At 42.9% G+C, this 232,200-nt stretch overlaps 1 protein-coding gene and 1 long non-coding RNA gene across 7 annotated transcripts; one reads left to right on the forward strand and one right to left on the reverse strand.

Annotated features, from left to right (window-relative positions):
- Positions 1-903: 903 nt before the first annotated feature.
- Positions 904-218,784, reverse strand: KIAA1549 (KIAA1549 ortholog). Of its 6 annotated transcripts, XM_039519513.1 has the most exons (21): positions 218,148-218,784; positions 95,279-98,062; positions 93,584-93,672; positions 82,400-82,577; positions 80,823-80,953; positions 79,641-79,824; positions 69,896-69,955; positions 67,043-67,188; positions 56,279-56,456; positions 52,866-53,050; positions 39,979-40,181; positions 31,951-32,075; positions 28,701-28,715; positions 26,991-27,196; positions 22,666-22,889; positions 19,314-19,458; positions 15,690-16,019; positions 14,519-14,571; positions 9,286-9,431; positions 7,041-7,195; positions 904-2,507 (listed from the first exon to the last, which is right to left on the reverse strand). In XM_039519513.1, the coding sequence occupies exons 1-21, from the start codon at positions 218,422-218,424 to the stop codon at positions 2,253-2,255; spliced, it is 6,069 nt and encodes a 2,022-aa protein (XP_039375447.1). In that variant the 5' UTR covers positions 218,425-218,784; the 3' UTR covers positions 904-2,252. The 6 variants fall into 6 exon arrangements, with proteins under 6 accessions (XP_039375447.1, XP_039375450.1, XP_039375448.1 ...); XM_039519516.1 differs by lacking the exon at positions 28,701-28,715 and having other exon boundaries at positions 15,786-16,019; XM_039519514.1 differs by lacking the exon at positions 28,701-28,715.
- Positions 20,943-56,324, forward strand: LOC120395272. The gene is made up of 5 exons (XR_005592551.1): positions 20,943-21,245; positions 21,413-21,699; positions 37,172-37,236; positions 53,588-53,747; positions 56,247-56,324. It is a non-coding gene; the product is annotated as an uncharacterized LOC120395272 (long non-coding RNA).
- Positions 218,785-232,200: the final 13,416 nt, after the last annotated feature.

Genomic DNA, 232,200 nt, shown 5'->3' on the forward strand with positions numbered 1-232,200 from the left:
GAGACTAACAAATGATGCTCAAATAAATCTGTTAGCCTCTAAGGTGCCACAAGTACTCCTGTTCTTTTTACTAAGTCAAAAGGTAAATCTTAAAGAATGTCATATTAAAATATTTAAAAAAATATAAAAATTCAGTGACCTGATGGCTCTGCTGGCCACAACCAGCATCAGGATTAAATTCAGTATCTCAATCTGGGCTCACGAAGGCTTGGGGCACTAGCTGGGGGATTGATTATAAACCTCAGAATTTCACTTAGACTGCCCTGGTATGCTAAGTGTCTCACTGTGTCTCATATGCCCTATTGATGAACTTGGGTCAATAAAGGTGTAACCTTCTTCCTGATATCTGGGGCAATATGAATTCTTTTTCAATGCTAATGAGCAACCAGTTGCTCAGTCCGCAGCTGCCAAATTTTGGTGATTGTGACAATGAGCAAAATTAACATACATGTGTCAGGAAGTAGCATGCAGAGTTTCTTTTCTTTTACTTTCACTTACACCATATTGTGAATCAATTCCCACTATAGTAGTTGAACTCTGTCTTGTAAAACGAGTGCGTAGCCTCATAGTTACCCTACCATAACAATGCTATCTGTGCATACTATACCAACGCTGATTCAAGTATCAGCCAAGTACGGTATCTATATGAGGCAGACTCAGACATACCCCAAAGCCACCTGCTTGTTGACCCTTTTGTGGTCCATAGTTCAGACAATTCATTAATACCCTTGGGTTCTGTGTTTGAAAATCCCAACTCCTAGTATCAAGTAGTCAAGGACATCACTGTCTCAGTGTGAGACTCCTAAGCCTCCTGACCAATATTAACTTACACCTTCTCTATGCCACCATTTTAGTTTTAATTCGATGCAAGTTAAAAATAAAAATACTCCAACAAATCAAAACTTAGTTAGAATTTTCACTTGTATTATGCAGGTTACAATTGTGCAATGGCCAGATATTAGTAAACTCATAGCTAATTGTAAATTAAACTCTGGAAAAATAATGACAGATACTCCAAAGACATGTACCACCATTACCTTGCCCCTTCATCCAGGGGGACAGTAGGAACAGATAGAAATAAAATAACTGTCTCAAACAACAAATCTAAGCTTATGTTAATATTCTAAACGTATTTGCCTCAAGTTTTACCTTTTGTAAGATTCAGTTTCACTAGATATGACTGAGATCCCAACGTACATTGTGGTTTATGGTAAATTTATAACTAGCACTGGTGATCCTGCATCACCCACGCTGGCTTGCTTTCTGGCCACAACACAAACTACAGGTTAGTATATTTTATCCCTGGTCTTGTGAAAGCATATAGTATGAGAGTATTTATGTTTAGCAGACAAACATACATACTTATGCTCAAAAATTCAACTATGACTAAGTATTCTCATCTAGATTTCAATGTATTTTTAACAAAATAAATATCCAGCCTTTTCTTTTTGGACATTTTGCTTTCCCACTCTGAATGAATTTCCACATATATTCTTGGGTTTAAAAAGGCCATGGTTTTACTTTGCAAACATGAAGATGAAGGGACACTTGAAGCTTCAGCACCAGAAGAAAAATGGGGAGGAGTGCAGAGAGTAGCTCCATTTGAAAACACAGAGCTATAACAATTATTGTTCTGGTTTGAGACAAGTAGCTCAGAAATCCTTTTCTTTTTTTTTCTTTCTACTTAGTCTTACTGTTATTGTCATTAAGGTGATTTCCTATGCTGGATCACACCTTCAATGTCTCTGACCTTATATCGTTTGTAATCCTGCAAAGCAGTAACACGAGCCACTTCACTAAAAACACTGGAGAGGTTAGAATTCTTGTAATCGCTCATCAAATGTTAATTCAGTCCATCTTGCTGGTAACAGGAAAGCTTTGCCTTTTTCTTTAAGCCAAGCGTCTCACCGTCTACTATGCTTGGTCGGGGGGTTGTGTGCGTGCATGTGGTTTTTTTAGGGTTAGCTTTTGACCGAAAGTTTTATTTTGTTCATTAGATCAAACCAAAGAGGGGTACAGTAAATGCTAACAGATTAAGCCAAATAGCCAGCTCTGACATTATCACTTTGGCCTCCCTATCCCTACCTCCACACAAATCTCTCTCTCTCCTTTTGTTGCTGCTCTTTTCTGATGTGTAATCTCTGGCGCTGTGGAAGTTCACTCTGATGACAGAAGAAAAACGTTGCTGATTTCCTTTGATTCTTGCTTCCATAGGAAGCAGATACCTGGCAGATTTGCAAGACCATGACAAATCAGCTGTGAAAGTTCTGCACTGTTGTCTGTTTCTGTGAGAGTCGCAGAAGCTCCTCTCTAATTGCTTTTATGAGCGATGCCGAGGAATGACCAGTTTGGAGGTCCTCATTGGAACTGGTGGTGTAGCAGAGCCCCTGTCCCTGAAGGCTGCTGTGTGGAAGATGAGCAGGTGGTGCTGAGGGCTGTCTGGCTGAAGTCCTCTGCATCTGGAATACTGGTGAGGAGGAATATTCTTGATGTCCATGCATATGTGTCTGCAAAATGCAAAAAAAAAGAAAAAGAAAAGAAAGTGATTGTTCTTCCTATTCAAAATAAGATGAGCTTGAGAAAGGAGAAAGACAAAAGGCAGAGAAGAGTGAAAAAGCAGCATGGAGATATGTCTAACCCCTGCTAGTTCCCTACTGTGTGAATGGGTGATTGTGCTTGTGAGGCACAAAACAAATAAGTTGCTGGCCTGTCCCAAGTTCAGGAATTTTCATATTCTTTTCTAAGGTTTACAAAAATCTGGCCATTCTCTAATGTTTAAATACAGGAAAGATGGGAGAAAGTCACGAAGGACTGTCTTGTGGATAAGGCACTGAACTGGACTTGGTTTAATTCCTCACTCTGCCATCAACTTCCTGTTGGCCCTTGGGCAAGTCACTTAATCTCTCTGCGCTTCAGTTCCCCATATGATCTGTAAAATGGGAATACTACCACTTCCCTTTCCCCACTCATTTCTGTCTTGTCTATTCAGATTGTGCACTCTCCAGGGCAGGAACTGTCACCATGTGTTTGGACAGTGCTGAGACCAATAGGGTCCCAAATTAGTAAAAGCAGAACTAGAAGAAAGACTCAGCAAGAAAAATTTCATTTTTCCATTCTCTAGAGTTGTTTGAGCTACACAGTTTCAGAAACATTGCCTTGATGTAGGGCCCAGTTGTCCCAAATTAAAAAGGAATACACTCTGTTTTTGTTCCCCAGTTCTATTTGCTTAAGAAGCAAAAGAAGGTCTTAGTTTAAGTGGGGGAGGAAAAGAGGGGACCCTAGTGAAGAAAACTGTATTCACTAAGCAAAACAATAAATTCTCTGTAGTCTCTTTTAACGGCTCTCACACTGTGAATGGGGAAATCTGGCAAAGCAGTTGAAACTAGTAATGGATGACAACTAAGGAACAGGCTTGGGATTTTTGTTAAAATGACAATCTTGAAATCACAGTCATCCCCACAATATGTAGGATGCTATCTTGCACAGCTCATGTACAGTGCAGCTGGGTTTTTTGGAAAAGGAGCTTTGATAGGAAAATGAAAGGATTTATGCTGGATAATGTAGGGCTTTTTTTTTTTTTTTTTATAATATATAAGTGGTATCCCATCTTGCTCGTGAGAAAGAAATAATTTCAGTTATTGGAAAGAAATGAATTGCTGCTCTAATTTTTCAAAATAGAGGCATCCCGGCCAAATGCACTCAAATAATTCTTACCTGCAGTCTTTGGTTAGCAGACCCGACAGGTAGTCTAATTCTATATTGAAGAGGAACAGGGTTCTATGGTCCCAATTGAAAAAAGCAAAAACTCCATTTGACACTGAGGTTTTACTAGCAAATGGAGCTATTTTCAGAGTACATTAACATTAGAAGTCACTATACCATTCAGTAAAACACAGTCAATGAATATAGCAGGAATGGTTTCTTGGTGGAAGAGAATGTTTGCTGACTGTGGTTGTTGATTGTTTTGGTTTAAAAGTTGCCTCAATGGTTTTTAATATCTTATTAAAACACAAGTGGCTACTGTTGGGCTCTCATAGTGGATATCAGATTGGTAAACAAATGTGAGGCTATAAAAACTGACACACACTAGCTCCCAATGCCACCAATAAGATGGATTATGACAACCAGTTGAAGATGGTTTACCAGTAAAAAGGCACAAGGATTTTTGCAAGTAGTTTTAGTCTATTATTTTTTCCTTTTCTTATCAAAACAAAGATGTTTTCTACCTTGCAGATACATATCAAAGTAACATGTACTGCTATAAAGTGTTTACCCTACTTCATTGATGCTTTCTCAGTGAGAATTCTTTCCTCCTTCGTAATACGCTCTATTTTGACACAGAAAGAGTGACAGCGATGGCTGTATTTTTGAGTGTAGTATTTTACTGTTTCCTAAAAGAAATATTATAACTTGTTCTAGCTATCCAAATCCCTCTAAAGTCAATTGAAATCCTCTCACTGATTTCAAAGGAGTCTGGATCAAGCCTTCTTGGATTAGTTTAGTGGAAGGGTAGAGTGAAGTGTAGTGACCTGCTTGTTGATTTTGGGTCAGGAAGCTAGACTGAAGACTCATATCTTAGCATATTCCAGAGAAAATCTGAGAGTGCAGACTGTGGGAAGCAGAGGTAAGAATCCTGTAAGGTAATAGAGTCCATCACAGGAACATGAAAAAATCAGAACCCACCTGTGTCAACTAAGGAAGAAAATATTCTAGTTCTAACCTTCTAGTTCTAGTTCTAACCTCAGATAATGTCAGAAATGTGTTCATATGAGAGAGAGTGAGCGAGCGAGTGAGAGAGCCGGAAGAATGTTGGTGAAAGGGTCCCAAGCATCCAGGAAACATTACACCTGAGGAACGTGATCATAACAAATAAAACTTTTTAAGATTTCCAGATGTCATCTTTCCAAAGAGGAGAATTGCAAAGATCTGAACTAGTGAAAGACATTAGTCTGTGAAGATACAATAGAAAAAACTTCCTTTCTGTTACAGGGAACTGTCAGATTAGGGCATGGATTTAGCATTTTTTTCTCTTTTTCCATTTAATTACCCTTTGTAAGGAGGGAAAGAACGACTGCCCCACTGGAGAGGCAGAATAGGCATTCAGGTGGGCTCTGTGACAAGCAACAGAACCTATGTTCTGTAGGGTTTTAGTCAATGTTATAATCTGCACTTTTTTTTTTTAGCAAACTGAGAAAAACTCATTAGCATCTGCATACAAACTGTAGCAATCAGAAAGGAAAAAGAGCAGAGAACATAAGTAAATTGCTACTACAGTTGACTAAAGGAAAGGATGTTTGCTGAAACCACATTAGAGTGATATGTGCCTATTTGAAATGGTAACAAGAGGTGCTAACTTAAAATAAGGGCAATAAAATCCTTTGAAATGGGTCCAGAAGCTTTGCAATGCTCGCTAACCACCCAGACAACTGATGGGCAAAAATGAAGAGACTGTCTACCAAGGAAAAAATAATTTAATGAAATGTATGACAATATAGAGATAACATTGGAAGAGTGTGTATGATGTCTGAAAAAACAACTGTTTACTTGGCATCTTGCAAAATGGGGCTCTGATCCTGACTGGAGTCTGAGCAATACTGAAATACAAGTAATAAAATAGTAATAATGATATAATATTCCATATGCACTTGAGAAAAAAGCCCTAAAGACCTATAAAACTAAAGTCACTTGAGCTGCCTGAGGAAAGGGCTGAAGGACGAATTATGAGAGCTGACAACCAACACTGACCCTGAGATGTCACTCGAAGAGGCATGCAACAGAGCCTGTAAGATCTCTCCGCTGAGTGCTGGTCTAGGTGTAAAAGAGCATTAGGATGCTTATGCTGACCAGAATAGAATGAATTACTTGGATACCACATTCCTAAGCATGGAACAGGGGTACAGATATCTAGCTACATTAGGCAGACAGACCATTTTGGCTTTGTTAGCTATGTGTTGCATAGTATGAGGAGAGTCATATTTACACCCTGTCTGATTTTCAGAAGTACTGAGTGCCCACAATTCCAACTGACGTTAATAGGAAGTGCTCCGCAGCTCTGAGAAATCAGGCCCAAATCCTGCTTAATTTTGTTTTTGTTGAGCCTCTCAATATTTTTATTAAATACATCTATTTTAAGACAACATGGAATATGGATAGTGGTGATTGCTAGTGGGGACAAATGCTGCTGGAAGTACACAAAGGGAGGAAATTCTCTTCCTCAGGGAGAGGACGAATTTGAACAGATTTGACAACTTAAGCGTGCGGCGGAACGCCAGAACATAAAGGGGTTATCTCCAAAAGGGTATTACGAGGAAGCTGGCATAGGCCAGTTTGGGTAGGGATGGTTTAAAGACCAAGTGCATGAAACGCTGGTGACAGGTATCCACATCTTTCCTGAGAAAAATAATACAGTAGCCAAAACATCACAATGTTTATGGTTTAATTGGAAATTCCATCTTCTGGAAGCAGTATTCTGTCAAATCATGGTGCCTGTCCAGTAGTATAGGTAAACGAACAGATATGTTGTTGACAGGTGAAAAGAAAACACCGTGTCCATAAATATCTCTACTGCTGTACACGACACGTCTAATGCTACATTCAGAACCCAGATTCTCTGCCCATATGAACTGGCGCAGTTCCATAGAAATAATTGAGCTGTGCCAATGCATGCCAGCAGAGAACCTGGGCCATTTACTTCAGTGCTTTCTACCTGCAATTATCTCAAATTAAAGAAGTGCATGGAGAGCAGACTTGACCTCTGCTGGAGCTCTGGGGTAGAAGTGGTGAACTATAACCAGAACACAGTGGTTAAAGGCCTTGAGTGAGGAAGCGGTTAGGGAAGAATGAGTGAGAGGTTAGAGAAGCAAAGGTGAAAGAATAGCAAGCAAGACAGGTTAGAACTAGTGAAGGTTGGAAGAGTAAGTGGAGGTCGTCAGAAAAAGCAAGTGAAAGAATCATCAGAAGAAATTCCAAACAGCAACTAAGGTAAAAAATGAACATATCACTGCTTCAGAAACTATTTAAATGTGAAATACAGTACTCACTGCATCTCTCCTAGCATATTCATCCTCTCCACGATACTGGGGCCACCCTGGTCCCCCCGGCTGGCCATGCCCTGCTCTGACTGAGGCAATTTCCACTTGCTGGGCTCCGGTTCTGCTAGCAATTCCCACCTGAGTGAGGTGCTGTATCTGAGAACCTTAAAAGTAAATATTGGTTTTTCATCTTTATACACAGTAAGCTTGCAGGGCAGACAAATGACGAAAAGCTAACATATAATTTTTTTCGGGGGTTGGGAGGCAGGAATTAAAAAGAAGCTTAGTTTTTGTTTAACACACTAATCAGGATCAACAGAGAGAAGAATACCAATGCAGATTGGAGAAAGAGAAAGCCATTTTACTCTGGTGCAGCTCACTTGAAATTCAGTATTTTTCATTACCTTTCATTGATAACAAACATTGCATGTACATGCGCATCAGTCACTGAATGTACACCTCAGGTGTATGCCAGTCATTAAAACAAAGACTATAGAAAGCCCTTACAATTTTAAATGCTAGTGATCTGGCAGCAAAGAGGAGACATTTGCTATTGCACCAACAAACCCGAAAGACCTTAAGTCTGCACACTGCTCTCTGTTTCATCCCTCAGAGCCACAACATGAATGGCTATCCCTGTATATGGTTTTTCCTGCTTTAGTTTGTGCTTAAAGATTAAACACTACTGACATTAACCAACGGGAAGGGCAGTACACAGCTTACTTCCTTTATTAACGCAGCCTGGAACCTAAATCCACTCCTTTCCCACTGCTTTCTACTGAATGCCAGGAGAGCCACTAGCATTAATTACAAGAGAGACATTTAGCAACATACCAACTTTACTTTTCCCCAAAATTTCTCTTATGATGGGACAAAAATTTCCTGTAAATACAGTAGGAGCAAAATAACTGTAAAGATCTGCAGATGCCTCACTGAAAACTTTGAAAAACAGGAGTTGTCAATACTCAGTGACTGTGTTTTGTGTGTGTGTGTGTGGGGGGGGCACATAGACAAGTTGCCTAACTTACATGTAATATTTACTTTACTCTTCTTTCCTTAAAATAAATTTAAAAAAAAATTATAAAACTGATATTTAGTTGTTATTGTATCTTCCTTAATTGAAGGATAAAAACTGGTTATTTGAGTTCACCAGAAACAAAAACCCGCAGCTGATCAACCATAGCCACTTAAGGAACAGAATACATAATATATTAAATCATCTATGAAATAGTGAATCCCCTCACCGTCACTTTGCACAATTATAGGGAGAGGACAGCTGCAGGTCAAAGTTAATTCTCTGGACTACAACATGGACATGTCTAATTTAGAAATTCTTGAGCACACCTATATTTTCAGTATTTTAATTCCTTCTCTTTTGGAAGAAAGTTAATAGAGACATTTACATGAGAACAGAATCTTTGTTTCTTAAGAGTTCATCAGCTCCTGCCACTTAAACCCAATGTGAAGTTAGAACCTTGCTTACTATGGAAATTGTCTCACAGTAAGGGAAGATGATTTCATGTGGTACGGCAGAAAATAGATAGACTCTTCAGATACTGTTTTTATGCAAATATCCCTAGTAAGAAAAAAGAAAAAAAAAAGCAGGATAAATAGGCAAAATTTTTCTGAATGGAATGTTTTCTCCAGAAGGCATCAGTTACCATTTAATTTACCACAAAGGAAATACCGCGGTCACCTGTGAAAAGTCAACATTCACTGAACTCTTTGAAATGCTGAAGTTATTTCCTATGCTAAGGCTATCTTTTCACTACCAAAAAAAAAAAGGGGGGGGGATTAACCACAGGATAACTTATACACATTAGCTATCCCACTGAAAAAGCCTAGTAGCACTGTAGTTTTTTTTTACCACGAGGCAGCGAGGCTCAGGCCTGGGTATAGTGATGACCTTGCCTTGCGAGCCAGCAGTAAAAACTTCAGTGCCCTGTCTCCACTACAATTTTATACGAGGATAGCTAGCAATAGCTAGTTGGCAGTGAAAACAAAGCCTAAGTTTGGAGTGTACCATCGACAGTGACCAGATGTTGTCCCGATTTTATAAGGACTGTCCCGATATTAGAGGCTCTCTCTTACACCAGACCCTATCACCCCCCACCTCAATTTTTCACACTTGCTATCTGGTCACCATAGTACCACCTGATGGCAAATGATGACTTTTAATAGGGACAACTATATATGGAACATATCTGAAAAAGGTGTAATATTCCAGTGCATGTTCAGTATAAACCAAAATTACCTGCAGTGCTTCCAACTGGTCGTGGCCGTGCCACCGATGGCATTTCTTCTGGGTATAGCCCTCTAGAGGAATACTGAACATCGGATTGTTGCTGGTCTGGGTGCATTAACTCTGCAGGCTGAAGGAAACCCGGGCCAAAACTTTGCCTGTTGGCAGAGCAACATAAGATCACACTGACTGACCTTTCCACTGTGAAAACATTTACACTTGTCCCTTATACTTAACCCTATTATGATCACTCATGCATAGTTTTACTACAAAAAGCTGCTACAAAAAGAATTCAACTTCATTACCACAATCCTCTTTCGTAACATGCACTTCATAAGAATAGGCTTGTACAAAGACTAACACAGGAGTTTAAACCCAAGTATTTTCATAGATTGGGGTGGCTTCAATGCACTGAGATGGGTTTGAAAAAAAGACATTTACTTTTCCGTTGAGGAAAACCATCATCACTACTACTTCAAAGCGACCTCGGAACAAGAGATAGTCAAATTCACTACTAACATAAGCAGGTTCGTCTAACTTCGCTGACTTCAGTAGAAATGCACCTGCTTAATTTAGGGACCCAAAAACTGCACTGACAAATGTTGCTGAGTCAGGGGCTTGGATCTAAATCACCAGGAAGAAAGTGCAAAATGTAACGTGTATTTGGCAAACAGAGATACCATTTGGTTTATGGGTACTTCCCTAAGCGTCATGAATATTTGCTGTGTTGAGCTCTAGACATTTTCAAGCATCCTGTGATTATATATGATACACCACACCATGTCATGTTGTGTCGTAACACAGGTCAAGAGGAGGTACGTTAACATTCCTATTTCCTGCACTGCAATTATTCAAAGGCAGTCTCCACCAAGGGTGATAATCATAATTCCACAAATGTTTGCTTACCAAAGGTAGTCTAAGGTGACTTAGCATTAATAAAATATGTTAGATTGACAGCGCTGGAGAGGAACTGTTATACCAATGTGCCTCACCCTGAGCTGGAGAGATCACATTTAAGGATTACCTTGATCTCCACTGTCTATCAAACTCTCAGTTTCTCTGCTGAGCGTGTCAACATGGTGCCAATCAGTGCTCACTGTGAAAGTGCTCTCTGTGACATGGACTCCCATTTAACTATACCCTCGATCCTGCAATGAGCTTTGCAGGAACACAGTGCCCAGGCTGAGCATCTTACAGGACTGGGGCCCAAGTTTCTATACTATGCTCATCACCCTGGTGTCTGAGCAGCTTTTTCCTAGGAATTGGGCTATTTACTCTCCCTAGGTTTTTATTCCACTCATTAACATGGATCACTAAACAGTCATCTGATTGTATCTCACTCAAGCCACTGCTGACCTAGAGGGCATTTGTACCAGTGACCTACATACGAAAGGCTCAGAGGACTGCATGACTCAAAGTTGGTAATGGGATGTAGAACCTAATACAGAGAAACCAGTAATTTAAAATACGATATATTAGTCATTTTGGATACAGCTTAAAGGAAAGAGTTCAGAAGGGTTCAAGAGTAACATTTTTAGTTTGGAACAGCCACACTCTCCCTATCTCCCACGGACTTGTTCCCAATTATCTACTCAGCAGCTCCACAGAAGTGATTTGGAACCAGCTTTCCAAGCATCACGGGACATTAAAAGGAATGGGGTTTAACAATGCCTATTTGGGGTTGTTATCTGGGGACCAGTAGGAGTGCAATAGTGAGAGAAGCACTCATACGGTATTTCATGCCTACAGCACCAAATTGGAACCTTATAATCAATAATCTATTAGAATAATTTTAGATGTTTCTTTTCAAAGGAAATATCCTCCCAATATTAAGGCTGAGGGTGTTATTTTTGTGCAAAATTATTTTTTGAGTGGGGGGCACAAGTATTTCCATTATTGTTGCTCTTTCTGTAGATGAAAGGAGTTCATTGTTAACTGCTCTCCTCAAGCCTCTCATTATAATAAATGATGGTTTTAGCTACTCTTTACCACTAGTCAGAGATCCATGACAGATGATGCAAAATGGATACCTGTGTCATTTCCTAGTTATTGCTGGTCCAAATTTGGATCAGACTGACTTTCCAGTCTTGGCTTCTATCTTCCAGACCAGCATTCCACCTGGCCTCTCTAGTTTCAATGGAAAGGTTTCACTTCTAGCAAATTTAATCGGAAAAAATCCCTTTGCAAATCAATTTTTAGATTTAGACATTCTCAGTATGCTCAAGCTCAGTGTACGCCTATTGCACGATGCAACATTCATACCATGATAATGGCTGCTAAGCCCCAGTATCAGCACAGTAGGTAAGTGACCTAACTTTATATGTTTTGCCTTTCTGCCCAGGTTGGTTCCAGCCCATTAAATATGTTGATTGCATTAGTACAGAGAAAAAGGAACAATCTGGTTTCCCAATCACTGTTCCATGCATTGGCTATTTAAGCCACTGGATTGTGATGTTAATAACGTCTGCCTACTGCAGTGACTTCAAAACACTTCCCTTCCTATTTCTATAGCTTTCTGCGTCGTTTCTAGCGGTTTCATTATCTTTGTCTTCAGGAAATGAGTGTAACCTTCTTTACTTGAATACAACACATTGCTTCCCTGATCCAACACAATCTAAACTGAAGCAGCCATGGTATTTTATACTGTCTTCAAAGAAACCTTCCTGTGCAGGTCAATGAACTTGCAGGTTGTTACTTTAACCCTCTGGCACTAGCAGGTCCTGAGTTTCCACCAATAACAACAACAGTGGTATTAATGTTTAACTTAAGGAAATTCAAACTGCCTGTGTCAAGGGGCTCATAGCCTTTTGAAAAAGTAATACACAGTGAAGGTACTGCCTTGTTCAAGGATTTGATAACTAGCTACAGAGCCTTCTACTATTAGGCCACTTCTCTAAATCTGAGACCGGTTGAGAGTGAATGCAACTGTTAATAATTGATGCCTAGTGGTGACCTACATACAGTGAGTTGGTGATCTCAGTACAGTTTCTAACATGCTAGTGTCCCAATCACAAAAATCATCTTCTCACGTCATGATTGGCCATATCAGCCAAGACCTCAAAGAGCACATGTGCATTGGGACTTTATTCCCCTCTCCTCTTCTAGAGGTGATCCTTTCAGTCTCAGTCCCATGGGCAGGCAAAAGCCGTCCATCCCCATTCTGCAGATAGCAGACTTCAGTGCCTAGGACTGTCAGCACAGCCCTTCTCCAAGAACTACATTCATTTTAAAAGAAATAAAATAATGAAGCAATACATTATGTATACATCAGACCCTGACTTTCTCTTGGAGCTTTGTCCTGATGAGAATTTGTGCTCTGACATGTCTGTCTCCTAGGTTAGCAGGTGATCTTCCCTTTACCGGGGTAAGCTTTTGGGACTGTAACTTGCTCCCATTTGATATTGTATATTGACAATTTGTGATTATATGGGAATTAAAGGGAAAGCCAAATAGTAAATTTGGAGGTGGGAGGGAAGGGAGGCATTTATCAGTTGTAAACTACAAGGAATAATGTTTCCCTTATTTATCTACATAGATTGGGATGTTCTCACCTTCTTCATACGAGACTACCACAGCAGGGACAAGAGAGCCTACTGAGATAGATCCCCACTGATTTATACAGGTGGGCCTGCTACCGGGCCTTCTCTGAGAGGTCCCATTTGCTCTGGAATTTACTCCTACTTGGCCCAAAATAAGTTGAGTCTCTTAATCTATAGGGCACGAAGGGCTTTTCAAGAGGGCAGAGGGAATGGGCAAGAGGGAGCCTTTGGGTGGAGTGAGGTACATTTGGTTGCACTGATTTACTGGTTAGTTAATTTAATTTCTTTTATTATTAACATCTGAGCATGGGCAGTGTTCCGCTATTCATTCAGCATCTGGCACAAACCTTAATGACCCATAACTACCCACAGTGCTTTTCCATCAGGCAGAGACTGCGAAGTATGAGCTTCCTGTAGCCCGCTGCTGCACCATGAGCAGAGCACTGAGATACGGAAGGGATCATACAGTTCCTTTCATACCTCTCTTCAAGCACGTGTCCTCAGAATATAGCTAACTTCCCAACTCTGACGTGAGAACTGCAGGGAGGTAGCCATGAAGTTCTCAAAGGACTGGGGCTTGTATCTCCATTTGCCCAATAAAATAAAGAGTTAACAAGCATGGAGTTTCCATATGTTTAGCCATTGCAAAAGTGGCTGCCCACCAACAAAGAAAGTGTTCTCTCATTGGCATACAGCTTACACATTTTATATGTATGAAACAAAGACAGGAGAAGCAACTTGGTGCAAAGGAGAGTGCACTGGACTGCTATGCAGGACACCTGAGCTCTATTCTGGGCTCCACCTCTTTGTGCTCCGTTTGCCCTCACACCACCCTTTGTCTGTTTAGAATGTAAGCTCATTGGGACAGAGACTGTTTCTTAATACGTGTGTATACCAAAAGTGTCAAATCTACTCAGAGGAGAGAGTTTAATTACATGTTTAATTATGGTCCATGGCCAGGATATAAATTCAGGACTTCATGTTCTCCTCAATCCACAGTGCATCTCTCATTGATACCAGTGAGAGAGGTTTGCATAAAGATTAAGGGAAAGATACAGCCGGCCTCTATGTAGTAACTCAACTTTTATTTATTAGTTATTTACTCAGCAACTTTTTGACATATTCAGCATCGTTCATTGAGATACTCAGCTTCCCTTTGGGCTGATGCTACTCCTGCCCTGTGTTTTATTTCCTTCCCCTCCCTTCCTCTTCTTTTAAGTCTCTTCCGTTCTTCCCTCGGCACTTCCCTCCCTGGAACTCCCAACTCTCACCCTCTTTCCTGTTCCATCTATTAAAATGATCAGCAATGGAACAGTTAATGTTGACAATGACACTTCTTCATTCCTGGGCTTTACAAATGTTATTCCAATGAGATTAACAGGGTACACATGTTTGAGTCATTGTTTCAGGCTCTCTGCAGACTCTGGCACTCAATGGTATGCTCCATTCACATTAGGAAGGTTATCTTTGCAGCCATGAAGGCTGGAAATTTATTGTCTTTTAATTAAAGCTTGGAATCTACATAATCTGAGTATGTCATGTTGGCCACATAAATACTTTATGCAGGCTGCATCTGGCCTGTGGGCCATCTGTTTGACACCCTGAGTTTGCACAGTACCTAACAGAGTAGGGTCTCAATCTCAGTAGGGCCTCTTGGAGCTAATGTAATATTAATAGTAATTATAATTCCATGAACAAAAAGGTACCTCTGCAGCAGACCCGGCGCTGTTGGAGGAGTCATTCCAAATTCCACATATCTCTGTTGGAAATAAATGAATAAAAATAAAATCAATAAATTGGAAATTTCAGTCAGTCTTTTACAGTTTGAATGAGACTCAATTGCCAGGCCTATGTGTGGTCTGACTGCAAGTTTACAGACAAAGATTTACAAATATTTTTTGTTAAGTGGCACAAGAAGACCTGGGAAGTGCAGCTCCAACAGGATAACTAACTCTTCTATGAATCCTGTGGTACCTTATAGACTAACAGACGTTTTGCAGCATGAGCTTTCGTGGGTGAATACCCACTTCTTCGGATGCAAGCATGACTGCTTGCATCTGAAGAAGTGGGTATTCACCCACGAAAGCTCATGCTGCAAAACGTCTGTTAGTCTATAAGGTGCCACAGGATTCTTTGCTGCTTCTACAGAACCAGACTAACACGGCTACCCCTCTGATACTTAACTCTTCTATGTTTGCCCATGCTCCTTATGTGGCTTACCCACCTTTTGAAAATATGTTCTCTGACTTGCAGCTCAAGGCCCCCTTCAATGTGTATTTAAATATAAATTTTATGAAAAACTGCGCTTTTATTTTACCTTGTGAGAGTGGGGGGAGCCAATGGCACACAGGTAGTGCTAGATTTTAATTTACCCCTGTCTAAAATGATGTATTTTGTACAACAGACTTCCAGCTCTATTTACAGTTTCATACAGGAGCATAGTCTAATGGTTAGAGCAGGGGAGGTGGAATCAGGATGTCCTGGTCTCAAATGTCCTGGTGGAAAACTCTGGCTAAATACTTAGAACTTTATCTTTACGGGCTCTAAATAGGTGCTAAGCTAAAACAGACTTCAGAAAAGAAATATTATTCATTTAAATACCAAGACTGATCTGTGAAAGATCACACCTGAGTGGATCAGGAAAGCATTCTCTTAAAAGAGAACTCCTATCTGCCTCTGAAGGAGAAAAAAAGGGTTCACAAGGTGGTATAAATAGTTAGTCCCCCATTTTGTAACTTCACATCACGGACACCCCGGATTCCCTTAATTGCTCAATATCCATGATGAACCCTGATCTAAAAGGTATAACAATAGTGACCACAGCTCAACTGGTCCTAACACCCTGCCCAGAAAAGCCTTTCAAGATGTATCACTCACACTAAATGGGTTGTTTACTGCCTGGGCTGGACCATATGGTGATCCCCACTGGGGGCATGTGGTTCCCCTCCCTGCTCGAGCAGGAGTGTTGTTTACCGGCTGTCCCGCAGAAACCCCAGGTGACGTGATGGCAGTGGAACTGGCTGCTTGGCTACTGGGAGCGACCAGGGCAAAGGCATCATCCAAGAGAGAGTGCATGGTCTGCCGGGCCTCTTCAATGGATGGCTGTGGAGGGATGTACTGAGAGGCTGGGTGGGGAGGCAAGCCTGGGTACTTCCCGAGATCAAGAGAAGAAGGTGTCTGTGGTTCTGCAGGCAGGTCAGGATCGGACTACAGAGAAGACAGAGAATGGAAGCAGGAGTCAGACAGACTTTTACATACACAGTTTTAAGTCACAGTGACATTTAACTTCTGAACAAGGATTAGAACAAGTTGGAAGTAACAGAGGAGAGAGACCTGGGTGTGTGGATTGATCACAGGATGACTATTAGCCACCAGTGGGACGCAGCTGTAAAAAAAGGCGAGGCATTTCCAGTAGAGATAGAGAAGTACTAATGCCACTGTACGAGGCACTGGTGAGACCTCATCTGGAATACTGTGTACAATTTTGGTCACCCAGGTTCAAGAAAGATGAACTGAAACTGGAGCAGATGCGGAGAAGGGCTACTAGTATGATCAGGAGAGAATGGACAGCCTATCTTATGAGAGGAGAGCGGAAGAGCTTGGCTTGTTTATCCTAGCAAAAAGAAGGCTGATAGGGGATATGATTGCTTTCTATAAACACACTGGGGGAGGGGTAAATATCAGGGAGGGTGAGGAGCTATTTAAGCTACAGGACAGTGTTGGCAGAACAACAAATGGGTTGAACTGACTCCGAACAAATTCAGGCTGGAAATCAGAAGAAGGCTTCTAACCATCAGAGGGGAGAGGTTCTAGAACTGCCTCCCAATAGGAGTTCTGCAGGCAAACAACACGAGAGAACAGCACAAACTGATCGATGTGACTCTATGATAGCGTTGCTGGTGATGGTAGGCGGCAGGACTCATTTCCAGTTTATGTCTTATGTTCCTAAAAGCTCATGCTTCAGAGCTTCAGCCGGCCACCTGCAGGAATCAGGAAGGGATTTCCTCCCTCCGCCCCCCAAGAACTTGATGGGAGGGTGGTCTCCTTCCTCCGAAGCATCATCGGGGTGGCCATAGCTGTAGATGAGACCCTGGATGGGGTGGGCCAGTGCTTTGAGGTGGCATCGAGCATTCTGTGTCTCAGGCGCTTGCTGGCTAGTTCTTGCTCACCTGTTCAGGGTCTAATTGATTGCCATATATGTGGTCAGGAAGGAATTTTCCCCCAGGTCAGATTGGCAGTGACCTTGGAGTTTTTTTTGGCTTCCTTTGCAGCATGTGGGGGTGGGTCACTTGCCAGGATTATCTGGGTACATCTCACTTAATCATTTCCTTGCCATTGCAGGGGCCTCAGGCACTGGTGCACCTCAGTCCCTCCTATTCTCTCCCTGCAGCATAACAATCTAATCTCCTGGGGGCTGAAACACTTTGATCTCCATTCGGTTGTTGGGTTTAGCGTGCGGGGTGATGTCGGTGGCCTGTGACATACGGGAGGCCAGACTAGATGATCTGGTGGTGCCTTCTAGCCTTAAATCCTGTGACCACCAAAATCAAGTTGAGATTTAACGCATCTGTGTGAGTGCCAGACAAAACCTGCCCAATTCTTCTACCAGAGAGTCATTTTAGTTCAAATGTTTCAGCCAATTTAAGCTCCCTCACTATGATACTAGGTGGGGAGCAGCGTACCACCCGACAGAGACCTAGCTGCACTAGAATGATGTGGCTTGTAAATGAATGTGTATCTGAAATCACATAGTGAATGCTGACTTAGCTAGAAGATGACAGTCTGAGCTCTCTCTCTCTCTAAATCAGGGGTGGGCAAACTTTTTGGCCCGAGGGCCACATCTGGGTATGGAAATTGTATGGCGGGCCATGAATGCTCATGGTTCCTGGCCAATGGGAGCTGCGGGGGCAGTGGCAGCATGTGGAGACCTCTGGCTGCCCCACACATAGGAGCCGGAGATGGACATGCCGCTGCTTCCGGGAGACACACAGAGCCCCAGCACGTGCGGAGCAGGGCAAGCCCCGGACCCTGCTCCCAGTCAGGAGCTCAAGGGCTGGATTAAAACATCTGAAGGGCCAGATGCGGCCCCTGGGCCGTAGTATGCCCACCCCTGCTCTAAATGAAGTCTTTCTGAATCTTTGCAGCTCTAAGGTGTGAGTTGAGTCTTTGTGTAACAACTGACCACGTTAGCCAAAATATGAAACAATTACTGGTATCCTGAGCAACACAGAACAGGAGCTCTTCAACAGCTAAGCGGTTAGCTGTGAGGAAGCTGAACTGAAGTGCATAGTGTTAAAGGGATTCACAACAGTGCCCGGGGGCAGCAATTACCTGACAGCAGCCTGATGTAGCCAGCACAATTACTACATACGGTCTTATCTCAGGAGCATATTGCTCCTCAGTAACAGGAAGTTACGCAGCTTTGCAGTAGCAGACTTATTGTGCCGGCTCCTTCTTGCCACTGCATGCCGGTTGCAGCCAGCGGCAACTATCAAGCCACACCCCTCTACTTCACTGGGAGTTTAGAATGCTGAGGGTCCACTCTCCACGGGTGCCAAAAGGGCTGAGCTTGCTATGTGAAAAGTCTCAATTAAATAGCTGCGGACTAGAATTCATTCAGATACAGGTGACATTAAAATGATCACTGCGCATGTTTGAATGCCGATGAAGACCACAGAAAGAAACATCATGGTCCTTCACTACATTTTTTAAAATGGAAACTGTCTGAAACTGTCCAGAGGTTTTGAATGTTAGCAGCAGTCTGAGTGAAGACTGATTAGTGGTCAGAGTGCTGGTGCACCAGTCCAGGAAGCACAGTAAGTGCAGTTTATTACATGATATTATTAAACTTAAAAGTTCTTAGTTACTATTTTTAACATGGAAATAAAGCTAATTTGCTAGATAATGTCTGAGAATGATTTCAGTTATTTCTGCACTGATATCTAAGTTTAAAGAAAAGAAAATCTATCATTGAGTGACTTCAGTTTTTCATTACCTGAAAAACTACCTAAAATTTCCTATAACATTTGGGATTATTTAAATCACCGGCAATGTGGACTAGAATGTACTGAACTGACCATGCTCAAAGGATCCTGTAGCATACACACGTTTTCATGTGATGGGTCTTTTCCAGAATTTATTTTTTTGTTTCTAATGTTGCTCACTGGAGAATCCTTTTCCCATTTCATAGCATTTCCTATGATTACTGTTCCTTATGGCCCCATTTCCAATTCTCATTATATAGCTTATTGGGACTGATAAAAATGCTTTTCAGTGCTTCTGTTCTGAAGGCCAAGCAACGCCAGCATGAGTGGAAAATTACAGGCTTTCACTATTTTACCCAAGCATTCTGCATAGGAGGTTCTTAACTCACTCATTTTCATCCAAATGGAATTAGCATATAAAGTAGCCACTCAGAGCATACCAGGAGATTCACCTAAGCCATAGTTATCGTAAGAACTATGTATCAGTGTATTCCTGTCATCTAAAAGACAAACATACAATATATGCAGAATTATTGACTCCTGGTGGTCTTTTGTATGTCCCATCACTGTCAGTGGTGATTAGCCTGTCCTTCTCAGCATCAATAGGGCTGCCATTTATCTGATGTCTCCGACGCTGCTTGGGAGAACGTTTTGCACGTGAACTAAAAAAAAGGAAAGAAGAGAAATAAAAACCAAGAGAAAGTTTAGCGACTTCTGTCTTACTAGAACTTCTTAAAAGTTGGAGATTCTACTGTTTGTTATCTCAAGCTCTATGTGCTAGAAGGTATTCCAACACTCCTTAACATATGTCTGCTTTTATATGTTGTGCTTCAGGACCCTACTAAGTGAGAGTTCTTTCCCAGCCACAAGTCCTGTTTTCCTGATTCCACACTTTGATGGCTCATGGGAAAGCATAATGGGAAACACTGAGCAAGAAATATCAAGCCCCAAAGTGCCTCACAAAGTAGTGAGTAAGATGCAGTGACTGTTCAGGCAAATCCAGCATCCGTTATGTGCTTAGTAATAGTTCCCATCTATGTAAGGACCCAAACCTGCTTTCATAAAGTCACTGGGAATTTTGCCAAACATTTTAATGGGAGAAGGATCAGGCCCTTAATACTGGGCTGCAGTATCAGGATTGGGTCCTGATGCAGGATTTCAACCTAGAATTTTCTGACCCACAGGCAAATATGCAACCAATTGAGTCAAAATGGTGTGAAACTCTTGACAAAAGGCTAATGAAGTGAAAGAAATTCTAGTTTAAACCACTAACATCAATCTCACCTATGGCAATAGTTTAATAGCAAAATACTCAGCCATGCCATCACTTCTCTATAATCTTCAAAATACTTCTCTCCTCACTTTCCATTCGAGGTGGCGCTATGGAACTACCTTTATTATTACTTTAAAAAGAACCAGTATTCAAAAATTAACTTGTACATTTGAATCAGAGACAGGTTCTAGGCAGAGTGCCTCTATGGAAATACAAATGGTTTTTATAGCTGGTTATGGATTGTCCTCAGTTCTTCTGTGCACCCTTTCAGGTATGACCCCCTGCTGCCATGAACATTTCGGAGAGTCCTCAGGCAGGGGTCATCTCTTATGAAGTATAGTGCAATAGCTCAGTCATATGTAATTCTACATGAAAACTGCCAGATACTTTATGTGGTAGAGGGTCACAAAAAACTTAATTATGTCATAAAGGAGGGATTTAAAACAAAAAGAGAGAAATGTACATTTGGTCATCCTTTGGCAGAGCATCAACACACTTTTGAGAATAATCTTGGTGACAAGGATGCTATCACTACATACAGCCTGTGCGTGAGTAAATGAGTGTGTGCAATTTTGCTTTGGAAGACAATTTTTCTACCTTGGCTGGCACCTAGAATATTTAATTAGTTCATATATTCTTCCAGTCTCCTTCAATCACATTAGAGAGTATTGATTTACATTTCATATTTTTAGGATGTTTCAGAAATAGAACTACATAAAATGTAAATCAATACTCCCTAATGCAATTGAATGACAGAATCTGATAAGCAGCCAATCGTATTATAGTGCCTGTATGATGGAATGGAATGTTGGGTGCCCAATTTGAGACACCTAGGATCTGATTGTTCAGAGTTCCTAGCATTATATAGCATTCTGTATGTTCAGAGCAGTCTCACCACTGACTTCAGTTGAAGCTGCAATTGCTCTGCAATTCTGCAAATCAGACCCCAGGGTCTTAAGGTGGTCGCCCAGAAAATGAGAAACCGACCACCCTTGAAAAGGTTGGTTTAACCGACTCGTCCATCATCACATAGGAACCCTATGCTCTATTGGACACAGACTCTACTGCCATTTCCCACCAGTCCTGACATCTTTTGTCCTGTCACCATCCCAGTCTTGTATCTTCCCACTCTGGCTCCTTGATCCTGTCCTGTTCTCCTCAACTAGCAGGCTCCAGGTAGGCTCTACTCAGGTTTTTTATCCCAGTCCCAGTCTCCTTGCCTCACAAATACTCAGTTGCCTTGTCCCGGTCTCACCCAGTCCATTCCCATTCTTTTGCCAAGCTGGTCCCAGTTCCTCCCATCCCAGCTCAGTTTCCCTAACCCCTGATATTCCTCATTCCAGAGCTGCAGCATTCTAAATGATGGCATCATGGGGCTGACAAAGTAACCATCAGATTGCAGGTTGGAGATTACGCTGAGCTTTAAACTGATGTATGTAGGTCAGTTGAAGGAAAGAGACAGTGGAGGAAAAGTTTTGTTTGTTCTCAGTGTGAAAGTGGTCCAGGCAGGACTGTTCTTAGGGAACCTGGAACTCAAGAGAAAGAGCCTCTGTGTCCATATACCCCACAGAAGACACAGAGCAGACACTGTCTTGAAATATAAGACCAAGAGGGAAGGTCTGTGAGATGGGTAAGTACTGTGTGCATCTGATTACCATGAAGGAATATGGAAGAAGGGATTTTATTGTCTGGTATTTGCAGAGTTTTAAAGATAAATTTGAACTTTTATATATTTTATAATTAGTTTTCATGGTCTCTTGACTACGTTTTTCTTTGTTTTTATCTGAAAAAAGTATTCTTTGCCGTTTACTTTTTTCCTTATTCCTTAGTCTCTGTTAGTGCTCTTAAGTAAATTCAAATTTTGTTTCACTCTAGGTTTGTTACCTGTGATACACCTCTACCCTGATATAACGCGAACCAATATAACACGGATTCGGATATAACGCGGTAAAGCAGTGGTCCAGGGGGGGGCGGGGCTGTGCACTCCGGTGGATCAAAGCAAGTTCGATATAACGCGGTTTCACCTATAATGTGGTAAGATTTTTTGGCTCCCAAGGACAGCGTTATATTGGGGTAGAGGTGTACTTAGTAAAAATTGTGGTGGCGGTGTGGGGTTAGTGTGTGGTTAAGTAGTTCTGCTTCAGTCTGCTCCCAAAATTACATTGCATTTAACAATTACACTACAGGAATTAGACAGTTTCCATGTGATCCTATGCAGCTACTAAATGAAAGAGTGTGCAAAAGTAGCAGCACAAACAACAAACATCTCCTTAAAAATGCCTTTGGTATGTTTGGTTCTGCTATTGACAAACTGTTCATGAGAACCTGTAAAAAAAACAAAAACAAAACAAAACCGCATGGCCTTCTGAATGCTGCTAAAAAAACCAACAACCACCCAAAAAACCTCTGGCATGTACTGACTAGACCAGAACACCCCAAATAACCCCAACCCTTTCACCTCTCCAAGCCAAACATTCCTTTGGGAACAAAATGATTCTAAGCTCTCCAAGTGCAGAAATACAGGCCTGATGTAGTTTGCAAGTCTTGACACTGATTCTAAAAGAGAATGAATCTTCCTCTGGCTCTCAGTCTGTACCTCTTCCTGGGTTCTATAAAAACAGTAGGCACGTTGCCCCCAGGGTCCAAGATCTTGTCAATCTGCATCTGTGCTTTGCGGTATATTCTATGCTGCTCTTTGGCATCAACAACAATCACATCATCCACAACTGGAAATTCATAGTGGCCTTTGCGCTTGGCTCGAAGACGGATCTTATTGCGGTGATGCTCGATCTCAGACTTATGCCTCAAAGCTGTTTGTATCTTAAAGGAAGAAAAAGAGAAAACCATGAGATACACTTTTGCAAATAGAGCCTAGTACTGCTGTGCAATAAAAAGGATAGCCAGAGCTAAAGCAAGCAATTTGAAATTGGCACACACGTCCTCCCTCAATTATCTTGTCCTTTTGCAGGTAACAGACCCATAATCTCCCCAGGTAGATGTGCTATCAGACATGGTATAATACTGGTCTACAATTTTTGAGAAGTCGTCTGCTTCAGAGATAAAATGTGCTATTTATTATGTATTTTGATGTGCTGAATTCAAATATGACAATTAAAACAACTGATTGGCTACTGTTTCTAAGATATTTAAGTTTTTACATTTGATGTCTATGTATATTGTGTAGATAGTAGAGTTTTAATCATAAATTGTAAACCTAGGTCTTTTCATGTGTTTATGGTTGCTTTACATGATAATATTTCACCTGTCCTGTTTATGTAACACTTAAAAAATCAGCAAAAGGGTTATATAACTAAAATTTATTATGAAACAAAAGGCAAAAAACTATTATATACATAGTTTAGTCCTATTCAGTGTCTACTCAGCGCTTCTTGGCTTGTCTCTTGTATTCATTAAATGGAGCATCTCTTGTCACTGTCCAGCAATAGTCTGCAAGCATTGATGGGCTCCATTTGCCCTGATAGCATTTCTCCATTGTTGCAATGTCCTGGTGAAATCGCTCGCCATGCTCGTCGCTCACTGCTCCGCAGTTCAGTGGAAAAAAAATCTAGATGAGAGTGCAAAAAATGTATCTTTAGTGACATGTTGCAACCAAGGCTTTTGTATGCCTTGAAGAGGTTTTCCACCAACAACCTGTAGTTGTCTGCCTTGTTGTTTCCGAGAAAATTTATTGCCACTAACTGGAAGGCTTTCCATGCTGTCTTTTCCTTGCCACGGAGTGCATGGTCAAATAGATCATCTCGAAGAAGCTCACGAATCTGAGGACCAACAAAGACACCTTCCTTTATCTTAGCTTCACTTAACCGTGGAAATTTTCCACGGAGGTACTTGAAAGCTGCTTGTGTTTTGTCAATGGCCTTGACAAAGTTCTTCATCAGACCCAGCTTGATGTGTAAGGGTGGTAACAAAATCTTCCTTGATTCAACAAGTGGTGGATGCTGAACACTTTTCCTCCTAGGCTCCAATGACTCTTGGAGTGGCCAATCTTTCTTGATGTAGTGGGAATCTCTTGCACGACTATCCCATTCGCAGAGAAAACAGCAGTACTTTGTGTATCCAGTCTGCAGACCAAGCAAGAGAGCAACAACCTTCAAATCGCCACAAAGCTGCCACTGATGTTGGTCATAGTTTATGCACCTCAAAAGTTGTTTCATGTTGTCATAGGTTTCCTTCATATGGACAGGATGACCAACTGGAATTGATGGCAAAACATTGCCATTATGCAGTAAAACAGCTTTAAGACTCGTCTTCGATGAATCAATGAACAGTCTCCACTCATCTGGATCGTGAACGATGTTGAGGGCTGCCATCACACCATCGATATTGTTGCAGGCTACAAGATCCCCTTCCATGAAGAAGAATGGGACAAGATCCTTTTGATGGTCACAGAACATGGAAACCCTAACATCACCTGCCAGGAGATTCCACTGCTGTAGTCTGGAGCCCAACAGCTCTGCCTTACTCTTGGGTAGTTCCAAATCCCTGACAAGTTCATTCAGTTCACCTTGTGTTATGAGGTGTGGTTCAGAGGAGGAGGATGGGAGAAAATGTGGGTCCTGTGACATTGATGGTTCAGGACCAGAAGTTTCATCCTCTTCCTCGTCTGACTCAAGTGAGAATGATTCTGGTGCATCAGGAACCAGCAGTCCTTCTCTGTGGGGTACTGGGCGTATAGCTGATGGAATGTTTGGATAATGCACAGTCCACTTTTTCTTCTTTGACACACCTTTCCCAACTGGAGGCACCATGCAGAAGTAACAAGTGCTGGTATGATCTGTTGGCTCTCTCCAAATCATTGGCACTGCAAAAGGCATAGATTTCCTTTTCCTGTTCAACCACTGGCGAAGATTTGTTGCAGCATATGTGTGGGGCCCACCTCTTGTCCTGATCTCCAATTTTGCAGCCAAAATAAAGGTGATAGGCTTTCTTAACCATAGTGGTTATACAGCGCTTTTGTGATGCAAAAGTCACTTCACCACAAACAGAGAAGAAGTTATCTGCACTGTTCACACAAGTACGAGGCATCTCTGTTCACTTGGGCTAAACAGAAATGTGTCCCTTTGCAAAATCAAACACTGACAAATAAGAGAGCACGACACTGTATGATTTCTAGAGCTGATATAGGGCAATTTGTTCAGCAGAATTATGTAAGCTTCGTTATGATTGCATCATCCATGACTTCTAGGAATAACATGATGCAATTCATATCATGTATGACGCAATACCAGCTTCAGATTGCAGCATTCATTGTTTTGCCTAAAAAGCAAGTACTGTCCAAACCCAGTCATAGATTTATTCATAGATCCAGTCAAAGATGTATTTTAGTCATTTCTGGTTTAAATTGAGATCCCTTCCCTTTATAACTCACTTATCCTCCGCTATTCCCAAGTCAAGGGTTGTATATACTGACCCAATAGGATATCTTGAAAACTAGAGCCAATCAACAATTTTAAGCATCATTTTCGTTCTCAGTGACCCAGAATTAGTAAAGTTTGACTACATTTATTTCAGAAGCATTTTGGCTGTAGAGCAGTGTAATCACTAACACAGCAAGTGAAATTAGAGAGAAATGGCAGAGTGTTAATAAAAGGCATGATGAATAACAAAAAGTTCTGCCAGTTGTCGTGAGAAACATTGCTCCATTGAAATTACATGGCAACCAAGGGTGTATGTGGCATATGTCTGCCTGCGCCTATCATAAGAGATTTGATAACTATAGCCAAAGTCTGTCTCTGATTCCCTTTAAAAAAAAACCTCATAATACAAGGGGCAAGAACTTAAGGAGCTGACTGAGGAGCGGAGTTGGAAGAGGGAAGGAGGAGTGGAATGGTCCATGGCCTGGCAATAGGTTCTTCAGATCACCAGTTTAAACATAGACCAGTGCCTTTAGAGCTGGTCCAACACCTACTGAAGTCAATGAGACTCTCCATTGATTACAGTAGGTACTGGATCAAGCCCTTAATGACCACTGTGCTTGTGGAACTGTGTTGAGGTGCACAAAAAGCAAGAAAAATAAAACCCACTATAATCTTTTACAAAAGTATAAAAAGGTCATTAGACAAATGTACATAGCAGGATTTTTCCTAGTAGTTAAATTTACCTTTCCTGGACTTCCTTGTCTACAGGTATTAGATGAATTAATTTACTTTTGAACATATTATGTAAGGTACCAAACACAAAGGACGAATTGAGCTTTTAACCTAGAAGCAGGGGGAAGAGACTATCTTCAATCAAGTACAAAATGAGAAACTGAGCAGCAGCTGGGAGAAGCATGCAGAACTAGACCCAGAGAACCAATCATTTAGGTGTCACACAAATTTACAGAGCCACCACGCACCACAGAGTGTTTATTAGTACCTGCATAGTAACGCAAGGTTGCATGGTAAACAGTGTGTCACCACTCTAGTTGCAAGATACACCTAAATCAGAGCTTAAACAAAAGGTCAGGCTTTTCTCTATGACCCAGAACAACAGGCAACTCAAGACTACACACTTATAAAAGAAAAAACCATTCACGGGATCTGAAGTGTGACTCTCAACATATAAGAGAAATGCAAACCTTTTTGCTCTCCTTCTCACTTAGCAAAGTGTATTCCACTGTATATACACCATTGCATGAACATAAGAACAGCCACACTGGGTCAGACCAAAGGTCTATCTAGCCCAGTATCCTGTCTTCTGACAGTGGCCAATGCCAGGTGCCTCAGAGGGAATGAACAGAACAGGTAATCATCAAGTGATCCATCCCGTTGCACATTCCCAGCTTGTGGCAAACAGAGGCTAGGGACACCATCCCTGCCCATCCTGGATAAGAGCCATTGATGGACCTATCCTCTATGAACTTATCTAGTTCTTTTTTGAACCCTGTTATAGTCATGCACAGAAACACTATCTGAAAAATACCTCTTTGTTAATTTTGTTGGACTCTGCTACTCGGTCAGACAGTGCTGGGTTCTGAGCTGGAGGGGCTGCAATTGGCTGCATGGCAATCAACTGGATCTTGCTGGGGACCCGTCTACTTGCATCTGAGGAACGAGACATTCTGTCCACATGCTCAAAGATAGAGGCTGAGGAGTGCTGCTCGTTTCCACTACTGGGCTGCGGAGGTCCTGAATTACCAGAACAAATAAAATAAAAGACAGTGCCATAGCTAGGATCAACTCAGTCAAATGTCTGGCCATACAAGATAACATGAAATGGTGTACTACAACATTATGCCATCTTTGCCACTGCACTTAATTTGCACTGGAGGTCTTCCATCCGCTGCAGATTTATTGCAGGTAGTTTACTCAGTAGTTTGCAGATTACAAAACTTTTTCATTTTTCTTCCTGAGGGTAAACGATCATTCTTAATTTTTTTAAATCAAGTATTTGATATTTTACAAAGATAAAAAGTTCCAACCAGTTTTATCCCATCAAAAGCTATTTAGAATGCTCTAGTACATACTAGAGATTGATATTGATAACATTACTTAAGAAGGTTCAGATTCCACAAATGGAGTTTTAAAAGCCAATAAAAACTTCGAACTGCAAAATGCCATACTTTAACAGATAAGTGATAGCGAGGGCAATTTCTCAACTAAACAAAGATTTAAAAATCTGTCCAAAATGTAGTTTTACAGCCAATTTTTTTACAAATTTAAGTTTTTAAATGGTTTGTTTTTTCTTACCAACCGATAGTAAACAGTCTAGCATTAGGTGTTTGGCTGTACAAACAGTGCTTTGCTGTGATTTGTGGGGAAAATTAATGTCTACACCTACAATCCAAATATACCTAAGAGAGTCTTTCTAGGGAACCAATGGACATTTGGGAGGGATAGCTCATTTATTAGGAAGCACGCTTTTTTATTTTCTGGCAGTGTTTGCCTACTTTGTGTTTTGTTTGCTTACATGCCACAACAGAATGTTCATCCAGGAGGTAAACTAGCCTCACCAAAGCAGCCCTTTCAGGATCATTCAGTGTTCTGAGCACTGCATAAGTAGTGTATTCTTCTACTTATGCAGTGCTCAGTGGTTTGAGCATTGGCCTGCTAAGCCCAGGGTTGTGAGTTCAATCCTTAAGGGGGCCACTTAATGATCTGGAGCAAAAATCAGTACTTGGTCCTGCTAGTGAAGCAGGAGGCTGGACTCTATGACCTTTTGGGATCCCTTCCAGCTCTATGAAATAAGTATATCTCCACACACATACTATATTAAACCGAACAGCTGACAGAGTTCACAGCAGCATTAATATTGGCCATTTAAAAGATATTACTAATTATTCACATTCTGTTCAAGGAAGGAAACTAAGAGGCAAAGAATAACAGAGATCACTTTAGCATGCAATACTTCAGCCAAAACATCACAAATCACATCATTAAAAAAAAAAAGCCTCAATTAGAAAAAATGCACTTGCTATTGAATAAACAAATGACCCTTTAATATAATTTGTGTTGTTGAGTATTCTTTCTGAGAGTAAATTGCTCAAAACCAATCTTGGTTTTTAGACTCTGAGGACAAATTGACTCAAACTTCAGATACAATTAGTTAAACTTTCTCAAGACCTTTACTCACATTTGTACCACAAAACTGCCAGTAAAAGAAAGGCTGTCAAACACTAGTCTGGATACTTACCCACTCTGTTTGCTCCTGACAGCATACAGGAGAAAGCAAAGAAAGATGACACCGTAGTTATGACTAATTCAGCAGAAATGGCATTTAGAAAAACGTATGATAACAAGGGTGCTCTGGGGCTGAGATACATGATTGCCAAGCCTTAACTGCAGGAAAAGGAGGCTGACACTGGAGTTTAGCAGCAGTAAAATACACCATTACAGTGGGGTCTGGCATTGAACATTAAAAATAGCCCCCTTTATCCCTTGATCAGGAGGACCATTACTGAGAAACAGCTTCTTCAGCCCCAGAATGGCAGAAGGGAAAAAGACAGGGGCGGCTCCAGGAACCAGCATGCCAAGCGTGTGCCTGGGGTGGCAAGCCACAGGAGGCACCCTGCCGGTCGGCAGGCAGGCTGCCTTCGGTGGCTTGCCTGCAGGAGGTCCACCGGTCTTGCGGTTTCGGCAGCAATTTGGCGGCAGGTATGCCGAAGCCGCGGAACCAGAGGACCTCCCACAGGCAAGCCCCCGAAGGCAGCCTGCCTGCCGTGCTTGGGGCGGCAAAATACCTAGAGCTGCCCCTGGAAAAAGAGGACACATTTTGCACAGCTCTCCAGCAAATCTTTCCAGAAAATTAAGATACAGTTACAACTAGCTCTTGATGTAACAACTTCTAACACTCCCTAAAGCCTACCATGGAAACTCGGAAGATGATGTGAAACAAGGGGACAAACAGAGAGTTTCCCAGCAGGAGGCAATGGCATAGTATTGAATAGGGCTGGATTCACATAGACTGGAACAAATACTAGTCCAACAGTCTTTCACAACATTAACTCCTCATAAAACACTAATATTATACCCATTTATTCAGGTATTAATTCTGGTCCTTATAGAAAACATAAGACATTAAAGCATACACCCTAGGCTACTAGGATGACATCTTACAAAATAAAAATGTCACCTCGTGAAAGGTATACGCAAGGGGTCTGTATTGCATACTAGTTTATTAGGAAGCACACTTTTTTATTTTCTGGCAGTGTTTGCCTACTTTGTGTTTTGTTTGCTTACATGCTACAATAGAATGTTCATCCAGGAGGTAAACTAGCCTCACCAAAGCAGTCCTTTCAGGATCATTCAGTGTTCTGAGCACTGCATAAGTAGAAGCATACACTAGGGAAAAACAGGTGAGTTGGAAGGGAACTAGTGATTGATATTATAATAAAGACCTCTTGCATCTTACTCATTACTCATCTTCTCTGACACAATGGTACACTGGGAAATGTATGCTATTAGCTCAAGTATCCTGGCATTGCATTCCTCAATAGCCACCTCACGGAAAACTTTGAACACCTTTCAACTTTATAGAGGGATTTACCTGTGGTATTTCCAGTATTCCCTTCTTTCTCGTTTTACTACTACTAAGGACATTTGTACAAAACAGGATTGTAATGTATCTGGACCCCCACGCTGGAGCTACTGTGATTGATGAGCTGAGAATCTGGTCTTAAAATCTCCAGTGAGAAGTATCATAGAATCATAGAATATCAGGGTTGGAAGGGACCTCAGGAGGTCATGTAGTCCAACCCCCTGCTCAAAGCAGGACCAACACCAACTAACTAAATCATCCCAGCCAAGGCTTTATCAAGCCTGACCTTAAAAACCTCTAAGGAAGGAGATTCCACCACCTCCCTAGGTAACCCATTCCAGTGTTTCACCACTCTCTGAGTGAAAAAGTTTTTCCTAATATCCAACCTAACCCTCCCCCACTGCAACTTGAGACCATTACTCCTTGTTCTGTCATCAGCTACCACTGAGAACAGTCTAGATCCATCCTCTTTGGAACCCCCTTTCAGGTAGTTGAAAGCAGTTATCAAATCCCTCATTCTTCTCTTCTGCAGACTAAACAATCCCAGTTCCCTCAGCCTCTCCTCATAAGTCATGTGCTCCAGCCCCCTAATCATTTTTGTTGCCATACGCTGGACTCTTTCCAATTTTTCCACATCCTTCTTGTAGTGTGGGACCCAAAACTGGACACAGTACTCCAGATGAGGCCTCACCAATGTCGAATAGAGAGGAATTATCACGTCCCTCAATCTGCAGGCAATGCCCCTACTGATACAGCCCAAAAGGCTGTTAGCCTTCTTGGCAACAAGGGCACACTGTTGACTCATATCCAGTTTCTCATCCACTGTAACCCCTACGTCCTTTTCTGCAGAACTGCTTCCTAGCCACTCGGTCCCTAGTCTGTAACAGTGAATGAGATTCTTTCGTCCTAAGTGCAGGACTCTGCACTTGTCCTTGTTGAACCTCATCAGGTTTCTTTTGGCCCAGTCCTCTAATTTGTCTAGGTCCCTCTGTATCCTATCCCTACACTCCAGCGTATCTACCACTCCTCCCAGTTTAATGTCATCTGCAAACTTGCTGAGAGTGCAGTCCATGCCATCCTCCAGATCATTAATGAAGATATTGAACAAAACCAGCCCCAGGACCGACCCTTGGGGCACTCCACTTTAAACCGGCTGCCAACTAGACATGGAGCCGTTGATCACTACCCGTTGAGCCCAATGATCTAGCCAGCTTTCTAGCCACCTTATAGTCCATTCATCCAGCCCATACTTCTTTAAGTTGCTGGCAAGTAAGTAATATGAATAGAAGTGTGAGCTCTTAATCAAAATCCTGTTTTCATGCATTTTAAATATTTTAAAATGGGGTAAAAGGGAATAAAAACATGATAGGGGTGAGCTGAATAGCATGCAGTATTTTCCACGAGATGCCAACAGGTCTTTACCAAAATTCGTGCTAACAATAAGGCATCTTGGCTTCTAAATTATACCATGCACAAGCACCACACTGATTTTTAAACTCTTAGTTCTGCAAACTATTTTTAAATCTCTGTTTTTCAAAATCACAGTTAAAGACATATGCCCCCACGGTGTCAAGTCCTGTTGTGATCTCCTTGCACCTCTAATTTCCTGCAAGATTGCTACCAACAGAGTCATTAGAAACATATTAGCTGGATGAGAGAAGGGAGGGTAACTGGTGTTATATCACTTGGATCAGATGCATGCCTGAATGAAAGAAACATGCAGATCTCCAACTGCAACATATGAAAAGAGAAAATAAACAGAGGGAAAAAATGGCAGAGAACCAAAACAAGAAGATCCAAATAGACAAAAATTACTTTTTAGAAAGTAGCAGCACTGAAATGTATCTCAGGTGTGCCCTACCAAAACACTGCAGCAAGAGACTGAAGAAAAATTTTTTTAACAAACCACTCTTTGGAGGTCTGCGTGGTTTGCCCTCATTGGCAGTGGTTGGTGGTCTTGCAGTTTCTTCCCCTGTCTCTCTCCCACTGGACTGTTCACTCGCTGTGGAGTCAGCATCTGAAGGGGAAACTCTGCAGCCATAAAAAAAGATGAATGAAATGTTAGACAGGTTTATAAAGGGCTGTGGCCAGCAGATACAAGGAGATCTCATAAGAACATATGTCGGTAGGACTGTCAAAGTTCTTTTGAGAAAGAACGTTGGCTTATAATAAATAACTGATTACCTTTGTCATGAGTGTGGGAATTGTAAAATTAGGCTGTGGCAATGCTGTGCCCTGTGACTTCACTGATACACATGACAGGATTGTTAAGTAAGTTGTTTTTACTTTTAAAAAGGTAATCTTAATTGTAACAGAAAGCCCTTCACCTTAGCAACTAGCAGGATTACTTTTCAGTCAGAAAAGTCATCTGTTACTTCAAAAGTAATATGACTAAATGTGTAGTTAGTATCAGAGTACGAAGTTACCAAGTCCAGCTATTAAAGTAAGTCCACACTGATAGTTTTGCTGACTATTTAAGCCTACAATCATCCAGGACTATGAATATTTTATTTACTCCATACAGTACCAAACAAAAGAAAGATATAATCCCTTGGTTCCTACAAATTGTGGACACAGCTTGTCTATGCGAAAACACATTAGCATTATTGTTATCCCATCCTTCCTCCTCAGCACCTCTATTTACTTGTCTGCCTTAGATTTAGATTGTAAACTAACTGGGGCAGGGATTGTGTCATCTACACGTTTATTAAGCATCTAGTACAATGGGGCCTCCATCTATTTGGGCATTCAGGAGTTGCAGGAATACTAATAACCTATAATTTCTTATATCACTCAATTTAATTAGCTCATTGTAGGTATATACAGAACAAATAAAGGCAATCTTGTGTTTTTCCCCACCAGCCTCTGAACTGCATGCATATTTCAGCTGAAAGCTATTAAAAAAACAGAATACGAAATAATAACAGGCCAGAATACACTACATGTAACTGATTCTAAATTCAGTACTTCAGCAGATGATTAGCTGATGCGATAGCATGCATATTGGACATATAATCTTGCAAACATTCATAGTCTGTCTGTGCACTGATGCAATGGTTTCATGAAGTGGTCCACCAACCTTGCTAAGTGACAGATTTGTTACTGCTAGCAGATATTTGACCCAGTTACTAAAGCCTTCAACTGAGATAGTGATCGATCCCCAAACGTGCTCCCCTTCGACTCCGGAACTCCACCAGGGCAAGAGGCGGAAGTGGAGTTGATGGGGGAGCGGCAGCCATCGATCCCGCGCCGTGAGGACGCGAAGTAAGTCAATCTAAGTAGATCTAAGATGCGTCGACTTCAGCTATGCTATTCTCGTAGGTGAAGTTGCGTATCTTAGATCAATTTCCCACCCCCCCCCAGGTGTAGACCAGGCCTAAATGTCAGCGTTCCCTAGAGAGTGCACACTAAAATAAGTGCAGCTCAGGCAGGTTCATCAAAAGTTCAACCCACCACGTGCACTTGTTAGTGCTCCTAACACAACTTCCCTCTCACCCTATGCATATTGCCAGTTTATCTAAAGAACTCCATACAAATTCTCTTCCTGCAAAAGTAGTATATTGGTTATTCAAATCCCAATACAAAATACTCCTGGAAAAAAAGAGAATTACTATAGTAGGTACAAATCTTCCTCACTACATAATCTTTTTTATAGACAGAAGAGCCCCACAAACAGGAAAATGAAAGCTGATCTCTTTCTGTTTGAGCACCTCTTTGTCAGAACATAAGAATGCCCTTGCTGAGTCAACACCAATGGTTCATCTAGCCCAGTATCCTGTCTTCCAACAGTGGCTGGGGCCAGATGCTAGGGAGGGAATGAACATAACAGGGTATTTATCGAGTGATCCATCCCCTGTTGTCCATTCCCAGCTTTGGGCAGGCAGAGGCTTAGGTATGCCCAGAGCATAGGGTTGCATCCCTGACCATCTTGGCTAAGAATTTATCTAATTCTTTTTTGAACCCAGTTATACTTTTGGCCTTCACAACATCCCCTGGCAACAAATTCCACAGGTTGACTGTGTGTTGTGTGAAGAAGTACTTCCTTACATTTGTTTTAAATCTGCTGCCTATTAATTCATTGGGAGACTCATGGTTCTTGTAGTATGTGAAAGGGTAAATAACACTTCCTTATTTGCTTTCTACACACCATTTATGATTTTATAGACATCTATCATATCCCTCGCCTCTTTTCAAAGATGAACAGTCTCACTCTTTAATCTCTCCTCATATGGAAGCTGTTCCATACCCTTAATCATTTTTGCTGCCCTTCTCTGTACTTTTCCCAATTCTAATAAATCTTTTTTTGAGGTGGGATGACTAGAACTGCATGCAGTATTCAAGAATGAATTTATAGGGTGGCATTATGATATTTTTCTGTCTTATTATATATCTCAGGAATTGGCAGTTTGCCGTTCCAGGCCAATGGGGGCTGCAGGAAGTGGCATGGGCCGAGGGATGTGCTGGCCACCGCTTCCTGCGGCCCCCATTGGCCTGGAACAGCGAACCGTGGCCAGTGGGAGCTGCGATCGGCTGGAGCTGCGGACACTGCAGGTAAACAAACTGTTACGGCCTGCCAGCGGATTTCCCTGATGGGCTGTGTGCCAAAGGTTGCCGATCCCTGATCTATCCTTTTCCTAATGGTTCTTTACATTCTGTTAGCTTTTTTTTTTTTTTTTTTTAAACTGTCGTTGCACCAGAGAACTATCGCTGGTGATTCCAAGATCTCTTTCTTGAGTAGTAACAGCTAATTTAGACCCCATCGCCATGTCTGTATATGGGATTATGTTTTCCAATGTGCATTATTTTGCATTTATCAACACTGAATTTCATCAGCCATTTTGTTGCCCAGTCACCCAGTTTTGTGAGATCCCTTTGTAACACTTTGCAGTTTGCTTTGGACTTACCTATCTTGCGTAATTTCATACTGTATGCAAACTTTGCCACCTCACTGTTTCCTCTTTTTTCCAAGATCCTTTATGCATATGTTGAACAGCACTGATCCCAGTACAGATCCTTGGGGGACCCTGATATTTGCTGCTCTCCACTATGAATACTGACTATTTATTCCACCCTTTGTTTCCCATCTTTTAACTAGTTACTGATCCATGAGAGGACCATCCCTCTTATTCCATGACTATTTAGTTTCCTTAAGAGCCTTTGATAAGGGACTTTGTTAAATACATTCTGAATGTCCAAGTACACCATATTCACTGGATCACCCTTGTCCACATTTATTGATATTTTAAAATAATTCTAATAGATTGGTGAGGCATGATTTCCCTTTGCAAAAGCCATGTTGACTCTTCCCTAACATATTGTATTCATCTATACATCTAATAATTCTGTTCTTCAACCAATTTGTCTGATATTGAAATTGGGTTTACTGGCTGTAATTGCCATAATCGCTTCTGGAGCCTTTTTTAAAAAATCAGCATTACATTAACTATCCTCCAAGCATCTGGTACAGAGGATGATTTCAACCAACAGTTACATATCACAGTTAGTAATTCTACAATTTCATGTTTGAGTTCCTTCAGAACTCTTGAGTGAATACCATCTGGTATGGGTGACTTACTACTATTTAATCTATCAATTTGTTCTAAAACCTCCTCTTCTGACACCTCAATCTGGGACAGTTCCTTAGATCTGACACCTAAACAGAATGCCTCAGGTGTGGGAATCTTCCCCATATCCTCTGCAGCGAAGGCTGATGAAAAGAATTAATTTAGCTTCCCCACAATGGCCTGGTCTTGAGTACTCCGTTAGCACTTTGATGGTCCAGTAGCTCCACTAGATTTTTTGGCAGGCTTCCTGCTTCTGATGTACTTTAAAATGTTTTTTGCTGGTAGTTTTCATGTCTTCTGTTATTGCTCTTCAAATTCTTTCTTGGCTTGCCTATTTATACTTTTATACTAGACTTGCCAGAGTTTATGCTCCTTACTATTTTCCTCAGTAGGATTTGATTTCCAATTTTTAAACGATGTCTTTTTGTCTCTAACCACCTGTTCTACTCTCTTGTTTAGCCAGAGGGGCATGTTTTTGGTCCTCTTGTGGTATTTTTTATTTGGGGGTGTACATTTAGTTTGAGCCTCTATTATGGTGTGTTTTTAAAAGTTTCCATGCAGCTTGCAGGCATTTCACTCTTATGACAGCGCCATTTAATTTCTGTTTAACTAATTTCCTCATTTTCCTCACTCTGTGCCTCTGTTCTACCTCCCACCCTTCCTCTTTTCTATTTAGATTTTTAGTAAATATCTATTTTATGGTAGCATACAAATGCCTTATTAGGAATTGGGGCTCCATTTTGCTGGGTGCTGTTGTAAGATGTTCAGGGCAGGGACTGTCCCTTATTATGCATTTATACCATGCATAGCACAAAAGGACCCCGATTTCAGTTGGGGCCTCTAGGTGCTTCTTGTACAAATAATCATCTTTATAATCAATAGTTTATATATCATAAGTCTCTTTCATTTGCTACTTGTTTAATCTACTACCCATCTCTAGGTGGAAGGTATGTACTAAGACAATCACTGACCCATAACAGTCTATCCCCGCTCTAGCTATCGAGTTAACTCTCACCTCTCATCAGCCCATGATGTCAGCCTCCTCTGCCAACTAGTTAAATTTTCAAACAAGCACCTTTGTGCTTTCTCCCATGTTGCCTCAAACACTTATAGGAGCTCCCCATGAACATCAACAAAACTACCTTATTATCCTTGGTCCTCTGCCATGACGCCTACAAAAAAACACTCGACAACAGTCAGGCTATTGGCGTGCTGAGACCATGGGCCTATCACGTTGATCAATACTGTTTTATTGTTCTCTTCTACCTTTCCATCTGTCTGTATCCATTTGCTATCTCTTGTTTTATGCATTGACTGTAAACTCTGTGGGGCCCAAACCATCTTTTTATTGTGTCTGTACTGTACCTAGTACAATAGGATCCTAATCCATGACTCAGTGCTCCAGTAATACAAATAAAAATATGAATATTCACCATACTGTGTTGTGCAGCATTATACTGAACCAGATTCTGTTTTATTCTGTACATACCCACATAACCAAAGAACTGAAAGAATAAGCCCTAAGATATAATTCCTTAATGTGTCAGTCTTTCCCTCCCTCAGGGAGAAAATGTTTTAAACGTCTGACTGACAGCTGCACATCAACATATTATGAAGCGACTCCACAGGTAAGCCTACATGGAGATTGCACTTAAAGCAGGGGGAAAATGCCCACATTTCAAATGTGGCATAATGATTTTTTAAGTAAAATATTTATTAACTTTTCCAGAGGAAACATTTAAAAAGGCTTCTTTTTGAAATTTTACCATGTTTTCCTTTTTTTTCTTTGAGTTCTGCTAAAACCCTCAGACACCAGAGAACTCTCAAACTCCAAGCTACTCTCTCTTTTCACACTCTTACCACTTTTGAAATTTTAAAATGAAACACAGGAACTCATCTCTCTCATTTAAAATAATCTAATTGATCTGAGCCAAGATTAGCTGACAGAAGTGTCAAGTTCCTTCAACTGCTTCTGTTTTCTGAGATGCTGCTAGCCTTGGTCCCTGACTCACTAGCTCTACTCCTTATAAAGCCCATGGGGAGGCAGGGAATATGGGGGATGGGCTCTGGAGAAGCCCATGTGTGGCAGAAGGGTGTCAGGAGGCAGGAAGAGTGAATGAAGCTTTGGGGTGCATGAGGGGTTGAGTGGAGAGGTGTGGAGATTTTTAGGGGTGAGTTGGGGTGCAGGGATCTGACACTGAGCAGGGAGACTTAGGTGGGAAGAAAAAGGGGAAGCCCATCCTCTGTTTTCTGGCACATCATGCTGCACAGAGCCAGAGGAGTCAAGTACTTCTGTGAAGAGACAATGATTTACCAAGGGTTCCCTCACAGTGCTGCCAGCACAATGCACTAGGGAGTCAAGGCAGCAGCAGATGAAGAGCCCTTCAAGTGCCAACAAGTCAGTGCAGAGACTGTGTGCTGCCTAGACCCTCAAGGCACCATCTGTATGCCTCTCATTCTTCCCAGCAAGCCTCTCCACCCAAAACAGTCTCCACACACACCCCTCACTCCCTCTCCACAGCCTCCCCCACCATCACTCTTGGTTTCCCCTGGTCACAATGCAGTAGCACTGCAGGGAGCCAAGGTGGAATGAGCAACCAAGGTCGGGGACACAACAAGGGACAAATGGCTGTGTGTGTGTGTGTGTGTGTGTGGCGGGGGGAGCATCTGGGTGGCAAACAGGGATGGTGAGAAGGGGTGGGAGTGAGCAGAGATGTGAAGGGGAGAGGAGGAAGAACTGGCGGAAAGTGCAGCAGAGAGGAGCTCTGTTCTGCTGAACCCCCACTTGTGGTTCATCATACCATGGCTCCTCCTCTCTGCTTCATTTCTTCCCATCAGGCCCCACTTAGCTCTTGCCCATTTGCCCCACATTTCCATCTCACAGTCCAAATTTCTGTATGCCCCCTCAGCCCAATTAACTGTCATGCCCGGTTACACCCCTGCACAGCACTCAGTACTCTCCCTGCAGTACCACACTCCTTTTCCTCACAGACTTCCTCAGTGCCCCTCCCCACCCAACCCTACTCTTCCTAGGCACCCACTTAACAGTTCTGACACCATCCTGTGCCCCACGTCCTCACACAGGCCCGCTCCTCCATATGCACCTCCTACCCATCATCTTCATCCATCCCACACCCTGCTAATTCTCAACCACATCCAGCTTTTAAATACTGATATGCATCAACACTGATTCTTCTCAGCGTTTCAGTTCTGAATATGGTAAGGGAGTAGGGTAGCATTCACTCAGGCAGTTGGGTGTGGAAGCACGGTGAGGAGTGAGGCTGTAGAAGTTATGGGTGCCAAAACTGCAAACACTTGATATAGGTGGTTTCATAAAGCACCAGGGACTTTCATTCAATCAGCACATTTGTGAGTGAGGAAGTCACCCGTCTTCCACAAACCAATATCCAGTCTCTTCTGCAAAGCTGCAGCATATCCCAGTGTCCTGCTTTGGTGAGAACAATTCCAACAGCAGCTCTAGTGAAGTTTAGTTATGTGACACACATATTCAGGAAAATATCAGAGTACCACATTCCTTCCTCAGTGTGCTGCACAAGACAGAGAGAACTGGGCTGGTAGGAAACCTTCCTCATCACAATACTCAAGATAATTAATAGCTCTATGAGAGAGGAAGATGGATGGCTTCAGTCATCACAAATGCCACAGCACTAATATCTCTAACTCACTGTCTCAGCTACACACCCTTTCTTCCCACAGGCCTGATTCTCTCTGGCTCTGGCAGTGCAGTGAGTAGCAGATGAATGATGATGTCATTCAGCCCTTGCTGATGGTCAGGAAATTCTAAGTGAAGGGTGATATGTTGTTCTCAACTTGCTTAGCTGTGGACCTTTTTGTCTGACATCAGTTTGAGGAGAGTGTTGGACATTTAGCAGATAGGTAACCCAGTGAGGGGCACAGAAGAGAGTGTTATCTTTGAGTTTTGCAGCTTTTGTTGATTTGTGGGACTATTAGTCTGACTTACGTATAATAATTGCAACTAGTATCACTAATAGGATTTCTTAATCACCCATTCCCCTACTAACCAGAAGCAATTACAAAATTCAATGCATTAAAAGCATACACTTAACGTTACCCCATAACAGGTAATGCTCTGAGTCTGCCCAGCCTACACCCTGCCCAAGATATCCCATTTAACTGTAAACACTGCAATTAAAAGCCAAAAAAAAAAAAAAAAGTAGTCTTGCAGTGGTGCCTATAAGGTAGCTAGTCAAAAGCTCTGATGAATTAGTAGAAAAAGCAAGTTCCAAAGTCAAGGATCCTTCACTGAAAATGCTTTGCAGCGTACAATAATATTTTGCATTTAATTAACCGTAATCTATCCAATGCTACTTCTCTTCAGCTGAACTAACCTCCCTCTGTGTCGAACATTCTTTGAAGGCTTTGACGTGATCTTTGATTTGGGGCTTGGCACATCTCCATTTTCAGAAGGGGTAGTGTCCTTAATAGGTCCTGGAAGAGGAGCTGGCTCATGAATGATCAGGATATCATCTTTGTTGTGCTGGCCCAGGTGCTGCTTAGCAAAATCAAACCCCTTCACACTGGGGGCTTGTAGCTGTTATGAAAGAATAAAGACAAAACAAAGAACGTTGAAAGAGAGTAAGTGTAAAAGCTTAATGTCAGGCTGTTGTTCATAGTTGTAACCAATGATCTTTAGGATGGTAACCAGATAACAGGTTCCAAGGGTGAGTGGGAAAGGGCTATAAAAAGAAAAACTATCTCTGCAAACATATTTTCAGATTATATATTTTAAGATACAAAGGCAACAGCTCTCGGGGAGAGAAGGCATTATGTTGCTACCACACAGACAACTAATTCCTTAGATTTAATAATTACAATAATATCTGTCATTTTTATCGGGGTTTCCATCTGAGGATCTCAAAGCACTGCACAAACTTTACAAATCTGCCTCAGTACCGATGAGATATGGAAGGATTATTGTGTCCATTTTGCAGATGAGACTGAGGCATAGAGATTCAGAGGACTGTTGAAACTGCCATACCAGATCAGATCCAAGACTATCCTTCCTTATCCCATCCGCACGGTATTGCTAAGTTACAATAGATGACTGAATGTTTTGGCTGGGAAGCGGTGCTCTGAAGGACCAATCCTCATCAGGACCACAAAGCCAAAGTGCAGGTGCAATCGGATCACTGTTACTAATGGGATGGTTCTGTGCTTTAAGCAACAGCAATCCCTGTGGGAAAGCAGGAAAGGAGTTACAGGGCCTCAGGAAACCACAAGATTAAAAACTCTTTAACTACCTGTACTAGGCTTCAATTTGGATGCGGGGAAAATAGTTTGTCAAGTTCTGCTAATGTAAAGAAGTTATGGCCCTCACGTCATTATTTAGGTAATACTCCTACTGGATTTAATGGGAGTTTTAGCTGAGTAAGGAGTTCAAAATTGGGCCTTAATAGTCTAAACAACATTTATAAAATAGCTAACTTCTTATTTTAATAATATTTGTTACTGGCTCTTTCAACTTAATCAAATTATGAGAATGAGAAGTTCACCTGCTAATTTTCCAGACCTTGAAATAAATGGAAACTGTGCCATTCTAATTTTTTACACATTTTTTTAAAAATTGCTTTTCTTTAGGTCACATTTAATTAAAAAGTCTGGAAGCTGAAAGTAGGAAAAACCTTTGACAATTCTCGTTTGCACAGTAAACACACACATATGATGGCTGCATAACAAACACAGCCACCACTCTGTCTGTTCCCAAAACAGGTTTCCCACAAACGGAAAGGTGTGTCTGGGTATGCTGACGGGTTCATCTAGTTCTAAATGTTTAAACGAGCTCCCTTTCATTAAGCCTGGCATGCAGTTTCCAACTACAAACAGGCTGATAAAATGCCAAAACAAGTCTGCCCATGGAACATTTTGAGATCGTCAAAATATTTTCCAAAGGTTCTAGAAGAGCATGTTAAAGAAGTGTGCACGATCTGCTTGATCCAGCAGATGGTGATAGAAGCCCTACAGTTGAAAAGATTCCTTGATAAGGACATATATGACACATGACTAATGGTGTCTTTTTTGGGGTACATTTTGCACAAGAGGAGCAAACATATTAGTTTACTAGATATTTTGGATTTCTTCAACTTTTTCTCCCCCCTACTTCTCCCCTGCAAGGTGAAATAGGGCAGCATTCAGCATTATGGACCAGATCCTGACATGAATAAATCATAGATCTATTGACTTCAACTGAGCTATGTTGATTTATACCACCTGAGGATCTAGCACTGTTTCTCCACCTTTATTGACTTCCGCACCCACAATCCCAGCCATTTATCTGAACCTTTCCTGAAACTTAGCTCCCCCATACTACATCCCCCTCTTCTGCACACAATCTTATTGACTTTAAAAAATGTATATAAAAAAAGACCAATGTCTGACACACAAATATAAAAAGACCTTCCTCTTTTCCCTTTCTCCTCCACTTCCCTCCTCACCATCTTCTTCAACACCCTCTCCTCCAATCCATTCACTTGCTCACTTGACCCCATCTACTCCTGGCAACTATCCGCTCCCCCAAATCCTTACTCTCACCCACTCCCTATCCCTCCTCCACAACCTCTCATTTTCTTCTGGTCTGCTCCCCCATGAGCAGAACACTCACCCTGCCCCTATAACTACTGCTCCATCTTCCTTCTGCCCTTTTTCTTTACATTTATTCAGTGTGACATTTATAATTGCTATCTCAAGTTTCCCCCCTCCAACTCCATCCTGCCTCCTACACGCCACCAAAACCCCTCTCACCTGAGGTCTCTTGCAGCCTCTTCCTAAATCTCAGATATTCTACTCCATCCCCATCCTCCTTGACTTCAATAGTACCAAAACAGCAGAGACCACACCATCCTTCTTAAACTCTTCTCCTCCCTTGGTTTTCACAACCCTGTCCTTTTCTAGTTCTCTTCAGTCCTTTCTGATCATTCTTTCAGTGTCTCCTTTGGTGGTGGTGGTGGGGGGAAGCGAATCTTCTCCCTTTATACCCTGGATGATCTTATCCACTCAAGTGGCTTCAACTAGCAATTGCCAATTACTTAAAAATTACCAATGATTAGGAAATGTCAGAATTAAGGTTGCCCATGAAAATTTAATTCAGACCCTTTGTACATATAACATTTTTAATTATATGATCACATACTATTTCCCCCCAGGACCCTTGCCTCATTCAGTACACAGGATGGACTGTTCTCCAAGGATGAACCAGAACTGTGTGGTGCAAGAGGCTGTTATCTGCCTCCTCTGTTGTAGAGAATGGAAGGTGTCTAGTGAATGAGTTAGGGGAATGCAGAGAGAGGGAGGCTGTTATCTTCCATGTTGATCTGCCACTAGAGGAGAATGAGACATGCACTTTGCCAGTGGTTTCAGACTCACTTGCTGACAGTAGAGGAATGGTGACTCAGGTCACCACTCCAGGTTTTGGAGGGGCATGTGATCTACTGGCCACACACCACTCTGCTCTGTTTCCTCAATGCCTGACCACTCTGGTTCCTCATCAGACCTCAGTCTTCCTCCCTGCTCTCAGTCCCAATCTTCCTGCCCAGTCACTCCCTGTCTCCCCTCCCTGGGGTTCCCAGTTCAAGTCTATTCCCTCTGCTGTCCTCCGAGGTCCATCTTTTTATCCCTTCTGCATTCCCAGGCAGCAGGTTTCTCTTCCATGCTGCCTTGGTGCCAGCAGAGGGAGCACTGAGAGCACAGAAGAGATGGGATCCCTGACCTCACTTCTGGTGCCTGACCACAAATCTCCCTGCAATGGCTAAGGCTGTGGGCTCAGCCTCTGCAACCCTGGGATAGAACATGTTCAGTACAGATGGAATCTTCTGAAAATTTCGCATCCAAACTCTTCTAAAAAGCCTAATGTGCAAACTGCATTTTTCTAAGGTTTATAACTTGGTTACTTTTTTCAACAAAAGACATATCTCTGGCAGAAATTCCACCCTCCTGCCAAATTTTGAGCCCTTGCTCCAAAGCGCACAGGCTCTAGATCTCCTCAACAAAACAGTTCTAAGACTGTTTTAGTAATATGTACAAAACAATGTATGTTTTCTTAACCTCATTCTTTTAAAATAGCAGAACCCTTTTTGTTGAAGCTTCCCAAAATGATTCAGCCTGAAACAGAGACCCAACATGGGAAATTTCAGCCAAAAGTTTAGCAAAGTTATAAGCAACTGAAAACAGGACGTGTCAGGCAACCTTTACTACAGCTCGACAGGAGCTACCAGCTCCGCTTACTATATATCTGTATCTATCTATAAAATCTGAAGTTAGTTTGGGTTTACTAAAGGTGGCCCTTCATGCAACTCCTACCATTTGACCTAAACTGTTCTCACAACATACTCGCTGCTCAATATTTTTATTAAAAATAGAAAAATTAATATATTTTTGGATACAGATACAATGCCCATAGACTCCGATTTTGTAAAAAAAACAAAACAAACCCTCTACATTTCTATGATCTTCATTCTTTTGACCTCATGATTCTTATTAAAAATGATATTGAACAAAATCACATTCTTGGTGACGTGTCAAAAGGACATTGCAACACAAGTCCATATTCAGCAAAGCAAGATGGTCATAACACTGAGATGCAGTGGAATAAATAACACCAGTTTAGTTCAAGACTGAAAAGGCTTTGAGGCAGTCCTGTATTTGTTTTCATGTGCTACACAGACTACTTTCATCTTTTTCTTTTGTAATAAAAAGTGATAAGCTGTAGCAGGCTGACCTGATTACACGATCTATGTTCATCTCTGAATAGAGGTAACCAGAATCCCATGGGTAAATCAGTCATTTTATTCCTCATACACCAGGGAGGGAAATTGTGGGGGTAGGAATGGAAGAGACCGAACTATTATACCTTTCTGAAGAAAACACATTTTTGCTGGTACATCTGTCTGTCCAGGCACTGAAATAAAACCTCCCAGCTTCATTTTATTGCCTTCTCAGCCCATGCCTAAGACTGCACAAAATCAGTACTTTGAAAATCTCAGGTTAGGTTACCTTGGGGGGATGTTTAATTTTACGTTGTAAAAAACTCAATTTTTAAAACTAAGTTTCTAAATGGCAAAACAAAAAGCAGTTACAAAATTTAGTGAAAAGTATCGTCACACCTTCAATAAAGAGAATGAGCTAACCCATTGTTAAGGCAGCTGCTGTTCAGCACAAGGTAATATCTACCGAAATCGAGAGTCAAGATTTTTAAAAAATTGGTGCCTCAGGTTAGCCTCTGAAGTCTGATTTTAGACACTAAATTCAATGGGAGCTCTTAGGTGACCGACACTTTTGAAAAATCAGACCATTTATTCAGGTGCCTAAATATGGATTTAAGGAGACTAGCATGAGGATTCCATTTCTGAAAATCTTGGCCAAGACATTCAGTAATGTTCATCCAATCAAGAGGGATGAGACTGGCTGAAAATCATTTGACGCTTTTAACATAAGCCGTGTGTTTGCCAATATACCGTTTTCCTAGGTAAAGGCACAACATGCATGAGACCAATTTGTTTTCCAATAATACTGTTTGGACACACATCTGTGGATGGTTAGAATGGAAAACAATATGGAGGAAATTGATTTTTTTAAAATAACGTACTCATTTTGTAAAGCATTCATCACGCATCTCCTACGCTTACAGCTACTATTGATATATTATTCTACATATTATATTTGAGACATTGTTTTTTCTATTTATTTTTATATGAACAGTATTGCCTTGTTCTTTGAAGAGACAAATGTACTGAACAGAGGTTGCCAAAACATATTGCTAATGAAACAAAGGAACTAAGTTTCATCCCAAGAATAATATTTCAGCTCTGGCAGCTAATCTGTGAACAGCACTGGAAACCCTGTAAAAATGTCTTGCTGAATTATGACATAGCTAAAATGCTAGTGCACACAATTCTGGAAAACCAACAGGATAAAATAGTGAACACTTACTTTAAAAAAAACTTCCCAGTAAAGATATTTTGATATCTACTAATTTAAATCTGGGGAGGAAAATAAAGCCAATAAACATAGCACTAGCAGACACTGAAGATCTATTTCAGTGGTCTGACAGCTAAAAGTTATACAATGATCACAGAATTCCACAATTTCAGATTTACAGCATTAAGTTCTTGTATGTATTCCGAGGATAACATAGCATGGTCAAGTGTGAATTCATTGTACTACTCTCAGAATGCACCAGTAATGCAAACTATTTCTAGCAACGGCCGTGCATACAAAGGTGTACCTTTAATTGCACTTTATTTGGTTTACCATTTCTCTATCCAATTCTCCAAGTTATTTTTAAAATTATATTTTTTCCAAGTGACCTATTAACCAATTCCCCCCCCCCCCCCAGCACAGTATTAAGAGACACATTTGGAAACATTTACCATTAACTAAAGTTTTGGAACTACCAAGACACACATTACATTTTCCCATTTAATCTCACTGTGTTTGTAGGTTATCACTCTTCCTCACCTACTCCAGGTTTGTTTTTACATTGCTTATCTAGATTGTAAAGCTCTTTGGGACAGGAACAGGGTCCTTTTCTACTTACCTGCCTGTAAAATGCATATACAAGTAATAAATGCATACAATATTTGAATTCAACAACAACAATAATGATAACAGGTGCTATACTGAAGGTATAAGAAATGGAAGTCTTCTGTTTATCAAAAGGACCACTTCAAAAGACAAGAGCCAGAATCATGCTTTGTCAATTCATGGCCTCTCTGAAATTACCAAAAAGGGAATCACTTGTACTTGTGGACATGACTAGCATAGGAAATGGAACATGAATGATGCTACCAATTCTTGTCATAACAGGCCACAGAACAGTTTGTACTGTTTTTTAATTTTGATTAACCATTGTGAATAGCATAGGAATCACTCATAGCTGCTGGACCGGGAAACATTTTATCTGAAACAAGAATGGCAACTAGGGTGGCAAAGTGCTAAATGTAATACAAATGTAATGAACGACCACAGTGCGTCTATCAACACGGTTCTCTACTAGTTGGGATATCTCACACATTTTGTGTATGTGAGAATGCCATCATCTTCCTGTGATTGGTTTACAGAGAATACAAGCTCTAACACATCAGTTAATGGCAATTCTCCCTGAGCACAAGTAGGAGAGGTTTATGGTTTTGTAGCAAAAAGTCCTGACGGGTACAATCAACTGCAAACACAAATAATAGAATTTAAATGTTTAACAACTTGGCTGTGCTAAAAAACAGGTAATTAGAAGTAAGATTGTATCATCTGTAATTTGCTGCAGGCACATAATTTGAAAAATTTGACCCTGGAATGTCTAATTCACATAGGTGACCAGATAGGTGCCTATATAAGACAAAGCCCCAAATATTGGGACATCTGGCCACCCTAAATCCGTATTGCGCAAATACTTACTGAAGGAGGAATCTCTCAAAAAGCATCACTTCAGAGCTCTGCCTCAAGGTATTTTTTTAACCTTGAAACTCTCAGACATCCATTCCGAAGCACCTTTTTTTGAAAGCTTCTTTTCAGTTATTCATGTCACCCTCCCCAATCTTTCTGTACTGGGTTTCATGCCGCCCGCATATATCACATGCTATAAAAAAACCCCTCAATTCATCTTCTCAACCATGCAATATGCAGTCTACAATATACTGTGCTTCAACATTATATCCTTCCTTCCCGCGAACAGTGCCTTGGATGTTTTAATGAATACTTTGGTATTTAAAACCATCTATTTCTTCACATTACATTTTTTCTTTTAAAGATTTTTAGAAACACAAACATTGTTAATGGAATCTCCTAGTATTTGGAAAAATATAACTTCCATAATTAAAAATTCTAATCCTTCTGCGCTTCTAAATACTACTGAAGAAGAATCACCTTGCCTACATTAAAAACGTCTATCACTTTTAACTATACCAGCATAGATAAAGAGATACAATCCTCCTAGTGTGGACACAGTTATACTGGTACAAGAATGCTTCATAGCAATATGGCTATTCATGTGTAAAAAGGAGTATAACTATACTGGTAAAGTTTGCAGTTTTGTTGTAGCCATCTTGGTCTCCAAGTATATGAGAAAGATAAGGTAGGTGAAGTACTATCTTTTATTGGACCAACTTCTGTTGGTGAAAGGGACAAGCTTTCAAGCTTCACAGAGCTCTTCTTCAGGTCTGGGTAAGGTAATCCAGGGTGTCTGAGATAAATACAAGTTAGGACCCATTGTTAAGCAGTAGGGGTTGATCATCAGAAACAAGCACCTCACAGACGAGGACACACCAACTCAAAGTGGCACCAGACCCTTCCAGAATAACAGAAAAAAACCTACAGACATATCTTCGTGGCTATGATGCTCAAATCACCCCCGCCCCCCTTTCAAGATTCATTGGGTCTTACACATGCCTATCCCAACATGGTGTACCTCATCCAGTGCATCACATATCACAACAAAAACTATGTGGGTGAAACCAAACAATCGATACGCTCTCAAATGAGCTCACACAGAAAAATTATAGCAGATAAAAACACCGTATCACCTCTGGGTGAACACTTATCACAAACCATATTTGACCTCAGAGTCCTTATCCTCAAAGGAAACCTGCACACAAACTTCAACAGATGAGCCTGGGAACGTAAATTTACAACTCTGCTAGACAGTAAAAAACACGGACTAAACAGAGACACTGGTTTTATGGCTCATTACAACAATTTGTAACACACCCTACGGCTTGCTAACCCTTAATAGCTCACTTAATTTAAAGTAGTCTGATACAGCATGTGTGAAGACCTCATGCTTAAGAATCTAACTCTACATTGCCCACTTAATCTTAAATGGTCGCCTATAGCTTGCGAGACTCCTTTACACCTAATAATCTCTCCCAACTTGTATTTAACTCAGATGCTCTGGTTACCTTCCCCAGACCTGAAGAACTCTGAAGATCAAAAGCTTGTCCCTTCCACCAACAAAAGTTGGTTCAATAAAAGATATTTCCTCACCTATCTTGTGTCTCTCATATACTAGTATAAGTCACCTTTACATACTATAACTGCATCCACACCATAGCTTTAATCAACAACAACAAAAAATCACACTTCTACCTGAAACAGTTATACAGATACAACTTTCAAGTGTAGACTAGGTCTATGAGAGTTTGATAAGATACGAAATACTCCGTATAGACACATTTCATGTCTCAAAATAGGCCACCACTACTTATACCTTTCAATTTACAGATAAAATGGAGGACCTCATTTTCTAGTGGTACTAGTGTCTTAATCTCACTGAAAAAGGAAGGAGGAAAAAAAATACATTTTTATATGAAGTTTGGATGATTTGCAGACCCAAGCCCTTTGTTACATTATTTCACTCCATTTGTATTTCTTCTTTTTATTTAATGCAATAAAAACTGACTGTAAATATATATAAAATTTAAAGAGCAGGGCCCGAGCAAAGTGGTGTCGTTGTTTGAGTGCTAATTTGGCTGTTCAGCGTCCTTTAGTGCTCAGTAAACTTTCCACAATTTTGTAGTCATAAACACTGTGTTTTGCTGAACAACAGACTGGGGAATTCCCTATACTACAACTATCTTGTGACACACTATCAAGAAAAACCCAAAGAAGATTCACTATCAGCAAAGGAATAGGATCATTTCCTTTGTCCATGGCCAGCACTGGGGGAAAAGGAGCAAAATGCTACTGGGAAGCTCTTCTGGGAATGAATTCTGTAAGTAGTTAAAGACCGATCACTTGCAACATTTAACATAGGCTCAGCAAAGCATTAGAAAATGTATTATAGGGATAATCTTCCACTGGCATCTGAGGGTTGGACTAGATGACCTTACAGGTCCTTTTCAGTTTCTATGATACTGTTGTGCTTACAGATACTTCCCTAAAAAAATAATGTTGCAGGCTCTCTAGACACCTGAAGCAAGACTTGAACAAAAAACTCAAGATTTTTGACTTTCTAGTGATTAAAATGGAAAGTACAATGGAAACAGCAAAGGAAAGGACAAACTGAGTATAGAGTCCAAATATTTCCAAAACAAAGTAGATACTACTTAAGCTGTTTCTGATCTGTGGGTCAAAGAGACTGCTTCTCTCATCTCTGCTTGAGACAATAGAAAACTGAGGATTTGGTGGATACAAGAGTACACTGAGGTTACAGATTCCCCTGTTGGGACACAGATTTATTAGACACTTTGATGAAATAGAAATGAATGTTGTCATTTCATTACAAATTAATAAAAAATGTTGAAGCTATTGTAATATGTTATATTGCAAGATTTCATGTAATCAGGCACTATCTCACTCTGAAATTTCAGGAAAAAATTATGAGCTGTTAAGCACTTTTCATATATGCTAGTGGTGAAAGTCACCTCACTGCAGAGATGACTTGCACAAAGACATCAAAATTGGGGTTAATTTAACCCTAAATTAGCAATCATCCTTTGAGTCTCTCAAGTGCCTTCATAGCTGATCATTGCCTACCTACTTCAATGTTAATCCTCTTGAGAAAGGAAGGGTGTCTTCCTTTGTTTATTATATAGCACAGACCTTTGCATGTTATCAGTGCTTAACAAATAAATAATAATACTATTTATCACTGTTAAGTTTATTTTTAAACACTTCCTCCAAACAAAAAAAACCCCAAACCCAACCCTATCAAAGTATTACCCTTCACACTACATGCCAAATCCCAAATTAATTTTCAACTCCTATTCGGGATTAAGTATTATTCCAATCAAACTCTGAATTAAATATTACCACAGCCAGGGTAAATGAAAGTTCACATAAGGTTTCACTTCTTGTTGTCCTTGATTCTGCAACTGAATCTACAATGGCAAGATAAGTGGCAGCCACTATTGATTTGTTCTTGTTCCTTTAGAAGTGCAGCCACTTTCTACTTCTCTCAACTTTCCCTTCTTTAAGTAATTGTGTTCAAAAAAGACTTTTACAGAGGAAACTGTTTGACTGAACATGAGGTGACAGTACGCTGAACATAACTATTAATAACGTACTAATGTCCATGGCAAGAGAAAGCAAGAGTTTAGTCACCAACAAGTAATTCAGACACACTGCCCTGTCCTTCTCAGTTTTGTTCAGTAAGTACAAAGAAAAAAGAGGATGCCATACTAGTTTTGTCTTTGTGCTAATGTGTCTTTTATGAAAATACAGCTTTAGGTAGTTTAGCATAAAAATACACTATCAAATTCCCAGCTGCGGCTCCAGGCACCATCACTCCAAGTGCGTGCGTGGGGCAGCAAGATGTGGGGGGCACCCTGCAGATCCCTGTGAGGGTGGCAGTCAGGCTGCCTTTGGCGGCATGCCTGTGGGAGGTCTGCCGGTCCCGCGGATTCGGGGGCAATTCGGCAGCGGGTACGCCAAAGCCGCAGGACCGGCGGACCTCCCACAAGCAAGCCGCCAAATCTGCAGGACCAGGGACCTCCTGCAGGCAAGCCGCTGAAGGCAGCCTGCCTGCCATGCTTGGGGCGGCAAAAAAGCTAGAGCCGCCCCTGAAATTCCTCATCATCCATGGCCTACCCCTCCATGGCTTTAGCTATAATACCCGAAGCTCTGATCTTGTTCAATCTCACAAGCTAAAGCCCCAGGCCCGCATCAGGACCTACTAAGCAGGGACCCCAGAGCCCATGTTGAGACCTGCTCACTTGCAGGGGGCAGCACACAGATGCAAGGGTTTGCTCTAGCAGATCCCACTGCAGGACTGGGGTAGACATATGGTTTGCTTTGCTTAATGCTTGGGTGAAAGAACTCCAAAAACCACTTTGGGCTTCTGGAGAAAGAGAGGTTTGTGATTCACCAGGCAGCACGCTTCTCTGTGAATCAGTACTGAGTCAAAGCAGAGTGGTTGTTTTGGGTGTTTTGTGTTTGTTTGTTTTTTTACATTTCCAAACCTTCCCCCACTTCTGGGAAACAAAGCAAGGCCAGACAATGCCTTGCCCCACATAAATTCATGGAGGGAAACGCTGCACATACCACATAAAAATGTATGGCTGAATACTCAGGCTACATTTACACTGCAAGTAGGGGTGTAATCTTCAGAACATGCAGACACACCCATGCCATCTTTAATCTAGGTAGTTGACTAAAAATAGCAATGAGGACACTGCTGCCCAGGCTTCATCATGCCTACCAATGCATGTATCTACCAGGGGGACCAGGTGGGATTATATAACCTGCACTAAAACTTGTGCCACCAGGGCATCACTGTTATTTTGAATTAACTAGCTAGATTAAAGATAGCACAGGTACATCTACAAAAGCTACACCTCAAACCCCTGGTTGCAATGTAGACAGAGCTTTAACCAATGGCATACTTGCATCAATATTGAGTGAGCTCAGTATATCAGCTCCAAAAACCAAAGATTCTCTACGTAGGAAGTTAAAGCAACAGCTCTGCTGGCACAGAGAACAGATATGACTAAAGTCTGATATATTCCACTCAGTAGGGCACACACACATATCTCTGTATACATACACACACAAAGCCATACAGAACTGCACAGCAACGAAAACAGACCCATTACACAGCCCAGGTTATAAGATTTCATTATATGCATATACTATGTTATTTGTGATAAGACAAACTGTACATGATTGGTGGGAGGGATAAGAGGTTTTAGCTGCCATTTTGGGAAGCTAAATCACTTGTAAAGTTAGAAAGTTAAGAGGACAGAATACTTGCTTTTTGTAATATACTTGCAAAACAGTTAATAAATTTGTAATAGCCCATGTCGAAGGAGCCTTAAGATAAGTATGGACTTCCAGGAATTAATGGGACAATTGGGCAATGGAACAGTTTGGCTTATGAGGCATTCGTAAGACACAGAGATGGTCCAGACAAAGTTAGAGAATTTCTTGCATCTAGAAGGAGTAATACAGCATCTTTCTCACAAGGAACAGAGGTAAGAAGATGGATTAAATGATGCAAGCAAGTTTCTTTCAACCTTGTCACCTAGGTTTCCCCAAAGGTTTCTCCTAGGGGCGTTATACAGCATTAGATAATACAACATGCAAAGGAAAAGCAATGGGAACCACTAAGATTTTTGGATTTATATTATTGTGTGATTCATAGCAATTCCACCTTTTTTTCCAGATTGCAGGAAGCCTCTGCCCTGGTACGTCTCACCTTCCCATCTAACGACACCATATATTTCCTAGACTGTTGCATTCACAAGTGCTCAGGTTACCTTAACTATTCCCAACACATCTTCCAATCCCCTTTTACCTTCTGTCGCTGCTGAATATTGCTCATGGTGTCTGGCTGAAACTCCAACTTGTCTGTTCGGCAGAGCTTCCAGTATAAAATAATAATGATAAGCAGCACCACAGCCACTGGGACTGCCACACCAACAATAATCCACAGATTGTTATTCTGAGACTCAGACGATGACTCTTTCACTTTATCCACAGCTGCAGAGTTAGAAGGAGGTAGGGGGGAGACAAGAATTTTATACAGTTATATATTTTTTTATCTGTTGACACTTCAGGGGATATTCATTTCTACACTCTCATCATTGTTAGTAAAGAACTACATTTTTAGGAAACTGACTGTGCAGTATAGGCAAGGTGATAAATTTATTACTTAATGTACATCTTGTCCAGGAAACACAAGTGTGGAGCAAATGATCAATTGTCTTAAAGCCTACTTTCAATTCTGGAGATCTGTGCTTAAGTTGCAAGTGAAAATGGGTTTCCATCATACCCTTTGACATGATTAGTCCTCTCTGTTCAGGAGGAGCCATAAATTGAGTTGACAAGGAACAGTGTGGGAGAACTTTTAGCATTCTTGCTTGTATCCTGACTTTGTAAAAGGGACACAGTCAATTTGAAATCCAGTCACCTACAAAAAAACAGGCTAAACAGTATTTTCACGTACAGTATTACACCTACCCCTGAGTTCTGCAATCACATTTTCCCAATTTATTTACTAAATGTTTTTCTTTCCAGTTATTATTTGCAAGTCCCTACTAACAAAAGAGGAAACTAATTATATAATGGGACACAAGGAAATTGACTATGCACGAAGTAAACAAACTGGAAATAGAGAAAAATAATTCTAGTCAATTTCATCTACAGTAATTGTAGATGCTACTTGAAACAATAGCAGGTAAAACATTTTCAGTCAGAATTGTAATTTTTAAAGGAACCCTTCAAACTAAAAGTATTATTTCTGTGTGAATTTATTCTTGTGTATTATTATTACAAGTAACAACTCCAGTTGGTATAACTGCAAGAGATTAGAGGAAAATAATTATCACAATTTTTCCCTTTTGTTTATTTTGCACATTGATACCACTTGGAGTATAGTCAGTTTCACTGTTTCTATCAATATATTAAGTTTTCCCTTTGGTTTCTGTGGGCTTTTGATAGCAACATGAGAGACAAATGCATAAAAATAACATATATACTTTTTATTTGTGATTTTTGATCTTCAAACTGTTTTTAATTAATTCTTTGGAACTGAAATTTCATTTAAATGATAAAATAAATGAGAACAAACTTAAAAACGCAGTTGTGCATGTACAGCTATTAGCATTTTCCCTGGGGCGGGAAAACACCACAGCAGCCCAGTACCATCGCGTTTAACTTCAGGAAGGGGGACTACACAAAAATGAGGAAGTTAGTGAAACAGAAATTAAAAGGTACAGTGTCAAAAGTGAAATCCCTGCAAACTGCATACAAACGTTTTAAAGACACCATAACAGAGGCTCAATTTAAATGTATACCCCAAATTAAAAAACATAGTAAGAGAATCAAAAAAATGCCCCCATGGCTAAAAAAACAAAGTAAAAGAAGGAGTGAAAGACAAAAAGGCATCCTTTAAAAAGCGGAAGTTAAATGCTAGTGAGGAAAATAGTAAGGAGCATAAAAGGCCAAAAAAGAATTTGAAGAACAGCTAGCCAAAGATTCAAAAAGTAATAGCAAATTTGTTTTTAAGTACATCAGAAGCAGGAAGCTTGCTAAGTGGGACCAGTGGTTGTCTGAGATGCTAAAGGAGCACTCAAGGATGATAAGGCCATTGCGGAGAAGCTAAATTAATTATTTGCATTGGTCTTCAAGGCTGAGGATGTGAGGTAGATTCCCAAACCTGAGCCATTCTTTTTAGGTGACAAATCTGAGGAACTGTCCCAGATTGAGGTGTCATTACAGGAAGTTTTGGAACAAACTGATAAACTAAAAAGTAATAAGTCACCAGGACCAGAAGGTATTCACCCAAGAGTTCTGAAGGAACTCAATGTGAAATTGCAGAACTACTAACTGTAGTTTGTAACCTATCATTTAAATCAGTTTCTGTACCAAATGACTGGACGATAGCTAACGTGACGCCAATTTTTAAAAAGGGCTCCAGAGGTGATCCCAGCAATTACAGGCCGGTAAACCTGACTTCAGTACAGGACAAACTGGTTGCAACTACAGTAAAGAACAAATTTGTTGGGGAAGAGTCAACATGTTTTTTGTAAAGGGAAATCATGACTCGCCAATCTACTAAAATTCTTCAAGGAGGTCCACATGCTTGTTGACAAGAGGGATCCAGTGGATATAGTGTAGTTAGATTTTCAGAAAGCCTTTGACAAGGTCCCTCACCAAAGGCTCTTAAGGAAAGTAAGCTGTCATGGGATAAGAGGAAAGATCCTCATCTATATACTGCAAAGTCTTGTGTTCCGATAGGAGTACTGATGGCAAACAACTAGTTTTAAATGGAGTTTGGTAGATTTATGAACTGGATTATGAGACGTGGTTGCCTGCGATAGGAGGTGACTGGACTGAATGATCCAGGAGACCCCTTCCAGTCCTGTGTCCTATGTTTCTATGTGTTGCCTACACTGAAAAAAATATAAATTATGGATTTAAATCTAATCAGAGATATTATATTGTTTATATTACAAATGTTATAGATTTTAAGCCTTTCCCTCTTACCAGGGTGTACAGTTTAGAGTAATTCTTATGTATGGCACCTTAGCTTCATTTGGCTGTAAATATTTTCCATTTCACTTTCCCATCTCACAACTCTCATTGAGTTGTTGTGCTAGGGATCTCCTATACTAATGCTCATGCACATCTAGTTAATGAAACCTTATTAACGGGTGACGACAAGGTCAAACTGCAGACATATCACTAGTAGATCAGTAAAGAAAAATGAGATCTATGACATTCAATCAAGGAAAAGAAGCCACAAGTTATGCCTCTCAGCTGATATGATCCAAACAACCCCTTCCCACAGTAACTGCATCTTTCATTCACAAACAAGAAGTGGCTTTTTTTCTTTTGTGTTTGGGGGGGGGGGTTTGTAAAAAGAGTAATGTTTAAATTGCATAGGCTTGCATATTTCACATAGATGGAATATTCCATCCCATAAATATACTTGTTTGCAAAATCACAGGTGAGATCCTCACCCCTGCTCCAGCTCCTTCATGGTGCTTAAAGGGGCTGGAGCAGCACAAAGGGCCTCTGAAGTCCCATTTCTGGCTGGTGGACGATTCTTTCAGAGCAGGCACCGCACAGACAGTTCTAATGCATTACAGAGATGATATAATACATATTACAGTTCACTTGGAGAAGTCCCCAGATTTCTATAACTAGGGTCATGTTTCCCCTTTCTCTTCAGTGGTACAGTGATGCAGAGTTGGTGGGACTTACGTTGTGCAACTGCGCCTTGAATGCGGTATCCAAGAATGATGGCGGCTCTCTGGATATCAACTCTGTTAATCAGATCTGAAGACTTTAGAGCGCTGAGCCTCTCTCCAGTTTGATCCTCCACAAAATAGATCAGTTCTACAGGGTTATCAGCACCCGCTAGCTGTGACACGTTGACAATCTGAAGAGATACAGGAATGTTTTAAACTTCAAATAAAAATATTTTTTCCTCCGAGATCCTCCCATATTTAATCTTTTAACCCTTTCCTCGCACACTACTATGCTTAAGGGTTTGCACTCGAAAAGGAAGGCAATGAGAACAGCTTTACCTAGAGAGAATCAGTGCTTCTCTTTGAACTGCCATTGTCACTAACCCCTGATGACGCAAGAGCAAAAAGCCCCAAATTAGATCATGGTGAGAAAACGTGTTGCCACTAAGGTGAAATCTTAATATCCATCAGACCAGGCACACCAGAAAACATGGTACTCCACTAAATGCTCACTGTGAAACCTGGAAATTGACAGTAGCCAGAGACACCCAGCAGAAAGACATGTGTTGTATAAACAACTCCAAGATTGTGAGAGTACTAAAGAGACAATATAATACCTAATTCTACACTATTTCTATGCATGCAAATATCCCTGATTTTAGCAGCGCTCCAGTTAATACTGAGCAAGCATGGACATCATAAACTGATTGTTAGGTGTTTATCATTAATCCATAATAATTTACTCCCAAAGTACAATGCAAGACATCACCGCATAAGTAATAATACTGGAATAATAATCACAATTAATTATTAAGAGAAAACGCCATCAATTCCAGTGGATGATTACATCAATGCAATGTTAAATCAGTGCCTTAATTACACAAACCAACATTCAAGTGCTGCAGGAAAGGCAGAAATCTACAGAAATGACTGTCTGGTGACTGAGGTGGCAATTATTTACGATGAACTAATCCTTTGCACAACACAACAGTTCAAGCACAAATCTGACGTTCTTGGCTTGAACAACTTTGGTCTCACTATAACATAGATTTCTGGGCGTGGGAATGGGAGTAGGAATGACTTCTAGTGATTCAGATTTGTGCCAAACAAAAAAGTTAATTCCCAACTAAATTTTACAATGCAGTTGGAGTGTGATGTCAGGAATTTGTAATACTCTAAGGGTCCGTGGCTTTGATTTCACTTACGGTTTGATTTCACTTGCCCTTCCCAAAACACCTATTTTGGCTTCACTTTATTGTTTTTGACTTCATTTACCTGATTTAGACCCAAATTGTGTGGATGTTACCCATATGCATAGGCAGGCTTTCTATTTGCCTCAAATGAATCATTTTGCTTGTTCACATCTAGAGTACCGAACCTTCCTAAAGGAAGCCAAGAATTTACACAACACATTAAGAAGCCATTCCTTCAGTGCAGCTTTAATGCCATTAATCAAAAATATGTGTTCTCTGAGGCAGCCCTGTAGATACCTTCTAATCAATGAACATTTAAATTGTAGATGAGAACCTCAATACTCTGTTCTTGCAAAATTAAATCTAATAAATTTTAACCACCTTTAGATTAACCATTTATATGGTGCATTCAGTTTAAAAGTAGGTGAAATAAATGCTGGGAATGATTCTATGGCAGGCTGAACCAAAGTTATGCGATATGGAAAGAATCATAACAGTAGGGCATTAGTATTGTTCTCTCACAGAATTATCTTTTAATGAGAAATTCACCCAACCATTTGTGCACGTTTACAGTTAAACACACGCATCAGTGTTTGCAAGAAAAGCCAACTACTCTCCTCTCCCCAGTTTTCAACACTCAAATTGTTTTAAGGAATGCAGTGCAACATTCCAGTTCACACTAGTTGTATCAGCTGTAACACTCCATCTCAGAACATCAAGTTTAAGATGAAATCATTGACAGATCCTTTATTGTAACAGTGCTACTGGGCTCTGATGCAATTATATCATGAATATACACTTTAGATTTCATGCTCTAACACACAAACAAGACAGATTTCTTTTCAGTAAAAAGACTGGAAAAAGAAACCCATAAAAAATATACCCCTCCCATTGTCCCTCGGCCCTTCTGCCAGCTGAGGAGCAGCCTATAACTCAGTGGTTCTCAACCTATTGACCATTGTGGGCCGCATATGCAGTTCTCTATGTGTTATGTGGGCTGCATCCACACAATATACAATACCATTGCCCATGATATATAATACGGGGGGGGGGGTGATTAACCTGGAAAAAGCATGTATGGGGGAAGGGGGCTCTTCAATAATTCCAGCTGAAATAAATGTTCATGCACTTGGTAAGGCAGCGCTTCAAGCGCACCCCTTTGTGATCCAACTCCACTTTTAATTCTTTTTTGCCAGGACTGTGACCACTCGCGACTCTGCCTACTTTAAGTCTTGCCTGAGCTGGGCCCACGAAACAGCTGCAGGGTCAGCATTATATCCTCCTCCGGGTCGCCGCGCTGCAGTGACTCTGGAGGGGGTGCAGCTGGGACAGAGGGGGTTGTTCCAAGTCCAGCTCAGTGCAGTAGGCAGCAGGAGCCCCATGTGGGGCTCAACACCGGGATGCTGTGGAGGGCACTAGAGCCCTGTAGCAGAGATTGCACAGGAGGGAGAGAGGGTCCTCCCCACCTGGCCTGCTGTGGCTGCCCAATCGGAAACATGTCTCTCCAGACAGTCAGCAGCAGGGGTGATCTGACCCACCGAGCCATGGGGCACCTGAGCTGGGAAGTCACCCACAGGACAAATTTCCACCCCGCACCAGCTGTTGCTTGCAAATAATGGTACAAATTTTAATATAATGATTTACAAGACAGCCTGCTGCCCTGGCTGTGAGCTCCAGGTCCGGACATGGTCAGCTGTGGGTGGCCAGGCAGGCGCTGTCTACTGCAGGCTGCCCAGGGCTCGCTGCAACCCGGAACATGCTCATCCTCTTATGGCTCTTCTTTGAACCCTCTCCAATTTATCAGCATTGTTCTTGAACTGTGAGCAACTGAACTGGACACACTATCCCAGTAACAGTCGCACCAGCGCCAAATATAGGATAAAATAACCACTCTACTCATCAAACTTACATTAGGACAGCGGTTCTCAACCCACAGCTCGCATGCAGCCCAATCAGCACACAGCTGCGGCCCAGCTCAGCTGTGTGCTAAAGGCCGCAGGCTCTGAGCTCCCAGCTGCCCTGCCACGTGGGGGGCTCTGGGCTGCTAGTGGCTGCCCAGCCCCGCCCGGCGGGCTACAGGCTGCTACCAGGGTCCAGGCCACTGCCTGACCCCACATAGCAGGGTCTGGGTCCCTGCCCCCTGTCCAGCTCTCTGCTTCTGGCCCCACCCTGTGGAGGGGGCTCTGAGTGGAGGCGCTGGGTATAGGGATTTGGTGTGGGGGGCACTGTGGTTCTCAACCTGTGGCCCAAGTAACACTTTGTGGGCTGCATAGGTGGCCCACAATGATAAATAGGTTGAGAACCAATGCACTAGGAGCTCATGTTCAGCTAGATTATCCACCACGACCCCAGATCTTCCCAGGATAGAGATGGCCATCCCTAAGTATGGCCTACATTCTTTGTTCCCAGATGTATGCATTTAAGTTTAGCCATAAACACATATTGGTTGCTTATGCCCAGTTTAGCAAGCAATCTAATTTGCTCTGAATCAGTGACCTGTCCTCTTCATTATACACCACGCCCCCAAATTTTGGGTCATCTGCACACTTTATCAAGTCAACATCTGTAAAATGGGTTAATTAACACCCACTTCTGCAAAACTCTGGATTTCTCTACACTTACATAGCAGTTTACATCTAAAGTATTATTTTAGATATATTTCATAGTACAAGCCATAGACGTGTGTGTGTGTGTGTGTGCGCGCGCGCGGAGTAGATCTCATACTATTTTCCCAGTGAGGTCTTCTGTACATTTTCAAATTATTTTTGTTTTATAATTTGTAGAGGTCTGTTCTTTAAGGTGCCTAAAGACAGCACAAATGCATAGAAATCCAGTTTTTCAGACAAATGGAGATGTCTTCCATGTGTTAAGAAGCAAGAGACAGCATTTTATATCTATGCTTTGAGGGTGGAGAAGGGAGAGGAAGCATATGAAAAAAGCAAGAATTTCAATCATTAAAATAAAAAAAAACCTCGTCAGTGCAATTCACTCTGTTTCTGCTGCCATAAATCACATCTTTTCGGTTAATATTAGACATGTGCTTTAACCTTTCCAGACTAAAAGCTTAACTGTGTTCCAGTGTCAGTAAAAATTAATGTAAAAAAAATGTTTCCGAAGGAGAACCATAGGTCAGTGAATAGTGTTGCCTTGGTAACCAATTCCAGTATATAAATTACAGTAGGAAAATCTAGGTAGTGGAGGAACTCAGAAAGCATTTGCGCTGTGTCAGCAAGCCAAAAGAGCTATAATCAGTTGCCAATTTGTTAGTAAACAGCAGGATTACGTCTCTTTTTGAAATATGTACATCCCACAGGAAAAAAGAACAAAGAGATTCTGCTTTATCAAAAATAGGATTTAAACATCAATGCAATTAAGTCCAGGGGCTGGATTATTTACAGACATTACTGCATGAACCATATGTTAAATGAGCAACACACACCAAGTCTACCTTAGGTTTGAGTAAGTTGTTGCATGAACCTGCAGAGCCAGGAAATACACTGGTGCAGCTTAAATGATGGCAGCTGTGTCCTTAAGTAATCTTGCTGGGTCTACATGTCGCAGTATCTGTGACTAATATCAAGTATTCATCCAATTTGACATTTAGGCCCTGATTCTGCAATTGTCATGTTGGGAGGGACTAGTAAATAAATCTGTATGAGGAGCCAGCTACAAGGTCTGTTCCTGTAGCAGCTACCCCAGCCAGCAAACCACCCTTATTTTGCCAGCTGGAAATCTGGTTTGCCACAACTGAATGAGTTTGTCCAACACCACTCCAAACACCACTGCCAGGAACACCTCCATGTGCTGGATGGGTCCCTCAGGCTCTCTGCTGCCAGTACAGGTCTGGTGAACTACCTCTGGTTCATCAAACCAAGCCTTGTCTACACTGCACGGGCAATTCGACCTAAGTTACGCAACTCCAGCTACGTGAATAATGTAGATGGAGTCACGGTAGCTTAGGTCAACTTACTGCGGTGTCTACACTGCCCTGTGTCGAAGGGAGATGCTCTCTGGTCGACTTACCTTACACTTCTCGTTCCGGTGGAGTACCGGAGTCGACAAGAGAGCGATCTGCAGTCGATTTTGCGGGTCTTCACTAGACCGGCTAAATCAACCCCAGTGCATCGATCGCAGCAGCTTCGATCCTCGGTAAGTGTAGACATGCCCCCATACAGCAAACTAATAGGTGGTTCACCAGCTAGGACAGCTGCTGGAGTAGCAAAAGTTAACAAAAGGATTCCAACAAAAAGGTCAGACAGTGGAAATTCTTAAAAAGTTTCCATTTAAAAATAAAAAAAAATCCCAAATAATCTGAGAGTAAAGATTGAGGTTATGTGCTGTCAATTTGGGAAGGGTACAGTGATCATACAAAAGACGACACTGCTCTCAGTGAAAAACTGAACCCACCTTTGATATCAAGGTTGCTATATAATACAGTGAAACCCCACTATAATGCAATGTTTGGGGTCCAAAAAATTCCATTGTGATAAATGCGGGGTCGCGGTATAGTGGGGTTTCAAGCCGGTCAGTTTAAGTCAGTGGTCCCAAAGGCGGTGCATTGATGTGCGCTGCCTGGTGCCTAGTGCCCAGCAGGGGAGAGAAGCCGCGGCCCCGCGCTTGCCGGGGACAGAGAACTCCGAGGCTGCAGGCGCCAGTGCTCTCTGTCCCCGGCAGGCGTGGGGCCGCGGCTTCTCTCCAGCTTCAAGAGGAGCCACAGCCCTGCGCCTGCCGGGGACAGAGAACTCCAGGGCTGCAGGCGCCGGTGCTCACTGTCCCCGGCAGGCATGGGGCCACGGCTTCTTTCCAAGCCGGAGAGAAGCTCCGGCCCTGCGCCTGCCGGGGACAGTGAGCACTGGCGCCCGCAGCATCGGAGTTCTCTGTCCCCGGCAGGCACGGGGCCACAGCTTCTCTCCCCTGATGGGCACTAGGCGGGGGCACATCAATGTCCCGGCGGGCATCATGGCGTTGGGGACCACTGATAGTAGGCCTTAAAGGGGAGCCAACTTATGATCACGTTATATATGATTTCGTGTTATTGCGAGGTTTGACTGTAATTATTTTCTCATACAAATTCTTAGATAACTAAATATTAGCCATGTGAGCTATTTAATTTCTGTAGTTTCCCTTTAACTGAGAACCTCACTGCTTTTGTCACTTTGTGCCACAACCTTAATTGCCATTCTTTTCTAGGATTCACCTTTTTGTTCTCTACAGCATTCAAAAGAAATATTGATAATTTCAATCTAAAATAAACTACGTATTCTTTTAATATGAGCTTCTGGTGTTTTTTTTTTTTAAACAGTACTTAACAGCCTCATTCCTCATAAAAATGTATGAGAGCTGACAAGACAGACTACTCATAAAAATGTCAAGTGTCTCTAAGTGTGCATGATGTAATATAACCTACAGAGCATGCCTTGCGTTTGCAAGAAGCAGCTATAAAAAGTGAAATTATCTGTGAAACATTTGCATATAAACATAGATGGGATTGTGTTGTATATACTAAGCCGCTGTAAGGCTGTAAACCCTGTGTGTAGCTATGGCTTTAGGTGTCTATCTAACAGAGAGTGCCACCATATGAGCAATGCAGATGAGAGAAACGGAAAAGAAAAGATGAGCATTTGGGTACTGTCAGTCCAAATTTCTTATTTTTATGAAAGGTTCGAAAGTGTTTAGATTTAAATAAGTGATTTTACCCAGTTATGTTTTCCAATAAATATATTTATTAAGAAAAAATGCCCCACCCCCAATGGTGCCAGTTCTACTTTCACAGCATAGGAAAGGAAAACAATTATTGTGATAGCATTTATCAACAATTGCCTCATTTTCAGCACAAGATCTTCCATTTCCACAGCACTCAGTGGTGTCGTGTTTTAATATAAAGTGCCTTTCACCTCAGGAAACTTCAGTTCTAAACTGGCTTGTCACAAGTGAAATGAATGTGTGGTCTCAGTTTAGTCTCCAGTGGACAAATGTTCTCCTGACTAAAATAACGCCTAGTTTGGTACAACTGGCCGTCTGCGCCCTTATTTCACTCCATTGTGGGTTGGTATTATAAAAGAGCTATCAGGACAATGCACAACATTATGCAACACATGCTGCTATCCTACGGTGTAAGAGAAAGGTTGAAAATAAAGAACACACACTTCTCCAAAGCAGTTCACAGTCTCGTCCAGCGAAACCTGCAGAATGTGCTGCAGCAAAATTAAAAGGTTTATTGCGGTTGAGAATTGATTGCTATGCCTCATATCCTCAGCTGAAGCGGGAGAGGTGATGTGCAGCCAATGGACCACCGGAATGCCACAACACTCCAGCCACTTGCCGTGGTCTCAGGCATGTGTCACACTACGTCAGGGCTGGGCATGATGGCACAGGACCAGCTCTGCATCACCTGGAGTCCCTTACACCAAAACAATCCTCATGTAATGGTGCAGAGTAGCTTTAATGGGGTCAGGAATCTGGGCTCACACCTACATTTCTTTTACCTCACCTTCAATAATTACCGGCCAAACCTATAGCACCACTATACACACTAAAACTCTGCAGCTCTAGGAGATCCTGTTAGTGAGTGGCTGCAAGAGGCAGGGTAAGGAGCATGTGCAGTAGGTTCTATATTCTGAAAACTGAGAGAATAACAATTCTTATGAAAAGATGGTTACTCCCTGAATAAAACAGCTGCTGATCCCCCCAAAGTCAAGGTTACCCTATTACTACATTAACTACCTATTTGCAAAGGGCAGCCCAACTCAAAAGAACGTCATCATGTTTGGTGGGAACACTGCAAAGTTTCACAGTCTAATATGTGGTTCTCAGGGCTGGCGCGGGAACAACACAAGTCCTGCTTAAATGACAAGTCACATTATTTAAATAGTGCACTGTACTAGATACTCTTTTTGCCTACAGAAGAAAAAATACTGCAGGTCAGGAGAGAAATGTTTATGTTCATGTTTACACTCAGTTACACGCAGGCTAAAAGTATGTGCTCCAGAATTCTCAATCACATAGCGCAGAGACTATACAACTCCATGCTCACTCTAGGATTGTAAAACCAAATTTGGGTGAAGACACATGAAGGGTTATGTTTGTGGGGGCATAAGATTCTTCCCTGTGTGTCTTCTAAATGGATACTGGCAAACAACAGAGTGTAAAAAAGAAAAATTACGAAAGTGTGGTCACTTTCTGACAGTTAATAACTTGATCCAGGAGATAAAGTAGGTAATTGTCAGCCAAAACACACAAGGGACTACAGGTATCAGATCACAGGTGTCACTTATGTGCCAAAAGGGCTGTTGGAAGCATTATATATAAAGTATACGAAACTTCACTGTGAAGAGGACAGGGTTGCTACATACCCTGCATACCTAACACTAGCCCACAAAAGCAAGGATATGAGAAGTTAAGCCACTTGGCAATATATACCCTTCTCCTCCTTCACCTACAGGCATATGTCTTAGCATTATCACAACTACCATACACCACAACCTGAACTCTTCCCCCTTCAACCTTCTATTCTCCATACACCCATTCACCAAACTACCCTCACATAACACAGTTAGCTATGGCGGTTTGGTGTAGTGCTGTGTTGTGCTGGGAGGGTATGGTGTAGTTTGGTAAAAAGGAGTGATGAAAGGCTGGTATCCTTAGGGAACTAAGCAAAGGGTGTGGCGTGCAGTGGGAGGTTGTACTGCCTCACCACTGGGGGAATCCTCAGCTGCTGCCCAGTTAAGGAAGCTCGATAGCTACTTTGTACCAATGAAGCAATAAAAAGGAACAGTTATTGGTAACTAGGGCCATGTCTGCAATACAGCTCCTGCAGCTGTGCTGCTGCAATGCCTTAGTGCAGATGCTTTCTACATCAGTGGAGAGGTTTTTCCATCAATGTAGATAACCCACCTCTCCAAGAGGTGGTAGCTAGGTCAACGCAAGAATTCTTCCATTGACCTAGCTACATCTACACAAGGGTCAGGTCAACTTAACTTACAGCACGGAGGGCACAACATTTTCCACAGCCCTAAGCACAGGTGCTGGACCTAGGGGCGCTGCTGTTGCACCTCGTGGCTTGAAGTGATTTCCTTCATATACAGGGTTTACAGCTTGATTCAATGGCTCTCAGCACCCCCACTATACAAATTATTCCAGTGCCGCTGGCCCTAAGCAAGGTAGCTAGGCTGATCTAATTTTTAAGTGTAGACCAGGCTTAAGACCTGGCACACAGAATATAGCAGAAATACAGCCACCTCTGGGAGTAAAGCTCTGTGTTCTCTCCCAGTGAAATACAATGCTATAGCTAGAAAGAAATCTCTCTTAAAACCTGTGCATGTAAACAACACAGAACTGGCAGTTAATTACAGTAAAGGATAAAAGAGTCACTTTTTACATGCAGCCTAGCTGTATGTATTTTCAATATGATCTCATCTTTGCGGGTAAGACGTGAGGTTTATTTTATATCAAGAGACAGAGGGATAAACATGTGCAGTGGGGAGAATGAAAAATCTGAAACAGGGCACCTTATTCACAGTGAATCACGGCGGTGCAAAAGAAATAAAATACAAACTACTCCTAGAACAGATGCTTCTTTGAGCCCCAGCCCTTCAAACATCTGGAAATTAAAAGAGGAGGGGAAACTGCAGAGTTATACCGAAGGAAGATGATAGGTCTGAACTGCCTGTATGGCAACTCTGAGGTCAACTGTTGATGGATTAGCTGGCAAAGTTATTTTTAAACAACTTTCCCATTAAAAAGGTAGACTGGGTTTCAGTTTGTTGATCTGGCTGATAAAGGACCATCTGTGACAGCCAGAAATCTAAGGAAAAGGTTAAGTTTTCAAATCTTTGCAGCCAGAAGGTGGCTTTCGCCTAAGTGAACACTACCAGCCACAATGAAGGTACAGACTGAGAACCACCAACACCCGTATATCATAGCATGGGAGGGGCTGTCGTGGATGCCAAATGTGGTGCTGGTGCAGTTAATTCTTCTTTCACTGCAACTTCTATGACCGAGAATATCATACCAAACAGGCAGTTAAAAAGTGTAACATGTTATTCTGTTTGACAAGATCCCTTAGCTGCATAGCATAAGTGCCAGCCAGCACTCAGGCACATTATCCTATTTCATATTTATATACTGTTACAAAACACGACAGAGTACCTAGAAGCGTTTTAAGAGCTGTGTGGCCCCCCGCAAAAAAGGGGGGAGGCAGACTTTGATCCATAAGTGCATTGTCCCTCTTTGCAAGACACCGCAACTAAATCAAGAACTCAGTTCTTAAAATAGGCTGCTTTTAAGAGCTGTTTCTGAGGATTGTTTTTAAAATCACAATACTTACTTTATAACCATTTAACACTCCTGTTGTTTTCACTGTTATCACAGTCATTAGTTCAAAAGGCAGCAGGGCAGCAAAAAGAATGTTAGTTACACAACATGATTTATGTATCAGTCACATAGAGCAGCTGGACTAGAGGCTTTCATTTCATCTCTCCTTCCTTCAAGTGCTAGATATTATTTACTGTTTGAATAGTTTATTCCCCTTTACACACACACGTGAGTGCACACAAGCACACGTCCAGCCTCTGATCTATTAGTACCTGCACAACGTTGTTGCCTGCAAATGTGGCTCGTTTCCATATTCGCCCTCCGGTCAAAGCCTCATTTAACAGCTGAGCCAGTTTCCGCTCCATCCCAGCCTGAAATACTTCTTCCTGAATTCGCTGGTTGACAACACCCAAGAGAACTACATTTAAAAAACAAAAAAACAAAAAACCAACCCAAGAACAAACAAATTAGTAAGAAGCATTAGTATTCAGTGTCTTTTATGCAACTTCAATTGCAGGCCTTGAATCATTCTCTAAAGCCCTCTGCTGGACTATTTAAGCATAGCATTGAAATATTCACACAGGAATCCCTCCCAGCTCAGCTGGAGATTGCAAGCTGCAATGCAAGACTTTGGAAGAAGGGGAATTAAAAGAAAAAACCACTGAGGTGATTCCTGGAACTTCATGGGGGCTAGCCTGGTCCAGAACAAATGCAGTCATGGGGCAGCCCTGCCTCCAAAAAAGGCTAAATCTATGAAAATATTATATATATCAAAACACAAGCAGCAGAGAGTAAAGAATTCAAAGTTATAACCAATTCTGATCTACCTGCTTTCAATGTTAACCATACTGTGAGTTCACCAGTCACAGAGTCAGGGGTAGGCAGGGATAGAGAATATAAAAAATAGGACAGAAATAGCAGAACAGGTAGGAAACAGAAAGTAGAAAAGTGTATTGTCATCTGTTTCAGACAGCCCTGAGCCTAAGCCTATGAGAGCAGTAGTGCACAGAAACTGATTAGCATGAATGGCTTGGAAAACCTGGGAGGCAAGTGCTGTAGGCACTCCAACTATTAGAGCCACCACGGCAGTTCAGTTAAAGGGGTTACACTAAACATCATCATTAAGGCATACCACATTTAACAATTCCATCAGTAATTACTGGTCACAGCAGCCCTTTTTGGTTCAGACAGGGCCCAACTTCCATGGGCCCACGCACTCCCCTGGAAGGAACCCACAGGTTCTAAAGTCTTTAGGGCTTGTCCATGCTGGGCAGCTGCCTTTCTACTTTGGATCTCGCCCTTTTGAATTCCAAGCCCACACCTGCTACAGTCCTTCAGCTGAGGCCTCCTTCCCCAGGCCCCGAGCCATCTCTGTGGCAGCCTCTAGCCGCAACTGTGTTCCCCAGAGACTTCCTCACAGCATTCCCATTTCAGGCTGCTTTTCTTTGGCCTTTTCTTACTGAACACCGCCACCCCCTGATCTCTCACACACAAAGATGAGAGGTTCCTTAACTCAGCCTCCCCTTCGCCCCCTCTTCTCTCAGCTATCACCTCTCTTTCTGCCTCTCTACAGAAAAGCTCCTTTCTTGGTGTGGTCCAGATTCCAGGAGCATCTCTTGCTCCCTTCAGGGCCAGAGGGACCACTGCTTCACTCTCCCGCTTTCTAAGATGGCTCCCATCACTTGTCCCACCCCAAAGATTTGACTGACTAATGGAAACTGACTCAGCCACATCAAAGAGTGTTAGTTTTTGATCAGTCCCGAAGCTGGAGCAGTTCTTCCCCTGGCTGGTGAGACAATAGCAGCCTGGCCCTTTAGAGGTCCATTAATGTACAGAAAAGCAACTGACTCTGTGACTAGCACGAGCCTACTGTACTTCTCAATCACAGGTGCATGGAAAAGGATTTACCTGCTTGTGAAATTTCTAGTGAAGAAGGATGCTGGACTGACACTCTCAGCAATGGAAATTAATATATCAAAAATATCCCTCACAAACAGAGCTGGTTGAAACATTTTTTTGATGAAAATATAGATAATTTTCATGCAAATTTTCATTTTGGTCCAATTTTTCTTTTTTGGTTGAAAAAACAGATCAAAAGCTCAGAAGAGTTTGACAAAAAATCAGTTTTCAGAAAAGATTTTGTATTTTTGGCTAAAATTTTCATTTTTTCATTTGGTTTTCACTAAAAATGCTTGTGTTTCAGTTTTGAATTCTTTTTAAGCCAAAACAATTTTCAAATACTCAAATATTTTTAGCTTTTTGTTTTAGTTTTTCCATTGAAAAACAAAAAAAAATTTCACAGGAAATTTTAGTTTCTCCCCTTCCCCCAAAGAAATTTCCCACAAAAAATAAGTGGTATCTTTCTACTGGCTCTAGTCACAAATGAAGTATCTCAAAATTAAATAGCAAAATAAACGATTAGTGATCAAGAACAATTAAATGCAGGGAACTTGACAAGAGAATTTTTTCACCTTCTTTTAAATTCAAATAGATTGAGAATTACAAATAATAGCAGGAAGTGTATTCCACACCAGAAGGGCATAGTTACAGAAAGCACTAACTCTCACTGTTTTAGGATTATATTCAGAGTAAATTAGATCAGATGACTTGGACTAGAGAAATATGCTGGAAACTAATTGAGAAAAAAAACGAAATGGGATGGAGCTGCATCATTACTGTCCCTAAAATTGTTTGGCATCTACTTGTATTCTGTTGCATAGCCTTGTGTGCTTTGGTGTAAGGTGCCATGAATAAATCAAGAATTAAAAGTTAAAAAAAAAAATCTTAAAAAAAAAAAAAACAACAACATCCAACTTAAATGGCAGTTAGTGTATACAGCACCCTCTGTATACCAGAGCTGTGTTCCTGCACTTTGAATAACCTGCATTCTAAATATAAAACAATTTTTGGGCCAATAAACAAGGAATTGCAATAGTTCATTCTACACAAGTGCATTTCCCAGCAGTTCCAAGTTATTCATTGTTTTGCTTTGGAGCTTATTCAGATCTGGATATAGTTATTACCTCAAACCATAAGCAATCTCAAAATTTATTAATGTGTTATCTAGGTCCCGGCTAAAAAAAACAATGATCTCACAGTTATCTATCTTTATGTAGTCTACATACCTGTTCTCACCCAGGAAGATTTCATCAATTGAGACACATTGAGTTGAGGGTAATGAAAGGCTGGGGGAGAAAAAAATAGGTTGAGGGAAAACACATCTGTAAGAACTGTATACTCAATAGCACAAAAACAAGAAAAGAGGCTGTTTCATAATTCACATTAAGTCAGTGAACATCTTATTTGCTGATATAACTCTTAGTGTTATACATAAGAGACAGAAAGACATTGCTCTTGATACATATTTTCTGGTTCATATGTCTGAATGAAAAACAGCTGACTAAAGTGGTCCGATTAATTACCTGAAATATTTAACATACCACTCTGACAGCTTTGCTTCTAGAAATAGTAAGCAAAGCCTGTTTGGCTAATTTGTCTTTAATGTAAAATGAGATTTTTGCATGCTAAGATCAGGCTGTGCACTGGATGACTCATGGTTTCTCAAACTTCATTGCACTGTGACCCCCCCCTTCTGACAACAAAACCTAATAAATGACCCCGGGAAGGGGGGCCAAAGCCTGAGCCCCACCGCCCCGTACTGCAACCAAGTAGAAAAGTTAAGACTTAAGTATAAAGGAGAAAATTGAATGTACCTATTTTGTATTCCAAGCCATAATAAAATAAAATATACATTGAACATTGTGAAGATCAAATTGGATTTATGAAAATCATAAATGAATTCCATGAAAAATCCCATGGCATTTTGGTTTTCTTTTGTTCAAGAGCCCAAGTTGTCAAAATGACTAGCCTCCTGGAAACGCTAAGCTTCAGGAGTGAAAACCTGGCCTCATTGAAGTTAATGAAAAAACTCCCATCAACGTCAATGGGGCCAGGATTTCACCCCAGATTCCCACTGGAGTAAAGTAAAGAGGCACTGGTGAATAGATAAAGACAGTGGCTGGGATTAGTTTTCCTGAAAAGAGATTGAAACTTCATGAAAGTAAAGGGGGTGGGGGGTTTGTCAAAGTTTTCCCTGAATCATCTGAAGTGCTTAAAGCGCTTAACAAAGATAATTTTTTTAAACCCCATTTTAAGGATGGGAAGAGTGAGGCACACAAAATTAAAAAGATTTGGCCTAAGGTCACAAGGTGAGTCAAAACCAAAAATCAAGATATCCTGACTTCCACTTCTGTGTTTTAACCATTACACTATAATTAGTTCAACTCCTGCTATTGTAGGCATTCAAAGAAACAAAAAAATTATTAACTTTCTAATTTATTTAGTGTGTCTTATTTGCAGACTAGCTAGCTAAGACCTCTTTCTAGGTGTACTAAGGTTGTTTCCATAAATATGTTACCTTCCAGAATCTGGTGATTTTTACTATTAAAAACCTGATCACTCTTTTCTCCCCTAACGCAAAAGCAGAAGAGCCTCTAGATATATAGCACCTTTTTTCTAAACCTTGGTTTTTGACACTGCACTTTCATTCTCTAGAGTGAAATAATTTATTCTTTATTCTCTTCTTGTTTAAATTAAATGGCACTATGCCCAAAAACTGACTTAAAATTCAACATTTTCTGATACTCTTATTCCAGTTTAGTAGCATCTTGCGTCACAAATAGTTCTATTGAGACTTCCATAGGGCCACTACTGTGAAGTACAGTAGTGGTCAATGTGCGTAAGGGTATCGGAATATGGCCATTTATGTATTTGAATGAGATATTACATAACAAATTTATAAAAATTCCACTTGCAATATACAAACAGGAAGCGCCCCACTTTTTACATTTATATATTATATAAAAATATATATTGCTGCAGGGTTCTTCTAAACCAAAGGATGAGTGGACATGGCTCAGTATAGCTAGGAGGTTGGAGATTGGTTTACTACAGTAATGCACTCTTTTACCTCAATCTAAAAATATCATCCTGCAAAAAAATGTGTAAACTGCAGCTGCACTGGTGTTTTCCAAAGCCCAGGAAAAGCAAGATCACAAGATAATTAACCATTTGCCAATGGCAATATAATTTTGAACTGTTAGAGTGTTTAATTACTTTCTTTTTTTAAACAAGGTAACAGTTGTGCTTTGACACTCAATATGATATACCTTTTTTTTCTAATTAGTGTTTGAAAATTATTTAATGTATGCAAATTCCTGTATGCCTAAGAAACTTCATATAGAATTAACTAGAAACTTAAAAAAAAATCCTTGAGCATCTAATCTTGATGGTGCAGTGGGAGAAGTGCACCTCCATCCACCCTTTCCCCTCTCTAGTCAGCACTGGATTCTATTATTCTAATTAAAAATTGTATTTCCTTTAGAATCCAATAACCATTGTGATTTCAATAGTTTCCCACAAGCGATTTGTTAAAGAGCCCCTGAAAAGCTTTGCTCCATTGCCTTTTCACTTTCCTTCAGTTTTTAATGATACTTTGTATTGATTAGCAACATGTTACTGAGGCAAGAAATTTCTCAGGTTAGATACCACGGTTTGGGGAACATTTACATAGAAAGAACTGAAGTAAAACCATACATTATGTAGACCATTTTCAAACTATTCTTAAAACGATTCTTCACTCTAACTTCTCCCTTAAGCCATCCAGTAGAGCGATCTGTCTCCAAACAAAATAAATCGCCCAATATATGAGGTTCTGGAAGTTATCAGCTGTGCTCTTTATGAAAATAGTTAGGCAGAGAAACCAATAGTCTTACTAAAACGTCCACCGTTCTGCAGAAATGTGGAGGATTAAATAATCAAAAATGGACAAAATATGGAGAATTCAAAGAAGTGACCTGATATCTCATTGATTCATATTAGTGCACCACTGGGCTATTTATCAGGAGTCCAGTAAGTTTACAAACCAAAACTGAACTGGAAAGGGGAAATTAAAAACAGTTCTTTAATCAAAACAGGCTTTTCTTGAACTTTTTTTGTACCGAGAGGAGGGGTTGGAATAATCGACTCACTTAAATTCAAAAGCCAACCTGTTCACTGAAACGTACCAGCCACGTCATCTCATACGTTTCATCTCGTACTGTATTGTATCATATTCTCTGTATCCTTTCCTGCCTTTAAGACTGCACTCTCTTTGGAACACAGAGCCTTTCATTTGACACAGTGTACCTTTTATGGAACATACAGCACTATCAGTGTTGCCCACTTTCATGATTTTATGGCAAGTCTCGTGATATTTGTTGTTCAGAGTCCCAGCTGCTGGAATCATGTGAATGCATGAGAATCTCAGCACTTGCATTCATAACAAGAAGTACATTCCTGCAGAATAAAGCCTGAAAATTGAAGAGAGTGATCCCTAAAGGTTCAGAAGCCACAGACCAAAGAAAAAGAGCCCAGAGTTTATTATTTTAAAAAGAAACTCATGATTTTGGGGGGGGCTTGATTCATGATTTTTGGATGCCTGGGACTGGCAACAGCACATTATGATAATGATAACACTATAATTGTCTTCATAGCAGTCCACCATGTACAAGATTCTTGTCAGTCCAGATTATAAAACATACTTTCTTGTTAATTATTTGCATTTCAGTAGCACCCTAGAAGCCTTGATTAAGTTGGGCGCTCTTTGTGCGAGGCACTGTGCAAACGTGTACTAAAATCTCTGCCCGAATCAGTTTCTAATCTGAGAAATTAAATGTAAATACATGGGCAAGGAAAAACAAATGGACAGAAAGGAGGGAAGATGAAAAAACAGACAGGATATTTTAATAGAGCTAAGATGTTAAAATTGCCTAGTACTCTTTAGTACCTTGAAAGAAAAGAGAAAAAAAGAAAAAAGCTGGCATCTCCCACCCTTAGCCATTCCCATTGCCATTATTCTTGCACAGAGCCCTCCCGCCACTGTGCATACAGTACCTTTATTAAAAATAAGAAAGTTAAGATTGGCAAAACATCCCTAACGGTACCTTATAACCTAACCATGTACAGCATTAGGACTATCTCGCAAGCATTTGCATTCTGTTTAAGCTTTATGAACTGTCTCCAGTAAAAGGCTTTTATACAAAATATGATCTAAAATAGACAAAGACTGAACATAACAAATTTCTTTTTCCAGACACAGTTACTCATATTCAGGCTGTCAAAAGTTTAATTTAATCACGCCCAACAGTTTAAGTTATAATATAATATTAGATTTTCCTTAGTTTAAATCAATGTCAACTTGCTTGCAACTAAAAACTCACCTGGAATTTGCAAATCAATCCTTTACTTGTACACTATTTCAAACACATTTATAATTAAAAAAAACATACACAGACAAGACTGATTGGAAAAAAAAAACCACTTGGAAAAATCTTTAGACTGCATCAAACAACCCTTCATAGTGTAATACTGAAGGTAACTAAGAAGCAAATGGCACAGAAAAGTATGCTAGGCAATATGAGAAACTGAGATGTAAATGCACTTTCCAGAATTAATGAAAAAGCTAAATATCCATGGATTTTGCATCAAAGATGAAGGATTCCGTATAATTTGCTGAACGCATAAGCAGATTTCTGACAAGGGTGGACCTCTTACAAGAAGGGCTATCCTGGGTCAGACCAATAGTCCATCTAGCCCAGTATCATGTCTTCTGACAGTGGTCATTACTAGGTGTTTCAGAGGGAATGAACAGAACAGGTAATCATCAAGTGATCCATCCTTTGTCGCCCATTTCCAACATCTTCTGGCAAACAGAGGCTAGGGACACTTCAAAGCAGGGTTTTGCTTCCCTTCCTGGTTAATAGCCATTGATGGACCTATCCTCCATGAACTTATCTAGTTTTTTTTTTAACCCTGTTACAATCGTGGCCTTCACAACAGCCTCTGGCAAAGAGTTCCAGTGTGAAGAAATACTTTCTTTTGTTTCTTTTCAACCTGCTGCCTATTCATTTCATTTGGTGACCCCTAGTTCTTGTGTCATGAGAAGGAGTAAATAACACTTCCTTATTTACTTTCCCCACATCAGTTATGATTTTATAGACCTCAATCATATCCCGCCTTAGCCACCTCTTTTCCAAGCTGAAAAGTCCCAGTCTTATTAATCTCTTCTCATACGGAAGCTGTTCCATACCGTAATCATTTTTGTTGCCCTTTTCTGTACCTTTTCCAATTCCAATATATCTTTTTTTGAGATGGGGTGACCACATCTGCATGCAGTATTCAAGATGTGGACATACCAGGGATTCATATAGAGGCAACATAATATTTTCTGTCTTATTATCTATTCCTTTCTTAATGATTCCCAACATTCTGTTTGCTTTTTTGACTGCTGCTGCACATTGAGTGGATGTTTTCAGAGAACTATCCACAATGACACCAAGATCTCTTTCTTGAGTGGTAACAGCTAATTTAGACCCCATCATTTTATAAGTATAGTTGGGATTATGTTTTCCAATGTGCATTACTTTGCATTTATCAACATTGTATTTCATCTGCCATTTTCTTGCCCAGTTATCCATTTTTGTGAGATCCCTTTGTAACTCTTTGCAGTCTGCTTTGGACTTACCTATCTTGAATAGTTTTGTACCATCTGCAAATTTTGCCACCTCATTATTTACCATTTTTCCAAATCATTTATGAATATGTTGAACAATACTGGGCCCAGTACAGACCCCTGGGGGACACCACTATTTACCTCTCTCCATTCTGAAAATGGACCACTGATTTCTACTCTTTGTTTCCTGTCTTTCAACCAACAACTGATCCATGAGAGGACCTTCCCTCTTATCCCATGACAGCTTACTTTCCTTAAGAGCCTGTGGTGAGGGACCTTGTCAAAGGCTTTCTGAAAGTCAAAGTACACTATATGCACTGGATCCCCCTTGTCCACATGCTTGTTGACTCCCTCTAAGAATTCTAGTAGATTGGTGAGGCACAATTTCCCTTTACAAAAACCATGTTGACTCTTCCCCGATATACCATGTTCATCTATGTGTCTGATAATTCTGTTCTTTGCTATAGTTTTAACCAATTTGCCTGGTACTGGAGTTAGACTTACTGGCCTGAAATTGCCAGGATTGACTCTAGAGACTTCTTTAAAAATTGATGTTACATTGCTGGGGGGAGGGATAGCTCAGTGGTTTGAGCACTGGCCTGCTTAAACCCAGGGTTGGGAGTTCAATCCTTGAGGGGGAGGGGCATTTAGGGAACTGGAGTAAAAATCTGTCTGGGGATTGGTCCTGCTTCAAGCAGGTGGTTGGACTAGATGACCTCCTGAGGTCCCTTCCAACCCTGATATTCTATGATTAGCTATCCACCAGTCATCTGATACCAAGGCAATTTTAAGTAACACATTACACACCACAGTTAGCAATTCTCAAATTTCATATTTGAGTTCCTTCAGAACTCTTGGGTGAATACCATCTGGTCCTGGTGACTATTGTTTAATCTATCAGTTTGTTTCAAAACCTCCTCTAATGACACCTCAATCTGGGACAATTCCTCAGATTTGGGAAGCTCCCTCACATCCTCAGCTGTGAAGACCAATGCAAAGAATTAACTTAGTTTCTCTGCAATGGCCTTATCATCCTTTAGTGCTCCTTTAGCATCTCGATTATCTAGTGGCCCCACTGGTTGTTTAGCAGGCTTCCTGATTCTGAAATACTTAAACATTTTTTGCTGTTACTTTTTGAGCCTTTGGCTAGCTATTCTTTAAATTCTTTTTTGGCCTTCCAAATTATATTTTTATACTTCACTTGCTAGAGTTTCTACTCCTTTCTATTTTCCTCACTAGGAATTAACTTCCACTTTTTAAAGGATGCCTTTTTGCCTCTAACTGCTTCTTTTACTTTGTTGTTTAGCCACATTGGCACTATTTTTATCCTCTTCCTGTTTTTTTAATTTGGGGTATACATTTAAATTGAGCCTCTATTATGGTGTCATTAAAAAGTTTCCATGCAGCTTGCAGGGATTTCACTTTTAATTTCTGTTTAACTTCCTCATTTTAGTGCAGTCTTCTTTTCTGAAATTAAATGTTACTGTGGTGGGCTGCTTTGGTCTCTTCCCCCCCTCCGATAGGGATGTTAAATTTTATTGTGTTATGGTCATTATTACCAAGCGGTCCAGCTATAGTCACCTATTGGATCACATCCTGTGCTCCACTCAGAACTAAATCTAGAATTGCCTCTTCTCTTGTGGGTTCCAGGACTAGCTGCTCCAAGTCATTTAAGGTGTAAGGAAACTTTATCTCTGCATCCCGTCCTGAGATGACATGTACCCAGTCAAGCAGATTTTTAATTGCAGTGTAGACATACACTGAGGGAGATTGCTCAGAAATGCATGCAATGTACTTGCTGAGGGATCCACTGCCAGACCCATAGCTAAGAAAGAATCAGAGGGCATCAGATTTGTGCAGTCTCTTTGCTGACACAGCAGACTTGGAACATGGGACAGTTAACGATATCACACAAAGAACAACAACAGCTTTAGGAGCCATGGGGATCAAAGCTGAAAAGTTCAAATCAAAACTGGTTGCTGTTTGGACAGAACTGCGGTGAATATGAGCTGTTCAAATCCTGGACCGGCCAAGTTTAGACAAGATATTCCTCATGTTGCTGTGCACAGCATCACCCACATCCTTGACCCTGTTATATTCTGGACTCAAAGCTGATTATGTCTATTTTTAAAAGTCTGAATTCATTTTTAAAGAATCTTCAAATTTGACTACTCCAGTCCCCAAAAAACACTGGCAAATCCAACCCCGTACTGAGGCCTTTGAGGCAAATGTTGTGATATTTAGCAGTAGACATCAAACACAGTGAATTGCTAGTTAGGTCAGATCACTGAAGGCAGTGATATAAAAATATCAATTGGCTGTCCCACGCTTGGAACACACTCCACAAATGGAGTCAAGGGCTGATGCAGCTCAAGTTAGCGCCACTCTTAAAGAGCTCAAGACAGGCAAATTTGTGATCATGTTGAATTTTATGATTTACTTAGCACCATGACTAAGTCTCTCTTCCTGTGCAAGAGGGGAAAAATCTCTTGGGGGTCTGAGCCTTTGCACAGGCTACAGAATTCAATGTTGGAATTCACAGCAATGGAAGGTATCTTGGCCCTTGGGTCACAAATCCTTAGAGATGGCAAATGTGCAGGGGTAAATTCTTTTGGGTCTGAGACAGAGCTGCAGAAAAATCTGATCTGTTTGCTTGAATCTGCCATTGTATGTAGAGATACCAGATTCAACAGGTTAAAGCAACGACCATGCACATGGCTTTGTTGTTCTGACCTGGTGAAAAAAAGACAACAATCTAGTGGACCACTTTCCACAGGTATTCAGTGAGGAGGAAATGGAGAATGCCCTAAATCAGTGTCTCTCAACCTTTTTGCTTTGGACTTTAAAAAAAAAAAATTGTGCCTCCCCCCAACCTTAAGCACGGGGCTCAGAGCTTCAGCCGCCCTGCCTGAGGCTCGGGGCTTCATCCAATGTGGGGCTGAAACATGTAAATTAGTTTTGTGGGGCCCCAGGCAATTGCCCTGCTTCCTACCCCCTAATGCAGGCCCTGCTTGAGACTCACCCTAAAATCCTCCCACAAACCCCAGGTCAAGGAAACATTGCCCTGCCACATTCTCATTATTATTTTTTATTTGAATTACAGTAGCACCTAGCGGCCCCAACCAGGAAGCAGTCTCATTGTGCTAGGCATTGTACATACACACATGAATGCATGCACAAAGGGTACATCTATACAGCAAAAACGACTCCCAGCAGAGAGTCTCAGAGCCCAGGGCAACTGACTTGGGTTCTGAAACTCTCTGTTGCAGGGTATGTTTCCTGGGTAGACGTACCTGATCAGACAGACCCTGCCCCACCTGGCTGACAAGGCTGTCTTTCAAATTACACGTACATAGCATAAAATCCAAAACAAAGGATAGCACAGTTGGTTGTTTTATAAGGTTTTTAACCACCAGGCACTGTGCCTTTCAGGATGTATTGCTCTAAGTAGAAATTCTGTTCTCATTTCATTGTCCTGTAGCACTGAAGCAACTGGACATGGGTTTTCAGTGAAGAAATTAATCAAAACAAACCAGCCCACTAATATATTGTAAAGAATTTGATGAAAATATAAATGAATGGCCCAAGTACAGAAGCTTACCAGCCCCTATTCTCTACAAGCTTGACGTAGGGCCAGAAACAAAACATATTCATGGACACAGTGACAATGAGCATGTAACAGCAGACCAGACTGATGGAGAACTAATCTAGGATTATTCTGTGTGATCAGATATAGTTTTCAAACTAGAAAGACATAGCGCATATTATGTATATTATGTAGCTCAATTTGAAATAAATTATGACATAGTCTCTGACCTTCTTGACAATCACAGACTTGTTGGGGTACTAGCATTTTAAAATTTGGGTTAAAGGGCATACAAAACTAAGAACTATAGGATTAAGTGAGAGTAAGACATACTAAAAGCAAGCAAATGAGTGAAGAGAAATGCTTTCAGACAATTAATGCAGCAACAATAATTCATTTTAATTTATTTGAGAGATTGAGACCACAAGCCCAGAATATGAGAGAATCTCATTACTCTTAGCTGCCTGTGGACAAGAGTTCTGATTTCATCTCCTCCTCCCCTTGCAAATTACAGATTGAACCAATACTAGAGTTAGTGATTAAGCTCAGCTACTGTTGCACAGGGTCAGCTTATGTGACCAGAGGCACTGTTGTACAGATTTGCATAAAAAGGCCAAATTAGAAGCTAAGGAAATTAACTAATGTTAACACTTATATGGAACATTACTATGAAACTGTAGAGAACACCACACAAAACCAATCTTCTGCAGCCTTAGTGACATGAAGTACTCACGTTCGGCAATTTGCTGCACAGGAAAGCCCAAGTAGAAACTGAACTCCACCACAGACAGGTTCCTCAGCAGCTCACTGATTTCAGATCCGTTCAAGAATCCATATGTATCCTGAATGGCAAAGACAATGTTCACAGGGCCCTGCCGAAATGCCACACGAGGCTTGCTCAGAGTTATATTCAGTATCTGAAAAGACAAAACTAGAACAGGTCAGGAACAGCAAAAACATCAGCATTTCTGTTCCCTCCCTACCCTGCTTTTTTTTTTTTTTAAACAACAATATAAAGTGGGATGCTTTACAAGATTGTTAAGTAACATCCATTTCAGACTGATTCAGCCACACTGTCTCAGCAAGGACATAGTTACCTTACACTGTTTCCTTTCCAAGATTTATTCTTTAAATTGGATTACAATCCATGCTGATGTGAAAGGTGCCATCCAGAAAACGACTGAAGATGATGTCCAGAGAAAAATCAAACGCAGCTAAACAAAAGCTATCAACAAAAAAAGCCTGTGTGGATACTTTACCTATGTGGAACAGATAGGAAGAGACTCTCAATGTAAGGTAAATGAACACCGTGGAAAGAGAGCTGTCCTGTCAAAATCCACTATGCCCTGCGCTACCAGAGCCAAAGACAGGTGGAAACAAAGTGCAATCAGACCTCAAAATGTATTTCCATAGGTCTTTCCCTGGAACTTCACCTAGTAGCTAAATTATATAATATTTTGCATATATTCTTCACTTTAAAGACATATTGTACTTAAACACAAATGAGTTATTTTATTTTTATGGCGATTCGATACTATTTACACCGTTTACGAGTTTATACAGCACAATTTCTATTGATTTTAGTATTAGAACAAAGCTAGAACAAACAAACTTTCAGGAAAAAAAAGGCAGCAAGTCTTATTAATTAGATTTAGAGTTTATATCCAGTGAGTTTTAAGCCCCTTTATTTGGTACAATATCCACTAAAGACTCCTCACTTTCCAGATCTAAAGTTCAGATAATGGCTACTCAGGGCACATGGCACAGGTGTAAACACTGATGAACCATGGAACCCAAAAACCTTAAAATCTATTAGTTATCCTCAATATAAACCCACCATTAGATTTCCCATTCAAAATGTGTGATGCAGAGTACAGTGAACTTCTTTTTTCTCAGAGCACGCTAGCATTCTTACCTGCACTGTGAAGTTGTAGATATCCTGGTGATGTTTTCTCACCTCCAGGAATGCCATCATCAGCCCTTTTTCAATGCGCTGGCTGAAGTTACAGAAGCCAGTGTCAACGTTTCGAGGAACAAACTGAAGCACTGGAGGTAAAGGGTATGTGTTATTCCTACTGAGTGCAGTATTTGCACTGAAGGGAGAAAGTGGGGAAGCAGGGAACCCTCCCCCTCCATAAATGAATCAATCAGTTTTCCATTAAATCCTGACTGCACTCATGGCAGCTGAAAGTCCAAATAGTGCAGCTCAAGAAATTAATTACAGCAGAAACTGTTCTGTATCGATGCAGAAGGTTTTCTTGTCAATAAAATCTGATATGATAATAAGGCTCACTTGCTGTCAAGAGATTCTGCAGCCAAAAAAAAAAAAATCCACTTCCTATTACAGGCTTCTGAAAGATCCCCAGCTGTACACAAACTGTCTCTAATACTGAGTCAGTCATCTGAAGCTCTGGAATCCCTGAATTATCCAAGATTTCTTTAAGAAAAATCTTTAAAAAGGAGACCAGCAGCCATCTTCTTTGTAGGCTGATAGTGAAGTCTAGTATTCAGTTTGGTTGAAAGACTCCAACTTTGGTCTACCAGGCATCCATTGATACCAGTCTGGTACCTTTCAACTGCACTTAATAAGCATGCATACATTATATATAATGTGTGCGTGCATGTGTGTACATGTGCACACATGCACACACTAATTAAGCACTGGTGAAAGGTGCCAGAATGACAGCACTAGAGAGTGAAGTTCTTATTATAACTTCACTCTCCGGTGCTGTCATTCTGGCACCTTGCACCAGTGCTTAATTAGCATGCACATTGCTAGAGAAAGGTGTCAGATTGATAGCACCAGTCTCCCACATCATGAATGTAAATCCATGTAAATATAAAAAGGTCTTTTTAAAATGAGTTTTTAAAATTAAATTATAAGCAAAATAATTAAACATTCTAAACAAAATATACTTTAAATTAAAAAAAAATTCAGACATATAGGAATACATAATTAAATATGCCTTAATATTAAAAACAAAATACTGGAGAACAAAATACGTAGACCCTTATTCAGGGTTCTGTATTTCCCCTGCAACGGTTTACAAATGGTAAGTGGCCAGTGAGGATGAAGAAAGATCTGGACTTCTGCACCATGATAAAACTGTTAACTCTTAAAGCATGATACAAAAAAAAAAAATGCAAACTCCCTACACTGACTTTGTTAGAGACATCATCAGCTATAACACAAAGTAGGGAATAGAACAGAACATTGCGTTCACCTCTTGCCAAGTAAAAGTTTTTCAACTAATTAAATAAACAACAGTAATAGCAATATTTTGAATGTATATAGCATTTTCCATCCAAAAATCTCAAAGCACTTTGTTAATATGCATGAATTAAGCCTCACAAGAGTAAAGGCTAGATCTTTTGATTCCCAATCTTGTATATTAATCACAAGACCATCCTTCTTCCTCGATCAAAATCTGTTTCAATACTAAGTTATTTTTCCCCCTCTCTACAGTGTGAAGCACAGTAACAAGAACTCACCTGTGTGAACTTGGAACCTTGGATCTGGCATGGTGAAAGAAGGCTGTAGTGACAAGATGACAGGGGCCTGACCACGTAGAAGGCTGCTGTTCATAAGCACATTTATGACAGCTATTGCCGTGTAAACAAAAGGACCTGATGTCACCAAGAAAGAGAATTTGGGGGAAATTTTATAAACCTATGGAAAAGAAATTAAATAAAATTATCAGCATCAATATTGGCAACAATACCTCACACCTCTATTTCACAGTCCATGTAATGATCCCAAAGCACTTTACCAACATGGATAAATTAAGCAACGGATCCCTAACAGGTAGGAAAATATTATCGTAATTTTACAGCTGAGGAAAGAGAAGTACACAAAGTCAGACAGCTGGGAATAGAACCTTTATCTCGAGACTCCTACTTCAGTGGAGTAATCACAAGAGAATCTTCCCTTTGCGAAGCTGACTCAATTAGAAGTTGTACAGTACAGTTGTTCTCAACCAGGGTTATGTGTATCCCTAGGGGTACCCAGAGATCTTCCAGGGAGTACATCAACTCATTTTACCTCAATTTGCCTCGTTTTACAACAGGCTACGTACTAACGAAGTCATTACAAACTAAAATATCACACAGACGATGACTTGTTCATACTGCTCTGTATATTGTCCATTGAAATGTAAGTACAAATTTATATTCCAATCGATTTATTTTATAATTATATGGTAAAAATGAGCAAGTAAGCAATCTGTCATTAATAGCGTGTGGTGACACTTTTGTATTTTTAGGTTTGATTTTGTAAGTAAGTAGTTTTTAAGTGAGGTGAAACTTGGGGGTACGCAAGATAAATCAGACTCCTGAAAGGGGTATAGTAATCTGGAAAGGTTGAGAGCCACTGGTTCAGTACATCATCTTTGCTTTTGCAAAAAGTACTGTGGGAATTTAAATGGCCACAAAGTGGTCTGGACTTCAGTTTTATGTAGCATCTCTGGCAGCACAAAATATCTCGCCCTCTATACGATGTTGGAGGGCACTATAGATTCCATACCAACAACTGGCTACTTACTGAATCACCAGCATGGCTTCTTGCATACTGGACACACATATGGTAGTGTATACATCCCACTGACTGTGTGTGAGAGTGTGTGTGTGTGTGTGTGTGTGTGAGTGTGAGAGAGAGAGAGAGAGAGATATGCAGGAAGCAATATACACACAATATAGTTTATAGATATAATACAATTTTGTGTGTGTACATATACATACACTTTTTTTCCCCAGAAGACACTCCTCCCCCTTATTTCAGCACAGCTATCACCAATAGGAGCTTCCCACAATTCATATATCTCCTGTTATTCCTTTCAGAAGATAATTCTAGAGTTAAGCCGTCTATTCTGAAGATCTATAGCCATCACATAACAGATGAGGATCTAAATAGAGGATTTACTATAAAACCAAGTGAAGGTTTCAAATCAGGCACCTTTGTATATCCGTACAACATTATCTAAAACAAAAACAAGGTGAAGGATTTAATTTGAGTATTTTACAGTGTTTCTTTCTCCAAGAGGAAGTGTCCCCTAACCCAATCAACACACCTACTTCCCGGCTGCTTCTTCACACTCCCAGTTCCCTACATCTACCACACATGATCACATTGTGACACACTTTCTACACAAAAAGCCAAGACCAGAGCCCTAAGACTTCAGATACACTTCCACATCTTTACAGAGGGAGACACCAGCTCTCTCCAGACCTTGCCCAAATGATGAGCGACTCTGAAGAATTTGAAGCTGAGCATCAGCTTTGTGGAAGAGCACACAAGTGCTACAAAATCCTAGCTTATATGTCTCTTATTGAGATCTCTATGGAAGCACAAATCAATAGAAATTAATTTTCAGAGGACACAAGAGACAGCTTTTTCTTCTTTTTGATAAACAAAATTAACAAGATTTATTAAAAAAAGATTTAAAAAAAACAAACCCAGCAAGAAACAACCTCAAGTATCAAGGGAAAAAATATGGTCTCAAGACTGATATATACAGATCTCCCTATATTCCTTGTAATTAGATGCCAAAAGTGTGCTGCCATTGGGTTTTATTTTAAATGGATCCAGACCTGTAGCATTCAAATTAGTTCAATATAAACAGATACTTCAACCCATTTTGCCTGAAGTTTACCCTTTTATCTCAAGAAGAAATGTTTTCAGCAGCTTCAGTTTGTGAAATAGGGAAGAAATGCCAGAGAAATGTTGTCTATTACCTACAAAAGAAGGCAGCAAGAAAAAAAGAGGAAACAGAATTTTCCATCCTGCAGCTGCAATTATTTGGCATATTCTAAAGTAAAACATGCAGAAGGAGAACAGCCCAGCATAGCTCGCACTGATACTGATGTACTCTAGTCTGACACTTCAGTGGTCAGGGAAGAAAAAAATTGTTATTTCCCAAACTCCCTCAAATTTTTCATAAAGTATTTAGTCTGAACAGTCAATACACACCAAATGAGTCCATTTTTGTGCTTCATCATAGCAGGAGGTGGACAATAAATCCAAAAGAAAAATAATTTGAAAGATTTTGAGAAGTGTGAGATGGAGGAAGGTAATGAGAAGAGAACCATTACAGGCCCAAGACAAAAGTCTAAGTAGTATGCTTCACCACCACCGGACCAAGTGTCCGATAATAAAAAGTATCCCTAGAAAGCATTTTATTTCCCAAAGGTCTCTTACTAAGGCCAGTTGGTGTTAAAAGTGAAATGCAAAGCTTTTTATGTTTTGAATCATTGTGTGCGCAAGGATGTACAGCTTAACATCCTAAAGGTGACATTTTCAAACCATATTTAGGCACCTAAACAAAAACAGCCTAAATTTCAGAAGTGACAAGCACAGATCTCACTGAAATTAATGGGAGGCACAAGAGCACCTCAGAAAAACAAGGCCACTTTTATTTAGATACCTATCATTTAAGTGCCTAGCTTTAGACAGCCAGGTTTGAAAATTTTGGCCTAAATCACTAACAAGATAAGAAGTCGTCTTAAAACATAAATAAATATTATAATGACCTGACTAATGTGTATTTGTATACTGCCTTCCATAGAATGGAATCAGAACTGATCAACTAGTCTCATAAGCCCTATGCAGCACAGAGTTGACAGTCTCCTGAATTCAGATTGCAAAAGTTGAAAGAAAGCATTTTCAATTCCTGTTTAACATTTGTTCATATTTCAGCTGAGCAGCAGTTACATCAAATTGCGGCCAAACATTTTATTTTTGTAAAGGATACCTTGCCACTATGCTAAATTTAACAAAACCACCTCCTATTTTACTGTGCATCACCCTGTAAAAAAGAAACATCTGTAAGCTATAATAGGAGATGTAAAAAAAGAAATATTAAAAACAAAATGCACTCATTTACCTCAAGTTGTACTATACATAAACCAGTTCATGACACTATTGGGGGAAAAAAAAAGTTAAATGTGTTTACTTGGTTAAGTTAAGCACCAAGGAAGAATCTGTTTAGAAAGCTGCATGACTGCAGTCATTAATACATGTTACTATATTGGACAGCTGTTAATTTTAAAGCCTAAAAACCTTGGCATTATTCCATTACTGACATGAAATTTTATTCTGGTAGACTAGGGAAGCAAGAATACTTCAGTTTTATGCAGTTAAAAACAGCCACCCCCAATGCGTCATTAAGAGAAAACACATACGATAGTACTCTTCTAGTGCAACATAAGCATGACTTATTCTACAGAGATGTTCTCTGCCTTTGATTAGAAAGAATTTGCAAATGATGAACCAAGGCTCGGAAGACTAGCTGCATTATTTATAAGAAGAGCTGACTCCCAGCAGCCTTAGGGCCAATATATCCTATCAGGAGCTCTGCATGGCAATAGTGGACATGAAAGGAATGAATTTGAAAGAGAAAAATCATAAAGGGACAGGATATCAAATGTTTACTCCAGTCATCTTACAAATATTTAGCAATATGTTTGGTTTTATTGCAGTTGACATCACCATGTCAGTAGAAGTTTCTCATATTACTGAAACATACAGGGCCAGTTCTCAGCTAGTGTAAGTCAGTGTACGTCCACTGAAGTGAACCTTTGACTTCAATTCAGCCATACAGACTTACAGCAGATGAGGATATGGCCCACAGTTTGGAATCACTGGATTCGTCTAAATGGAGAAGAGAAAGGACATTTCGTTTCAAAATGGTTTATTCTGCAGATCTACTGCAGAAACACCTATTCTAAGCTACACAGACTATTAGTATACATACAATGTAAAGTATATAAACAAATAATAGTAGTTGCCAGTCATAACTATTCACAATTAGCAAAAATAAATAATCCAATTAAAGAGCTTACCAGAAGCCTAGATAGCCACTCTTACCACACCATACCATATCCCTTTAATCCACATCACTATCCTCCTTGAAAAAGCCCAGGAAGGTAGAGGAGCCTTGTAAAACCAATTGCTTAGGCTAACAGAGGGATTTGAATCCAGGACCTTGACAGTTAAAATGATGAACTTCTACCATTTAAACCATAGGACTAAACAATGTTGCAGAAACTCAAACCTCTTATGTGGACCAGCTACCAGATGGTGACAAAGATCCACACTCTTAAGATAGGTCGTCACTTCAGAGTTAACTCGAGTTACAACATTTGAGTTTCTCCACTTGAGCTAGCCTGCCTTGGGTGACAGTAACCACACTGCAAAGGTAACTCTGGCTATACTAGAATTACTGCATGCACGCAGGTGTAAGGTTACCAGATAGCAACTGTGGCAAAAAACAGGACGGGGGTGGGCGGTAATAGGAGCTTATATAAGAAAAAGTCCCAAAACACGGGACTTTCCCTTTAAAAATGGGACATCAGGTCACTCTACGCAGGTGCTGTAATGAGCCAAGTGAGGTATTAGGTCTTCTGGGGAGCAGCTCATGCAGACTGTCGTACCTGAGAACTCTCTCTATGCTGACCAGCTGCTCCAAAGCACCAAGTGGCGGGACTGCAATGTAACGCAGACCTGGGATGACCAGCAGCAGACACAGAACTTTCACCACCTTCCTGGAGCTGTGTGAAGAGCTTTTCCCAGCACTTTAAAGGCAGGATAAGCAGATGAGACAGGCCATACTAGTATGGAAGTGTGTTGTTATTGCTCTCTGGAAGCTGGCGACCCCAGACTGATGCAAGTCAGTGGCTAATCAGTTTGGCATCAGGAAGTCAATCATCAGTGCTGTGGTGATGGAGGTTTGCAAAGCAATTATAGCTTTAGTGAATTATAGTTTGGTGAAGACTGGAAATGTTCATGAAATAATAGTGGTCTTCGAGCAAATTGGCTACCTGAACTGTGTTGGCATCACTGGTGGTACAAACGTGCCCATTATCTGCATGCTCCACAAGGACCGCATGACTACATAAACCAGAAAGCATGCTACTCCATTGTTCAGCCGTCCTTGGCTGACCGCAGAGGGAGGTTCACATGCAACTTCATGGGATTCACGGCCAGGGACCATGATGCTAGTGCATTCCAGAGATTCTGCCTTTTTGAAATTTGACAAGCGGGGACTTTACTCCCACCCAGTAGGATATCAATAGGATGTCTGTGTCCTCTGTTACTTTGGGAAACCAGCTTATCCTCTATTGACCTGGCTCATGAAGCCCTGCCCAGATGTGAGGCCATCTGGCAGAAGGTTCAATTATACCATGTGCTGCTGCAGGATGGTGGTACATTTGGCTGACTGAAGGTCAGATAATGTTGCCTACAAACTATTTAGACTGCAGCTTCTATAATGCCATTCATGTCATTGGGGTACGTTGTGTTCTGCACGACATATGTGAGGTTAAGAGGGAATACTTTGGGCAAGACTGGAACAATGAACGCACTGCTTTACAAGTCTGATACAGGCAGCCACAATGTGCATCAGCTAAAGCTGGGCCTGGAAGAGAGAGGGAAATAACGGACTTCTTGGTTTGGAAGGTGAAAATAAGATAGATAAGCATTTACTATAATGGACTGCATCTATATGAGAATCATGTGCTTGTATACGTATTGTCAAGCTATGAGAGTATTAAAATCATAGAAGTGTAGGACTGGAAGGGACCTCACTAGGCCATTTAGTCCAGTCCCCTGCACTCAAGGCAGTTCAATACAGTTCCTCTCTGTCTTGTTCTCAAAGTACTTACACACCAAGGGACTGTACAGCAAAAGATTTTATTGAAAGAGTAACACTGACAGTACAGCTGTCAGAACGTAGTCAAGTGCATAGGGGGTGCAATACCACATCCCGTGTAATGAAAATGCACATAGTCAGAGTACTTGCTGTCACTCTGCAGTGCCTGCACAGGGTGGTGTGCACAGGGTACAGCTGACCATGTGCCCTCCCTCCCATCTATGGACTGGGTTACCCCTTATGCAGAGGTCACTGGCTGCAGGATATGTTAGTGTGGAGGGGAGGCAACAGCAGGAGGCTGACCTGGACAGGGTCCAGACCCAAGTTGTACTGAAACCTGCTGGCCATCTGTCCCAGCATATGCTCTGACAGATCCCTCTACTCCTCATGGTCCTGCTCCCTCATGGTACAATCATGGGTGATGTCGTCTGCAGCCACCTTCTTCCTCTCCAGCACCCCTCAGCTGCAGCCTGCTTCTGCCAGTCCTGTTCTATCATCTCCCTAGGAGCTTAAAAAGGCAGTCTCATCTACGGACAAAGTCCCTGCGCAGCAGGTTGTCCTTTATCCTTTTCCTTTTCCTTCAGAGGTTCTGGACCCTGGTGTTCACTGTCAGTGGTCTCCTAGGTGGATGTCTCACCTGCACTGAGGCAGATGGTCCTGAAAAACAATGCATTATTTTTCTGCCCGGGGGGGGAAAAAGAAAAGTTTCTCTCCTTTAACTTCACAGTGAGGGAAAAGTCACAACTTTTACCTCCTTGGCATTCATTGTCCTCCAACTTTGCATTTCTCTACTCTGAAGCTACTCAGTTCCAGCATTCCCTCCCCTGCCCCCGACAATGGCAAATGCTTTATACAGTCACATAATTTTTTTAATTTCATTTTTTAAAAAGGGGGGTTAGGGACTTGGGTGTGGGAGGGACAGGCCTGGGACGACAGAACATTAACCCCATGACAGTACTGTTATTTCAAGCTGTGCTGGCAATGGAAGAGGTGAACCTGCCTGAGATCACTGATCAGGTGTTCCAGGACTCTGGAAGATAACCACCCATCTATGCCAGGAAGCTGTTTCATCATCTGGTGAGTGATGGGCAGACTGATGACTGGGGACTAGTGAACTAATCTGGGCCGGTATAAACAGGATGCTGAACTAGAGGCAGTAACACAGAACTATCACAGATGTGCCTTTGCAATCTACCTCCTTCCACTCTGGCAGCCAGACCACAGACCAGTATTTCCAAGAGACTTTGCAAGTGCTCTGGATTTAATACTGCCAAAGACCATGCAATGGACTTATTTCCTAGGCTAGTGTTTTGGTGTTGTTTTTTTAAAGCTTTGGTTGCGTCCAAAAACATAATGCTAGGGTAGTGAGAGAAAAAACACATTGCTGTACACGCATTCTGCAGACATGCTAGTCTCACCCTCTCGCTGTGTCTGCGACCATTGCTCGGCTTGTATTAATAGCCATGGCTTTGCTCACCTGCAGGGGTGTGCACCTCAAAAAAATCACTGCTTGCATGTTTAAAATCTTGTTCCCCCATGCAGAATTCATCTTGGACTGTACATGTCCAGTTGGATGATATTTCTCCCCTTACCCCTCAAGTGAACCTGAAACCAGTATAACATAGAAGTCTGCCCTCCAGCACCCAACACCCCCCACTACAGTAACAGAGATTGGTCCTAAACAGGCAACAACAGCCCCCTTATGTTATCATATCCCCCCTAGCCATAACAAGGGCAAGTCACTCACTCCCTTACCCAACTGAGGTGATGCTGGTTCCTCTGCGGCATTCTCCTCAGTCCGTTTCTCCATCTCCTCCCCAAACAGGTCCTAGAAGTACTGAACGGGGTCAGACTGGCTATGAATGGACGTGGCAAACATCTGCTCTGCCTCAACTGAGACTGCTGTGGCTGGTGCTGACCATGGCTCCAGTTCCTCCTCTGAGCCCATGCACATTCCAGGGGGCCCTTGAGGTGTCTGGGGTGTACTCGGGCTCCATGGTTGGGACACTGCTGAGCACCTAGTGCAGCTCCTCAGAGAATGGGGACATTCTAGGGAAGTCATCAGGCTAGGCCTTGTGGTTCTTTGCCTGGCAGTACAGGTTCTTCATGAATTTTATCTTCTCTAGTCCAGTGAAGCCCGTCTTCAACAAGCTTACTGGAGGTAGCTTTATAAGACTTTTGATGTCTGGTCCTGGATCTGAAGCCATTCTGACTGGCCTCACACCACAGGGTCCACAAGAACATTGGTGTCAGACTCAGGCCAGCTAGATGCATGCTTAGGATGCTCTACCAGATGCCATCTGATCTGAAGAAGTGCAGAACGCTGCATGCTAAGGCAGTGTCTGAAAACCAAAGCAGGCTATTTATACTGACTGGAGGTAACTTTCAGTCCTGAACCAGGGAGCAGGTAGGTAAACACAACAAAGGTCCCAAGGGGAATTCTGGGACAGCATTAGAGACCTGTCAGCACTCAAGCAGACTCTAGCTGCAGCCAATGCAGTAGCTTGAGCATCTGCAGCACTCATTCTTCAATCAATACCCTGACAGGCCAGCTATCTTGAGTTTAAAACATCACTGTGCACGAGCAGACAGAAACAAAACTTAAGTTATAACTCAACATAACTTTGCAGCAAAGACAAATCTTTCATATGGGTTGCACTTGCAACACAACTTGATGGTCAACACATTTGAGATTTGTCCGATCAAAGGAGGCTTTGCTAGACTGTATAAATCTGTACAGTTGTAGGGCCAGTTTCTCTTTAAACAATGTTTATAAGGAAAGCATCAAGGCTTGGGGAGTTAATATTATCCCAGATTCAAATCATAACTGAGTAACTAACTCCCTTTCTGACCTTGGGGCAAGCTGCTGAATCTTCTTGTGCCTCAAGCTGTGTCTTCATTGCAGTTAAATTGATATCTACACTCAGATTAACACAGAGTTGTGTTAACTTGAGCTTTCGCTTACCCACTCCCCAACAGACCAGGAACCTCAAGTTACAAGCACCACTACACTCAAGTTAAGGGTTTGTGTAGTGGACGAGAATCAAGTTACTATAACTCAAGTTAACTAGGCAGTTAAGACAAGCCTTCAGACACCCAGGAAAGCTGGGAAAATTAAAAAAGAAATCTTGCACAGAATGAGATGTTGCATCTGTGCTGAGCTATTATGGTCAAATTAACAGAAAGCTGGAGAAAAACTCTTTGTTTATAAAACTTGGTTTGCTGAATGGACAACACTGAGTATAAACAGCAGATGTTTTGAATATTCTTCAAAATATTCAGTAGAGTCAACAATAATAGTTAAGAATGAAAGAAAGCTAAGCCAGTAATTCTTAAGGTAAACAGAAATACACCCAAAATGCTAAGCTGAGCTGGCCCCAAAGAGTTACTGTTAGCATTACTATGTTAGTTACCCTTAGTCTCAAAATGTAACATCCCAGAACAAAGATACAATTAAACCCTATGTAATAAACTGTAAATTAAACTTTGCTCAGTCTTTAGGGGCCAGATTCTTCCACGACTACATAACAATGGCAATTATTTCAAATTTTAGAGTATCTGATTGTGCAGAGACTAAAGTCAGCATTGTGTCTGCCACCCAAAAAACTACTTCTAGGGTCTGTCAAAGAATTTTTTTAGAAGGGGCACTTTTTGCTGAATGCAGCCTTTAATTTAAGTCCCAATTTACACTGATTTTTTAGCCTTGGGAACCATGTTGAAACGTTATATAAAGATGACAAGAAGTAATTCTTCTGCTCTATTCCGGCACTGATTAGGCCTCAACTGGAGTATTGTGTCCAGTTCTGGGCACCACATTTCAGGAAAAATGTGGAAAATTGGAGAAAGTCCAGACAAGACCAACAAAAATTATTAAAGGTCTAGAAAACATGAACTATGAGGGAAGATTGAAAAAATTGGGTTTGTTTAGTCTGGAGAAGAGACGACTGAGAGGGGACATATTAACAGTTTTCAAGTACATAAAAGGTTATTACAAGGAGGAGGGAGAAGAATTGTTTTTCTTAATCTTTTAGGATAGGACAAGAAGCAATGGGCTTAAATTGCAGCAAGGGAGGTTTAGAAGGACTTCAGGAAAAACCTTCTAACTGTGAGGGTAGTTAAGAACTGAAATAAATTGCCAAGGGAGGTTGTGGAGTCTCCATCATTGTCTAACCTGCTCTTAAAAATCTCCAAACACCTGTCAGGGATTGTCTAAATAATACTTAGTCCTGCCATGGGTGCAGGGGACTACTGGACTAGATGACCTCTCAAGGTCCTATGATTCCCAAACTTGATTTGTGCCCCAACCTGGAGGGGGTCTAAGCCTTTAAAACAAACAAAACACAAAAACACAAAACTTCAACATCACAGAGGAGAGAGGGAAAAACACTACTGAATATCCCAGACTTACCTATCTGTAAACTTAAATATGACATTTAACAACTTAAAATTATTTCTTATGTTCTTCAGCCTACCAAGTCTTGAGTTCAGGATTCCACATTTCCCTGCAAGCTCTGATATCACTAAAACATAAATGAGCACAAGCTATGGAGAAGACTCCCTGCCTTGTTTTAAGTGCTTGGGATGTCATCAGCTGGCACTGGAGAAAGACGGAGCCCTGAACTGATATTTTAGACAGTATACGCTTTTCAGTTCACCTTTCGATATTAATCTATGCAGGGGTTAAAGTGGACTGAAACACGTGGGGGAGCTCTCAACACAGCAGCCAATAAAGAGGTTGAGCTGTGGGGGAGCATTGCTTATCCAAGCCAGAGAGGAAGGCGCGCTTCTCTAAATCTGTCACATTATGAAAATATAAGTAACAATTCATGTAACACTTGCACTAAAAATGCAAGAAAAGATGTTTTATGTATATGGTATTCCTGTTTAACCTCAAACAAAATTCCTCTGTGCTATAGAATCACCAGTTTTTTGTGTTTTTAATTTTATATAGGAAAATTAAAAACAAAAACAAAACCACACCATGCTATAGCATTATACTAAGCAAAGAACATACACATTTGGTACCACTTACCTCCAGTTCTACTGATCGCCTGAACTGAACTCTCAGCACTTCTTTGATGGAATCACTGACATTTTCTAGCACAGCTCTGCGGGCCAGCACTGGAAATTAACAAGAGTCAGTAAGTACATTTTAGCTTAATCTATGGTGTTTTGGTTCAATGTTGCATTTTCAGTTGTTTGATGCATGACAAGGCAGATAATGAGGTCAAGTGTGTTGGAGGCATAAGACACAGGGATAAGATGCAGATAGAAGTGCAATTATACCCTGAAAAGGTGACTCTATAAATAGCTTCATGGATTCTGTGGTTATTTTCTCACAACTTTTTCCACATCAAATTTGTTCGTCTGCTAGTAAAAACAATTACCTTTGTAACAGATGGACTAGAAATTCAAACTGGATCTGAAAGGCAAACTGCGTTCTTTTTTATTTGAGCACTTGTAATAAAGATTCTGCTGTTGTAATACAGTTAACAATTCTGTAGATGATGCATAAGCCAGAATAGAATGCAAATAACTGTGTTGGATATACACTACTAATAGGCATTTTAAAAAAAACCCAATGTTATTTTTGTTTAAAAAAATAAAAAAAGCAAGCAAACACTGCACTGATTACACATGGAGGCAGACTGTTGAATAAGAAGGTACTTTAAAACTACTCACAGGTGCATTACTAACCATAACCACACTTTAAATTATGACAGTGATTATTGAAAGCAACTGTAAAATGGCATCTTGGTGTTTTGCATTTATTCTCCATCAAATATTTGCATAGTAAAACTGCTCTGTTTACAAGTCCCCCCCCCAAGCCCCCTCCCCCCATAATCTTTCTTAACATTAGCACAGCCAACTCGCCCTCTTATCTGGAAAAAAATGAAACTCTGTTCTTTCTGTTTTATACATCAAACGCGCACATTCTGACCATAAACCTTAAATGGAAGTTTTTTCTTGATTGACATCAAATATGGCTCCTTCACAACTGTAGTATATTAGCTTGGCCGTAACAAGGCAACTTTCTTTTTAAGCATACAAAGTCACTTTTCTGATCATAACCACACCAAGTCCAATTAAAATAATCCAAATACAGGTACATAGTTCATTTTCACATGGCAAAATAAAATGTTAAAGCTATTTAGAAAAACTGACTTTAGTTTCACATGTTCTAAAGTTTATTTTAAATTATGGCATTTATAAACAGTCCCAATATCTTCAAAGGGAAACTTATTCCACCATGCTATTAAAAGATTCTGCATAACAGTTCTGTAAGAATACTATAAATTTAACACCAAAATCATAAAGGAGCTGCAATTATGCCTACATGTACGCATGATCAATTTTAAAGCACCATTTGCACTCCACTTGTGCACAAGGGACAGGTTTTGTGCAGTTAAATTTTATAATTTGTATGAGCAAGGGATACAAACCAGGCTGTATGCATGGAAATATAGGCTGAGTTTTGAAAATCTGGCCCTTCATAACAACTACATGTAAACAAGTCTGTAGGTTTACATTTAGTAATTTACATTCCATGCTGTGTTCCTTTCAAATGTTCATTGGGCACCCATACGGGTGTAATTTAAATGATAAGATTAGCATTAGAAGGTGATGTTCATTTATGATTTTTTTGGGGGGGGAGGGGAAGAGAATGGGGAGTAGTTTTGAAATAATTTTAAAGAAAAAAATTGAAATAAAGTTAGCAATATCTTACCAGCCATGATTAAGTAAGTATCAGGAACAGTGATGTCACAAACATATGGTTGTCGGGTTGTGGTCATGGCAGAGGTGATAATAATAGCTTCAGATGGAGTCGTGGCCACTACAGCAGTAGAAGGGAATGAGGAAGTACTTGAGTTGCTCTCAGTAGTTGTACGATGGCCAACTATGCTACTAATGGTGGTAGTAGTAGCAGTAGTAGCACTTGTTCTGTTGGTAACTTTAGTCACACTAGTTTTTGTTTGTGTGCCAAATTCAGTGGAAGTGTTTATGGATGGAGGCAGCTGTGTAGGTACAAATGATGTGACCACAGAAACTGACTCTGTAGGTGAAGCGGTAATGCTGTTCACATCTGTATGCAACAACAGCGTATATGGATTTGTTGTAAAATGTGCTGTACTAGCAGTTGCCTTGGAAAGAGATGTCAAAAGCAATGTGTGGTTAGCAGTAGCACCAGTATCCTCATCTGAAGCTGTAACAGTTGAGAGAAGGGACGAAGATACGCTTAAGACAGGAGTTGTCTGAAAGGTGGTAAACCATGAGGTCAAGTGTGTTTCATCAACCAAGGTATTGCTGGTGAGAATAGATTCTGAGTCAGAAATGGACAGCACCAGTGTAGGAACTGCTGATTCAAGGGAGAAGAGTGAAGACTCTAACTGAGAGGTAGCTTCTGTGAAAATTGAGGTAAATGAAACTTCAGAATCCATTAGCAAGACTGATGTTCCTTCTAGTAACATGGAAGAGTAAGAGTAAAAACTTGATGATATTACTTCAGGATTGTGTGTGTTTGGAACAGAAAATGTATTTGAATAAAGGTATGAAGTCTGCCAGGGAGAGAGATGAGAAACCTCTACGCTTGTGCTGTCAGTTGCAGGAAACTCAGTTGAATCCCAACTAGAGGAATGATCAAAAACTACTGATGGCCCCAGCAGTGTAGGGAAGACCTGAGGTAATAGTGTTGATAAATCACTTGGCATTCTTGAATAAAAGGTGAATAAAGATGACCAGCTGCTAGGTTCAGAGAGAAATGGTGTTGATAAAAGGTTGGATGAAAAATCTGAAATATTTACAGAAGATTTGTCTGTTGAAACACTTGCAGGTGTTTTGTCAAGCAAAAGTACAGATTCTGAGGGCATAAATTCAGGTGATTCCAGCAGGCCTGTATGTTTGATTGTAACTGACAGTACATTCTCACTTGTGGTAAACACGGATTCAAAGAGAACGCTGGTGATATCAGAAGGTTTTGCGCTAATACCAGATGTTAAAGTAACAGTTTCAGTAATAGGGATGGGGAATTGAACAGAAGTGATATCCAATGATATTCCCTCAGAGGGCTGTCTGTAGGAAGGAAATATTGTTGTACTCATTATGTTAAGACCAACATCCACACTGTTTGAAAAAAACAAGTTTGATTCAGAGACTTCTATAAGTCTTGAAGAAAATGAAACAACAGGCCTTGACGGAAAAGTAGTATCAAAGATTTCAGGAGATGACTCCTCCAGTTCATACAAGTCAGTAACTACAGTTGTAAGTGGAGTAATGCCTTTTTCCCCAGAGGCTGTGAATGACAATGTTTCAATATAATCACCCGAACCCACATCATGTTCTGTGTGTCCTGCTGAAAAGACTCGTTCTGGTGGAACTGAGGCAAAGTCACAGTACGAACATGAAGCATATGGTCTAGTGAAAGGCACTGGGCTTATGAACTCACTGAAGAGCTCAACTTGACTTGGTATTTTTAAATTGCCAGGCAAATTTGGTGTTGTACTGGAGGATTTATGGGAAAACACATGTGTAAACAAGTCATTAGTAACAAAAGTATCAGAGTCAGTGGAACCAGCAGCTGAGTGAACTGGGAAAGACACATATGGAAGACTAATTGAAAACAAAGCAGGCTCCATGCTGGTTACCAAATCAGGTGCTGCCCTAGAAATGCTTGCAACAGAATAGGTCCTTAGATCCAAAGTTTCTGTTGCATCGCTATTCACATCAGGATAAGTTTCAGTGTATTGATCAGTACTTTTTGCCAAAGCATCTGGCATAACTTGGCTATCCTCATTCAGCTGTCTCGTAAGAACAGAGGACCCTTCTGAAGTAGTATCAAAAGGCAAAAACAGTGAGGAGTCTGAACTAGATGCATAGCTTCCATCTACATTTCCCACCAGTCCAACCACCACCTCTGATGTAGTGGAACTTAAATAAATATCTGTATTTGTGGGGTATAATAGCAAGTCTCTGCTTGTAATCGGAATTATACCATCTGGAGCAAAAGGCTTCAATTCTGTGAAAGCACGACTGTGACCAGAGGCAGCACGCGATGTTGTCATTTGTTGTGCTGTTTTCATTTCATCATATGGCAACAAAAGGACAGATAACGAAGGTGTTAGCAACACAGCTTCTAAGGTTTCTCTTGGTGACTCTACTGAATTATCTGAATGATACTCCACTGTAATAGACTTTAGTGAAGGAGTCCACTGTTCATTCAGAAAGGAGCTAATCAATCCATCGTCACTTAAAAATGCTTCATTGCTAGTTACTGTGACATCTCCCACTGGCATAGTTCTTCCTTCTGAACTTCTGCTCATTCTTTCTTGGTCAAATAAAGTCACATCAAAGGGAGTGGTAAGTGATGATAAAACCACATGAAGAAAATTATTTTCCTGGGGTTCTACTGTGCTTTGTGTTAAGGCCATGTGTGCTATGCTGCTTACTGTACTTTGATGCAGTTTAGATCCCACTGAGAGTAAGGAAAGATTTTGCTGCTCCAAGGATACACCATCTGAAAAATAAAAGACAAAAGTTTTATTACAGTAATACATTACATGAGGAGAGAGTAGCTTAACGTTACGCTCTTCCCAATCCACACTTGACCCAGCACAGCAATGATCTAGCTCAGGGATCGGCAACCTTTGGCATGTGGCTCGCCAGGGTAAGCACTCTGGCAGGCTGGGCCAGTTTGTTTTGCCGTCCGCGTCCACAGGTTCGGCCGATCGCGGCTCCCACTGGTTGCGGTTCGCCGCTCCAGGCCAATGGGAGCTGCGGGAAGTCGCGGCCAGCACACCCTTCAGCCCGCATCGCTTCCCGACGCCCCCATTGGCCTGGAGTGGCGAACCACGGCAAGTGGGAGCCACGATCGGCCCAACCTGTGGATGCAGCAGGTAAACAAACCAGCCCAGCCGACCAGGGTGCTTACTCTGGCGAGCTGCGTGCCAACGGTTGTCGATCCCTGGTCCAGCTAAACCCACCAAACTGATAGGATTTATAAAGAGACAGTGTGGGTGAGGTAATATCTGTTATTGGACAAACTTCTGTCGGTGAAAGAGACAAGCTTTTGAGCAACACTTAGCTGTTCTTCAGGTCTGTGTAACTCAAAAGCTTGTCTCTCCCACTGACAGAAGGTGGTTCAATAAAAGATATTACATCACCCACCTTGCCTGTCAAATAACCGGGGACCAACAGGGCTACAAAAACACTGCAAACAGGATCTTGAAAGGCAGTAGCTTTGTTTTCAACTGTCTTTTTCATATACTATAATATGCGCCAGCTAACATTCTAAGTATATAAAATGAGTAAAAAGGCACAATACAGAGTGAATTTGATGACAATATATACCTCCAGACAAGTGGCACCGCTATGGGCACCTGCATGGCCCCACAATATGCCAACATTTTTATGGCTGACCTGGAACAACACTTCCTCGGCTCTCGTTCACTCACTCCCCTTTTCTACTTACGCTACATTGACGGCATCTTCATCATCTGGACCCATGGGAAGGAGACTCTGGAAAAATTCCACCACGATTTCAACAGCTTCCACCCCACCATCAACCTCAGCCTGGACCAATCTACACGGGAAGTCCACTTCCTAGACACCACGGTGCAAATAAGTGACGGCCACATTAACATCACTCTATATCGAAAACCCACCGACCACTATGCCTACCTTCATGCCTCCAGCTTTCATCCCAGATACATCCCGGATACACCACACGATCCATTGTCTACAGCCAAGCACTGAGGTACAACCGCATCTGCTCCAACCCCCCAGAGACCAACACCTACAAAATCTTCACCAAGCACTCTCAAAACTACAATACCCACATGAGGAAATAAGGAAACAGATCGACAGAGCCAGACGTGCACCCATAAGCCTCCTACTGCAAGACAAGCCCGAGAAAGAAACCAACAGAACTCCACTGGCCATCACATACAGTCCCCAGCTAAAACCTCTCCAAGCATCATCAGAGATCTACAACCCATCCTTGACAATGATCCCTCACTTTCACAGGCCTTGGGTAGCAGGCCAGTCCTCGCCCACAGACAACCCGCCAACCTGAAGCATATTCTCACTAGTAACTGCACACCGCACCATAGTAACTAACTCAGGAACCAATCCATGCAACAAACCTCGATGCCAACTCTGCTCACTTATCTACACCAGAGACACCATCAGAGGACCTAACCAGATCAGCCACACCATCACTGGTTCATTCACCTGCACGTCCACCATGTAAAATATGCCATCGTATGCCAGCAATGCCCCTCTGCTATGTACATCAGCCATACTGGACAGTCCCTACGTAGAAGGATAAATGGACACAAATCAGATATTAGGAATGGCAATATACAAAAACCTGTAGGAGAACACTTCAATCTCCCTGGACACACAATAGCAGATCTAAAGGTAGCCATCCTACAGCAAAAAAACTTCAGGACCAGACTTCAAAGAGAAACTGCTGAGCTTCAGTTCATCTGCAAATTTGACAATATCAGCTCAGGATTAAACAAAGACTGTGAATGGCTAGCTAACTACAAAAGCAGTTTCTCCTCCCTTGGTGTTCACACCTCAACTGCTAGAAGAGGGCCTCATCCTCCCTGACTGAACTAACCTCGTTATCTTTAGACTGATTCTTGCCTGCATATTTATACCTGCCTCTGGAAATTTCCACTACATTCATCCGACGTAGTGGGTATTCACCTACGAAAGCTCATGCTCCAATACGTCTGTTAGTCTGTAAGGTGCCACAGGACTCTTTGCTGCTTTTACAGATCCAGACTAACACGGCTACCCCTCTGATACATAATACATAGAAAAATTCTGAGCATCTTTGAGGATTTCATTTTGTTTTGGTTTTTTAAATTAGTACTACTGAATTTCCTTGAGTTCTTATGCTCACCAGTAAAGTGAACACAGTGCACAGTGAAATAGTTATGTAGTACATGCAGGAGAATGATACCACACCAATCAAGATATAATGGCCAAGTTTTTGAAAACAGTTATGCCTACTGCCATCTGGACATGCATACTTGGGTAGACATCCAAGCACAGTACTGAATTTGCAAACACATTGCTGTTTATGCATGGAAATATGAAGCTCAATAGCCCAATACAGGCGCATGTTGTTATGTTTGTTGACTAGCAAATTGACACATGCAAAACACATGGAGTTCTTTGGTCATAGGATTATAGAAAAGAAGGGCTGAAAGGGACCTCGAGAGGTCATCTACTCCCTGGATATAACTTTTTTTTCAGTCAGCTCTCCCCACCCATCCACCCATGACAGTAGGTGGCAATCACACTCCCTCTGTCTGCACCACCCACAGAAAATTGTTAGAACATAAGAACATAAGAATGGCCGTACCAGGTCAGACCAAAAGGTCCATCTAGCCCAGTATCTGTCTACCGACAGTGGCCAATGCCAGGTGCCCCAGAGGGAGTGAACCTAACAGGCAATGATCAAGTGATCTCTCTCCTGCCATCCATCTCCATCCTCTGACGAACAGAGGCTAGGGACACCATTCTTACCCATCCTAGCTAATAGCCATTTATGGACTTAGCCACCATGAATTTATCCAGGCCCCTTTTAAACATTGTTATAGTCCTAGCCTTCACAACCTCCTCAGGTAAGGAGTTCCACAAGTTGACTGTGCGCTGCGTGAAGAAGAACTTCCTTTTATTTGTTTTAAACCTGCTGCCTATTAATTTCATTTGGTGACCCCTAGTTCTTGTATTATGGGAATAAGTAAATAACTTTTCTTTATCCACTTTCTCAACATCACTCATGATTTTATATACCTCTATCATATCCCCCCCCTTAGTCTTCTCTTTTCCAAGCTGTTATAGCTGTCCTATGCAGAGCACTTCATTTGGTTATTGAGACCAATTGTGCATGGCTGAGAGCAGCCAAGTTTTCTCATCTCTTCACAATCAGGCTGCTGAAGCAATCTTGTAAAATGGAATCTCAAAAGGATCTGGAATCTCTCAAAAGGATCCAATTTTATTCACAAAAAAAATGTATAGAATTCCCAAATTAGCCACGGGTTCTTTAAAAACATTTTTCTGCCTGTGGAGCCTGGACTACAGCAATGAATAGTCCATGAGACCTTTATGTGATGAGGCAATTTCCTGTATCGGTAAGTGTTGATCTCTCTCTCTCTATATATATATATAGCCCAATACTGCTTTTATTCATTATTGTACATGTCTCCCTGTTACCACTGCATCAAGTTCCCATAATGTAAGTGTCAGCAGTCAGCGCAGACACAGATATTACAGCCCACGAGTAGAAAATCCGGTAATTCCCTTTACAGTGTAGCACACTAGTGAGCACACCAACCTGTTTGGTGCACTATTGTACAAAACCTACTATACTTTCACATTGTCCTCATTTTAGGGATCCAGGGATGATGCTGGGGATCTTGTCCAAAGCACAGAGAACTGAAAAACTTGGTAACGTTGCTGTCAAGGTTAACATTCATGTGAATGTCGATGGGACAGTGGGCACTGCTAAGAGATGCCCTGCTCATGGCTCCTTGGCATGACATTAACTGTGAGTCCTTTCTCTGGGAGTAGGGCTGTTTCATGAGGTCATGTGTAAAGCTGATGTGTGTTGTTCTGATATTTAAACAACTGATACGTGACAATATTTTAAAGGACTTACATTCATGTTAATTATGATGGATCAAGGGGTATGTCTGCACTCAATGTCAAAGCTACACTAGAGTTTATTAATTGCTTCTAACAAGATATGAACCTATGTTAATGCTGCCATGTGGCCCTCTCTTAGTCTCCGCGCAGTATACTGTGACCATTTCATTTGATCATTACTCTGCACTTACAAGCCACTGATCGAGTAATTATTACTCTATTACTTCATTTGGAATACAATTTTACTGTTCCCATCTACCAGGATCCAACTGGCAATGGCTGGATTTGAGCATCTATGAGAAAAGCTGAAAGCCAACTGTGAGGCTATACCCTCATCTGAACATTACTTGCTTTCTCTTCGCATGTCAATTTCCCCTTTCATGGTGGTGTTCTGGGGGTGTGATGGAGCCCTATATGGCAGCTGTTTCAGAAACTTGTGTGAATCAGGAAGGCAGATTGTGTCTTGAATACGCCATGTGAGTTTCAGTATCCAAGTACTGACCCTGCAGCCAAACACAAGAGAGCTACCTCAGGACACTTCACATATAAAATATGCCATCTGATCACCCTGCTATCCCACCCAATCCCACTGCTGTCATGCTAGTGTTCATGGGATGCTACTTGCACACCACTGCAATGGTGCATATGACAAGAGAAAATATACACAAGGCAGTTTAGTGACAGAAAATGAACTAAACAGTTAAGAAATATAATTACATATCATCATATACAATGCGGTGCTTTAAAACAAAAAGTGCTCTATCGAGGTACAGTAAGTTGCCCAACTGGAGTTGTGTTTACATCCTGCTAGAGAATCCCTTTAATTCAATAAACTGTGGCAAGTCTTTGCAAAGTTAGCTCATATGTCTGTTTGTTACACTTTCAGACTACCAACACCACCACCTTCCAAAAATGATGCTGCTCCTTTTTAGTCAGTCTGGCAAATGCCCCAGTATAATTTTTCAACTGCTGACCCATTAATGTGATTAGTTTCATATCTGGTGATCTGAAAAATGCCAACAGATTAGAATTAGTTTGCAGGACACTACCAATAAAGGATGTGTGCTATGATAAAATTTTATTTGATGGAGCTCATGCACAGTATCTTGCAGCATATGCACTACTCACCCAGGTAAAATCTGAACTGAGTTTATCCGCTGAGCCTCAATACAGGCAGAAGCAGTTATGTGGCCTTGGGTCACTATATGAATAGAAAACAGAGTGACCATAAAGCATGGACCAAGTATAAAATCACTGCATTACAGTAAACAATCTTTTGATTGTAACTTCCTTGGGAAAAAAAATCTGTGCAAGACTAATACCCATACATAATCACAATTGTATCCATGATGATTTTCTGCTCAAATAGTTTTCATTCCATTATCTCTGTGAACCCAGTATATAGTGCAGTGTACCATATCATTATGAATTTTATAAAAGATTTTGATTCACTTGCATAGTAATTGGAATGATTGTGAAAAAGTGCCTTCCAATATGAAGGCCAACACCTTTTCTGCTAATTGCTCCCCAGACACAAAGCTTCAGCAGGTGCTTTGGATACAGTTCAGGTTAACAAACTCCAAGGTGCATTGCTCCATCAGAAGAAGCCTCCCTGACATTGATCCATCTTTTGACCTGGTTTTTGTGCTTCTTCTTAATCACCTCTTGAGTGCACAGACAATGACTAAAGAATAAAGTGACAGACTATTGACTGAACATTGTAAACGTATGTAAGTTCTATATCTAGTATACACACACAATAAGATTTACCTAGTGTTTCCATAACAGTCATCCTCTCTCATACTTTGTTCTCTGTGCACTTGCTTATGGCAATGCCAAACTTATCTTAAACACCCAAAGACTTTAGGGGAGGCAGTTCTTTGTTTTTTGTTTGTGACTTATATTTTCATCTGCATCAGCAAGACACGTGTATTAGGCTTCGTTACCACAACAACCACACCAACTATAAAAATGTATACACTATTCATATCTATTATGAAATGCAAGTATTACTACAATCTACTTACTGTGTGCAATTATGAGCCGATCTCTTCGCATGTCCTCGGAACACTGGTCCAAATCTATATCTGCTGATATTTATGCCCATTCCAGGGACTCTGGAATCACTTTCAATGGTGCTTGCACTACCTCTGTGCATCATCCAGAGATTCATTCTGAGAACTCTGTTGATTTTTGGCATTATGATAGTGATGGAAGAATGAATACTAAGCAAATTCTGCTGGAAGCAATTGAGAGTTGTTGCGGGACACTGTATTGTAAAAACAGTTGCAGTACTGCAAGACACCTAATGAGCATGCAGGCTGGCAATATAAGCTTATATATACAAATATAAGAAGGTGGGGAATGTTGCTTTGAATCCAGGCTGTGACTTTGTAATAGGCATTTCTTGTGAGGAGATTTCCATTAGTTCTTATTCAAACCAAAACAAAAGGGTTAACAATACAGTAAAAGCAAGCAAGACATTTGCCATGCTCTGGTGTCTTTAATGGCTTGAGAGCCATCTGACGGATGTCATGGAAGTGAGCAAGCTTCTGTAAGATGCTGTGAAGGATACTGAAGTTTTACTGATACAAATGCCTTGGAGAAGTTACTAACAGAGAAAGGATGAAAGTGCTGGATACTTAGACAAATGGAATGTCTAATAGTCTCACTTCAATAGCTTGCAAAGCTTTACAACAAATCTTGCAGGAAAGAATAATTACATTCATGGAGGTGAACAGAAAAGGGAACGTAATGCAACGTACATTTACCAAAGGTAGATTGTGTCAGACTAACCTGATTTTCTTCTTTGCTAATATAACTGATTTTTTAAATCAGGGAAATTCAGTAGATCTAATATATTTGGACTAGACTAAAGCATTTGACGGAGTACTACATGGGAAATCATTAGTTAAATTAGAAAATATGGGAATTAGTTCAATAATTGTAAGGTGGGTAAGGAACTAGCCAAAGGGAAGAAGGCAATGGGTGGTGCTGAAAGATGAGTTATCGGACTGAAAGGATGTTAATAGTGGAGTTCCTCAAGGATCAGACTTGGGACCAATCAATCAATATTTTAACAACCTTGGCACAAAAAGGAGCATGTTAATGAAATCTGCTGATGCTACAAAGTTGGGAGGCACCTTCAATACAGAAGAGGATCAGATTATTATATAAGAAGTGAACTTCAAGACTGGATGGAGTAAATGAATGAACAACAACAGAACAAAGGCAGTAGCCTGTGATGGTGATGTACAGACACCACATAAGATGATCTCTCCTGTCCCCTTCTGGCCTTAAATTCTATGACTATTTGTTCATTATTGCGTTTGAAACAACCAGATAGCAAGTTTGCTAGCCAAAGTTCTACATACTGTATACACTGCTGGGCTCTTAAGAAACAAGAGAGTACCAATGGCATGTAATTAATAATACAAATTATTGTTTTCTGCCATCTCCAGGACAACAGTGCATTATTAGACTGCTACATATCAGAATGGTGCGCGCAACTCATCAAGAATAGATAGGACTTGTCGCAGGGGCTCCAAAAAGCAGACAGACAGAAGAGAAAGCATAAAAATAAAGTGAAGTTCATGGAAGGAGGCAAGCCTCAGGTAAAGCATACTGCACGACAGACAAACTCCTCATTACTGCAAAGCAGCCAATCCAGCTATTCTCTGGGACAAAAACATACAGACCACCTGTGCTCTGGTATATTTTAATGTTATGAACTGCACAAAGTTATTGACTAATATCAGTACTGGCTTGTTTGCCAGAAATGCTGTTACCTTTGGACAACTATACTGTTACTGAGCCAGGCAATGATAACAGGGCAACAATCCAAAATCCACAAAGCTGATAACATTAAAAGTGAGATTAGATGGCTCAGGAAACAGAATTATGATTCTGAGCTACAGCTTGAAAAAGTAAAAGGAGAACACTTGTGGCTACGAGGAGATGAGTCACGGATGGCACGAGTGCAATGGCTTAGGTTGCAGACTACTCTTTAGTCGGTGCAGACATAAGGGTTTGCCAGTGAAGCCATGCTGATAAACCATCTTTAACATTAACTTCCAAACTACCCAAAGTAATGACTGGAGTTAGAACATAACCCACCAGTAATTCAAGTATGTCATTAAGGACTTCTGAGCATGAGAACATGATGCTCATTCCAACTGGTCGATCTACCTTTGGAGATTTCAAGTACGAACAAGATTATGGCCATACACCATGGTGGATACACCAACACAACCTCTGGTAGACAAGAAACATCAGTGCTATACCTTCCTATAACCAAATCAGAGGTATTGTTCCATAATATAGACGCCTTCTGTGACAAGTTACACAATGCTATCCAGCCAAGTGTGTGTCATAAGCCAGCAGCGGAACAGCCAACTTTTCATGGAACTCACAGGAGACATATATTTCTATGATCTTGCAGCACTCCCGCATCATATGCCCAATGTCATCTATAAACTGTCCTCCAAGGGAAGGAAGAATGATCTTGTGGTAAAAAGCACTGGACTGAGACTCCAGAGATCCGATTTCTAGTCCCAGCTCTGCCACAAACGTCCTCTGTGACCTTTGGAAAGTCATTTCACTCATCTGTTTCTAAGTTCTCCATCTGTAATATGGGCTATTAATTTCCTGCCTTAGAGGAATGTTGCAAAGCTGAATTCATTAATGGATGTGAGGTGCTCAGACATTACAGTGATGAATGCAACAGAAGAGCCTATACATTTTTTTGAAAACTACATTTTGAGGGTAGAAATAAAAATGCTCTCTCTTAGAGAAGCCAGAACAACCCTTGGAAGTGGGTAAGTAGAGGTCTGTAAGCCTCAACCAGGACCTACAAACTACTCAAAACAAAAGTTACTTCATGAATGATCTTTTGAATGTGCATGGACACAGTGACCTACACGTAATAGAAGTTTATTTGTAACAGTACATTCCTATTTTAATGCTCTTATTCTGTAGATAAGGAACAAAGCTCCCTCCTGTTACCATGCTCAATAACATTAAACAGAGACAACCACATGATAGTACTTAGACCAATACGGGAAATTATTATGATTAATGCATTACATAACAATGGATCCTAAATTATGACATGGTAAAGTGTTCTGCATGCAATGTACAAGTCACACGATTACTTAAATGTCGGTATGTTTGAGAGATAGCATGCCTCCCATTTCAAAAAGACATTTGCCAACATTTTCCCTACTTGCCACAGGGAGCAAAAGGAGATGGAAATGCCTGAATGCAGCTCAGGAGGGGACCATCTGTGTGCCTGGTGCAGAGAAATCCTCACCACAATGATAGTGGCAAATGCATTTGTAGAATCATCAAGTCTTCCTCAAAGGGTCAAAAACTCAAAGACTCTATGACTGTTTAATCATTTAACATTGTCCTTTCTGGATTAGCTGTGGTCAGGCAGGTCTGTGTATGCTGTGTCTTCACAAACCATTTACACAGTTCTCCTATCAAGTCTGTGGGCAAATTTACTTGGATGCCTGGCTCACGAGAAAATACCAAGTTATAGTGGCATTTGCACTTGAAAAGCAGGATGCCTGGGACTTTTTGCAGAGAGGCGTACAAAAGTAGTAAAGGAATGACTGAGAAGGGAGCTTGCTTTGCTTCTTTCTCTTATAAATCATGAAGTACTACAGCAGCTATATTAATACAGAATATGGAACAACTTTTTAAGTGCACCCACTAATTTAGAGAGCACGTACTAACCAGGAGAGTGGATCCAGGCCTTTTTGAAGTTTTTGATCTCTATATAATGGCATGCATACTGATAGAATATTACCTTGCTTGGGGACTTACATAACTGAACCATAAGTATGGCAAAATCTTTATAGAATGTCACAGAAAGTCATACTAGACCAGTGTGACAGGGCCAGAAAGGGTTACACAACTAGCAGGCTAATTGATCCAGATTCAACCTTTAGAGATGTGTTAGACAAGTATGTAAATAGTAATTAGGGCCATTTCATGTTACATAGACTAGAGCTTTGAAATATATTTTTAGAACATTAGAGATAATACTAATTGTATGAGTTACTTATATCTTGTTAGATGCTAACCATGTAAACAAATGGTTCCTGGCTATTATTATAGCTATTGATTCAGAGATCAAAAGGAAATATTAACATTTAGATGAAACTTGGGTGTAATAATGTCATTGTCTATATTTCTCTGACGTCTGTACTAAATGGTCTATGAACTGTTTAATGGATAATTACCTTATGCTGATGAATGCAACTAGTTACTTGTGTGTACATAGGAAACAGGTAGTTCTACTTCAAAGCTGCTGTTCTTCACCAAAGGAATATCTGCAGTCAGGAGGCTATTATAACTGCCAGTGATCTATATAAAGAAATCTTATGCCCAGATCCTTTTTATCTCAGACCTGCTTAAGCTTTGTGCAAGGGAAGTTTAGGTCGCAAGACTGAGGTCTCCAGTCCCATCTGGACTGCCCTGATATTGAATATTTGGACATTAGACTATAACCTGATGAACTGATTCTGAAAAGGGCTCTTTGCAAGTCTAGGGCTCACCATCTCTACTATGAAACTGACTTAAGAACTCTATTCCTACCCTACCTTTTAACCAATACTCACACTCTTCTTTTTTTAAATAAATTTTAGTTTAGTTAATAAGAATTGGCTGTAACCATGTATTTGTGTAAGATCTGAAATATTCATTAATCTGGAGGGTAATGTGTCCGATACTTTAAGATTGGTAGAACTTTTTATATGATGAACAAGATTTTCAGTAATCATCATCATATTTGACTTGGCTGCCTGGGTAGAAGCCCAAGGGGGAGGGATAGCTCAGTGGTTTGAGCATTGGCCTGCTAAACCCAGAGTTGTGAGTTCAATCCTTGAGGTGGTCCTGCTAGTGAAGGCAGGGGGCTGGACTCAATGACCTTTTGAGGTCCCTTCCGGTTCTAGGAGATTGGTATATCTCCAATTATTTATTATTATTATTATTTTGTTTTAAGGGAACTGTATTTCTGGCTTCTGGGTAACCAGTAAGGTATTGCAGAAGCTTTTTACTGCTGGCTTGGAGACTCTAAGTATTAGAATAACCACCAGTTTTGGGGATTGTCTGCCCCATTCTTTGCAGTTTGCCCTAATTGAGCAATCTCAGAGAGTGACACCCCACCCCCCGCTCCGGGAATCCCAGTCACAACAGGTTACTATATTTACGACACCAGTGCACACTTTTGAAATGCACACAGGCCATGCTCAATAGCTATTTCTCTGAGAAACTTTTTTTATTCCAAAAGATCCAAAATGTCTACACTATTTAACATATGTGCTTGTGAAATTTAATTGCAATGAATTAAGTTGCTTAGTCTACTTTCAAGAAGGCAAAAGTCCAGAAGTCTATGCTAAGTTTCAGCATCATACAAAGCTGGAGATAAAATACCAGGCCAAGCATAAATGGTTATATTTCAAAACTTTAGTGCAAGTATAAAGTGCGTGAGAAGGTATATAATATTCACACACTTTCAGTGCCCTTTACATTTCTATAGATTTCTAAAAGGAGGACATCCTGAAGTCTCTCTTTATCCATGTCGGGTCAGAGTGTGCCCAGCTGCTCCATAGGTGCAGACAGTATAAGAAGCTACCCATCTGGTAGTCTGCACTCCTGCGCAGCAGCTAGACACAACTGCAGACTTTCCGGGAGCAAGCTCCTTATAACAAAGGAGACAGAGGTGGCAAGGCTCTCTCTTCATGTTTGTCAGCAGAGATGGCCAGGCTCACACGAGAGGTGTAGCAGCAGATGAATTCTCACTGCATGCTGGAGAGCCTAGGCAGAAATCCAGCCTCTCTGAGCACAATCTTTCATGCAAGGGTGGCCAACCTGTGCCGGGGGAGTCGGGGGAGGGGCCTCACCGCTCAACCCCTGGCTCCGCCCCCACTCCACCCCTTCCCGCCCCCTCCCCTGAGCCTGCTATGCCCTCACTCCTCTGCCTCCCCTACCACGCCTCCTGCACACCACGAAACAGCTGATCAGGAGGTGAGGGGTGGGATGGGGAGGCACTGATTGGCAGGGCTGCTGTTGAGCGGGAAGCACTGGGAGTGGGGGGGAGCTGCCTTACATGGTGACAGGTTTCAGAGTGGTAGCCATGTTAGTCTGTATCAGCAAAAACAACAAGGCGTACCTGTGGCACCTTATAGACTAAAGGTGCCACAAGTACGCCTAGTTGTTTTTGACGTATTACTGTGGCTCTTTGGCAATGTTCATTGGTAAATTCCGGCTCCTTCTCAGGCTCAGGTTGGCCACCTCTGTTTCATGGTAATACTTAGGGGGTACTGCACCTGCACACTGCCCTCAAAATGGGCCAAAAATCCTGTAAGACACGATCAGGCCCATAACAAGCTCCACTTTTACGACTTATCACTGCAAAATCATTAAATTTGCCATTTTTCTCCTCCTCCAGCATCAAAATAATTTCCCGTAGCAACTGACAAAAAGGGTCCCACTCATTTTAAGGGAGAAAAGCTTTTGACTTCGTTCAGGATTCTGTATTTCCTCTGCAGGAGCAAGTAGAAATAGCTGCAGTCATTACTCTGATTCAGGAATTTGGTGTAATGACATCCTTTGCTGGAGTGGAACTAAGACCTTCTGCTGAGTCCTTGGCAGATAAAGAAAAATGCAGCTTTTATTTATTTAGCACCATTGTTGTACATGCTGCTTTATAAACAAGTTAAAAAGCCCAAAAAACAAAACAAAAATAATCCTTGCTTTGAGAAACTTGTGATCTCAGTTAAATTTTTAATACAGTAAAAATAATGACAGAATAATGAGTCAGGAAGTAGGGAAAGAGGGCAGGGCAGGGATTTAAAAAACAACAGTAAACATATGTAGAACTGTACTGTGCAAGATTACTGACTTTGGATATTTTGCATATTAAGGAGCCTTGTGTGAACAAAATAGATGCACATTACACAGGGTTGTTATTTATTTTTTTTGGAGGGGGATGGGGAGGTTTGAACCATGAAGACAGAGCATCCATGGATCTGATTATAAGAGAAATCCTCTTTTATGGCAGTCCACAAAACATTCACACCAATGGATGCCCTGAGTGGATATTTACATTCCGTAACTCCTCCTAACCAACTTGCCATGATCCAGATGTGAAAACAAGATAACGGTGATTATTCAAAACCAGGGTATTGTGGAGCATTTGTGGGAGAAGTCAGGAGAGAAGACTGAATTAAGGAACTAATCACATTCTCCTGAGAATACTGCAGATACATAAAAAGAAAACCCACAGTGCTAAGAAAAATAAAGGCAATTACACTGTATGAGCTTATGCGAACACACATAGAACTGCATGTCACAGTTCAAAGTGTAGCTTTTGCTGGGAACATTCACACTTTTTTGGCATTTAGCTGTACATGACATCATTGTGTGGGAAGCCATATGTGAGAAAAAAGTGCACACAACTTGAACTGGACTTACAAAAGTTAATTCTAAGAAAAATTCTAGTTAATATTTGCTCATCGTGATACTTTTAAAGAAAAATATAAAATGCTTTTTTTTCTTAACAAATTAAAGACAGCCTGCATTGTGATTTGAGTTCTGTTCTCTAAACACCTTGTGCCAGTTGATATCCAACCAAAATACAATTGCCACACTTTCTGGTTATGTTCCACAATCTGGCCTCCTCTAAAATGCAGATACTAGAAGCACTGAAAACAGCAACTAAATTTATATTAACCTCCTCTTTGACAGAGATTACCTAGATCAGATACAAGTGTTTTAGATCCCTTTGTTCAGATTTAACACATCCTTTTTAAAAATAAAGATGCACTTTGTAAAAACTGTGTTGCAGCTGTAAAAAAACCTCTAGTGGTGAGGTAACATGGAGCCCAAAAGACAAACGTAACTGCCTAATTAAAATTAAGCTTATTCTGTATCTTAGTAACCCCATTATCCATAGGGACACTTCTCACCAACATAGATCCTTAACTATGCTGACAAAGAAGAAAATAAATAACTTTCACTCAGCTTTAAACTGTTTGGCTAACATGTTTTTTTGCTTCTGAGCAGCATCCTATCTAGGATTTAATTTTAGTACTCAGAAGAGTATACAAGTGACCCAAACATTCAGGGCCTCAATCATCCTCTTTGTGAGCTTAATTTAAAAGACAGTTGTTAGGCAAGGCATGATTAAAATTTTAGAAGACAGAACTTTGAGGAGTAGCTTTTGATCCTGCTAAGTACTATTAGGCCTTGTCTACACTACCAAGTTTTGTTGACAAAAGAGTGAATGCATACACACTGCGATGTGACTTTTGTCACAAGGAAAAATGCCCAGTTTTGGCAACAAAATACAACCACTCCGACTAGAGAAATACATCTTTTTCCTCTAAATTTTTCTTGACAAAGTGTCAGCGTAGACACCAAGCTTGATTTTATTGCTTTAATTGGTGTCCCACAATGCTCAACCTGACCGCTCTAGTCAGCAGTTTGAACTCCACTGCCTCGTAGCCAGATAAACAAACATCCACCACTCCCCTTTAGAAGCCTCTGGAATTTTTGAAATTCCATTTCCTGCTGGCTCAGCGTGGAGGGGTCTCATCACATCTTCCCAGGTGACTATGGCGGGTTAGCACAGCAAACGCTCTCCCACCTGGAGCACTGAAGAGCTGTTGGATCTGATCAGTATATGGAAAGAGACGGCTGTGTGCTTGAGCCATACGAATTGGGATACCTACGGGCACATTTCTCGAGGTTTGCGCAAAAAGGACTATGATTGGGACATGCTGCAGTGCAGAGTGAAGATAAAGGAGCTGAGGTAGGTGTACCATAAGGTGAGGGAGGTAAACCATCACTCCGATGCTACACCTAAGACCTGCTGGTTCTATAAAGAGCTGGATGCTATCCTTGGTGGCGACCACACCTCCATCACCAAAAGCCCCATGGATACTTGGGAGGGCCTGGAGGTGGCGGAAAGAGGACCTAACCCGGAGGACAAAGTTACTGATGAAGAGGTGGAGTTAGACAATGATGTGGAGCTCCCAGCAGGTAGGGCAGGCAGCCAGGAACTGTTCTCCACTCTAGAGGTGTCTAGCCAGTCTCAGCAGTTGATCTCCGGCGAGCAAGAAGCAGGAAAGGAGACTCCTGGTAAGTGGCTGTGGTTTGTGTAGTGCGGAGGTGGGTTCAGGGCATAGCAATGTGGGAGGCTGGCTGTGTTTCTGTGAGGTGGACATTTCCCTGTGTAGCTAGTTGTTACGGCGCACTGAGTTCTCACGGGAATCCTCCAGAGAGATCTCCAGAAAACAGTTTTTTGGAGGTGCTCGGTAATCCTCTGCCAAAGGTTCCATGGCAGAACAGCTTCGTTCCTTCCCCATTGTAGGAAACTTTCCTACACCAATGGGCAATCACTTATGCAAAGACCAAAGTGGCACACAGGTGAGCAGCATAGGGAGCAGGGCAGAAGCCACAAGCATGGATTAGATGTACCCTCGTTTCCCTGCTTACCCTTAGCAGTGAGATGTCTGCTAGAATGACCCCCCCTGTGGAAAAGTGGGAGATAATTTTTTATTTTTTTTCCCTAGTCGGCTGCACCATGACCCTTGCAGAGCATGTGGAGCGTCTCCCTGCCCCTGCCCCTGCCCTCAAGCCCGCCAACACTCACCATGCTTTGGGTGTTCGCCAAGATGTGTGCCTGCCAAGGGTCAGTGAGAAAGTGATTATTATGGTGCCAAAGGTGCATTTAACTGAAATGTTCCAATGCTGTGTGTGAATTTAACAATCCTGCTTCTGTGCATTGCTTCTTGTGCTTTGGCAGATGTGGCCCTCAGGAACACCCCCCACACCCCGGCCGAGCATGTCCGCCAGATAAGAAAGTGCCCAAGACGGAGCGAAGACGACATGTTCCGGGAGGTACTGCACAGCTCCAATGCAGAGAAAAGGGAACACAAGGAGTGCTGGGAAGCCGAACGTCAGGACAGAAAAGAGAATCAAGAGTTTGTTAAGGACGCAACTGAGTGGGTGATTAAAATAATGGAGGGGCAAACGCAGATGCTACAGTCCTTAGTACTGCTGCAGACTGAGCAGATACATACTCGCCCTCCCCTGCAGCACATTCAGAAATCTTTTCTGTGCCCCCCAAAACTCCACCCACACAGTCCTTTCCGCTTTCCAGGACTTCTCCATTTCCCCTTCACTTCACCCCCTCGGACAATTTTCACAATGATACCTGGACCTACACACAGCTGTGAAAGTCTGCCCTTCCTTGGTACCTCCTTTCCCACCAAGCATCTTTGTGTGTTTGTTTGTGTGTACTGTTTCTTGTGCAATAAAAGCAAAGTTTTTAAATGGTAACTCATCTTTATCTGTTTCCTACAAACTGAGATAGCAGGTAATACCAATACATTTTAAATCATTTGCTTACTGGAATGTAAGGCCCCAAATGTCACCATTGCTTCCTAGGAAAACTACATTTAATGCAACATTGCAAAACCAATCACAGAGATATATGTTACTGGTTCTCATGTTCAAAGCGTTGCCTCAAAGCCTCCCTGATTTGAATTGCCCCCCTCTGCGCTCCTCTGATAGCCCTGGTATCTGGATTACCAAAATCAGCAGCCAAGCGCTCTGCCTCGACACTCCACCCCTGAGCAAACTTTTCACCCTTAGCTTCACAGAGATTATGCAACATACAGCACGCAGCTATGACCATGGGAATATCATCCTCATTGAGGTCTAACCTGTCATAAAGGCATCGCCAGCGCACCTTTAATCTGTCAAAGGCACATTCCACTGTCATCCAGCATCTACTCAGCCTATTGTTGAATCGCTCCTTACTGCTGTCCAGGAGTCCAGTGTAAGGTTTCATTAGCCACGTCTGTAAGGGATACGCCGGGTCTCCCAGGATCACTATGGGCATTTCAGCATCCCCCACTGTAATCTTCTTGTAGCTTTCTGTACAGGCCAGTGTTCCGGAAGATGCACCTTCCTGTACCACTTCGTGTTGATGTCAGTGGTATATCCACAGTGATCAACGAGCGCCTGCAACACCACAGAGAAGTACCCCTTCCTATTAATATACTCCATCACAAGGTAGTCTTGTGCCAAAATTGGAATATGTACACAATCTATCACCCCTCCACAGTTAGGGAAACCTATTTCTGCAAACCTATTCACTATTTCACACACATTTTCCAGACTCATGGTACTTCATAGCAGGATGTGATTTATCACCCTGCATACTTGCATTAACGCCGCCCCAAGGGTCGACTTCCCCACTCCAAATTGATTCGTGACTGACCAGTAGCAGTCTGGAGTCACCAGCTTCCACACATCGATTGCCACATGCTTCTCTAACGATAGGGCAGCTCTCACTCTGGTGTCCTTGCGCCGCAGAGCAGGGGTGAGCTCCGCGCACAGTTCCAGGAAGATGGCTTTCCACATCCCAAAGTTCTGTAGCCACTGCTTGTCATCCCACACCTGCATGATGATACGATCCCACCATTCAGTGCTTGTTTTCCGAGCTCAAAAGTGACCGTCTACCCGATAAAGCTGTTCTGTGAATGCCAAAAGCAATCTAAAGTTGCTCCTATTCATATCACTCGGCATGTCAGGCACCTGGGAGTCTTCTTCAGTTAGGAACTTCACAATTAACTGCACTGCCAACCGTGATGTCTTCATGACAGTTAAGAAAGCATAGGAGAGCAGTGCAGGATCCACCCCTTCTCACAAAGATGCCGGGGTGTACAGCAAAGAAGGGCCGTTGAAAAATGCTGTGACAGGAAGCTGGAAGCCCAGGGAGTGCTGGGACAAAAAACAAGGAATCATGGGACATTGAGCCCAGTCCCAAGATGTGCCCTGATCTACTCCACCTTCCCACAACACCTAGCGACAGAAGGTGTTGAGCTGGACTGTGGGAACACCTTGGAAACACCTGAGGAACAAGGACTGAACTGGGGGGGAAGTGCTGGACCCAGGCTAGAGGGATTTCTAGGCTGTGAAAAGAATACCTGGGGGTTTTAAACTGCAAGCAAAGGCAGCTAGCCTCTTAAGAATCTCTGCAGTCAGCTTAAATCATCACTTAGGGTGATAATTTGCTACTTATATCCAATCTCTTCAGTATATTAAGCCCAGATTACATTTTTGTTTATTTGCTAGGTAGCCTGCTTTGATCTGTTTGCCATCCCTTATAATTACTTAAAATCTACCTTTTGTAGTTAATACATTTGCTTTATCACAAACCAGTTTGTGGGAGTTATAACGTGGGGCAAAAAACTGCTGTATAGTCTCTCTCCACAACGGTATAATTTGGGGTTTATACTCCAGAGAGGGTGTGCTCTTGAGCAGCTGGGTAGTTCCTTAGCTGTAGCCTCCCCAGGCAGAGCTGATCACAGCGACCTGTACGTATTGCATCTGGATGTGTCCCTACCTGTGTGTGTGCTGGTGAAAGAGCAAGCTTGGAGAGCTTGGCAACTTATCACAGCAGTACCATGTGAGAGGGAGCCCAGGCTGGTGGGTCAGGGGGGCACAGTGGTACCCCAGTTGCAGGTAGCACCCCAGGGGGGGAACCTATCACAATGCTTAACTTCACTCACGAGTATACTGTAACTGGTTTTAACAACACTACAAAGCTGAGTTCCTCCCACAGGAAAGAAGGCTGCTTGGCAGCACCTCTAGCCAACAGTACTGTGAAAACTGGTTCAGACAAAATACAGTACACCCAAAACTTAGCCCAAAAGTGAAATGAAACCCAAATATTTGAGTAGCAAATAAGTTTAGCTAATTTTTTTTCTTTTAAATCTGTTTTTTGCATGCCTGGTGTGGACCTTAACTGGAAAGAGAAATACCTCAAAATACTACAGTAGATACTCAAAAAGCTAGTCTTAATACCAAAGAGCAAAATATTTTTTTACATCAATGTAATCCCCCTGTAGTAAACATATCACAAAAAAACAGAGATAAGATACTGCTTCAAAAGGTTTTCCTAACGTTTCTTCAATGGGATGATTGTTTTGTTCCAAAGGATGGCATAACCATCACCTTTTCTAGAGACACTAGAAGTGCATTCACTTTAAGGATGGATTGGACAATTAAACTGTGCAAATGTTGCAGCAAAGAGTCACAACATTTAGCAATTAATTCTAGCCTTTTTATCAGAATTCTCATTCTCCTTTGATTGCATCCTCAAAGGTGACAGATAAAAATAATATTTATTATCTCAGAGCAAAGAAACTTTCCCGAAGCCTTCTCTTCTTATTCCTCCTGTATACCTATTGCATTACAATGGGCTTGATCACTTCTGTCAGAGGCCTTCTCTACACTAACCTTGAAAATTGACCTAAATTACGCTAGTTAAGTTATGTAACTTCAGTTGACGTAACTTACATAGACTTAAAGCGGTGCCTACACTGTGCTATGTTGACGGGAGACACTCTCCCATCCATGGCAGTGGTGCTGATTTATCGTGGTAGTGAAAACAAGGTCAGAGTATTCTCCTGGAAACAGCGTATTCTGGATGAGTCTGAGCTGAGCAGAATCCATTGCTTGGTTAAGAAAGTTCAATTCAGTGGACTTCAATAGAATGCACCCGATTATTCCAGCACTGAACTTGGTCCTCAGAGTCCAAAAGTTCACCTTCTTCCATAGAGCTACTGCTATATAAGGTACTAATATGTTATCCATCCTAATACATCTCTTGGTCTTTTAAATAGCTAAAAGTGAATGCACTTCTCATAGTTTACCAATAAATTGTAAAGTTAAAAAGCAAGAGCATCCTCAACTCCTGCCTTCATTATCTTGCCTGGTGGGAACAAGACTTCAGCCCAAGATTCCAAGTGACAGCTCTGAATGGTCCACAGTATCTTTGCAAAGGCAATCAATCTGCTAGTGATGGAAATAAAAGGGAGAGGGATAAAGAAGAGGCCAACATCAGCGGTGTGAATAAATTAGGACTCAGTGGATATGAAGTCAGAGAGGCAAGGCGGATGAGTCCATACTTGGGGAAAAATCAGAAAGGCTGTTTTTTAACTTGATTCAGAGATTGAGAAGAAACCAACAAAGGATTTGTGTGAGGGATGTGGGAGTAGGACTAAAAGCACTGCATGGTTCTTCTTTACAGAACATTCTGGCTGCAAAATTCTTGACTACCTCAAGTTTGAAAGAGTAGGGCTTTACGAATATTACAAAGAGGGAATTTCCAATAGTTTATTATATCAACAAGTACTTCCAAGGCTGAAAAATAAGAGTGGAGAGGAGCAGAACATTCAGTCTCACCAAAAGTTAATATGTAAGAGGAGGAAGAGAAGGGGCCTGTTAGGAAATGGATCAGTCTACACAAATTTCCTAAAGGAATGCTAATGTAGCCTCACTGAAAAAGGCGTCAGGACAGTAAGTATTAAAGAGACTGTAGTGCCTCACTTTTGCCTTGTTATCCTTGGGAAAGATGTTCTGTTGTGACAGATGGTTATTGGAAGGGTGAGACAAAATAGCCTCTTCTTCAGGACAATAAGGAGCAAAGAGGGTGGGCAAGACATCATGTAAATGCTTTTGACAACAACCAAACTGAAGCATTCAGGAATCATCCTTTTCACACTCTTCTCTAGCTGTTGCCTATCCTTTACACTGCACTGCACTGCACATGCCATGCCCTGTGTGACCTTGCGTTTAGGGTTTCCTGCAGCAGCATTTTAATTATTTATCTGCCGTGTAGAAGAATTAAGTGATACTGGAAATTATCCTTTCTCTATAAACCCATAGAGTACTAGCCCCTTTGCCAGACTGCACTGGTCTAAGCAGAAGGAAAAAGAAGGGAGGGGGATAGATTTCTTTATTCTCTGTTCACAACAGATTCAACTTTAGCTATCAGTCTGGGAAATCTAGAGATGTTATCAAGGTATACTTCAATTTGAGGGCATGGGGCCATTCTTGAAGAAGCAACAGTCTGCCTGCCTCTATCCTTACAGAAAGGAATCTTGAAGGGACAAAACGCTAGGTCTCTTCTGGATGAGCAATGCTCACTGATGTGCTAGAGGTACTGGACACACACCATCCCACAATCTATTCTCAGGATCTGCATCCCTTCTAGCTGATGGAGACTAGTGAGGGAATATTTGATCTATTGCTGAAAGAAACTGTTAACGTCTACATTAAGGACGGCAGGGTGCTGGCTTCTCTTAAAGAAGCTACTGTGAGTACTTTGCTAAAGAAACCCATATTTGATGCCAGCAACCTGGCTATCCCCCAACGTCACATCTTCCATTTCTGGTAAAGATTTTAGAGAAGGTTGTGTCGGGACAACCGAGTGACTAACCACCTCAGCTATTCTTGACCTTTGTCCATCTGGGTACCAACTTGGATATGGAACAGAAACTGCACTGGTAAGGCTGCAGGACAATAGCCTCCTGGCCATGAAGATATGTTAAGGATGCTGATGATAGATGTTTCAGTAGCCCTTCAGTACCACAGACCATGAGGTATTGTTGACTCTGCTGAGGACTGCTGCTGCTGGCTGGTTCTGTTGTTTCCTGGGTTGATATTCTCAGGATGTGCCGTCCCTCTTCTCTAAGGCTGCTATCATTTGACATTCCACAAGGTTCCAAATTGTCTCTCTTAATATTCAATGGATCTATGGGGAGAGTCGAAATGCTGGTATGGGGATATAGGCTGCAACTTGTTCAGTATGCTGACAACACCTCACCCAGCTGGAGCTGTTAAACTCCTTCTGCAGTGTCTGGTGAGCTTGGGGAATGTCTAAAAACTAGCTGGCTGCATCTCATTCTGGATGCCAGTAGGCCGGGGAAAGCCACCAAAAGACATGGCCAGGATGTATCAAAGGTGTTTACTCTCCATTTGTGATTACAATTCTAGCAATGTCAGGGAACAGTTCTGGTGATGAGAATACAACTGTTTCATTTGGATTCAGACCTTGCTACCATGATCTAGGTCTCTGTAATGTCAAAGCTAGAGAATGGCAATGAACCTTGTATAGTGCTACTATCACATTACCCAGGGTACAATCTGGACAGATGAACAGCTGTGTCCCTTCAGTTCTCAAACCTGGGGTGCCTTTTACACTATTTAGCTGTGACAGCAACCACTGTTGGTCTGCTCACAGACACCCTCCAGCCTTTAAATTACTCCCAGTTTTACTGTATGAGTGGTATAGCCAGCCACTCTTGAATTACACTGCAGAGCAACACCAGAAAATTTCCAGTCCCTGACTTTCCCCCAGAAATGTATGTCTTGTACTTCCAGCACTCTCCTGGACAATACAAGCTCATAGAAAATCTGTCATTTTATTAATAGAAAATTATATGCATAAATCCTGTGTCTCAACGGGAACTTCCCAAACACTTCAATACAAACACGCCAGTTTAGATAAAAACACTAAAACAAATTTATTAACTACAGAAAGACAGATTTTAAGTGATTACAAGTAATGAAGCATAAAAGTGAGAACTGGGTACAAGAAAACAAAAGTAAATTGCAACTAATTCCTAACTTAACAAGCTAAGCCGATTCAAAACAAAAGTCTCTCTCACCATGTCTTAGCAATCTTACTGGCTGAACTCTTTCGGTCAGGATCCTTCTCCCAGTCCAATGCTGTTTCCTTTGCTCTTCAAGTGTTGTTGATGCCATGGATAGAGAGGAAGGGGAGAGAGAATCTTGGGGCATTTGCTCTCCTTTCTTATAGCATTTCTCTTCTTTGAGAATCATCTAAAGCTGAGACTCAGGAGACAAAGTTTGGGTTGATGGGAACCCCCAGCTGGTTCTTTTGTTCTTCATGTAGATTTTTGCCCCTCTCCTCTTTCCTGATAAAGAATGGCCACTTAACTAGGTGACAGTCCATTTGACTTTGCTGACACTTGGCTGAGGCATTAGCTAGCCTTTTGTCTCAGGGGAACTGGTTTGTGGCTGCTTCCAGATTTGGAACACATTTTACCAAGACAATAATTATCATTTGGAAATTCATAATTCATGGATACCTCACAAGGGATATTTGTACAAAATGTATCATAATCCTGTAAAAGGGGTGAACATTGGGATACACACTGCCACAACTACACCTTAAATCAATCCAGAAACTTAACCTTTTGCAGTATGCATTAATTCATCTGCTAAATGATACTTCTCAGCAAGAGCATGTGATAGCTATGTTCTGTGATCTACACTGCCTGCCTATTCCTTTCCAGGATGAATTTAAAGTGTTTGGTTTTGATCTATACTGGACAACCATAAATGGCTTAAGACCTTCCTACATGAAAGACAGCTTCTCACTTTGTGCCTTATCACAACTGCAAACAAAAGAGGGCCTTGGGCTGGATTCCCCCTCAATTTAAAAGGGGGAGGAGTGCTGGAAGTAATGCTTTCCATGAGGGATCCTCAGATTTGGAACCATCTCCCTACCATGTCTGAAATAGCCCATTGTCCTTCAATTCCCTATGCAAGGCGCAATTTGCTTGAGCAGAGAGAATGGTTTGATGGAAGTTTTATCTGCATGGGGACGGTGTGGGGGGGGAAATTGTGGGTGTGATGTAGGAAGTTGAATTTTAGTGGGTGTTGTGGTATTAGTTACTAATTATCTGTTTTATTCTTCTAGTGTGTGTGCGCGTGTGTGCGAGAGAGAGAGAGAGAATGAATCCAAATAACTAAATGGGTAATTTTTTTCTAAAATAAAGATCAAATTAGTCTTAAAACTCTTTCTACCCAAGAATCTTTAAATGAAATAAAATAAAATAAATAAATAAAAAATAAAATAAAACCACCACCCGCCTACCACTTACGCTCAGTAAATCTAAATCTTGAAGTAATCCAATGCCAGGCTAGAGTCTCCTGATGATCTTCCTAAACAGTAAAATTACACAAAAACCACTTTGCATGTCATCATCATCATGATCTTCCTATTACGCTGCTGGCGTTTAGGGCAGTAACAAAGCTCCTCCACTCCTGTCTGTTTCTGGCAAGTCTTTCAGTGGTTCCCCAGCTGTGTCCCAGGTTTTTCAGCTCAGCTTCCACAGCTCTTTCAGGTGTCCATCTTATTGCTACTCTGGTGATGGAAGCACATGACTGATCCATCTCCAACGCCTCCTGGCAATGATGGTGCTCAGATACTCTTGGCTGCACTGTCCATGTATCAATTAGAAATTCATTGTTTACAAAACAAATCTTAAAGGCCCCAATATGCTCCTTTTAAAGGGAATGACATTATCTGGATTATCATTTCTCTATTCAGAGATTATATTTATTTTAATCTGTATCACTTGGGATAGAGAATAGAATGTAAATAAGTAAAGCATATTACAATTCCACAAAATTACTTCTTTTTTCATTACATTTCTACCTAGAACCCACCCATCTGAAGTTGAACTGGTACAAGGGAAAGAGAAAGAAAAATGTTTAATTTCTCCATTAGGCTTAACGACTCTTGAGATGGCAGATTTACATGACCTTTTATACAAGTTCTTTGATTCTATCCTGTGAAGCTGGAAAATTAATTCTTGGCTCCAAATGAAGATATGGTCAGAGGCCAGCATGTTAGATCTAGCCAGACATGTTTTAGGAGCTCATCTTGTTCCTATATATTGGGATTCTTCCCCTCCTTGATGGAAGAGCTGAACTGAGGAACCAGGTTAAATCTGGATGCAACCTTGACAGCTTTCCTTGCAGAAATCTCCTAATAGCATATTTCCATTGAATAACATCACTTCTGAGTCGTGCGGCCTCAGAGTTTGCATCTCAGATGTCCTTTCTCCTTCCACTCACCCTCAATCTTTCAATTTGTAAGATGGGCAACTGAATTGGTCCACAATGAGGGTATCCAGGACATTGGCTAGAAGTGGCAATTTGACTATAAAAGAAATTAAAAAAACTTTTAATAATTTTTAAGGAAAAGCTCAGTATTCTGTAAGACATCAGCAAATAAGTATCTGCTAAAGACCTTGAGAGCGCCTGCTTCATTTGTCAGAAATAAAATCATGTTGGGAGGGATGTCCCTGGCTAATAACGATCAATTTTGGAAGCACAGGGAAGTTTCCAGATTCTGTTTAACGTGAACTAATTTATTTCACCAAAGAGTTTTACATTATTGTTTTGGTAAAAATATAAATGCAGCAAAAGGTTTCTGGGAGGGCAGCCTTATTCCGTCCTCCATGGTAGGACACTTTACCACGCAGTCTGGAATCATTGCATAACAGTGTATGGTCCCGGTGTTTGCTGGCATTCAAACAACATCCGTTCTTTATCTCTCTGTGTTATCCTCAGGAGAGTGATATCATCCATGGTAACCTGGCTGAAATAGGGTGATTTTATTAAGGGGACATTCAGAGGTGCCTGTTCCTGCTGGGCTGTTTGCCTGTGGCTGAACAGAAATGTTCCCCGCTGTTAGCCACGTGGTGGGGGGCGGGGTGAAGCGATCATCCCAGAAAATTGGGTGGGGGTGGAGGGTTAGCTGGGTTTGTGCTGCACGTTAACCCGAAAACCACAGCCCCTCCTTTTAAATTGCCAACCCGTTTTAAGTGGTCAACCCAACGGCTGCTTGGTATGGGAAATGAGGGCACTGCTGTTTGAAACCATTCCCACATGTTATGAAGGTTAAAGAAGCCAAAAGACTGTGTCTTACCATGGCTGCCTGCAAGCCAAATTCTGTTGCCCGGCCCTGCATGAGTGATCTCTCACACCAAACCAGCATACCCTCAATAAGAGACAAAATGCGACCTCGTACCGAAAGCACATGTGCTATGTAATGTTAACAGCAAGGTTTACTGTGAAAGAGTCTACCCATTGTTCTCTAAAATGTGTCTTTTTAACTACCACTCTCCCTTTTTTTTCCTCCACCAGCTCACACTATCTTTTCCTCAGACGGTGCAGTACGACTGCTAGTCATCGTTGTCTCCTGGGTGCTCGCCAGAAGACGGTGCAGTATGACTGCAGGCAGGACTGAATCTCCATGAGATGAAACTTAAAAAGAGAATGACCTGGAGTCACTCCCATTTATGTCCAGGCACCCCTGACAGACCTCATCGAGGTCTGCCAGAAGCACCCCGACCGACCTCACTGAGGTTGGCTAAAAGAGCACCCAGGAGACAACGACGATGGCTACCAGTCATAATGCACTGTCTGCTGCCAAAAGGCAATGAGCTGCTGCTGTGTAGCAATGCAGTCCCACGTCTGCCAACACTCCGGAGACGTACGGTGACGGTGAGCTGAGCGGGCTCCATGCTTGCCGTGGTATGGCGTCTGCACGGGTAACCCAGGAAAAAAGGCCCAAAACGATTGTCTGCCATTGCTTTCATGGAGGGAGAAAGGGGGGGCCTGACGACATGTACTCAGAACCACCCGCAACAATGTTTTTGACCCATCAGGCATTGGGATCTCAACCCAGAATTCCAATGGGCGGCAGAGACTGCGGGAACTGTGGGATAGCTACCCACAGCTACCACAGTGCAATGCTCTGGAAGTCGACACTAGCCTCGGTACTGCGGACGCACTCCGCCGAGTTAATGGTCTTAAGAGGGGACACATACAAATCGACTGTATAAAATCAATTTCTAAAAAAATCGACTTTCCATAAATTCGACCTAATTTTGTAGTTTAGACATACCCTTAGAGACCTCTTACATTTGGAATCCTTTCTCTGAATTAGCTTCAATTAAGGTTTCTTAACCTAGGTTTTTAAAATTCATGAAAAGATTTCAATCTTGTTGAGAGAAGCATGAGAAATTTGGAAAGAGCTCCTTTTTGGCCTGTTGCAAAAATAGAAGGAACCACAAGGAAAGAGATATTAATGAACTTCTGAGTCCCCATATGCATCCACATATTGCTGTAGTATTTGCCTTCGGGCTAAAAGGAGTTTAAAGGAATATGAAGGACACAGCTACCCCCAAAGGCAATTGAACCTGATCCTCCACTGCTTTGAACCTTGTGTAGTTATTTACCCCTGTGCAAAGAGAGTCCTAAATCCTAATATTCTGATTTGATAGTATTGTACACCCTTGGACAGGCATAAATGACTGCACAAGATGCAGGGACAGTTGAGAGTGGGGCCCAATGAGTACCTGGCACCAAAACCACCTACCAGTTCTACTTTTAGCGTGCCAAATAAAGAGAAACTAGAAGGAATGACCATTGTTGTCCACCCAATGTCTGCCCCCTATAGAGCTGGGGTTATTTAAAAGGACCCGGCTGTTGTTGAGAAGGGTTATGCCCATCCTTTTTGTATTGTATGCTGATGCCAGTGGAGAGAATACCAGAAGTGGAGACTCTAGCTGATGCTTCTAGTCACCCTAGTTCAATATTGCTTTATTAATCACTGCTTTGTATACAGGCCCCAATCAGGGACCACTGGGCTAGGCACTGCACACACATGACATAATTAGACAGTCCCTCCCCCGAAACTCTCTGCCTATAAGAAAATACAGTAGGGGACGGTATATATAGTTTTATGCAAGTCAAAGATTCTGGTCTGCATTTGTCATTTAAAAAAAACCTATCTGTGGTTTCAACAATTTATGTCTACCACCTTATTCTCCATCACCACTTCCTTTCCCCCTCCCCAAAACCCCACCACCAGGCAGTTCTCGTTTGCTTTAGGACAGGTATACAATCCTAGGTTACAGTCATTTAAAAAAAGTAAACAGAACTTTACATATTACATACCACTTAGGATCTGCAAAAATCTAAGCATCTTATGTAATCTTTTTGCAGCACTGTGAATAATATTGAGTATTAATTTGTTTCGAGATATATTTTTCATTCTGCTCTATTAGGAAGTCTCACATCACACAATTACTTAGCATGTCACTAAAGTAAATTTGCTTATTAAATTTTCAAATGAAGCATTTAAAAAGGCTGAAATGCGTTATTCAGTAGTGAGTATGCCTGTCCAGAGGATGTGAGGGTAAGTGTATCGATCCAAGATTTTTTTTTTCAATTTAAAATTTAAAATATTCAGTTCTAGTGTGCACTAAAAGCAGACCACAGCCTTCTAGAAATAAAAAGACATAACTGCATAAGTATTCTCATAACAGCAGGAAACAGTCACCTTTATTAGCAGCTAAATTACCGCAAGTCTTTTACATTTCAGGCCTGGTCTACACTACGCGTTTAAACCGGTTTTAGGAGCATTAACCGATTTAACACCATATAAAGGGCTCTTTAAACCGGTTTCTGTACTCCTCCCCAACGAGAGGAGTAGCGCTAATATCGGTATTACCATATCGGATTAGTGTGGCCGCAAATTGACGGTATTGGCCTCCGGGCGGTATCCCACAGTGCACCACTGACCGCTCTGGACAGCAATCAGAACTCGGATGCAGTGGCCAGGTAGACAGGAAAAGCCTCGCGAACTTTTGAATATCATTTCCTGTTTGCCCAGCGTGGAGCTCCGATCAGCACAGGTGGCGATGCAGTCCGAAATCAAAATCCAAAAAGAGCTCCAGCATGGACCGTACGGATGTGATCGCTGTATGGGCAGGCAAATCTGTTCTATCAGAGCTCCGTTACAGAAGACGAAATTCCAAAGCATTTTTAAAAAATCTACAGACAGAGGCCACAGCAGGGACTCAGCACGCTGCTGCGTGACAAATGTAACGGAAAGCCAAAGAATCAAATGGACGCTCATGGAGGGGGGACTGGAGCGGGGACTGAGGACTCAAGCTATCCCACAGTTCCTGCAGTCTCCGAAAAGCATTTGCATTCTTGGCTGAGCTCCCAATGCCTGTAGTGTCAAACACATTGTCCACGGTGGTTCAGGGCATAGCTCGTCAATTTACCCCCCTCACCCGCCCCCAGAAGTAAAAGGGAAAAAAATCCTCTCGACTCTTTTAAATGTCACCCTATGTTTACTGAATGCTGCTGATAGACGCGATGCTGCAGCAGTCAACGGCAGCATCCTCGCCCCCCCTCATGGGTGGCTGATGGTACAATATGGCTGATATCCATCAGCAGCAGCAGCCTTGTGGCAGATGGTGCAGTGCAAAAGGACTGGTATCCGTTCTCATCATCAGCCCGTGAGTGCTCCTGGCTGGCCTCCGGTGAGGTCGGCTGGGGGCTCCTGGGTAAAAAACTCCTGATCATTCCCAGTAGATGGTACAGAACGGCTGGTAACCATCTTCATCATAGCAACAGGGGGCTGAGCTCCATCAGCCGCTGCCCTTCATGTGTAAAGAAAAGATTCTGTACTGCCTGGACTATCATAGCAGCGGGATGCTGGGCTCCTCTTCCCCACACTGCTTAATGTCCTGTCTGGACTATCATAGCAGCTGGAGGCTGCCTTCCCCTCATTTTATCTCACTAACAAGTCACTGTTTCTTATTCCTGCATTCTTTATTACTTCATCACACAAATGGGGGACACTGCAACAGTAGCCCAGGAAGGCTGGGGGAGGAGGGAATCAACAGGTGGGGTTGTTGCAGGGGCACCCCCTCTGAATGGCATACAGCTCATCATTTCTGCAGGATCTGACACAGAGCGGCTGTGCTCTCTGGTTCTCTGGTACACTTGCCCCATATTCTAGGCAGGACTGATTCTATTTTTAGATACCATAAAGGAGGGATTGACTTGGGGAGTCATTCCCATTTTTGTCTTTTGCGCCCCCGGCCGATCTCAGCCAGGGGCACCTATGACAGCAGCAGATGGTGCAGCACAAAAGGACTGGTAACCGTCATCTCATTGCCAATTTACAATGGCATGGTAGATGGTACAGAACGGCTGATAACCATCTCTGCTATCATGCAAAAGCAAATGAATGCTGCTGTGTAGCGCTGCTGAATCGCCTCTGTCAGCGGCATCTAGTACACATACGGTGACAGTGACAAGAGGCAAAACAGGCTCCATGGTTGCCATGATATGGCGTCTGCCAGGGCAATCCAGGGAAAAAGGGCGCGAAATGATTGTCTGCTGTTGCTTTCCCGGAGGAAGGAATGACTGACGACATTTACCCAGAACCACCCGCAACAATGATTTTTGCCCCATCAGGCACTGGGATCTCAACCCAGAATTCCAAGGGGCGGGGGAGACTGCGGGAACTATGGGATAGCTACAGAATAGCTACCCACAGTGCAACGCTCCAGAAATCGATGCTAGCCTCGGACTGTGGACGCACACCACCGATTTAACGTGCTTAGTGTGGCCGCATGCACTCGATTTTATACAATCTGTTTTACTAAACCGGTTTATGTAAAATTGGAATAATCCCGTAGTGTAGACGTACCCACATTTCCACCAACTAATCATCTGTAAATGGCCAGGGAGAGCTCAATGCAGAGTTTTCCCCCATACCATGGAACTTAAAACCCTAAAAGAAAGATGAACCCCTCCACTTGCCCAATTTTTTTCTGTGCTGCAATCCAGAAACTCACCCGATGACTGCAGCGGTTCTCTGAAGATGTCCAACTGCTCTGAAAGCTGCATGAGTTTCATCAGTGGGCTTTGATCCTGATCTCTACTTTTGACACCCACCCACCCTAGTAGTTTGAAAGTGCAAAGCTGTTACAGTGAGCCAATTAATAGTTCCAGCACATTCACAGGCTTGACAATTTTTCAGTAGTAGTATGGTAAATATGGACTAAAATTGGGGGGAGCAGGTTGAGATTTTGTAAAAATGCTACCCAAATAAAATACTGCTTTATCAGGCAAGTAGAGCTGTTACTCTAACTCAGTGGTTCTCATTGTGAGCCGCAGCACCTACCACCCTAAAACCGCCCACAGTCCCCTATGCCCAGCGCCACCACCCAGAGCGGGACCAGGAGTGAAGCCCTGGGCGTGGGATGGGCAGCCGGATCCCAAATCCCTCCGCACGGGGGTGGGGCAGCATCCAGAATCCGCCCCTGCTGCTGTGCAGGGCCAGGCAGCAGCTGGGTCCCGCCCCTGGACCCTGCCACCACACAGGGCCGGGCAGCAGCCAGGACTCTCAGTACCGGGTCAAGAGCAAAGCAGCCGGCGGGCCAACAGCCAGGACCCGAGAAGGGGGGTCAGGAGCAGAGCCCCTGCCCCAAACCTACCTGCAGACCCACTCTCCCACCTCCTGCAGCACCCACCAGCCCCCTGCTGGGAGGAGCACTGGTGCAGGCTGCAAGACACTGTGTCCCTCTCAGCCAGCCCCACCCCGTGCCAGACCAGAGCAGCAAATTTTGAATTTTTGTTTTAGCACAGAGCTGGGCCGCAAAGTACACAAAGCACAAAACCCTGAAATGTACTGGGGGACCATGGCGGTCCTAAAAGAGTGTCTACACTGCAAACCAGGGTGCGATTGCAGCACAGGTAGACATACCTGCACTAGCTCAGCTAAAAATAGCAACGAAGACATGGGGCCATGGGCTTCAGCAGGAGCTAGCAACACGGGCATGTATCCAGGGTCCCTAGTCTCTTGGTACAGCCCACACTGAAGCCCAGGCTACGACAGCTACACTGCTATTTTTAGCTGTGCTAGCGTGGCTACGTCCATCTGAGCCATAATCACACCTCAGACGGCAGTGTATGCACACCCTAGGATTATCAAGCCTGTTAAAGTTTGCTTCAACTATGTGTCCTACACGGAGTTTTACCAAAAAGATGGCAACCTCCTTAACCGTACATATGTAAACTGCAATATTTGAAAGGGAGGTTTCTAATTACAGTTGTCATTCCTGAACCTCACCCAGTAATGATAGCAGTCATCTTGCTGACCACAATGGATACAAGCAAATCTGGCAGTGCTGCTGGGAACAACAAAACAGTAGGAACAGTAAGGCAATTTTACAGCCAGCACCAAAATATTACCCCATCTCTGCGCTAAGACTCTAATCCCATATCTGTGCTTAGGTTCTTTTGATAGACTTCAGTCCCTTTGCAGACTCCATGGATATTTCCCCCTCCCCCAGCTAAATTCTGCTCCCTGGCTGGAAACATTAAACAAGCTTCCCAGCCAGCAAATACAGTTTGCTGCTTTCAATATTTTTACTATTTGTATTATCACTGCATTGTTAACTGTAGCATTAGTTACCTCTGTGTGCCACTTCAAATCATTTCAGATTGCTTTCCGCCCCTTGTGAGAGCTTCACAAATCACTTTTTCATTGAAATGACAGACTGTTGGTAACTACCTACGTCAGGGATGGGCAAACTACGGCCCGGCGGCTACATCCAACCCTCCAGATGTTTTAATCCAGCCCTCAAGCTCCTTCCGGGGAGCGGGGTCTGGGGCTTGCCCGTTCTGCGCAGCTCCCAAAAGCAGTGGCATAACACCCCCCACCTCCCGGCTCCTACATGTAGGGGCAGCCAAGGGGCTCTGCACGCTGCTCCCGGCCCGAGTGCTACTTCCGCAGCTCCCATTGGCCAGGAGCCGCAGTCAATGGGAGCCGGAGGGCAGCTTCTGGTAGCTGCTTGAGATAAGGGGTGCAGGCTCAGGCAGCGCTGATCCCCTACCATGCCCCAACACCCTGCCCCAGCCCTTACCCCCCTGCCACCCTCCAAACTCCTCCAACCCAGCCCACAGCAACCTCCTGCACCCCCAACCCCTCACCCCCAGCCCTACCCCAGAGCCCGCACCCCCAGCCAGAGCCCTCCCCTACCCCTGCTTCCCCCTGGAGCCCCCTCCCGCATCCTGAACCCCTCATTTCTGGCCCCACCCCAGAGCCCGCATCCCCAGCCAGAGCCCTCACCCCTTCCCGCACCCCAACCCCCAATTTCGTGAGCATTTATGGCCCACCACACAACTTGCATACCAAGATGTGGCCCTCCGGCCAAAAAGTTTGCCCACCCCTGATCTAGGTACATCTGGCAGCAGCAGCAGATGTGTCATGCTGTGTACAGGTGAAGCAGTTACTGGTGGGGGAGGGAATAGTATTTGCACTGTCAGTGTTCTTAGGAAGGGTACAGAGTTCATGTACAGGGGTATGAAACTGATTATATGGGAATGATGGAATTACATTTTTGATAATGGGCTGCAAACTGGGGTTACTGAGCTAGAGCCATCTTACACTCAATCTTCTGCAGCTCTCTCACTGACAACAATGGATTGTTTGCACAAAGACTGAGGACAGAACATGTGCCTGGTGAAATAACTCAACTTTTAGCAAAATTCACTGCTGCATTCAGCACCATTCAGTGGAAAAGAAGTGATGTAGGGCACTTTTAGGACCACCGCTATTGCGGCCTGTTTATTTGTTTATCCAATTACCCAATTTATGTACACAACTGCAATAACTGTGTAAATAAATTAGGCACAAAATTGTTCATTTAAGATAAAATGTGACCTATACAGTATCATCATTAGGCTTAATAGCCAAGAATTTATTGAGATGACTGTGGACAGTTCATACAGATAGAGTTATCCTTTCAGAGTGCCTAAGACAGTGCTGTATTAATTTACATTTGAAAAGTTATCTTAGTAGCCTCTAGGACTAGAAACGTATTTCTATTTGACACTAAACTTTTAATTTTGCAGAATCTGAATCTGTCATAGGAGCCAGATAAACACACCAAGCAGGCCAGAGTTGGCCTGAAAACTGGATATTTGGCACTCCTGCCATAATATGTTTTGCTCCTCTAAGAATTACAGATATTCAGGTCACACAGACTCCAGGAGAGGTCCTATGACAAAAGATTTGGGTGAAAATGTCTAAAACTGTAAGCTTAGTCCAAGTCATTGAGAGTGTGCAAAGCATTTAGTAGAGAGTTGGTTTTCATTTTTAAAAGAGCCATTCATTTTAACTTTGCAATATCAGAGGCTGAGCTGTCAACACTTTCAGAAGCAAAATTAAACTAATCCCTGCAGAGAATGTGCTATGACAAAGGAGAAAGAAAAAACAACACACTAAACTTCTGTTAGCCATCTGTTCTAAAAATGATTTAATTCAAAACAAAGCCCGTAACAAGAAAAGTGATACTACAGCTTTAATAATTGATAATATATCCAATTACTCACAAAGCTGGGACTCTGTATACATATTCTTTCAAGACTAAGCAGGACAGTGAATTTTTCTGTCTCCCTAATGCACGACCTAGTAATAACCAATTTCATGCCAGCTGAAAGTGGCTTTTTATTAGCACTACATCAACGATGCCAGGGTGGTGACCCTTCAACCCTACAGTTCTGCTTCGATTCCCAGAGCAGATTATGAAGTCTGAGAGTAACAAACAGATGGATACAGTTAATTTCTGGATCCTGAGTGTGTGCATCTTTTTCTCTCTCTCCATACTTGTGAGGACCTTTTTAGTGGCGCAAGAGGAAGAAAAAAAGTGGAAAACCACAATGGCTCTATTTGTTATATACTAGTTTTAGTTTAAACTAGTGAAACTACATGAAGATGGGTTTATATCATATTTTGCAGATCATAGAAATAAAAAAAAAGTATCAAACCCAGCACAGAACAAAGGAAGATCTGGGGGGAGGGGGGAAAGCAGGGCAAGACAATACAGTATTTATAATTCTACTATATCAGAAAATAGATTTTCACAAGTAAAATTTTGGGCTGGCAAATACATTTTAGGTCTAAAATTCAGTTTTTAAGGTGAAATAAAAAACCAGACATACACGGATGGAAAATGTGAAAAAAGGAGTCCTAGTGAAGATTTTGGGTTGGCATAAAAACTTCAGTTGTTTTATACTAAAATAGAATCTACATCACTAAGATGTAAAATCAGCTCTTTTGTTTTTAGATCAAAAGTTACAAAGTATAAATCAAATTTGTAGCCAGTTGTGGTCCAACCATTACACTTCCCTAATTGTCTTGCTTGATGCAAGGATGTGGCAATGGTCATGGACTAGTTAAACTTATTTCCAGTCCGATGAAAGAATGTATGAGAACATGGATATTTTTAAGAAACAGCTTAGGCCTATAACGTATGGAAGTGCCAAGAATAGGCCACATAGCCATTATCCCTCACTAGAAGGCTGGAAAGGGATTCCTTAGGGTGGGGCCCATACAATTCCTATTTTTGTATTTTGAAAGAATACATGGAATGCAGTTGCAACAGCAGAGCTTTCCAGACAGCAGCCTCCTGACCAGGCCTCTCCACAGTGACCTCAAGCTGGAGCCTGCCCACTTCAATAAGGACTGGGCCATGTTGACTATATCCAGAGCACACGGACCACCTAATTGGCCCTGGAGCAACAAAGGTAGTGCCTAAAACAAAATGGGAGTTGCCCCATAAGGGTCAAAACCATGAAGAAGGCACTACGTTCTCTCTGTCCCACATCTGAAAGGAATACCCCCTCCTTTGGAAGGCTACCTAAGAGAAGACGTAATAAAGGCTTTTCACTGTCTAAGCCAAACAGACCTGTCTGCTACTGTTTAAGAGACCCCTGCTGGCATCCAGCTCTATCACCAAGCTACTCCATCACCTGTTTCTAGTAATACTAGCTACAACCCAGTAATATGCGAGACGAAGCTCACAAGACAGCTAAGCTGAAGTTCCATCTCTTTTTACCTTAATTATCTTGTTCTCTTTTTCCTATTTTATTATGGGGGGCGGAGGGGAGACATAGCCCATTATTAAGGCTAAGATTTTGTCACGGATATTTTTATTAAAAGTCAGGGACAGGTCATGGGCAACAATGAAAAATTCATAGAAGCCCGTGACCTGTCCCTGACTCTTACTAAAAATATCCATGACAAAATGGGAACCCTGGGCAGCTGCAGGAGGGCTGGAAGTTCCAGGGCTCCCCCACGGGGGACTTGGAGCTTCAGGGTCTCCCACTGCTGGCGGCAGCCAGGAACTGTGGAGAGTCCGCCTGCTGTCACTGGTGGCCAGGAGCTGCAGGGGGCTCCCACCACCTGGGACGGCGGGGGGACCCCGCAGCTGGCAGGGGACCCTGCAGCTCCCAGCCAGTGCTAGCTGAAGTCATGGAGGTCTTTGGAAGTCACAGATTCCATGACTTCCATGACCTCCTTGACTAAATTGCAACCTTACCCGTTATCATTTTTCTCTACCACTTTTGTGATATGAATGTGAGTATGTGAGATTCTCTCTTTTTTGGGAAACAGCACCAATAATGGATTCCCTAATCCCAAATCCTAATTCTGCTACTACAAATTTTTCCTCAGTTGGGGAACAGTGTTATTCAGAGTTGCTGTAGTGCAAACGCTAAGCATTAATGATTGTTAAGCACTTTGAGATCTACTCATGAAAAGACCTATCTAAAAGAGATGGGTATTAATCTTAATACCTACTTCTGTTCTGAAATAACTTGCAAGCTCTATGGGCAGGGGAATAAGAGGAGGAGAATATTAGTTATGGAGGAAGCATGAAGTAGCATTGAGAGGTACCTTAAGAAACCACTTCGGCCTATATGTTTCATTAAGACTAGCTGATTTGGCCACTGCAGGCAATCTCTTAAAACTGAAATGGACAGCTACAACCTATACCAACTAGAGCAGTTTCACAACCATGTGCAGAATCTCTTTGTAGAGGTGGGGTGCATTAGACTAAACGAAAATAGTCACCTCCTTCAGTCTTCTGCTGCGGAAGTAAGAGTAATTATTTGTTGTGTCAGCCCATGATCTGGTTACCCGTTATATTTATTTGATGATCTGACCGATTGACAGACTTAAACCAAGTGTTAAGCCATTAACCTATTGATTTAATTCCAATTGTCACCTTGATTTGAAAATATATTCATTTAATTTTATCTTTTTGCTTATTTCTTCATAAATCCCATAAAAGAAATGCACAGAACTGGTTTATTCTTTCAAGTAAGCAACTTGGGTCAGAAACCTCAAGAATGCCACTTGGCTCTTTCACTAAATTAAACCCTTTGGTCTCACAAGATCCTCTAACATTTTTTGGTCTGTATAACGATGCAAACAACTATTGTAAAGTAACACAGAGGTGACAGCCTGCATTAGCACTATCCCTACATTTATGGTAATAGCCCAAAGGCCTCGGCCCTTAAAATATACTCATCCTTCTCGCCCAGAGCAAGTTTAAATTTCACATTGAGCAAATAGGACCAGGAGGTGCTGACACTTTCCCAATATTTATCAGGTAATTCACAACAGCAAATATATTCAAGAGACTATGTACTATTCATCTAATCCCTTACACACTGAGGATGACTAGCAAACATCTGAGATGAGGGGGAAAGGAAAGGTTGCCACAAAAATATTTATTTGGGTGTGTGACGGGGCACACTCGCCCCGCACTGGACAGGTAAGGGTTAACCCTACATTGTGAGTTGAGAAGGTAAGGCTTGGCAGGGGTGTTTAGGTATGGGAGGTCCAGATGCACAGGGACTGGGCAGATAGAGGAGCAGCTCCCTGTACAGTGACACCTCTCCTCGCAGCTGAGGTGCAATGGGGGCAGGAAGCAGAGGAGGATGCTGAGCTTCCTGCAGCTGGGGGAGATTTCTGGGGGTGGGTCTGACATAGCTCAGCCACTCCTTGCAGGCGGAGAGGAAGTCCCATTCTCTGGGACTTCCAGCCCAGCTGGGACTAGCAGCTGATCCTGGTGCAGCATAGGAGCTAATGGCTGGGGTGCCCCAGTCCTGTGGTGATTTACCTCTCTGCCGGCTGCTCCAGGTGCCTGAAAAAAAATGTACCTGAACAGCTAGGAAGTGGAGTGTGATTGCTCTTGCAGCTTCCCTGTTAGTCATTTTTCTGCCAGGAAACAAAGACATCTGTGGGGGGACATAAATTCTGCGCATGCCCAGTGGCGCAAAATTCCCCCAGGAATAAAATTTATTTACGCTGACCATTGGGTGACACTGCCTTGTTAACCGGGGTGAATTTACTGACCTTGGCCGCTAGGCATTACTGCCCTGCCGAGAAGGGCGAATCTATGGACTCTGGCTGCTAGGCCTTACTGCCCTGTCACCCTGAGGTGGATTTACTAACTATAACTGCTAGGCCTTACTGCCCCACTAAGAAGGGCAGATCTATAGACTGTGACCACTAGACCTTAATGCCCTTCTAAGGGGGGGCGAACCTATTGACTTTGGCCATTGGGCCACACTGCCCAGCTATTAGGGTCGAGTACATTGACTCTAGCCATTAGACCTCATTACCCTGCTAAGAAGGGCGAGTATATTGACTCGGTGTGACTGGGTGCACTCGCCCTGCACTGGACGGTGTTTTGCCCCAACCCTGTCACAGGGTGTCAAAGTCAAATACTGAAACTGGAATGTTGGGAGTGTAATAAATGAAGAATATTGCAACTTCAGAGTATTGTACTCAACAACCTATACAAGAAGGTGGAATCATAATCTCTCTCATCTGGAAGGTGATCAATGATCCATGGGATAAAAATCAGCCTTAAATCATGAAACCTTGCAAAACGTTAACTTCTATGAATCTCTGTGATTTGATCATATTACTCAGAGAACCACACTTTGAAATAGGACTAGATCAGTGGTTCTCAACAAGTGGTCCACGGACCCCTGGGGGTTCACAGACCAAAGATTTCCAAAGGGGTCCGTGCCTCCATTCAAAAAAATTTTTAGGGGTTCGCAAATGAAAAGAGGTTGTATGCCACTGAACTAAATCAAAGGACACTAAAGAACTGTTAGTGTGCAGCAGCAGGGTTCACAGAGAGAGAGTTACTGCATGGCAGGCTAGATTCATACCCATGCCTACTGCCAACTATGTTCACGTAGAAAAGTCCTAAGGGCCAACTTTTGGGTATTGGTTTGAGTGTGTTAGAGTAAGATGCAACCAGTAATGCAGGACAGATAAAAAAGCAAAGTTGTAATAGAAAAAGACAACAGTTAAACTGAAGCCTGTATCCTTTAATAAAGCAATTAATCAATCAAAATCTATTTGGCTTACACTCAACCTGCAGGGAGATGTCAAGATATATAATCCCAATGCCAATATCATTTTGAATTTATGTTGCTGAAAGAATGCTTTCAAGACAGACTAGTCCCTAAATCTGATCTGCTTTTCTCTTCTCCCCTATGTTTACAAAGTAAAAATCATCCTGTGAGCTTGTGGGTGTGCTGTTTTTTCCCCCTTTAAATAAAAAAGGTTTTGTTTTAAAAAGAATCAATGACAGCAGCTCAGCATTCATTAGCACCCCATGGATAATAAAACAGTGTCTGTACATCATCAGAGAGAGAAAGGAACAGTTAAGGAAACAGATTTCAGCTTTAAAATATCCATGTGGTAGTAACAGAATAGGAGAATAAGTATGTTTTTAAAAGACTAGGAACACCATGATAGTATCCTTCAAGAAATTTCAGTCTTCTCTCCCTTCGCCTCCATAAAGGATTGAGAACATCTCGGGATTTCAGACATGCATCCGTTTGGAACAGCTATTGTATACTAGAAGTAATGTTTCTTGAGGAAAAGTGCTATGGAAAGAATCTTTTATTCTTAACATCCAGAATAATAACACTTAACTCTCATAGCACTTTTCATCACTTGATTAAAGTACTTTACAAATCTTCAATGTATTTATCCTCACAACACACCTGTGAGGTATGGAAGTATATTATCCCCATTTTACAGATGGGGAATTGAGGCACAGAGGCTAAATGACTTGCTCAAGGTCACACAGGAAATATGTGGCAAAGCATGGAATTGAACCCAGGTCTCCCAAGTTCTAGGCTTGTGCCTTAATCAGTGAACCATTCTTCCTCTTTTTTGTAATATTTTCCTACAAGTTAACAAGTAAATTCTTTTGGTATCTTTTTTATAGTATTTCTATGATTAAAAACATTATACAGTATTCTTCTTGGCAATTATGCCACTAACATAGTTAATCTGGGTAACAATGAGACACTTCATAAGACTTATATTATGTTCTTGGGCAAAAAAACACATCTGTGAATTTACACTTCGTGGGAACTACTGAAGTGCCTCTCTCTTTCCAGTATTTAGCATACAGTTAAAAGAACACCTGAACATAAACAAGATTGTATGCCATGCTCATGAACAATTACATACTGCATTTTAACACAGATCTATAGCGGTCTCATGTCCACTGCAATTTCAAAACCTTTATTAGAAAAAAAAGTAACTCATACTACCAGAGAACAGAAATTCTCCACTGCTGTTGCCCTGTGGTACACATGGGGATTTGGTGAACCTAATAACAGAGCCATTTGGTACCATCAGCATTAGTTTCAATTTTAAGAAGAAATTTCATTGGCTTTAAATCTAGTAAAACTATGTTTTATGCCTCACTCTGGTTTGTTACACATTAAGAGTCTGAAAAAATGACGCATGTTTATATTTATTGTACCCTGTGGTCTGTGCTTGAACCTTAAAGGTGAGGTTAACTGAGATGGTTCTTAACCTTTACTGCAGCCTGCACCCCTTTGGTTCTCAAAATATGTTCTTGCACCCCTTAAACCTATATACATTTTTGTTTGTATATTACAGTAATAGTTAAAAATGTATAATAATAAATATATAGTTTTTATGAAACAAAGTAGTTGTACTTACGTGCCTGTGCTTAATTTGTGTTTTTGATGATTTACCTTCTAAAAAAATATGGCATGTCTTGCACCCCCAGAAAGGGCATCGTGCACCCCAGTTTAAGAACCACTGTGTTAAGGTATTAACACTAATTTGAAAACTGCTACAAATTAGTGTGTGTTTACTTTCTAAGTTAGCATATTTAGCCTATTTGACATTGTTTGACCAGATATTAGAAGAATACTTTCCACCGCCTCAAAAAGCAGCTTTGGAAGAAATGCCACTGAACTATGACAATACAGCGAGGCATCTGAACATCATTTTGCACACCACAGGACATCTGCAAGGAGCTGCCACATGTTATCTTCACTAACTCATCAGGGGACTGTCAGAAATGGCGAGAGATGCATTATTACCACCTGAACATCTTGATACTGCATTTGTTTAACACTTTAAGAAGTCAAAAGAAGAAAGTCAACCTAATTTTTCAAACAAAATTGATCATGAATGAAAATATATAAACCAGGTGCAAGGGGGCTCCGGGCTGAGCTTGGGGTGGGGGGTTGAGGTGCAGGAGTGACAGGTGCAAGCTTGGAGGGAGTTTGGGCATGGGATCATGTGGTCACACTGCACCTAATCTCAGAGTCCACCCGACTTTTCACGAGTTTTACTTTTTATTGGTGTCATTTGTGGTTTATAGATCCAAAATCCTTCAGGGATTGTTACAAATCAGTGTAACATTCTCAACTGTGGGGTGTGCATTGGCTGAGCCTGGGGCAGGGGACTGGGATGAAGGAGGGGGCTCTAGGCTGGGGCAAGGGTGTAAGAGGGGGTGTGAGGTCCAGGCTCCAGCCGGGAGGTGCTTAACACAGGCGGCACCCCGTCCACGGCGCAGTGGAGCTCAGGCAGGCTGCCTGCCGTGGCCCCTCACCACTCCTAGAAGCAACTGGCTGCTGGCACGTCTCTGCAGTCCCGGGCGGGGGGAGGGGAGAGGGTCTTCATGCACTGCCCACGCCCGCAAGCACCGCCCCTGCACATCTCAGCCAATGCGCCACTAGACTTTTAGCAGCCGGAGATTGCGATCGACTGGCAGAGGCTCCAGGATCGACCAGTCAATCATGATCACCAGATTGGTGAGCACTGCCTTAAGAGGATTGAGGAGTAGAGGGTATTTACTGTTACCTGGATTATTATGTCCTAGTTTTGTGTCAGGTAACAGTTGCATTTAAACATTAAAAGTGTTTTAATATCATCCCAGCTGTGGTGAGATACAACTTTCAAAAGAGGAGGGCCTTACAGAACATCTTGAGAGGCATTCAGACTCTAGATCCTCTTTTCTCTCCAACCCTTTTGGATATGTGGGGAAAGTAGAAGGTTTGTTTACTTCTTGCTTATTCTTCAAGTGTGGCTACATTCAGAGGAGTGACTATATTTAAAAAAAAAGCACCTTTTATCTCCAATATGCTTCACCTGAAGCACAGCTGATTACTTTTCAAAGAATAAACTTTTTCTACATTTTACTCCTGTTAGCCTGGCAGAGTCAAAGCTCTAGAACAATAAGATGGATTCTAATACTGTTCTTGAATGTCGAGTGCTAGTTTTAACAAAGTTGCTACCACATACACTCTAAGGCTTGTCTACATGGTGCAGTGCGAACCAAAAGGGTTTCAGCTGTAGAGCACTAACTATCCCACGTAGACTCTGCTGGTGCACTCTGAAAGGCACCTAGTGCACGTTAGCTAGTTTTGTCTGAAACATGACTGACTACATCAATGCAAAGTAGGTACCTTTAGAGTACACCAACAGGGTTTATGGGGGGCAGCTAGAGCTCCATCCATTAGAATTCTATACAGCAGTGGGTCTCAAACTCCCCACCCCCCATGGACTACTTGAAAATTGCTGAGGGTCTCAGCGGACCACTTAATGATCTTTCCAAATGTTCTTTGTACCATTAGCTAACTATTGTAAAGCGCTTTGGATAGAAGCGCTATATAAAAAAACCCCTTAATAATAAACAACCTTTTTTTGTTCTACAAATAAAAGCACACAACTCATATTTTAATATCAGTAGTCTTAACTTTCTAATGCAATGGATGTGCCCTCGCTCCCCCATCGCAGCAGCCTGAGCTGGGGCTGGAAAAGAGGGAGGGTCTCTCCCCAGTCACAGAGCTGAGGCTGGGAAGAAGGGCCATCTCGCCCCAGCAGCTGCAGCCCTGGAGATGGGGAAAGTTGCCTATTTCTCTGACCGCCACAGCCCTGCATGTCCCAAATTCCCCCACCCCTCTTCTCACCCCACCACCCCCTCCCACCTACCTCCTATTCTCCCCAGAAGGGGGAGGTATCCCTCTGTAGTTAGATCCCGGTATCTCTCCTAGGAAAAGGGAGGGGGGAGGAAGCGGGGGAATGGTTTATTTCTCCTGGGTGTAAGAACTCCATGGATTTGGGGCTCTTGGAATCCCCTAGGATTTTGGGGAAGGACTGTGTCTCAATCCACATTTCCTGATTGAGTGGTGGCAGCTTACTAGATCTAAACTAGAATTTTAGTTTAGAGGGAAACCAAGTCAGGTCCCCACATTGGAGCCCAACAGTTCCAAGTGGGGGTGAGACCATGACACCCCCACCCCTCTTCTCACCCCACCACCCCCTCCCACCTACCTCCTATTCTCCCCAAGGCCATCACCTCACCTTACATGTGCATCTTCTCCAAGGTCCAGGCACCTAATTAGTGGAGCCACACCTGCGCAGCTCCACTAATTAAGTGGGTGGCCCTTCATTCTCTCATGTGTGGCTGCCCAGGTGTGCACCTTAGAGGGAACTATCCGTGGACCACTTGAATGGAGCTTGTGAACCACTGTTTAAGAACCTCTGCTGTACAGTTTAAACACTTCTAGTTCAACACTTCAACCACCATACTGTGTAGACAATCCCTTACTCCGAGTATGCACAAGCCAGAAAGAGAACACCTTGATTTTCATATCTCAGAGTTAGTTTGCAAAGCTGGCAATTAGGAAAAAAATACTATTCTACTTGTAAACTAAACTACTTTGCTATAGAAGTTAATGAAAGCGCTAGATGGAACCACAGTGTTAGACTTAATGCACAAATTTCTAGTGTCACTATTTTATTAATGTATAGAGGTCAACATTAACAGAGATTTGGACTTGCTACCTGTGGGATTTTCATCTTCTACCCAAAACACAACAGACCACATGCTCCCAGTGCCTTCTGCCCTCTTCCTTTCCTCCTCCCATCCCATCATAAGATTAGGGTTCAAAACCAAAGCTAGTTTAAAAATAAAAACATGCAGAAAAATTGTTTCACAAAAAGTGGTTCAAATTTTTCATCAAAATTTCCAACTTTCAAAAATCCAGTCAAAACCAAGCAAAAAACAGATTTTTTCAGAGAAAAAAAATCCAAAAATATACATCAATAGTTTCAGCCAACTCTAGTCACGACATACACAAATTTGGATCGATTCACCTGGGTTCCATCTGAATATTTATCAATATGACATTCCTACCATTTACAATTATTCAATTTTAAAACACAGCAGGGTTTAAATAGGATTTTATCTTATTAAAGTGTGTTATTACATAAGAATGGACATAATGGTCATGCCAATGGTCCAGCTAGCCCAGTATCTTGTCTTCTGATAGTGTCCAGTGCCAAAAGCTTCAGTGGCAATGAACAAAATAGCACAATTATCAAGTGATCCATCCCCTGTTGTATAGGCCCAGCTTCTAGCAGTCACAGTTTTAGGGACACCCAGAGCATGGGGTTGCATCCCTGGCCATCCTGACTAAGAGCCACTGATGCACCTATCCTCCATGATTTCATCTAATTCTTTTTTTAATTCATTTATATTTTTCGAATTCACAACATCCCCTGAAAATGAGTTGCACAGGTTGACTGTATGCTGTGCGAAGTAGTACTTCCTTAGGTTTCTTTTAAAACTGCTGCCTATTAATTTAATTGGGTGACACTGGTTCTTCTGTTATCTGAAGGGATAAATAATACATCCTTATTCATTTTCTCCACATCATTCCTGATTTTATAGCCCTCTATCACAACTCCTTAGTCCCACTTTTTAAATCTCTCTTCATACGGAAGCCATTCCATATCCCTGATAATTTCTGTTGACCTTCTCTGTGCCTTTTCTAATTCTAATGCATCTTTTTGAGATGGGGTGACTAGAACTGCATGCAGTATTCAAGGTATAGGTGTACCATGGATTTATAGAGTGGCATTATGATATTTTCTGTTTTATGATCTATCCCTTTCCTAATGGTTCCTAACATTGTTAGCTTTTTTGATTGCCACCGCACATGAGCAGATGTTTTCAGAGAACTATCCACGATGACTCCAAGAATGCATATTACTTTGCACTTGACTCTGAATTTCATCTGCCACTTTGTTGCCCACTTACCCAGTTTTGTTGGACCTCTTTGTAACTCTTCACAATCCGCTTTGGACTTAACTATCTTGAACAGTTTTGTATCATCTGCAAATTTTTCCACCTCACTGTTTACCCCTTTTTCCAGATAATTTATGAATAGGATGAACACCACAAGTCCCAGTACAAATCCGTGAGGGACCTCTCTATCTTTCTCCACCATGCAAACTGACTATTTATTCTTAACCTTTGTTTCCTATCTTTTTAACCAGTTACCGATCCAGGAGGGGAATCTTCCCTCTTATCCCACGATGGCTTACTTTGCTTAAGAGCCTTTCATGTGGGACCTTGTCAAAGGCTTTCTGAAAGTCCAAGTACACTGTATGAATTGGATCACCCTTGTCCACATACTTGTTGACACCCTCAAGAATTCTAATAGATTGGTTAAGCATGATTTCTCTTTACAAAAGCTGTGTTGACTCTTCCCCAACATACTGTGTTCATCTACGTGTCTGATAAATTGTCATCTTTGCTGTAGTTTCAGCCAATTTGCCTGATACTGAAGTTAACCTTACTTGCCAATAATTGTCTCTGGAGCCTTTTATTTAAAAAACAAACAAAAACAAAAACCAGAATTACATTAGCTATCCACCAGTCATCTGGTACACAAACTGATTTAAGCAATAGGTTACATATCACAGTTAGTAGTTCTGCAATTTCATATTTGAGTTCCTTCAGAACTCGTAGGCGAATACCCTCTGATCATGGTTACTTCTTGTTTAATTTATCAGTTTGTTCCAAAACCACCTCTAATGACACCTTAATCTGGGACAGTTGATCAGATTTGACACCTTAAAAAGTGGCTCGTGTGGGAATCTTCCTCATCCTCTGCATCAAAAACCAATGCAAAGACTGCATTTCGCTTCTCCTCAATGGCCCTCTGTACTGAGCTGGTGTGGCTCCCTTCTTGCCCAGAAGAGGGAGAGCCCAGCCGGAGACCAGAGTGGGCAGAGCCACGGAGCGCTGGGCCCGCCCCTCAAAGGGTCAGGCGGCGACCCGGAACTATAAAAGCCGGCCCTCAGAGCTCAGTCAGGCGCCAGCTGGCAGAGAGAACGGACGTCCCTCAGGGAGCTCGAGACTGAGAGACCCCTGCAACCCAGGCCAGCTGCCCAGACTGACCTGAGCTCCCCCGCGCCTGCTGCTACCCGGAGGAGCCGCCGGAGCTACGCTGGCACGACTACCCCGAGGAACTGCCGGACCTCCCACCCAGCCCCGGCCGCGACGAGCCCATGCTCGTGGACCCTCCAGAGGCCGACGTTAGGACCCAGGTACGTCCCGAGGGGGAGTTTGGATGTAGCCCGGGGGCAGCCGACCCCTGTCAGGCTGAGGCCATACCGGAACACATGTCAGTGTGTTGCGGTCAGGATCCCCACTGACTGACCAGCAGAGTAATAGACGCTGCTAGGGCCCTGGGCTGGGACACAGTGGAGTGGGAGGGCCTGCGTCCCCCCTGCCACCCCACTCCGGGGTGGCAGACTCCCTCTCTCCCTGGCCTGAAGAGGCCACTACCTGTAACTGTCCTGTTGCTCAGCCCTGCCCCAGGTCCTGAGCTTTTTGACTCTGTGTTTGTTGCCCCGCCCTGACCTAGGGCTGGGCCTTAACTGTGCTGCTGCTCAGCCCTGCCCCAGGGTCATTAATGGTGTGGAGAAATTTTATCTCTGCATCCTGTCACGAGGTGACATAAAATCAAGGGATAGTTCAAATCCCCCATTATTATTGGATTTTCTGTTTTTTGTAGCCTCTCTAATCTCCCTGGCAAGTTTCAGAGTGGTAGCCATGTTAGTCTGTATCAGCAAAAAGAACGAGGAGTACTTGTGGCACCTTAGAGACTAACACATTTATTTGAACATAAGCTTTCGTGGGCTAAAACTCACTTCATCGGATGCATCCAGTGGAAAATACAGTAGGAAGATATCTATACAGAGGACATGAAAAAATGGGTGTTGCCATATTAACTATAATGAGAGTAATCAGTTAAGGTGGGCTATTATCAGCAGGAGAAAAAAAAAACCTTTTGTAGTGATAACCAGGATGGCACATTTCCAACAGTGTATTTCACAATCACCATCCTCATCAGCTGGTCAACAATCTATTCCTACTGTATATTCTTATAATTCAAGCATGGGATTTCTATCCAAAGAGATTCTATGGTAAGGTTTATTTCATTTAAGATATTACAATATGCTTCCCTTTCACTGACAGAGTCCATCCAAACAAATAAAGATTCTAGCATATTCCATGTGCTTTTAAGTACATTAATAATTTCCTGAAACAGAGTTACTTAAATGAATTACCATTAGTCACATTTAGCTAAAAAACATTCAGTACAATTCTCATAACCTGTACACTTCTGCTATTAACTGGATATTGTTGAGTAGTCATGAAAATATTGTCTTGAATAAAAGTTTTTTCTATGGTCTTTTCTTCAGAGAGGTGCATGCATACACACACACACACACACACACACCCCAAGCCTTGTTACTACACTCAAAAAGTTGCGATAAGCTTTGGTTACCAGGATCCAGTTACTAATAGGTCAGAGACTGAGCAAGTACCACTGTGGCTTTGCCTCTTGGGAGACATACAAATGACTGCCCAGAGAATGATATCATTTCCTGATGAGTTGACCAAGAGAAAACTGTCTGCCTTTCTCCACCCACACAACCAGTTTAATAGTTCCACAATAATAATTTGATATTAATATAGTCTAAAGGACTTTGCTTCCACAGATGGTTCGATTTATAGTTTCTGCCATTGCATAGTCACAGACTCACCAGCCCAGCGTACGCTGCATGCTCCTGCACGCACAGGAAGAACTGAAAACTTCAAAGCTGTGGGGTAAGGGCCGGGAGGTGTGGGGAACACAAGGGAAGAACCATTTTACAAGTAATTTTTTTCTCTCTGAAGAGCAAAATACTCAAGACCCGCACAAAGAAAAGAGTACTTGTTATTGGAATATATGTTTGAGAAAATACATTTTTAAAAGGTTAAAAAAATTAAATGGAAGTAATTCATGCTACTTTTAAACACTGCAAACATAAGCTTTTTTTAAGTCTTGCACTACACTAAGTTTACTTCCATTATTTTCCCCTTTTTCATCAGGATTTTAAGCAACCAGATGTTTTTATGTATTGCACTTCAGAGCAGCTCCATGTGGATTTGCAGCAATAACTACAGAGACCTAAGCAAAGATCAGGAAGAAAACCAAGTTGGAAATTGAGTAACTTTATACCATTGAAGTTTTCCAGCGTATTATTTTCAGCCAATAATACACTTAACATCTTTCTCAAATGAACCTGATTAAGAGGCACGTCAAACTTACTCTGAATCCAAACATTAATCTCTATCCCACCAGGACCTTCAGTTTGCTCACTTTTGATTTAGAGAAATGACTGATATTCAAATAGTTTAGCCAAGTGCCTCCTTGCAAGGGACAAAATACACTTCTCTCTCACTCACATCAATGGGGTATCAAATGATGAACCTCAAAACTTAGGCTGTAACAATGTTTTACAGGCCGAAGAAATTAATCCCAGATCACACTAAGCTTCTTTGTATCTTCTACCCATTTGGTGTTTGGGGGGATTTAACGTCATCTGCGTTTGCTTTTTCCACACCATTTTCTCCTTATTTAGGGAATAAACGACAGGCAGCCGTATTACCAAATCAGGGGCAACACTATAAAATCAAGCCTCCTGTTAAAAACCATGGTGGATATTAAATAAGGAAATATTTTCATATGTCAGACTATTTTACTATGGGAAGACAAAGCAAAATATGCCCACCTCTTATCTCAAGGATACCCAGTCAGCTATTGGATTTACTATGCCTACAAACTGGTCATCTGGCTTATATCAACAGTGGACCTTACTCTCAGAAGACATTTCCTTCTAGATTCACTTCCCCATTAACAGAAAATAACTGAATTCATATCAGACCACAACTCCTCAGATTCAGTTACCAATTACTTGTATTACTGTAGCACGTAGGATCACAACTCATGGACCAGGACTCCATTGTGTGCAAACACAGAACAAAACGACGGTCCCTGCACCTCCATCTTATCTCCACAAATGAAAAGGGAACATTTACTTTGCTAAATGAAAACTAACTTTTTTCCACCAAATCCAATACATAAGGTTTCTCAAAAGAAAAAGCTTCTAAACTTAAGTAATAACTAGCTGAAACCAACAGGTCTTTCCTCATGACATCTGATGTAATTATTTCAGTAAAACTCAACTTAACCCTACTCAAGTCTGCACTAGATGATACTGAACAGATTTTTACTGAGGTTATTTCACACTGTTTTCTCAATGTGGGTAAGCAGCTTTTCACAAGAAAAGAAGAAGTTCTTGTGCCTAAAGGGGTTTCATTTTGTTTTCTTCAGTCAAATCAGTTTACATCATTAAAGAATTACATGAACAAAAAAAGCTTCTTAAAGCCAGGCTGTAAAATAAGATTAATGAGACCCTGGCCAATCTGAATTAAGAACAACTTAAGACATCCGGGGTTTGTTTCTACAACAACATTTATATGAACAGCAGCATAGAGAAGTTTAATTTAAATATTTCATTAATATGGGGTTGGGTTGTAAGTCATTAACGTTTTATTGACAACTCTCTGCAACTCAGTCAGTCTAGACTGAGAGCCAACCCATTTTGATTGAAAAAATTTATTGTTGGGAAGTTTGCATCTGAATTTTCCTACTACTGTATTTACTAAACATAAAATACAGCTTACAAACAGTGCATTTTGATATCAATGTAATGGTCTAAAATTTTTGAGATATACATTTAAAACTGGGGGGCGGGAGAACAGTGTGCTGCTATATTCTGGGACAGCAAGAGGCAGCCAGCAGCTTGTTTTGTGAAAACCTCCTTGGTAATAATGACTGACAGTTGCATTTTTGCCTTCCTCCACTAGTGACAGCCTCTACAGTGAGGTGGGGAAGAAAAATGAAGTAAGTCCACAGGTACCCAAAGCAGTATTCCAAGGATATCTTCAACCTAAGGGGAAAAAGTTACAAATAGTGCTAGGTATATTCTCTTAAGATATCGGACAATTCTGCAGCCACAAAGATTTGCTATAGAATCCCCCCACGCTCTATAACTGTGTTCCAAAAATCTAAGCCTTCATTTAAAAAAAAAAGCCAGATTTGTAGCCAGTTTGGTTGAAAAGAGAACATTCAAACATAAACCAAGTGTAAGCCAATGAAGTGCTGTCTTCCTGAATCTGCAAGAACAGCATGAACTGCTCCCATTGATATCAATGAGTGATTAAAATGGTCAGAATTAGGTTTCAGAGTCAACTATTTCTCTGCTGAACACTTAGGCTAACAACCAGCTAACAACTGTAACCCCACAACCTCTAACTGCGTCCCACACATTGCCAAGTGCCAACAGATCCAACTGGTGCCTACCCAGTTGTCAATGTCTGCAGATTCCACCTTCACAACAATTATAACATATTTACAGCACTCTGAAAATTAAAAATGCATAACCAATTGAGCATATCAAATTAAAGACATAGTAAAATAATCCTTTATTTTCATATTTAATTTAATGAAAGCTAAAATTTATTTGGAGGTGCCCAAAAGATTTCCAGTCTCTGTATAGGAGTGCTACAGCACTTCAGAGGTCTGACCACAGAATTGAAGTCTGATTTGCTGTGGAGTACCAGAGGGTCTTGACATAGACTGTGCTTCTTTTGATTTACCTCTGCTACCTAGAGATCAGGATGAGATCACTTCATTGGCTGTATGCGGAGCAAATATATGCTCACTTTAAAGAGTGTTTGCTTAGCAATACTCCTTCTTTCCAAAGAGTAGAATGAAGACCTCTAGCGTGCCACATGTCAGTTTCTCAGATCTGAAGGATACGTCTACAGAAGAGAGGTGTGATTCCCAGCCAGGGTAAACAGACAAATGCTAGTTCTGCTTGAGCGAGTATGCTAGAACTAGCAGCATGGATGCTGTGACACAGGCTAGCCCCTGTGACTATAAGCCCACTCAATCCTACTCCCTGGGTCCACACACAGGCTGCTAGCCTGTGCCGCAACATCCTCGCTACTATTTTTAGCACACTAATTCAAACAGATTTAACATCTTTCTACCAGGGCTGGGAGGCATGCTCCCAGTTGCAGTATAAATATACCCCATATCAACATTCCAACAGAGATCTGCATCAACATCCATTAGTGAAAGAATGCACTGATGATTTATGTCATCTTATCATGGAGTGACACATTCTTAAAGCACTAATATATGAGTGAGGAGGAGGGTAAACCAAATCAAATATGTATGGACCTCAAACATTTGTTGCACAAATTCAAATCAGTTTCCAGTAGCATCCAGAGATGAAGGATTTTTAAGAGTTCTCCCTTTTTTGTTGTTGATATTAACTGGAATTCGAGACTTTTAACGACATACATTTTAAGCATTCCCTTAAAACAAACTCAAAAAAAGTATTTTAAAAACCAGAGTACCTACAAGAGCTAGATTTGGAATTGTGGAAGTCAACGAATGGATACGCAGGTGGTGTTGAAGAGAAAGCTTTGGATTCTTCGACAATGGGATAGTGTCCCATGAAGGAGACGGGCCCCACCTAACAAAGAGAGGGAAGAGCAGCTTCGCAAGCAGACTGGCTAACCCGTGAGGAGGGCTTTAAACTAAGTTCACCGGGGGAAGGAGACCAAAGCCCTGAGGTAAGTGGGGAAATGGGATACTGGGAGGAAGCACGAGCAGGGGAGTGCAAGAGGAGAGGACTCCTGTCTCAAACTGAGAAAGCAGGACAATCAGCAAGTTATCTTAAGTGCCTATACACAAATGTAAGAAGCCTGGGAAACAAGCAGGGAGAACTGGAAGTCCTGGCACAGTCAAGGAACTATGATGTGATTGGAATAACAGAGACTTGGTGGGATAACTCACATGACTGGAGTACTGTCATGGATGGATATAAACTGTTCAGGAAGCACAGGCAGGGCAGAAAAGGTGGGGGAGTTGCATTGTACGTAAGAGAGCAGTATGACTGCTCAGAGCTCGGGTATAAAACTGCAGAAAAACCTGAGTCTCTCTGGATTAAGTTTAGAAGTGTGAGCAACAAGGGGGATGTTGTGGTGGGAGTCTGCTATAGACCAACAGACCAGGGGGATGAGGCTTTCTTCCGGCAACTAGCAGAAGTTACTAGATCACAGGCCCTGGTTCTCATGGGACACTTTAATCACCCTGATATCTGCTGGGAGAGCAATACAGCAGTGCACAGACAACCCAGGAAGTTTTTGGAAAGTGTAGGGGACAATTTCCTGGTGCAAGTGCTGGAGGAACCAACTAGGGACAGAGCTCTTCTTGACCTGCTGCTCACAAACCTGGAAGAATTAGTAGGGGAAGCAAAAGTGGATGGGAACCTGGGAGGCAGTGACCATGAGATGGTCGAGTTCAGGATCCTGATACAAGGAAGAAAGGAGAGCAGCAGAATAGGACCCTGAACTTCAGAAAAGCAGACTTTGACTCCCTCAGGGAACTGATGGGCAGGATCCCCTGGGAGAACATGAGGAGGAAAGGAGTCCAGGAGAGCTGGCTGTATTTTAAAGAATCCTTATTGAGGTTGCAGGAACAAACCATCCTGATGTGTAGAAAGAATAGTAAATATAACAGGCGACCAAGTTGGCTTAACAGTGAAATCCTTGCTGATCTTAAACGCAGAAAAGGAGCTTACAAAAAGTGGAAGATTGGACAAATGACATGGGAAGAGCATAAAAATATTGCTCAGGCATGCAGGAGTGAAATCAGGAAGGCCAAATCACACTTGGAGTTGCAGCTAGCAAGAGATGTTAAGAGTCACAAGAAGAGTTTCTTCAGGTATGTTAGCAACAAGAAGAAAGTCAAGGAAAGTGTGGGCCCCTTAATGAATGAGGGAGGCAACCTAGTGACAGAGGATGTGGAAAAAGCTAATGTACTCAATGCTTTTTTTGCCTCTCTCTTCACAAACAAGGTCAGCTCCCAGACTGCTGCACTGGACAGCACAGTATGGGGAGGAGGTGGTGAAGTGGTTCGGGACTATTTAGAAAAACTGGACGAGCACAAGTCCATGGGGCTGGATGTACTGCATCCGAGGGTGCTAAAGGAGTTGGCGGATGTGACTGCAGAGCCATTGGCCATTATCTTTGAAAACTCATGGTGATTGAGGGAGGTCCCGGATGACTGGAAAAAGGTTAATGTAGTGCCCATCTTTAAAAAGGGGAAGGAGGATGATCCAGGGAACTATAGGCCAGTCAGCCTCATCTCAGTCCCTGGAAAAATCATGGAGCAGGTCCTCAGGGAATCAATTCTGAAGCACTTTGAGGAGAGGAAAGTGATCAGGAACAGTCAGCATTGATTCACCAAGGGAAAATCATGCCTGACTAACCTAATTGCCTTCTATGATGAGATAAATGGCTCTGTGGATGAGGGGAAAGCAGTGGATGTGTTATTCCTTGAATTTAGCAAAGCTTTTGATACGGTCTCGCACCGTATTCTTGCCAGCAAGTTAAAGAAGCATGGGCTGGATGAATGGACTATAGGGTGGATAGAAATCTGGCTAGATTGTCGGGCTCAATGGGTAGTGATCAATGGCTCCATGTCTAGTTGGCAACCAGTATCAAGAGAAGTGCTCCAAGGGTCGGTCCTGGGGCTGGTTTTGTTCAATATCTTCATTAATGATCTGGAGGACGGCATGGACTGCACCCTCAGCAAGTTTGCAGATGACACTAAACTGGGAGGAGTGGTAGATATACTGGAGGGTAGGGATAGGATAAAGAGGGACCTAGACAAATTAGAGGATTGGGCCAAAAGAAATCTGATGAGGTTCAACAAGGACAAGTGCAGAGTCCTGCACTTAAGACGGAAGAATCCCATGCACTGTTACAGACTAGGGACCAAATGGCTAGGCAGCAGTTCTGCAGAAAAGGACCGAGGGGTTACAGTGGACGAGAAGCTGGATATGAGTCACCAGTGTGCCCTTGCTGCCAAGAAGGCTAACGGCATTTTGGGCTGTATAAGTAGGGGCACTGCCTGCAGATTGAGGGATGTGATCATTCCCCTCTATTCGACATTGGTGAGGCCTCATCTGGAGTACTGTGTCCAGTTTTGGGTCCCACACTACAAGAAGGATGTGGAAAAATTGGAAAGAATCCAGCAGAGAGCAACAAAAATGCTCAGATGGAGCACATGACTTATGAGGAGAGGCTGAGAGAACTGAGATGGTTTAGTCTGCAGAAGAGAAGAATGAGGGGGGATTTGATAGCTGCTTTCAACTACCTGAAAGGGGGTTCCAAAGAGGATGAATCTAGACTGTTCTCAGTGGTAGCAGATGACAGAACAAGGAGTAATGGTCTCAAGTTGCAGTGGGGGAGGTTTAGGTTGGATATTAGGGAAAACTTTTTCCCTGGGAGAGTGGTGAAGCACTGGAATGGGTTACCTAGGGAGGTGGTGGAATCTCCTTCCTTAGAGGTTTTTAAAGGACAGATTTGACAAAGCCCTAGCTAGGATGATTTAGTTGGGAATTGGTCCAGCTAGATGACCTCCTGAGGTCCCTTCTAACTCTGATATTCTATGATTCTATGGCAGAAGAATGCAAAATACCACTAAGGCATATCCCAGAGTCTCTTCCAAAACACAACAGCTTTCCTATAGATCTCTATATTGGTCAAGAGCCAAAAGCAGGTCAAGGTACATTCTACTCCAGCCTAACATCCTGCCCCCTAATTTGTAAGTTACCTCAATAAAAAGTATTACAGAACTGCCAGGGTGCTGAGAGCTATTGAATCAAACTGTAAACCCTGTATACGATGGAAACTACTTCAAGCCAGGGGGTGCTGCAGCACCCCCCAGCACCTATGTGGAACAGTGAAACTATACTACGAACAAATCAGTATCTCAATACCACAGCATTTGCACTATATACTTATACTTACACTTACAACAGAAATCTGGCTGGTTGCATTTTTCCTGGAATTGATCGAGAAATAGTAGTGAAAAAAAAAACTGAATTTTTGAAAGAGAGACTATTGTCCCAGATAGTGAATTTTTGAGCTTACTCCCCAAGCAGTGAGGACTCCTGGGAGACTGGCAGGCTGCCAAGAAGCCCAGAAAACCCTTGTCTCCAAGCACATGACCAGCAGGCTGTTGGGAACCTGGGGGAAGAGGCTTGGGAACCTGCCTGCTTTTTACCAAACATTTAGTCAAAATCGACACATACCCGCAGAACGTTTTCGTTTTGATGAACTGGCATTTTCAAAGGCGCATGAAAAAAGTTTACAACTAGCTCCAATTTTTCCCCAGCTCTAATTTTATCAGATCTACCAGTTTGGGGATACAAAGAGATAACTTCAGGTGATTTTAGCACAGCGAAATGCAGTTCCCAAACTGCAATTTGCTTTACGGTATACCCAGGCAAAAACAGGATTTCACATCTATTCCAGTTTAAAAAAAAAAAGACAACCACCACGTTATTGACTACACAGTAACAACTCTTAAGAACATGGCTTAAGTAGCCATGAACAAACATAACACTTCACATCCTTTTCAAACAAAAGCTACAGTAATGCCTCACTTAAAGTCATCCTGGTTAACATTGTTACACTGTTTCAGAGTACCAGCCATGTTAGTCTGTATCCGCAAAAAGAACAGGAGTACTTGTGGCACCTTAGAGACTAACAAATTTATTTGAGCATAAGCTTTCGTGGGCTACAGCTCACTTCTTCGATGCATAGAATGGAACACACAGAAAGAAGATATTTATACATACAGAGAACATGGAAAGGTGGAAGTAGCCATGCCAACTGCCAGCAATGCCCCTCTGCCATATGCACTGGCCAAACCGGACTATTTCTACGCAAAAGAATAAATGGACACAAATCTGACATCAGGAATCATAACATTCAAAAACCAGTGGGAGAACACTTCAACCTCCCTGGTCACTCAGTGACAGACTTGAAGGTGGCAATTTTGCAACAACAAAAAAAACTTCAAAAACAGACTCCAAAGAGAGACTGCTGAACTTGAATTAATATGCAATTTAGATACAATTAACTTAGGTTTAAACAGAAACTGGGAATGGTTGGGTCATTACACTAATTGAATCTATTTCCCCATTTAAGTTCTCCTCACACCTTCTATGGGTCATCTCGATTATCACTTCAAAGGTTTTTTTTCCTCCTGCTGATGATAGCTCATCTCAGTTGACTGGCCTCTTACAGTTTTCATGTTCTCTTTATTTATAAATATCTTCTGTCTGTGTGTTCCATTCTATGCATCCGAAGAAGTGGGCTGTAGCCCACGAAAGCTTATGCTCAAATAAATTTGTTAGTCTCTAAGGCCTGGTCTACACTAGGAGTTTGTTGAATTTAGCAGCGTTAATTCGACTTAACCGTGCACCCGTCCACATCAGGAAGCTAATTAGTTCGACCTAGAGGGCTCTTTAGTTCGAATTCTGTACTCCTCCCCGACAAGGGGAGTAGCGCTAAATTCGATATGGCTATGTCGAATTAGGCTATGTGTGGACGGAAATCGACCTTAGTAGCTCTGGGAGCTATCCCACAGTGCACCACTCTGTTGACGCTCTGGACAGCAGTCCGAGCTCGGATGCTCTGACCAGCCACACAGGAAAAGCCCCGGAAAAATTTGAATTCCTTTTCCTGTCTGGCCAGTTTGAATCTCATTTCCTGTTTGGACATCGGGGCGAGCTCAGCAGCACTGGCAGCGATGCAGAGCTCTCCAGCAGAGGAGTCCATGCAATCTCAGAATAGAAAGAGGTCCCCAGCATGGACTGACCGGGAAGTCTTGGATCTGATCACTGTGTGGGGTGATGAGTCTGTGCTTTCGGAGCTGCGCTCCAAAAAACGGAATGCAAAGACCTACGAGAAGGTCTCCAAAGCCATGACAGACAGAGGATACAGCCGGGATGCAACGCAGTGCCGCCTGAAAATCAAGGACCTGAGACAAGGCTACCAAAAAATCAAAGCGGCCAACGGATGCTCCGGATCCCAGCCCCAGACATGCTGCTTCTACGAGGCACTGCATGCCATTCTCGGTGGGTCTGCCACCACTGCCCCACCAGTGACCGTGGACTCTGAGGATGGGATAGTGTCGACGGGCAGTTCCTCGGCGATGTTCGCGGATGGGGAAGATGAGGAAGGGTTTGTGGAGGACGAGGCAGGCGACAGCGCTTACAATGCTGATTTCCCCGACAGCCAGGATCTCTTCATCACCCTCACAGAGATCCCCTACCAACCCTCCCCAGCCGTTAACCCGGACTCTGAATCAGGGGAAGGATCAGTTGGTAAGTGCTATAAACATGTAAACATTTATTTTTTTAAAGAACAGGAATATAAACTATGTGAAAAGAAGGTCAATACATATGGGGATAGAACAGAAATCCTCTTGGGAGATTTCCACGAAGCTCTCCTGGAGGTAATCGAAAAGCCTACGCATGAGGTTCCTGGGGAGAGCTGCCTTATTGGGTGCTCCGTAGTAGCACACTCTTCCCTGCCAGGCTATCATCAGGTACTCTGGGAGCATTGCCTCCACGAGCATGGCAGCATAGGCCCCTGGTTTGTGCTGGCTTTCATGCAGCATGCGCTCTCTATCTCTCTCAGTGCCCCTCCTCAGGGTTATCTCGCTCGGCGACTCCTGCATCTAATTAGGGGAATTAGTGTAATGTTAGTATTGGGAATGCTTCACTTTTCCTTTGCATAACAATAAGCGTCGGTTTACAGCCACGTGGTGGAGGCTGCAGAGGGGCAGCATACAGGGATCTTTCGCGGGGACAGCCGCGAGGGGGTGGAACAGGGGCAGAGTTTATGCTTTCCGGATTGCCTGCAGCAGGAGGGCACTGCTATACATTAAGTTTTAAGCAGCCTAAAGTCTACGGCTTACCATGCCTGGCTGCTACACGGATTCTGCTGTCCTGCCCTGCTTGTCTGATCTCCAGTGCAAGACCCCAGGCAATGAAAGCGAAGGCCGAAAATTCGAACTTGTCCTGAGTGCGCATGAGACAGGTGCTGTGCATGGTCTTGTTCACAGAGACAGACTACACTGTGTTCATTGTTCGCAAAAATGTATCTTTGCAAGGAATTCACTCCCTTTTTCCCCATCACACAGCTGCAACTGTATCCCGACCTGCTCCAGCATCCCCCTCACAGAGGCTGGCGCAGATTAGGCGGCGAAAGAAAAAGACATGGGACGAGATGTTCGCTGAACTTATGGGCTGCTCCCGAGCCGAGGCGGCCCAGCAGAGCCAGTGGAGGGAGACCCTCTCCCAGTACCAGCGCTCATACAGTGAACGGGAGGAGAGGTGGCGTAAGGAAGAGAAGCAGGCGACTCAAACGCTGCTTGGACTAATGAGGGAGCAAACGGACACGCTCCGGCGCCTTGTGGATGTTCTGCAGGACTGCAGGCAGGAGGACGGAGCCCCCCTGCAGTGTATCTGCAACCGCCCTCCCCCGCCACAAAGTCCCATACCGCCCTCACCCAAAATAACAAGAAGGAGGGGCGCCAGGGGCCGTGAAAACTGTCACTGCACCCCAGCAGAGTGCTCAATTACCCAAAAGCTCTCATCCCCTAAATTTTGAGAAGTCCTTCCCTTCCTGACTCACCCAAGCCCCAATCCCAGTTTCATTCCCTAACTGTCTAGTTGATTATTAAAAGTACTTTGCTGTTAATTACTGTTTCCATCATGTTTTTGTACAGAAGACTGTGTTTGAAGGGGGGGGAAGGGGTTGGTAATTGCATAGGACAGTCACTTTTACCAGGGTACAGACACGGGGGCAGGATCAGCAGCAGGTCACACACACAGTGCAGTCAGTAGGCACCCTGGTCGGTATGGGAAGTGGTTTCCATGTTCTGTGTGTGTGTGGGGGGGTACGTGACTGTGGCATGGGAGGGCGGTTACAGATCTTATGCAGCAGTCCTTGTCCTGGACCACAGAGCCACGCAGCAGAGGAATCTGTAACCGTCCTCCCCCGCAACAAGGTCACATAGCCCCCGCACACAGAATCCCAAAAAGGAGGGATGGCAGGCTCCGTTGAAACAACCAGTCCGGCACTGCGGACCGCTCTAGGAGCAGGAGCCTGTCATTCTTTGAGTTTTGAGGCGGTCTTTACATCACTACACACCCTACCTAGCACAGTCTGCATCCCAGTTTCAACCCTTTAACACAAAGTCATTAATAAAGAAACGTTTGTTAAGTAACAATGGAACATGTATTTTATTTTTACACGTGTGTTGGAAGGGGGGAAACGGGGTGAACGGGGTATGTAACTGCAGAGGATAGTCAACAGTAATTGGGTAAAGAAACAGGGGCAGGTTCAGCTTCTCTGTAAAGAAACTGAATAGTCACAAGTCACGCTGCTCGCTGAGGAACCTAGCTTTCAAAGCCTCCCGGATGCACAGCGCTTCCCGCTGGGCTCTTCTAATCGCACGGGTGTCTGGCTGAGCATAATCAGCAGCCAGGCGATTTGCCTCAACCTCCCATCCTGCCATAAAGGTCTCCCCCTTGCTCTCACGGAGATTGTGGAGCACACAGCAATAACAATGGGGATATTGGTTTCGCTGAGATCCGAGCGAGTCAGTAAGCTCCTCCATCTCCCCTTGAGACGTCCGAAAGCACACTCCACCACCATTCTGCACTTGCTCAGCCAGTAGTTGAAGAGTTCTTTGTCACTGTCCAGGGCGCCTGTATAGGGCTTCATGAGCCAGGGCATTAGCGGGTAGGCTGGGTCCCCGAGGATCACTGTAGGCATCTCCACATCCCCAACACTTATATGGTGGTCCGGGAAGAAACTACCTTCCTACAGGCGTCTAAACAGACCAGAGTTCCTAAAAACACGCGTGTCATGAACCTTGCCCGGCCACCCGACGTTGATGTTGGTAAAGCGTCCCCTATGGTCCACCAGTGCTTGCAGCACCATTGAAAAGTAGCCCTTTCTGTTAATATACTGGCTGGCCTGGTGGGCCGGTCCCAGGATAGGGATGCGAGTTCCATCTATAGCCCCACCGCAGTTTGGGAATCCCATCGCGGCAAAGCCATCTATGACGACCTGGACGTTTCCCAGGGTCACTACCTTTGAGAGCAGTAGCTCAACGATTGCGTGGGCTACTTGCATCACAGCAACCCCCACGGTAGATTTGCCCACGCCAAAGTGGTTCGCTACTGATCGGTAGCTGTCTAGCGTGGCAAGTTTCCAGAGGGCTATGGCCACTCGCTTCTGCACACTCAGGGCTGCTCGCATCCTTGTGTCCTGGCGCTTCAGGGCAAGGGACAGCAAGTCACACAGTTCAAGGAAAGTGCCCTTACGCATGCGAAAGTTTCGCAGCCACTGTGATTCATCCCAGACCTGCAGCACTATGCGGTCCCACCAGTCCGTGCTTGTTTCCTGGGCCCAGAATCGCCGTTCCACAGCATGAACATGACCCATTGCCACCATGATCTCCACGGCGCGGGATCCCATGCTTTCTGAGGTCTGTGCCACTCTGAGACTTCATGTCCTCACCGTGCTGCAGGAGCCTCCTCGCCCAATTTCTCAGCAGCTAACTGTGGAAGAGGTGAACGATAAGGTGCGAGGAGTTGACAACGGCCATAAGTGCAGCGATGATCGCAGCAGGCTCCATGCTCGCAGTGCTGTGGCGTCCGCGCTGTCACTGACCAGAAAAGTGCACGAACAGATTTCCCGCCGGCGCTTTCAGGGAGGGAGGGCGGGAGTGACGGTTGAATGATGACAGTTACCCAAAACCACCCTCGACACATTTTTTCCCCCAGCAGGCATTGGGGGCTCTACCCAGAATTCCAATGGGCAGCGGGGACTGTGGGAACTGTGGGATAGCTGCCCAGAATGCACCGCTTCCAATGTCGATGCTTGCCCCGTTAGTGTGGACTCACAAAGTCGAATTAGTGTCCTTAGTGTGGATACACAAATTCGACTTTGTAAGGTTGATTCCACAAATTCGAGTTAAGTTGAATCGAACTACTCTTGTAGTGTAGACATACCCTAAGATGCCACATGTACTCCTGTTCTTAGTGTTACATTGTGCTGATCAATTAGGGAATATGCTCGTTTAAAATTGTGTAATGCTCCCTTCTAATGTCATTTGGCAGCCGCCTGCTTTGTCTACTGCTTGCAGGAAGAGCAGCCCATTGGAGCTAGCTGGTTGGGGCTTGGAACCAGGGTTGACAGGCAGCCCCCTATCAGCTCCCCTAAGTTCCCTGTGCAGCAGCAGCTGCCTGCAGTTCAGCTGTGTCCTCCCCCCACTGCCATGTGCTGCTCCTGCCCTCTGCCTTGGAGCTGCTCCCCGAGACTCCTGCTTGCTCTGTGTGTGTGGGGGGGGGAGTTGGGGGGGTATTGTCAGGGTTCCCCCCCCCACTCCTGCACCCCACTTACCCCATCTTCCATAGAGCAGGGGGGACAGACCAAGACTCAGGGACCTTGCAGCAGCTGTGTCTCAGCAAGCTGATCTAATTAACAAGGCAGTGTACTTAAGGGAAATGCGCACATCTCCCTCCATTCCTGCTGCCTTGTGTAGTGAGAGAGTTAACCCTTGAGGGCTCAGCCAATTGCTAGTTCATCATTTAGCAGTAAGGAAAATCCCACCCTCTGACTCCTCCCCCTTAACCAAACTTCATAATCATCATCACTGTGTACCAGTATTAAATTGTTTGTTTAAAACATACACATACACAGTATAAGTATTATTTTATTTTTTTATGTCTTGTCTGGTGAAAAAAAATTCCCTGGAACCTAACCCCCTCATTTACATTAATTCTTATGGGGAAATTGGATTTGCTTAACATCATTTTGCTTAAAGTCGCATTTTTCAGGAACATAACTACAACGTTAGGTCAGGAGTTACTGTATTTGCAAGTAACATTACTATTATCCGACCCATATTTCTGCAACATTTCCCTTCCTCAGTGTTCATTCTTGCAAGATACTGAACATCTCCTCCAACCTTGCAAGACTTTAATCAGTGGAAACATCACCCCACATCACTGGATTCCTTTGGAGGTTTTAATCACCCAGTTACTTACTAGGGCTACCTAGCTGAAATATGAAATTACTAAAAGGGGGTGGGGGGAGAGAAAATCCCACACTGATTTCATAAGTGATCACAAGGCAGCTCTTCAGCTTTTGGGGGGGGGGGAGGGAGAGAAAGAGGGAAGGAGGAGAAGCACTCTGTAGAACTGCAAAGGATTTTAAAAAGCTAAGACCTTACATTTTTTCCTTGAGGATTCAAACACATCATACAGAAACAGGTGGTCAGAGGGTATGTCTACACTGCAGCATAAATCTATAATTGAGATTGGGGTTAAGCCTAACCCCTATTTGAGTCTACACTGCAATTGTGCTGACCCAGGGTTCCAGGACTCTGCAGGGCTGGAGGGTCTGAGCTTGAATTAAGCTGGGACCCAGGGTCAGAGCCCTATTGCTCTGCAGTGTAGACAGCCCCGCTTGACTTGCGTCCCAGGAGTAAACTGGAAATATCCCACAATTCCATGGGACAACTTCCTTAGTCCTCTCTATCCTATCAATCGGCAATCCACTCTATTACAAAGGGAGGGTGGCTTCTGTTTTCAAATGGCACCAACTCAGGTCAGTGTTAACCCATTCTCTTCTCATCACTGCTCTGCAAGCAACACTATCTGAGTGCCTCCTGGGTTGCAATGGAGAGGAAACCAATCAAGCCTTTTGCAAAGCAAGCTGCTTCCTGGGTGCAGGGCAGGCAGTAAAGTTTTCCCACAATGCACCACGGATTAAAGCAGACTTTTTTTGGTGGAGGGGGGTGTGCATGCTAGGGACACTGGGATACAGTTACTTTGACTTGGGTCTGCGCACTGCAGCATGGACACCAGAGTCCTAGGTTTGAGAACAGGTTAGAGAAGTTTTAAACCTAGGATTGAAACACAATGTAGATGGTCAAGCCCAGGGTTCCCTACCATGGGTCAGCTGACTCAAGTCCCACTAACCCTGGGTTTATATTGCAGTGTAGACATACCCTACATAACCAGTTTCTACTATTCTTACTTCACACTTCAGCATAAAAAAATACTTCTAGTCAGTATTTTCTGTATTTCTTTAATCCCAAAGGCAACTGTAGAAAATTGAGGACTTCTATTTTAAGAGGCCATTTGTTTCTACTGCTTCTGACAGACTATTTCACCATCACAACCCTCTGCTTTCAACACCAAAACTGCTTCAGGTGGAAAAGATTCTGATATCACACATCAGGAGGAGAACAAGCAACAGAAGCAACAGGGAGGAAAAGGTTACACTTCTATAATCTCTACTCAAGGACATTTAGTAGAGAATAATACAGAAATCAGGATTACTAAGATCAAATCCTTCAAAGATTCCTGAGATCAAATCCTTCAAAGTTCTGCACAATCTACTATTTAAACAGTTGATCGCTCCCCAATTTTTCTAGCCATGTTAGATCCCTAGATTCATATTAAGTCACCACTGACAGTAAAAGAACAATGCTTTCTTCTATATCAAGTCAATCTTTGGGTCATCTATATACAGGAACTGCCACTGTACTATGGTGGTCCCCTCCAAACAGAAATGTCTCTAATGGAAGGAGGTTTTGTAGCTATTAAGTCAATGGACTACATCTGTTTGCAATAGGTTGTGCTACTCATGCTAATTTCTCGTTAATATCTGGGGCATGCTGCTGACCTATTGTTGCCCTGATTCACTTCCCACTGTGTGTGTCTGCCACTGAGAGAACACAGAACAAACAAGACAGATTAACTGAGCATGTGTGAATTTTTAGTTTTTATGAATAAAAACAATGAAAATGTAACAAAGTCATTCTGATTTTCAGACTCCAGAAATCTGCATTCAAATTCTTGCATTACTCACAAATGAAATTATTTAAAAAAAAATCACTTTAAGTCACCAGGACTGAAGTTACTTGTTCACTCACTTGTGATGAGTGGAAAGATTTCCCTCAAGAGCATTCAGGTCTAAGCCATAAGCTTTGGAGAATTTAAGAGCCTTTAAAAAAATCAGTTTCAGTTTTTATATCCCTTATGGCTGCAAAGATAACCATCTCAATATAAGCTAGTGACATGACATCTTCCTGAGTCTGCCTGAAGCTCCAGGGCCTTTGCTGCTGCTTATGTATTTGCAAAGCAGCAGCCAAAGTGAAGTTAAAAAGAACCTCCATTTTTGGGATGCAATTCGAAGACTTTCAACAGTGCAAAATGGACAAGAAATGTATCAGCTTCCCAAGTGGCAGAGTGTAAATACTCAGTAGCCCAAAGTAGACATGAGAGTAAGAACCAGACAATACATGTAAGGAGAAGTGTAGAATAGCGGAGACTTCTTCCCCCTTTGACCTCACGCCCTATCCTCAAAGAAGCCAGGAACACAGTAACGTGGTAAAGTAGCAGAGATCTTGCCCGGCCTTGCAGCAGCAGGTGGTTCTGGACATAGAGAGGAAGTCGGTGCCTATCTGGGGTGTACTTGCCACCCCTCTGCCAGCCCTGCCCCTACTCCATCCCTTCCCCCAAGGCCACACCCTCTTCCCACATCTGCCTCTTCCCACCCACTCCCCCAAGCATGCCCTGTTCCCACTCCTTCCCCTCCACCACAGCGCTTCCTGCACACCACAGAACAGCTGGGAGGACGTGGGAGGAGTTGATCAGTGAGGCTGCCAGCGGGCAGGAGGCACGGGGGGGGAGGAGATTGGCAGAATTGGCTGCTGGTGGGGGCTAAGCACCCACTTATTTTTTTCCATGGGTACTCCAGCCCTGGAGCACCCCCGGAGTTGGCACCTATGGTTCTGGAAGGGATAAGAGCCAGAAAGTTTCTTATTCCAGTAGCTACACGATTACACTAGGTGGCATTCCACCATAAGCACACACCAGCTACAAGTCAGCACTGCTGGTACATTAGACAGAGCTGAAGTGGTTTAAGACCTGTAGGAAAGCAGAATGCATTCACTGAAGTCTAAGGGTTTGAGTTTTTTATATATCCTCTTTCTGTAGCTGCATTGGAGCAGTGTCATTGTTAACAATTAAATTCCCCATAACCTCGCCTCTGTGTCCTCTTTTCCTGCTAGGAAGAAATATTAAAAAAAAAAAAATCAGCAGTGTTTGTGTTCTTGCTACATTGAAAACAAGCTCAAGCTCTAAGCTCGCTGGGTATTTCAAGTGTCAAAGACTATTTTACATAAAAACGGCCATAAATATAATAGTACAGTAAACATTTCTATATAAATCATTACTTTGCATTATAGTTGACTTGGTTACAGAGCAAGCTGAGCCTAGTTAAAACTTCACCGGCTTAAAACGTTTAACAGCTCTGAAAGGCTGTCGCTCCAAGTGAATGTTTTCAGTCCTGCCAGCTGAAAAAAAAGAGAGAGACTTTAAGAGAATGGAAAAAATCCCCAGGTGACGTGGAACAGGACATCGGCATTTCCTAAAAGGGTGAATGCTAGCTATATAAATCGAAAACAAGGAAATGGATAAGATTGCTAGTGGAATACAAGTAATAACTTTCAGTACAACCACCTAATTTAATCTTCCATATGAATGAACTCAAACCACTGAGAGTTGTGTGTCAACAAGGCTACATCTACACTACAGCCGGGATCGATGCTCTAAAAATCGATCCACCAGCAGTCAATTTAGCAAGTCTTGTGAAGACCTGCCAAATCGACAGCAGATCACTCTCCAGTCAACTCCTGTACTCTACCCACAATGAGTAGAGTAAGGTAAGTCGATGGGAGAGTTTCTCCTGTCGACTCCACCCCCCGCACCGTGGTAACTCGACCTAAGGTACGTTGACTCCAGCTATGTTATTTATGTAGCTGGAGTTGCATAGTGTACACTACCACAGTAGTGTAGACATAGCCCATACTGCAGCATAATGAAAGCAGCAGTCTTCTTTACTTGGGCTGCCTATCAATAGTTTTAGGGATTTTTTTCTTCTTTCGACCTTGAGTATTCAGTGAAGTGACAGGCTTTCTATTTGCAATGGGAAAAATCTTATCCCCTATTTTTTTTTCTATTCCATTTCAAAATTGAGGCTCTGCTGACTGTTGCTCCTTAATTGTCATATGCAATGTAGTTGTAGCCTTATCAGTCTCAGAAGGTGGGTGTGGTAATATCTTTTATTGGACCAACTTCTGTTGGTGAGAGAGACAAACTTTCAAGCCACACAGAGCTCTTCTTCGGGTCTGGGAAAGGAATTCCCAATTTCATAGCAAAATGCAAAGCAGAACAAATTGTTTAGCATAAGTAGTTAGCGCATATTCTAAGGGACCCTTCATTCTGCAGTTATAGGACAAAGAGGGGGTTAGTGAGTTATGGACTGTTCTAATAAGCCATAAATCCAGTGTGTCTGTTCAGTCCATAATTTTTGGTGTATAGCAGAGTTATGACTTTAAGCTCTTAGGCTCATATTTTGAAAGTGTGGTACAGATTTCCCTTGAGGATGAGCACTCCTAGGTCAAATGGAGAGTGTTCACTTGTGAAAAGTTTTCACTCACAGGTGATCGAATGCTTTTATCATTTTCCTATGTGAGTTCACTGAAGTGTAGAGTGATTGGTTTCACCCATATAATTCTTATTGGGCATTTAGTGGACTGGATGAGGTACATCACATGTTGTGATAGGCATGTGTAGGATCCATGGATCGTGAAAGGTGTGCTGTGCGGAATGTTGATCAATGTAGCAATGGAGATAACGTCTACCAGTTTTGCATCTGTTGTTCTGGCAGGGTCTGGTGCCAACTTGAGTTGGTGTGTCCTGGTCTGTGGGGAGCTTGCTTCTGATGGGGAGCTTGGAGAGTTGAATAATGGCCACAAGAGAGGGTTCAGGAAAGATCTTTCAGGATGCAGTCCCCATGGCGTATGGGTTGTAGTTCTTTGATGACACCCCATATGGGTTCCAGGGTGGGGTAGTAGGTGACAACTAGGGCTGTGCAGTCAGAGGGGAGTTTATTTCTGTATTGAAGCAGGTTTTCTCTAGGTATTTGAGTGACCCATTCCATGATGCGATCTACTTCTCGGGTGGAGTGTCCTTGTTTGGTGAAGGTGGTTTTAAGGCAGATTTATGGCTGTAACCCTCTAAACCCCTTCTTTTTGTCCTACAACTGCAGAATTGTTAACGGCCTCTCTACCTTGAATCATCCCTTAGAATATGTGCTAACTACTTATGCTAAACAATCTGTTCCACCTTGCATTTTGCTGTGACTTTTCCCAGACCTGATGAAGAGCTCTGTGCAGTTCAAAGGCTTGTAAAGTTCAATAGAAATAGGTTCAATTAAAAAAAATATATTACCTCCTTGTTGCTTTTGAAGGCTTTCCCAAAATTCCAGTTTTCTGACTGATTACTGAAGCAGTCCATAACTCTTCCTCTCTTAACCTGTTCATCAGTGTCCTCTCCAAATCTGAAAGTGCTAAAGCAGTGGTTCCCAAACTTTAACAACCTGTGAACCCCTTTCACTAAATGACAAGTCCCACAACCCCTCTCCTAAAAAATGAATATTTCCAGGGATTTTCTCCTTTACTGGAGTATTAATTATAAAAAGCAGTGATCTTGGAAATATAAATTTTTTTTATGACATGCTTATTACACACTATTTATTCTTATTATTTATCATGACAGTATTTTTATTACATTATAAAAACGGCAACACTGTTCCAAGATCTCACTTTCATAGCTTGTATCACTTTGAATAAGCCTGTTATAAGACAAGGCTCCTATGTTTCATCAAGGAGTATCAGATGTGAAAGAGCATAAAGGTATTTAAGAAGCCAACTCAAAGAGTTCCTCCTACACAAGCATTCAGGTCTTGAGCAGTCCAGGCAAACAACACATGTGACAACAAAGCTTAAACTTGTTCTTCATAATAATTTAAAAAATAATATTAGCTGCCTATTTAATTTAAAAAAAAGCAAAAAATATCCACTTCCCTTTCCATTTCTTATAAGGAGTCTTGAAGTTTAAATCTCCTCAGTATGATAGATATGCTTGCTTTGATCTGCTTAGCTCTGGGCTTCTGGCCCCGTGCTGCCCCCGCGGGGTCCCTAGGGACAGCTCTGTCCGCCATTAGGGAATTCTTTCCCGAGAACCCCCTGTAACATTTCGTGAACCCCAGCTTGGGAACCACTGTGCTAAAGGAACAAAGGAGGGGAAACAAGTGTTAGAAAGTTAGATATGAGAATCCTCCTTTTCAGGACTCTATGAAGACTATTTTGCATTTATAGTTTTGATTGTTTTTTGAGTAACCCCAGTTGGGGGGCGGGAGGGAAGCTTCATTTGTTCATCAGACAATGCCATTTTGTCAAAACAAACTTTTGGGGGAAAACACCACCACTCATCAGGAATGTCCAGGATGCAATTTTTGGTTGTGAGGGGAAGAGGAGGGAGATAAGCCCCATAATAATCAATAGTCAGATGCTTATGCCATTCACCTTGGATATGGGAGACCCAGAATCAGGTCCTAGCCCTGAAGGCAGAGAAGGCAGTGCCCTAACCACCAGATTATTGTCTAGGTCTCATTTTCCTCCTAATGCGAAAGTAAACAAATCTCAAAGCCTTAAAATTTTACATGAAATGGAATTTCATGTTCTCCAGCCAGCCCTAGTTATAAATTGGGGTCCACTAATGCTAGAAAGAAATTAATAGGTAAAAGTTCTTATTTCTCTCCCTAGGGGCACCAGTTTGAGATACCTGGGATCTCCTTATTCCCGCAGAAAGGAAAGGACAAGGTTAATGGAGGTCTACTCTAGCGTTTCTATCTATAAGCAGAATCGGAGCATAAACAAGTCTGTTTGGTCAGGGTAGTTAGTCTGGATCTGTAATCTGTCAACAAAGCATCCTGTATACCTATAGAGACTTATAGACTAACAGACAGCATGAGTGGGTGAATGTGGGTGAATACTTTCTTCTTCAGATGAGATGCAAGATCTCAGATGCAAGTCTTCAGATGCAAGCTGCAGAACGTCTGTTAGTCTATAAGGTGCCACAGGATTCTTTGTTGCTTTTACAAGTCTGTTTGGGATATTCATGAAGGGATGACCAAGCTGCTACCTGTAGCTCAGAATCCACACTGCGCCACTAAACATAGTCTGCGTAAGCTTCTATAATGCACTGCCTTATACATTCAGCTAAAGTACCTTAGGAACTATGCAACCTTCTTATGGATCTTAAGACTCAGCCTACTTGTTTTCTGAAAATCTTCAATCTTCTTAGTTGGATACAATATTAGAGTTCTGCCAAGGAACGCCTAAATCTTTGTTCAGTATGGGCTGAAAGGTCAGAAGTGAAACCTCTTGATTAATATGAAAGGCAGGGATGGCCAACTGTGAGTCATTTCCATGACAACTTTATATGCCTCAATGTCCCTTCACCAACGAGCCATGATGTGGATACCCTATGCCCTGTCTTTCCTGGACAAGTACTGATTCAGTTGTCCAGTTTCACCACACTGTTCCTTCCCCTCCCCCAAGCTGTTCATCACTGGGTGCAACACCTTGTTTAGGTGTCTGTCTTGTGATGACAGAATCACTCTTTGGGACTTGTCAGCAGGACTGTGCAGAACAGTTCTAGCAGTACTAGCTCCACCTCCTTCTTAGTATGGTTTGAGAGATTCTGCTTGTTGCATGCATTCCTAGAGAGCTATTGCCTTCCCAAAGGGGATTTTACTTTTACTAGATCAAGACACAATCCAACAATCCACTTTAGGAAAAGCCCTTCAAGGAGGGCTGCTATGTCTGGGGATGTTGTAGAGATTGTAACACTTGTCAGGAACAGAAAATTTTCCATCAGGTCTCTCCCACAGGAAGACACTGAGGAACTAGCGACAGGATGGTCAGGCAATGTTTTCTCACTTAGGCCATCTGCCAGGACAATGGACATCACGTCATGTGCCTTACGCTCACTGATTAGGGAAGAGGAGGGTAAGGAGTGTATGTTTTCTGGCAGCTCAGGAAAAGCAGATCTTCCTCAGAATTATCAGTTCACATCTGGAAACTACTGTCTTGTCTCTGCCTGGCCTGAGAGAACCAAACAAGTCAATCTGACCCCATTTCCATCCTCCAAGATGTCCTCATATTGCAGGCTGAAAGAGCATAGTCTTGCATTCTCAAATGAGATTAGCCAATCCCCAATTTCCATCCTTCTTCCCTTAAATTATAATTATGTCTTCTACTAGAGGAATTCTAAGCTCTCAGGGAGCTTGCAACCATCTGATGAATCTCTGAGCCAGGAAATTGGATGGCCTACTTCTGCCAAAACAAATCTAAAGCCCACTATATATATAAAAATCTTCTGAGAGAAGCAGAGAGGCTACATGAACAGATGGTCAACATGCCTAAAAGCACTGTAGATGTGCTTCTGAGAGGCCAAAGCCGCCTTTCAAAAGGACATGGGAAAAGGTAAAGCATGTCTTCAGCCTACCTCTGTTTCAACTATGATGATAGATTGTTTCTGAGTTGCACTGTTGGTACTTCAGGCACCAGGCAATTCTAAGTGCATTTAAGGACTTTGTAAAAGCGGCAAAGCATTCTGTGGCACCTTATAGACTAACAAACGTATTGGAGCATGAGCTTTCATGGGTGAATACCCACTTCTTCGGATGCATTTGTTAGTCTGTAACAGGGGTTGGCAACCTTTCAGAAGTGGTGTGCCGAGTCTTCATTTATTCACTCTAATTTAAGGTTTTGCATACCAGTAATACATTTTAACCTTTTTAGAAGGTCTCATTCTATACATCTATAATATATAACTAAACTATTGTTGTATGTAAAGTAAATAAGGTTTTTAAAATATTTAAGAACCTTCATTTAAAATTAAATTAAAATGCAAAGCCCCCTGGACTGGTGGCTAGGGCCCAGACAGTGTAAGTGCCACTGAAAATCAGCTTGCGTGCCACCTTCGGCATGCGTGCCATAGGTTACCTACCCCTGGTCTATAAGGTACCACAGAACTCTTTGCCACTTTTACAGATCCACACTAACACGGCTACCCCTCTGATTAAGGGCTTTGTTTAACATTAGAAAACATTTCTGATGCAGCAATGAATAAAGGAATAATGTTTCCATCTTTGAACAGATTGTTCAAAGATGCTCTGACTTCTGCACCTTGACCTTGAAATAGATCAGACTCTTACTATCTCGAGCATTAAAATAATGGCTCAAGATCTAAGAAGAGCTACCTGGTGAGCTGAGCTTACAAGAGATTATAAATTTTCATCTTAATTTCAATCACCATTTTATAATGTAGCAAGTTTAAGCATGAAAGCTGCTGAGAATAAAGTATTTTTAAGATCTTGCTGCAATTTGGAATAGACCCAAGACTATATTTGTGGTGGTACCATATCATATGCATTATTAGTTCATTCCACCTTCCTATACTATATGAACTAGAGTCTTACTCAATAGCATCCTGCTACATGGGTTTAGGAGCAGGAGCAGCGCCAGGGTTTCTGGCGCCCTAGGCAGAATTCGGGGGGCGGCATTTTGTGCGCTCCCCACGGGAGCTTCCGGTTCCACTCCAGTCACGCCATCAAAGGAGGACCTTCTGCTGACGTGCCGTGGAAAACAGCGGCAGGCAATTCAGCAGCTCAATGACTGCCGCTGTTGCCTGCGGAATTTCGGCGGAGGGTCCTTCTTCGGCAGCGCGATGGGAGCGGAACCGGAAGCTCCCATGCGCCCCATGGGGAGCGCACAAAATGCCACTCCCTGAATCCTGGCGCCCTAGGCGGAAGCGCCGGCCCTGTTTAGGAGCCTCACCCATTTGGGTCACTGCTGTGATTCATGAGCAAGATGGTAGTGACTAGATAGGCCACTAAGTAGCTATCAATCCAGAATACATCGGGAGGCTCAATCCAATTCCTAGCAAACTCGTGCCCACTAGCCAAGATATTTTTGCTGCATCACCTCAGTTGGCAGCCTGAGCAGAAAAGCAGACGAAAACATGGGCATACTTTTGAACTTCCCCCTCTCACCTTCAGGGGACATCAAACCCAGGTTAACAGTGCACTGAGGAGAGAGTGTGTTTTGTCACTACTGTGCTGTAGTTGTTGTTTGGACAGTGGACTTTAGAGTTAAGACCAATGATTAAGATATGGAATTTTTATTAATTATTAGAGGCTTCGGGATGCTACCAAAATGCTATCACAATCAGAGGTCCACTGTGCTAGGCAATATAGTCCCTGACTCAAGGAGCTTACAATCTAAGAAACCATCAATAAATTCTTTTTTTTTTAAATAGCATGTTATCTGCAAGAACAAATCACATATGAAATACGTATCGTGAGAAAGCAGCATACTGAATGAGACAGAAATGAAAGAAAGAGAAAGAAAGGGGAACAAAAAGAAATTTAAGAACCACTACCACCAGAACATCAATTCAGGGCTGAAAGGAGTAAAAGTTCAGAGGTAGAGATGGCTGCATTTCTGAAACCTTTACGCACCACTTTGATTCACAGGAGAATTCTAAACCCCGATTGGGAATTGTGGGAAGGGCCAGCAATGTATGATTCTATGATGTAGACATTTGGTGCAGGCTGCCCAGGAAAGGAACTACGGTTACCTGAGTCACATAACTAAGGCAATACAAGCAATGGGAATATCTATACCAGCACAAAAAGCAGACTGACACTAAAGTTATTTTGATAAATTCACAAACGGCAAATCCTTTATTTTGAACATTCAAAAAGATACAGAGCAGACTGGTTTCAGTGAATCAACTTTCCAAGCATCGTAAAAAAATATTTTGCAATGCTCTTCAGTGTTTACAAAATGAACTGCTGGGACACATGCGTCATCTAAGCCTTACTCATTCAACAACAGCATTCTTCTTCCCTGCTATTTAAGTTAGCCGTAAACTATGACCATGTAATGGAATTATTATGAGAACAGGGAAAAAACTAACATTCCATTAAAAAACAAATCCAGAGGGCACATGTCTCAAAACAACCTGGTAAAATTATTGTACCAGAGTTACCATTGCTATAACGTACATTTATAAAGAAAAGAAACTGTATTTCTGTGTAGACGAAGTTTGATCCTAAATTGAACTGAGATAGCCACAAAAATATGAAGTAACAGAATTATAATTGGACATCAGAGGGGCCAATAAATTCCCGTGTTTAGGTATAAAGTATTTCAAGCAGTATCAGAACCATAGTGAATTACAGGTCTAAATTTTTGGCTTCCACATGAAGTAGCAAGATAATTTACATCCCTTTTCCCCACATGTTAAGAGACCAGACAGACACAGCAGGATTAACGCTAAAGTATGGTCATGAGTGAATCTTGGAATAGCTATAGGTTACTAGGCTTCATACACTCTTACATACATTTTAAGGGACGTCTGTTTCAGTCTGTAACATGGGGTTCTCAGTCTGGGCATTGTGACTTCCAGAGAGGTACTGAACTGGTGTCACAGGGTCACAACTACCCTGCCCTTCCCATACTGCTAAAAGGAGAGGAGGGGCACTATGGTGAGAGAGAGAGAGAGAGAATGAATTACTGGTCTTCAGGTAAAATGATACACAGCTCTAGGTCCCCTCATAAAGGGGGGAATCACTATGTCAAAATATCTAACATGTGTCAGAGGAAATCCAGGCTCCATTGCCCCACACAGAGGAGATATGACCCTGTCAGATGTTACTCTGAGAGCGCCTCCTGGTGATACAGCTCACTGGGCTCCTTTAAATCTCAACATAGTTTGTATTTCTTTACTCAAAACACAAACACTAGACAGGGATCAGCCCTCACCACAAATCAAGATATTATTCTAGACTGCCATGGGAAAGTAATCTTCTCTAAGTACACTCCTACTTTATTCACCCCACAATCTGTGAAAGTCTCTCTTCCTTTAGCCCTCATATTATGTAAAGAGGTAAGACAAAGTTACTAACATAATAAGTCTATTTCTCACAAAGAATCACAAAACTAAGCAACAAATTAAAAAGAGACATGGTGGGTAAGGTAATATCTTTTATTGGACTAACTTCTGTTGGCGAAAGAGACAAGCTTTTGAGCTAGACAGAGCTTCTCTTCAGGTCTGGGAAAAAGAGAAGTAGTAGTACTTTGCGTAGCTCAAAAGCTTCTCACCGTCACCGACAGAAGTCGGTCCAATAAACTGTATTACCTCACCCACCTAGTCTCGCATATATCCTGGGACCAATACAGCTACAACAACTCTGCAACAAATGAAATACAAACTCACTTTCCCATTCCGCTCCCAGAGAGGACTGTTCAAATGAGACCCTGGGCTGTCAGCCCCACAAAAGTAATAATCCCTTATCCACTAGCACCTGAAAGGACAGCTTTCCTTTAAATCTGACCCTCACAAAGGCCAATAGTCACAAAAACAAGAGTTGCAAAAATTTTGCAATTTTAGAAAAAAATATTACCTAAACAAAATCACTTTCCCAAAAATCTCAGTAGGCAAGACCCTCTCCCACTGACAGGGTACAGAGTGTGCATTGTATATGTTCAAAGCTTATACTCCTAGTTTGATTTTATTCTTATCTTCAATAATTCAGTTTTCAGTCTGTTGCAGCCCTCACTTCAGAGGCTGATCCACTTCTCCATAGTGAAGTCACACTGTGAAGGAAAAACTACCATTAAAAACAAAAACATTTGGGACCCTCTTTGGTCATATTTCATGTTGGCATAGGCCAGGTTTGACCATGTGCCTGTAAAGCTTTCAGGGCAGTGCTACTTCCCACAAATTTCAGAGTGGTAGCTGTGTTAGTCTGTATCAGCAAAAAGAATGAGAAGTACTTGTGGCACCTTAGAGACTAACATATTTGGGCATAAACTTTCGTGGGCTAAAACCCACTTCATCGGATGCATGCAGTGGCAAATACAGTAGGAAGATATATATACACAGAGAACATGAAAAAATGGGTGTTGCCATGCCAACTCTAAGGAGATTAATCAATTAAGGTGGTTAATTTGTTGGGTGTTGCCATGCCAACTAACAAATTAACCACCTTAATTGATTAATCTCCTTAGAGTTGGCATGGCAACACCCATTTTTTCATGTTCTCTGTGTATATATATATATATCTTCCTACTCTATTTGCCACTGCATGCATCCGATGAAGTGGGTTTTAGCCCACGAAAGCTTATGCCCAAATATATGTGTTAGTCTCTACAGTGCCACAAGTATTCCTCATTCTTTTTACTTTCCACAACATTTGCATTAAACTAATTGGTTTATTGTAACAAATGGGACTGCATTACTCACTTCACAAGTCACTTACTCTCTGCTCCTACCTCAATTTGATCTATGCTTAAGAGTGAAAAACCCATTACTTATAGTGTAAGCTCTTTGGCACAAGGGGCCATTTTTATGCTGTATTTGCACAGCGCCTAACACAATGGGGTCCTAGCTCATAACTTGGCTCTTCTTTGTTTCAGTTTTCACCAAAAAGCTTAGTAGCAATTGGACATCTAACATAGCGGATTCCAGCAAAAATGAGGTAAGATCAGAGGCTAAAATAGGGAAAGAACAAGTTAAAAATTACTTACACAACTTAGATGTCTTCAAGTTACCAGGGCCTGATGAAATACATCCTAGAATACTCAATGACCTGACTGAGGAGACATCTGAACCACTGGCAATTTATCTTCAAAAAGTCATGGAAGACAGGAGAGATTCCAGGGGACTGGAAAAAGGGCAAATATAGTGCCAATTTATAAACAGGGAAATAAGGACAACCCAGGGAATTACAGACCAGTCACTTAACCTCAGTACCCCGAAAGATAATGGAACAAATAATTAAGCAATCTATTTGGAAACACCTAGAAGATAAGGTGATAAGTAACAGCCAGCATAGATTTGTCAAGAACAAATCCTGTCAAACCAACCTAGTAGCTTTCTTTGACAGGGTAACAAGGCTTGTGGATGGGGGGGGGAGGAAGTGGTAGATGTGGTAGTCTTGACTTTAGTAAGTCTTTTGCTATGGTCTCATAGGACCTTTTCATACAGCAAACTAGGGAAATACAACCTAGATGGAGCTACTATAAGGTGGGTGCATAACTGGTTGGAAAACCATTCCCAGAGAATAGTTATCAGTGTTCTACAGTCAAGCTGGAAGGGCATATCGAGTGGGGCCCCAAAAGGATCAGTTCTGGGTCTGGTTCTGTTCAATATCTTCATCAATGGTTTAGATAATGGCATAAAGAGTATACATATAAAATTTGCAGATAATACCAAGGTGGGAGGGGTTGCAAGTGCTTTGGAGGACAGGATTAAAATTCAAAATGATCTGGACAAACTGAAGAAATGGTCTGAAGTAGATAGGATAAAATTCAATAAGGACAAATGCAAAGTACTCCACTTATGAAGGAAAAATCAGTTGTACACATACAAAATGGGAAATGACTACCTAGGAAGGAGTATTGCAAAAAGGGATCTGGGGGTCATTGTGGACCACAAGCTAAATATGAGTGAACAGTGTAACAATTTTGTACAAAAAAAAAAAAAAAAAAATTCTGGGATGCATTAGCAGGAGTGTTGCAAGCAAGATACGAGAAGTAATTCTTCTGATCTACTCCATGCTGATTAGGCCTCAACTGGAACATTGTGTCCAGTTCTGGGCACCACATTTCAGGAAAGATGCGGACAAACTGGAGAAAGTCCAGAGAACAGCAACAAATGTCATTAAAGCTCTAAAAAGCAACATGACCTATGAGTAGGGCTCTACCAAATCCACAGCCATGAAAAACACATCACAGATTGTGAAATTTGGTTCCATCCCATGAAATCCAGTCTTTTGTATGGTTTTACCCTATACCAGGGGTCGGCAACCTCTGGCATGCGGCTCGCCAAGGTAAGCACCCTGGCGGCCCGGGTCAGTTTACCAGCCATGTCCACAGGTTCGGCCGATCGCGGCTCCCACTGGCCGCGGTTCACCACTCCAGGCCAATGGGGGCCGCAGGAAGCAGCGCGGGCCAAGGGATGTGCTGGCCGCTGCTTCCCACCGCCTCCATTGGCCTGGAGTGGCAAACCGCGGCCAGTGGGAGCTGTAATCAACCAAACCTGCAGACGTGGCAAGTAAACAAGCGGGCCCAGCCAGCCAGGGTTCTTACCCTGGCGAGCCACGTGCTAAAGGTTGCCAACCCCTGCCCTATACTATACAGATTTAACAGGGGAGACCAGCATTTCTCAAATTGGGGGTCCTGATCCGAAAGGGAGTTGCAAAGGGGTCACAAGCTTATTTTAGGGGTGTTGCGGTATTGCCACCCTTACTTCTGAGCTGCCTTCAGAGCCAGGTGACCAGAGAGTGGCCAGTCTCAGCCAGGAGGCCAAGTGTGCACGTGTTGGGCGGGAGAAAGTGTGGAGGGCTTGGCTGGGCCTCTCCAGACAAGTGAGTCTTGAGGGACCCCAGCCGGGGCAGGTCCTGGCCTGGCTGATCACGCCACTCCCGAGGGGCTGGAGCGATTCCCTGCCCTGGCTGCACTGCCGGCTCAGCCCAGCAGACACAGTCGTCTCCCAGCAGGGCCAGTGAGTGTGTCCAGGAGGCAAAGGTCGGAGGGGTGGGGGGGGTGCTGGGCTGTGAAGGGGCGTGGAAGATGTGTGTGTTGGGGCACTAGGGAGTGGGGGCTCTGTGGTGGGGGTGCTGGGCAGTTGTGGTGAGGCTGTGGGCAGGGGTGTTGTGCAGGTCACTGTGCATTTGTGGATGGGTCTGGGGGGGGCCCCCCCTCTGGCCATAGGGAGTTGGGGGGTATTGGGGGGGGGGGTCGGTTGTGTGGTGCAGCATAGGCCCACACCAAAGGGGAAGGAACATACTGGCAGCACAGGGCCGGGCATGCCACTGTGCAGTTGGCAACTGCTGGTTTGTAAATAGTGCCCTCACATTGGGCGGAGCAGGGCCACCCCTGCCATGCCCACACCCCATTGCCTCTGGCTAGCCTCTCGCTCCAGGGACTGACCTCCCAATGCCATGCTCCATTGACTCCAGGGGGGCCCACAAATATGTTTGGCACCAGGCCCACAAAAGGTTAATCTGGCCCTGCCTATGACCCTGAAATTGACCAAAATGAACCATGAGTTTGGTAGTGCTCTACCTATGAAGGAAGACTGAAATAAATGGGTTTGTTTAGTCTGCAAAAGAGAAGACATGATAACAGTTTTCAAGTACATGAAAGGTTGTTACAAGGAGGAGGGAGAAAATTGTTCTCCTTAATCTCTGATGATAGGACAAGAAGCAATGGGCTTAAATTGTAGCAAGGGTGGTTTAGGTTGGACATTAGGAAAAAAACTTCCTGTCAGGGTGGTTAAGCACTGGAATAAATTGCCTGGGGAGGTTGTGGAATCTCCATCATTGGAGATTTTTAAGAGCAGGTTAGACAAACACCTGTCAGGGATGGTCTAGATCAGTGGTTCTCAAACTAGGGCCGCCGCTTGTTCAGGGAAAGCCTCTGGCAGGCTGGGCCGGTTTGTTTACCTGCTGCATCCACAGGTTCGGCCTATCAAGGCTCCCACTGGCTGCGGTTCGCCACTTCATATCAAGGGGGGCTGCAGGAAGAGCAGCCAGCACGTCCTCAGCCCGCACCGCTTCCTGCGGCCCCTTTTGGCCTGGAGCAGCGTACCGCAGCCAGTGATAGCCGCGATCGGCCGAACCTGCGGATGTGGCTGGTAAACAAACCGGCCCGGCCCGCCAGGGGCTTTCCCCGAACAAGCGGCGGCCCTAGTTTGAGAACCACTGGTTTAGATAATACTTAGTCCTGCCATGAGTGCAGGGGACTGGACTAGATGACCTCTTGAGGTCCCTTTCAGTCCTACGATTCTATGATAACTAGGGCTCCTGGGTGCTATGTATACAAACAGTAGTAATTATGAAGGCAGAATAAATAATGTTTGCTGACAGAGTGCCAAGATACAGGGCGATCTTAAAAAGAAGGAAACTGTATTAAAATTACATAATACCAAGATACCATAATGACTGGCATCTTATAAATGCCTAGATATATTATGGCAGTGTTTAAAGTTATACAAGGAATTAGATTTTTTTTAAAACTGATTTACCAAAACTATGCCAGAAGCACCCAGACAGAACTAATGTATAATAGATGTCCCAAAATTTACCTCTGAGCTGTCACATTATAGTAGATCTTTATAAAAATGTACATAACAAATAGCACTGTTTACCCCTCAAGTCATATTTTCTATTTTTTTAAAAAATGAACAAAAAGAGAGCACCATTTAACAATCCTTCATAAAAATCAAGTTATTCCATCTGTCCTCAAAATGTCACTCACATTCAAGAACTTCCATCTATACCATAGTGAAAGAAAGGAAAATTTTACTAAGATTTTGATTAAATGAAACTGTAAACGAGGTCTTAAAGCCCAATGTATTTCTGTAGTGATATCTATTCCATTACTCCATGGGTCAGTGTATTGCTCTGATCCCTATAGAAAGTCTTTTACTTATTTTAAAATCAGAATGAACAAACAAGTCAGACAATGGTGTTATGAGTAATTCACTTGGGAGGCTACTCTACAGCTTAATACATCTCATTGTTGGAATGTATTTCCTGCTATTCATCCAGGGTCATTCCGCCCCCTCCACTTATCACTTTGGCTCAGTCTACACAACCAATTGATGTCGATGTAATCATTTCAGTCTGGGGTGTGGAAAATCCTACTCCTGGGGGAATTCTGCACCAAAAAATAAAATTCTGTGCATAATATTGTAAAATTCTGTGAAATTCTGAAAATGTTATTTGTCAGAACAACACTATATAATCATACCAGTTTAAATTAATTTTGGTAATTTATTTCAAAATATCTGTCAGCAAGTATGTCTGTAACAATACAGACACAAATTCCCACAGGAGTAGAGAGTTAAAGAAACCCATACGACAGCCCAGTTCCTGTTCTCTGCTCCTTCCACCCCTCCAAGACACTAGCTAGGGGGCCAGACACTCACATCCCCTTCCCCCCAGGGCCCAGCCCAGACAGGGATAGCTCAGTGGTTTGAGCATTGGCCTGCTAAACCCAGGGTTGAGAGCTCAATCCTTGAGGGGGCCACTTAGGGATGTGGGGCAAAAATTGGTCCTGCTAGTGAAGGCAGGGGGCTGGACTTGATGATCTTTCAAGGTCCTTTCCAGTTCTAGGAGATTAATAATTGGAGATATACCACCTTTATTACCTCACACCCCCTCCCTCCTCCCTCTCAGACGCCAGCCACGGGCCCTTCCCCTCCAGAGCCCAGCTGTGCCTTCCCCCGGCCCAAACAAACACTCTCACCCCCTTCCCTCCAGAGCCCAGCCGTGTCCCCCAGCTCAGACACTCACACCCGATATCCCTACCACCCCCAGAGTCCAGCTGCAAGGACCCCCCAGCCCAGACCCTCTACTCCTCAGACACTCACAGACCCTACCCTCCTAGAGCCCGGGGATCCAGAGGGAGAAACAGTCTGATACTGGGTCCCGGGCTTGCACAGTTTCTTGCATGCCACCCCCACAGCTGCTGAGAACCCTCCATCTCCGTCTGGCAGTGTTTTCTATTTGCGAGGTGGGCTCTGCCAGGTCCAGTGACCCTTAGTGGTTCCCAACATCTCTGCAGCCCATTTCTGGGGCGGGGGGGTGGAAATTCTGCATGCACAACATTAATCTCAACAAAATTTTGCATTGCACAGTGGAGCAGAATTTCCCCCAGGAGTAAAATCCACATCCCAGAGGAACGTTCCAAACTAACCCCTGCTGTAGGGGCTTATCTACACTTACAGCGCTGCACTGGTGCAGCTGCACCACTGGCTGCACTTAGTGAAGACACTGCCTATGCCAACAGGAGAACATCTCCCATCAGCGTAGTTAATCCATCTTCCGGAGAGGCAGTATCTATGTCAATGGGAGACGTCTTCCTGACAACATAGCACTGTCTACGCCAGAGGTTAGGTCAGAATAACTAGGTCACCCAGGAGTGTGGATTTTCCATACCCCTAAGTAATGTAGTTATATCAACATAAATTGGTAGTGTAGGCCAAGCCTAGACAGCGCTATATCAACAGGAGGGCTTCTCCCATCAACATAAGTACCAGTTCTTGGGGAAGTGGCGTACCCACACCAACAGGAGAAGCTCTCCTGTCAGCATAGGTAGCACCTTCACTAAGTGCTACAGAAATGCAACTCTACCAGTGTGCTACTTCAGTGTTATAAGTGTAGACAAACCCTTTGTCTCAAACAATTACTCCTACACCCAAATATGCTAAGGCATTCTTCACCATCCTTGGTGTTTAAACCCTTCCAATTCTTGCAGACAACTAACATCCCTTCCTTAGCTGCTGCTTAGATGAGCTATGCATATTTATCTCTGTGTTTCTTCTACAACCCCTTGCGCTAGAATAAATAATGCCATACAATATCTTTTGAGTCTAGAAAGAAATCATCATATATCCCAGGTGGCATCACAAGGGGAAAAAAATCACTTTCAAAAGCAAAACCAGACTCAGAAGCAACCCCAAGAGTTAATGCACCTTTGCAGCAGCAGGCAATCAAACTGCAATGGGCAAGTACCTGCTTTCACAAGATTATTACTATTGTAGCCAAGGTACTAAAAAGGGGAAGAACTGGAGTTCAGTGGCTACTTAGAGAGGTGTCAGTCTCCATATAGCATTATTGTGCTCCTCCATATCCACAATAATTTTATTTTAGGAGTAGGAGCGTGATGGGGAAGAAAAAGAAAATGAAGTGTCAGAACTGCCTCTGATTTGTGTAACAGTTAAACCTTGTATTTTTAAACCACTGGAACTGTTGTGTATACAATTTGCCTGTAACTGACATTTAATACCTTACAGAATTACTTGTTATGTAACATGTCATTCAGTCAAACCTTCCAAAGAAGCATAATTATCTTGTTGCAAACCACCAAATAATTGCTTTTTTTTTGTATTGCTCCTGTCTTATTCAGTAAGTCTGCTTGAGTTCTCCCCACGCAACAGGAAATTGACTTAACTGACGCATTCCATTAATGCAGACAGCCAGCACTCAGTTTTGAATTGCTCCTTTGTAAAAACTCCATGAAATGCTAAAATGAAAGCCCCTGCAGTATCAACACTCCGCAGACTAAAAACAACAAGTTAGATTTAGGCAGATGACTCATTTAAAATGACATAGTATTAAATCCAAGTTGAATTTTTGCAATGCAAAATTACTCTTTGCAGATTTAGCTTGGCTGGAGGGCAGGTGCTGAAGTCTTTAGAACCTCTACAACAGTCCTAGGCTATGTCTACACTACATCTTATGTCGGCATAATTTATGTTGCTCACGGGTGTGAATAAACTAACCCCCTGAGCGACATAAGTTACACCGACATAAGCGCTGGTGTGGACAGCGCTATGTTGGTGGGAGAGGTGCACCAATGCAGCTGCGCTGCTATAAGCTCTCTAGTCCAGTGGTTCTTTTTCACAGACCACTTGAAAATTGCTGAGGGTCTCGGCAGACCACTTCATGATCTTTCCAAATGTTGTTTGTACCATTAGCTAACTATCATAAAACGCTTTGGATAAAAGTGCTATAGAAAAAAACCTTAATAAACATTTTTGTTCTATAAATGAAAGCACACAACTCATATTTTAATATCAGTAGTCTTACCTTTCAAATGCGATGGATGTGCCCTCTCTACCCCACTGTGGCAATCCCCGAGCTGGGGCTGGGAAGGAGGGGGGTCTCTCCCTCTCTCCCCCGCCACAGAGCTGAGACTGGGAAGGAGAGCCGTCTCCCCAGCTCCAGGGCTGTGGCTGCCGGGGAGAAAGGCGCCTTTTTCTCTGGCTGCCGAAGCCTTACACAGCCCAAATTACCCTCACCCCCTCTTCTCACCCCACTGCCCCCTCCCACCTACCCCCTATTCCCCTCAAGGCCACCACCTCACCTTACATGTGTGTCTTCTCCAGGGTCCAGGCACCTAATTAGTGGAGCCACGCAGGTGTGGCTCCACTAATTAAGTGGGTGGCCCTTCATTCTCTCATGTGCAGCCACCCAGGCGCACACCTTAGAGGGAATTATTGTGGACCACCTGAATGGAGCTCATGGACCACTGGTGGTCCACGGACCAGAGTCTGAGAACTTCTGCTCTAGTCAGTGTAGCCACATTCCTACTCTTTCCCTAGGCAACCACTTATTTTACTGATCAAGAATCTCCAAGACCCCAGGAAGTTATTTTTTAATAACAGTACAAAACAAAGAAAAGGTTTCTCCCCATACATGCACACTTGTTTATGTGCAATATATATTTTACCTTCAGTCCACTTCCTCCTCAGTAGGGAGACCTGCAGAGCAGAATTAAAATCTCTTGCTCATGAAGAGAATCAGATGTGGGAAATGAAAACAAGAATTCTGGTGTGCTATTCCTGGTTCATAACCCCCTTCTGTCCTAGGTTCCCCAGGTGTAAAACATTAATACTCAACTACCGCTAAAGACACGTGCAAAGCTCATCTAACTTTATATTTTAACAAAAGTAAGATCAGAAGGAGGAACCTGAAATATTTCAGAATTTTATTGGCAAAGGTGCTCCCAAAAGGCAAAGTCCTCATTAAACAGAACACGTATGTTGATCTTTAGGCATTTATATCTCACAAAACTGTAGCATGTTAATGCTGCAAGATCCAGTGTGTGGTCAACAAGCAGGCAAGCAAACTCAGCAAAATAAAGGGAGCAAACAATATCTTCCAGCTCCCTTTTTTCAAGGCTAAACTTAAAAGTGAGTAATTTTTAAAAACAAAGAAATTGTCTTCCTGGCTCAAACAGACTCGTGATCCATCCAGTCCGGTGCCCTGTCTCTGACAGCTGAGAGCTTTGGAGGAAGGTGCAAGAAACTGCAGCAGGCAGTTCTGGCCCACATGGTAAGTTTGAGCCTCCATTAGGTAGAATTTGTCTTATTCCATGAAGACTTGCATCTCCTCCAAGACTTTTGGGGGTTTGGATCTACTATTGTAACTCTAGATGTTCTGGTTTTGATATTAATGCTTACCTACACAACTGGCTTACTCGTGCCTTCCACTTTCATCAATATGGAGAATTTTCCTCCATCTACAAAATAGCACATGAACAAATTAAAAGTCTATGGTCAAACAGATTTCTGTCATGAATGTATATTCACTTAAATCCCTAATCCTGAAGTCTTTACTCATGCAATGCTCCCGTTGAGACCAATGGGAGCCTCTCCAAAAGAGAACTAGGCTGCTTACAAAAGGTTCTTGAACTGCGGAAGACATGGTATGCTCTCCGCCCAGAAAGATCCAAGATTGTGCCACAAGATTTGTAATGTTTTTTTCTTCACTTCTTACTCGCTTTTCTAATGCAACTGGCATTTTGCCCTGTTTAAAGATATTGTTGTCCCTGTTTATTTTGCCGTAAAATGTTCTATTTGTGGTGTACGTGCTGAGACTCTGCTCAGATATTTAATTGCTGTTGTAACACTAAGGCTGTTCTACACTTGGGGAGGGGGGGCGGGTCGATGTAAGATACGCAACTTCAGCTACAGGAATAGCGTAGCTGAAGTCGATGTATCTTATTTCGACTTGCCTCCCGTCTTCATGGCGCGGGATCAACGGCTGCGGCTCCCCCGTCGACTCCGCTTCTGCCTCTCGCCCTGGTGGAGTTCTGGAGTCAATGGGAGTGCATTCGGGGATCGATTTATTGCATCTAGATGAGACGCGATATATCAATCCCCGATAGATCGATCGCTACCCGCCGGCCCGGCGGGTAGTGTGGACGTACCCTAAGGAAGTGAAGCTTCATTTCCCTAGGATGGCACGGTCTGTAGCAAAAGATGGGTAAGGAAACAAAATAAATGGCTTTTTTTTTAAAAACTAATTCTGCGGCTATCCACAGTACAAACATTGTCAGGCCAACAACAACAACAAAAAAATGTATTATTTGACATGAAGTACTAATTCTTCTCCCTGGTGTCACTGTGATAATGCCATTTTGAGAGAAAGTCAAAGGCTATATCAGCCAAAGGTTTAAAAGGAGAGCTACTGAAGGCTAATGTTTTAAGTAATGAATTAAAATTCCACTGTTTCCTGATTGAAAAAAGTGTCAGTCTCAGCAATACGAAACCTGATAACATAGGATATATAGTTAGAGAACTCACCTAGAGAGGAGATCAACAAAAGTTTATGAATATCCATGGGTAGGTAACTTTTTGTTATTTCAATTTGCATGCAGTGAGGTGTACTCTGCTCTTGTCAGGATGATGCATAGGGGCCTGGCGCAGTATGTTTCTTTTGATAAGTTTCCAAAGTAGGTTGATGGAAATGTCCCTACTCCAAGAGGAGCTGTAAGGCCCATATGATGCCAATAGAATTAATATGGCTCGATCCAAAGGGGAAATTTCCTTTTTATCTTGGACACAAGAGAACAGAGAAGAAATTCTTATTTAAAAAAACAAAAAAACAAAAAAACCAAACAAACATTTGTCATCTAAAATCCCCACTCCCTAAACTAACTAACTTTCTTCAGTTTTGCTGTAGCTGTTTGTCCCAGGATACAAGAGACACAAGGTGAGCGAGGTAATATCTTTCGTTGGACCAACTTCTGTTGGTGAACGACAAGCTTTCGAGCTACAGAGCCCTGAAGAAGAACTCTGTGTAGCTCAAAAGCTTGTCTCTCTCACCAACAGAAGCTGGTCCAACGAAAGATATTACCTCGCCCACCTTGTGTCTCTAACAGTCTTCACACTTTTAGTGTAAATAAATCCAGAAAAAAAGAAAAATGTCTAATTCCTGAAGTACTGAAGGGAATAGAGTTAACAGTTACACAGATTTTCAAAGAGAATGAGGAGTACTTGTGGCACCTTAGAGACTAACAAATTTATTTGGGCATAAGCTTTCGTGGGCATAAACCCCACTTCATCGGATGCATGCAGTGGAAAATACAGTAGGAAGATTATATATCGTGTGGCAAATTGCCAGCACTATTATGATGGGTCTCACGCTCTCTCTTCTTTGGGGGAGGGGGTTCAGGACACCATTTCTTGCCCCTGAATTGGGATATTAATTGCCCCACTAGTGTCCTAGAGGAGGGGAGTGGAGAGGGAGGGACCTGGGCCCGCTCTCTACTCCAGGTCCCAGCCCAGGGACCCTGAGGATAGTGGTGAACCACTTGACCTGACTGTTCCTGCCCCTGGGCTACTTCCCTCTCCTGCCCTTCAGCTTGTGGGGGGGCTTCCTGCCCTCCCTCTGCACAAGCCAGGTGCCCCTTACCGAGGGTCTTGGACTTCTTAGCCCACCGCAGCACTTCTCCAAACTTTCCTCTGCTTCCCTTCAAACTGTTCTCTGCTCCAACACCCATCCTTTCTGCTCCAACTCCCACACTGTCTGATTGAAGCAGGGGTTTTTATCATGTGATTGACTGCAGGTGCTCTAATTGGCTTCAGGTGCTCTAGTTAATCTATAGCAAACTTTCTTCCCCTTACAGAGAATAAGGCTCCCTTCTAACCCTCTCCTGCTGCCCTCTGGCCATGCTGTATCACATAATGTACGTACACACACACACACAATGAAAAAATGGGTGTTGCCATACCAGCTATAACAAGACTAATCAATTAAGGTGGCCTATTATCAGCAGGAGAAGAAAAAAAACTTTTGTAGTGATAATCAGGATGGCTCATTTCCAACTGTTGACAAGAAGGTGAGAGTAACAGTAGGGGGAAAAATTAGCACGGGGAAATAGTTTTAGTTTGTGTAATGTCCCATCCACTCTCAGTCTTTATTGAAGCCTAATTTAATGGTGTCCAGTTTGCATATTAATTCCAATTCAGCAGTTTCTCATTGGAGTTTGTTTTTGAAGTTTTTTTGTTGGAGTATTGCGACTTTGATGTCTGTAATCGAGTGATCAAGGAGGCTGAAGTGTTCTCCGACATATTTTTGAATGTTATAACTCTTGACCTCTTATTTATGTCCATTTATTCTTTTGCATAGAGACTGTCCAGTTTGGCCAATGTACATGGCAGAGGGACATTGCTGGCACATGATGGCATATATCACATTGGTAGATGTGCAGGTGAACGAGCCTCTGATGGTGTGGCTGATGTGATTAGGTCCTATGATGGTGTTCCTTGAATAGATATGTGGGCAGAATTGGCAATGGGCTTTGTTGCAAGGATAGGTTCCTGGGTTAGTGTTTTTATTGTGTGGTTGCTGGTGAGTATTTGCTTCAGGTTGGGGGGCTGTCTGTAAGCGAGGACTGACCTGTCTCCCAATATCTGTGAGTGAGGGATCGTCCTTCAGGATAGGTTGTAAATCCTTGATGATGCGCTGGAGAGGTTTTAGTTGGGGGCTGAAGGTGACGGCTAGTGGCATTCTGTTACTTTCTTTGTTGGGCCTATCCTGTAGTAGGTGACTTCTGGGTACTCTTCTGGCTCTTCAATCTGTTTCTTCACTTCAGCAGGTGGGTACTGTAGTTGTAAGAACACTTGAGAGAGAGAGAGAGAGAGAGAGCGCGAGCTCAATCTTGTAGGTGTCTGTCTCTGTCTGAGGGATTGGAGCAAATGCGGTTGTATCTTAGAGCTTGGCTGTAGACAATGGATCGTGTGATGTGGTCTGGATGAAAGCTGGAGGCATGTAGATAAGCATAGCGGTCAGTAGGTTTCCAATATAGGGTGGTGTTTATGTAACCACTGCTTATTAGCACTGTAGTGTCCAAGAAGTGGATCTCTTGTGTGGACTCGTCCAGGCTGAGGTTGGTGGTGGGGTGGAAGGAAATTGTTGAAATCATGGTTGAATTCCTCAAGGGCTTCTTTTCCATGGGTCCAGATGATGAAGATGTCATCAATGTAGCACAAGTAGAGTAGGAGCATTAGGGGACGAGAACTGAGGAAGCGTTGTTCTAAGTCAGCCATAAAAATGTTGGCATACCGTGGGGCCATGTGGGTATCCATAGCAGTGCTGCTCACTTGAAGGTATACATTGTCCCCAGATGTGAAATAGTTGTGGGTGAGGACAAAGTCACAAAGTTCAGCCACCAGGTTTGCTGTGACAGCTTGCAGTCCATCTTTGTGTGGAATGTTGGTGTAGAGGGCTTCTACATCCATAGTGCCCAGGATGGTGTTTTCTGGAAGATCACCAATGGACTGTAGTTTCCTCAGGAAGCCAGTGGTGTCTCGAAGATAGCTAGGAGTGCTGGTAGCGTAGAGCCTGAGGAGAGAGTCTACATAGCCAGATAATCCTGCTGTCAGGGTGCCAATGCCTGAGATGATGGGGTATCCAGGATTTCCAGGTTTACAGATCTTAGGTAGCAGATAGAATACTCTTGGACGGGATCCTAGTGGTGTGTCTGTGCAGATTTGTTCCTGTGCTTTTTCCTGGGAGTTTCTTGAGCAAATGGTGTAGTTTCTTTTGGTAACCCTCAGTGGGATCAGAGGGTAATGGCCTGTAGAATGTGGTGTTAAGCGAGCTGCCTAGCAGCCTCTCGTTCATATTCTGACCTATTCATGATGACGACAGCACCTCCTTTGTCAGCCTTCTTGATTATGATGTCAGAGTTGTTCCTGAGGCTGTGGATGGTGTTGTGTTCTGCACGACTGAGGTTTCTGTTCTGATTTTCAGTTTCGGATGGACACTGTTTGAGCAGAGGTTACCATTCTCCTACAAACCACCTGGTACCTCCTGATCCAGTGAGCTACAAGATTTAGTTTCTCCTCAATGTAAGTGGCCAGTATTGTCACATTCCTTCCTTCCACCCAAACTAAAATGCATAGGGCTTCTTCGGAATAAGTTCTTTTTTTGTGCCTTCCAATGCACAATACTGCAGCTCTGTTGAACACTATCAATGTTCGCTTGCTTATTATCCCTGCAGTAAAGAACCTGAGAGCTTTGTTCGATCACCTGACACTCCAGGAAATCTATATTCCTGTGTGTTTCCTGGCTATTCCACAGGCTGCAACAGAATTAGTCCTTCAGATGAGCATACCATCCTTTCAGCATTCATTGTGACATGAATAGCTTGCGGAGCTATCAACTCTCTCCCAGATTCCACCCACCACCTAAATAGATAAAAGGAGCGATTAGGCTAGGTGCTATATTCTGATGTACATCTTTAATTCCGGGAAGCCAGTAAGATCACAGATGGGAAAATAGCTCAAGGCACTGTGTCTTCACACACCAATAATCCTCCCAGAAGCGGAAGGCAACATTTGACTGTTGTATGGGAGATGAAAAGAAATGACGACAGGTTGTACGGCTGAATTAATCTTTCCTCTACTAGATGTACAATTCTTTGTCACAATTCATTCCTAAACTAATGAGGTCTTGAAGACAGAACAACAGAATTCTTCTGAAAGTTCAATGACTCCTTGACTGCAACATTCGGCTTGCTCTGTGCAAGAGATGAGTCGCCAGAAGCAAAGATCTGAGTTTTACTAGCCAGACACCTAAAAATTGAAAGATATGAATGCCATGGTACCTTAAATATGGCCACTTTCTATTGAGCTTGTTTTAAAAAGTATTCAAGATGCAAATTAATTTTTTTTGAAAGGTTGGCAATTCAGTATGAATCAGGGATATTTGGTACATAGAATATACTTTGAGAGATCTATGGTGAAAATTTTCCTAGACCAATCTTGTGACTAATGAGAAGTTTTACACTTAACCTCCTCTTCAACTATCTATTCAGAGAAGCTTAGAAATAGAAAAAATCATGTGAAATTCACAAATTCTTCTTTATAAGACCGACAGAAAACTTCATATGCAATTTTAAAATGTTTCCTGCATAATTTCATTTTCTGCTGAAGGAGAGGTAAGGGAGAGGTTTTTGTTGTGGTGGTTTTTTTTTTTTTAATTAAACAACAACTCTAATTAAAAGAACCCCTTTCTTAGGACTTCTAAAGCTGTTAGTCTGAAGTAAAGAGGTGCATAGCTAAAACAGCTGAAATGTTTTGAATATGAACACTATTCTCTTACCACCCATAACCCGGCTATCCCAATTATCAATCAGAACTTTGCAGACTGGTCCACTGCCCAAACACAAATGAATAACTTCTGTTCTTTTAGGTAACTGTGTATACCTTAAGTCATGAAAGGAACAAATGCATGCAAAATGACATACAATAATTACTCCTAGGGGAATTCTGCGTCAAAAAATGAAAAATTCTGCACACAATATTATAAAATTGCACAAAATTCTGCATACTTTGTCAAAACAACTCTATATAACCACATCAGTATCAATTATTTTGGTAACAGATTTCAAAATACCTGTCAGCAAGTACACTTGTAACAATACAGAAAAAAATTCCCCCAGGAGTAGAGAGTTAAAGAAACCCCTACAACGGTGGTTTTCAAACTGCGAGTCACAACCCAGTACTGGGTCGCGCAATGTAAGGCATTGGGTCATGGCAGCTCTGGTCAGCACCACCGACTGGGCCATTAAAAGTCCCATTGGCAGTGCTGCCCGGCTAAGGCAGGCTAGTCCCTACCTGTTCTGACACCGTGCTGCACCCCAGAAGCGGCCAGCAGCAGGTCTGGCTCCTAGGTCGGGGGGGCCAAAGGTCTCTGCGTGCTGCCCCCACCCCAAGCACCGGCTCCCCACTCCCATTGGCCAGGGGTGGTTCCTGAGGGCAAGAACCACACGGAGTCGCCACACGGAGTCGCTCGCGCGCTTCCAGATAGGAGCTGGACCTGCTGCTGGCCACTTCTGGGGCGCAGCACGGTCCGCGGTGCCAGAACAGGCAGGAAGCCTGCTTTAGGCCCCCGCTGCACCACTGACTGGGAGCTGCCCGAGGTAAGCCCGTACCCCTACCCCATGTCCCAATTCCCTGCCCCAGTCCTGAGCCCTACCCCAAACCTAGAGTCCCTTCCTGCACCTCAAACTCCTCCTCCCCGGCCCCACCCCAGAGCCCTTACCCCCATACCCCGACCCTCTGCCCCAGCTCTGAGCCGCTCCCACACCCCTCATCCCCAGCTCTGTTGGGTCACGGGCATCAAAAATTTTCTTCAACTGGGTTGCCAGAAAAAAGGTTTGAAAACCACTGCCCTACAGACAGCCCAGTTCCTGTTTCTCTGCTCCTCTCCTTCCCTCCCACCCCCAGCCAGGGGGCCAGACACCCACACCCTTTGCCCCCAGAGCCTGGCCGTGGGCAGGGCCAGTGCTACCATTAAGGCGAACTAGGCGGTTGCCTAGGGCTCCAAGATTTTGGGGCGCCAAAATGCGGTGCCCCCAATTTTATTTATTTATTTATTTTTACGGTGGTTCCTCCCCAAGCGCGGTCGCTGCTCCACTTCTCCTGCCTCCCAGGCTTGCAGCGCCAATCAGCTGTTTGGCGCCGCAAGTCTGGGAGGGGAGGAGAATTAGAGTGGGGGCGGCGTGCTCAGGGAGGATGCGGAGCAGAGGTGAGCTGGGGTGGGGAGGTGCTGCATGGCTCCGGGGGTGGGGGGAGCTGCCACGGGGGGGGTGGTCTCAGGGCGGGGAGGGGGCAAGGTGGAAGTTTCGCCTAGGGCACAAAACTTCCTTGCATCGGCCCTGACCGTGGGCAGTACCAGGTTTACAATGGCACCAGTGGTGCCATGCCCATGCTCAAAAGAAGGCCCAGCCCAGCCCACTCCACTTGCGCTGTGCCCAGAGACGCTGGCCCCTCTCCACCACGCTTGCTCCTCTTGGCCGGCCAGCGGCCCAGGGCTTCTCTCCGCACCCGCAGCCTCCCTGCTGGCTGCTTCCCATCCCTGGACCCTCCCCACACCCACTGCTCACTCCTTTCTGTCTAAGGGCAGGTCCATAGGCGGCAGGTTTGTATAATTTTTGGTGGGGCCCAAAATGGTGGTGCCCCCCCGCTCCCGCCCTGTAAGCCGATATAAAATGAAGCTACAACGCGTCAGTGCCACAAGATTACAAGGGTCAATTAAAAGTGGAAAGTCAGAAGCAGCACTTGCCTACTTCAATATACAGTATTATATTTTGTTGCATCTGTTGTGATGAAGTGGGAATGTTCTTAATATTTTCTCTGAATACTGTGTGGGTGCCTCAGTTTCCCCTGCAAGATGCCAACTGAAGGTGTTGGGAACAAAGAGATCAGGTGGACTCCTTGTCCAGAAGAGACACAGAGGCCAGAGGAGGGAGTGTCAGTTTGGAGCTGGCTGGGGAAATTGGGAGAGACCCAGAACTTGGTTCTGGGCTCCCCACCCCCCAAGATGGACCTGACAGAGGGGTTCTGTTTTCTGTACCAACAAGCTCTGTTTAAACTGTGTTCCCGTCATCTAATAAACCTTCTGTTTTACTGTCTGGCTGAGAGTCACATCTGACTGCAGAGTTGGGGTGCAGCGACCTCTGGTTGCCCCAGGACCAGCCTGGGCAGACTCACTTTGGAAAGTGCATGACGTGGAAGGGCATGCTGAATGCTCCGAGGTCAGACCCAGGAAGGTGTAAGCTTCTTGCCCTGGAGACAGTATGCTTCGAGAGAGGAGGCTCCCCCAGAGTCCTGACTGGCTTTGTATGGAGATGTTCCAAAGCATCACAGCATTCCCTTCCACACTGTGCACTTCCCAGAAGTCCGCACAGGCACTGACACTCCCTCCTCCGGCCTTTGTCTCTTTTCCAGGCATTAGGAGGCCACCTGATCTCTCTGTTCTCCAACACCTTCAGTTGGCACCTTGCAGGGGAAACTGATTTGGGAGAAATGAAGTAAAAGCTGCCCAAACCGAGCTTGAGCACTCCTGAATTTTGAGGTGTTCAAATCTGGAAGGCAGGTGCTGGGGGTGGGAGAGGGCTGTGGGCTCCATGGGGGAGCATGGCAGCAACTGTCTGGAGCTGCATGGAGCCAGATACGCTGGTCTGAGTGGCACAGTAAGCGGTTTGGGGGTTGGAGAAGAGGTAGGGAGTTCCGGGGGGCAGTCAAGGGACAAGGAGCTGGGGGAGATGGTTGGGGCAGAGGTTCAACGGGGCAGTCAGGGGACAGGCAGCAATTGGATAGGCATGGGAGTCTAAGAGGTTTATCAAGGAACAGGTAGGGGGTGCGGTCCTGGGGGGGGAAGTTGGGTGGGGTCTCAGGAGGGGGCAGTTGGGGACAAGGAGAAGGGAGGCTTAGATAGGGGCTGAGATCCCAAGGGGCAGTTAGGGGCAGGGGTCTTGGGAGGGCGTAATCGGGGAACAAGGACCAGTGGGGCTTAGATAGGGGGTGGAGGTTCTGGGGGGCAGTTGGGGCAGGGGTCTGGGGAGGGGGCAATCAGCGGACAGAGGCTGGGAGTCAGAGGACTCTGGGCTGCCTGCAACCGCGGGGAGCCCAGAGCCTTTTAAATCCCAGCCGGGGCCGGGAATCAGAGGGCTCTGGGCTCCCCGCCGCGGCGGGCAGCCCAGAGCCTTTTAAATCTCAGCTGCGGCTGGGATTTAAAGGGCTCTGGGCTGCCTGCAACCGCGGGAGCCCAGAGTTTTAAATCCCAGCCGCGCCGGGAATCAGAGGGCTCTGGGCGCCCCGCCGCGGCGGGCAGCCCAGAGCCTTTTAAATCTCAGCTGCGGCTGGGATTTAAAGGGCTCTGGGCTGCCTGCAACCGCGGGGAGCGCAGAGCCTTTTAAATCCCAGCCGCAGCCGGGAATCAGAGGGCTTTGGGCTTCCCGCTGCGGCGGGGAGCCCAGAGCCCTTTAAATCCCAGCCGCGGCCGGGAATCAGAGGGCTCTGGGCTGTCTGCTGCGGCGGGCAGCCCAGAGCCTTTTAAATCCCAGCCGCGGAAGGGAATCGGAGGGCTCTGGGCTCCCCGCCGCGGCAGGCAGCCCAGAGCCCTCTGATTCCCTTCCGCGGCTGGGATTTAAAAGGCTCTGGGCTGCCGGCAGCGCACAGCAGGGGAGAAACCTAGCTCCAAATATTGCTGGAGCAGAGCCCCTATCTGTGAATATTCCTGGGGCTAAAGCCCCAGGAGCCCATATAAGTCGGCACCCATGGGCAGGTCTACACTATGGGGGAAAATCGATATTAGATACGCAACTTCAGCTACATATATAACATAGCTGAAGTTGAAGTATCTGATATCGAATTACTTACCGTCCTCACGGCGCGGGATTGACGTCCGCGGCTCCCCATGTCGACTCCGCTACCGCCGTTCGCATTGGTGGAGTTACAGAGTCGACCCCCTGCGTTCGGGGATCGATATATCGCGTCTAGATGAGACGCGATATATCGATCCCCGAGAAAACGATTGCTACCCGCCGATACGGCGGGTAGTGAAGACGTACCCTGAGTCGGCTGGCGGCCTGCCAGCTGAGGATAGAGAGGAGCCCTCAGCTGCTGCCGCTCCAGGCCAGTGACCATCTGTCAGGCTCCCTAGGGGCAGGGCCTACCTCTCCCTGCTGCTCTGCAAAAGCGGCAGGCTGGGGAAGTCAGTGGCTGCCCCATCCCTGCAAGGAAATGCCTCCTTTCCAACATGGGCACCTGTGCCAAATAGGTAGGGCTGGGTGGGACCCTGGGGGATGGGGCTGCTCTGTGCTCCCAAGCTTCAGCTATTCTGCCCTTTAGCACTGTGCTGGGGGGTAGGGGGGAGATCCCTGTTCTGCGCTGGTTCAGCAGGGCTGGTGAGTGTGGCAAGTTTGTGTGTTTGAGTGCTAGGCAGTGGGGAGGGGGTTGTTGAGGGGTGCTGGGTGGTGGGGGAAGACCTGTGTGTGTTAGGGTGCTGGACAGTGGGGGGGGGCAGTGTGGAGTGGTGTAGTTGTGGTGGTGGGGCTGTGAGGAAGGGCACTCAGTAGTGCAGGGTAGGGGTAGATCTGTGCATGTGGGGGCACTGGGGGGGGAGACTGTGTGAGGTGCTGGGCAGTTGTGGTGGGGTTGTGGGCGCGGGGGCGTTGGGCAGGGATGGTGGTGTGCAAGGTGCTGTGCATTTGTGGTGGGGGACACTGGGCATAGGGAGTTAGGGGGTGTTGGACGGAGAGGCTGTGTGGCACGGCATGGGCCCACCCCAGAGGGGAAGGGGTACACTGGTAGCACAGAGCTAGGTGGGCATCTGGCGACTGCCGGTGCGTAAACAGTGCCTTGCACTGGGCTGGGCAGAGCCCCATTGCCCCTGGCTGGCCCCTCATTCCGGATACCAACTTCCCGCACCATGCTTCACTGCCCACATGGGGGCCCACAGAAGGTTAATCCAGCCCTGGCTGTGGGGCACCCCCCAACCCCCCAGAGTCCAACTGCGGCCCCCCACCAACCCAGAAACGTGCACCCCACCCACTCCCTCTCAGAGCCCAACCTAGACACCTGCACTCCTTCCCCCCCAGAACCCAGGGATCCATAGGGGAAAAACAGACTAATGCTAGGTCCGGGGCTTACGTGGCATTTCCTGCATGTGTGGAGTTTCCTGCAGGTTGAGCTGAGAACTACTGCTGGCTGGAAACCTCCAACTCCCTTCCCCCTCCCACCGGCAGTGTCCTCTATTTGCAAGCTGGGCTCTGCCAGCCAGCAGCTCTGCAGCCCATATATGTGGGAGAAAGAGGAAATCCTGTGCAGAACATTAATTTCTGCACAAATTCTGCACTGCTCAGTGGCACAGAATTCCCCCAGGAGTAAATAATCTTCTACCCACTTAAACGAGGAAACCTCACTCTATGGATAGACTATATGCACAGTGTAACAGACACTGAGAGTCATTGCTTCAGTTCACGTCTGTGTGCACTTTCAAAACTAGAATACATCTGAGACAATAAGTTCTTATATACAGTTTAATCTAGGCACAATACATTTCAATGGAGGAGGACTTACCTAAATCCTTGATAGATACTACTTTAAAAAAAAAAAAAAGGACATTTCCCAGTTGGTGCTGCTCTCTACAAATCTCATAAGATTCTATGTGCAGCATACAAATCATGAAATAAAGCATGTCCCACATAGTCAGCTGTGGCCATGAATGGGTTCCTTACTCAAAAGAGCCATTGATTTCAAGTGAAAAAACTTTCCATTTGTTACATGCTTTGAATGAATACTGCAATGATACAAAAGAAGGTTGCCCAAAATTTTCAGAAGTCTGTACACCAGCAACCAAAATGATAGTTCCTGTGAATTCTATAACACAAGACCAAGACGTGAACTTTTCAAAAGTGACTAGGGCACCCAAAAATCACAACTTGGGACAACTTAAATGGGCCTGATTTTCAGAGGGCAGATGTTTAGAAAACTAGCACCTTGCAGGAAAAATAATGTGAAACATTTACTATACTTCCAAAAAATACATGTCCCCTTTGCTATTCAGACATTTATTTCAAAAGTAGCTCTTTTCATCTTGATACAGTTGCTCCTTGACTCTGACAGGCAATTACAGTCTTGAACTCTCAGGTAATAGTGTCACATCTCAACACTATGAGTGAAGTTCAGGAATTCAAGAGGAAGGGAATATGGCCTATTTAGGGAGAACCACTCTTTGACAACACTAAAAGAAGTTAGTCAATTAAACACAGCAAGAGATAGCTTTCTAGTTTGAAATGTCCCTCTAAAAAAGACAACAGATCCCCATTTTTAGCTCACTATGCAGTATCAACCCACAAACCATGTGATCAGACATAATTTAAGAGCTCTGACTAAAATACAAGCCTTCTGTGAGCCAGCTGCCTGGCTTATCAGCCTACTGCTGGATTGCCATCTGTAAGGCTTGGTGACTTTGGTAAGGATGTTTTGTGTGTGTCATAAGGAAATTATATGTTCCTTCTCTGGGGAATGTGGACAGGGTGGTGGAGGCAGAAGGGATGGGATTGCTACTACTCTTACTGCCTTTCTGCTAGTGAATAAGAACAGATGAAAGTGACCACTAAATAAGAGCCATGTTAAAGTCAAGAAGTCTGTTCACCCCCTTAATCAACAAGCCTTTCAGTTTCCTCAGAGAATTTAAGCAATTTCAGATAAATAAAATGACATTAGCACTTTAAAAAAAATGGTAAACAAACTAATCTTTGATACTGTTCCCTCATCTCCTCACAGCTTTTGCTACACCTTATTTCACCCTATGCATTAATAAGCCAGCAATGCCATAAGACATTCCTGTATAGCACAAAATTTATGCTACAGTATGTTGCAATAGTTGCAAAAATGAAACAAAATCCTGTAATATGCATAGAATCATGACTTAACTCCTTCAAGACACTTTCCATTAAAAAAAAAAGTTTAAACTGTCCATCTACACCTTCACTTGATGAGTTTTTGTAGGTTATGTATGTATGGTACATGCCATAGTTAAACATTTTCCTACATCTAGGGTTCCACTTGGCAACTGCAGAAAATGTTCAAAAATTAACTTCAGAGAAATGATCCCAGTCCAATATCCAACAATTTTCGAAAAAGGTGATCAATAGCACTGGGTTAGCAGGGCATAGAGGGAGATAGGGAATATTAAGCAGATCATGCTATGAGTTTCATTTAAAAGCTGTGAAGTCAGGATATATCTAAAATTAATGAATTTTCAGTAAAAAGCTTTTCACTCTGTGGGATTTTGCTTTCACAGGTCTCAAAACATGGTTTTAATTGATGGATTCCTTACCCTCTCCCATGTCTTCAATGTCACACACTAGGACACCAACAATTTCCAAGAGATATTCAGCTTAAGAACAGTATGAGAAAAATGCACTGTGCTATTTATTTCTGTGCAATTCACAAATCTTGTAATACATATATTTATATTATGAGTGAGCAACACAAAAACACAATTAAAGAACATACTGTTTTCAGGAATGGAGAGAGAATGCATCTGAAATTAGGCCCTGTGTACACTTACAGTGCTACAGCTCTGCCACTGCACTGTGTGTAGTGAAGATGCTCTATGCTGACAGGAGAGACTTCTCCCGTTGGCATACAAAAAACCATGCCACTAGCGGCATAAGCTATGTCAGTGGGAGTTCTCCCACCAACATAGCATCGTGCACACTAGCTCTTATGTTGGTGTAACTTATGTCACTCAGGGGGTGGAATATTCACACCCCTGAGCAGCGTAAATTTTGCTGACAGGCAGGAGTATCAACATGGCCTTAGTGTTACCTTAATAAGATTCAATTAATTTTTTCTTTTAAGTTTTCAGCTGCTTTCTAAATCCCTTAGTATGCCACTCACCCCACTGGGAACAAGAAACTTAAATGTGATGGCTTCCTTACTTTTTCCATGTAGTGCAGGGAATAAAAACAATGCCTTTCAGCCAGACATAATATAGTGGTGCAATTGATTCCAGATTGCTGACAAAACCAACAGTTTGTTCCATGAACTTGTTCAGAATCCACTAAGCCACACTTGGATCCTGTACATGACTGCTAGTCCTAAACAAAGCTGAAGTAGCAACTAAGGCTGAATACCACTTCCCGCCCCCCACCCCAAATCAAAGCAGCCATTTTTCAAGGAGCAAAATGGCAAATCTCATGGGGCAACACTTCATAAACATCTGCACACACTAGGTTTAGTGCAAACATACACCCTTCCTAGGGTTTGGCTTTACTGATAACTCAAAACAAAAATCCGCTTGCATCCGAAGAAGTGGGTATTCACCCACGAAAGCTCATGCTGCAAAACTTCTGTTAGTCTATAAGGTGCCACAGGATTCTTTGCTGCTTCTACAGAACCAGACTAACACAGCTACCCCTCTGATACTCAAAACAAAAATGTGAACTTCAGCCTGAGCTCTCTCTGCTGATCCAAGGGTTTCCCTGCAGAGGCTTCTGTTCCAGACACATTTCCCTCTGCCCGAAAAGCTACTCACATGTCCCTTAAACCCAGGATGGAGTTAGAAATCTATACTTGTTTACTGATTACTGTTAAATTACTGTTACATCTCCATGAAGTGTTTGCAACAGCTACTAGCAAAAGGAGCCTGCCACCTAGCTACGGAGAGGATCAGCCAAATAATGCTTTTTTTTTTTTTAAAGTGTTATAAAATTTTCAATACACACCTAAACAAAACAAACATTTAAAAAAAACACCTTTGTAAATACTCGTCTTTACCTTTAAAAGTTCGATGAATCAAATGATAGTTTTTACATAACTGATAAAAACTTAAAGTTATAAAATTTTTACTGTGCAAAACAATTTGTTCAGTTGAGCAAATTCTCAGTTGCAGTAGTTAGTTGAGATACAAGATCTCCAGGTGTACGCTCTCAGGTTCCGACTTAGTAGTGCAACACCATGTGAAAGATCGTTTAGCACTTGAACTATGTTCTGGCACTGGCACTCAAAAAACAATAACTGCCAAATCTGGAAGATAGCTAAACTAGATGCTGAGATTATTTTCATTTAGTCCCCATAAGCCAATTTCTTTAATTTCCATCGAGAGAGAATTAAAGTTGTGCTTTCACAGAGATATTTTCCTCCAAGACTAGTATGTTGAACTGATCTGATCCTGTAACACCAGGATAGCAAATCTCTGAAGGACTGAAATCCTGCACTGCTTTAAAAACCACTGAAGCTGGTTAATAAAAATGACCATTCTTCATGGTAGTCAAGCAGACTTTGGCACAAACATCCCAATAGTTTTTGTAGCTATTTACTTAGAAGCTTTCCCTGAGAGACTTCTAGCGAAGTGACAACATTCGCTATTATAGCAAGGTAAACTTGAAGTTAGTCTTAACTATTTCAGAGCACGCTGTTCTACCTGTAATTTTATCTCCTTGTTATAAAATCTCACAGCTTTCTTAAAAAATGAAACTGTCATCCTAACTTTAATTACAAGATAATCAAGAAACCAAATGTTGCAAGTAACATCAGTAGCTAGGCGACTAAAGATATACTTTTTAAAATTGACTGGTGCCTTTAGCAATAACACCCAATGTAAGCCATCGCCTTATCTTGCATATCTAAGGAATAGAATCAAGAAGAAATGAGTGCTCCCTATCTCCTTCCAGGTTGGTAGAAAAATAGGCTCTTGGGTCACTGTACTAAAAAATCTTTGTCTGGGTACCAGCAAAACTTATTTGTGCCCAAAAGCCAATGGTCAAAAACTTAATTATTCAAAACACAATTTAGTTGGACAAGTCAAGAGCATTAACTGGAACACAGCATTGCCTTCATTCAAGCTGTTGTAGATGTTCGATTCCATTCCTAATTCACTATAGTTTTATGTGATTAGGTCTCCAAAACCTAGGATTTTTCCCAATCCATCATTTTTGTAAATGACGTTTGGTGAGAAATCCTCACTTTCCATGAGGGTAAGTTACCAAATACAACTTGTTGCTCCTATGTGAGCAGCGAGGAAGATTCACATGACTAAACCATAAAGGCATCCTATATGTTGTGAGCACCTTAGAAAATACTCATGGATCTTTTCATAATTCAGTAAATCAGTCAGTTTCATTCAGGATCTCATCTACATTTAAACACCTGTACAAGTATTCCCTACCATCTGTCTTTGCTGAATTGTCAGCTGGAGCATTGAAAATGGAGAGTAAAACTGTCCAACATACTGTCAACTCATGAGAACATAACATAAGAACGGCCATACTGGGTCAAGATCAATGGTCCATCTAGCCCAGTATCCTGTCTACCGACAGTGGCCAATGCCAGGTGCCCCAGAGGGAGTGAACCTAACAGGTAATGCTCAAGTGATCTCTCTCCTGCCATTCAACCCCACCCTCTGACAAACAGATGCTAGAGACACCATTCCTTACCCATCCTGGCTAACAGCCATTAATGGACCTCCATGAATTTATCCAGTTCTCTTTTAAATGCTGTTATAGTCCTAGCCTTCACAACCTTCTCAGGCAAGGAGTTCCACAAGTTGACTGTGCGCTGCGTGAAGAACTTCCTTTTATTTCTTTTAAACCTGGGGATGCCGGGAAAAAACTTGCACCTGGTGTCAAGGGTGGAACCTTGGTCATTCAAGGCCCCAGAAACAGGCCATCCCTCCCTCCCCTCTTTGAATTGTTCCACGGGCTCAGATTCAAGTTTGTCTTCACCTTCAAGTCTTTCTCAGGTCTTCTCATTGCTATGTGACCTCTCACTTTTTATGTCACAATCCACTTTGCTCTGCCACTCATGCTGGCCTTCTCTACCTATCCATCAGGTTCTTTCACAATCATCCCTGCACCTCCTAGCAAACTACCCATCCTGCAGAGGACACCCTTTGAATAAGTCCATAAAAAGTCACTACCCTCTCCTGAAGACCCACTTCAATAATGATGCCTTTAAAAAAAAATTCAGCTACAGCTATTTTTTAATTTGGTATTAAATATTGGTAGTGGCTGTTCAGTAGCTATCTATGTAAATGCTTGATCTTATTTCCATTAACCTCATCCTCCCTTCCTCATCCCCTGCTTATGTCATAATCATTGTGTAAAATCTCAAATAAATAAAGTGGTAAATTCTTTGGACTGGGGACTCTCTCTGATGTCTTTATGTGGCACCTTGCAGGAACTCCAGACACTACTGAAGTAAAATATGAAAACAAGAAAACCAAGGCATAAACTGGTTTTGCTTTGTTCTTCAGTAGTGAAGAAAGTGAGGTGTAGTTTAGCTGATGTATCCATAGAAAGGACAATGTCAGTACGATTCTCTTCTTGTGATGATGCCATCATTATTTCACTTGACAAAATACAGAGAACCAAAATTTATATTTCAGAATAGAGTTAACAGAACTACTGAGAGATTTGTTCCTCTCCAGCTCATCTCAGATTTAGAACATAAATGGCCTTGGTAAATGGCAAACATGGCACGGAAATTTATGAAACATGTTAGGATTAAATCTCTAATATATGAATATTCATACCAGACTACATGGATTGATTAGAAAGTTTTCACCACTGCAGAAATCCATATTTTAAACCTACACCTAGCTGCCCTTTCAGACAGGCTGCCTGTATGCAAGTGATAATGCCTTCCCCCTCCCACCCACAGAAATCTACACAGTCAGAGGTCCCAAAACTACATTACAAGAGTGTGAGATGTCAACCAAAAGCTTGATTTATTAGACTGCATGTTACTTTTCCAGTTGTCATACTCCACATGGTGGTTTTTTTTTGCAGAGACAGAGAAACAAATATCTTGATTTATTTTTCCACAAGTTATCTCCAAGCCAGCTATCACAGAGACCAACTCCATCACTAAAACTCTTTATTTATATGTAATCTCCCAAGCCAAAGGAGAGACAGAGGGGTCAATCCTGCTTCCATTTGAGTCAGTGGAGGTTTTGCCATTTATTTCAAGAGAAGCATAACGGTTGTTCCAAAAAGAGCATTATTATTAGATTCTAGGTCATCATTTTCCTACAGCCTCCAGGCAGGAGTTCCATAGGCTGCTATATATTAACATATTTATTAAATGCTTTTTTATATAAAAAAGTCAGGGAGATAGCTGTATCTTACCCAGTTCATGTATTTCAGTTTGGGTAACTTCAGACACAATTGTGGATCAAATGATTGATTTTTTTTAATTGGTGCTTCCTAACAAGTAACTGTTATTGATAACCATCCAGAAGTTACATAACCTGATGTTTGGCTTCTTTGTTTATGCATATTAGTGAATAAATAAAGAGCAGGCATGCTGTACTAGTGGCTGCACTGAGATACAATTTTTTAATCGAGTCTAATTAGGGTTTGGGGATTTTTTTTTTTTAAATCTAAAGTGAACGCTTAATCACAGCATGCACCTTGTTAGAGTATTCTTCCAATGACTTGGCTCCCATAAAAAACACACTGTAACCAACTCCCAGTGATGTCCCTGCAGCTGAGACAGGGGCGGCTCTAGGGATTTTTCAGCCCCAAGCACGGCAGGCTGGCTGCCTCCGGTCGTTTGCCTGCAGAGGGTCCGCTGGTCCCGCGGCTTCGGCGGCGGGAGGTCCACTGAAGCCGCGGGACCAGCGGACCCTCTGCAGGCAAACCATCGAAGGCAGCCTGCCTGCCGCCCTCGCGGCGCCGGCAGAGCACCCCCCGCGGCTTGCCGCCCCAAGCACGCGCTTGGCATGCTGGGGCCTGGAGCCGCCTCTGAGCTGAGAAAGTCAATTCAAGTCTCACTTGCAAGGCCAGGCAAAACAACATCTGTGACACATTTAGTACATCTTAAATTTCAGAAGCACACTTCAATTCCCTGAATTGTACCCTGCAATATACTATGTGATAATCTGAAATATTCTATGACAAAAAAGTTATTGCATCATCTAATATGGCAACAGCTGAAGAGAGTATATTGCAAAATATGAGATACTAAATACCTATGAAATACTAAACTAGTACAACATCATATACAGTATTGCTAAATTATCAAAAAAATTTAGTTTGCTTCATTCCACTGATTTTTATTTACAAAAGAAAGCATTCTAGAACATTTACATATCTCAATGCTACTATTAATATCATTTTAGGATTAAAAATAGTTTACATCAAGTATTAAACAGCTGGTTTCTAGAACTGGTCAAAAATTCAGTTTTATGAAATAATTTGAAGTTGTTTTCACTTTTAAGAGTTCAAAGCAGAACCAGTTTGGTTTTTTGCCTTTTTTTTTTAATTCAAGCTTTTTCCTCTATAAAAGCTTGGATTTTAGTAAATGGAAAAAAAAAGTCTCGACAGCTTTTATAACAATTGTGATAAATGTCACAATTTTTCATTAAAACAAGAAGTTTTGATAATGTTAGTTTTTCTTGACAAATTGTTATTTTAATAACATCATTTTTCAACAAAAAATTGTTTCAAAAAAGTTTATCAAGCAAATCATTTAATGGCTTTTTTTAAAATTTGGTTTTATAAAAAATTACTATTTAAATTCCCCAATACTGAAGCCTCAAACATTATTGATTTTTAGTGCTGATCATCACAAGTAGTTTTGTTCTATCACCATTTCTATCCTTCCACAAGAAGCAGTTTTACAAAACAATTCCTTTGTCTAGCTATTCTAGACCTAAAATCTCAATACCCACCACCAAATATGCTTGCAATTCTTTATCCAGCTACAATGCCAAGATTCAAACCATGGTCCACTAACTTTCTAGTACGTTAAGCCAGTCTAGTATTTTAAGGTTGACTTTTTTCCCCTCCTGATTTAACCAGTTCTAATCCAAGTTGATAAAAAACTATCTTGTTTTGTTCCTCCGTCAAATTACATTTGTAATTCTAAGTAGTGACAGAAGATATTGTTTATATAAATAAAATAATAAAAAACAGATTTTTTTCCTAAATTCACTCTGTCTTTACACCTACGGAGAACAAAATTCTTGCATACCTTGCAAGGTGCGCTAAAGCAAAACATTCGAGTCTGCATGATTTTAAACACCCAAGTAGTACATTGTTTTGCTGGAGTATTAATATAATGAACTGAAATTTATTTTAAATAGGAGTTAGATCCATGCATTTAACCAGGTATCATTCACATCCCTTGTAAATTAAGCTTCTACAAGCAGTCATGAGATGCCTCAAGTTCAAATCCCACCAATATGACAACATTTAGCCTTAAATGTCATAAGCAGATGCAGTAATCATAGATATCACTCTACCTGAAAAACCAGCACGTAAATAAAACATACACGTCTCAGACTTAATTCAGGAGGGAAGTGACGCTATTAGGAAGGAGCAAACACTTCAAGAAGCCAGCCCTGGCACTGATCCCAACCTTCATCAAGGGCATCTGCCTGCCAGTTATCAAGACAATGGTGTCACCTGGTACAGGGTTCTCAACCAGGGGTCCTCGGCCCACTGCGGGGCTGAAACCGGGAGGTGCGGGGCTTGGAGCCCTGATGCTCTCTGTAGGGCAGAAGCCCCGAGCCCATGAGCAGAGTTGGGGACATGGAGGGCACTACCCTCCCCCAAAACTGCAACACAAGATCATGACAGTCCTGGGGGCATCTCCACACACACGAGTCCCCTCCCCATCTCTTCGCCCCACCCCTGGACCAGGTCAGAGGCAGAAAGCTGGAGCCAGGCAGTGCGGGGCAGCTGCTGCTCTGGCTGGTGCTATGGAGCAGGCAGCGTTCCTTCCTCTCCTACTGGTGCTCCAGGTGGAAGCTGGTCCTCAGCTCCCAGCCCCAATTGCTCCCACAGAGGCAGCCGGTAAGAGCCACTCGGTGGGGAGACCTGGCTCCATGATCCCACCGGGAACAGGGACCACAGGGGAATCCTACCAGCACACAGCCCCTAGCCACCCCTTCCCTGCACCCTGAGCTACCCCCTGCCTGCACACAACCACTAGCTAACCCCTACCTGCACCCTGAACTATCCCTGTGCCTGCACACAGTCCCTAGCCACTCCCATCCCTGCACCCTGAGCTACTCCGTCTGCACCACAGCCCCTAGCTACCCCCTCCCTGCACCCTAAGCTGTTTTCAAACTTTCTGAGCTACGCCCCCCACATTTGAGTTATAATTTTGGGTTGCACCCCACCCCCAACCCAGACAGGCTGGGTGGCCTGCTAAGGTGAGCCAAGGGGTGAAGCTGGCACTCCCTCCCTGGACCCCACAATGCAGAGGTGGCTTGAGCCCCACTGGCCCCTGCCCCCCCAAATAGAAGTCAAACTACGCCTATGCCCAAGGCCCGTGCCCTGAGGGCCTCCCCAGCACTGGCCCCTGGAGTTTTTAATAGCATGTCGAAGGAGGCCTCAGAGAGAAAAAAGTTGAGAACCCCTGGCCTGGTACTACTTCAGGTTCACAGAATCACCGGAAGTGTGGGGCTGCAAGGGACCTCAAAAGATCACCTAATCTAGCCCCCTGCACTGAGGCGGGACCAAGTATACATAGACCAGCCATAATAGATGTTTGTAATTCATTCCTGTCCCTTGCATCTCAGGAAGCGCCAGTAGCAAGAAAGAAGTCTTTTACCACTGTGACACTCTGTGCCACAAAGCAACACCCTGGCACCCCCATATTCACCACTGCCATATAATTATGATATGTTTTGTACAAAGTATGCCTTGTGAGGTATCATTCTAAAAGTTTTGATCTGCTAATCATTAATAGCTCATTGGATTGTAGGTGCTATAATTGTATGTTAAGTTATGAAGTTTTGCTATGTATGTGTTACTGAAAGATGCTGAAGTTGGAAACACCCACAACTAGCCTTTCAGGTACAACAATGAAGAAGCTAGATCAGAGGTGGCCAAACTATGGCCTGCGGGAACCTCCTGCCCAGACTCTGAGCTCCTGGCCCGGGAGGCTAGCCCCAGCCCCTTCCCTGCTGTTTCCCGTCCCTTGCAGCCTCAGCTCACACTGCCGCCGGTGCAATGCTCTGGGCCGTGGGCTGCAAGCTTCTGGGGCAGCCCAGCTGCAGAGCCCAGCCTGATCTTTGTGGGGGCGTGGCTGGCTCCAGCCGAGCAGCATGGCTGTAGCACTGCCAGCCACCAGTGCTCCATGCAGCGTGGTCAGGGGGCAGGGAGAGGGGGGCGTTGGATAGAGGGCAGGGGAGTTTGGGGTGGTGGTCAGGGGTGTGAATGGGAGCAGGGATGAGGAGGGGGGGTTGGATGGGGCGGCGGGGAGCAGGCAGAGGCGGAGGTTCCGGGGGCGGTCAGGGGACAGGGAGTGGAGGGGGCAGGGGTGCCAGGGGAGCCGTCAGGGAACAGGGGGGGGTTATATGGGGCAGGAGTCCCGGGGGGGCGGATAGGGGGTGGGGGCTAGGGCACGACCCCCTCCCCTAACCAGGCCTCCATACAATTTCCGAAACCCTCAGGCCAAAAAGTTTGCCCGCCCCTGAGCTAGACCGTGCTAGTGGGCCATCAGCAAAGACAATGGACCACCATGGAATAGGTTTGTCCTCATCTGGGAACGCTTCAGCCAGCCTATGAATAATGGCTGCTATGACTCAGCAAGTCATGCAAGGGCATGTGACCAGACCATGTGACACTGAATTCTGTTTTGGTACCTGTATTTTTCTACAAACTAGGCTGGGAACTTAGCTTGGAACAAAGGGTTCCCGTCATATGGAGAAACTATATAAGTTGGGGAGTGACATCATGCTTTTTCTTCATTCCCCCACAACTCAATTCCTAAAAGAACCTCTGGAAAACAAAGGACTTGGAACAGGGGAGGGGGACCCAGGCTGCGAAGCACATGAAGCTTGTACCTCAAGAATCTGTAAGCCTGTTTGTAGTCAGTCAGTCAGGGTGAGATATTGCTAATTCAGATCCTACCTAGCTCAGTGCTTTGAGCATTGGCCTACTAAACATAAGGTTGTGAGTTCAATCCTTCAGGAGGCCATTTAGGGATATGGGGTAAAAATCTGTTGGATGATTCTGCTAGAGATTGGTCCTGCTTTGAGCAGGGGGTTAGACTAAATGATCTCCTGAGGTCCCTTCCAACCCTGGTATTCTACGATTCTATCTAGTATATTAGGCTTAGTTTATGTTTTTGTTTATTTGCTAGGTAATCTGCTTTGATCTGTTTACCATCACTTAAAATCCATCTTTCTGAAGTTAATAAACTTGTTTTATGTTTTACCTTAACCCGTGTGTTTGAGTGGTGTGTTTGGGAAAATCTCAGCTTGGTTAACACAAGTTTGTTGTGCATATTCCTCTCCACATCGGGGAGGGGGGGTGCAAACTGAGTACTGATTCATATTTGTCAGGTTTTTGACTTGAGTAGGGCGGTACAGCTCTGGAGTCCTGGGATGGGGGAACTGGAGGTATTTTGGCTGTAGCCTCTCTACTGGTGGTTCGTTCAGTAACTGCAGCTGCATGTGTCCCTGCCTGTGTGAATGCTGGTGGAAGTATAGGACCAGGAGCGGTCTGCAGTTTGTCACAGCAGCACAGTGAGAGAGGAAAACCAGGCTGGTGAGTCAGAGGGCTCAGTGGTACCCAGTTCCAGGCTGCACCCAGGGAGGGGGACTCGTCACAACCACCTCAAGCATGCCAGCTGATTATACCCTTTCCTCTCAGACAAGGACCTTGCTACAATGATCTATATATCCCCCCCACCCCCCATGGCTGACTCCCATAATTTTCAGATTAATGGAGTTGGGTTTCAAACCCTTTACTTAATTTTTATCAGGTATGAATCATGTAACACTCCTCCTATCACATGTGTCTAGACAATTATTTGAAATTTAATGGATTTCAGAAAAAAAATTGAAATAGTAAGATATGAACAAGAGACCAATTTACTCTTGCCAGTAGTGACACTGATAAGATCACCAAAATATACATGATAAAAAATCTACCAAAAACTGCTGCTTTCCCACACTTACAGATTTTCTGTACATCAGCAAGTTTAGCTTTATATGGTGCTGTATTTAAATAAAAGTCTTGAGCCACGATTTTTTTTTTAAACAGAAGATTCTGCATTTAAAGTGACAGAAACAAGAGCATTAAAAGCCTGACCAGTCAGCTCCAAAAGCGCTTTACATAAACCATCCATAATTAGAGCTAAAAAGTCAGTGTCAGGCAAGATCTTTGCATGATCACTTCTCACAGCACCTCACAGAAACCACTAGGTCAGCACCTCTGCATGACTAAACAGCAGCCTAGAGAGAAAAGTAACCAACAAATAATTAACCTTCAACTCAATATCAAATAGAACAGATATTAATTAATCTCATATCGGTGTGGATAAAAACCCAAACTGAATGGAACATATGAGTAAGGTTATATACAAAAGTGCACACTTGCTGGAGATTTTCCTGTTTATATTGTTAATGACAGTACAAATCCTCAATAATCAGTTAATGATCCAAAACACAAAGCAGTGGCCTGAGTCTATTAAACCAGAGTAAAGAAACATGACAGAAGGACCATGCATTTCAGTGAAAGCCTATTTTGGCAAGGTCTCTTCTTTCCTTGTAAGTATACTACTGTTGAATCTGGCAATACTGACATTGTCTTCACTTTTTTTGTACTGACTCCCAGAGTTGCTTTAGAACTGGTAAATTCTTGCGCATGTCTTAGACTCATGTGATAGTCCAATCATAATTAGAGCAGTCACAAAGGAGACTGTTCCATCTTGATAGATGCTATGAACTGTAGTGGAATATTTTCCCCCAGTTTACTATGTAGTTTTAAACAAGACTCAACTGTAGTATGATTTTGGTAGAACAATGCCATATATAAACACAACATCATATTCATATCATAATTCATTACTGTTTGACAATCTTTGCTTAAGAGAAAATGATGGCCTGAGCCCAGAGACTGAATTATTTCTCAGAGTGGGTGGCTTTGCTTGTCAAATTTGAGGTCTAATTAGAGTCATATTAGGGTGAACAAAATGGGAAGTCTTACCTGTTGAATTATTTTTGCATCTTAGTATAGTATCAATTTATAATAATTGGAACTGTTCACAGTGCACTGTCTCATAACCTACCACAGCTCAGGATTTCTGGCATGCTCTCTGCAGTTTCTCTCTCTCTTTTTATTTTTAATTATTTATTTTGGAGACTGCCTCTCCCCATTTGATTCTTCCAAAGCTAAAATTAATAGGGTAAGAAGATTTATCTAATTCCCAGCACTCCTGTGAAGTAAGTGCCATTCTACTCCAAGAAGTTACTGCATAAGAATAGTACCTGCTTATTTCACAGATCTGTGCCTTCTATGAACAGAGACATCTGTTTACTATTTTAGTAGGGGGGAAAAAGTGCTCTTTACTGCAGGCGGCCATACAGACAGGAATCAACTCTGAGAAAAACCTACATTTTCTCCATGGTGAGTAAGCCCATTGCCTGCTTCAGTTCAGCTTTCCTAATCACAAGTGAGTTCACCTCAGCAGTTTCTAATTTGTCAGGTTTCAGAGTAGCAGCCGTGTTAGTCTGTATCCGCAAAAAGAACAGGAGTACTTGTGGCACCTTAGAGACTAACAAATTTATTTGAGCATAAGCTTTCGTGGGCCAAAACCCACTTCATCAGATGCATGCAGTGGACAATACAGTAGATAGACAGACAGACAGGAAACAATGGGTGTTACCATACACACTCTAACGAGAGTGATCAGTTAAGGTGAGCTATTACCAGCAGGAGAGAGAAAATTAAAAAAAAACTTTTTGTAGTGGTAATCAAAATGGTCCATTTGCAGCAGTTGACAAGAAGTTATGAGGAACGGGTGGGGGGGGGGGAAATAAACATGGGGAAATAGTTTTATTTTGTGTAATGACCCATCCACTCCCTGTCTTTATTCAAGCCTAATTTAACGGTGTCCAGTTTGCAAATTAATTCCAATTCAGCAGTCTCTCATTGGAGTCTGTTTTTGAAGTTTTTGTTGTAATATTGCAACTTTTAGGTCTGTAATCAAGTGACCAGGGAGGTTGAAGTGTTCTCCAACTGGTTTTTGAATGTTATAATTCTTGACGTCTGATTTGTGTCTATTTATTCTTTTACGTAGAGACTGTCTGGTTTGGCCAATGTACATGGCAGAGGGACATTGCTGGCACATGATGGCATGTATCACATTGGTAGATGTGCAGGTGAACAAGCCTCTGATAGTGTGGCTGATGCGATTAGGTCCTATGATGATGCCCCCTGAATAGATATGTGGGCAGAGTTGGCAACGGGCTTTGTTCCAAGGATAGGTTCCTGGGTTAGTGTTTTTGTTGTGTGGTCTGTGGTTGCTGGTATTTGGTTCAGGTTGGGGGGCTGTCTGTAGGCAAGGACTAGCCTGTCTCCCAAGATCTGTGAGAGTGATGGATCGTCCTTCAGGATAGGTTGTAGATCCTTGATGCGCTGGAGAGGTTTTAGTTGGTGCCCACTGGGTTTGGAATCACAACAACAAAACAGACCACAGCATTGTCAGTTTCACTCTTTGGCTCATGGCAAAAGTGCCAGCAGCTGTAAAGACCAACTTCACATTTAGGTTTATTTCAGTGTCATAGAAGGTTACCAAAAGTTTGGTGGTGGTTGTTTTTTAAATGAAATCTTACGTTTTGCAGAAGTTGATGGCTTAGGCGCTCTGCTCACTAGAGAAAATTTCATCCCCAGTACTGACAAATATATTTTTCAACCAGTCAGTCAGATATTGTAAGTAAAACATAGTACTGAGTGCTTTCAATTTCCATTTAGTGCCAAAAACCGTAGTTTGGATGGCAACATCTTTTAGATGTCACAGAAAACTACTCAAAATATCATTTCATACTACCTGATACAGGCTACTTTACAACCCAATTTAATCAATCAGATGTCACAGAACTGTCATTTCATACAGTGTCAGTATAAGTTTTGCTCATATAAAATTTACCAATAGCAAAGGTTAGACAGACAAATTTATATATAGTTTTTCCTTAAACTGACTTGCAGTTAATGATGAGAAGGGGAAAAGTTTAAGTTTGGCAAGGGACTGCAGATATCCAGCATTTGCTCTTCCTCTCCTTTCTAAAAATTCCCCTGTGGGACCACAGTATTCCCAAAGAAACTGACCCAAGGCTAGACAGTTTAATTCTTATTATGTAGGGCCTGGAAAAGCTGTGAATTGTGTAAAACTGACAAGACTGGAATCCGATCCTCCTGTGTACACAGCTTTTCTGTGATCCAGGAAGAGGAAGCATGAAATTGACCAGGCTCCTGTCAGTTTCACTCCAGTATAGCAGCTGAAGATTGACAGAGGGGAGAACAGCATATAGGAAAGGAAAGGGGAGCAGAGGACACACACAAAAGAAGGGAGAGAGATGAAAACATTAAAAAAAATCCCACAAGATAGAAGGGAAGAAAATAGATGGAGAGGAAACACAAAGCAGAAATTTACTCCTACATTTTAGGTCACAGACTGACAGCTGAGAAACAATGTTTGTGGAGGTTGTGTTTGTTAGATCTTCCCCTATGTCTGAATATGCACACACGTAGAGGTGTTTTAATATTCCACACTCTCCAGAGAAATAGAAGTGTGAAGCACTGATTTGAGGGAGACTGAGCTTAAAATATCTACTTTAAATCCAATACCATGCTTTTTTTAAGGCAGAAAACAATACTCTGTAATACGCACACACAAAACACTCTAGTATTTACTTGTTTGAAGTAACCACCTGGTTTGCTTTTAAGAGCCAGTTATACAGAGACCTGAGTTTTACTTATAATATGTTATCCAGAATATAAATCAATAAGGAATACTGTGCGAAGAGTTTGTTTTAAAAAAAAAGATGCAAGTTACATGAATAGTCTGTTTTCTATCCAGTAACACTATTTGAGCTTACATCATTACAAGGGGGGTTACGCTAGGCAAACTAAAATTACCACTGAACCTAAAACAATTACTGAAAACACTTTATGAAAAATCTGGTAACTACTGTTTCATTTGCTTTACTTGCACATAAATAATGCTAAAAAAAAATCCCTGCATGCTTATCACAAAAATGTTTCTTTCCCAAAATAAAACTTGTGAACAGGAACTCTGAATCACACAATGCACACAAAATAAAATACATGAACTTATTACTCTGAGACACACCCAGCCTGATTGGATTTACTGGTACTGGATATTCCTTTGCCAGAAACAACTAGCATCAATAAGTGCTAAAACCTGAACTGATATTTCTATTCTAGTTTTAATAAACTTTCCAATGTTTTCAGTAGAAGATAGAGGATGGTGAACATTGACTATAAACTCTCTTGCATAGATAGCCCCATCGAAGTCATGAGGGTTTTGCCATTGACTTCAATAAGACCAGGATTCCACCCGTACAGCTTTAAAAAAAAAAAAAAGTTTTAAAAACATGTTTATTCTTTTCTGGGCTGATTCAGATGTTGCCAAGCCTACAGCTGTAGGAGATGCCAGGTCACAGAGGCTCCACCAAAGCTACCTTGATGTTTACTAGGACTGAGAAATCTGAGATAATACCTACATTTTTCTGAATAATTAAGATGTCTCCTCCTTTAATCATGGCTCTGACTGGAAGGTTTCCCACCCCACACCTTACCTTAGACCTTAGTTCTGCCTGTGCAGCCAATGCATTGATCAGTCCAGTTCCTCCACTGATTATGGTCGCTCACTAGTTGTAGTAGTTCTTCCCAGCTGATGGCAATGCATTCAATATCATCTGTCATGATCTTCTGGAAGTTCTTCCTTGGCCAGTCTCATTTTCACTTCTCCCACAATGCTTGCTTAACATGGCTCCCATCTTCCATTTGGTGTACATGTCCCAGCTACCTGAGCCACCTTACTTGGATCATATTTTCTAACATGTGCTACTCTGTCAGTTCCTGACTCTCCCATTTGTTATTTTGTCTTTCCATGCAATGTATGATGTCATCCTCAGCCATCTGTGATGGGAAGCCTCTAACCTCTTTGTTAGCCATTGTCATTGGCAGGGCTTTGGAGCGGAGCCCAGAGCTGGAGCGTGCAACAGCTCCAGAGCAGTGGAGATGCAGGTTTTTGCCTGGAGCTAGAGCGGAGCCGGAGCACAGCTCCAAAGCCCTGGTCATTGGCCAGGTCTCTTCTCCATACAGTAGCATGCTCAGAACAATCACATGGAATAACCTGACCTTTTGTTTGGTGTGGAGACCTGTTTGACCAAATATTGTTCAGCCTTCCAAAAGTGGTGTTTGCTCTTCCTAATCTCATAAGAATATCTTTAATACACTCCCCACATAGTAGAACTTATCAGAAGTATCCCTTCCACTATCCCCATGCCTCCCCGGTACATCATCTTCTCCCTCACCACATAACATTTTGTGCTCCTCTAAAGCCCAAGAAAGGCCTCCAGCTGAGGCAACCTGGAATTACACCACCACATGAGAGGGCAGGATCTAAATTCTGGTCTCGGCACCACGCACAAGAATTTTAGGCCTTGCAGCAGAGGACCAATTCCTACCCTTTGTTTCCTATCTTTTAATGTTACCGATCCAAGAAAGGACCTTCCCTCTTATCCCATGACAGCTTACTTTGCTTAAGAGCCTTTGGTGAGGGACCTTGTCAAAGGCTTTCTGAAAATCCAAGTACACATATGTCCACATGCTTGTGGATTCCCTTCAAAGAATTCTAGTAAAACTGTGAGGTGTGATTTCCCTTTACAAAAACCATGCTGACTCTTCCAACAATTCACGTTCATTTATGTGTCTGATAATTCTGTTTTTTTACTATAATTTCAACAATTTGCCCTGGTACTGAAGTAGGGTTGCCAAATTTCTACTCGCACAAAACCAAACACCCTTGCCCTGCCCTCTACCCCACCCCTTCACTGAGGCCCCACCCTTTCTCACTCCCTCCCACCCTGCCGCTCACTCGCCCCACCCTCTCTCATTTTCACCAGGCTGGCTCAGGGGGTTGGGGTGCAGGAGGGGGTGAGGGCTCCAGTTGGGAGGTGCAGGCTCTGGGGTGGGGTCAGGGATGAGGCGTTTGGGCTGCAGGAGGGGGCTCCGTGCCAGGGAGTGAAGCCAAGGGGTTTAGAATATGGGAGGGGGCTCTGGGCTGAGGCAGCGGGTTGGTGTGTGGGAGGGCTCCGGCTAGGGGTGCAGACTCTGGGGTGGGGCTGGCAATGAGGGGTTTGGGGCGCCGGAGGAGGTGAGGACTCTGGCTGGGGGGCTCTGGATGAGGGATTTGGTGCAGGAGAGGGCTCCAGGCTGGGGCTGAGGGGCTCTGGCAAGGGGTTTGGGTGCAGGGGGGGGGTGAGTTCTCCAGCTAGGGGTGAGGGCTCTGGGGTAGGGTGGGTATGAGGGGATTGGGGATATAGGGTGTAGGAGGGTGCTCCAGGCTGGAGCTGTGGGATTCGGAGGGCGGGAGGGGATTAGGGCTGGAGAAGGGGGTTAGGGCATGGGAGGGGGGATCAGGGGTGCAGGCTCCAGGCAGCACTTACCTCAGGCAGCTCCCAGAAGCAGCATGTCCCCCGCTCTGGCTCCTGCAGGGAGGCACAGCCAGGCAGCTCTGCGTGTTGTCTCATCCACAGATGCCGCCCCTGCAGTTCCCACTGGCTGCAGTTCCCAGGCAATGGGAACTGCGGAGCTGACGCTTGGGGCGGGGGCAGTGCGTAGAGCCCCCTGGCTGCCCCTATGCCTAGGAGCCAGAGGGGGAACATGCCACTGCTTCTGGGAGCCGCATGGAGCCACAACAGGCAAGGAGCCTGCCTTATCCCCGCTGTGCCACCAACCGGACTTTTAACAGCCCAGTCACCAGTGCTGACCAGAGCCGCCAGGGTCCCTTTTTGACCAACCATTCCAGTCGAAAACCGGACACCTGGCAACCTTATACTGAAGTTAGGCTCACCGGCCTGTAGTTACCGGGATCACCTCTGGATACTTTTTTTAAAATTGTTGTCACATTAAGTATCATCCAGTCATCATGTACTGTAGCTGATTTAAAAGATAGGTTACATACCACTGTTAATAGTTCAGCAATTTCATATTTGAGTTCCTTCAAAACTCTTGGATTTTTTAGCCATTTATAATCTCTTGAAAGCTAGCAGGTGAAGCTCCTTACCTTAATTTTATTTCCTCCCATCAGACAAATGTAGTAGTTCATAACTATAGGGTTGCTAAAAACATTTTAAAAATATATGTACACCACTGTTGTGGTGGTTGGTGATTGTGTGTGATAAACTGTATTTAACAGGCATCTCTGATTTTCTTTCACCTGCCCTCTGTCCACTAATCCAGTTCCACCAGGATTTAGTCCAAACCCACAGAAGACTTTGAACAACTGCCATTTTAAAAAGAAATCCTGGTACGTTTTCCTTCTTTCACTCCATACGAGTTTCTCCACTCTCCACCTCCCTCACCCCAAAAGCCACATTGCCCATGACCCAGGACTGAATATTACCTCTCTATGACCAGTGACAACTTCAAACACAATATTCTCTAGCCTCTTTCAGTTATAATCATCTTAGGTAAAACATTTTCTGATAGAAATAAGTTTATATGCCTTTAAATACGTTTTTTGCTGTGTTACTATAAAAAGCACATGCATGCTGGAAAGACAAAGGAAACTTTTTTTTTGTTCTTTAAGAATGGAAGATATTACGTCTTTGCAGAATTGGAAGTCCATGGCTGGCAGCCCAAATCTGTTTAATCTTTCAGCATAAGGACAGGATATAAGGTCACTGTCAGCTTTTAATTGAAAACATCTTCAAACCAAACTTCTGACATGGATCAGGATTTTTACGTCTTCTTGTGCCACATGACTGCTATCCCAGCTATAACATGAGCTTCCCTGATGCAACATTAATTCCAGATTTAAAACGAGTATGAGCATGGGGCAAGCTGACATGCAAGCTTCCCTTTTTGCCTCACCAATATTCTTATCTCAAGCCTACAGGGACCTCCTCAATAAATGCTCAATTTTGGTCTCCAGACACTGCCAAGTTGTGCCAAACCACGTGCGATGGTTGTGTGATTTAGAGTGCTGCCCATGGGAAGCTGCACACATGAAACTCATTTCATTTACAATCAAAGTTTAAGCCATAGTCAGAAACACAAAAGGAGAGTGTTTCAACCACTCAGCCACCCCGTTCTCCTTGGAAACATTTACATCCCAGTAAATAGAGGCCAAAAACGTCATTGTGCTAAACTGTAAGATCAGAACTTACTATACTGTAAGTTAAGTCTGCTGTTCTACAAAATACAAAAACTTTTGTTTTGAAATTCTCAACTATCTTCAGGCTTTTCTGGGGGGGGGGGAGGGGACCACCCCTTTTTCTGCTACAAAACACACACACCCTCAACAGCTTACCTTTTTAATTTAGCAAGTAATCAATCCTCAATCAAGAGCACCATCCATGAAAGTCTGATTTCTAAAAAAGCCGGAAGCATTTGAAAATTGCAGCATACTGAGCATGAGCAATAGAAAGTGTCATTATTTCTAAATTATGCCCTTCTATGAGATGATCTGCACATGTTTATATTATTTTCAGGTGTACATTAATAGGCACCAGACAACTTTAAACTTAACTTGGGCCCTCTTGACCCCTCATTTTTCTCTCTCTCTCTCTTTTTTTTTTTTAATTAAAGTGAGCATTCGAACATGTTTCATTCAAGTGTCCCCAATTTCTGCTGTTTAGCACCTCAAATATACTGGAGCCTCCAGAGAAAATGAAGTCTGAAATACAGATGACTAAAGTTTGGGTCTAAGTTTTCTTCTTTGCTAATCTGCTACCTGAGTGCACAGGACCCATTAGGACTTCTCCCCACTTCATGGAGAAAAGTTAATCCCTAACTTTTGTAATAATTAAATGGCAAAAAACCCTCACTAAACACAGAATTAAGGGTTCTTACCGATAGCTCCTGCCCTTACAGAACATTGAGTTCAGCAAAACTCAAACTTCTGAAAACCTGGAAATGCAGAGTTATGGTACACACAACCACATTAACCCTGTCCCCTAGAGCTGGCAATAGCCACCGGGAATTACCTGCACGCATTCCAGCTGCATTCAGGGTGTTAAATGTAGCTGAACTGAATGGCGGAAGTAATAGTTGGGGCAGGTTGGTGGAAGTGCATTTGTGATATGAGGAAATCTGGGGATTAATTTGAGGAGGATTGCCAAATTATGACTGTGATATGAAGAGATCTGGGCCTGCAGACCCCAAAGTGTGGGAATCAAAGAAAAGAGGTGCATGTGTATTTTGAGGTTCCAGTCTGCATCATGTCAACACAGAATTGTACAGTCTGGGTCAACAGAAGGGCCCTGGGATTTCCTTGCCATGGATATTGTCATTAGTTAGGTGGGATATGAAAGCAGCCTGTGGTTTAATGATAGCTAGAGAATGATACTGGTTTAAGTGGTATCCTATGTGCAGTTGTGACGGGGTTGTAAAAAAGTGTGAAGTGGCTGTTAAATTTTACAAGTGTGGTATTCTGTCAGGGGGAACAGGTTGAGTGTAAGCCAGGTGCAGGTAGCATCTGTGTGTTGTAGTGAAAAGGCAAAGAGAGTATGTGTGTTATAGGGTATTGCTCAAAGAGGGCAGAGTTAAGGTTGGGTGGGCATTTACCATAACACTCTATTCCCTGGTTTTCAGAAGTCAGAGTTTTTCAGAAAGTAAATTAAGAAAAAGTAATATACACTTTGATGCTTACAGTTGAAGTAAGCTGCTGTAAAGAACAGTTATTTCATTATCTTGTAATAAGCTTTTTGTACAGTTTATGTGGTACATTTGCTTTAGTGGCTCTTCAGCTATTAAAGAATGAATGCCACTGACAATCAGAAGAATTTGTAGCCAATAAGAGATGCTGTCGCAATTCTAAGAGAATACTCAAGGTTTACTGCATATTAATAGGGGCATATGACCACCTCTCGTTTTCTTTAGTGAAACCAAAAGCAAAGATCAGGATAGGGAACAAGGATAAGTCATCACTGACAGATTCCTGTATTGGTCTTTTATAAAGCACTTCAGACTAACTTTATTTTTGTTATTGCAGTGTTCTTAGAATACCCCCCCTCCCCAACCCTTTTAACACTAAAATCATCACAGTGAATGAGCCATATTTCCTCTGAGTATTAGCTTCCGCTGGCTAGACACTGGTTTAATTATAAAAACAGCACCACAAATATGTCCAGAGGCCCTGAGACATTGCAATTAAAGGCTGCTAATTAAAACAAAAAAAGTCACAGTCCACTTACTGTCTAGTCATAAGGAGCTAAAAATATTTTTACTATCCTCTAGAAAAAGACAGCTTTGACACCTCCCTAAATACATCATACCTAAACTCTATTCTACATACAGCATCTTTGAAATTTACTGGAGGTTTTCAACCTTCATAGGAGTCCAATCCAACTGTTTAAAATAAGTGGAAAATCCCACACCAGCTACAAAAGGAGTTGGATCAGACCGTAAACATGCAATACCAAAATAAGAGCTAATATCAAAGATGAAGATAAAGTTTTAATAAAATGAACATATACACTGTACAAATGCACAGAGAATCACCAATAATGGGTAACCCTCCCATCTGTAAAAGTTTTTTTAAATATATCCAACACTTACAAATATATCAGTCATTGCCACTTCAATTTTGCTTACCCTTCATGAAAAGAAAATCAGCCTTTCCTAGACGTCAAGCTTAGGCTGGTCCATTGGGTGGTTGGTTAAGGCAAGTCTTACTGTTTATTATGTTATCATTATCACTTAAGATTTTTATTTAAACACCTTCTTAACTTGAATTTCAACAAAAATATACATCAACACAAAGGGTTTGTTTTATGAAATGTCATCTGTTGATTTAAGCAGGCACAAGTTTCTACTGATAAAAGTGATACAATAAGAAGTTTGTGTGTATGACGCATCTTTGTAATATAATTTAACAACTACATTACAGTTGCATTTAAACCACTAGAGCCAAAAATTGATTAAAAACTCAAGTCCTTGGCAATTTAATCATTGACAAAATATTAACTTTCCATATAAAGTAATCAGCTTCAGACAATTGTCGTCTCACTGCTATGTTTACATTTTTTATTTGTTTTTAAAATAGTTGCATACTAGGCAAGGTTTTCTAATTTTAGCACTTTGTGGTTTCACACAGAAAACAATATATCTGGAATCCTGCAAATGCTATTACAGATTGACGTTGTAACATTTCCAAATATCAATGCTATTCAGGATATCCAAGTATCTTTCGTTAAAAAAAAAAAAAACCACACACACAACACGCATGCATAGACTGCCCAACAATGCCTCCAGAAGCATGCAAGTTGTGGGAAATATATTCGCTGCATGGACTCCAAGAGCACATCAGCTTTCAGATGACATCATAGAAGACCAAAACACCTGATTACCAGACAGATTTAGAAGGATGGGGGGAAATCGACACCACTCCATATGAATTACATCCTTAACTCTATGCTAATAGGCAGACATTCAGCTACCTTGCTTTATATAAGGCTGTCTGCTCATTTTAAGAAATTATGCCTTAAAATAAAAAAAAATGTTTTCCAAAAAAGAAAAACTTTTGGGGCACACGTTCTCTTTTTAAATCTCCAAAAAATATTTTTAAATTCCCTGTACAGAGGTTTGTTACAATGACTTGTTTTCAGTCTTCCCAGTACACAAAGCAGGAGGGTTTGGGTACAGAAGAACAGGAATGACCATATTCAAGTGTAGTTAGATACTGTTTCTGTCCCCTCTTACACCTTTAACATAAACACTGTCATCTCTGGGAGAGGGGGACAACCCTGTATCCCAAAAGCGCTTGCAGTAATTCCATAAGGTTTTGTTTGTTTGTTTGTTTTAAGTATCAGTCATAAAATAGCCTAGAACACAACCTCACAGAGGCCTTTGGTACATGGCACATAACAAATTAGAGCCCTGGCATATTTTTGCCATGAGTCCTCAGTACAAAGAAGCCTCGGTACCTCACTCCCCATAGGGACCACACCTGCAACCCCGGGGCAAGGCAACCTGCCAGAGAGCATTGCTCTGTGCAAGGCAGAGGAGCACAAGGATGGGGCCTCGGCTCCCTTTTGTTTCCTTACCTGCCATCGGGGAGCCCAGGAAGGCCGGCACGGACAGCAGCAGAGGCAGCAGCACCGGGAGACCCGTTCGCAGGGCCGGGCGGCGGGCGATGCACCCAGGCTGACCCGGGCACCAGAACACCAGCGTCACCAAAGCAACCATGAAGCATGTCATCCCATCCATGGCAAAGCGCAGCCTCAAGTCATCGCTGCCCCGCTGGGCAGCCCCCGAAAGCCAAGGCTGGGCTGGCTCGGCGCCTCCTCCTCGGCACATCCACCCCGCAGGGCTCCCGTGCATGGGGCGGGGGCTGCAGCGCCCCCAGCCCCCCCAGGAGAACCAGGGCAGCTGCCCGGCGCAGGGGCGGTGTGGGGGGAGGGAAGGGGGAGTCTCACACGGGGAGGGGGAGGGGGTTGCACGGCAGCCCCGGGCGCAGGCAGCGAGCACTCGGCGCAGCAATAGCCCCGCGGGCAGAGGGGCTCCTCCTCCTCCTCCTCCTGCCGGCCGTCGCTCCCGGTGCCAGCCGCTGCAGGAGGCTCCTGGCTCCTGCTGCTTACGGCCCGTCTCGGCTCCTCACGTGGGTCGGGGCGGCGGCGGCTGCGGCTGCTCTATCCCAGTCGCCGCGGCGGGCCCCAGCTCCTCCCGGAGACGCGCTGAGACCCCGGCGGCGGGGAGCGGAGCGGAGCGGGGCGGCCCGGCACCTGCGGGAGCGTGTGAAAGGGAGGCGGAGGAGCGCGCGCGCGCGCGCCCGCTTTCCGCACCGGGCCCGGCTCGCGCCCCTGCTCCCCGCGCGCGCGCACAACCCAGAGCCAGGCGGGGACGCCGCCGCGCACCGCCGGCCGGGGCAGCTTGGCGCGCGCAGGGGGCGGGGCCAAGGCCCACACTGGGGGATGCAGGGGAGGGGCCGGTGACGTCGCCAGGCTCCGTCTCCTGCTGCTGCTGCCCTTGGAATTGTTCGGGCGCGGCGCAGGGAGCGGGTGGGCGCTGCTGCCCCTTCACGGGGGGGAGGCAGGTGGCCCCAGTGGCTGTGCCCAGTGGAGCTCGCACCCGGCTCCCAGGGGTGGGAGGTGAGAAGCAGCCGTCCTGCCCTCCAAGCGGGGGTGGGGACGGGGTGGGCTGTTGGGTGGCCAACCTGTCCTCGTAAGAAAAAGTTAACTTCCAGAAACGTGACAGGGGGTGGGGCTGGTCTATGCCAGAGACTCCGGTTGCTCTGGCTACTACAAAAACAGCGAGGATGGCCCCTTAAAGACTAAGCGATTTATTTGGGCATAAGCTTTTGTGGGCAAAACCCCCACTTCTTCCAATGCAAATGCTTGTGGCTACTGCATTACTCAAGGATGGTTAGGTGACCTGGTGTAGGCATGGCTAGGTCAGAGGAAGAGTTCTTCCATCAAACTAGCCACTGCCTCTCAGACAGGTGGATCAGCGACCTTGATGGAAGAATGCCCTCCACTGATGTCTTTGAATCATGATTTGAGGACTTCAGTAACTCAGCCAGAGGTTAGGGAGTGGGTGGGTGAGTTTCTGTTGCCCACAGCATGCAGATTAGGTGATCATGCTGGTTCCTTCTGGCCTTAAAGTCTGTGAGTCTATGTAGAAAGTGTCTGCACTAGAGCAGCACACAGCTGCAGCACCAAAGTTGTGCCACTGTTGTGGCTGTAGCCAGGGCCAGCTCCAGACCCCAGCACGCCAAGCGCACGCTTGGGGCAGCATCCCGCGGGAGGGCGGCAGGCGGCTCCAGTGGATCTCCCGCAGACATGCCTGCGGAGGGTCCGCTGGTCCCACGGCTCCGGTGGAGCATCCGCAGGCATGCCTGCGGGAGGTCCACTGGAGCCGCGGGACCAGCGGACCCTCCGCAAGCACATCTGCGGGAGGTCCACCGGAGCCGCGGGACCGGCGACCGCCAGAGCGCCCCCCGTGGCGTGCCGCCGTGCTTGGGGCAGCGCAAATCCTAGAGCCGCCCCTGGCTGTAGCATAGATGTGGCCGTAGTCATTCCAACAAACAGTGGGATAGACAGGGATGGTGAAGCCTTGTTCATCCCTTAAATGGTGGCTGACAGCACCAGAAGGATTCATATTCAAAACACAAAATACTTTATAGTGGTGGAGTTAGTAGTTGCAGTCCCACAACCATGCCTCGTAGGCATCATACTCTTCCCAAAAGTGAGAGCTTAAATCCCTTAACCCAAATATCAAAAAGCAGGTAATGTTGAATGAAAGTCACTCTACTGCCATGTACATCCACATCTACATCTCGTACAGAGTTTTAGAATTGAAATTATAAACATCAAACATGAGAAAAAAAACCATCATAAGAATGGCCATACTGGGTCAGACCAAAGGTCCATCTAGCCCAGTATCCTGTCTTCAGACAGTGGCCAATGCCAAGTTCCCCAGAGGGAATGAACAGAACAGGTTATCATCAAGTGATCCATTTCCTGTTGCTTATTCCCAGGTTCTGGCAAACAGAGGCTAGGGACACCATCCCTGCCCATCCTGGCTAATAGCCATTGATGGACCTATCCTCCATGAATTTATCTAGCTCTTTTTTAAACCCTGTTATAGTCTTGGCCTTCACAAAATCCTCTGGCAAGGAGTTCCACAGGCTGACTGTGTTGACTGTGCATCTTTAAGGTTACATTTATCTGACAGGACACCCACACAACCTTAACTCTGCCCTTGTAAGGAAAACCATAAGGACAACCACAAGGAACTCCAAAGAACAAAGTACCTTACCCTCACTAACAAAATTACAAAGGCCATTTCACCACAGCTTCTAATAACAGGAGTCCAACAATACTCAGTATAGTCACGGAGCAAATGCAGCTGGCTGAAAGGTATCACATTGGAACACTGAGCTGCCTCGCCTTGTTTCCAGCTGCACAGCCACAATTAAACAGGTTAACAACATATCGGGGGATTTCCTAATGTTATTTTCCAATAGTTGACACTGTTTGGGTAGAAATTTCCCAAGTGGTACTGCCGCAAAGACACTTGAAGCCTGGAAGCTCAGAATTTGGGGTAAACACCCAGGATTCAGTGATAAAGAAACAATATTGCCCCCAGGAAATCTGCCATACTCTCAATTATTACTGTTGAACATGGTTTGGTGGAAGGGGCGGGGAAATCTTGCTAGAAAAGTAAAAGTAAGAATTTTGGTCCTCTAATTGTCTTGCTTACGGTACCTAATATAAAATACATAGAACTTTTCTCTTTCTCAAACTTTCACGTCAGGGATCCAGACTCAAACTGGGCAACTAGCTGTTTGGGAAATGATAATTCCCTCCACCCACTTCTCACCAGCAACTCCACACAATCCCTCTCCTTCAAGAATGTCACTTTTATCCCTCACCCTAGTTCCCAGACCTTTGTCTTAGGTTTCCAGCTCTTTGGTTCTTTGTTTACAAACTGCTCCATTGAGCTCAATGGGGGTCAGAAGCAGGACATTAAAATGAATGTTAGCATTGCCCCTCCGCTGTAGGTAAATGGGTGGCTATCTGAAGCTACTGTCCTTTTTCCAATATACAAGCAACCCTTGCTTGAATTAATGCCTTGTATCCATAGAGTACCTCCTTTACAACAGTCAAGTAGACAGAAAGAACATATAATATTCATACATTATTATAGGACACGAAGTTGCCCTATCATCCATGAATACTGAGAAACTGAAAATAATTCTATACATATTTAGCGAAGTCAACTATTATATGGAAAAGAGTAGAGATCAAACTGCTGGAGAGTTGATTTCAATAAGGATTAGAATCAATTCCTGCACTACGGAAGCTTATGCAAAACCACCAGACCTAGTTTATAATGAACGTGACCCTTAAGAGGAATCAGCTTTAGGTACATATTTACTAAAAATAAATTTGTTCAATCCTCACCTAGATAGATTGTTCATTGAGAAAGTAGCCATTCATACATGCTGCCTTTAATATCCTTCCCAAAACATTTAGTAAACAAACCCTCCCATCACATTATATTATATGCCTTTTCAAAGTCAATAAATATTGGCAGCAAATATCCAAACCTTGCAGAATCCTTCCTCATGTGTTTCCAATCTTGATGACAGAATCCAATGTACATCGTCCATTCCTGAAGCCACTTTGACTTCATACAAAAAGACAAGATTTCCCCTAAATAAAGCATACATCAAAGATTAATCAAACACCATGTTAACTCACATAACTGACTGGATAAAGCAATAGATCTGGGAGATCCTTGGATCAGTGACTTCTCTCTACCAGCATTCAAGGTAAGAATTAAAAAAGCCCACATCTAATCACTATATTTATGGCCAGACTTTCAATAAGAGATACTGGTAGCAGAGCTCTTTTGAAAATCTGGCCTATAATTTTCACCTTTAGTCCTGTTGACACAGGGCTGCACAATACTACTAGTAGTTTGACCTTCTTGAGCTAAACAGCTCTTTTCCCCCTTCTTCAGAGTTTATCCCAGTCTCCCTGGTGAAGTGAGACTTAATCATAGATTATCAGGCTTGGAAGGGACTTCAGGAGATCATCTAGTCCAACCCCCTGCTCAAAGTGGAACCAATCCTCAAATGGCCCCCTCAAGGATTGAGCTCACAACCCTGGATTTAGCAGGCCAATGCTCAAACCACTGAACTATCCCTTCCTCCCATGTGCTCCAGAAGCTCCATCCATGTACCCCAAAACAGGATATTAGCACTCAGTTCCCATCCCAATTGCCCATGGTCACTCACTTCCCCCTTTCCGGAGTCTTTCCATCCTTCTTATCTCTAGGTCTCCTTACAAGCTCTCCCTCACAGGTTCTCCCTGGGTTGTTTCCACAGCATTCTTGATGGAGAGCCCTACTCCATCTTACATTATCTCCCATCTCTCTAGACTAAGCAAGAAATTTGCTTTATATAGCCTAGTCTTTCCCAGCCCAGTCACATGGTTCCTGCATTATCCTTCCCATTAGTCCCTCCAAACAACATCCCCCAGAATGCTCTTTCCTTGTTCAGGGCTGAACCTGGGACTGGAGCTATTCTTGTGTTGTAGCCTTGTTTCTTTCTTTCTTTTGTTTATTTGTATTGTGGTAGCACCTAGGAGCCCCAGTCATGGAGCAGAACCCCATTGTGCTAAGGTCTGTACAAACACAGAACAAAAAGACAGCCCTATCTCAAAGAATTCACAAGCTAAGTAATCTTTAAAGGACCAGCACACACACCATTACAAGCAGACATGGTAACAGTATAAAGAAAATATTTGAAAAGTGTTAATTGTGAAGGAGAAGGGTTATTTAGAGCAGTACATGGGGGCATAACAAGTAGTAATGGAATGACACTATGAAATGGAAAATACAATCTGAATATCGGGACTCTCAGTGAGATATATTCAGCAATGGAATAGCTTCCTCAAGGAAAGTGATGGTAACGTCGTCTCTTGGGACATTTAATACTAGACTGGATAGAACACTAGAAAATGTGTCATAGGGAGCAAGACTAATGACCTGAAAGATGGTTTTCCTCTCTAACTTGAATGACTCAGTTATAAAAATGAGCCAAAACCTATAGTGTTATTAAATCACCTCTCATCTACAACCGGATTGTGAACTGTATAAGCATCTGAAATATGCTACCAACACGGTGGTTTCGTCATTACTCTCCTATAGATTTTATGTTGATGGATATTAGTATATGAATAGAACTACTGACTGCAGATAAATGAAATATGTATTCAGGTATTGTAGTATTCTCTTTGTGTGTATATAAACTGAAAGGAACAGAAATAATGGAAATAAATTTCTTTCCTTAAAATGAGAGAGTAGAGAAAAGCAAACTGAAGATTGATTTAACCCTTCAGAGACACTACTGTCATACATATTCTCCTAAGCAATTCTGTAAAGCATTTGTCTGGCATAGCCTCCTGAGCATTTGATTATATTCAAAGTGTTAAAATAAAGATGAAAGCATGACAAAGTGCATCTATTCTCAATCCTGCTTGTTCGGGACAACACAAGTAGGCATTTGCGGGATCAGGGCCTAAGCATGTTAATAGTTAATGTAAGCGGATATAAGATCTTGAGACTTATCTGTTTTAAACGTTAGAATGGTGTGCACACAGGCCCGCTCTAAAATTCTCATCCAGTAGGGATCTATATTTTCAACTGCTGTTTCTGAGTTGCCTGGAGTAGTCTGGCTGAGCCACATTTGCAACTGCAAAGTAGCAAGGGAGGGGCTGGTATAGTCCCTAATTACAATTTTTCAGCTGGGCCATGGGGGAGTCACAAAAGAGACTAAGCCTGGCCCCCATGAATAGTTAAGAAGGCACCAGGTGCAACTTCTGCTGACATTCAAAGTCACAGCTAGAAAGTTTACTGAAATGAGCAGCTGCATTTTCTGAACACAAAGGCTTTCCTCCTCTGATTCTTTTCAGTGATATTTTACACAACATACAATTAAGGTCAGGTAAAGGACATGTTAATTAATGTCCCTCTCAGTGAAAACTACATTTTAGGCACTAAATTCTACATGGTTATTGTTTCTGACAAAGTTTCACTTTTAAATTCCATTTGAGTCACCAATGAGGTTCAGAATTTCTCAAAATAGTATATGGACACAGTTCCATATTTTCAATAAATGTTCTCCATGCAACTAGTGTTTACAGGTCTCAAAACTTAGACCAACTCTGCATCCTTTTAAATATATTCACTGTATTTTACTTCATTTTGTGGTGTTACAATTTGAAAAAAATTACACTAATAGCCCAATTTTATGCAATTATACTAATGCAAAACATTGTTAAATTGAATCCCCATTACCTACATCCTAATTCTCTGGGCTGCCTCACTTTCAGATTATAATCTAAAGTCTGCACATCAGAGAAAATGCTGTTATTGTAATATGAAACCTCCTTCCCAGTTATTTTTCCACCATCTTTCACCATACAAACTGTTTTTATTGTCTGCAGCCAGAGGCACACTGAAGAAATCCAATTTAGCATCATAGGCCTGCAGTACATATATTTTAGATAGGCTTTCTGTTGTATTATCGTGGTAATGACCCAAATCCACTTGCACCGTAATTGCATCTATAAATGTCTCTTGTCCTGCATATGTAAAACCAGAGTGTGGCTGGCCCTGCATGGGTTCACAAGGGGAGGGAGGAGAAAAGGCAGAGGGAGCATTTCCCCACTTTTATGCTCCTGTGTAGGGGCCAGCGACAATGGCTATGGCTATGCTGCAGCATAGCACTGCCACAGTCTCAGGCTAACTGCCTGAACTTGGACCCAGGATGTCAGGCAGGCTTGTACTCAGATGGCTAGCCTTAGCCCCCGCCCATGCTGCAGCATCCACCCTGCAATTTTTCGCATGCTAGATGAAGCTGAGCTAGCACAAGTCTGTTTACCGTGCTGGGACACAGTGTACCTTGCAGTGTAGACATATCCAGTGTGGCTTTGGAGTGCCGGCGATGCACAAGGCTAGCACTGTGGTGATGCCAGCAGTATTTCCAATCCCAAGTCTTAAAAAATGTTGAGAACTGCTTAAAAATAATAAACGTGGGCTCTTTTTTATTTACCGTCTGGTTTTTGAGCCTTTATGGTTCATGTTTTTCAGCTTTTCTCCAAATCCATGAAGGCTAGAAACTTAATTTTTCTTAAATGAAAGCTCAGCTTCTCTCAGAGTCAAAAGATTCTAGGATCTGGGACGTCCAGAAAAACAGCAAATATCACAAAACTCATGAGAGATGGCAGCACTGTGCTAGTTTCCCTCCAAATAAAGTGAGGAAGCAGTCCCAACCTGGCACATGTGCTGCCTTTTGAAAGGGTAGGGAAAATGTGCACTTTCCTGATGCCCTAGGAGGATTCCTGGCTGACTCCCGCTGCAGTATATCTGTGTCTGCACCCCTTCCCCAGTGGATGGCTGGGCTTGAAAGGGACAGGCCAGCCACAATGGCCACAACCCTTTAGTTACAACTGTTTGTCATAGCCTACATGGCTATTATTTGACTTCACATGTGTGCCATTTGAATGCTGTTTTGGTCTTCTAGCCCATATATGCTTACAGGCGTCCATGCAGGATTCTTTGCAGCGTATGACTTTTCAGTCTGGGTGGGGCAAGATCCTCCAAGAGCTATGAGAATCCCTCCCTCCTGCCACCTCTACATTACTGAGCCAAGCTAGTTTACCATACCAAGCATGACCTCAACCATGTATTTTTCCCATCAGTTTTATATTTAATGTCTGAAAGCCTCCACTCTTCATCTGTATGGTCATGGTGCAAACACAAGTGCACCAGTCATACAGGTTAATTCTTGAATCTATACGTTAAACAAATGCAGGAGTCATCACTCAGAATTAGAGATGACGCTGAACCAGAACCCTGGAGCTGTACACTCAAACTCTGTTTGGGGGCAAAGTGAGGATTGTAATCCAAACCTGGATTAAAGTTTTAGAATAGAGATGATGGCTGCACAAGAACCCAAGGCATGAACAAGCCCAAACTATGCGGAAGGAGGGAGCTGACATCCAGATCTAAATTTTTCAGATTCAGCCCATCTCTAATCAGAATGCTGTTCCAAAGGAATCATCACTCATCTAGGAGTCAGTCTCCCAAACACATCCTGTGATGAATTCTTCTGCATCTGGGATTTCAGATGCCCAAGGACCTGAGTCAGGTCCTGTTGAAGTTAATGGGAGTCTTGCTCTTGACTTCAGGCTGAGCCTGATAAAGTCCTTACCTATTGTAGAGTTTCAGTTAAGAACCGTACGTATCTCATGATCTGTACAAACACTGGGACTGTTGTGTTTTATTATGCTGAAAGGAATGTATTATGTATCTCTGAAGAAGACCTCAGAAGAACTAAACTTAATCCCTAGAGCTGGTAAGAAAATGAGGGTTTTTTCTGTAGAAAATTTCAATTTGTGGGGTAAAAATTTGAGTACCAAAATAGTTTGGCGAAAAATTGAAATAGTTTGTTTCAGAAATGCCGCTAAGGTTGTAGTTTGGGTCCTCATGCTCCCATTTCCTCTATAGGCTGGGCTCCCTAGTCAGACCATATGTCCTGGGATGCACCATGGTCTCCCTTCTTGGAGAGGAGAGATAGTGCACCATAGGAATATCTTGCCAAGGCACATCATGGCAGATGGAGTCTGTCTGGGCAGCTCAGAAAAGAGAATGAGGACACCTGTGAGACACCTGAACTACAACTCTCATGAGGCACCACAGAAGTATTTCTGAATCTAAATATTTCAGTTTGGGGCCAAAATATTTCAGTACTGGAATTTTTGCTAAAAATTGGAAATTTTCTATGGAAAAAAAGAGAGCTCACTTCTGTGTGTTTGCTTTACATTTCACCTTCAGCATGGTAATAATATATCTTAATCATGTTTTCTCTACAGCATCAGCAACTGGTGACTTTGAAGGCTGACTTTAGCCAAAAAGGTAGAATTCTTCTATCTCAGTTTGTTGAGTGTGCTCCTATTGTGGTTCTCTCTTACATCACTGGAGATAATACTCATATTGGTGATTTTCTTGCATGCTATATCTTTGTAATGGATACTTACTGTTAGAACAGGACATGGGTTTTTGTGGGTGTGTCTACACTACAGTTAAAAACCCGTGGCTGGCCTTTCCCAGCTGACTCGGGCTCATGGGGCTTGGGCTAAGGGGCAGTTTAATTGCGGTGTAGATGTTCAGGCTTGGACAGGAGCATGGGCTTTAGAACCCTGAAAGGTGGGACGGTCCCAGAATGCCGGCTGCAACTATCACCTGAACATCTACACCGCAATTAAACAGCCCCTTAGCCTGAGTCAGCTGGCACGGGCCAGCTGTGGGTGTCTAATTGCAGTGTAGACGTACACAAAGAGTGTAAATCTTATTTTGCACCAATGCTCATAAAACTTGCATTGTGACATTGTGATGACCATTACACTCCTACAGCCTCCCGTCACAGAGTGATAAAAGGTACCAGACTACTGCAAATGAAAAAGACAGAGTAAACAAACAGTATTTGAAGAAGGTCTCTTCAGCAGGTCCTCGAAGCCTACACTCAAGGAACTGTTCATCCCGCTCCATTTTCCTCTTTTTGCTACCCTCCTTTATCCATAGTGCTTTATAACACTGCCACAAACCTCTTTCTGAGGACCAGAAACAAACTTTTACATACTTTCCTTTAGTCATTCAGGGGATCATTTGTGGTGCTGGTTGTCATAAAACTGCTCTGAGACTCTGACTGATTGTGACACCGGCCACAGCAATTATTTAACACCAAGATCAGATAGAAACAAACAGGCTGGCTGTCCTGATGCTGCAGCACTTCTTTTCTCACATTACAGTCTGGGAGTTCTGTTAAACTGAATCTCTGGTTTCCACTGTATTAATAGGAATGCAAAGCATCTTGTTTTGGGATCCCTTTCAGGCCACCTGACTAACTTACTACACAACAAAAAGCAGTAAGCTCTAATCAAATGCCATTTACTTAATCTATCTATTTCCTCACAAAGTTATAGTGAAGTTTAAATGGAAACTGTCATGATTATTAGTCCTAATTCTTATCTCACCTTTGCCAAGTTCATGTTGTGTGTGTGTGCGCGCATGCATCATGCACATGTATACACAAATACTTCATTATTTTATTTTTAGAACAGAAATCAATACCAACAGCTTCTTAAGACCAACCCTGTGACAACAAACCAGAATTCTCAGCCTAGCAGTCCTTCAGGAACAAATCAGGATACAGGGAGGAAATAAACAAAGGAAAGAAAAGCTTTAGAAAGTAAGCAGATTTCAGTTTTGTGCGTCCAAGGAATTATATAAACACTGAACAGTGAATTAAAAATTAAGAAAAACACATTCTCAATGTCCTTAAAAATCATAGACTATATATCACATTTAATTATGTGCATTTGAAAGATCTACAAACAAGCTTTGTGACTAGGAATTTTTTTACAATTTGAAAAATTATATATATGATCATGATCCTGCATTTAAATCCACTACAGAGAACCTTTAACTTCAGTAGTACTTTGCATAAGGCATGGGATTTGTGCTAGCAGACCCCTGTGAAGGATTGGGAGGGTCTATTTGTGGTGCTCATATCCATATATTGAAGAACAATGGGGCAGATAAATTGCATTCATTAAACTTTGAATTCTTCAGCTTCCCTCGGCTCACTAATCCAGGTATCCAAACCCCTGAACAGTTTCAGAGAGCCTCGTTTGTTTGTTTTTAAACAATCTGCAAGAAAAATGTTCCTTCTGGGGAGAAAGGATGATCCAGTGGTTAGAGCATTAGCTTGAGACGTGAGAGATCTGGGTCCAGTCCCCTATTCTGCAACAGACTTCCTCTATAACCTTGTGCAAGACACTCAGTTCCCATTGCCAAAATACTACTACTTTCCTACCTTACAAGGGTAAAGACTGTGAATCACTTAGATAATATGATACTGGAGACCATTATAAGTATCTTAGATAGACGGATTATGTTCTGGCATAGTGGGGGAAAGAGGCATGGCTATAGAAAAGGGGGTGTCATTAGTGAATCATTTGTGTTGCATTGTCAGCCCCCTGTAGCTGTTCAGTGCTGCCCTAACCCTGAGCAAGGAGAACAGTATGCAGAAAGCAGTCCTAGGATTGGGGCAACATAAATGAGAGCTTGAAGCTACCTTTGCACATCAGTCTCTGACTTGTGCTCTGTGCATCATGGCAGTACCTGAGGATTTGGCCCATAATCTTTTAACATCATAGACTGTAAGGTCAGAAGGGATCAATATGATCATCCAGCCTGACTTCCTGAATAACGCTGGCCACAGGACCTCACCCAGTGATTCCTGATTCAAGCCCAATAACTTGTGTTTGAGTTAGAGCCATGGCTATCAATCTTTTCCATAGGACAACTCCCTTTTCCAAACAGCAGCCCAGGTTGGAACGCAAACAAATATCAGGACTCCCCTCCCAGAGATTTAAGGATACCTTCATTTCCAGCCAAAAAAGAAAAGGAGAGGAGTTAAGACACCCTGAACCTGTTCATAAACTTCTGGTTGTGAAAATGTAAACTAGAGCAAGGTGCAGAGAATCCTCCAGCAAGTGACCTGTGTCCCACACTGCAGAGGAAGGCGAAAATCCCCCTGGGCCTCTGCCAATCTGCTCTGGAGGAAGATTCCTTCCCGACCCCAAATATGGCGATCAGCTAAACCCTGAGCATGTGGGCAAGACTCCCCAGCCAGACACCCAGGAACGAATTCTCTGTAGTAACTCAGATCCCACCCCATCTAACATCCCATCACAGGCCATTGGGCATATTCACCACTAATAGTCAAAGATCAATTAATTGCCAAAATTAGGCTATCCCATCATACCATCCCCTCTATAAACTTATCAAGCTTAGTCTTGAAGCCAGGTATGTCTTTTGCCCCCACTACTCCCCTTGGAAGACTGTTCCAGAACTTCACTCCTCTAATGGTTAGAAACTTTTGTCTAATTTCAAGTCTAAACTTCCTAGTGTCCAGTTTATATCCATTTGTTCTTGTGTCCACATTAGCACTAAGCTTAAATAATTCCTCTCCCTCCCTAATATTTATCCCTCTAATATATTTATAGAGAGCAATCATATCTCCCCTCAGCCTTCTTTTGGTTAGGCTAAACAAGCCAAGCTCTTTGAGTCTCCTTTCATATGACAGGCTTTCCATTCCCCAGATCATCCTAGTAGCCCTTTTCTGGGAGCCAGCCTTACCCTGCTCTGCTGTGAGAACCCCTATTCCCGGGCTGTTCACGCACAGCCTCTGGCATGTAAGCTGCTCCTTGGATTATGCAAGCCTACTAAAGAACTAGAGAGGACAGACGCTCCAGGTCAGAGCCCCAGACAGCCCACAGAAATGATGAGCTGCATGCCATTCTAGGGGGTACCCCTGCAACAACCCCACCTGTTGCTTCCCTCCTCCCCCACCCCTTCTGGGCTACCGTGGCAGTTATCCCCCAATTTGTGTGATGAAGTAATAAAAAATGCATGAATTTAAAACAACACTGACTTTATTGCCTCTGCAAGCAGAGATCAAAGGGGGGAGGGGAGCGCAGCCTCCAGCTGCTATGATATTCCAGGCAGGACTGAATCTCCAGGAGCGGGGGGGGGTTTTTTTTTTTTTTTGCCCCCCAGCCGCCCGGGAGAGGCCCGCCCGAGAGGCGGGAGCGCAGCAGCGGACTGGGGAGGGTCCGGGAGGGTCCGCTGGCGCTCGGACCTCGCTGCGCCGCTGGCAGCGTGCCTGCGGGAGGTCCGGCGGAGAGCCGCGCGAGCCGCGCCCCGCGCGCATGCCTGCAGCAGGTCCGGTCCCGTCCCCTCCTCGGTCTCCGCAGGCAGGCGCGCGGCAGGTCCGCCGGCCCAGCCTGCCGCCCCCCCGGGAAAGGGCCGCCCCACGCGCGTGCTTGCCGCGCTGGGGTCTGGAGCCGGCCCTGTCCAGGAGACAAAGCTTAAAGAAGGGAATGACTGGGAGTCATTCCTATTTTTGCCCAGGCGCCCCCAGCCGATCTCACCGAGGCCAGCCAGGAGCACTCACGGGATGATGACAACGGTTATCAGTCTTATTGCACCCTCTGCCATCGAGGAGAGGAGAGGAGGGGATGCTGCTGTTTAGTGCTGCAGCACCCCGTCTACCAGCAGCATCCAGTAGACATATGGTGACATTGAAAAAAGGCAAGAAACGATTTTTTTCCCTTTTCTTTCACGGGGGGAGGGGGAGAAATTGACGACATATACCCTGAACCACCCGCAACAATGTTTTTGATCCTTCAGACATTGTGAGCTCAGCCGAGAATGCAAATGGTTTTTGGTGACTGCGGGAACTGTGGGATACCTCGAGTCCTCAGTCCCCCCTCCCTCTCTCCATGAGCGTCCATTTGATTCTTGGCTTTACATTATGCTTTTCAAGCAGCACTGTGCTGTCCCTGCTGTGGCCTCTGTCTATCATAGCCTTGGAGATTTTTTCAAATGCTTTGGCATTTCGTGTTTTGGAACAGAGCTCTGATAGAACAGATTTGTCTCCCCATACAGCGATCAGATCCAGTATCTCCCCTAAGGTCTATGCTGGAGCTCTTTTTGGATTCTGGGACTGCATGGTCA

Source organism: Mauremys reevesii, linkage group 1 (genome assembly GCF_016161935.1).
Source record: "Mauremys reevesii isolate NIE-2019 linkage group 1, ASM1616193v1, whole genome shotgun sequence".
Taxonomy (NCBI): Eukaryota; Metazoa; Chordata; order Testudines; family Geoemydidae; genus Mauremys; species Mauremys reevesii.

What these genes read in the sequence shown, in the direction of transcription:
- KIAA1549 (XM_039519512.1), bottom strand. Translation starts at nt 218,424, where the DNA reads ATGCACGGGAGCCCTGCGGGGTGGATGTGCCGAGGAGGAGGCGCCGAG. An exon ending in TTTATAGAACCCAGGAAGAG is followed by an intron (nt 19,459 to 22,665) that starts GTACAGACTGAG and finishes CCTTTTTTTTAG; the next exon opens with TTCACGTGCAAAACGTTCTC. An exon ending in TCAATAATTCTGCATATATT is followed by an intron (nt 16,020 to 19,313) that starts GTATGTTTGTCT and finishes TCTTCTCTGTAG; the next exon opens with TCCGATCCTGACCTGCCTGC.